Source organism: Balaenoptera acutorostrata, chromosome 10 (assembly GCF_949987535.1).
Source record: "Balaenoptera acutorostrata chromosome 10, mBalAcu1.1, whole genome shotgun sequence".
In the NCBI taxonomy this organism is placed as follows: Eukaryota; Metazoa; Chordata; class Mammalia; order Artiodactyla; family Balaenopteridae; genus Balaenoptera; species Balaenoptera acutorostrata.
The window spans coordinates 72,143,174-72,431,531 of record NC_080073.1 but is presented as its reverse complement, the minus strand read 5'-3'; the positions used below and the strand labels follow the sequence as shown (position 1 = coordinate 72,431,531).

Genomic DNA, 288,358 nt, shown 5'->3' with positions numbered 1-288,358 from the left:
AACCAGTGGGTCACGTTGTCATGGGCTGTCTCCCACACCTTCACTATGTAGGAGATCCTCTGGTCAGATGCCATGTTGTCTGGGATTCCATGATTGGGGATCAGGCACTCTTAAGTCCCTAGAGGATGAATGTTGGCTGAGACTGAGCAAAACCGGCAATCCCATAACCAAAGTTGGCGTCAACCTCAAAGAATTCATTGCTGGCTCTTCTGGGATGGAAGGCGCCTAATGGAATTAACTTTCTACCAAGTGGTTGTTAGGCCTCCTTGAATGGTGCCTTATAAGAGGCCTTATTGGCCTCCATTGCTGGTAGATCAGACATTCATAGGTAGTGGTATCTAAATCAGCCTTGGGACATGGGAACCCATGCTTTTGGGTTCTTGCATAGCTGCTATCTCTGCTACTGTGCCCAATGTATGTGTTTGACCATGATGGCAGTTAGATGACCAATGAGGCTGGCTAACACCGCTGGTCAAATTATTTTGTCTACTCAGTTAAGTGCTCATCCCATGGTGAATGCATTCTGGTAGGCAGTAACACATGCCATAAGTCTTTATACTTTGTGCTGACTCCCAAATGTTCTTCCACATACATCTAACCCAGACCTCCTTGCCTCTGAGCCTCCAGTCTTTCTTCAGACCCCTGACCAGTCTATTGGCTCTTGCCCAGAAGTCTATGTATATTCTTACTTCAGGTTGCTTTTCTTTCCATGGTGTACATACTGCTCAAAAATACACCAGTTGGGGAGGTTTTCCCTCACCACTGCATATCTAGCCCTAATTTTTTGAGGGAACCTCCTTACTGTCTTCCACAGTGGGTGTGCCAACTTATAATCCCACCAACAGTGCACAATATCTCCACATCCTTGCTAACATTTGTTGTATTATCTCTTTGATAGCCATTCTAACAGATGTGAGATGATATCTCCCAGTGGTTTTAACTTGCATTTCCTTAGTGATTAGCGATATTGAGTACTTCTTATGTACCTGTTAGCGATTCACATATCTTATTTGGAAAAATGTTCACGTCCTTTGCCCGTTTTAAACTTGAATTACTTTTAATTTGTATGAGTTCTTAATATATTTTGGATATTAACCCCTTGCAAGTACTTTTCTCCCCATTCTGTAGGTTCTTTTCTCTTCCATCATTTCTTTTGCTGTGCCAAGGCTTTTAGTTTGTAGTCTCACTTGTTTGCTTATTCCTTGTACCTTAGGTATCTTATCCAAAAAACCATTGCCAAGACCCATGGCAAGGAGCTTTAATTCCTCTTTTCTTGGAATTTTTTGGCTTCTGGTTTTACACTTAATTCTTCAATTTTGATTTTTGTGAATGGTGTGAGATAGTCAAATTTTATCCTTTTACACATGAATATTTAACTTTCCCAGCACCCGTATTGAAGAGACTGTCTTTTCTCCATTGAGTATTCTTGATCATAAGTGCATGGTTTTATTTCTTGGCCCTCGATTTTTTTAAATCGGTCTGTGTCTTTTATGCCAGTACCGTACTGTTTTTTTAAAATTTATTTATTTAACTTATTTATTTTTGGCTGCATTGGGCCTTCGCTGCTGTGCGCGGGCCCCCTCTAGCTGCAGTGAGCGGGGGCCACTCCTCGCCATGGTGCGCAGGCCTCTTCCCGGTTGCAGAGCATGGGCTCTAGGCGTGTGGGCCTCCGTAGCCGTGGCACATGGGCTCATTTGCTCCGTGGCATGCGGGATTCTCCCAGACCAGGGCTCGAACCTGTGTCACCTGCATTGGCAGCAGACTCCCAACCACTGTGCCACCAGGGAAGCCCACCATACTGTTTTGATTACTACAGCTTTATAGTATAGCTTGAAATCGAAGTGTGGTGCTTCCCACTTTGTTCTTTCTCAGGATTGCTTTGGCTTTTCAGGGTCTTCTGTGTACCCCTGCAGGTCTTCTGTGTACCCCTGAATGTGTCCATAATGTAGCTGCCATCCACTTCAGCTTGCAATGGGACCAAGTTTGATTAGTTTTCCACTGATCAAACTTAAATTCTTTCGTCTTCCTTCAGCTGGTCACAATAGACCTCAGTACATCCATAGGTGTGAACTCAAGGAGGGATCCTAGGACAACTGGTATGGGTGACATGGAGGGTCTGGGCCATCTGCTTATGCACCTTGTGCCCTCTGGTATTGAATTCAGTTCTGGGCATACCATTTTCATCTTTTAATGGATTGTTGCTGAGCCTGGCCAAATTTGATCTAGTTGGTCTAACTGACCCCAGATGTGTGCCTGCTTGGTATCACATGGTTAAAGTTTCCTCTCTACCGGAGCCTAGTAGCACATCAACCACTTCTTAAAGCATATAGTTGTCTGCTTCAGATGGCATGACTAGGCTCCTCAGCCCCAGGGGACTGCTTTGTGTTTCTCCCTCTGGGGCTTGACTTAAATTTTATACCGTCAAATTCCCATACTGACAATTTGGTTCATAACCCCCTAATAAAAACTGTGAAACTGATATGCAATTACTCGTATGTCTGTATGACTTGAGTTTAGACATATGCAAACACTTGTGAAAAATGTTACCACAATTAAGGTAATAGACTTACCCATCACCTCACTGGATTGTGTGGCCCAGGAGGCAGAGGTGATTGTATCTGCCTGTATATACTACAGGATCTTTTCCTGTCCTGGCTTCATCTCAGAGATAATAGCCTGTTGTATGGACTAAAGCAATATTCCTACATTTGGTATATATTCTTTCTTGAACCTAAAAATATCCTACCTGGCATTGTAGCAGTGAAGGAAGCACATCTTACATCTAACACAACTTGTCTTACTCTAGAAGGTTATCACACTATTCCCAACCCTGGACCTCAACTTCCTGAAGGGGCAGGTCCCTGAATCTTCATGGGGTATAATAACTTCCATCCTCTAAAGTGCATGTATCTTACCAAGGCGTCCAGTGTATTAGCCATTTCTTGCTCATCCTGTGCAATCAGTATGACTCCCTCTATAATAGATCAGTGTTCTGAGATGTCCAAATGGCCCAAGTCTTCTGAATAGATTATGACAGAGCCTGAAAGGTAACATAGGCTTGGGGCAAATCTCTAATTGTATACTAACAATTCCATGTGAATTCAAACTGTTTCTGATCCTCTCTCATGATTGGGGTAGAAAAGAACTTTCACCTTAAAATTGACCACATACCGTATATTGGAGGTCTAATTAATCTGCCCTACCAAAGACATCTCCTCTGGAATGACAGCAGCAACTGGGACTACTACTAAGTTGAGTTTATAGTCAACCAATCCATCCAATCTCTACACAGGCCAGACTGAGTTAAATGAGGCTATTATAGAAAGCACCAGCCCTGAAACCTTAATCCTTAAGGGTGGTACTAACATGTGCCATCCCCACTACTCCAAAATGTGATATTTTGTTCACTCTTGGCCAGGGGTTGGCTTGCTTCAGAAGCTTTCACTTGGCATTTCCTGCTCTGAGAGAAGTTACTTTTCAGTCCAAGAAGCCCATGTATGGGTTACTTCAACTCTTATGGCCACGCCAACTACACATTCAGAGACAAAGAATGACCTCTAAGTGTATGGACCCAGCAGACCCACTGAACCTCATACTCTGACCATAACTCCATTTATTATTTGGACCCCTCAGGCTCACACTCAAAGTCATGACGAGGCTTTGACTTTGGTCTCCTGGCCTCCAGGTATTGATATCAGCTTGGACCTTGTTTCCAAGTAAAGTTTAATGTCTGGAAATTACTAATCAACTCCCCAGTCAGTGTCTTTGGAGAAGAACCAGGGATATACTTGATGTGGTATCATAGGTACCTGACCACTTCTTTAGTCAACAGGTTACAGGTTTAAAAATCGTTCACATCTGGGAAGTGGCTAAGGCACTGTAACTTTGAGGCAACTTCCCTCAGCCTCCTCATTCTTCTGTAAAAATTCAGCATCTTTTAGGAGCTACCATTCTATTTTGCCCTGGGGACATGTTCACTTAATCATCTCTATGACTCTCTGTGGGACAAGCCCCTTTGGCTACCCTTCAACCTTTCTAGCTGATACAGTGACTGCAGCACCCTGGCTTCTGGTGGTTAAGTGCTACCACCTGGCATTGATTGGTCTGAGGTTCTACCATCTTTAAGGCTGTTAATGAACCCAGCTTTGGAACTGCATCTCCTATCAACAGCCTCAGCCTGCAGGAGACATGCCACTGAACTTAGTGATATGGAGCCCCTCTTATCAGTACCTTGCTGATGGCCTTGATTAATGGTGATTAATCTGTGTCCTCTCATGGGACAGAATATCTGGTGGCTTTTCTGGCCTTTCATAGTTCATCCATTCCAGTATACTCACCTCCCTGAGATTTCTAGTGTCTTCCTCTTTGCTGTGTCAATTTAGAAGGCTAGAAAAAGGCATTTCAAATTTGCTATCTTGAAGAGTCATCTAAGAATGAGTTTGCCCCATTCTGTGGGGTCCTTGACCAGGGTTTAAATATAGTATCCTGAGACTGCTCCTAAGTTTTACATTCTGGCCCTTTGAACAAGCATCCTCAAAATCCAGTCTAAGAAATGTTCCCTAAGCCTCCTGATGGTGCTCCTGTCTACTTCTTGGGGTATAATTTCTTTCCTCCAGGCCTAGCACATCCTGAGCTTGATTATGCTTGGGTATGCTGAGATTTAATCCTACTTATCAGCCTAGCATCCAGGAAAGGATGCCTCCTTATGGGGGAATCACTGTGGTATAGAAGCCTTTGCAGTATCTTCCTACATGTGGGAAGGCTAGCTCCTAATAGAGGTAGGTCACCTCCATAGCCTATGAGGGTGTTGGTTCAGGGCTATTGGAGAATCACAGGCCTTGGAAGCATATATCCAGATGTCCTGTAGCCCATGTTTCACAGTCCCTAAGGTTTTTCCAACTAGGGCTCTGATACTGCAGCAGACCTGTCTTGACAGAACATACAACCATCGTTGTTTTTTTTTTTAAACACCTTTATTGGAGTATAATTGCTTTACAATGGTGTGTTAGTTTCTGCTTTATAACAAAGTGATATAGCTATACATATACATATATCCCCATATCTCTTCCCTCTTGCGTCTCCCTCCCTCCCTCAACCATCTTTTAAGTTTGGCAACTTTCAGATCCTAAATTTGCTTCTCAGCTGTATCTACTCTCCTGCTGCAGGAGATAAGGGTCTCTTATAAGGTAACCTACCAAAGAGACCCTCTGGCTCTCACTGGTCCTGACTGTGAAATCACCTGTTATCTCATCCATCTGCAGTCGGGCATCACTATGTACAATGTATTAATTAACCAATTTCATTTCCCCTGTAATCAAAGCCCTGAATCATTGAACTGGCCAGAGAATTCCCCCTCCATAGGAGCCTTCTCTTGAGTCACTATTGTTGAAATTTCTAGCCATTGATTTGCCACCTTGTGTCAGGAGCTAGTCCCACCACACACCAGCTGGGATTAGGTCCTCCTTGGCTATCTGGTCAGTAAGGTGTGTTCAGTCCCCAAACCACTTAGTATCTCAAACTGCTTTTATCAACTATGCTGGGTTCTTTGGAGTGTGAGACTACAGGGAATTAATACCTATAAAAAACAAAGGGGGAAGGGGCAGGCATAGGCCAGGTCATCCTTCAGACAATGCTGGTCTAACACCTGTGAAAAGAGAAGGGCGGGATGGAAATCTGGGTGGGAACAACTCAGACTGCAGTGCAGCCCTCAGAGAGACTTGGCAACCCCAAAAAGTTCTGGCGCAAAGAATGCCTGCAGGGAGGCATCCCTCAGAAATGTCCTAGTCCCCTAGTTGTGCTCTAGACTCAAGACTGTGGCCTTAGCTCAAATACTGGGGTGGATCCCAGAGGTGCTGCAGATGGAGGCTGTTGGTTAATACTCTCTGCGGCTCAACAACAAGTTCTTTCTTGAAGATCTTCCAGCATACTTCTGTGCCTGAATATCAGTCTAGTTAGATGCAGTCCATAGGAACAGGATCTTGTGCTCTCACGGGAGAGATGAGTAAGAGTCAAACAAGCTATCTTTGGTTAGTGATCAGTTTCTTACAGGTTAAAATGAACAGTAGGCACAGGTACCCAAACATGGATAGCCTAGCCATATTCCTTCAAGGAAGATCTATCCTGAGAGTGACAGGTAGAAATAGAGGGAAAGCTATCATTTGGCAGGAATGGTGGAGGCAGTGATAAAGGAGTCAGGAATTTTTCCGAGATGACCCTTACATCTGCTCCATTTTAAATTTTTGGATTTTAGGCATGTAGGAGCCCTAGCAGAAGTCACTTGAGATGGAGAGCATGGGAAATAAAAGCCCTGAGGCAGAAGCACCTTGGCATGCTTGAAGGATTGAAAGGAAGCAGTGTGGCTAAAACTTAATGAGTGAAGGGGAGAGACAGTGAGAAGCAGGAGCTATCATGAAGAATCCCAGAGTCTCTGGTAAGGAAGGTGGGCTTCGTTTTATAGCTAATGGAAAGCCACCAGGAAAGTTCTAAGCAGTAGAACACCATGAATGATTCCCTTTTCAAGTCTTAAGTCACTCTACCTCCACTACTGGTCACTGTCATCTGCTCACAGAGAAGCAGATGAAGTATTGCTGGGACTAAGATGAGACAGTAGAAATGGAAAAGTTGGGTAGATTCAGAATATATCTTAGAAATGACATGAACAGACCTTGCTGATGGATTTTGTGCCAAGAATGATGAGTAAGGAAGAATTTAGAATGATCCCTGGCTTTCTGACCTGATAGGTAGGTTTTGGTGCCGACAATAATATGGAAAAGACTAAAGTTTTGGGCAAATCCAAGTTGTTTGCATGTTAAACTTGAGATGTCTATCATGACACCCACATGGGCATGTCATGTAGATGCTTGGATATGAACAAGGAGCTCAGGGACGTATTCAAAGCAAGGAATAAACTCAGGAGTTGTGTTCAGTGTTCTCCATGGTTATGCAGGGGAGCTGTCTCGGAGCTGCCGACTGACTCCACCTCCAGGAGATTGGCCCAGTCGTAGTTCTTGAGAATAACAGGTGGTAATCATGTGGTTCCAATCAATTTTCATTTTAGGGAACAAAAATCTCACCGCCGGCTACTAGCTGAAAATCTAGGATTGCTTTATGAACTTGAGGCAGTGGCAGTGAAGCCTCCTAGAGAAGCAAGAGGGAATGCCCAGAGCTGAAGAAGCACACAAACCCCCAGAGAGCATCAAATGTCCAGATACACATACCAAGGCAAATGCCCCAGTTCCCACAAGACCCTCTAAACTTGGCGTTTGACTTGGGCTGACAGAACCAAGGGACTTACTCCAGTAAAGTGAAAAATAGCTGGGTCAACTATTTCCTTCATAGTTGCAGAGAGACTTCAGGGCTTGAACAAGACCAGTGTGAAGTTTCTTACTGGTAAAAATGAATAGAATAGACAAAGGTGTCTAAACATGGGTAGCCTAGGAATATTCCTTCAAAGAAGAACTATCCTGAGGTTGAGAGGTAGAAAAACAAAGGTTCAAGAAATGGTCTGCAAGGCCAGACTAGAAGTTGCCACGATTTGTTAGGAAAGACAAACCAGATTTTCCTCTTGTGCTTCTCCTCCTTCCCTATGAAAATAGCCAAGTTGAAGATCCCCCTCCCCAGTGATACCCTTTCTACTTGTATAAGCAGGTAGCATGACTACGTGTGACTTGGAACTAGAGGTAAAGACAAAGAGGTTATGCCCTCTAAGGTAAACATCAGTGTCTCAATCACTCTCGTTTCTGGTGTACAGCAAAGACAACCACCAGAGCATCCTAGAAATGCCCATGCCAGAATTCTTGATTTCCTGTCCACTGTCCTGTACCTAGGGGTATGGTACAGAAGAGTTGGCAGGTAGAGAGACTGAAGGAATGGGTCAGTTTGAGTTAAGGGCATTTATAATAGGAGATAAATGACAGATACTTCAGGCTCCTTGGAGGGGTGGTTAGAATAGACACAGTGTTTAGAGTTAATGCCACAGCCTTCTGGAGCACAACTTCCCTGGAGGCCTGCAAGCTGATTGTATTAGAGCCTGAACTCCTGGGCGGTAGTCTGGGGATCAATCTTGTATATTCAGAGCTTGATAATTAAAGTTTTGTCCCCCAAATGGAAATTAAACTAGTGTTGAGTGTTTTTGAAGAGTTGATAAAGTTACCATTATCTGCTGGGAACATAAGGATCCTGTGCTTATGCAAGCTGACTTTGGCCTGTTTGGAACCTCTGTGCTGAGGAGCACCTTGTTAGGGGAGAAACTCTTGTTTCTTGGCACACCTACTTTATGAGCAAATCGATTTGTAACTATTACCTTCTAGATCCATTACTTGCTATTTATGATTAGTGGCTCATGTGTTAAGATGCCTCTAATCCCATGCCCTCAAGATTAACCATGCCAACTGAAAGAGTTGGCAGTGTAATGGCTTATTCTTGAAATAAATCAGGTGTTAATAGTCTGGGTCCACTCAGGAAACCAGAGCCAATATTTCAATAGAGGGGATTTTATGTGGGCAATAAGCTATAAAGGTATTAAAAGCGGGAAGCCAAAGGGGAAATAGTGAAGAAATCCAGACTAATAGCAAGAAGCCACTTCTAGCCTTAGGGCTAAAGGGTCGAGAGGAAGAAGCGGTGTCAAGACTACAGTGATAGAGACTGCACAGAGGGGGCTAGAGCCATGGCAGGGATGCTTGGAGGAAACTGGAAGAAGAGAGGGTTGGGCTCTAAATGCTAGAAGTGAAATAGCCACTGCTGGAGACTCAGGAGTGGGGAGGGGGGAAAATACCCCAGGGTCTCCCTTCCACCTGCCTTTCAGTCTCCCACCATGATTCCCACTGGCTAGATCCAGGTGAAAACCTGATGGCAAGAGAGCCTAGGAAACTCAGTTTTCTCTCAGGGTAGTGAAACTTTCTTCCCTTACTATGGGCTGTTGTGCTAACCTTTGTCTTTGCTGTATAACATCCTAGCCACTTACATTGGGGAACATATCCCAGATCTTTATCAGGTGAACGCTCTACCTTCTGGTTCACCTGATTCCCTCATTAGTGAATAATGTACTTGATACATGTTCAATATCAATTTATCTAAGATTATATCATGAGATACTGTGATGGATAAAGTTGGTATTGGGACACAGGAGCTATATTTAAAACAGGATAAATCGGCCAGTAGCCTTATGGGACTTCCCTTGTGGTACTTGTTGTTTTTCCCTTGCTGCTTTTAACATTCTCTAACTTTGTCATTGTAATTATGATGTCTTGGTGTGTTCCTCTTTGGCTTAATCTTGTGTGGGACTCCGTGCTTCCTGGACTTGGCTGACTGTTTACTTTCCCACGTTAGGGAAGTTTTCAGCTATTAATGTCTTCAAATATATTCTCAGCCCCTTTCTTCTCCTTCTGGGACCGCTATAATGCAAATATTAGTGCAACTGATGTTGTCCGAGTTCTCTTAAACTGTCCTCATTTCTTTTCAGTGGCAATGACTTCCACTACTCCGCCTTCCAGCTCACTGTTCCTCTGTATCATTTAGTCTATTTCCTTCTAGTGTAAACAAACAGGGTAATATAACTAGGAATTCTGGATTCTCTCCACTCAGTTTATGTTAGTAGATCCAGTAGCACAATACTGTGACCTAACTGGTTTCAGCTGTCTGTGGGGAGGCTGAGTAACCAGTTGAGAGGTAACCCTGGGAGCCCTTGGAGCCGCAGCTCTAGGAGTGAGCACTCTTACGTGATTTAGTCACCTACGGCATTGGGGTAATATCCTCCAAAGAGTAGTTCTGGCTACTACTGGAGGAATAAGATGAAATACAAATCTAATTTTGACAAGAGTCTGCACAACTCCTACCTGAATGGGCTGGAACTATGAGCACTGAAAATACTCCTGCCCCCGTCTCCACCCCCAGCCTGAAAGTTCTTGCTAAGATGATAAATCAGAAGTGGCTTCTGCCTCTCTCCTCAGCCATCAACCCTGGAGAAACTATATAGAAGCAAACATATGGAATAACTACTGTGAGAGGCTCCTGGGCAGACTGAAAGAGGGCAGGGCTTGACCTTATATGGGGTGTATAGATGAGATGACTGGGTCAGTTCAGGTCTGGCAGGAAGACCCCCAGAAGCTAGTGCAGCTCTAAGAAAGGCTTAGCCAGCACGATGGGGACCTCTGGCACAAAGGCTGCCCACAGAAGAGTCCTGCATCTGGCAGAACTAGACAGGCCCTAGTGTGCCCTGCCCAGCCCAGTCCAGTCATTGGTTGGGAACTCCCTGAGTGAAGAGTGTCCTTGGTTCTGATGCTGGAGCAGATCCCAAAGAAGCTGCAATTGGAGGCTGTTAGCTAACTGCACTCCTCAGAGCCGCCAATCCCTCAAAAGGAGATCTGAGTGATGCATCTCCATGGTTGCCACAATGTCCATATAATTGTCCAAACAGGATGCTTGAGAGTAAAAAGGACACCACTGATAATCGCACTAAGGCAACAGGCATAAACTAGAACTGCCTGGGCAAGTTCATTCATATGGTCCCCATGGGTATAGTGGCTGTGATCTGAGGCAGAGGGCAACTGGCAGAGCTGTGAGTGTTAGGGAAAAGTGACTTCAGTTCTGCACTTGCCTCTTCCACATGACTACTTGGAGATCATCACTGATTGTTACCTGGCAGAAGTCAGTGGCAAAAAACCCAAAGGCTAAGGCAGATGTTCACTTGATAAAATCAGGGAAGCAGGAGAGCCCTGTCAGGTGAGGGGTCAATGAAAGCAGTGGGAGCTGATCGATCTTAGGCCTTCAGTGCTTCATCCTGTCCCATTGCGGAGCTGGTGGATTCCAGTCCAGAGAGCCTGCTTCCTCCTGGTGCTGCTTCTCTAGGGGAGGGAGACCCTGACCTACTTCTTCCTGGGAACTACAGAACACCCTTGGCGCTCTTCTTCCCTGTCCAGTGAACTTACCAGGGCTGAAACAAACTAGAATCTTGCCTTTGTTCTCCACCCAATATGGCATTACTAGATAAATCATTTTCCCCAGAGGGAGCTGGATATCTTCACAGGCCAAAACAAGGCACTAGAGGAGTACAATGACCTAAAAAGGAAAACAGAACATTATGTGCCATTGGAAGCAGAAATACTGGAATACTTGGAATGAGAACATAAAGTATAACAAACATACTTAAGATATTTCCATTTAAAAAATGAGAACAAAAATCAAAGAATCAGATATAAGAATGAAAAGTGAGTTGACAGAATGTAATAGGAGTGGGATGATAGATACAGTTGAAGAACAAACTAATGAGCTGGAAGATCAGATTGAGGAACTCTTCCAGAAGGAAGGCAGGAAAGATAAATAGAAAATATAAGGAGATAATGGAGGATAGGAAAACTGTAAACATGTCAATAGTCTCAAAAGCAAAAGCTGAAATAATAGATTTCCCAGAATGATTGACAAGCTCTTTTTTTTTTTAATTTTATTTATTTATTTATTTATTTTTGGCTGTGTTGGGTCTTCATTTCTGTGCGAGGGCTTTCTCTAGTTGCGGCAAGTGGGGGCCACTCTTCATCGCGGTGCGCGGGCCTCTCACTATCACGGCCTTTCTTGTTGCAGAGCACAGGCTCCAGACGCGCAGGCTCAGTAGTTGTGGCTCACAGGCCTAGTTGCTCCGCGGCATGTGGGATCTTCCCAGACCAGGGCTCGAACCGTTTCCCCTGCATTGGCAGGCAGATTCTCAACCACTGCACCACCAGGGAAGCCCCAACAAGCTCATTTTGAAAGAGCTCATAGAATAAAGCAAAACCCCACAACTAGATAGGATAACAGAAACATTAAATATCAGCCAATTATGAAAGCTTACATAATTCAATATTAAATTTTATTTATCTTTGGCTGCATTGGGTCTTTGCTGCGCGTGGGCTTTCTCTAGTTGCGGCGAGCGGGGGCTACTCTTTGTTGCAGCATGCAGGCTTCTCATTGTGGTGGCCTCTCATTGCAGAGCACGGGCTCTAGGAGCACAGGCTTCAGTAGTTGCAGCATGCAGGATCAGTAGTTGTGGCACATGGGCTTCAGTAGTTGTTGTGCGTGGGCTCAGTAGTTGTGTCTCACAGGCTCCAGAGCACAGGCTCAGTAATTGTGGTGCACGGGCTTAGTTGCTCCATGGCCCGTGGGATCTTCCTGGACCAGGGCTTGAACCCATGTCCCCTACATTGGCAGGTGGATTCATAACCACTGTGCCACCAGGGAAGTCCCGAAAGCTTGCATAATTGAATCTACAGAACAAGAACTAGAATCTCATAGGACTCAAACATTGGATAAAATAGAAAATGGGAGTTAAAGTGGATTTTATAAAAGACTTTAAAAATGCACACGTGGAGATGGTATAATGAACCATGTACCCATTATTCAGCTTCAGCAACTCAACATTTTTCCAGTCTTGTTTTATTTATCCCCTTAGGTGGTTTGCTTTATTGTACTTTGCTGGAATTCTTTTAAAGCAAATACCAGGCATATAATTTACCCACAAATACTGATAAGGTCCCTCCTTGTAATCACTGTAAGACATCTAACAAAATCAACAGTCCATTAATATCGAACAGTCAAATTTCACTGCTTGCCTCAATTGTCCTACAGCTGGCTTATTCAAATTGGGCTCCAGACAAGCCCACTAATGCATTTGGTCATTGTCTTAACCCAAACCCAAGTTCAAGCCTAGGCTTCAATGGACCTTGCATTTTCATCCCTCATCCACCACCGATGTCATGAGGATGAGCCTGGGCTAGGAGGAGCCTGCTGGAGACTAAACCATGTGGATGAAAGTCCTGTTGTCCCAACTGAGGCTATTTTAGACCAGCCTTAGGTGAGCTGACCTCCAAGTGTGAGCCAAGCCAGGATCAGCAGAGCTGCCTCCTGACCCACAGCTGGCTGCATAGAAAGTATGCAAGAAGGAAAATGACTTATTACAAAGAGTTTTTCAGGGAGCCAGAGGGTCCCCTTCAACATACTGTCATCTGACTTGGGTACATTCAGCCACTGTGCCCAAGATATCTGGTCACTTCCTGCTGTTCACCTCAAACAGGATAAGACAGGGAAAAGAGTACATGGGGGTGACAGCTACCTCTATAAAATGTATCTGAACCCAAAATTAATAAAAACACAAGGTAGGGGCCCAGAGCTCTTCAGAATAATTCCCAGTGTTCAAAATACTCTCCCTGACCATGTTTGCTAGGCAGGGACACCAGACCTGAGAGCCAATGGAGAATCATAAGTCTAGAATCTGTGCCTAGGTGCTGGAGAAGGCATGCTGGTGGTTTTAAGACATGTTTCCTTAGCCTCCAGCAAAATGATGCTTCCTGGAGTTTTGCAGATACTATCAGTAAAAGTATTCTTAATGAAAAACTAGTTTGAGCTACACAGACACAATTCTTACACAGAAAGAATGTAGTATACAGCATCTTGCCACTTTGCCATCCTTCTCCCATGTTCCTGTCATTCTAGCAAACAGCAAAGAATCTGATTTCAAACCATAGTATTCAACAATACCTCCCACTGGAACTTCCAGAGCAAAAATAGATGATGCAGCTAGTCTCCTACCAGCCCTGTCAACCCCTGTGATGTCATGCTGGTGTTGCATGAGAATTAGGAAATGGTCTGAAGGTCCCAAAGCATAACAGGTTCAGCTAATATGGTGTCTTTAACCTGATCCACATCATGTGCTTATCTGCTCTTTTAGAACCTTGATAAGCCAGTTCCACTGCAGGACTGCCCTCTAGTTGGCAGGGCCCCTAACTGCCAACCAGACACTTTCCAAGAAGTTTCCTTTTGGTGTTAAGATATGGATGGTATTTCAGAATTCAGTGCCCTTGAATTGGCTTAGTGGTCTCACAAGGACACCCCATTCACACCAAAATGCTAGGTCAAGTTTCTAATGGTGTTAAATAGATGAGGAATCCCAGAATTCTAGAAAATGTATTCTTGTCCCTGTCCAATTTCTCAAAGGCTACTGAAATAGTGGGCTTTAGGATTGGGATAAGTGGCAGCTCAGAAATACAGGCCTAGGTTGCTAGAACCGTATTGGCTAGTTGTGAGGAAACCTGTTCTCGCTAGGATAATAAGGGGAATTCCTTATTAAATGTTTCTTGAGAGATGAGCATAGTAGTCTGGAATTCTGTTACATCTTGGTGGATGCTATAAGCCTGGTAGGGTCAGCAAGAGAAGCTCACTGAGTTAGTTCAACTAAAGTCTTTTTTCTTGAAAAGAAGTTTTTAGACTGGCAAGTAGCATGCTTTATTGGAATAAGTGAAGGTTGTGAAATCGGGCCTAGGTTTAACTCCCATCTTAGTGTCTTACTATGTGACCTTTAAGTTTCTAAATCCCTGAGCCTCTTTATCTCCAGCAGCTTTGTAGTAATGCATTCATTCTGAATAGAAACTTTATCTTCAAAAGATATTAAAATATAAAATCCTAGGAAGACTAGTGGTGAATATAAAAATTCTATCGAAATTTTATGAACTACCTTAAAAAGTAACCAACTACGTTGAAAATGAGTTGAAAAGGACAAGCCCTACCCTAGTAACCACTATTGTAGTGGTTTCAACCTCACAATGAAAAAATCAATAATTCAGAGTGAGCCAAAAATCACCCTTAAGAGCTGTATTCCTGTTGCCACACGCATCACAAATCAACAGGCAATGCAAGGATTATTCAATGAGTTGATACAGTTAAAATTGGTGAGTATCAACTAACTGGAACTGCTCAACCCATTTGTTCCATATCCTAAAACTGTAGAGTAGAACGTATAAAAATGGACTAGAGAAACTAAACAGGAATGCTTATCATACTTTAGAGGTAAAGCAGTTTCTTTGTTTCCGGAACTTTTAACAAAGACAATTTAAGATATATATGAATGAATGTCAGTTTTCTATACCAAAGTAGGAAATTTATACAGCAAATACACTGTGGTGTGGTAGGCCAGAGGATGATCTGGTTAAAATATTCCCCAAATCTCAGTAGCTTAATACAAATATTCTACTCACTCATATTGGAGCAGTGAGGGTTGAGTGACTCATCTCCAAGCAATGATGGAGGAATTCATGCTCCTTCCATCTCCATTAGTCTATCTGGACTATGTCTTCCAAAGTCTCCAGGGATATAGAAGAATGAATGATATCTAGAGGGTTTATAACCAGACCTAGTGCTAGTACATATCAGTGGTACTGAAGATGTTGGACCACAAACTGTTTTACTTTTCAGTGATGAAATAGTTTGTACCAGATGGAGGTCAGCTACATCCATAAGCACACTTGAGTTCAGTTGGGTATTTTGACAGCAAGTCTTCTCGTGAAGGGAAATGCATATTATAATCTGATGCAAGCACATTAACTCATGGACTGATAATGGTTTGTAGATGGGCACTGGTGTGTGGATCAGATTTAGGAGCCCTGGTGTACATCACTTTTCCCACAGTGGGACCAGAACCCACTCATGCTCCTACTTTACTGTGAGAAGTCAGAAAACATAATTGTCAGGTAGTGCTATGTGCTCCTTAATCATATTTGGTCTTCCCTTGTGGACACAAGGAAGGCTACAAAGGGCTGATATTTTAACTAGCTATCTAAATGACATCAGTGACAATGGCAGGGTAAGTTCCTCCATAAACAAAGAACAATGGGAACAATTGTCAAAATCAACTATTTCAGAACTTGGGAAATAAAACCTTCCAGCAGTTCAGGGGACTCTCGATAACAGCAAGCTCTGTGGAATTTTTTAATGTTCTAATTCTATTCTGAACCATCCTTACCCCCAGGTCTGTGGTAATTTTGAAAACCAGAAAACCTGGAAGTCACCAGAGCAGAATGACACTAGAGCTCTTTCAAAGCCCTGTTTCTGGAGAACTGTCACTATTTGACCTGTCTGGTGGTCCACTGGAAGACCCTACTCACAAAGCCATCTTTATTTGACCTGACTCAGTGATCACCTAATACAAAACTTCTCCTTGGGAGAACTTGTCAAAAATAGAGGCAATAGTTTAACATTGCAGCTGCCTGAGATGGTGGATATCAGTTGGTAGAAACATTGAGCTAACCAAAAATCTTCAAAGGAAAAACTGGAAATTAGATGCCCAGAGGATCTTTGAAAATCTCCAGTACCTTCCTAGGAATCTAGAAGGTCACACACGTAGAGCTGTACACATGCCAGGAAAGATGCAAGAAGGCCCTAATCTCTTACATCTCACTGACCTTGAAGCTCTGAACAAGCAGGAAATGAAGGCTAAGGCAGTTTTCAACCGCCAGGCTGAGTTCTGAAGGCATGTCCTAACACATGCACAAATCCGCTCAGCAAAGACTGGGAGACTTTTGGTCCCAGGTGATTAGCTACTGATTGGACAGATTTCTTTAATCACTTAGCTAACCAAATAAGACCTCAATGGTCACATGATAAATACTGACTTCATAAAATTTAGTAAAGTTATTAAATAAGCAAATGACAAACAACAAACCCTAGGGAGAACCTAATCTCCAGAACTGCCATATTATATTAATGTCCAGTTTTAAATAAAAAGTAGAAACATAAACAATATGGCCCATCCACAAGAAAAATGGAAGTCAGGAACTGTCCTGGGGAATCCTAGCTACTGGACTTATTAGACACTTTAAATTGACTATTTTAAATATTTTTAAAGAAATGTAACCATGCTCAAAAGACTAAAGGAAAATATGAAGTCTTGCCAATTAGAGAATATCAAATATTTTTAAAAGAAACAAATAGAAATTCTTAAGTTAAAGTATAATAACTGAGAACTTCAAATATGCTGTTAAATGCCTCTGAATAGGCAGAAGAATCTGAACTTGTAGACCAACTAACTTGAATATCAGAATGTCTTAGAATTAGATAGGGGTTGTAGTTGCAGAATTCTTGTGAAGATACTAAAAACTGCAGAATTAAAAGTTTACATGTCATAAAATTCACCCTATCTCAGAACAACATAATGGACCAGGGACAATCTACCTCACAAAATACAACCAGTAAATATACAGAAAGTAACTGCATAAGAGTAGATGTGAACACTAAAGCGAGGGATGGTTATCTACTTGAACACTTGATGTTGGTGGGATACACTGTGATTGGCCTCACCAACTGGTCCAAGTTGATAGGATGCTTCCGAGAGGCAGTCAGGCAGTGTCAGCCATCAGGTCTTACTTCGATAATTTTACCTATAGCAGTTGAGTCATAAAAGACTAAATATAGGAAAAAGCTAAGATACTTAATATTTAATCATGCCTTTATTGAGTAAACCATAGTACAGCCACTAGGTAGAATATTGTTCATTCTAAGTAGTTATAGAAAAATGCTTTGTTGAAAACCATACTATAGAGCTATTATACCAATTATAATTGAACTTATAATCAGCATTTGTATTCCTGTCTAACTGTATAAAGTCAGTGTAACTTCTAACTTCTTATATTTTTCATGAAAGTACTTAGACTTGATAATAAAACAGAACCAGGAATTTAGCATAATATACTCATGGTATATTATAATACTGACATAGCAACTACCATCAAGCTGACTGTCCTATCTCTAAATGGTTGTATATGAAATATTAAAAGGTCCTGGAGGACCCTGAATTATGCATGTGTTCTCTTATTACACTGACCTGAGACTTCTCAGGAAAGCCATGCTTGTTCTAGAATGATCAGGCAGTGAACTTAAAATGCTGTGATCCCTTGGACAAGTTTAAGTGGCCTTGCAAAGGCAGCTTTCAGTACAGTAGGTACCACCAAAATCAGTTGGATGAGGAGACTAAGAGGAGGCATTTGAAGTCCAGCATCTTCAGCTTGTCCTGCAAATGAGGAAAGGACTAGCATGGAAGGTGCAGCAAGATGGGGTCTGATTACAGATAGCATTAACAAGATGGCCAAGGTCTTTGGAACCTCCGAAGCAGATGTACTGGGGAGGTGGTGTGCTTGAACTCCTATGGATTTGTTCAAACCTGGGTCCAAGTGGAGGCGAGTAGTCCATCACATTTGCCTTTGAATCAGGCTGTCCTGTGTTAAAGGGTCTCCTATGGGGGATCTAGGCTCAGGTGTCACCATCTTTAAAGATGGCTATAAATACCACCAACTTAAGTGGCTAAGACTCTTTTGGGGACAGGACTAGCTGAAAAACTGGCTCACTGGCATACCATAGACACTTGTGTGTGCGTCTTCCCCCCAACCCTTCCTTCCCTGAGGCCCCTAACCTATTACATGTACTTCATGTGTGGAATTGCATTTATGCTTTTGAGATCATTGGGGAGATGTTGTCCCTAAGTAAATATTGAGTCAAGTGTCCTAGATTTACCACTTCAGTGGAAATTGCATCTCAAGCCAAATTCCAAAGCTTTTTCCGCTAGACTTGAAATGGTGGGGAGGGGTGCATCCTGTCCCTTGGGAGTCTGAGGTCTTCGGGATGGGAGGTTGGCTATGGGAAGGACTTTCCAATGGAGGATGGGCTTAAGTTTTCAAGAATAATACTACCTAAATCTGTAGGAAGAGATCCCCCAAAACTTGGTCTTTGACATGTAGATGCAAAGATGAGACAATGAACTGATACTGTTTTTCATAGGCTTTTAATTACTCTGGAGCTCCTGGGTGAGTATTGTTACCTTTACCCTTTGGGTCCAGCAGGTGGATGAAAGAGGCTCACAGGTTGGCGTGTTTAAATGTTCTTTGATAAAGGTCTATTTCTGGGTCCCCCACCACCACCATTCTCGAAGCCAACAATTTCCTGTTTGGGTGCCTCGGTGAATGGTCTCCAGCTCCTAGATGAGTGAATTGGGAAGGGCATTCTCCCCAGGCAACAGAAGTCAGTTTGGGGAGCATTTGAGCCAAGTTCAGATACTATCATTGCATGAAGTATGTATCAGGCATCACTGTAGACTGTCCATCCGCATACTGCAATGGAACAAGGAGAATAGAAAACACAAATGGGCCGGGCGAGGGTCAGTCTGAGGATTCATCACTGAGCTGCGTTTTAGAAGCCAGAGCAGATTAAGTGCAGCAAGTGGCCTATAACCAAGGAGTTACATCATCCAGCTGCAGGAGATGAAGATCTCTTTAAATCAAGTCACTGAAATGTCCTGCCTTTCACAGCATGTCCTGATTTGCTAGGAGGCTTATCTGAGCCTATCATTCTTCAAGGTTTCTAAATCGGTCTTTTAAAGTCAGGCTCTCCTAAAATCATGGGTTTCCATTACCCAGTACCATTCAGGTACCAGAACCACTCCATCACCCAGTGCTTCCCTTTCCACCTGTACTTCAACCCAGGAAAGGTGAGTCTTAAATGGTGATGCTAGAGAGTCTTGCTTCTGCTGAGAAAGAGAAAGGGATGTCTTCCAAAATCTATAAAGGACGGGCATCTGAGGCATTTAGCAGTAACTCCTGCTTCCCATTGGAGATATGCCCTGAAGGTATTAACACCCCTTCACTCCGAGTTTCCGTCAAGCCTGGGCTTGCACATGAACAGGGCTGACTTCTGTGGCTTCAGAGAAGACCCTGAGGCAGAAAGCACAAAGACATGTAGGTCACTTGAGCTGGACACTGTCAGCATGAGTTCAGGCTCATCTAGAACTATCCAAAGTATCTGCAGCTGAAATTAGAATCAAGCCAGAAAGATGTGACTCAGAACAAAAGTTCCTGTTCGTCAGGGAAAGGTAACAATGCCACTGACTTCTCAAAACTGTCAGACCCTCCTCTGAGACTTGACGTAATCTGTGTCTGTCAGCTCCTTCAGGGAGAGAAGTGAAGACCTGACCGTCATGTCCCCTCTGCCGTGAGTCAGAGGCTGACTCCATGCAGCATTGCCTTTCCCATGCATCCCATTTGCACACGCATGGGCACTGAGCAGGGCGTGGGCATCCTGTGCCTCCATCTGAAGAGGGAAACCCAGGGGCAAGAGTTATGTCAGTACAAACACCATGGCATTTATGTCATTGTGAAATCAGCTGCTGGAACAAGGGGCAGGTGAGACTGAAGGGGTGTGATGTACATAACAGATGTCTGTTACATGCTGTGTGCATGATATACCAAGTAGGCAAAGATAAGAATGGTGAACATGGAACAAAAAATAAAAACACTTCACAGACATGACCTAAGGAAAACATAGATCGCTGAGCTCAGTCACTTAGACTATATTTCAAGTATACATGAAATGCTCGTAAAATGACCAGATAGTAGACCAAAAAGCAAATTTCAGTGAACCTCAAGACACCATCCTGTCTTGGTCTGGTTTTCCCAGAAATTGGAGCCTGAGAGAACTCGGGTACAGGTGACTTACTTGGGAGGTGATCCCTGGGAGCAGGAGTGAGGAGTGTGACAAGAAAAGCAGTCAAGGGAGGGACTTGCCTGGTGGCGCAGTGGCTAAGAATCTGCCTGCCAATGCAGGGGACACGGGTTCGATCCCTGGTCTGGGAAAATCCCACATGCCATAGAGCGACTAGCCTGTGTGCCACAACTACTGAGCCTGTGCTCTAGAGCCCGCGAGCCACAACTCCTGAGCCCATGTGCCGCAACTACTGAAGCCTGCATGCCTAGAGCCCATGCTCCGCAACAAGAGAAGCCAACACAGTGAGAAGCCCACGCACTGTAACAAAGAGTAGCCCCCACTCGCCGCAACTAGAGGAAGCCTGCTCGCAGCAACGAAGACCCAACGCAGCCAAAATAAATAAATAACTTTAAAAAAAAAAAAAAGGAAAAGCAGTCAAGGTAGCATTATTGAGCCGGTTACTGCCACAGGCAGCTGGGCGTGACCCTCCAGAGAGCCCTGGAGAACATGCTGCAGGTGTGCATCTGCAAGATGGGAGGTCAGAGCACATGCCCCTTACCTCTCATCCCCTGTTAATGGAGAGTTGCCTCCAGGAGTATCAACCACCACCCCCCACTTCTGAGCTGCCCTGCCTGCAGGTTGAATGAGCTCCTGCGTTTCAGAGAAAGCCCCGAGGAAGAAAACGGTTGGTGAGCCTTTGAGATAGGACACTGTGCTTCACAGCCACACTGAAATCAGGTGTGCCAAGGGCGTGGAGCTGGGCCACCAGAACTCTGCTGCATGTAGATCAGCTTCTCTGACCGAAATACAAGTTTGTTATCTTTGACTTCAGCTTAATTACCCACATGTTTAAATTTAGGAAATACTGAAATTCTTGGTCTCAGAACAAATAAGTTACTAGAAATGAATGATGATCGATACCATAAATCAAAACTTATGAAATATGGAGAGTAAAATTTAAAGAGAAACTTAAACCATTTTTAACATTTTATATTGATGAACAAACATCAAACTTACTGTTTTTTTCCACCTTTTGGATTCTATATATATGTTACATTATATCATATATATGATAACAGAACCTAATGAAATGAAATGTGATACAGTAGGGACAAGACCAGACATCGACTACCTGGAGAGGCCAAGGAGGTAGACGGACCTTGTAAGACTGGTGTGGTGGGCTCAGGTGCCCACCCATAGCCCTCAGATCTTAACATACCAGTGGGCACAGGCTGGCATATAACTGCCAGTGTTGCATCTCTGAGGGCTCTGCCCAAAGCCGCAGAAGACCCCTCTGTCTTTGCACAGGACAGGCCCCAAGTGCTAGGGAATTAACACATCTTTGGAGCAGGCCTTAACCAATTATTGATTGGAATTAGGTTGTAAATGCCCCATACTCTTGCCCTTCAGGTGGGATACCTTTAGTTTCTCCATGAGACTAGGCTCCAGTCATTCCCAACATTAAGTCTTAAAAACGCAAGACATATCGGATGCCTTCTCTTGTCTCACCTCTCCACTCTCTAACTACTGGTATTTCCCAAATCTACTTGCACTCAACCTGTGTTAGGATCTGCTTTTGGGAAAACTCAGACTAAAATAACTGGTCAAAAAGATGTCCCAAGTAAACAATATTTGGACTTATGAAATGGAATGTAATTACAAACAAATAAGAATGCTATGAGCCACTTTAGGGCTCAAAGCAAATTTCAGTGAACCTCAAGATACCATCCTGTCTTGGTCTGGTTTCCCCAGATATTGAAGCCTGAGAGAACTCAGGTACAGGTGACTTACTTGGGAGGTGATTCCTGGGAACAGGAGTGAGGAGTGTGACAAGAAAAGCAGTCAAGGGAGGGACTTGCTTGGTGGTACAGTGGCTAAGAATCCGCCTGCCGGGTCTTCCCTGGTGGTCCAGTGGTTAAAACTCCATGCTCCCAGTTCAGGGGGCCTGGGTTCGATCCCTGGTCAGGGAACTAGATCCTGCATGCTGCACCTGAGGCCCGGCACAGCCAAATAAATAAATAAATATTAAAAAAAAAAAAAAAGAATCCGCCTGCCAATGCATGGGGCACGGGTTCGATCCCTGGTCCAGGAAAATCCCACATGCCACGGAGCAACCAGCCAATCTTAAATTTGGGTGACATGAACACACTCCTAGAAAAACAGAACTTAACCATAATGAAATCAAGAAATGACTCATAGCTCTAATCCAGTGAAAAATAAAATCAGGCCCAGAGTATTTCATAACCAAGCACTCTCAGTTCATTCCAATCTTACAAAGTCTACCAGAGAAAGAAAAAGGGACATTTTTCTCAGCTCATTTCAAAGCCCAAATAACCTTGGTTATGAAACTAAATCAGGACAGCACAAGAAATTTGTGAAGCTGGTATTCATAATCTTAAGACTAGCTAATCTGACCTAGCAATATGTACAGATATAAAAACACTAACATATTCTTTTACAAGAATGTAAGTTTGCTTAAGTTGGCAGTCAAGATCCAATCAGGAGAAATCCCTTTGCTTGAAATATCCAGAGTGGTTTCTAATACAACTGATTTTTGCAGGGGTGATAGAAGACCGGAGAAGCTAAATAGGGAAGATGAAACAATGCCGATTAACAAGGGTATGTATCTTAGGACCCTGTTTATATGGAGTTCTAGAACAGTCAACTAATCTATGAGAGAACTCGGATCAATCGTTTCCTGGGGTAAGAGGAAACTCTCAGGGATAGAAATATTCTATATCTTGCCTGGGAAAGTGGTTAGGTAGATATAAAACTCCGTACACTTAGAAGATATATACAATGTATATATTTTATCTCAATGAAGACTTAAATAACATATCTTTAGTTGGAGAATGAAATAAAAACAAAAAACCAGTCATAATGTACCCACCAATTCACTTCATTGCAACTGCAATAGCTCATCACAGGCAGCCTCTTGAATTGCTCATCAATTCATTCCTTATCTTTGGACAATGTAATACGAATCCATGCATTTGTGATAGTTTTGCAAGCTTTTATCTGAACGAACTAGTATAATCCTTCTGTAATTTACTTACTCTCTGTGAGACATGTATGTTGTTGTAGTTTACTCATTTTTCATCACCAAATTATTCCAATGGGTAAATTGTGACTGCTTCATACTTTTTCCTGTCAGTGAACTTCAGGTTCACATAATTTTATGGCTAATGTTTTCTGAACATTCTTGGACACTTCTTGTAGAGGTATACAATATTTCCTAGGGTATATACCTGGAAGTGGGTTTGAGTATGCATATTTTTAATTCTGGTAAATATTTTTGTGGTTACAACACCAAAAAATACTTACCGGTATAATATAGATTTCCCTTTGTTCCACATCCTTACCAGCTCTTGGTACTGGCAAAAAAAAAAAATGTTAAAGCAGACAAAACTACAATGGTATTGGGTTGGCCAAAATGTTTGTGTTTTTTTTCTGTAAGATGGCTGTAGTAGTGCTTAGTTGTCTTTAACTTCATTCAAAACAATTTTGTTAGATTGTATGTGATAGCTGTCATATCAGCATGCATTTAAAATAAAGACATCAAAATTTGTGAATTTTTGTATAGCCATTTGAATATTGAAGATGGAAGAAAAACAACATTTTCGGCATATTATGCTTTATTATTTCAAGAAAAGTAAAAACACAACTGAAATACAAAAGAAGATTTGTGCAGTGTATGGAGAAGGTGCTGCGACTGATCGAACATGTCAAAAGTGGTTTCGGAAGTTTCGCACTGGAGCTTTCTCACTGGACGATGCTCCATGGTCGGGTAGACCAGTTGAGGTTGAAAGTGATCAAATTGAAACAATAATTGAGAACAATCAATGTTATACCATGCAGGAGATAGCCGACATACTCAAAATATCCAAATCAAGTGTTGAAAATCATTTGCTCCAGCTTGGTTACGTGAATCGCTTTGATGTTTATGTTCCACGTAAGTTAAGCGAAAAAAACCTTCTTAACCATATTTCCACATGCGATTCTCTACTAAAACGTAACGAAAACGTTCTGTTTTTAGAACAAATTGTGACGGGCAATGAAAAGTGGATACTGTACAACAATGTGGAACAGAAGAAATCATGAGGCAAGAGAAATGAACCACCACCAACCATACCAAAGGCTGGTCTTCATCCAAAGAAAGTGATGTTGTGTATATGGTGGGATTGGAAAGGAGTCCTCTATTATGAGCTCCTTCTGGAAAGCCAAACGATTAGTTCCAACAGGTACTGCTCCAAATTAGACCAACTGAATGTGGCACTTGACGAAAAGTGTGCAGAATTAGTCAACATAAAATGCATAATCTTCCATCGCGATAATGCAAGACCGCATGTTTCTTTTGATGACCAGGCAAAAACTGTTACAGCTTGGCTAAGAAGTTCTGATTCATCCACCATATTCACCAGACACTGCACCTTCAAATTTCCATTTATTTCAGTCTTTACAAAATTCTCTTAATGTTAAAAATTTCAATTCCCTGGAAGACAGGAAAAGGCACCTGGAACAGTTCTTTGCTCAAAAAGATAAAAAGTTTTGGGCAGATGGAATTATGAAGTTGCCTGACCTGAAAAATGGCAGAAGGTAGTGGAACAAAAGGGTGAATACGTTGCTCAATAAAGTTCTTGGTGAAAATGAAAAATGTCTTTTATTTTTACTTAAAATCCGAAGGCACTTTTTGGCCAACCCAATATAATAATACAGGCATTATAATTATCACTTCCTTTTTTTTTGTACACATTTATTTATTTTTTTTATTTTTGGCTGCTTTGGGTCTTCGTTGCTGTACACAGGCTTCCTCTAGTTGCGGCCAGTGGGACCTACTCTTTGTTGCGGTGCGCGGGCTTCTCATTGTGGTGGCTTCTCTTGTTGCGGAGCACGGGCTCTAGGCACAGAGGCTCAGTAGTTGTGGCTCTCGGGCTCTAGAGCACAGGCTTAGTACTTGTGGCACATGGGCTTAGTTGCTCTGCGGCATGTGGGATCTTCCCGAACCAGGGCTTGAACCCGTGTCCCCTGCACTGGCCTGCGGATTCTTAACCACTGTGCCACCAGGGAAGCCCAATTATCACTTCCTTGATTACATACATAAAAATGTGTTCAACAATTTTTTTCTTGCAAGGTTTCATTCATCATATCTTTTTAACCATTTCATTTTTAGGTTCTGATTTCTAAGAGTTCTTGACATATTCTGGGTACTAATCCTATAATGGTTGTATCTCAAATCTCCTCCCCAATTACACTTTTTATTTCCTTATGTTCTTCGAACAGAAATTAATATTTTCTTATAGATGGTACTTAGTGTACTTAAGAAACCCATTCCTTTTTTAATTGGAAAATTAATATTGTCAATTGCTAAATTAAGAAGTGAAAATAGCATTGTGATTATGTTTAAAAGGAGTGTCTTTTTTAGAGGCATATGAAAATATTTACTGATAGAACAACATGATGACATGATATTTTGCATTTGCTTCAAAATAATGGGGAGTTAGGTGGTGGTGGATGGATCAGAATTGCCTTGGGTTGCTGATTGTGGGGCTGAATGAGGGATACTTGGGGTTCATTTTACTATTCTATCTTTATGTAGATTTGAAATTTTACATAGTAAAAAATAAAAAAGTAACAATTATGCAACGACAACAAAATGAAACTCAACGTTCCTGTGAGTTGGCTACTCTCATTTCATATTAATAAGGAAGTTGCAGCTTGGAAGAATTAGTGACCTCATCAAACCTAGTCTTAAGGGAAAAATTGTTCATTTTTTTCCCATACTAGGTTGCATACCTAAAATTAAATAATGCAAATTAAAAATCAAGTTCATAAGAAAGAAATTAATTAGAAAAGTATTTAGATTTAGATGAAGAAACCCATCCTTAAAGTCATAAAGTATCCTTCATTTTCTTAAAGCGCTGCCTCACACTTCAGTATTAGCCACACACCATTTACAAATCAATTACAGATGAATTAAATATCTAATTCTCTTTCCTTATGGATAACCTATAAAATAGTACGTTCTTTCCCCACTGACCAGCAATATATCTAAGTCAATGTTAAATTGCCATGTATGCATGGGCTCGTGTCTAAATTCTCTTCTATTGGTCTGTTCGCCTATCCTGCCCAATTCTGTACTCAATAAAATTGACAACTTCTGTAATTATAAATTGACTTGGTGGTTGGCACACTTCCCATATTGAGCCCTTGGCCATCGTAGCTTTACCCGATAGGCAAATGAGAGCTTCTAAAACTGCTCTCTTCCAGCCAAAATCAAGACAATATTACATCCCAGGAGGAAGTGGTGAAGATCAATGCCACTTAAAAAATATCTAAAGGAGACAGGGTTAATGGTGCCCATTATATCCATCTAATTCACCAGTCTGGTGGCTGAAAAATCCAGAGTCTGGAGCGAGTTTGCTGGGTCTGCTAGTAGTAGCCCCCATCACAGCTGCAGTGATGTTAGCAGCTGCAGTGATGTCTACCTTTGCTAGAACTGATTAACCTGGCCTCAGATACATGGTATGTAGCCGTTAATATGGTTAATTTCTTCTTTTCGGAGAATCAGAAGTGGCTCACATCTATAAGGAATAGACATCATAAATCTGATTTTGCTCCAGAGCTTAATCAACTTTCATATTGTGTTGAAGTTTGAGATCAGGTCCATCTGAATGCACTGAAGGGCATACTGATTCACTCTATTGATGACGTACTAATTGGTCTAGATGAGCAGTAAGGGGCTAACACATTGGAGGTATTGGTAAAGCAATGTGCTTCATGGGGTGGAAGACAAACCAAAGATTCAAGGACCTGCCACATCAGTCAAACTGTTACAAGACCAGTGACCAAGGGTATGTTGGGACATTCCGCACAAAGTAAAAGCTGAATTATTACACCTTCCATCATGAATAAAGCACAACACCTGTTGGGGCTGTCTGTAAGGTTTGGATTACTGCCGTGCAAACACTGAGTGTAAAGAAAGCCTACAAACTCCAAGTGGTGCCCAGAGAAGAAACAAGCTCTTCAGTCGGTCCAGCCTATGCTGCTTGGACCAGATAACCTAGCACACCCTATAGGATGGCTGAGCAAATCTTTTCTGAAAAAGCTAAGGTACTAAATAATTTAGGCTTTGCGAGCCATATGGTCTCTGTTGCAAATTCAACTCTGCCACCGTAGTGCGAAAGCAGCTATAGATCCCTCCAGGAGGGAGGATAAACAGGTCAGTAGCAGTCCTACATAAGTTCAGAAACTTTTGTAGCTTTAGCACTTAATTTGAAATGAATCACAGACCTAACTTAACCTTTATGTGTAGATTGAAGTATGAGGTAGGATTTGTAGTTAACTCTCTTCCATATGAAATATCTAGTTTTAGTCATAATATAAAAACATATTCTCCACTGAATTATGTGGGTGCCTTTGTTAGGTTTCCTATGTTCCAATGGATCTTTATTTCTGGATTTCCTATTCTATTGATGTATTCAGGAAAGGACTCACTGCCCAGGTACAAGAAAAACGGTTATCTGACATCTTTCAGCTGTTAGCTCTTCAGGGTCTGCCTTAGCTTTTGACGTGAGGGCACGTGCTTTTCAGGGTTGCCCCAACCGATTACTGTACCACCACCTTGGTCAGTCATTGGCTGGAGCCTGACCAGAGGAGAGCTTGCCCTTATCCACCACTACCTTGATCAAAGACCTAGCTATTTCTATCCATTTTGGACCTCCCCTCAGGACCAAATTTTCTACATTGCAGAGACTTTGTCAGGTCTATACTGCAACCTGGTGGATTCTCCTGACCCACCTTTCCTCCTCCTTCCCTTTCAAAGGCATTTCTCTTTCAGAATGTTTGCACCCCTAACTCTCTCAGTATCTGCCTCCCAGAAAGCCTGACATGACAAGTGATGTATGTCTACGTTATGCAAATACTAGACTGCCTTGATTATTGTAGCTCTATTAAGTCTTGAAATCAGGAAATAAAATTGCTTTGTTCTATATTAAAATGACTTGGGCTTTCTACTTCCACTTCCAGATGAATTTTTGAATAATGTCAGTTACTATAGAAAATTATTTTCCTTTGTTGTTGTGTTGATTATATAGATCAATGGGGGAGAATGGGCATCTTAACAATATGAATTATCCAATCTATAAATGACATATCGCTCTACTTAGATCTTGTTTCTCAATATTTTACATATATTTATGATACTTCATTAAGAAATCAAGAACAAATCCATTGAAGATCAGCCCTTTTGTCAATGTTGACTCAGTTTTCCTTATTGGAGAGACTAAAAAAAAATTCATTACATAGCTACCATAAAAATAAAGCAAAAAGGGATGAGGGCAGTAACCCAGAGAATTGGCAACAGCAGGCTAGTGAGACAAAGTGAGAATCTGGTGTTCCCAGAGCCTAGGAACCAGTGTCGCGTGAGGCTTATCCGGCAGGAGCATGTAACACAGAGTCACTGAGATGATACTCAAAGCTGAAAGAGAAGGTAAATACTTGAGCTTGTCTATCCTCTGCCCAACATTCTGTTAGTGTGCCATTTTCTGAACCTAGCCAGAAGTTGAGAGATTTGTTTACCTATTGCTGCACAAGAATATGACTGAACTTGGCAGCTGAAATCAATACACAGTTACCGCAATTACTAAGGATCAAGAGTCCGGGCACAGTTTAACTGGTCCTGTTTGCTTCAGAGTTTCTCAAAGCTGCAATTCAGGTGTTGCCTGGGCTGCATTCTCATACAGAGGCTTGACTGGGGAAGAATCTATTTCCAAACTCAGATGGTCAGTAAAATCCAGTTCCTTGTTTTGGACTGAGGGAGTCAAGTTTCTGGCTGGCTTCTGGCCAGAAGCAGTCCTCAGTTTCTAGAGGTTTCCCTAATTTCCTTACCATATGGGTTTCCCTAACACAGATGGCTGCTTCATTAAAGCCAAAAGGGAAACTGTGACCTTCATCTTATGCAGATGATGTCTTATAAAACATAAGCACGGAAGTGACATGCTATCACCCTTGCTATGTCCTACTAGTTAGAAACAAGTGACAGGTCCTGCCCACACCGAAGGGGATGCTGTTACGGAATGGTGTGAATTCCAGGAAGCAGGGATCATGAGGGCTGTCTTAGAAGTTGCCCATCACAGCAGGGGAACCTGCAAATAGTAGTTTGCACGGGGAGGGAGGCAAAGGATCTGAGTACAAATCAACTGACTTGCATGAGCCTGATGTCTTAGGTACCAAATATCAAATGATCTAAACCAGAACAATTGTAGCCTTTGTTTCCTCTTCTCTCCTTATCCTTGATTTTTCACTCCAATTTCAACCTCTCCCATAGCTAATCACTCTAGAGTGTGTTAAATGTCAGCAAATATGCATTTATCCTTGGGTAATATAAAATGTTGCATGTATTTTTCATTTACGTAACTGATATTGTGCTATAGATCTTTCATTTTCATTTAACTTAACAACCAAAATTGGTTGTTACACTACATGGAGTTCATGGTTTCTAACTTCTGTAATTTTATTTTTCATTTCCTGTAATGAACATCTAGGTTCTTTGCCAACTTTCCTTAACACCAAAATGAATATTCTAGAATATTTATGAATCTGAGAATACTCTGGGATATATCCAAGAATGTGACTGTTGGGTTACATTTCTTCATCTCCTATCTGATTTTCTTAGAAAAAAATGGAGCTCTATGCTAAACTGACAATTAGACATTGAACTTTGTACCCTATTAAGAGTGTGAATTTCCTAAGCATCCATGAAAGGCTAATAAAAATAGATTCTATACTAGGCCAGAGAATCTTACATTTCAAAAGGCAGAAATTACATTGTCACAAGGGAATATAATTTATGCAATGGAAAAAATTCCCATGCTCTTCCAATTTAAAATGCTCTGCTTCATAACTACCAGTTCAAAGAATAAATCAAATACCCAGAGGTAAACTCATAACCTTAATTTTTAAAAACACATGTTTTTAAAGACATTACAGAACATTCAAGTGTAACTATAGCTTTAGCCCAATTCCGTAAACAAGTTTTCTGTTTAAGTGAGATCACTAAAAGTAATAAAATCAGAAATTAATGTATTAAAACAGAACTGATAAATCCAAGAGCTGGCCCTTCTAGGTACTGGGATGGATAGGGAATAGCTTTTTTTTCTTTTTGGTTATGGAGTAGACATATTAGATGATAAATGATGGGGCTTAGGGAGACTTGACCATTAACTGGTCACTTAGCTTTTGACAGACTGTTTCCTCAGTTTAAGCTTACCATCTCTAAGCTAATATGAGATTGGAAACGGGGAGAGGAAGATTTGACTACAATAAAGCTTAAGAAAATACTAGCAGTAATTTTGGCTTTGAAGGGAAGGAGCTGATGTGTTTGAGCTCATGGATGTCAAGAGGCCTGAGTAACTGGGTTTATCTTGGTTGGTATCAATCCCTCCCCCACTCCCCACTTTTGAGCCTGAGCCACAGGAAGTTATCTTTGTACCTTCCCCAGGGGGATGGAGGTAGGTGTCCATGGGCAGTGTTGTCTTAAGCAGAAGAAATTCACGTCACCCATCACAACTAGAGTTTTCGTCCTGGGGTCCTGCATGGAGCACTGTCTTGGGTCTAGCACCTCTTTCAACCTCACTCGCCATTTTAAGCATGGATATGTTTTCTTTCATGAACTTTCTGAAACATTGACATATGAGGTGAGGAATAATAAGTATAGTTTCAGCATGTACTCAGTTTGAACTTGAATTTTCATCTTGAACTTGAAATATGATCATGGCTACAAATATTTCTCCCTTCCTAATACTAGCAGTATTTAATTTCCCAGTACAACATCAATAGCAAGAGTAGTAATACCCTCTAAATAAACTGAATGCTTCTAATGGCTCATTAAATGTGATGTTTGCTCTAAGCCTTTGGAAGATTCTCTGTCAAGCTATGATGTTTCCTTTTATTCCTAGCTTGACAAAATTCACTCATTCATAAAGTTTGCAAATGATTTTCTGAAACTTGAGATAATGTGGTTTTTCTCTAACATGTTAATGAAGTTATTGATATCCCCTCCAATAATGATCTATCCTTGCATTTCTGAGACAAATTCTACTTGGTCCCTATATATTTTAATACACTGCTATATTTGATTTTCCAATATTTTTAGACTCCTTGCATCTGTTAATTATGTTGACATATAGCTTGCTCTTCTCATTCTGTCTATGGTTTCAAAACTATGCTAGCTTCATACAATGAATTAGGCAATCTTCATCTTTGGCATTTTTTTTAATGCAGCATATGCTCAAACTCTTATCTATCAGGGTCTAAACCTGGAAAACAAAACATTCCAAGTATTTACTACAAAGGGAATTTAATCCAGGTAATGAGTTAATCTGAAGATGGGGGTGCTGGGAAACAGGGAATGAGATGGTGAGAAAACTAAGAAATGAACAGCTTCAGGGATGCACTGCTGCCGCTGGGTTGGGGAGACAGAGTAGGGGAAAACAGCCTTAGGGAGTCTGGGATGGGGGCAGCTGGAGAGGCGGAAACCAAGGTGGGCCTACCTGAGTCGGAGGAGCTGCCTGAGACAAAGAGGAAAAGGAAAATACCCTGGACTCTTCCATCCTTCAACCCCTCACCAGGGCTTTTGCTGGCCAAAAGCAGCTAAGAGCCAGCTGAATGAGGAGCCTGGGAAACGCAGCCTGCAAGTTCAAGGATCAGCCCCCTGCAGTACCCTGAGTGGAACAGAAGGGCAAAGACCGAAACTGGGAGCAAACATCAAACGCTGGGATTCGTTCCAGGGTTTTGCTGTCTAAGCAGTGCTGCTATGAGCATTCTTGACTGTGTGTCCCAGTACACAGGTTTAAGATTCTCTATGGTGTATATCCAGGGGCCACTGGGTGTGTGGACCTTATATTTTACTGGAAACCACTAAAGCTCCTGTATGTTTCCCATTCCCAGTTACGTTGAAAATTGTCATTGCTCTGGGTCCCTAACAATGTAGAGTTTCAAGGATCTTCCATTGGCTCCTCTGAACTCCTTTCTCCACCTCTTATGTTCCCAGAGGCTGACCTGAATGGACTTCATCTCCCAGGCCCTCTGGTCTCTGGCTGGGGCTCACCAGTAGGGAGCACTGGTGAGAGAGCTAAAAGAAGGTGACTACTCCTCCCCTGAAACCCGCTGGGGGAGAATAACAGCTTCTCCCCTTGGTTACTGCACTAACCATTGTGCTTCCCCTACACACCGCCAACACCCCTGTGAGGAATCCCTCTGCAAACAAACCCTCCTCATGTTCTAAACTGAGGGAGCCATTTGCCTCCCCAGTCTGGACTCAGACTGGTATATAGACAGGTAGTCTTTATCATAATAGCTGCCCACCCGGCGCTTCTGTAATCTTGTCTAACTTCTGTTCCGTGATTATTAGTGTTACCAGCCACCTTCACGTTAACTGGTTATTTCTGTTTATGTGAACTCTGTTCACAACTTGCTATTGAGGACTTTTTCTTACTGATTTATGGGAGTTCATTATATAATCAAAATACTAGTCTCTTTTAGTTTGTATGGTGCAAATGTTTTCTCCCAATTTAGTCTTTTCCCTCGGATACCTCCTTAACTCTTAATTCTTTATAGTAAATCATTTGACATTCTTGTGTGCTTTTTACACACCAAAGGATTCCTTCTACCTTACTCCAAGAAGACAATGTAGAATAAACTGCCTTTTACATCTACAGATCTTTGTATCTGCAGTTGATAGACTTTTGGCCCATGATAGGATTCATACTCGAGTTCTTTTCCCCATATGAAAACCTCCGTCCTAGACTCATGTATCGAAGCACTCATTCCTGATCCAGCCACCCCGTGTCATTTTAAACTTCTGTGTACTCGAGCCTATTCTGGCCCTTGCCTGTTGTCTACCCTTTCCACTAAATCTTTTATCATAGAATCCTAGTTAAAATCCCTGTGTGATGCTCTAACATCTGATGCATCCCCGAATTGGCTTTGTTGACTACGTCATCCCTGTGCAATGGGTTACCTTCTTTCCATCTCAACATGTCTGCGTGCTCGCTTTTATGAACAGTACAGGTAACTTTTACACCTGGAAATGGGCTGTTAGGCTGTTGGCTGTATGTGTGGAGGGAAGGGGCAGTGAATCTGGTCAGATGTGGAGTTGGGTTTTGGGTTTTCTTGGTACTGTTGTAACTTCCACTGCTTCCCATTTCTCCAGTGGAGCCTGCTTTTGCCTTATGTTTACAGTGCCAGAGGCTTTTCCTCAGTGTTCCCACCCAGCCCCGGCTTTTAGCTGTTCCTGTGCCACAGAAAGGGTCTCTCTCCATGACCTTGCCCTGCCCCAGCAGTAGACTTCTGTGCTTGTTGCCAGTGCTAGGCTCAGGATGGGGGGTGGGCGGAGGTAGGGCAGAGTGGTCCTCTGTTCTCCTTGTCCAGCCTTCATCCCAGTCTGGCTGTGTTCCTGGGCATCTGGAATGGGGGTTTCTGAGCGGCTCTGCCCCATCCTCATGGCAGCCACATGCCCTCTGATCTTAGCGGGAAAGTACATTCTGCCCCTTCCCCAGCAGCAACGCACATCCATTGGTGTAGGAATGGGGGCAGGCTCCGGGGTTTCCTGCTCTTCCCTCTCCCAGAAGCTGTGGCTCTTACCTGTAGTCCTGGCAATGGGAGAGAGGGAATACCTTCCCTCCTACAAAGGAGGATGGGTTTTGGGTCTTGGCCAGGCTCAGGGAGGGGAGAGCATTTCCCACCCTTCTCCCGGTGGCATAAGGCTTTAGTTCCTTCTGAGAGAAGGTTCAGGGAATGAAGAGGTGTTTGTACCTGGCCTCCAGCATCAGCCAGTCTTATCCCGCAAGGCTGTCCCACCGAGCAGGGCTCTGGTCTCTGCCCCAGTCTTTCTCATGAATAGCCAGCTGGGATCCTAGGCAAAGAGCCTGAGAGCGTGAACTTCTTGTGTGTTTCAGAGTGCAAGATATTCCAAACTTTAGCCCACGCTTGGCCTTGAAGAAGTCCTTAACGTTCTACCTGATTTTCCTTACCCACCTCTATGCAGGGGCTTCCATCCCATCTTCCTGTGCTCTGCTCCTCAGAGGGGATTAGCGTGCTGGAATTTAACTCCTTCATTGCCTTGCAACCTCAGCTCTCTGGGATCAAAAGTTAAAAGTTTGTGGATCATCTGGCTTTCTCTTAAGGGAAGAGTGTTCTCTTGAGGATTTCTACATTCTAAATAAGTAGTACCTCATCCCAAAATCTCTAATTTGCACTATGAGTTTTTCTCTGACCTATGGATTATTCTACAGGTGAGACTCTTAATTCCCAAATAATAGGATGATTTTTTCAGTCACTTTTGTGAATGATTTCCGGCCTATTTGCCTTTAATTGGTGCTCATTCAGTATAACTTGCCTTTTGAAGTTTGATTTGCTTTTTCTTTGCAAAAGCTCTGCACATGCTTAAATGTGTTTGCGTTTACTAGATGTGCAGTGTGTTGTGTTCCAGCTTGTCATGGTGGTCAGATCTCTCATATCCTTACTGATTTGCCTACTAATCAACTGAGGGAACTATATTAATATCCCACTAAGTTTATGCATTTGTCTTTTACCTAGAGAGAACTACAAATTTTGGTTGATACATTCTGAGGCCCAAAACCATGAGTCACTTTAAAACGATAGTCAATTTGAGATCAAGTTATTATGTGTACCCAGTATGTTTTGTCTGACATGTTAATATAGCTTTTGGCTTTGTTTAACTGGTATCTTTCTACCTCTTCAACTTTCCTGCATCCCTAAGTTTTGGATCTCTTATGTGTATATAGAGCTAGATTTTCTATGAGGCCTGAGAACTGAAGCATTTAGCCCTTTGTTATTACTAATATTTGGATTTAAGATTTATTCCACATGGTCTGATTCTTCTCTTCCTACTCCTTTTTTATAAATTTATTTATTTTATTTTTGGCTGCGTTGGGTGTTCGTTGCTGCGCGTGGGCTTTCTCTAGCTGTGGCGAGCAGGGGCTTCTCTTCATTGTGGTGCACGGGCTTCTCATTGCGGTGGTTTCTCTTGTTGCGAAGCACAGGCTCTAGTCACACAGGCTTCAGCAGTTGTGGCATGTGGGCTCAGTAGTTGTGGCTCATGGGCTCTAGAGCGCAGGCTCAGTAGTTGTGGCACACGGGCTTAGTTGCTCTGCGGCATGTGGGATCTTCCCAGACCAGGGCTCAAACCCGTGTCCCCTGCATTGGCAGGCAGATTCTTAACCACTGTGCCACCAGGGAAGTCCCCCTACTCCTTATTTTAAACTGATTACACTTTTGTCCCACTATTTCCTTCTGTTAATGAGGTTATATTCTTTCTGTGATACTAGTGGTAATGTTAAAAGTTACAATATGAACTAGCTAAGGCTGATGATCAGTACTTTAGCTCTCTACCTAGACAACTTTACACATTTAAGGTGTCACGACCTATTATGGTTATATTTATTAATGTCCAGATTATTCTATCTTCGGCGAGTGGGTACCTCTACTGGTAATTTAGAATTCTGGAATTGAATCATTCTCATCCGCTTTATGACAAGGAGGCCGTATTGCAGGTGTCAGTGGAGTGGTAATAACTCCCGCACGCTGTACCAATGATTCTCACATTTTGGTGAGGATCAGAATTACCTGGGGAACTTGGCGAAAATACAAAGTCCAGACACTTTCCTGCTTCAATGAGCCTGGGCCTCTGTGCTTGACTAGCATTCCAGGGGATTTTTGATGCTGAGTTTGGGAACCTCTGTATTATAGCATCATAATTACTGTGGTGAATGGGGATGATGGAGTTCGGAGGGGATGTACTCGCACATACAATTTCTCTAGCATTTGAGAGACGGGTAGGCAATAGTGATCACAGGGATTGAGAAGTTGGTGGCTACTGACCAGAGTAGCACTGAAGAAAAATGGGAGCTCAGTTCAGCTAAATACCAATTATGGCTGTAGAGGATGAGAATTCTCTACATGATGCCAAAGTGCACGTGCAGCTGAGAATCAGGCCCAGTATATGATCAGGACAATAGAGTTACAGGGATGTAAATTCTCACCCTGGCAAGCCTCGTACACTAACATTGGGCCCTGATAAATTAGGATCCTGGTCCAGGGACATCTGGACAGATGCACTTCAGATCCTTGAACCACCCAGTTTCCCAGAATCCTCTGGGCCCCTCCTTTTGCTTAAGGATAATGCAGAGGCCTCACCTGAGGCACATCTCTCACAAGCTGATGGTTGCTCCTTGTAAGTGATTCCCCGTATCCCTCACAGCTTCTAGGACAATTACTGGTGTCAAGTCCAGCATGGCCCCAGTGGGGCAGTCTGTCCTTGTGACAAAAGGGATTATTCGCCAAAGGATCTATAGGACCTGGTGACTCTGTCAGTAGGAACTTAAGACTTAGGAATGACTTAAAGGTGCTGGAGCAGGGGGTAGAGAACACTAGGCTGGATGATGGAGAGTTTATGGGGTGCTCTCACAGGACTAATGTCCTGGCAAAGACATATGGAACCAGCCTTAATATGCTTCTGGTATAGCTATCAGAAGCTTCGGGCAAGGGAGGGGGTATAGAAAGCTGGCCTATAGCATCAGTCCTAAACATGGCTGTGCATTCACATCATGTAAAGATTTTTTAAAAAATCCTGACCCTTAAACTTCCCATAATCTTATACAAATTTCAGGAGACGAGGCCCAAGCATCAGTATCTTTGAACTCCCCAGATGATTTTAACTTCAGTCAAGTTTGAGAGCCACTGACATGCAGCAAATGAGGAGGAGATAGCATTTACCTCGGGAAAGTCTTAAGAAAGGATTCAGAGTGGCTTTTTTAAAACCTTTATTATACATCACCAGAGAAGCCAGGATGGTCCCCAGGATGCTCCTGAGGTCTGTCCTTTCCCTAAAACAAGGAAGGTACTAATGATGGAAGGAACCAGCCTCACTGAGAAATGGGGGTGGCTGCCTTCTACTGACCAGGGTTGAGAGGAGTAGAGGCTTATGTTGAACTGGACTCACTGGTGTCCATAGGGATAGTAGGATTTGGAAATAGCACAGGTCAGGCAATAACAGTTGATCACATCCACATTGCCATAAAGCCAGAACAGCAAGCGGAAGGCCCTGATCCACAAGGCAATTAGACGGTGTGTGTCTGGTGCAAAAGATCGGTGGCCACACAGGTATTGACCTGTCTAACAAAAGATCAAGAGTGGGTGAGAAGACTTACACCAGCTGCTCCAATGGGAAGCCACTATCCCTTACTCAGTTCTCACCTGAACCAGTACTCGTTAACTCCCCTTGAAGAAAGAACTATGTTGCTATGTAATACTATAGCAACTACATACAGTAGTGATTCCCCAAAGTTCATCCCAAAAGGAACCTATGGTCACTTAGTTAAGTAACTATATTTCAGGAGTTGTTGGGTAAAGGGTTAGACATGTTAATATGAAGGATGGAAAAATGCTTATGAATTTCCAGCTGGACTAAGGATGTATGAAGCCAGTTAACAAAGTCCTCAGTCAACTAGTCCAACGAGTCTGCAGAACAAGGGATCTGTGAGGGCTGCATTGTGAGGCTTCAGGTTGCTCAGAGCCTTGCCTAATGGTGCCTCCTTCTGAAAACATGAGACCATTGGAGACCCTCTGAATGCACATCAGATGTGTGTGGGAGTCTATAGTCCCTGGGGAAGCTCTGGCAGTGGGAGAAAGGAACTGATGGATAAACTATTCCTTCTCAGTTGGAGGGATTTGGGGGGAAATAACTTCCTTGCCCTCTCTAAAGACTTCCAGGCAGACAGAAATCAGTTTGTCAGAGAACTATGGCCAACTCGAAAGTACTCTTGTCATGTTTGCCATCCCTCCTTCGCTTTTCCCATTTTTCTTGGTATTTTACTTTATTACAATAAAGTGTCAGAACCTGTGGCAAAAATATTTGCTTTGCCCCAGAACACCTGGCCTAAAACACTCCCCTATTAACTGCTCTTGCCAAAATAATGCAGGCTTGAATCCAAAAAATGTCTAGATCTAACTTTCAATTTATAGAAGATAGGGACAGAAGAACACGACAGATGACACCATGGGAATAAAATCTGCAAATCTAGATTCTAGATCATCTGCCTTGTAAGTGGTTCCAATTTCAAGGAACTATTAGTTAAAAGAAACTTGGATGGGCTTGAATTTGGATCCTAATTGAAAATAGAGGCTTCAAAGGTATTGGTAAAACTCCATTTCTTGGTGAATGGTTTATACACATAGATGTTTACTTAATTAGTCTTTATGTCATAAATATTCATAGAACAAGAAATGATTAGAGCAGGTCAAAAATGGGGGTGAACAAAATTGGATGGGACAGCAATTGGGTTTTTAATTAGGAGGAGGATTCTAAGTTAGGAGGAGAATCCTACTAAGGCTTCAGTGGTTGGGGGAATGTACAGAATTGGCAAGAGGTACAGCATTCAGAATTGTGAGCTGCTGAAGGTGTGAGAAAATGGAGATCTCAAGAATGACTCCAAGGTCCTCAGAAGTGATCAACACAAATGGTTGTACCCCTTACTAAATAAGGGGCAACATAGGAAATAAGTTCTATTCTCTTGGGCCTTGAGATTCCTACAGGTCATTCAAGGGGAAACAGACATTGGCAATTAGAGGCTGGACGGAAGCCCAGGAGACCTGCAGATGCGGAAGTACATGTGGTTGGTGACTGACCCACGTGTTTGTTTCAGATTCTGTTTTGAGAGGACTCAAGTGGAGACTGAAGCACTGGTAGTTTACTGGGAACATAGCATGAGTGAGAGGTAGTGATACCGAGCAAAGGCTCACTGCCCAATGCACATAGAAACCAATACTGTGCTACCAGCTTCTGAGAAAAGAAAGCTTTACCGCAAGGTCTCTGGCAAGAGACAAGAGGCAGGGCTCAAACCTGTCTCCCCAATCCAGGGTTGGGGGCAAAATTTAAGGGGTTAGGGGAATTTCAAACTTGGCTGATAGGCTAGTCTCAAATCAATCCTTATATGGTAACAAAGCTACTTGGGCTGCTGGAAGCTGAATTTTTCTTATTGAAGAACGTCTTGCTTTGTAAAGGGCTCTGGTGGCAACATCACTATTACTTGGGTTCTGTAGACTTAAGATTCTTGGCTCCAGGGTCATCCTGGGGACATGGGTTCCCATCTTGTACATGCACAGTGCTGTTCCTGTAAAATAACTCAAGGTTTGATTAATCAACAATCTGCTTAAGGAAGCAAAACTAGTTTAAGCTGGTCAGTGTCTTACATGCTGTTTCAATAGTAGGGAAATGAGACAATACAAGGATTTATTGAGTTGGTCACCACTTCAGGTGATTGACTGCTCCATCCCATGGGAACTTCAGGAAAGGTCTCAGAAGAAACAGGGAGGCATTTATTCCAGAAGCTTCATTGCCCCTTTTGATCAAGTTTTGCCGAGTGTAACTCCATGGTTTTCTGGGTTACATGTATCAGCACTGAGCAGATTCCCACAGGCATCTATGTGGCAGTGTCAGAAGCTCTAGGACAGGGTACCAGGTGGGTGAGATGATGTTGGGCTGATCTTAGGTGGGACTGGTCCCTGTAGCAATGGCTTAAAGATGAGATCAAAGAGGTTGAAGTGGTGCAGAAACATCTCCCATCCACTCCAGGGGAGTATATAGAAATACATACAGCTGAGCAGCTGTTAAACACCAACTTTTAAGGGACAGGTGGAGCAAGGTGCCTGGAGGAAAACTTCAAGAATTAATAGTAAAAGAGAGAAGAAAAGTTGCCACAAAACCCAAGAGAGAGGAGTTTTCAGGAGGAGGAATTCGAAAAATGGTATCAAATCAAACAGTAAATTCAGTCGATAAAATTGGGAAGTCATTAGCTAAAGTCTAGTTCCCAGAATGAAAAAATAAATAGATCAAGGCCATAACATACTAACCAGTAAATGGATTGTGATCTGGGTAGACAAGTGACAGTGGTATGTCTGTATACCTATGTCATATGTATACACTGCTGTATTAATATAGTATGTATATTTTTATTCTCAAATATCATAAAATACCTTCTTTAATACGAAACCTTTCTTCACTAAAAATGAAAACATTAATTTGTCAATGATGTGAATAAAAGTGCTCTATTTTCTAAAGTTTGTTTTTAACACTCTGATACAGTATTTTGAAGATCTTAGTTTGTTTTGATTCTTGGTTTTAAGAGTTGTCATAGCTGAGAAATATCTTATACAAAGATGGGTAGCTCCAAATGAACTACACTGTTGGTGCTTATTAAATTGTGAAACTTACTGTTTAGTTCCATCTACCAGTTACACAAAACTCTGTTTTTGAGATTCTTCTGGAAAACTCACATCTTCTGTCAATCAATTGTTGCAACTAATTGGAAGGTATAGTATTTCTACATCTTTAACCAATTAGCCCAAACCTGATGAAATTGTTTGAAAACAGAATCTTCTAATCTGTTTTAAAACTCTTCCAGATTTTAGTATGCAGACACAAGAGTTTTTAGACATTTTTTTCAGACAAAAATCTCAACATTGGAATCATGTCAAAATGTGCTTTTACAATACTCTGTTCTCATAGCATGAATTTCTTCAAAAGCAGTTTGTCCTATCATTGCTACAAGTTCGCTTGTACCTCTCCAAGAGAGTATCCTACTATCAAAGTCAGCAAATGTGGAACTTTTGAAATTTTGGAAAGACAAATGCATAACTCATCTTTAAATATTTTCTCTTTTTGTAATAGGGAATGATGAATTTTTCATACCATGGACATTTGGTTCTTATTGCAAAGTATCAAAGAGTCAACTATGGTTTAAGAGTCTTGCTTTCATGAAATTAGTCCCATCAATGACAGCTTAACACTATATACACTATTTTCAACTTCCTCCTGGTAACTCCCTGTTTGTGAATGATGTGATGGATGAATTGCACATGTGGTGTGATATCCATAAACCTACTGATATCAACTGTGGTTACACTTATATTTTCCATGAAGGGGTCATTTCATGTTGAAGGTGGCTCACGAAAGTAATTTTAGGTGTATGTCATTTTTGAAATAGAATCTGACAGATACCATAATCTAAGACATGTTCAAAACATTTGTACTTTCATCCAACTGTATAACAATCTTCCACACTATATAATTTGTTCTAGACTTATTTCTTCAAATCATCTTGGTTCATGTGTCTTCCTCACATGGCACTTTGTATTTAAAATAAAAAAAAGATGTATTTTCCATGCCTCTGCCAATGGTATTTGGTGATAAAGGAATATATTTGGTTTTATTTCCAATGTGTTCTAGCAATTTCCATCATGGTAGAAAGAGCCAAATGTTTTCCCCAATGGTAAATGGATGTTTTATCTTTCATTCCTAAACATTTATGGCTAAATTTAGTGAAATCTTGTGGCGTATTGGAATAATTGCATAACTTTACAGAGCACTGACAGAGTTTCTCTATATTCTGAATACTTAGTACAAATTTAACCTGTCGAGTCACTGTATACATTTAAGAAAAGGGATTTTTCTACCGATGACAAACACTACCCTAACTGTCTTAATTTTCAATTAAATCTTTTGGTAGATTTATTGAACTATTATATCTCTTAACGTGGCTATTGAAGAAACACTAGGAGTAGAAATTATCAGCTTCTCTTATTCTCAGGGGCTTGCATTAGTTTCTTCAATCTGTAGTTTCACTGTAGCAGTCTAAATCATACACCACCTGTGTTGAGGATTAGTTTAGTTAAAATAATATCCCCCAATCCACTTAGGGCAACACATTGTGGAGTGAAGGCAGAGCCATGCCTGAGGGAGCCCCGTCAGCACCTCCAGGCTGGAGAGCTTACTCTTTGCTCACGTCTCTGGTGTCCCAGGTGCCCCCTGACCATCCAATGCACAAATGAACGGGGGTCAACCTGTGTGTCCAGTGTCCTTATCAGAATTCACCAACATTAATGTGAGTCTCTACACCCCAAGAGATTTTATTGGGGTAGATTGAGGGTACATTCACCTCAATTTGGGATCTGCTGATATAATGAATAAGCACTTCAAGGAGCTGATCTGTGAGGAAATCAGTAATAATTAGAAAACATTGGGAGATTTTTAAACTAGATGAGGGAGACAGGAGTATTAAGCTATGGGGAAGGAACCTCTGGAAGAGAAGTTGAAGGTGCAGGAGGATGGATGGATAATCAATAGAGTATATCAGAGAAAGGGAAAACCTGGGATTTAGGAAACATGGAAGGATTAACCTACCTCAGAAGAAGCCACTTCCTGATAAGTTGAGGGGGTGGTGGAAGATCCTAAGTAACGTTCGTTCGTGATGAGGATAGGGAGCTGAAGGAGGTGGGGGTGAGGACTTGTGCTGACAGAAGGGGGCAATAAAATGTTTGTGGAAGAAACCAACTTGCAATAGCTGCCATATATAGTTAGACTTAATGAAGGGTACAAGTCAGTTTCTTAGTTACAGGATAGTTATCTTGTCCTTCCTCAAAAAACTAAGTGGTTTATGAGAAAGCTGCAATTGGAGTAGCCCAGGGATCCTGTAACCTAAAGACCTTGCAGAGTAAGGCTCTGGGCTTCATACAGCTATGAGTGCCCTAAATGCCCAAATACAGGGTGATAACAAATACAAGGCACCTCCACCTTCCAATGAGAAGATGTAAGTGTTTTCTGGACACTTGAATATACACTCTTAGTGCTGAAAACTGTCAAATGTCTACCAATTGGGTTAGATATACATTTAAAATCATCAGACATTCTTGAAATACTGCTTTTTCTAGTCACATAACAATTCACTCTTCATATGTAGCTTTAACATTTGTGTCATCACTAGTGACACACCGAGTCATCTAAGTTTTCCAGAGCTCATGTGCTTAGTCACGTAACAGGCAATATTTAAATCAGACACAACTGCAAGAAACTTGATCCCAAGCCATGGGGACCCATTCACATCATGTAACACCAGTCTTTCCCCTTATTCTTTCTATGATCATATATTTGTTTCCTATAGTGTAACTTACTCCGCTTTTTAAAGTGATCCCTCAAAGGCTTCATAGTGACACCTAAAATTTGGTTGAGGACACAGGACATACCCCAAGGGGTAATTAATGATCTGGTGTTACTGTGTGTGCTCATGTGTGTTTGTGCGTACACACTGCTCACTGCCTTTGCCAATTCTGTCAGGTGACCTCTAGCAGTCCTGAACCAGCATGAATTGGGGTCTTTTCTGGTTCATGTGTCTTCCTCACATGGCACTTTGTATTTAAAATAAAAACAACTAAGCCTGCGCCAAAATGTGAGTCACTGTAAACTCAGTCATTATAAAGCTCAGTCCTTTTAGAGTCTCATAATTCGACTCCATCTTTCCTGAGGAATGAGTTTAAGGGAAAATTCTAATAACCAGGCACACATTCTTCCTAACCCACAGTCCTGGCAGCATATTACAGGACACATGGCTAACTTCTAGCAAATAGTCATTAGTGTGATGTGGTCAAATGATTAATGTATGAGTGTTCTCTGCCGCCTCCTCTTCCTCTCTTATCTCTACCATCCCTTAAGCTCCTAGTCCTCATTCAGATCCAAGTAATCAGGAAAACATGAGAATCAGGGAAGTTGTGTTTATAATAGTGACTTTACTGCCAGCAGAGAAATTATTGCAGAAGTTTAAAAGGAAAAAAAAAATTACTGGGATCAGTGGGAGTGAGTCTGTTTGGAGGCTAAACAGAGTTTAGGGGGGAGCTGTTTCCTGTGGGGTTGGTGAAGGGCATCACTGCAGAGAAGGTTTAAGTTGTCTCACTGCACAAAAGACTTCAGTTTACTGAGATTTTACTCAGTTTTAAGAGAGCAAAGTACATCTCATGACTGTTTAGACTCTGTTCCTTTGAAGAGACCCCAGGCTCTTCCAGGACCTGGGTTGTCTTTGGGGCTGTGCTGTAATCACCTGAGGCTGCTATGTGCTTGACCTGGATTCCTTCAGTCCTCTACAACTCTGAGGCAGGTTTTCAGATGAGAATTCTGAGGTTCAGCAGACCCTCCTTTTAATCTAGGGGAGCATCAGTAGTGACATAGTGTGAGGAGCCCAGGGACTTCCAAAGAGATCTCCTCACCCTTATCTCTCAACTCTGCACACCGAGGTAAGAGGTAGTGGCCATTTAAGTCATATTGCAAACGGTTGTGTTGCAAATGTATCCCAGGGCAACAGTTGAAGAGCCTAAGTTCATAATTACAAAATGCCTTTCACAGGAAAAAATTCTTAAGTATAGTGGACACTCAGTGCCCCATCAAGACTCTGATTCCTTTTGTTAATTGTGACAAATATACATAACATAAACCTTATCATCTTAACAATTTTTAAGTGTTCACTTCAGTATTAAGTAGAGTTGACCCTTGAATAGCACAGTGCGTGGGTCCACTTATACACGCATTTTTCTCAATAGTGAGTACTACATAATCCAAGGTTGGTTGAATCCACAGTTGTGGAACCAGGGATACAGAGAGCCAACTATAAGTTGAAAGGGTTGGCACCTCTGATCCTCATGTTGTTCAAGGGTCAACTGTATATTCACATCGCTGTGCAACCAATCTTCAGAATTCTTTTCATTTTGGAAAACTGAAACTTGACTACCCATTAAACAACAACTGTCCATTCCCTTTCTCCCCTTCTCCCTGGCAACCATCATTCTTTCTGTCTCTGAATTTGACTATTCTAGGTACCTCTTAAGTAGAATCACAGTATTTATCCTTTCATGGCTGGCTTATCTCGTTTAATATAAATGTCCTCAAGGTTCAACCATGTTGAAGCTTGTGAATTTGCCATGTGTCAGATTTCCTTTAAGGCAGAACAATATTCCATTGTATATATATACCACATTTTGGTTATCCATTCATCTGTTGATGGACACTTGGTTTGCTTGTACCTTTTGGCTATTGTGAATAATGCTGCTATGAATATGGGTATGCAAATCTTTTCAAGATCCTGCTTTCAACTTTTTTGGGTATATGCTGAAAAGTGAAATGCTGAATCACATGGTAATTCTATCCTTAGTTTTTTGAGGAACCACCATACTGTTTTCCATAGTGACTACACCATTTGCATCCCCCCCAGCCATGCACAATCTCTCAAATTTCTCCACATCCTCACTATCACTTGTTGTTGTTTTTTTTTTTTTTTGTAGTAGCCATCCTAATGAGATTGTATTCATTATAGTTTTAATATGCATTTCCCTAATGATGAATGATGTTAAGCATGTTATGGGCTTGTTAGCCATTTGTATATCTTTGGAGAAATATCTTTTCAAGTCCTTTGCCCATTTCTTAATTGGATTACCTGTTTTGGGGGGTTGGAGTTCTTCATTTATTCTGGGTATTAAAGTATCAGAAATGATCTGCAAATATTTTCTCTCAGCCCATGGATCACCTCTTCACTCTTTATTGTGTCCTTTGAATTCTAAATTTTGATGTAATTCATTTTTGCTTTCATTATAGCCAAGAAATCATTAATAAATTCCACGTTACGAAAATTTTCCCTTATGTTTTCTTCTAAGAGTTTTGCAGTTTAAGCTCTTAGGATGTTTAGATCTTTGATACATTTTGAGTTACTTGTTTATGGTGTAGTGTAAGGTAAGTTTCTAACTTCATTCATTTGCATGTGGATACCCAGTTTTCCCATCACCATGTGTTGAGACTGTTCTTTCTCCATTAAATGGTTCTGACACCCTTATCAAAAATTACTTGACAATATACATGAAGGTTTATTTCTGGGCTCTCTATTTCCTTGGTCTATAAGTCTATCTTTATGCCAGTATCTCACTGTTTTGATTACCGTGGATTTGTAATAAGCTTTGAAATCAGGAAACGTGAGACCTCCAACTTTGTTTTTCAAGATCGTTTTGGCTATTCAGGGTCCCTCAAGATTCCATATGAATTTTATGATGGATTTTTTTCTACCTCTACAAAAAATAGCATTGAGATTTTCATAGGGATTGCATGAAATCTGTACATCAATTTGGGTAATATTAATATTACAGTATTAAAGTCCAATCCATGAACATGGGATGTCTTTCTGCATATTGGTGTCCTTAATTTCTTTTAGCAGCATCTTCTCAGTATATTGATTTATTCCTACATATTTTATCTTTGATGGTATTGTAAATGGAATTAACTTCCTTTTTCAGATCATTGTTTAGTGTATAGAAATACAACTGATTTGGGGGGGTTGTATCCTCAAACTTTACTAAAATCATTTGTTCTAATATGTTTGTGTGGAATCTTTAGGGTTTTCTACATATAAGATAATGTTTGCTATCGTAAATTTACTACTTCCAATCTAGATACCTTTTATTTATTTTTCTTCCCTAATTGCTCTAGGATTTCCAGCACACTGTTAAATGGAAGTGGCAAAAGAAGGCATCCTTGTGGTAGTCCTGGTCTTAAAGGAAAAGCATTTAGTCTTTCACAATTACGATGCTAGTTGTAAACTTTCATATGTGGCCTTTATTATTTTGAGTTTCCTTTTATTTCTGGTTTCTTGAGTGTTTTATTCATGAAAGGGTATTGAATTTTTTCAAGTTCTGCATCAATTGAAAAGTTCATGTGATTCCCCGTGCCCCTGTTCATTCTGTTAATGTACCATATTTTCATATACTGAGCCATCTTTGAACTCCATGAATAAATTCCACTTGGTCATGGTGTGTAATCCTTTAATGTGCTGTTGAATTGTTTGCTAGTATTTTGTTAAGAATTTTTATATCAACATTCATCATTAATATTGGTCTGTGGTTTTGTTTTCTTGTAGTGTCTTTATATGCTTTTGGTGTCGGGGTAATGCTGGCCTCATAGAATGAGTGTGAACATATTTCCTCCTCTTCAATTTTTTGGGAGAGTTTGAGGAGTATTTCTGTAAATACTTTAAGTGTCCATTAGAACTCACAAGTGAAGCCATCTGATCCTGGGCTTTGCTTTGGGAGTTTTTTGATTACTAATTCAATCTGCTTACAAGTTGTAGGTCTGTTCAGATTTTCTATTCATGGTTTGGTTTTGGTGGTTATTTCTAGGAATTTATCTGTTTCATTTATGTATCAAAAATGGAATAACCTAATTGTTCATAATATTACAACCAATTTTACAGAATAAAAATTAGAATGTTTCCTCTTTCATTTATGATTTTAAGTCTTCTCCTTTGCTTAGTCAATCTAGTTAAACGTTCATTGATCTTGATTGTTTTAAAGAACCAACTCTTAGTTTTGCTTGTTCTATTTTCTATTTCATTTATCTCTAATATTTCCTTCCTTGTGCTAACTTTAGGTTTAGTTTTTACTACTTTTTATAGTTTCTTAAGGTGAAAAAGTTAGGTTGTTTTAAAATCTTTTAAGTGTTTATAGCTATAAATTATCCTCATAGTATTCCTTTCACTGAACCTCATAAGTTTTGGAATTTTATATTTTCATTTGCCTCAAGATATTTTCTAACTTCCCTTGTGATTTCTTCTTTGATCCATTAAGATCATTTTGTCTAATTTCCATGCATCTGTGGATTTTCAAGTCTTCCTTTTGCTGTTTTCTAGTTTCATTCGATTGGATAAGGAAAGATACTTTGATTTCAATCCTTTTTATTAATCATTGTTTTGTGGTCTTACGGTCTAACATGGATGTTTCATGTGAACTTGAGAAAAATGTGTGTTCTTTTGTTGGGTGGACTGTTTTGTGTATATGTCTGTTAGGAACGATTGGGCTATACTGTTCAAGTTCTATTTCCTTATTGGTTGTCTTTCCATATTACTGAAAGTGAGGTACTGAAGTCTTATATTATTTTAGAGCTGTATTTCTCCCTTCAATTCTGTCAACATTTACTTCACATTTAAGAGCTGATGTTTGATGCATATATTTATAATTTTTAGTGAATTGACCCTTTATCATTATATAATATGTCCTTTGTTTCTTGTAACAGGCTTTCACTTAGTTATTTTGTCTAATATTGCTATAGCTATCTCTGCTCTTTTGTTGCTATGTTCATGGAATATCTTTTTTCATCCTTTCACTTTGAACCCACTCACCTTAAATAGTCTGCAAGTTATTTCTCCAGCAAAAAAATGGGTTTACTTGGGATCAGCAAAGAATTGCAGTTTGGGATCTGTGACCATGGCATGCTATGTGCAAGTCCAGCACAAGGAGAGAACTCTTCTATAGAGGGGGAAAAGGAAGTTTCGAAAGGCTATAGTAAACAGAGTCCATTGGAAGAATTGAGAGTTTAAAGTAGAGTGGCTTTTCATTGATGAAATTGTGATGGTCTCTCATTGGCTGAGATCTTGCCAGGCAAGAAGTCTTTAGTTTTCCTGTCAGGTTCAGTTGTCATAGAGCACGAGAGTTCCCCTTTTGGCCTCAAAACTCTACTTTAATTGAGTTTTTTGTTTGTTAATTTTTACATTACACGTGTCCTTAGATCTAAAGTGAGTCTGAGGTTCCATATGTCAGGAGCTTGGAAGTTACCACTCTGTCTTAACAAGTGAAAAACTGAGCAGAATGAAAAATCAACAGTCCTTCTAGAATCCATAAGAGAGGGTAAGACACAGGGCACACTGCTACCCCCAAGATTGGAGAGACAGGAGAAAACAGGTAGTCATGGTTTACCAGGGCCAAGACTCTGAAGCAAAAACTGTGGGAAACCAGTGCTGGGTAGGAAAGCCTGAACTATGATTGACAAATTGCTAGAGGCTTAATGTGGATAACTCCATTAAAAACTTCAGGGTACACAGTATTGAGATTTACCTCTAGGTGTTCAACCAGGTTCCACCGTAAACATTGAATTCTCACAGAGGGAAGGAAGAGAACCACCATTTTGAAATATACCAGATCCTTCTATTCTTAACAAGACCTGCCCTCAGGGAAAACTAGTGTTTTTGTTTTTTTTTTTTTTTAATTTTTATTGGAGTATAGTTGGTCTACAATGTTGTTAGTTTCAGGTGTACAGCAAAGTGATTCAGTTATACGTATATATATATTCATTCTTTTTTAGATTATTTTCTCATAGGTTATCACAGAATATTGAGTAGAGTTCCCTGTGCTATACAGTAGGTCCTTGTTGATTATCTATCTTATATATAGTAATGAGTGTGTGCTTATCCCAAGCTTCTGAGTTATCCCTCCCCCACCCACTGCCTTTCTCCTTTGGTAACCGTAAGTTTGTTTTCTGTATCTGTAAGTCTGTTTCTGTTTTGTAAGGAAATTCATTTTTTTTTTTATTTAATTAGATTCTACATATGCGTGATATTATATTTCTCTTTCTCTGTCTTACTTCACTTAGTATGATAATCTCTAGGCCCATCCATGTTGCTGCAAATGGCATTATTTCATTCTTTTTTATGGCTGAGTCATATTCCATTGTCTATATGAACCACATCTTCTTTATCCATTCCTCTGTCAATGGACATTTAGGTTGCTTCCATGTTTTGGTTATTGTAAATAGTGCTGCAGTGAACACTGGGGTTCATGTATTCTTTCGGACTGGTTTTCTCTGGCTGCATGCCCAGAAGTGTGACTGCTGGTTCATATGGTAGTTCTATTTTTAGTTTTTTAAGGAACCTCTATACTGTTCTCCATAGTGGTTGTACCAGTTTACATTCCCACCAACAGTGCTAGAGGGTTCCCTTTTCTCCACTTTCTCTCCAGCATTTACTGTTTGTAGACATTTTGATGATAGGAAACTAGTTAACTAGAGCCCAGCCTGCTGGTGTATTATCAGAGCCTAACTGACCTGAGGAAGGGAAATACCCAACTCCAGCCCAATCTAGCCAACCTTGTCCACCTCCAGGTGGAGAAAATCTCTGAAACATTTGGGAAATTCAGTCAAGAGGTTTGCTAAAAGATGGAGACCTGATCATAGGACTACAGAATGTCACCACTCTCTGCCCCCATATCTCACCACCACATTACTAAAGACCTATGTACAGCAGTGCCTTTTACCTAGTACAGTATCATATCTGGTTATCAAGAAAAAAGTGATTTCACAATACATATAAATATTGAACCATTATTTTGTACATGTGAAACTAACAATGTTATATCAATTATAACTCAATTAAAAAAAGGCATACCAAAGGCAAAAGAACATAATTTGAAGAGACAAAGTATTAGAACCAGACATGGCAGCGATGTTGGAAATATCAGACTGGAAATTTAAAACAACTATGATTAATATGCTAAGTGTTCCATTAGGATAAAGTAGACAGCATGTAAGGACAAATGGCAATGTAATTAGAGATAGAAATCCTAAGAAAACAAAAATGCTAGACATAAAAATCAAAACACTAATAGAAATGAAGAATGTCTTTGGGTTTAATAAACTAGATAGACATGGCAAAGGAAAGAATCTGCCCTAGAGAATATCACAGTAGAGTTCTCAAGCCAAAAAAGTAAAAACATAGACTAAAAAAAAAAAATTCAACAACTGTGGGACAAATACAAAAACTGTAGTGTATGTATAATGAGAATATTAGAAGAAAAAGGAACAGATGAAATATTTGAAGCAGTAGTGACTGAGAACATCCCCCAAGTTAATGTCAGACACCAAACCACAGATCCAGGAAGCTCAGAACAAGCAGGATGAATGCTCCCCCTAAAAACCTACACCTAGACATAGTATTTACAAACCACAGAAAATCAAAGATAAAGAAGAAAATCCTAAAAGCCTAATGAAAAAAAACAGCTAAAAGCCAAGTGAAAAAACACCTTACTTATAGAGCAAGAAAGATAAGAGTTACATCTAACTTCTCAGAAACCAGGTAAGCAAGAAAACAGTGGAGTGAAACAGTGTTGAGAGAATTATGGGAACCAACCTAGAATTATGCACCCTACAAAACATCCTTCAAAAGTAAAGGAGAAAGACTTTCACTCAAACAAATTAAGGGAATTTGTTGCCAGTAGACCCCCCTTGCAAGAAATGTTAAGTTATTTAGATCCCAAACTCATTACCTGACTTAATGAACAGATAAAGTTTAGAACTTCTAGCATGGGGAGAAGTCATGACTGCTCTTCTTTCATTCCAGAATTTTGTCCAGGAACATATAGGCTTCTGATACTCCTGGATGACCCTCAGTAATATTGATGGATTCTGGAAATAAGTGGATGGGACAGACTAGGAGACCAACTTTAAGAACTGGAGTCCAGGGCTTCCCTGGTGGCGCAGTGGTTGAGAATCTGCCTGCTAATGCAGGGGACACGGGTTCGAGCCCTGGTCTGGGAAGATCCCACGTGCCACGGAGCAGCTGGGCCCGTGAGCCACAACTACTGAGCCTGCGCGTCTGGAGCCTGTGCCCCGCAACGGGAGGGGCCGCGATAGTGAGAGGCCCGCGCACCGCAATGAAGAGCGGTCCCTGCACCGCGATGAAGAGTGGCCCCCACTTGCCGTAACTAGAGAAAGCCCTCGCACGAACTGAAGACCCAACACAGCCAAAAATAAAGAAATAAATAAAATAAAGTAGCTATAAAAAAATTAAAAAAAAAAAAAAAAAAAGAACTGGAGTCCAGGGCTTCCCTGGTGGCGCAGTGGTTGAGAATCTGCCTGCCAATGCAGGGGACACGGGTTCGAGCCCTGGTCTGGGAAGATCCCACATGCCACGGAGCAACTAGGCCCATGAGCCACAACTACTGAGTCTGCGCATCTGGAGCCCGTGCTCCGCAACAAGAGAGGCCGCGATAGTGAGAGGCCCGCGCACCGCGATGAAGAATGGCCCCCGCTTGCTGCAACTGGAGAAAGCCCTCGCACAGAAACGAAGACCCAACACAGCTAAAAATAAATAAATAAATAAATTTATTTAAAAAAAAAAAAAAAGAACTGGAGTCCAGGCCAGCTAGATGATGAGTACTGGCTGGGCAGAGGTGAGGACTGTCCACATCCACCCAATGGCAAGTGACATAACCTCTGCCAGAGGCTGTATCACAGCTCTGAGGCTGACCTGGGCAAGGCCAGCTAGGAGGGTTGCTGAGCTGCTCCCTGTAGTTCACTCAGCTGTGGAAATGGCAGGGAGCAGGGAGGCTGACTCCTTTCCACAGACCCCTAACAAGACCTCCGTAGGAGAGTAATCAGCTCTGGCAGATTGGAAGCAGGGCCATCATTAAAAACTTTTCTCCTTAACTTCAAAAAGATAAGAGTTCCTAAGTTTTTTCAGCTTTATTAAGGTATATCTCACATATAAAATTGTAACTAGAGAAGAGAAACATAGGTCAGAAATTTGAATCTACATAAAAAGGGAAGAGCACCAAAGAAGGAGTAAGTGAAGGTAAAATTGAGTCTTTTGTAGACCACATATAGTTGCATCCTGTGTTTTTATTCTGCCAATCTGTCTTTTGATCAAGTAGTTTAATCCATTACATTTAAATTACTGATAGGGAAGGACTTACTCTTGACATTCCTTTGTTTTCTGTATGTCTTATAGCTTTTTGTCCTCCATTTTCTTCTTATGCCCTGCCTTTGCGTTTAGTTGAATTTACTTCTGTAGTGACATGTTCCGATTCCCTTCTCATTTTTTTTTCATGTATATTCTATAAATATTTTTTGTGGCTACTAGGGGAATTACATCAAATATCCTAAACTATAACAATTTATTTTAAACTGATAACTTCAATTAAATACAAACTACTCCTTTATAGTTTTACCTCCCACACTTGTTCTTTTTTGTTGTTTGTTGCATATTTTATTGAAGTATAGTTGATTTACAATATACTAGTTTCAGGTGTACAACATAGTGATTCAGTATTTTTATAGATTATACTCCCTTTAAAATTGTTACAAAACAATGGCTATATTCCCCCGTGCTGTACAATATATCCTTGTTGGTCTATTTTTTATGTAGTTGTTTGTATCTCTTAATCCCTTACTCCATCTTATCCCTCCCCCCTTTTCTCTCCTCACTGGTAACCACTAGTTTGTTCTTTATATCTGAATCTATTCCTGTTTTATTATATATATATTCACTTGTTTTATTTTTTTAGATTCCACATGTAAGTGATAATACAGAGAATTTGTCTTTCTCTGACTTACTTCACTAAGCATAATACTCTAGGTCCATCTGCATTGTTGCAAATGGCAGAATTTCATTATTTATGGCTGAGATATTCCATTGTATGTTTGTGTATATATCTACCCAGATATAGATATATATCACATCTTCTGTATTCATTCATCTGTTGATGGGCACTTAGGTTGCTTCCATATCTTGGATATTATAAATAATGCTACTATGAACATTGAGTTGAATGTATCTTTTTGAATTAGTATCTTTGTTTTCTTTGGATATATACCCAGGAGTGGAATTGCTGGATCATATTGTGGTTCTATTTTTAGTTTTCTTTGAGGAACCGCCATACTGTTTTCCATAGAGACTCTGTCAATTTACAGTCCCACCAGCAGTGCACTAGGGTTCCCTTTCCTCCACATCCTTACCAACATTTGTTATTTGTAGACTTTTTGATGATAGCCATTGTGACCGGTGTGAGGTGATATCTCATTATGGTTTTGATCTACATTTCTGATTAGTGATATTGAACATCTTTTTCATGTGCCTGTTGGCCATCTGTGTATTTTCTTTGGAAAAATGTCTATTCAGGTCTTCTGCCCATTTATTAATCAAGTCTTTGATATTGTATGAGCCATTTATATATTTGGATAGTAACCCCTTGTTGTTCACATCATTTGCAAATATTTTCTCCCATACAGTAGGTTGTCTTTTTGTCAATGGTTTCCTTTGCTATGCAAAAGCTTTTAAGTTTAATTAAGTCCCATTTGTTTATTTTTGCTTTTATTCTTTTGCCTTAGGAGACAGATCCAAAAAAATATTGCTGTGATTTATGTCAGAGTGTTCTGTGTTCTGTCCTAGTTTTATGGTTTCAGGTCTTACATTTAGATCTTTAATCCATTTTGATTTATAAGGTGTGAGGAAACGTTCTAATGTCATTCTTTTACATGTAGCTCTCCAGTTTTCCCAGCATCACTTATTGAAGGGACTGTCTTTTCTCCATGGTATATTCTTGCCTCCTTTGTCATAGATTAATTGACCATAGGTGCATGGGTATCCCACACTTGATCTTATATCACAATGACATCATTATATATTGTGTACCAAACATAAATTTAATTCTCATGCTTTTCTTTTAAATCTTAAGAGCTATGAAATTTATAATACAGGCTTTTATATTTGTCCATATATTTACCTTTATCAGAGAACTCTATATTTTCATATGGCTTTGAGTTACTGTTTAGATACTTTCTTTTAAACCAGAAGACTCCTTTTACTGTTTCTATAGGGTAAGTCTAGTGATCATGAACTCCCTCAGCTCTTTATCTGAAAAGTATTTATTCCTCATTGTTAAGGACAGATTTGCCAGATACAGTATTCTCTGACAGTTTTTTCTTTCAGCACTTTATATCATCTTGTTGCTTTTTGGTCTATAAAGTTTCTGCAGAAAAATTTGCTGATAGTCTTATAGGGGCTCTCTTTATGTGATGAGTCATTTCTCTCTTGCTGCTTTCAAGATTCTTTGTCTTTAGGCAGTTTGATAACATCTCAGCGTGTGTCCCTTTATTCTACTCGGAGTTTGAACTTCCTGTTTTTGTACATCCATTTCTTTCCTCAAATTTGGCAAGTTTTAGGTCATTAGTACTACACAGAAGCTCTCTGACCCTTTTCTCTTTTTCTTCTGGGACTTCCATAATGCATATATTGGCCTATTTGATATTGTTCCATAAGACCCTCAAGCTCTGTTCACTTTTCTTTATTGACTCCGAGGAGCAGAAAGAATAACTTCAGATCACTCAAGTTCACTGATTCTTCTGCCTGTTCAGTATGCTGTTGAATCTCTAGTAAATTTTTCACCTCGGTTATTATAATTCAGCTCCAGAACTTGTTTGGTTGTTCTACAATTTCTATCTCTGTTGCTATTCTAATTTTATTCCTATATCATTTTCATGGTTTAGTTTAGTTGTGTATTACTTAGCTCATTAGCATACTTAAGATGACTGTTTTGAAGTCTTCCTCCAGTCAGAGGACTGTATTTCTTTAGGGTCAAGTTTTAGAGATTTATTGTGTTCCTTTAAATGGGCCATGTTTCCCTGTTTTTCATATGCATTATAATTGCTTCTTGAAAATTGGGCATTTGAAAACAGGCACTTCTCCCAGTCTTTGCAGAATTTCATGTAGGGAAAAAACCTTTGCTAATCACCCCAGCATAAAGGCTTAATGTTCTCTCAAACCTAATTTGGTGATGCATCTTCCCTGGTCCTCTGTGTGTTCTTACTCCAATTCTCTATATACCCAGTTGCCTTTAAATGTCTTAATGTCCCTGAGAGTCTCACCCCCTAAAGGGACTCCTAATGTTCTCTTGTATTCCTTTGCCCATAACCTCTTGCCCCCAGGAGCCCATGTGTCTGCAGTCACCCTGCAGCTCTCACACTGTGGTAACTCCCACTGCTTTCAGGGGCCTCTAACGTGACATCCAAACTATGCTGCTCTTTCCATCAGTGTTCCAAGTCGAGTGAGACAGAAGCCAATCCTTCAAGCAGCCCTCAGATAAGCCAGAACATTGCAAGCAAGTTCCATTCTTTTCCTTCCCTCCTGAGGGATGGCCCAGGAATTGGCAGCTTCCTCCCAACTGACCCCAAAGGGGGTGGAATAATGGCAAACAGAAATGCCAGAGAGTTTTCTACTGTTTCGAGTGCAGCTTTTTCTTGGTTAGGCTGGTTGTTACAGTTTAACTTGGCTCTAGAGTCTTTGCAAAGCTTCTTTAGCCTATGTACTGTTCAGTGTTTCCACAGGGAATGCAGACCTGGTGCTTTCTATTCTGCCATCTTGCTTGTGTCACCACAACTCCTTTTTACCATTTCTGTTCGTCTCTCCCTGGCTTTGAGCTTTTGCCTCCAATAGGGCTGTACCTACACTTCCTCTTTTTTGGAGGACTGCCTTCAAGCTTGGAACTACCTCATCTGCAGACAGAGAGCTGGAACAGTCTGGGAGTTTGTTTCCCTAGGGCGGTCCTTTGTCAGTGGCTGTTCACACCTGGGGCAAATGTGATCCACACCCATCAAAGTGGGAGGCACAGCCATTGGAGTTCCCTATGGGATCAGCCTGCTGTTCCCTTTTGTGGGACCTTGCCTGAGTCATACACCTGCTTTGAGTTCTTCTCTTTCCTGCTTCGCAGACTCCCTTCAATGTTCCTTGCAACCCTTCCTTAATGAATCACTTGTACATATCCTCATTTCACGGTCTGTTTCTAGGAAACGTAACTGAGATCCAAAGTGTATATTGCATTTCTCACTCTACAAACAGCAGCTTGTAGCTTATTGAGATTAAGAAACTGGTTTCGGGGGGCAAGACAGCTGGAAGCAGGACCGAGGTCCTTGTCTTCTTTGAAGAAAGAATTCAGCAAAGGGAGCAAGATTGTGAAATAGATAAAGCATTTACTAGAAACAAAGTACCTGTGGAAGAGCACATGGGCGAACTTGGAGTGAGTTGTGCCCAATGGGGGTGGCTTAGATCTCTTATACGGGGGTGGGGGGGCAGTCTTCCAGGTTGTCTCTGGCCAATCTTCTTGCTTGTGGCCATATTTGGCCTGACTCAGGGTCCTTCCTGACAGGCACGCACATCTCTCAGCCAAGATGGATTCCAGCACGAAGGTTTTTGGGAGGTTGGCTGGCGACTCTTTCTCCTTTTGACCCCTTCCCTAGACTGAGGACCTTCTCTGCGCATGTGTAGGCTGGGAAATCCCCCTGACCACAAGAATGAGAAAAATGTGGTCACTTTGTCTTTTACCCAATCAGGACACAATGCTCCTGCTAGTATCTTATCTCAAAGTGTCAGCAGGAGTCCGGTTGCAGCTGCTCAGCCTGGGGCCCATGTATCTCCTACCTCAAAACCAACTGTATGCTACTATACATTAAACTCCTCACCTTATAGTCTTAAAAAGCAGGTTTTCCCTAAACGCCTGTCTAATTTGAAGAGGATCTTAGATGTTAAAAGGAATGTGGGACAAGAGAACCAGCATGGAGAGAATCCCTGGATTACTGGTCCAATCAGATCCTGGCAGGAAGGAGATGGCATACTTCATGGATTTAACTAAAGAGTGGTTAATAAGGGGGCTCTTAAAGAGATAGAAGTACGGTTAAGGAAACTAACAAAGAATTGTGAAGCACCAAGGGAGTATAGACAGGAGAACGGTTACCACCGCGAGCACCTGGAGGGGTATGGAGAGGAGGTTGTTACTGGAACCTAGTCCAAGTTGTAACCGTGGAAGAGAGGCAGCCCAATAAGAGTTGTGGCTTTTGGTAGAGGGACTCAATTGCTGCCAGAGGTGGCCTGTTAGGAAGCATGGGGAATGAACACTGCAACCTCGTTCCTCCCAATCTCTGACCTTCTGTAGGCGCCTTCCATTGGCTGAATGCACTAAAAGTCAGAAGGAAAGTGTGGAAGACACAGATGTACCCCCTTTCAAGGATCACCTTGCTGCCCAGGTGCATAGAGCCATTCATTCAAGGTCATGTCTGACCTGTAGCAGCCCCTAGCCCATGACTGAGCAAGGTAGAGGTATACAGGTCCTTTTCAGTGTCCCCTGTGGGGATGACATAGCTGAGTAGACTTCAGAAGTCCCCACCAGGCTGGCTAAAGTTCGTTGGGCCTGCATTACAGTTCAATTCCTCTCTGTTTCATCCAGCTTCCTTACCTCCCTCTCACAGGTGTTGATACCTAGTGAACACCTTGCATCCCAGACTCCATTTCAGTGTTTCTTTCTAGAGAAATCAACCTGTGACAGCAAGATAGATGGGTGCTGCAATCCCCACAGGCCAGCCACCTACGTGCAAAGCAAGACAGAGTAGCACTGAGGGGTCAACACAGAACAACCCATAAATGACCAATAATCAACACTTATCTCCCGTTCCTGTGTTCTTACTGCTCTATCCCTTCCCTTAAAGTGTAGAGTTAAAGTGCACTTGGGGCCCTTTGATCTGAGGGAGCCCAGGCAGTCTGGGGACGTGTGTAGGGATCTGAAGGCGAGCTTACCCACACATCCCATCCCCGTCATATGCTCCCCACCAGGTGCATGAGAACCTGTCTGTGCAGTCGACACTGTCTCCAGGCGCATGCATGCATGTCAGCTTTGTGTACAACCCGCCTGTGGGCTGTCAAGGAAAACTCCGCACTGATGCTAAATGATGCAGCTCTGGGTGAGGTGATTAAGCAGTTCAGTGACAGCATCCTCCCGGGGAGAGGACGAGGCTTCTGAGGACGTCTGAGTGAGTTGGAATGGGGTCCCAGTGAAGGGAGCTGGCTGATGGCCCACAGAGGTGGCAAATGTCCTTTGTCCTTGGGAGCACGGCCACCTGGCTTACCCTTGGCAGTGGACAGGCTGTGCTCAGACCGGAGGGGTGGTGGGGATCCCCTGCGTACCTCAGGCTAGAGATGGGGAACTGTTAGATTGAAGTAAACTTAAGGCAGAGTCACAATTTTTGCTGCTGCGCCATTGGTTGCAAGCCCCCTATGGCTCGTTTGAGTGATTCTGCATTTCATCTAGATTTTCTTACATTTAAATAGCTTTTAAAACCCTCCTCTGATCCCATCTGCCATACACAGAGCTTTTTTAAGGACGGACTATGAACGTTTCCTCTGTATGTCAAGTTTCTCTGTCACAGGTGCAAGTTGGTTAGGGGTCAGCACCTACAAAAAGAAGAAGAAGCAGGATGGGGCAGAGGAAGAGCTGTGAAGCCAACTTAACAAAGCCTGTAGCAACCGTGCAGGGAGCCCTGCAGCCACTGGAGCCCATCAGTTTTGGGCCAGAATGACCAGGCCTTTATACCCAGACCCCCGTGTCACTGGGCACGAACTCCCCCCGAAAGGCATGGCATCAAGTCCCTCCTTGATGTGGAGATGTACCACCCAGATTCCCCCCTCTAAGACTTTCCCCGCTGCATGAGGCTGCTCTTTGCCAATTCTGTTCTGGCTCCAGGCTGTGGAAGCCAAGGATGACAACCCCTGAATCCCCGGGGAGGGTGCAGGTGGGGGTCCCTGCGGCTTGCACAAGAGACAGTAGGGTTTTGTCATGGGTCACTTTAGTTCCTCTAGACATAGGTCTGAGTCAAGGTGCTACTTGCACTGGTCTTGAAAGGATGGGCCAGAATCAAACTCACAGCCTCCTCTGCTGCCTTCTCTTCCTCTCTCCTTCCCGAAACAGCCAGAGTCAGACTGAGACAGCAGGACAGAGGCCCTTGGGAATCCTCCTTGGACAGAGAGCTAGTGATTACAGAGCAGTAAATGCATCAAGGAACTAGACAATTAGATAAACACCAGTAATGAATTAAGAGTTAGCAGAACTGCAGCACTTCCTGGAGGGGAGAATGCTTCCCTTCTCATGGTTGCTTTTCTCCTTTATGATCACCTAGAACTGGAGCTGGAGGAGCCGGAGAAGTTTGTCTGTCCTTCACCCACGAGTGCTTATGACGGGTTCCCAGCTCCTGTGGATTCCCGCTTTTGTCTGAGTGTCGAGAGCAGAGGCGCTTGCCCTGCTGTCTGACCCAGAGGCCGAGGAATGGCCAAGCTGAGGTCAGGAGCAGGGGTGGTCAGGACGCCTATAGACATGCCCTGCCTTCCTTCAGCTGTGGTGCTGGAATGGAGGCTGGGCTGTGTGGCCGGACTAGACCCCAGGCCCGTTTGCTTCAGTCCCCGCCTGGCTCCTATTGCAGGCACCTGACTGCCCTGTTCCTTGTCTCCTTGAGATGAAGACTGGTCAGGTGAGGCTGTCTTGCCTGCTTCTTTCGCCTAGCTCAGTCAGGAAGGCAACTAAGGCGTGCGTGGGTGATTAGGAATCCCCAGATGACCCTCCGGACTGAGATAAGACCATCCCCAACAGGTTCTCCCCAGAGTCTCAGGATCCTGCTTAGCTGGGGATCCCAAGGCTCTGTGGCCTGGACATTGTGTGGGCTTTGCCCCGAGAGCCACTCTTTCCCAGGACATGCTGTTGGCTGCGCCATACACCACCTCTCAGGGCACGTCCCACTGTCAGGGGCTCCTTGCACGGCTTAAAATATTGCTTATCAGAATGGGGTGGTGACATTCTGCTGACAAATATTAAGGCTGTTCCTGTTGCACTCCCAGAAGCACCTGTCAGCAGAGTTTGGATCAACCCCCAGGTCCCCCTGCACTGTCACAGGGGAGCTGCCTGCCAGGGGATGCCACTGATGCTGAGGTCAGAGCCCAGCAGTGGCTCACCCCCTGGATCTGTCAGTGGGGTCCCAATAGGGAACAGGTGTCTCCCTCAAGTTTGGATCCTTCAGTGAGGACTTATTGCCTGAAGAGCTCATTTCAGAGCTGGGGGTTGGGAGTAGGGGAACCACAGGAGTGGTCAGTAACAAGCTGCACAGCTTTTATCACCCTTGGGCCCTGAGGTTGGGGTTGGGGAGGGAAGATGAGTCCCAAGGAAAAGTCACAGCTCTTCTTAATGGTGCCCTTTGCTCAAGAGCACAGCCAGGCAGAAGTGCCCTCCCTCCCCTACTCTGATATTCTGCCCAGGCTCCTTATGGACTAAACTCCTCCAGACAGCAGTGATGAAACCTGTTGATGCAGCTCAGCCTCCCACGGCAGAGGGGCTAGGGGATAATGAAGGTATCTCGAGGAACACGTCTAGGACCAAGGTTTCCTAATTTTCTCTTCACTTTGTATGTGCCCGCATCAAATTTCACTCCCAAGAACTGGCAGAAAGGCTGGTTCTTTACTGTGTGCGTGTATTTGTTATCTATTGCTGTGCAAAAAATTACCCTAAAAGTTAGCTTAACATTATACCAGGTTCTGCAGATCAGGAATCCGAGGCAGCTAAGCTGGGTGATTCTGGCTCAGGGCAGCTCAGGAGGCTGCGGTCACCTGAAAACTTGACTGGAGCTGGGGGATCCGCTCCCAGGGTGGCTGGCACACATTTCTGATGAGGATGACCAACTCATTCTGGTGTTCCCGGGACTCTTTATATATTGGCTATGACTGCTATGGCTTTCTACACTGGAAGAGTCAACTAGTTCAAACAGAACAGATGGCCCTCAAATCCTAAAATGTTTAGTGCTTTACAGAAAACTTGCCAACCCTTGACATCGGTCTATGGTGAGAATCAACTCCAGAGGAGACACGCTGTTCAACCCCCATGTTTGTAGCACGCAATGTGCCTGGGTGACTCGACACCCCCAAATGCCCCTCAGGACTGAGCTAAGCCCATTCGCACAGGTACTAGGGCCAGGCTCTGAGTCTCAGGATATCACCTGGCTAGGGATTTCAAGGCTTTGCAGCCTGGTTCTTAAATACAGGCTACAGTGCACTTTAAACAGATGTTACTGAACTTGGCATGATGTGTGAGAACCCATTTAGGTCAGCTGGTGTTGGTGGCCTGCCCGCATCCCCTGGCTTTCACCACTTCAGCGTATTCAAGTTCGACTTTAGCTGCGCCTATGATTCCTCATCTGAGGGCTTCCACTGGCTGTTGAAATCTGGCAAATGGCAGCCTTGAAGGGGCAGGGAATTAACACCATAGGGAGCAGCCCTCAGCCAGTGACTGATAGGAGGTGATGTGTGAACCCCCGGCTGCCTGAGGTGTGTGTGCTCTCCGAATGCCCCGCAGTGATGATGAGCTTGGTAACATTATCATTCACTGACTGCCTTCCCTTCTATGTCTCACTTCTCCCCTCTCTTATCTGTGTTTTCCTGGGCTCACCTCCCAAATAACTTCCTCTCGTCTTTATCTTGGGGCTTCTTCTGACAGAACCCAACCTAAGACGCTGGGCATCAACTTGAGGTGGCCTGAAAAAGTCTTAGACTTGGCCCGGACAGCTGATTCCAATGTCTGAGTTTGCCACTTAGTTGTGACTTTGGTTTGAAAGTAGAATGGTTTGCCCAGTTTTCATCTATGAAATAGGAATACCACATCCAGAAATCGCAATTGACAGACTAATCAGACTAGTCAGAATTCCCCACGAGTTCTTCTGACATGAATCCCTCAAGCCTGGGCCCCTACATGGAGTCCTTTGCCTTTGTCCCTGCTCTGGACCCAATACTACCACCACTTTGCCTTCTGCTGTCAGCGCTGTGGTCAAGAGTGCTGACCTGCAGGTACTAAGTAGGTCTGGCAAGAGAGGACAATGATGAGAAAATAGCCCCTGAGTGTTTGCTCCTTCCAGAGGAGCCTAAGCCCTATGCATTCCTACTTCTCCTGGGGCAGGTAGCTGGAACCAGCAGGCATATGGTGCTCCGCTTGGATTCAAATACCAATAGGCTCGAGAAAGGTTCTTTGGGTGCCCAAGCCTCGGGGCAACCCCACCTGCCAAATCTACCACCACTATTCCATGTATAATGATGCCAAATCTACTGGTATTCTTCCTTAGGAGAAAGAACAGGGAAGGACACTCAGTGGAATTTTAGAACACAGTAGAGAGATACTTCCTGTGCCACTGGCTTACAGGTATCTGGTATGTCTAGAATCTAATATACCTTGACTGAATTATTGAATTGTAGGGATATTAATTTCAGTGTGTCAGCTGGTCCACAATACATACTAATTTTATTCTGCTGGGTGCTGATCTGGCATTGCTCCATGACTTGAAGTCTATTGGGTAGAACCACATAAAGTCATCTTGGCACTAAGGTTAACATCCCACCCCTGGGGCTAGGGTGAGGGCTACAGGGGAAAGGGGGTGGGAGATAATGGCCTTTCATAGTAGGAGATGTCAGAGCTAACTAAGGAGGCAGGATAGTACCTTCAAAGGTGGATGGATAAAGTAACAGTCCAGATGAGAATTCTGGATAGCATATAGTCCAAGAACGGTTTCTGGAGGTGAAAAATGTCAAGGCTGAGAGAGAGGGATGTAACAGAGAAAGGCATGCTGGCAGAAATAGGAATATGGCCAAAGGGCTTATGAAGAAGGGTTCAAGAACCTCAGAAAGACTTTGGAAGAGATGATTGGATGGTCAAGGAAGTCACGTGGCTTTCAAATCAGTCTTGGGTTTGAATCTGGCCCAACCACTTACAAGCTGAGAGAGCTTGGGCAATTTTCATGATTTCCACTCTAGTCATCAGTTTTTAATGTGTAAAGTAGGAATCCATAACTACCTCCTAAGGGTGTTAGGAGGATTACAGCAGCCAACATGGGTAGACTATCCAGCATGGTGCCTGGTGCATAGCAAATGGTCAACAAGTGGTGGTCACTGCTGTTATCATTCCACATGTGAAGGCTGACCTGAGGAAGATGGGTGGGTTTTTCTGTGCAGCCCTGACAGCAGAAATTATAAGGAGGCAGACTTGTTTGACTTTAGAAGAAATTCCCTGGCTTTCAGGGCTGTGTGAATACAGAGTGGATCCCCTGGAAGTCAGGGGGTCCTCCTCCATTATTTGAGCAGCTGCAGGCCCAGTCCTTGGCTGGATTGCTATAAAGGGTTTTGAGACCGTCTTAGGTGGGTGGTGGTCAAATGAGTAGATTCTGAGGTGGCTTCAAACTGAGCCATGTGCACTAATCTCATTTTTCAGAGACATTGAGGGGACCCTCCTCTAACCAAGAGCTCTGAAAACAGTTTTGTTTCTAAATCTTTCCTGTTTAAGCCCTGTTGTATCTTACTGCCTGATCAAGGATTTTCATTAGAGAAAGTGAGGTAGATAATAGGTATGAAATGTTCCTACCTCCTTTAAATCTAAGATATTTGCTGGACTGTAATTTCATTTTATTACAAATTGGGATTCTGTGGGTAGTCATACCCACCTTAGACATGTCCTTGAACCTGTGCAAATTTAATCATTTAAATGAACCAGGAGAGAGCTTGCTGTTTAACTCACATTGGAGGTTGGTTCTCGTGGAAAAGGATTCATAACAAGATGGCTGGATTTGTATATAGTGGATGTAAAGTGACTAGTGAAAACCATTTTCCAATTACTTGTTGTAAAATGAGATTGCGTTCTTGTGGGCAGGGGGGATTTCTGGGATTATTAGGAAAGGACAAACACCAAGCCATGTAGATCCTGATGTTGACTTAGAAAAGTCTTTCCTGTGCCTTCATTAGCTCTCCCTTTAGGTGTCGTCTGGTTGTTCCTATTTGATATATTATAGCTGAGGCAGAATCTGGGAATCCTCCTACTTGCCTTCGACCTTTAGAGTATCAGGACTTGACTTCCAACTGTCAGTATCAGCATCTCTGTGCCTGATAGCTTTTTCTGAAATTACAGGGCAACTGACATCAGGCCCAAAGCACTAGGCAATTAACATTCCCTAAGAGCTGCTCTCAACCATTGACTGAGAGGTATATAAATACCACAACTCACATACACAAACATGCGCGCGCGCACACACACACACACACACACACACACACACACACTGGAGTGGGATAATTCTGTGGCATTTGTTTAGCACTGTTACCCAAGGTCTCCAAGTGGAATTAAGTTCTAGTTGCCCTCTGTGACTTTATTGGCTTCCTTCCTTTCCCTATGTTACTTCCTCAATCCCTTACCAGTTCCTATGCACCCCTTAAACAACTTGCAGTGAATCCTCCCTTGTCTTAGGGCCAGTTTCTGGGGGAATATAAGACATGAGCTTTGTGAATTCCTTACCAGCCATATATTGGGTTACTGAACATCAGGTCTGCATAAGTGTCCGCACTACCTGCACACACACATTTTCTCCATCTCCAAAGTTCAGGAGGAGGGGCAGTGCAGCAGGGCTCTCTCACATCCCAGCCCTCAAATCACACATGGTAGAGGCATGAGAGTTGGATCAGGCTGGAAGGTCTAGAGAGCTGCACTCTGGCTATTTGCCGAAGGCTCACCTCTTGGTGCAGGGGATAAGGTCTTAATTCTTTGTCCCCTTACCCTGAAAAATACCAGTTAATCAGTGCCAGAAAGGTATAAGGATTTTTCTAGGTTCTTAAGGTGAGCCTTTAGCATCTGTGCCCTTGTGTAGTCCTTTTGAGGGGAGCTGCTGTGTGGGTGTCTGCCAGTGCATCCTTCAGAAGAACTTCCTTCTGGTTTCCAGACAGTCCTGCCTCTCCCTAGGCCCACAAAATTGGGGGGTGGAGGGGGCTTCTTTTTCTCGTTGATTGAAGGATTGGCAAAGTTATGCCTAACCTTAAATGCACTGTTTCTCCCAAAGAAGGTCACAGACTATTGGGGAGAGTTGAGGGAAACTGAGGTAGCTGCATGGAACAAGGACATGGAAGTTCTTATCAAAATAGTTTATTTCTACCGACTTTTTCATGTATAAGGTGTCCACTTCTTGAGCCTACTTCCTTCTAATGTTAATAGTGAATCTGCTTATTGTGGTCATTGCTGTCGACAAAGGGAATAATTAAGCCCCTTGGTACAAATCCCAGAAAGCACATTGGCTGCCCCAACTCAACAGAAGTAAAACTCAGTCTGTAGCAAAGTCCGTTTCTGCTGGGTTGGGGTGAGGTGGGAGTTCAGGTAGAAGATCCTGGGATGTCTCACAGTACTCGGGCTGGGATTTCAAAGTGTCAGCAGATTCTCTCTACTTCCCTTGTCTCTCCTACATCCATCCATGGATACGGTGCATGTCACCTGGAGCATTTAGAATTTCCTTTTTTTTTTTTTTTTTGAGGGGAAGAATGTGGTGATCTCCTAGACGGTGTAACAGACCTGTTTCTTACAAGCTCCTTCTGTCCCTCTGTGTGGAACCACTGGCGTAGGGTTCAGTGACGTAGTGATGCTGAACTGGTGAGAAGGAGCAGAGGAGAAGCAAGTGATCTTCACAGGGGAAACTCTGAATTGTCCATTTGGAAATGATGTCCAGTCCCTTACAGGTAAACATCATTTGTAAATAACTTGCTACCAGTATATCAATTTATATCCAGTGGCACCAGATATATTGATCAGTTCCTTGGTTTTGTTTTCTGCTTTCCCAGGTACTGGGAAGTGCCCCTCCACCTTCCTTGCTTGGCATCTAGGGGACTCCTAATAGGTGGCACTTCGGGTGGCATTACAGAGAGGAAGGGGACAAAGTGGAGGAGCACAGAGGATGGTGAGTGTGTACCAGGCTTCCATAAGTTTAGATTCTTTAAGTCCTCTGATTTCCCCACCTGGATAACCAGGCTCCTGTGACTTCTATTTTTTGGTTTGTGGGTGTTTTTTTAAAATTCCTCCCCAATTTAAAAAACTCCAGAGCAAGACTTGTTGTGGGGATTGAAGGAGGGGAAAGATCAGCTTTGCTAAGCGTACACATCTCAGGACCTGAGAGTAAGTTGTGCAGAATGACAAAGACTTTACCGTTTGTTCCCAGAAAGGTATATGGACCAGGTATATGTGACCAGGGTCACATGATGAGCCTTTAGCATCCATTCCCTCATGTGGTCCATTTGAGGGGGCCTATAGTAAAGCTCTGTGGAACGTATCCAGAGGTGACCAAATCATCAAGCACCAGGAAGCTGGACCAAGTTGCAAACTTCAGTGTAAGACTCTAAGCTTCCTCCAGGAAGGCAGGGCTGTCTTATTCATCCTTATTCCCTGGTGACAAGCAAGATGTTTTGATAAATGTGATACATGTTTGTGCTCAGAAAATGCACGTTTGAACAAGTAAAGGAGCTCCTGGGGGCTATCTGGGCTGTCAGAGGTAGATGTGACGTGTAAATGTCACGGTCCATGGAGGAGAGAAGTAATTACAGTCCTGATATTTGGAGCATTAGGCAGAGCTCACGGAAGGGACTGGCTCAGTGAACTACTTTGGAAGACACCAGGTGGAGTGGGCAGCCCAGTTAGATGGCAAAGAGGAATGGGTCTCTTTCATATCCCTGTTCATGCTCCTTTCTCTCCCAGCCTTCCCATCCATAAGGTGTGCAGCTCTTTTGGTTCTTATCCAACCAGAGCTGCCTCATTTGTGAAAGGAGCTTTCAGCTCACAATGGCTTTGGGGTCATCACGGTCCCCTAGTTGGACAGATCAGGGTGCTGGCTCGTCCCTGGCCCCTGTGTTCAGTTCTAAGTCAGTGCTTCCCATCCGTTTACGCATCAAGGAACTCAGAGAAAATGATCATTGTACTGAGGTCACCGAAGACCACTGGCCTGGGCGCTCTGGCTGCTGTCCCAAGCTCTATTTAGCTCCCTGTAACTCATTCCCGGCCTCCATCTGAAAGCATCCGTCTAAGCAGTCTTCATCTCCAGTGGTTCCCACAATGCCTCCACTCCCATGAAAAAAACAGGGCGAAGGCAACTACTTTCCCAGGCCGTACCTTGATGAGGTGACGTCAGAGCTCAGTCATTGAACAAATGTATTGGGCGCCTTTAATGAGCAAGGTGCTGTGAAGGGAGATGAACCCGATGGAGCAGATGGAATCTTCTGGGCCCTCACAGCAAGTGAACCGGCAGCCACAATATAATGGGAAAGACAGTGAAAAGGGAGCTACAGGGGGTCTACACTGGGGGGGGGGGGCGGGGGAGGGGCGGTGAGAGGGAGGGTTTAGAGAGTTTCAAGAGAAAGTCAAATGTATACAAAGAAGAAAAAACCCTCCCTTGAGTTTGTTCTAAACCAGAGGTCAACGAATTTTTTCTTAAAGGGCCAGACAGTTGGTCTCTGTCACAAATAGTCATCATGTCATTGTAGCCCAAATGCACCCATAGCAATACATGAAAGGATGGCTGTGGCCATGTCCTAATAAAACTTTACATAAGCTTGTAGCAGTAGTGACTGCATTAAACTGAAGATCAGAATTTATTAACACCTGCTCTAAAGAAAGGAAGAACAAACGCTCTATCAATCCCCTTTGATTTAGAAACAACTAGGAAGAGGGTACTTTGCTGGAGAATTTTCTCTAACCCCAGTTTGGAAAAATGAATTTTAAAGCTTCTGTGAGTCATTAATCTAAGAGTGTGGTTGTTGAACCCAAGTTCCTGTGCCCCAAGCACAGTGAGGCCAAACAAACCGAAACGTTTGGAGTTTGGAGCAGAGAAAGGTTTATTGCAGGGCCAATAAATGAGGAGAACCAGTGGCTCAAGCTCAAAAGACCCGAGGGGTTTCAGGAAAGAAGTGTTTATAGGCAAAACCTGGGGGGAGGGCTGCAGGGTGTGTAACCCTCCTCTGATTGGTTGGTGAGATAACAGGGTGGTGTTCCAAGAATCTCAATCATTAGCTTTCTGGTTTCAACCAGTCTGGGGTCCCTGTGCTTGTGCTCAGCCTGAAGTTGCCATCCTCCATGTGGGCGGGGGCCTTAGTTCCTGTAGAAGAACTCAAGATATGTATCAGGTTGTTATGCATATCCCCTGAGGAGAAACCAGAACCGGGCTCCATCCTGCACTATTGTTCTTTTTTTATTTTTATTTTTAACATCTTTATTGGAGTATAATTGCTTTACAATGGTGTGCTAGTTTCTGCTTTATAACAAAGTGAATCAGTTATACATACACATATGTTCCCATATCTCTTCCCTCTTGCGTCTCCCTCCCTCCCACCCTCCCTATCCCACCCCTCTAGGTGGTCACAAAACACCGAGCTAATCTCCCTGTGCTATGCGGCTGCTTCCCACTAGCTATCTATTTTACATTTGGTAGTGTATATATGTCCATGCCACTCTCTCACCCTGCCACATCTTACCCCTCACTCCCCTAATTAGTAACTGCTGGAATCTGCCCTTTGGAACTCAGGGAAGGTCTAGGAGGTGGAAAGCTTTCTCCCTACAAACAAGAAATGGGGGACATGGAAGGGCTTTTGTGCCCAGGCGGGACTGTGGCAGATGGCTCAGACCATCAGTACCTCCCTTCTTTGGAAAGGCAAAACAGGTACCACGTGGGGTGAAGGGTGAGCATCCATTGAATTTCACTGGGAAGGAGAGGAGGATACTTAACAGGAGAGGATAGCAGATGGGTTCTAAGAGAAGTGAAGAAACTCCTGGGATGGGGCTGGCTGAGGATTTCAAGAAGGATTTTAACATTCATTTTGTTTCCGGCTTTGCAGGGGTGTAATCCCACCTCCTGTACCCCCAGCCTTTCAGCAAAGGGTGGATAATAGGTGAATTAGAGACAGTTGGTTTCCACCAAGTACTTCATGCTCTCCTCATATTCCCAGCCTCCCTTGCAATTAGATTGGGGCTATTTCTGGCCAATGGAATATGAGTGGGCATAACATGTATTCTGATGTTTTTTCCTCTCTCATTCTCTTCTCCTGCCATGGTAATCTTGAAGACCAAGAGTTTCAGATGGCATAGCTGTAAGATTTAGAGTGCTGTCCCAATCTACACTGTACTTCATTGAGCAACAGTTAAAATGTTAATGTATTAAGTGACAGCTTTCAAATTTTGTAACGAATTCAATAGGCTTGTGGTGCTTTGGGAAATAAAAACATGAATGGGCAACTCAAGGTAGAGACAACAGCAGCCCCAGGAAGTAAGACATTGAGTCATCGATACCTAACTAGAATATTTGGAGTCTAATACCACATAGTAGGCAGGATATGCTATGTTACACTGTAGTAACAAACATCTCTAAAAGGGTCTGTAAACAACAAAAGTTTATCTTTCACTCATGTAAAATCTACTCTGGGGTGACCCTCCAGAGTAGCTGTCTCTCATGTGACATTGTACTGCCACATCAACACTTGCTTCCACTATTACTGAGGTTTCAGGGGAACCAGAGAGGTGGTGTGTCAGCCATAGGTACTTAAATGCTTCTACCCAGAAGTGACACATCACATTTCATTGGCCAAATCATGTCACATGGGCACACTTCAAGGGAGTGGGGAAGTAAAAGTGCCATTAAGGATATCAGTGAATAGTGGTAATGTCTGCTACATACTCTCTGCTACGGGAAGTATTAGACAATCCAGAAGTCTGGAAGACTTAAGACTTAAAGAATAAGTAGCAATTAGCCAAGAAAAGAAGGATGGGAGGAAGAGGGGGAAAGTGTTCTGTTAAAAAAATAATAATAATAATAATAAAGGTCTGCATGAATTCAAGAAATGAGACATTCAGGGTGGGTGGGGAAAGCAGCCTAGGATAGAGTAGGAATATTCACCGTGCATTTGAAAGTGTGTGCAAGATATTTTAAGGCAAAACTCCCTTATGATGGAGCTTATTCCCAAGGTGAGGGTTTGGGGATGAAGGGCACTTATGGTCATTTGTTCCACACTTCTTGGGCCCAGCCTGTCCTGTGTGTCCATGTTGGCACCTGCTACAGAAAAGATGGAGAGCCTAGCTTGAGAAAGTTCAGGGCACTCAAACCCCTGATTTTTCTGTTGGTAAGGGTGAGAATTTCCCATTATTTTCCTCCAAAATCTTCTTAGATAATTTACTAGATCCCTGAGCTGACTGGACCTCTCTAAGGACTTATTTAGAACCCTCAACACCCCCTCCATGAGGGACAGCTAGATAGAGGTCTCCACCATGACCTTATCACCACTGAGGTAGGTAGTGTCCATGGCTGCATTTTATTGCACCAGTCTTAGGAAGGAATGGGTTGAAGTTGTAGCAGCAAGAACCATATTACTTTAGACCCTAGTCTGATTTTGGTTCAGAAAATAGAGGCCGCTGTTAAAATGATTTAAAGTCTGACAACTAAAATTCCATGAGTATTTCCAACCTAATTATCAGCCCAATCTCCTGATATCTGATTGTACTTAGAGGAGCCCTGAAATAATTTGTAGATAGGGCTCCATCTGAAATTAAGGCAATCGAATATTCTAGACTTTATAACACCATCCTCCAGACTAAAGTGATAGTGACTCTTAACCAGAGTTCCCCTTGCTTCTGTATTCCTTCCTCTACCTCACGATGCTGGTAGAGCGGGTATACCATAGTACTTGTTAAAATTCACAGGGCAACAACAGAGTTACACTTAGGATGTGTCCACTGTAGTAGGTTATTAACCAGAACATTCTAGATATAAATCTTTAGTTCATAGGAACAACTGTGAATGTGTGTCTGTGGGGACGGGAGGATGTTGGAAGTCTTCTTCCCTCTGGACTCCTAACTCCTAGAGGTAGAAAGAGTCATATTTATCTTCCTGTACCCAGTGCCTGGCATTCTAAGAACTCCAGTGATTGAGTGAACTCCTACAGCATAACTGATTTCCTGTCAGTTGCTTCTGATCATAAATAGAGTTGGTCAAAAATGAATGAACCCACTGAAAGGGCTTTTCCTAACTGAACTTCACTCTCCTCCACCCTCACCCCTCTGCTCCACCTGGTGCCCATGACCTGAATGTCCGGGTCTAGCCTAGCTGACCTCATTGAGGAGAGGAGTTACAACTGTGACTAAGTCCACCAAAATACCATAGTCTATTAAAGGCATCAGTTCATCAAAGTCCATGATGTTAATTTGCTGGGAAAGAGTCCCACTGGATTAAACATTTAATTGGTATGAAATGCAGCTCAGAAAATGGGGGTCTTGGGGAAATTTTATTCTGCGACCCGGCAGTAATTAACCGACCTCCTCCAGAGTTACTGCCCCTGGGAGTATTGGAATTGTTAAATTACCAGGCAGGGAGAAATTCAGCTATCCAGAAGCCTAACCCTTACGTGTTCCCACATCTCTCTTCCACTCCCTGTCTTTCTCTGAAGGAAATTGTAAATGAGTGATGTCTGACCCAAAGCTTCCAAAGGCTCTCAGAGACCCTGTAGAACAGTGCCGAGAAAATCCCCATCCCCTTACAGTTTTTTCTATGAACTAAAGCTTTATATCTAGAATGTTCTGCGTTAGATCATCTCCAACTCATTTTCGGGGGCAAAGATGTGGGAATATTTTAGACCCTGACATTCTAGGACTGCACCATTTTCCTGTGCCCTCTCTGTAAAATCAGGATTATGGGACAGTGGTACAGTCATCCCTTGGTATCTGTGGGGAGATTGATTCCAGGATCCCCACGGATACCAGCATCTGTGGATGCTCAAGTTCCTTCTATAAAATGGCGTTGTATTTTCATATAAGCTATGCACATCCTCCACTTTAAATCACCTCTAGGTTACTTATAATAAGTAACACAACGTAAGTGCTATATATATAAATAGTTGTAAATACAGTGTAAATGCTACGTAAATAGTTGCCAGCACGCAGCAAATGCAAGTTTTGCATTTTAGGACTTTCTGGGATTTTTTTCCCCAAATATTTTCAATCCATAGTTGGTTGAATCTGTGGATACAAAACCCACATATTAATACATGGAGGACTGACTGTATATTCATACAGTACAATAAAAATAATAATATTAAATCAACAGAAGCCAAATTATAGCATTTTCCTACAATGAAATAAAAATTAAAATGTATAAATACGAAATATAACAGTAAAAAATGAATGATCTGTGGATACATGTGACAATATGGGTGAATCTGAAAAATATTAGGTTCACTGAAAGAAGCCAGACACAAAAGAGAGAAACCATATGATTCCATATTTATGAGGTTCAAGGACAGGCAAAATTAATCTAATGTGAAAGAAATCAGAATAGAGTTTGCCTATAAAAAGTAGGGATGGGGTTGACTACTAAAAGGGCATGTGAGGGAACTTTCTTAGGTGGTGGAAATGATTTATATTTTGAGTAGGTGGATACCTTTTGTCAAATTCATTGGGTTGTACACTTGAGATCTCATCTGACCAATAAAAGAAAATTAGGCTTGAAGGAAAAAAATACACATAGCCTTTTAACTTAGCAAATTCTACTCTTGAGAATTTGTCATTAGACAAGTGTGTAAAAGCAGTCATTGTAGTGCTTATAATAAGAGAAAATATACAAAAATACAATTTAAATACTTGGCAATGTGATTAAATTATGGTAACTCTATACAATAGAATGTTCTACCACCATGAAAAAATGTTGATGTACTTTGACACGTGAAAATGCAAAATGTAATTAAAAACAGTGCAATCTCATTTTTGCAAGCATTAAATACAACAGTGGCTTTTTCGGGTTGGTTTTATTACAAGCAACATTTATGCTTTTCCAAGTTCTATATAGTATATAGAAGATGTATCTGTAATCAGTGTTTATTACTTTAAAGATACCTAGTTGTTGTGCATTTTTAATTAGACTTGGATATCACCCACCACAATGTCTAGTGCCTAGACAGCCAATGCTCAGAGCCTGTTGTTCATTTCCTTATATCCAGGCTCTCAGTCTTGTACTTTTCTTTCTGGACCAAACTCAGGAGTCTTGTTATTTCCATCTCATCAATGCACGGCCGCAATTTAGTCCAGAAGAGAATGCCTTTGTACTTCCTTTAGGGCATGAACTTTGAGTCTCTTACCAGATCTAGTCTGCTGCTATACTCCAGACCTGCGCATTCCATCTTCCATGAAGGTGCAAAGTTACCTGGATGAGATCTAGTTACCTTTGAAATTTTTTTTAAGGGCCAGCTTGTTAGGGCCTGCTCCAGCTTGCAGAACCTGGCCAGATTCCATGCAAGGTGCCCACACACTGGTTACATCTGGCTTCTTCTCAGCCTTGCATTTTGGCCACACCTGCACACTGCACCACCTGGCTCTACTCCCTCCAGCACTTTCTCTGGGGTCACACCTTCTCTTTGTCTGCCATCTATTCTAGGTTTTCATATCCTGAGATTCTCAGCTCAAGGTGCCTGTATATCTCCATATTTTCTGCAAAGGGGTTGTATAACAGGTTGAATAATGCTCCCCCCACCAACAAATATGTCAAAGTCCCAACCCCCAGAACCTGAGAATGTGACCTTATTTGAAAATAGGATCCTTGCAGATGTAATTGAGAATATTTAGATGAGATTATCCTGGATTTAGGGTGGGCCCTAACTCCAATGACAGGTGTCCTTATGAGAGAAACAAGAGGGAACTGTGACACAGAAGGTCATGTAAAGACAGAGGCAGAGATTGGCGTGATGTAGCCACAAGCCAAGGAACACCTGGAGTCACCAGGAGCTGGAAGAAGCAAGAAAAGACTCTCCCCTAGAGGTTCAGAGGGAGTGTGGCCCGGCTGGCACCTTGATTTTGAATTCCTGGCCTCCAGAACTAATGAGAATAAATTTGTTTTAAGCCACCAAGTTTGGTAACTTGTTACAACAGTTAACTTGTTAATACAGGTGGTAATTAGCAAACCATCTATATCAGTCCTGTTCCCACCCCTCCCACCTACACTGATGGAAAAAGGAATCATGATGGTCTTAGCTTGAAAGACACAAATTGAAGCCTAAAGGAAGGGCTTATGTGTAGGAAATTCAGTTTGAGAAGTGAGTCCAAGAAATCAAGTGAGGAAACAGATTAAGTGCAACAGGAAAGGAAGGGATGCCAAAACAAGCACGTGTTATCCATCAAGCTGGTCACAGACGTGGATGAGGAAGGTGTGTTCTCCCTGAGACTCTAGGCGCTGTATCAGGGCCCCCAGAAATGTCCATCCAAGGGGCAAAATTGGGGAGCACTTATTTACTGGTTCCCTTCTTCCGTTGGTTGACAGTTGTCCCTTTGGACATCAGCTGCTCGACGCCCATGCTTCCAGCTATGTCAGCAGGAGTCAGGAGTGAGAGGAGCTTCTGGGTAGAACATGACAGCAGTGACTGGAGTAAGAGGTGGGCCTAGAGGATGTGAGGCACAGGGTCCCATATCATGGCCTGGAGAGAAGTGTCGTCAGAGTTGGGTTGGAGGGCCAACTCTGAGACTCTGGGGAAATTCTCCCCAAACTCTAAGCCCATTTGATTTATCACTGATGATCTGACCTCACAGGTCCGTGGAGAATTCAATAAGAATGAATGTGAAAGTGTTTTGCGAACTTTAAAACACTAGTAAATATCAGCTAGTATTTCCCCAATTGTATAGGATCAGCCCAAACGCGAGAGCCTATTTCCCCACATCTCAGCCTTTGGCCTGCACCTGCAACACTCTTTCTCTTCCCATCCTCTCTAACACACGGCCCTCCCCTTCTCCAACCCCTTTCCCATCCCCATCAGGACTTACAGCATCTCGTGCAGCCAATCTCCCGTCCCAAGCAAGCTGTCGGCCTAGCCTGAGGGGGATCAAAGGCTCCCTGATGCTGCCCTGAGGAAGGAAGTGGAAGGGAGAGTGCAGGGTCCCCAGATACAGAACGAACTAGCTCTCAGAGGCGTCTTCTCCTGTAACATCTAATTGCATCTTACCTGCTGCTCCGGCAAATGAAGTTTAAATATTTAACAAGGATATCAGCACCATTTGGGCGGCTGTGGGTCCCCCACAGATGAGACCTCAGAGGGAAGGAAACTGCCTGCAGCCTGCACAGTCTGTGACTGGGACAGAGCAGGTCTGCTCCTCACCCTCACACGCCCCAGGGGACTCTCTGGCCTGGCCTGGGCTGGCGCTCAGCAACCTTGCCACCCAGAGCCCGAGCGGGTCTTCCTGCCCTCAGCTGGCCAGGCACTGGGTGCCCAGCTCCTCTGTCAAACCAGAGACTGCACACAGCTCGTCCCTGTTCTTAGCGGGTTCTAGAGCAAGACGCTCACGCTGCGGCTCACCAACCACGAAGCAGGGCTGCCTGTGCAGCCTGCCAGCATCCCCCTAAAGGCCAAGCGGCTTCTCATCCTCTCTCGCTACTTTCTCTGAGATGCCATGTATGATCGCAGGCCCCCTAACACGTTACTTTCCAGAAGAAATACTGTGTCAACGTAGTAACAAATATTAAACTATAAAACCTAAGAAACGTATTTATAATGACATTGTATAAACTGTATTTATAAACATATTTTATAAAGTTATAAATATCAGTCAAGATTCCAACAGAAACAGATGGCTCCCGTTAGAAGAACTCCTATTAGGAAGAAGGTTGATTTGTGAGGGGGCTCTTCACCAGGCGAGGGTGAGGTAGAAGGACTCACATAGGATACTATGGTGGTCACAGTGGAGCTGTTGCCACCCCTCAGCCTGATGGAATGAGGTGAGAAACACTGAAAAGAAGAGACATATCCTGTTGGCTGCCTGGGGAGATGTCCTATGAACACATTTAAGGAATCCTACCGTGCTAAGTACCGGCGAGAGAGATAAAGGGATTCCTTGCTTCCAAGAAACCCTTATTAGAAAGGGAGGCAATGAACATTTTGGTACATGACTCCAGAACATGGAAGCAACCTAAGTGTCCATCATCAGATGAATGGTTAAAGAAGACGTGGCACATATATACAATGGAATATTACTCAGCCCTAAAAAGAAACGAAATGGAGGTATTTGTAATGAGGTGGATGGAGTTAGAGTCTGTCATACAGAGTGAAGTAAGTCAGAAAGAGAAAAACAAATACCATATGCTAACACATATATATGGAATCTAAGGAAAAAAAAAAAAGCTCATGAAGAACCTAGTGGCAAGACAGGAATAAAGACACAGACCTACTAGAGAATGGACTTGAGGATATGGGGAGGGGGAGGGGTGAGATGTGACAGGGTGAGAGAGTGTCATGGACATATATACACTACCAAATGTAAAATAGATAGCTAGTGGGAAGCAGCTGCATAGCACAGGGAGATCAGCTCGGTGCTTTGTGACCACCTAGAGGGGTGGGATAAGGAGGGTGGGAGGGAGGGAGATGCAAAAGGGAAGAGAAATGGGAACATATGTATATGTATAACTGATTCACTTTGTTATAAAGCAGAAACTAACACACCATTGTAAAGCAATTATACTTCAATAAAGATGTTTAAAAAAAAAAAAAAAAAAGGGAGGCAGTTACCAAAGGCGGTACAGCACGATGGCCCTCCGCATCTGACACCTTGAAGATGTTTCTAGTAAATAGCAAGGAGGGTAGTCAAATCCCCCTCTTGGGAAGGCGGTCAGAAAGGAGAGGACTTTACTGGTAACTTCACAGATGACAGCTGGACTGAATTTACAGGGAGAAAGGCATACCTGGATCAGGTGGAGAAGGGAATTTAGGGAGAGGGAGAAGTGTCTGGATACACCCAGTGGTGGTTGGCTACATGGCGTATCTTGGGAATGGCTGGAGTTCTGACATGGTTCCAAAGGCTTTAGGAAAGCGGAAGAGGACTCATTCAATGGTACACATCCAAAACTGATCTTCCCCTCCTCCCTACCCACTTCAGTGAGAAACAGGGTATTTGGTGAGGTGAGTTACTGGTAAAGCTATTGGGTGGTTGAACATCCATGCAGCTGATGGCAAACCTAAAAAGTCGGAGTTAACAGCTCCAGGTTACCATTTAGACCTCTCCAGCCCTCCTCCCACTTCCTTCCTGGAGTCTCTCAAGCCAGAAGGATAGTCAGGTATGAAAAGACAGACGGTTTGTACAAGATGAGAGTGAGCAGACTTGGAGATCTAGAGATGGGATACCACATCCTTTCTGTAGTTCTTGCCTGTGCTTAGATGCGTGAGTTCCCATCCCCAGTCCCTGCAGGGGTGATAAAGCCCCCAAATGCCCTTCCTATTGATCCCCATTCTTACGCTGTATCTCCCATGCCAGTAGTTTATAGCATCTAGGAATCAATCCTAGGGAAGAAAAAAATACCAATCCCTAATATATGCTTCTCCAAGGTACCTACTTACCTAATTACCTCTAAATATTTTCACCACTCTTATGGAATTACGAGCAGTTTTAACAAGATCTGATAAAATACCTATGTTAGAGGGGAAGGTCATAAATCTACCAGCATCTATTATTCCTAACTGTACAGATGGTTCTTTAAATTATTAAGATGGAACAAAGGACTGACAAGCTTTGAAAGGGGGGAGGGAGAAGAAGGTGAAAAAGGTTTGGCTGTGGGATGCTGATTAGGGACGGTTTTGCAGCTCGAGGGTTCTGGGTAGACAGAAAGGATCATGCAATGGAGATTGATAGGCTTGAATTCATCTAATGGTTACTTGCCTATTCATGTCTTGGTTTCATTCTTATCCAGGTGGGCCCAATACATGTCCCCATTGGAAATCTGCTTGGGGCAGAGCCCCATGATGGTTATTCTGTATTCCATTTAGCCTGATTGGGAAATTTAAGTAAAACTGCCTAAGAAGAGGCATGATCTTGACAGCCATGGGTTGGCAGTAGAGGAAGTTGACGGGAATATTGTTCCCTGACAAGCTGTGTGTTTCTTTAACTTGGGGGTGAGTGGGAAAGTAGGAGAAGGGAGATGCAGATGGAAGGTGAGACGTACTGGCCCACACCTCGAATGAGACAGCTTGACTGTGGAGATCATCCTGGCCTTTGGGCTGATCACTGAATGCTGTGAGTCTTAATTTCCCATCTCAAGTTGGATGGGGAATACCTGACCTCCTCACACAAGGTTTGGTAGGTACAGAGAGCCTTTGCAGCCATACTGAAGGATGAGAAGCCACCAGAACTACCAAGGTGCTGAACTAGCCAATGTTAACCCCTTCCTCCAAGACTGATACTGGAAAAGCTAAAGCAGGAAACATCAAAAGAGGAAAGTGAGAAAACCCTCACTTAATATTAGAAAACTCATACATATAACCTGCATCAACAGGTTAACAGGAAATATTGAGAGACAATTCTCCATGGATCTTATATTTATGCACATTTTGTGAGCAGAAGATCCCATGTCATTTATTCCAGACTCTATCTTCAAGATCATTGCCTAGAAGATAGCCTTGAAAGATATTGTCTTTCTGAAGCAAATGACAGGGTTTTTTTTTACTGTCTTGTATAATAAAGATAATGTCTCACTTCAGGCTGAATGTTGGACATATTTGCTTGTAGTCTATTTTAAAAGATTCAGATTTTCTCAGCTATAGCGTAAATCCACTGCATGTGCAGCATCCACCTTGGCAGCCCTGTGTTGTTCTCGTAGGGCTTGAGGGGCAAGGGGATCATATATGAGCATGAAGATAATGCTTCCTGCTGCACCATGGGTAATAGTCCCTTATCGTTTACCCAAGAGCCTCGTATCTTTTGCCAGAGTCTATAAAGATATGGTAGTCTCATTTACTAGCTTGCATGGAGGGTAAAATCTCAGACCCTTCACAATTCATGACAGTTATCTAAAAAGCTCATGATAAGACATGTAATGTTCTATAGTCATTTATGATAGAAATGTTTAACTAGGGAATCATTAAAAGCATTTATTTTAAAACTAGAAATGAAACAAGAATTTTCACTAATTGATTGACATTATATTGACAGTCTTAGCCTGTGTAATAAGACAAGAAAAATACAGGCATAAGGACTGGGAAGGAGGGAATAAAACTGCTGTTAGCTATAGAAGGTAACTTGTATATAGATTCCTTTAAATTTTATCAGAAACAACATGTATTAAGAAGCCTGGATGTAAGAATAGTATATATATTCAAATTTGGTTGTATTTCTAGATAGCAGCAGCAAACAATTGGAAAATGTAGTTGAAGAGAAGAAGACATCATTTATAACACTATCAGAATATAAAAGATTTAAGAATAAATCCAACAAAAAATATGTAACACCTGTATAGGGAAAATAAACCTTCAGACATATTTTTAAAGATTTAAACAAATGGAGAATTATAGCATGTTTGATTGAAAGTTTAATGCTGGGGTTTTATAGAATTCAATAAGATGATTGTAAACCTTATATGGAAAGTCAAATGGCCAAGAATAATCTACAAAAAAAGAAAAAGAGGTATAAGGGAGTCTTTCTGTATCAGATACAATCACTAAATATGATGCTACATTAATTTAAACTGGGTGGTACTGAAAAAAATAGACAAATTGACAGAAAGAATAGGGAGCCCCAGAAACATAACATGACAGCAGTATGTCATGTTATAGGTAAAGGAACAATTTTTCAACAAATATCCCTGGAAAATTTTAACCATATGGAGTAAAATCAAATTGAACTTATACAACCCTCAAACACACAGACGTCCAATAACTTTATATGAATTAAAGAATTCACTTATCTCCTACAGAGAATTTTAAAGTTTCATGTTTTGCAACTTGGAGTTTGGAAATTTTTCTTAAGACAGGAAAAGCATTAACCATGGCAGAAAACTGGTAAACCCGATTATGTTAAAATTAGGAGTTTTTCATCCAGGAAGTGAAAAGACAAGTTACAAACTGAGAGATTTCTGTAATACATACTAATTATAAAATACTAGCATTCAGAATATAGAAAGAAGTCCTACAAGTAAATAGCAAATAGGCAAAGACATAAGTGGGCATTTCACAGAAGATGAAACATATATAACCAAAAAAACAAGACAGTCATCAGTGATCAAAAGAGTACAAATCAAGATCACAGGGAGATACCATTTTATACCCATTCAATTGGAAAAAAGAAAATTCTTGAAATCTAGCAATACCAAGAGTTGGAAAAGCTGTGCATCCACAAGATTTCTTATCATGCAAGTGGAAGTATAATTTGGTAAAATCATTCTGGAAGATAGCATTAATAAATAACAATGTGCAAAATTCTTTGCATATATACACAGGAGGGGAATGGCTGGGTTGTAAAGTATTTGGCATTATCTCCTAAAGCTGAATATCCAAACTGTTTTCTGAATATATCTGGTTCTCCCCTCTTCTGTGAAAATGAACCTCCTGGTCCCTTGTGACTGGGTGGGCCCATAGGTCTAGTTTTGGCCAGTGAATTCTAAGTGGAAGTGATGTGTCACTTCCATGCCAGATCACTGAAACGCTGATGTCAGACCCTTCAGGGCTCCCTTTTTTCCCCTCTGGCACACCTACTGTCAACATTTGAAGTATGACTATTTTGTCAGCCTAAGTCCTTAAGTGATTATAATGAGCAGAGCCTTCCTTCTTGACTACGAGGAGACATAGCATGAGTGAGAAATAAACCTTTGTAGTTTTAAGGCTTAGATTTTAAAAGTTGTTTGTTACTGTAGCATATAATAGCTTATTCTGACTAATATATATGCAACAGGAGACATGTAATAGACTGTTTGTAACACCATTATTTGCAATGGCCTTGGAAACCATCCAAATGCCTGTCCCCTGTAGGAGAATGAATAAATTATGATGTATTTACTGTGGGCGATTATTCAGCAGAAAGAACAAAATAACTGCAGTGACATATAACAATACATGTGAACTTTAACCGAGTAAATAAAGTGAAAAAATAAATCCAAAGGTTTATTTTTATGTGTAGTATATATAATTATATCCAGATGCCTTTTTTATAAAATTAAAAACACTAAAATGCAAACAGATGCTCTTTATACCTATAGTTATAGTAAAAGGAAAGCAGATAAGTAATCAACACAGGATTCAGGATGGTAGTTACCTGAGGCAGGGAAAGCAGGGGCAGGGGATGGATGAAACTGCATTGTTGGAGGTAGGTGATCGTCAAGATCTTAATTTGGGGGTGGAGGGGGGTGGAAAATATAAGTATTATTAAAAATAGCTAAATGTCAAGTTATTCATGGGTTCATGATGAATGCTTTATAAGACAAGATTATAGCCAATCCATAATCCAATTCTATGTGAGATTTTTTTAAAAAACATGAGATGAGACTGGTTCTATAGTAATTATCTTTGAAAAGAGGTCTATATATGTGGAGGGATTCTCAAATATCCAGAGGCTGAGTTAAAATATGGATGTGCACCATCTGTCAACATTAAGCCCTGAGAGTAGGGTGATCTGAAGCCAGAGAATCATTCTTTTTTTTTTTTTTTCTTTTTATAGGATCCCAATCAGCCTGAGAGTTCCTGTATTACATTCCTTTTGCTATAAGGTTCTTAGTTGTATACCACAGTTGCAGGCTGAGCAGGAGATAATTTCTGCAGGAAACAAAACCAGTGAACAAATGTCATAGTTACTGAGCTGTTGACCATCCTGTTCCTTTCCCAGGCATTGTTTCTGAGACTGGAAATAGGATGATACAAACGAGAGCTCTGGAAGGCAGGAAAATCATAGTTTGCTGGGATACGTGGGCAAATAAATGGGTGCTACGAAAACTAAAGTCCCTAATCCAGACTGTTGATGGGAGAAGAGGTGACATCCAAACTAAGACCTAACATACAAGTAGAATCTATCCAGATAAAGGATTGAGATTGTAGGGCTCAGGGGTAGGAGATAAAGGAGGAAGAGGGCAAGTTTCAGGCAGAAAGCCATGCAGTAGTCCCCATTTATCCACGGGAGATACGTTCCAAGGCAGTGGATGCCTAAAACTAGAGCACCAAACCCCATATACACTATGTTTTTTCCTATACATATGTGCATATGTTCATTTAATTTATAAACTATGTACAGTAAGAAATTAACAACAATAATAGAATAGTGACACCAATATACTGTAATAAAAGTTATGTGAATGTGATACTGTGACAGTCGGTCCCATAACCCCGATGGTTGCTAAGTGACTAATGGGTGGGTAGTGTGTACAGCATGAATACACTGGCCAAGGGGATGATTCACATGCCAATCAGGACAGAGCAGGCTGGCACATGGTTTCATCACATGACTCAGAATGGCTGCAATTCCAAACTTATGCATTGTTTATTTCCGGAACTCTTCATTCATGTATTTTCAGACCACAGTTGACCATGGGTAACTGAAACTGTGGAAAACAAAACTGTGGATGAGGTGGGTACAGCTGTATGTTGTAAACGTTCAAGACAAGGAGGTTTTGAGCAACTAAAAATTTCGGTCTGGCTGGACTGAAAAGAACAAGAGGGAAGGTGACAAGAGGAAACTTGAGAACAGATCATGTGGGAACTTGTAGGAGTTTGGAAATTAACCTGAGGGCAGTTAATCACATTGGCGCATGCTAATCAGGAGAGCAGTAGCAGATCTGCATTTTAGAAAAGTGGCTCTGTGCCTCTGTGTGCAGAATGTATTATAGGGGCATATTGCAGAGGGATCACTTAGAGCAGTGGTCCCCAACCATTTTGGCATCAGGGACCAGTTTCGTGGAAGACAATTTTTCCACAGTGAGGGGTGGGGGTATGGTTCAGGTGGTAATTGGAGGGATGGGGAACGATGGGGAGCGGCAGATGAAGCTTTGCTCACTCCGCCCGCCTCCTGCTGTGCAACCCAGTTCCTAACAGGGGAGACCCTAATCCGGGTTGGGGACCCCTGATTTAGAGGGTGTATCAGGCTTCCCATGGGAAACATATGACACACTCATAAGGTTTTATTGAAGAAAGGTTAATGAAGGACATTTACAGAGGTGTGGACAGATTAAGCCCAGAAAGGATGGTGCAGCACTTGGGGACTAGCATCAGTGAGAGCCTTTACCACACCAATCCCACAAGGTCAAGGGGAGGGGGTTGGAGCCATGGGAGAGGGGCCACCTAACAGAAGCTGTGGCTGTAGAAGAATGCAACAATTGTCAAGATCACGCCCAGCCGGTAGGGAGACAGAGAGGAGACCCCTCCCCTGTGACCTCAGCCCATGTTTCCCGCTAGCTTAACCTAAGCAGAAGACAGATGGCATGGAAACTTCAGTGATGCAGTCTGTGGGGGTCAGCCTCCTGGGCACAGAGAAGGACATGGAGGGGCAAATGAAGAAAAGTTTGCACATGAGGCTCTGTGGTGTTGATCTGAGCTTTTTGGTGGCCTGAGATAGGGGCGTGACCCAGGAGACAAAGAGAAATGAGATGACTTGAAAGAGATTTAATAGGTCTACCTACATAGTAGACTCGTGCTCAGTGGAGGAATGGGCTTAACAGCACTACAGACATGGACCATGAAAGAAGGGACCTCCTTTCCCCCTCCATGAGGGAGCATGAAGACAGAGGAATGTCTACTACCTTTTAGCATCACCTTGCTCCTCTGTGGGAGAGGAATGGCTAGTGCAATAGGTCAGAATCTGACGTTCATGGGCCACGCTTCACTAGTGGGGCAGGGTCACTGTCTCAATGCTCTTATGTAGTAGAGTTTTCCCTCTTTTTCCCATCCAGAAACCTCCTAAGACAGGCTGGCCAACCTCATCCATGGATGGAATCGGTCAGGCTGGGGAGTGGGGAAGTGAGACAAGGAAGGGGAGCATCAGTAAAGGGTGTGTTACTTGCCACTGTGGGCTCTGAAGTTTAATCCCATTGAGGAATTCTGGGAACCACTGCAGGAAACATACCTCAGAGTTATCCCACCCAAGAGGCAAGGAAGCTCACTCCAGCTCCCATCAGTCATTAGTTGAGGGCTTCGTGTGTGTATTACTGTATTTGAGGATAAAACAAAAGGTCTTCAGGCAGAGAAGCAGGTGCTGGGAAATGGAAGTCAGACCAGCATGCACTGAAACAGAAGGGGTTGGAAGAGTCTGGACAGGGCCCCAACAGCTTCTGCTACACCCAACCAGATACCTTTGCTCCTCTCCACCATTATTTAGAGAGTCCAGATGAAATGGGCATCCTGGATGCCAGAGCAGGGCACTGGTGATTGTATGGGACCAGGCCATCAGGAAAGTGCTGCCCACTGGGTGTCCTGATATGATGGGCCCACCCAAAGACTGTGATATTGGGCCATAGCATTTACGGCAGAATGTCACTGAGCACTTTGCTTATGTCCAAGATTGTACGGACTCAGAAGACATGAATGGGTCTTTATAAAGAAGAAAGAGGTTGGTTGAGCCCCAGACACTCTGGCCTGTGGTATGGTCTCCTGTGGCTCTGTCTAAACAGTTCAGATCTGGGTCTCTGTTTTCACAGGGGATTTCACATGGCTCGAGGGATTTTCCTGCTCTTGACAACATCCCAAACTTTTCCCAAGTAAATCTCAACCTATAATAATTGCACGGAATGACCATTTGCCCCAATGTTCTTCACTGTCTCCCAGTTTCCCAAAGATAGAACCCAATTCAGAGGAGCTGTTCCTTCAGGCTGGTCCCATTTATCAAAACCATAAGTGAGCACCCAAGAATTATTATCTAAAGCAGTGCCTCTCAATTGTGGCTCTGAGAACCACTGCACCAACCATGGGTGGAAGTTGTTTAAAAAGTAGCTTTTTAGGCTTCATCCTCTACCTACTGAATCTGAGCCTGAGAACAGGGTACCTGCACCTTTAAGAAGCAACCTAGATGATTCTAATACACCACCTAGACCTGTGGTTCTCAAATTTTGCGACACATTAGAATCACCTGGGGAGCATCTAACCCCCTTGACCACTGTTCCCCACCCACCTCCCATGCTCCCAATACTCAGGCCACACCCAAGACCAATTCAGTCAATCCAAGAGCAGTGGCTGGGTTTTGGGATGGTTTAAAACTCCCCAGGTGATTGCAGTGTGCAGCCAAGTTTGAGAACCTGACCTGTAGCTAATAGAGATGATACTATTAAACAGTTGACTGAGAAGCTGGAAGCTGTAGTCTTTAAAGTATTTTTTAAAACTGGCCTTAGAAGTCTTATCTAAGACTCAATTTACAGATGAGGAAACTAAGTCCTAAAATGTAAAAATTCAACAACCAAACAGCTGATTGAATTTAGCCTTCTTTCTCTTCATTCAATACAATAAACATTCTTGAATATTCAAATATTCAGTGTCTGTACCCAGGCAGTGTTTAGTAAGCCATTGTCTGATGTGAAATCAGATGTGTGTGACCCAAATGTACCAGGCGTCTCATTGCCTGACTAAAAAAAATTTTTTATGACCTTACTTTCTTTTTTCTTTAATTTCTAAAAGCATTTTGTTATTTCAGTGTCCTGACCAGCCTCCTTAAAAACAATAAAAGCAAGATTTGGGGGGCAAAATGTAAATATAAATAAAATCCCCAAACGAGAATTAAGAAGACCTCCAAATCACATATTTAAAACTACAGGCTTTTAATGAGTAAAAGAATCCTATACAAAACTTTGCATATTTACAAAGAGTACAAGATTGAAGTACTTTTGACTTTTAACATTTGCAAGTGTATGAAAACATTACCAACTGCAATACTGTGAGTAGGCATATTACTAGAGCTTTGTACATTTCCCCACATATGGAAATGAAAAAGTAACTCGTTTATTGGTGCCTTTTATTTTTTGAGAAGCTCATGTGCAGGGAAACAGCATAAGGCAAGTCTTCAAGAACTGTTTTGTTTGCTTCCAGGATATTTTGCTTTGCAGAAAACTGCTAAAGTAAGCGACATAACTTCAGTTCTTTCCCTTCACAGTGCACCCCACCTTACCTTTAAATGAAGACAGTCCCACTCCCAGGGAAGGATGAGACCAACTCCTTTCTGTAGTCTCCTATAGCCAGTACAAACCTGTTTCCCTAGATGTGCAACATGGCTGCATAGGAAACCCAAGGCCATCAGTTTCATCCAGTCAAATGTGCCAAGGAACCATCCGTGGGTTTTGGTATTAGGAACAGAGCTGTCAACTCAAGATTTTTAAAAATTAATAAGAAGGGGGAAAAAAATAAAACCACCTTTTAAAAAGAAAATTATAGTTTTCCTATAGGAGTATTTGCTATATTATAAAGGTAATTTAATTGCCTTTATAATACTGAAATCAAAATATGCTTAGTCTGATTTTTCCTGGAGCCAAGAATCATTTTCTTCATATGTTGAACATTCTCATTTTTTCTTCATGCTTCAAGACTCCCAGGGAAAAATATTAAATATTCAAGGTAATAGTCTGTGTTCTTTCCATACCTTAGGTTTGGCCTAGTGCAAAGGAAACTGTCACCTGGGACATTGCTTGAAGGAATCCCTGAGCAGGTAGTGCAAGGCATTTTTGAGAGTTCAGTTCTGCCTGAAGTGGCTCCTTTCTGAAAACATGTACCGTTTCATGGCTCCCATAGGATGAGTGATGACAGAGCTCACCTGTGGGACACACCCCTGCGACCTGGAGCAGGACTCTGGCAGGGACCCAGAGTCCCAGCACTACGGCCTCTGTGTACTCCTGGGGAGATTCAACAATTGCCCCAACTTTGTCACTTTATTCTAAAGTCTCTTGCTGTGGTATAATAAAGAATATTTGATTTTTGACCTGGGTTCCTGGCACAGAGCTCCTAAAACCCCTGGAATTTACTATCTTTTGTGTGCTAGGAAGATGACTCATGGGTTGGAGGAGAGATCACTAGATAGCTTCAGGGTGGGGCTGGTTGTTACGCAAACCAACCACATGATGAGAAGGTTGAAGGTTTCAGCCCCGCCCCTCAACCTCCAGGGAAGGAAGAAGGGCTGGAGATTGAGTTCAATCACCAATGGCCAACGGTTTAATCAATCCTACCTACATAATGAAACAACCATAAAAACCCCTAAATGAAGAGGTTCAAGGAACTTCCCAGCTGGTGAGCCCGTTGAGGTGCCGGGAGGGTGGCACAACTGGAGGAGGCAGGAGCTCTGCATGACCCCCGCATCCTGACCTTGCCCTATGCTTCTCTTCCATTAGCTGCTAGTGTCAGAATGGAATTTTTATTTTTTTATTTATATTTTTTATCTTTAGAATGGAATTTTTAGACACCCAGTTGGTGTCAGGATAGGTCTGAAAAAAAAAATGCCCATGTTTAGTCTCCCATCTTCCTCCTCTTCTGATTTCCTGGGTGATGGGGCCTGTATTAATAAAGGCCCAGTTAGGAAAGCAGAAACTACTCTAGGTATTTTTGAAGGAGGGCTCTAACTCCAGATTGGTGTCAGCTCTCTGCTTCTGGTGATTTAATCTAACTTGATCTTGTCTCTGAGGGAGAGGGACCCACCACTGCCAGGGACATGCATCCTGGGTTTTCCAACCTGGAGATGCCTGAGTTCCTGGGTTACAGCAGCAAGAGGGAGAAAAGCTTCCTGCCCAGATCCAGAGTGTTCCTCCTGGGCCCAGAGCCTCACTCTGTGTATGAATCTCTCTTGAAGAGCAAGTTCAGCCTCTGCCACTGTGACTGTTGAGCTCAGACCCCTCACTACCTTTGTTTACACTTGCTTCCTAGACTTCCCTCTCCAACCAAAACTGCTCCCCCAATTTCCAAAGCAAATCCTCTCATCCGGTATCTATGCACTTAGGTATACTTGGAAGAGAAGTAGAGGCATTGCCTGTACAATGAGAAAGGCCCAGCTCGGCCAACAGCAGACCATTACACAGATAATAAAGAGAAGCATTAATCTAGGTATATGTAAAAGTGGAAATAAATCTCAAACTGTCTCCTTTCTTCATCACAGATCTACTTGTATACCCATTCCTTTCCTATTCTCTTACCCCTCTGCTCCCAAAAGGATAGAGAGTTGATGGGTGGGTCGTTGAGGCATGGCACTCAACCCCAGAAGGCAGAACCAAGAGGCTGAATGTTGCTTCAAGTTCTGGTACAGTGTTGGCCACCAGAGGTTTGGGAAGGTCCCATGGTTCAGAGAGCCATTGGCCTTTTATTATCTATTGTTATATAAAAAAAATACTGCAAAATTTAGCAGATTAAAAGAACATTATCTCACATAATCTCAAGGGCCAGGAATGGCTTAGTTTGGTAGTTCTGGCTCAGGAGGTTATAGTCAAGTTGTTGACTGGGGCACCAGGCATCTGGTGCTGGAGGATCTGCTCCCAAGCTCACTCACGTGGGCATTGGCTGGCCTTGGTTCCTCCCAGGCTGTTGGAAGGAGGACCACACGGGCCTCTCCATAGGGCTCCCTCAATGTTCAAAACACATGGCAACTGGCTTCTTCCAGAGCAAGTGATCCAAAAGGGAGAGAGAACCCAAAACAAAGCTTCGATGTCTTTTATAACCTAATTTTAGAGGTGTCATGCCATTGCTACGGCTGCATGCATTAATCACACAGACCAATCCTTATACAAGGTGGGAGTAGACTGCATAAGAGGGTGGATATTTCTAGGCGTGGGGATCACTGCTGGAGATTGAGTCTAGATAGCACTAGATGGGAATCTTTGCAGGCCGTATTGGAAGCTGTCTACCATGCTTCTTGGCCCTCCTACCTAGCTTTTGCAAAGAGTAAGTATCAATAAGAACCTGCTGTATAAAAATAAATAAATAAAATTAAATTAAAAAAAAAAGAGTTATTATCAGAAGGAGGAGACCCTAGTCTAGTTGGCAATCAAGGAATAATTGCTTTTCAGTTTAGCTCCTGTTCCTTGTGCTTCTCTAAGGAACATTGTAAACTGGAGAAATGACTGACATTCTAGAGTCCCATGGAAATACCATCTAGTGCTATTAAACTCCTCCCCCTCTGCTTATAACACTTGGAAAATCATGGCAGATCAAGTGGGTACATTCACAGAATCTGGGAACCAATCACTACATTATTAGAAGGTTGTGGTCTCTGGTATATGGCTGGTTCAGGATCTTAAATGAGCTTGGGTCTTGTCGTGGCCTTCATTAGAAATGTCTTTCCTAGGGTCAGGGGAGACTCACTCTGGGACATTAAATTGTGGAAGTGTCTGCACATGTAATGAGTCTCTGCCAGCTAACCTCACCCCACATGGAGAGGGAAGGGCTGTCGGCTGGGCCAGAGCAAATGCAATTCAGAGAAAACTCTTTCATCTTTGTGGGTAGAATGGCTTCTGCTATCACAACTCCCCCTCCCTCACCTCAAGAAACTCATTCTCAAATGCTACTCAGGACATTTTTTGCTTCTCCAGGGGAACTGATGCTGCAGGGAAACTGGTGGAAAAGAGGGATTCTGGTGCTGCCTTTGGAGAAGTAAAATCAGCCATGGCCCGGGGGATCCAAAGGCTAAAGAAAGACATTACAGAGTGTGAGACAGAGGACATGATGCATTGCACTTGGTTTTTGGAGCATAAGCAATGACAGGTTCTATAGCTCTTCAAGTGGGGCTTCTGCAAGGCTTGGAAAGAAGCAAGTGGTAAAGGTCATTGAGTTCATTAGACTTCTACTATGTTAAAAAATAATTTGAATCAGGGTAAGCTAGATTGTACTGTAGTAACGCACAATCTCTCCATTTTGGTGGCTCAAAGATGTATTTTTCTCTCATACTTCATGTTCATAATGGATTAACTTGGGGGTTCTCATCATGGTCACTAAGGGACCCAGGCTGGTGAAGCATCCAAAATTTTGAATTTGGCGGGTCATCACACCAGAAGGAAAGAGCTCTCTGGAAAGTCTCACACCAGCTAGTAAATGCTCAGCCACAGACAGACACACATCACTTCCAGTCATTTCTACTCAAGATTCATTGGCTGAACTAGTCATAACACCCCACCCAACCACAAGGAACCAGGAAATCAGTCCTTTTCTGTGCTTGGAATGGGGAAGATGGGTGAATGTTTGGTGAACAGCATTATTGACTAATACTCTGGCATCCAGTGAAGCTGAAGTTCAGATTTTCTCTTCTCTTTTTGCTTTCTTGTCTACCTTAATTCTCTCCGACGGCACTTCGTCTGTGTCAGTGTCGACAGCTGGCAACAGCAGTGTGGGCCCAGAGACCGTAATAAGCACTGTGTTCTGGAAACATCACTCTTGCTTAGGGAATGCTATTGTAACTAAATGGTATGGGTCTAGGATTGGTGCTATGACATCCCTATGTCCCGTTACCCTTTGGAACTTTGGAAAAGTGGAACAGATGAGACTTCAAGTTGGAACTAATTCAACAGTGCAGGTGCTGAAATGATTCCGTCCACTTTCGTGGAAGACATCCTGGAATCCTGCTATTGGAGAAGGACCCAGACTGCCTGGTGCCAGGTATTTAAGTGTGAAGGTCAAGATTACAGCAGGAAACGGGAGGCAACACCAATGGGTCAAAGGAAGAGGATGTAATTAAAGGACGGTCAGAGGTATGGACAGAATTAAGGGAATCAACAGGGTGGTTGAGTCACCAAGGCTGGCAACACCAGGAACCTGGTAATACCCTTAAATAAGAAAGGAGAGGAAAAAGTGTTATCTTAGCCCACTGAGAGCTAGATCTGGATAGAAGGGGTTTCTAGACAGAATCTGTAGTTGCTCAAGTACACAGCCACTGCCAGAAATGTGTCCCAAAGCAGGGAGGAAGCTGGAAGAAATATTCCAACCTCTCTTCCCACCCTCCAGTCTCCAATCAATGGCTCTCATTGGCTGAACCTGATGAGAAGCCAGCAAGCCAGGGAGCTCCAATGATGCAGTTCCCAGGGACCAGCCTCCCAGGGCAGAAAAGGATCTGAGAAAGGTGAGGGGTGGGAGGAGGGGGTGTGTGCTGGGGAGTAAACAGAATGAACACAGTGAGGCTGTGTCTAGCTGATTGTGCTATATTAGAAAATTACAATGAGACTCTGGCCTCTAATTTCTCTGGGACTTTAATTTCCCCCAGGGAAGAGAGATTCTGTTTTCTCCATGGCAACAAAAAAAAGGGAGAATACGTTGCTAGAACTTAAATGTCTCCAAGGGAATTTAATAAAGGGTGAAGATTCATATGGTTTCAATTTGGGACAGTTTTTATACTGCGGTCATTGTACTGTGCTACTTAGGTGTTTACTGCTCTAGTGAACCAAAGTTTTCTATAAGGCTAGCAATTATCTGGTTGGCAAATACAGTAGGGGGTCAACATTTGGTAAGTTTATGATTTGGGGCTAAATGTCTTATTCTGTTCATTTGAGAAGTTTCTAGAATCAACAGCAGAACTGCCCATTTCTCTGCTTCCAGGAGTTTATAAAAATAAGTGGTCAATGTTAAGGGGTAGCCTCAGAGGTTTCCCTTGATGACTCCTGGTCTCCCCTACTGAAGGGGGTTGTCTCATTCCTGGTTGACCGTAGATGTGAGTGAGGACCATAATCTTGAGCTCACTGGGCCAACAGAACACAAAGTGGGTAAATGCCGAGGAAACAGTTCCACTAATCAATCCACTCCTTCCTAAATCCTACTCACCACCCAGGAGAATTTGTTATCTACCCAGATCGCTGAGATGTTGATTGGGTCTCATTTACTAGTTGGGGCAGAGCTAGGCCTCCTAGGGAGTTCCTGACTCGGGGCACTGATTCTGTCAGTTGGAATGAGAGAGCCCTTCTGGAAGCTTTGTGATCTTTATTGTGTGGGTAACTTTGCCAAATTCCTTCCTCCTTGCAGTTTGAAGCTCTGCTCTCTTTTCCTAAGCACGTTGATTACTGACCTATGACTTTTGAGTTGGCGGGGTAGGGAGCAAGTTCTACTTAAACCTCAAACCCAAGCCTTGTGCATAATTTAGGGCTCTGAGGGTTACATACATGTCCTTGACCTAGCTAATAGAAGCACTTGAGTTTAAATCTTCTACTTTTTGTGAATGTGTCCTTTGGGTACCTGGGGAGTTGAGACATAGAGATCCATTATTGCTTGTTCAGCATCCTTCCTCCCACCCAAATACCATTTTCATTTAGTAAGAACACTTTTCTTTTGAAGAATTCTCCCCCTCTACTCCAATTCTGCAGTTTGAGCCGGAAGTTGTCAATCATAGGCTATGAGAGGGCACATGACCCAAGATAGACCACTCAGGGCACCTGGTTCCCTGGCAGCAGGAATGACTGTCCCTGCTTCGATCACAGGCCCCTCTTCTGCAAGTGTCATTCCTTCTTCTTGTTTTAACTAAGTCTTGGTTGAGAAAAGCCTTTTCCTTTCTGGTAGTGAAGTTGGCAAGAGATGAGTGGAGAAAGTCAGTCTTCCATAGGAGAGAATGAATTTGACACTTAAAGCACCAGAGAAGAGCCATGAGAATGTTCTAGGAAGATCATGGAATCCCTGCTTCCAGTCTTCCCCAGCTGCACCTGCACCCTTCCTGAAGGTGAGAACATTTCCTTTTTGTCTAAGGTAGACTTACTTGGATTTCTGTCACAACCAAGAGAGTCCTTACTCATCTAGTAGGGGATTGTGAGAAATGCCCACACAGCTAATGTCCATTGAGACTGTGGATTTCTTTTAAAGAGATGCTCCTAAGGGATTGTCTGCTTTTGAGACCTGGATTCCTTATAAGTGAAAGTGAATGTGTGTTACAGTGATGTTTGCTTTAATTCACCCACAGCTTTTAGAGTCCTGGACATGCGGCCTGAAACCCAGAAAATCTACCTGGAATTGGGCAACCACACCATCGCTGAGGCACAAGCAGGGCCTAGCGAGATCGCTTAAAGCCAGGAGAGAGCCTCCCACGAGGAAAGCTATTACTCCAAGCTTCTTCTTACTGTAAGTTACTTTAGAGCTGCAGAATTCTTAGCAATGCAAAACGTGCACAGTGCCTCTCAGTTGCAGAGTATGAAGTGGGGAGAAGGTGGTTCAGGGCCAATCTGGAGTCTCTTGTTATAGGTTAATTTTGGGGGGATTTTCCACACTTCAATAGTTGTGTCTGCTGTTGGTGAGAAAGTAAATTGGTACAGCCACTATGGAGAACAGTATGGAAGTTCCTCAAAAAACTAAAAATAGAGCTACCATATGATCCAGCAATCCCACTCCTGGGCTTATATCCAGAGAAAACCATACTTCAAAAAAATACATGCACCCCAATGTTTAGTGCAGCACTATTCACAATAGCCAAGACATGGAAGCAACCTAAATGTCCATCGACAGAGGAATGGATAAAGAAGATGTGGTAGATATGTGCAATGGAATATTACTCAGCCATAAAAAAGGATGAAACAATGCCATTTGCAGCAACATGGATGAACTTAGAGATCATCATACTAAGTGAAGTTAAGTCAGAGAAAGACAAATATCATATGATAGCACTTATATGTGGAATCTAAAAAAAATGATACAAATGAACTTATTTACAAAACAGAAATAGACTCACAGACATAGAAAACAAACTTATGGTTACCAAAGGCGAAAGGTGGGGAGGGATAAATTAGTAGGTTGGGATTAACATATACACACTACTATATATAAAATAAATAATCAACAAGGACCTACTGTATAGCACAGGGAACTCTACTCAGTACTCTGTAATAACCTATATGGGAAAAGAATCTGAAAAACAATAGATATATGTATGGGCTTCCCTGGTGGCGCAGTGGTTGAGAATCTGCCTGCCAATGCAGGGGACACGGGTTCGAGCCCTGGTCTGGGAAGATCCCACATGCCGCAGAGCAACTGGGCCCATGAGCCACAACTACTGAGCCTGCGCGTCTGGAGCCTGTGCTCCGCAACAAGAGAGGCCGTGATAATGAGAGGCCTGCGCACCGTGATGAAGAGTGGCCCCCACTTGCCGCGACTAGAGAACGCCCTTGCACAGATACGAAGACCCAACACAGCCATAAATAAATAAAATAAATAAATAAAGATACATGAAATTGCTAAAATTAAAAAAAAGACATGCTCACCATCCGTAAAAAAAAAAAAAAAGAATACATATATGTATATGTGTAACTAAATCACCTTGCTGTACGCCTGAAACTAACACAACATTTTAGATCAAATATACCCCAATATGAAATTTAAAAAAATAGTTGTGTCTGCATCAAAAAGAAAGTTTCCTGCAATTAAGATTTAGAGCCTTGTGCGAGTAGCCAGAGGAGGTGGTGAAATTATCTCCTTGAATCTCTGCAACTGTTCAGTTTCTGGATGGAGGAAGATGAAAGAATTAGGTCAGCTGTAGAAACCACCCAGCCTTAAGATATTGTGATGCTGTGAAGTCCAGATTTTATATCACAAGTTCTGAGCCTGCTTTCTCATATGTCAAAAAAGAATAACATAAGTGCCTCTGTCGTCGTGTTGTTTACGTGCTCTGGAACTTACATAAGACAGTGTACATGATGGTAGAATGCCTGGTATGTACTAAGTGCTCACAGATGTTAACTGTTATTATTCTTATTTCTGAAGCTAAGGTCACCAGGCTTAGAAGTAAGAAACCAACATAAGAAATATTTTTAAAATATAAGAAAAAAATTAAAAACAGAAATGCCCACACATCCTCCTCTGGGTCCCCAGCCATCGTACCCCCTCCAACCTACATCCTTAACAGTAGAGAGTAGATAAAGTAATGGCACAAAGTTGGCAGTGATGAAATCTCCTAAATGGGTCAGGGGATGCCTCCCAAAGAAGCAGTTCAGGGACTGTTACTGCATAGGTTTCCGAACACGAAGCTCCTTAAACTCTGCATGGTGCTGTTTAAGTAACCTAGAGATGTCCTAAAAGGAAGGAAATCCTGCAACATAGGGAATATCTTACAAGCCAGGCTGTAGATTTGAACTTTATCCCACAGGCCATGGGGAGCCTCAGGGTAGCTGCCCTCTAAGACTCATGACCTCTCTATGAAAATCAAAGCAATTGATCTGCTCAGATTGGCACTTCTTGTCGTGGGAGATTAGATGTTAAAAATAACTTCTACAGTTATAAAAACAGAACCTGGGGTCATGGCATTGTCCCTAGAAGCCTGAGGGCTAGGGCTTGTAGCCCAATGACAGGGCTAGTCATTGGTGTTCTTGGACCAAGTCACCTTGCCTCCTCATCCTCCATCTTCTCATCTGTGAAATGACATTTTCCATTGAGCCCAGGCTGTTCTCCAGGAAACCTTTGCAGACTCATGTGCTGACCGACACTGCCATCTAGTGGGAATCTTTGGAAATCATCTTGCAGGATCAACCCCGGCTGCCTCTGTACCTCATCAACCTATCTAGGAGTCAGGGGCACCCCATCCTCTCTGCCTGGTCCCTCAGTGATTGTCTCTTTTTAATCCAGGTTCTTTTGCCCTAGTATTCCTAGTTCCACGCCCATGAACACAACTCCTCCCATGGAAATAGGGCTCTACAGCTTACAAGCTATGCTCCTTTACCAGCCTCCATGGTCATCATCATTAACAGAGACACAGGATGGCCATGCTAGCAGAACATGGCATTTCTCTGGGTCCCTCCCTGGCTATTTTGAATGACCTCCAGCCCCCTCATATTCCTCCTCGATGGTTTTGGGAATTGTCGATGCCAGTTGATAACTCCAGGCATCTTGCTAACAGTAATGTCTGCCATATTTGCTTTTAAAAACAAAACAAAACAAAAAACCCTACCTTAACTCACTGGGCTGATGTGTCCTTTTGCAGTTCATTCATGAATATCACCCCCCTCCCCATGCTTGATGAGCTACCAAAGCCTATGGGGGATATCAGGAGCCCTGGTATCTATGCTGAAAGGGCCACCATCACCAGATATCCCATAATGTCTGATCTATGGGTGCCAATATCAAGGACACTGGCTATGCCAGAGTTGCTATTACCAGGACAGCACCCCTCCCCGTGTCTCCTCCACATCAGCGGTTGTCACCAATGGTACTCACACATGTCCTATGAAGACATCAGAAAACAAAGTGTCTGCTCTACAGTCCAAATTTTGGCAAAATATTCCTAATGGGGGAAATTATCCCTACTTCCAATTCTTCTAGCTTATTTCTATACCCCACCTTCTGTTTACTTCTCTTTTCAACCTGGGGCCAGAATAGCAACACCTCTATTCGCAGCCTTGGGCACAGTTCCACCAAAGCAAGCTGCGATTCTTGCATTCCCCAAAACATAAATCTGGAGCATGGCCAGACCTGAGGCTGGATAGAAGAGCAACCGGAGAGCCATGCCTTAGTGGTTTGCCTGTTCCTCATCTTGGGAAAAGGGCAGGCGATGTAGGATCCACTAATCGGGACTCCTGGCACCACTCTTGGTGGATTTCTAGAACCAGGAACTTCCTTGAATATCATCCACTTCAGCCTGGACCCCAGTTGGAGGGGGAGGGGAGAGAAGAGCTGGCAGAAGGGAGAAAGAGTAAGGGCAAGTAGGATATAGTCAAAATTCCATGGAAAAAAAAAAACTATCCACATTTTCAGGTCATTTGTTGGTCCCTTAACATGACTCCCTGCCTTCTTTCACGTAATGTGGAATTGAAGTCATTGAAATTGACTGACTTAGCGTCTGTTCAATCCTGCCAGCAGTGAAACAGATACACACACAAAAACAACAAAAACACCCTTCCCTCTATATTTGGTAATGCATTTTGCGAGGTTGCTGCTGTCAGCATAAATCCCAAGGATTATGTTTATTCTCTCCTGTGGGTACAAGACTCCACCCTGCTTTCCTGAGAAGCAGGGTCTGTTTTCTCCACCCATCACTTGGGATAGAACATGGAGGGAGGGGACGGAAGGGGAAGGGAAGGTTGAAAGGCTTTCCAAAGGTAGAAATGGGACTGGCCTGAGAGGAGGCAAATGGTCAGCTACATAGAGCAGGAGGCCTGGCTTTTAGCTCACTGCCCCTGCGTTGAACACTGTTCAGTTCCATTCAGCAAGCTCTCACTGCATGCCTACTGTGTGCCAGGGACTGTGTTGGGTGCAAGAAACCTATACTTCAGCAGAGAGCATCCTGGTTATGAGGAAGTACCTAGAAGATTAATCTGGATGCATTTTGCAAAACTGTAGGATCAACGAAGGAGGAAGCTATTCAGTAGTGAGGGGAGAAGTAGCCTGGAACAGTAGAAATGGGAAGGGCAGATTCAAAAAGAAATCTTGCAGAGGCATTTAGAACTAGTATGTGTCTGAAATCCTCCAGTGTCAGAAATTGAGGAGAACTTGGGGAACAGTAGTGGAATCCACTCATTGTGCCAATGAGGTGACTGAGTCTTGATGCTGCCACCAGTTTCTGGGCAAGATCAGGCAAGTTTTTCTACTTCCAACTCAGAGGGCCTGATTTGCTTCGTCCCAGATTCCTCTAAGAAGAAGGGAAGAGCCCAGGTGGCAATGAGTAGAAGGAATCATTGACTGTAAGACATGAACACGGCATGAGAATGTGGTGTTCTTGTTGCAGCATTTGGAAAACACAAGGAACCAGGATAAAAATGTACACCTGCAGAGCCTGGAAATTGGGTCTCCTCGTTCACCAGTGGACTGAGTGTCTGGTATGTGCTAAACTCTTTACAGAGGTTAAAAAAAAAAAAAAAAAAAAAAAGTAGCTCCTGTTCTGAAAAAATTCATAATTACTCAATGTATTCTCATTTTCTTTTCTCCAGATTATCTGACTCCAGCATTTGAATTTTGACTAGAGCTCCTTTCTTCTGTTCCTCCCTCTGTACACACTTACTGATGCCCGATCACCCCCGCCACCCATCACCAAGTTTACCCAGGCTTCTGACCTCTCCCCTTCATATCTGCCTTGGAATCCATGGCCAACTGTGCCAGCTGTATTCTCACCAACTCCCTCAACTCCCCAATGCCCCTGACCTTTGATCTCTACCCTGCCAGTTTCCAGTTTGGGCCCAATCATACTTCCGTCTGTTATTCGAATAAGTACTCCTTAAATACCTATCATGGGTCAGATACTTTTCTAGGTGCTGAGGCTACATCAGTGAGAAGCAAACTTCCTCCTGGGGCTTATGTTCTTGTGGTGGCAGACAATTTTCATTGAAGGAATAAATATATAGTAAAAAGTAAACATGTAATATAATGTTGTATAGTGATTAGGACTACAAAAAAGTAATAAAACCGGGTAACAAGAGTGGTAAGGGAAAGACTCTTCGACCTGAATGAAATAAAAGAGTGAGCCAGGAGAATATCTTGGATAAGAACATTCCAGGAAGAGACCCTGAGGTGAGAAATGTGGTTGGTATGTTTAAGGAACAGCAAAATGGGGGGTGGCTGGTTGAGCTAATGGAGAGGAAGCGAGGTAGGGAATGGAAGCTGGGGCAGCTCAAATGGGGCCTTGGGGGCCACATTGAGTTTCTACTCTAAATGTGATGGGAAGCCATCCCCAGAGGGAGTATTTGAGTAGGAGAGTGACATGATCACTGGAGAACAGATTCCTATTGCCGGAATCCTGGGGAGAAGCGTTGTATTGGCTTATTCTAGGAGGTGGCCGTCATTGGGAGTGGTAAGATGTGCTCAGGGGCAGGACAGAGATTCATAGGTAGAACTGACAACATCTGCTGATGAATTGAATATGACTCAGAAGGGAAAGATGACCAGGTAGACCGGGAATGACTCCAAGATGAAGAGAATTGTCATTTTATGAGATGGGGAATTATGGGGGAGGAGGGGTAGGTTGGTGGAGGATGAAGGGGCAATCAAAAATTGTTCCTTTTACTTGTTTGAGTTGCCTATTAGATATCCAACTAGAGATATTAAGTAGGCAGTTTGATAGATAATATAAATAGGAGGTCCTCAAGTTACCAATGACATATAAAGCCAAGATGCTGGAAGAGATCATCCAAGGAGTGGAAGTAAACAGAGAGGGGGTCCAGGGCCTGGGCCTCGGGGATACCCCGACATTTAGAGGTCTAGAAGAGTGGAACCACCTAACCAAATAGAGAGACTGAGGCCAAGTAGCCAGAGGGGTAGAAGTAAAACCAGGTGAACACAATGTCCTGGAAGGAAAGGAGAAGATGTCAGAAAGGAACCTTTGATTTTCTGCACACCTGCTTGGCAGCCACTAAGATCATTTGCAACCCACAGAGCTAGGAAACTTGCTTCTCCCACACATTCATCTTTTCCTGCCCAAGTGGGTTCTCTTCTTAGTCCTTCCCAGGTAGTTTTCTTGGCCAGGTCCTACAGCATTTCTTCCACTTTCTCCATCTTCCGTGCCTTCACAGCTCACAAATGGCCTCTTCCTTCTCTCTCTCTTTTGGGGGAGCAGAACAGTACTCTCCTAGTTTTCTTCTCTGGGCTTTCCTGCCTTTGCCTCCTTGATTCTCAGCGTCCCAGCCTCCCAGCTACCAAAATCCTGGACAGATCACTAACTGCTCACCCTGCCCTCGACTGGCTGCCCAGTCCCAGCCTTGAAAACAGAAATACTGGTTTGCCCTAATGTGGACAGTCTCCTGTCTCCCTTCTCTAAATTTACCTTCCACCAGCAGCATCTTAATAAAACCCAAATATGGCAGTCATGATGCTTCCCCTTTCAAAAACCTTCAGAGGGTTCCTTCAGGAGAAAGTCCACATTGATTGCAGGGCATTCAGGTAAGGCCCCCCTGCAATCTGACTCCCCAGTTCTCCATCCCAGCCTTGTCTCCTGCTGTACATGAATCCCCCACTTACATAGGGGAACATAACCCTCTCCAAAACTACCATGTACTTTCTTGACCACAGGCCAAGTTAATCCCTATGCCTGGGTTCTACAATGGAGCCTTCAAATGCCAGCTCAGACGTCATCACCTTTGTTTTCCAGACCATCCCCTCCCACAAAGAGCTCAAGCTCACTGGGTCCTGAAAAGAGGGGAACACGAAGGCTTTCAAATACAGTGAATTTCCCCCATCACTCAGTTATATATTCTCCATAAATTTCGAAAATATAGGGACTTCCCTGGTGGCGCAGTGGTTAAGAATCCACCTGCCAATGCAGGGGACACGGGTCTGGGAGCCCTGGTCTGGGAAGATCCCACATGCCGCAGAGCAGCTAAGCCCGTGCACCACAACTACCGAGCCTGTGCTCTACAGCCCGTGAGCCACAACTACTGAGCCTGTGCACCACAACTGCTGAAGCCCACGTGCCTAGAGCCCATGTTCTGCAACAAGAGAAGCCACCGCAATGAGAAGCCCGCACACTGCAACGAAGAGTAGCCCCCACTCACTGCAACTAGAGGAAGCTTGCGCACAGCAATGAAGACCCAATGCAGCCAAAAAATTAATTTAATTAATTAATTAATTAATTTTAAAAAAAGAGAGAGAAAATATAATTTGTACTGAAACAAATTCTCCCATAACCACAAAGGGCGTGTTTCCAAGCTCACAACTATACCAGGTGAGAATCCAAAGCCACACACACCTGGCCTGTTATCTGCTTTCCTGTGGTTCTCAGGGCTTCTCTCCCGGCAAATCCTGTTCTGGTTCTACAACCTGCCCTGGGCTTCTCATATTCCAGAACCAACTACCACAGAAAACAAACAAAACCCAGCTCTTTTGCCAAAACACGTAGTTCTCAGGAGTGTAAAACCAGGAAGTTCTAAGAGAAGTCTCAGAAGAACAGAACAGAGAAAATGAAGGTGGGACAGAGGAAAGGAAATTATTAAGAAAGTAACAGCTAAGACTATGTCTTTAAATTGAAAGAGCCCATCAATTATTAAGCAGAAAAAAAAAATCTAAAATGCACACATCTAGGTATATACTAGTGAAATTTCTGTATCTCAAGAATGAGAAAATTTCAAAAATATTTTTTTGCAAAGAAACAAGAATAAAGACCTCATCAGCAGTTCTGGATACTAAAGGACAATGGAGCAATGCCCTCAAAAATCAGAAAATGGCTGGGTATAGAATTCTAGTTGCCAAAAAACAAATCAAATGTGAGGAGAAATAAAGATGTTATGCAAGTTCTGGTCCTGTAAGAAACATGCCAAGACAGAATTATGTGTGTAAGAAGTGTATGAGGGCAAACACCTAAAGAGACAAAGGAGCCCAAGAGGGTGGGCGAGCTGTCAGACCTCAATGCTGATCCTCCAACTCCAGGGAGAGGGGAGAGGGAAGGAAGAAAGGGTGGGTGGGAGTGTCTTAGACTGCAGTGCAATTTTAGAAGAGTTCAAAAAGACTTCCAGGGGAATTCCCTGGCAGTCCAGTGGTTAGGACTCCTGCGCACTTCCTCTGCAGGGGCCTGGGTTCGATCCCTGCTCAGGGAACTAAGATCCCGCAAGCCGCATGGCGCGGCCAAAAAAAATAAAAAAGACTTCCAGGAAGTCCTTAAGCCCTAGTGGGGTCCCGGATCGCCCTACTCATCATTAGCTGGAGGCAGCCTATGGGAAGCTGCAGCCTGAACTCCCTGATGGATCTCTGCAGGCAGCAGTGGGGACCACAGATCCTTTATTCTCTCTGAAGCCAGAGAGCCAAGGGGCGTGCACTCATGGCAGCCACTGGTGATGTACAAGGATCCAGAAAGTTTGCCACCCACTAACCCTGTGTGTTAAAAATGAAAGATATATTGTACTTTACGAAAAGGAATCCAAAAAGATGGAGTGAAATATGAGATATGGTAGGAGCTGAGTACATCCCAGAACCAGCAAAGGAAGCTGAATAATTATGAAAAGAAAGTGTCTGTAACATCAGTGCCTGGTCCCGTCCCCTTCAAGGGGCACCCATTAAGTGCTGCACTTCCTTCCATGAAGGGTTCAATCATACTCCTTGGGATTCTGCTACAAATAAAAGCTAAATAATCATAATTTTATAAATAAGTTGATTTAGTTTCAGTTTTCAGAATGTGTAGAAAGAAAACAAGTAATTTTAAAAGAACAAAAATGTAAATCTTGACAAAGTGAAAAGGATAATAAAGTCAAATGGGGGAAAGTGAGAAGGGACATGGAAAGAAGTAAAAGCTCGCTAATTTTCTCACCTTTATAACACAGGTCTGTCTAAATGTGAGCAGTCAAGAATATTTTACTACTTAAAATGACATATAGGGACTTCCCTGGCGGTCCAGTGGTTAAGAATCCGCCTTCCAATGCAGGGGACACAGGTTCGATCCCTGGTCAGAGAACTAAGATCCCACATGCTGCAGGGCAACTGAGACTGAGTGCGGCAGCTACTGAGCCCACATGCTGCAACTGGAGAGCCTATGAGCTGCAACTACAGAGCCCATGCACTCTGGAGCCCATGCGCCACAACTAGAGAGAGGCCCACACACTGCAACGGAAGATCCCACGTGCCGCAACTGAGACCCGACACAGCCAAAAATAAAAAAAAAATTTTTTTTAATGACATATAGATAAATACCAGAAGTAAAGTCAGAAATTTAAGTGGTGGTTCTGGGGAAATAAGGCTGAGGAAGGAGATTCTAATTTGTTTTGTCTACAGATCTTCCTCAACTTACAATGGGCTTATGTCCTGATAAGCCCACTGTAAATTGACAATATCTCAAATTGAAAACACATGTAATGCACCTAACCTACAGAACATCAGAGCTTAGCTTAACTTACCTTAAATGTGCTCAGAACACTTACAGTAGCCCACAGTTGGGCAAAATCATCTAACACAAAGCCTATTTTATAATAAAGTGTTGAGTATCTCATGCAACTTAGTGAATAATGTACTGAAAGTGAAAAACAATGGTTGTTTGTTACGGAATGGTTGTTGATATCATGGCTGACTGGGAGCAGCGGCATCATGAGAGAGTATCATACCACATAAGTCGAGCCCAAGAAAAGATCAAAACTCAAAATTTGAACTTTGGTTTCTATAGAATGCATATCACTTTCTCACAATTGTAAATTGTAAGTCAAACCATTGTAAGTCAGAGACTGTCTGTACTCTGCATTACTTGGACTAGGTACATGGATTAATTTTTGTCATTTTAAGATGTTAACTATATAAAAGGCCTTCTAGGAATAAAGAAATATATATATATGTTATTTTAGAAAAAGTATAGGGAATTCCCTGGCGGTCCAGTGGTTAGGACTTGGCGCTTTTACTGCCAGGGCCCAAGTTCGATCCCTGGTCGAGGAACTAAGATCCGACATGCCTCACAGTGCGGCCAAATAAAAAAAAAAAGAAAGAAAAAGTGTAAAAATAGAACCTTTAATTACTCAAACCTCAACCCATCTATCATTCTTAGAGAGAAAAAATTGAAGTCAACCTTAACCTGAGTGCAGACATTTTAGACTGAGTAAGATAGAGATGGTAAGTGGTCTGATTACTATTGCTAAGTATGGTATTGTTGGAACTTCTTTTTGTCTGCACCTGTTAGCAGTTTGGTTTCTGGAATACTCAGCTTCAAATCTGGTATTTATGAGGCAAAAAGAAAACCCAGGAAACTCACTACTTTGTGGTTCCTAGCTGATCTGCCTTCTTTCAACTTTTCAGAGTCATCTTATGTTTGTTTTATGTTTGATGTTCAGGGTTCTTAGTTGTACTTTGAATATAGAATAGGGAACAGTATATTTATTCTATCATCTACTCCATCAGAAGTCTGAATTACTAGTTAATTTAAAAAATAGTTATACACTTATTCAGATTTTCTATTTTTTCTTTCAGTTGATTTCAATAAATTGTTTTTCCAGGACATTGTCTACTTTGTTTCCAAATTTATTGGCATAAAATTATTCACAGCATTCTTTCATTTTAGAGCTCACTGATATATTTATAGCTATGTCTCCATTTTTATTCATCATTTGGTCATTTGTTTCTCTCTCTCTCCCCTCCCTCTCCTCCTCCTCTCTGTCCCTCCCTCCCTCCCACTCCTCCCCCCCACCACTCTGGCCCCCAATCTTCCATTATGTCTGGCAAAGGTTTGTAATAGATGTCTTTTCAGAAGATCAGATTTTATGTCTGGCAATGCTCTACTATATATTTTCTGTTTCATGAATGAATTAGCTATTGCTGCAATACTACATATCAAACCACAACTCAGCATTTAAATAACAAGCATTTATTCTTGCTAAAGGATATGTGAGTCAGCTACATCAGCTGGGCTAGGCTGCAATCCAGGCTTCAGACTGCAAGTTGCGGGTTATGTTCATGTCTCATCCTTCTCAGACCAGCAGCTGTCTGAGGCTTGCTCCTCTCATTGGGAATGGCAGGCATGCAAGAAACCAAACTAAATTGCACAAACCTATTTAAGTCCCCTGTTCCTATCAAATTTACTAACTTTCCATTAGGTAAAGCAAGTCGATGATAAGGCCCCTTTTCAATGAGGCAAGGAAGCATATTCTGCCTGATAACTTTGCAATATCCTCCCATTGTGGGTAAAGGGTGTGGATGTATAATCCTATTACAGGTGAATGAAGAACTGAGACCAATAATCCAATCTACAACAATTAATTGCAGATCCTATCTTTATTATCCTCTATTTAATTTCTTTGAACTCTGTTCTTTCTAATTTCTTGAGTTGGATGATTAACTCATAAATGTTCAGACTTCTTTGAGCATATGAAGATGTAAATTTCTCTAAAGGTACTGATTTAGCCGTACCCCATGAGTTTTGACATGTAGATTTTCCTTATCGTTTAGTTGAAATATTTTTTAAATGTCCCTTACAATATGGTCTTTCACCCCAAAACTACTTAACAGTGTGGTTTTTAAATTTCCAAATATATTTTTATATGATCTTTGTTATTGCTTTATAGTTTAATTGTACTACAGTCAGATAATGTAATCTGTATGATATTCTTTTAGTATTTGTAGAGATTTGATGTGTGGACTAATATGTAGCTAATTTTCATAAATGTTCAATTTATGTTTGAGTAAAATTTATATTTCTCAATTTGAAGTATAAGGGTTCAATATATGCTCATTATATCACAATTGTTATGTCATTAATATCTTCTAAATATTTATTAATTTTTCATTTGCTTGCTCCATCAAAACCAATATATGCAGGATAGAAAGCCCAGAGATAAACCCACGCACATATGGTCACCTTATCTTTGATAAAGGAGGCAAGCATATACAGTGGAGAAAAGACAGCCTCTTCAATAAGTGGTGCTGGGAAAACTGGACAGGTACATGTAAAAGTATGAAACACCATACACAAAAATAAACTCAAAGTGGATTAAAGACCTAAGTGTAAGGCCAGACACTATCAAACTCTTAGAGGAAAACATAGGCAGAACACTCTATGACATAAATCACAGCAAGATCCTTTTTGACCCAGCTCCTAGAGTAATGGAAATAAAAACAAAAATAAACACATGGGACCTAATGAAACTTAAAAGCTTTTGCACAGCAAACGAAACCATAAACAAGACCAAAAGACAACCCTCAGAATGGGAGAAAATATTTGCAAATGAAGCAACTGACAAAGGATTAATCTCCAAAATTTACAAGCAGCTCATGCAGCTCAATAACAAAAAAACAAACAACCCAATCCAAAAATGGGCAGAAGACCTAAATAGACATTTCTCCAAAGAAGATATACAGATTGCCAACAAACACATGAAAGAATGCTCAACATCATTAATCATTAGAGAAATGCAAATCAAAACTACAATGAGATATCATCTCACACCGGTCAGAATGGCCATCATCAAAAAATTTAGAAACAATAAATGTTGGAGAGGGTGTGGAGAAAAGGGAACACTCTTGCACTGTTGGTGGGAATGTAAATTGATACAGCCACTATGGAGAACAGTATGGAGGGTCCTTAAAAAACTAAAAATAGAAATACCATACAACCCAGCAATCCCACTACTGGGCATATACCCTGAGAAAACCATAATTCAAAAAGAGTCATGCACCAAAATGTTCATTGCAGCTCTATTTACAATAGCCAGGACATGGAAGAAACCTAAGTGTCCATCATCGGATGAATGGATAAAGAAGATGTGGCACCTATATACAATGGAATATTACTCAGCCATAAAAAGAAACGAAATTGAATTATTTGTAGTGAGATGGATGGAGTTAGAGTCTGTCATACAGAGTGAAGTAAGTCCGAAAGAGAAAAACAAATACCGTATGCTAACACATATATATGGAATCTAAGGGAAAAAAAAAAGTCATGAAGAACCTAGTGGCAAGACGGGAATAAAGGCACAGACCTACTAGAGAATGGACTTGAGGATATGGGGAGGGGGAAGGGTAAGATGTGACAAAGTGAGAGAGTGGCATGGACATATATACACTACCAAACGTCAAATAGATAGCTAGTGGGAAGCAACCACATAGCACAGGGAGATCAGCTCTGTGCTTTGTGACCACCTAGAGGGGTGGGATAGGGAGGGTGGAAGGGAGGGAGGTGCAAGAGGGAAGAGATATGGGAACATATGTATATGTATAACTGATTCACTTTGTTATAAAGCAGAAACTAACACACCATTGTAAAGCAATTATACTCCAATAAAAAAACAAAAAAACAAAACAACAACAACAACAAAAAAACTAATATATGTGAAAAATTCCCTTCTATTGATTTGACATTTTTCCTTGTTGGTCTCTCAATATTTTTGTATTATATATTTTGAGGCTATGTTTTAGGTGTATAATATTTAGAAATATATCTCATGAATTGAAAATTGATCATTATGGAATGACCCTCCTTAAAGCAAAAAGCATTTCTAGAGACAAAGTCTGTCTCATTTTGAGTTAGCTGTACCAGCTTTGTTTGGTCAGTATTTGCCTGGTGTTATCTTTTTCAGTTCTTTTACATGTGACCTTATATTTTATGTCTGAAGTGTGTCTCTTATGTACAGTTTCAGCTAATTTTTTTAAAAATAGAAACTAATTAGACAATCTGATCTTCTACATGATTTTAGTCCCTTCATATTGTGATTATTGAATATTAACATTTATTTCTAAAATCTTACTTTGCACTGCCAAATTTCATCAATTGTAAGACACATATTTTTCCCCACATTTAAACATCTTTGAAATTAGAATACCTCTATAATTGAAGTCATCATTAGAAGCTTTTTTCTTCCTTAGTAGCATGCAAAATTTAGGTGTATTTTACAAGTGATGTCATCTTACAGTCTATGAAATATGACATCTATTCTCTTAAGTTTCTCTCCCCCTCATCCCTTTTCTATCTTTATTGACTTAAGGTTGTTTGGTTTTTTTTAATTTCTCCTTTTCACCTATATTTGTTTGGAAGTTACACATTCTGTCTGCACCATTCTAGTGATTACTCTTAGAATTGTAACAAGCATACATGAATTAAATTCTAAAATTAATCAATGTCTCAGGTTGGATTCTCCCGAAAGCTGCCCTTAGGACCTGACCTTGAGTACAGGCATTTGGGAAGTGACATCAGGAAGCACAAACAAGGGAAGGGGGAAGTGAGGCAGGGAAAAGAGAAAAGCAGGTCTGGGAAATGCTCATGAGCAGGTTATTGTGGGTAACGGGGTCTCAAATCCTCTGAACAACCAAGTGGAACTTGTTTCAGAGTTGTCCTACAAGGAGATAAGGAGGTGGAGTCATTTATCTACTGACTCCCCCATTGGTTGAAATTTATCCCTGGAAGTGTTAATGCCCCTGCGCTTCCAGATTACACCTGCTTAAGTCAGAGAAAGTTCTATGATGCAGGAGAAAGACATCAGGCATAGAAGAGAGACACATGTGCTTGAGCAACACCTGGCAGCTTGTTACACTGTCTACCCCATTGATAAGTGAACTTAGGTGGACAGAGAATATGGGTCGGGTGTCAACAATGTCCACTACAATCAACATTCCTAAACTCCGCCTGCTCTTTGCCAAACATTGAACTTGCTCATTCCTATCACCTATCCTACTTTACATGTTCATCAGTATATACTTTATTTGCATAGTTTTTGTATTCCTCTAAAAATAGTTGTTTTTTATTATTTTATTATTTTAATCACTTAAATTTACCTATATGCTTATCAGTTTCCTTGCTCATCAGTCCTTCATGAGCCTCACTTCTTTCTTTGTGAATTAGCTTCTTTCTTCCTTTAGTATAAGTTTTTTTTGTCATCTGAATTTTTTGGTTCCTAGATTTGGATAATGAGTTTGAATACTGAGATTGAAAAGTACACCATCTATTTCATTCCTGAGTTTCAGATAGCAAATAGCAAGAGTTTTCATACAGAAGGATCTATGTAGTTCAGCAGTTTTTTCAGTGTTTGTTAATGAATTTAGTCTTTGCCTTTCTGAAAATGACTTGTTTCCCCATTCCTGAATGATAGCTTGACTGGGTATAAAACTGTAGATTCATTGTTTCTCTTGCTTCAAAGATATTATTCAAGTGTTGTTGATTAGAAGTCTGCTATCTATTTATCACTTCACTTTGGTGATACGTCATTTTTCTATTTTTTTTAACTTAACCTCAAGATTTTGTTATCTTCATAACACCAAAAGATGAAGCTTAGAACTGAATTACTTGGCCCTTTCTCTTCTTAAATCCTCCCAGTTCAAAGTGTTTGCATCTCTTACTAGCCAGAATTCTTTGATCTGCGGCCTCAGCACAATCTTTGTAGTTTTAGCTTTTTCCCAGAAAATTGGCTTAGTCTGCCCACCATATCCACTGTGCCTCCTGTCATAATGTCACTTTCCCTGGGCATATGGATAATCCTTGCCCTTCTTGTAGCGTGCCACTTTGTAGGGTTGGAGCTTGCCACATTTCCTACAGAAAGTCCCGCCGGTTTTAGGCATGTTCACCATGTTTGTAGGAGCACTATTAGCACAAAAAGCTGTGGTTGTTTCAAGATGTTCTCTCTGTTTTTGTTGTTCTTCTGCACTTCATTGTGTCTTAGTGTGCATCTATTTTTATTTATGCCACTCATGATTGCTGTAATCATAAAGCCAGTCAAAGACTATAGATAAGGAAAGTCTGACTAGATTCTGCCAAAACCTTGTGGTCCAAAGACAGAGGAAAAAAATAATGAAAATAGAGTTCAGCCAGACAGTAATGAGATGAATGAACAAAATCAGTTGCAATCTGGTTGGAGGTTGAAGAATTCAGATGATAAAATCTCGTCATCCGAACAGAAAGAGGTTACAAAAAGTATTGTGTGGTTGTGTAATTGGAACAGGAGATATCAACCCCACCTGAAGGGTGTAGATTTGGGGTCTCCTATAATTTCAAGATTACTGAAACTGGACTCAGTATGTCCAGACTGCAATCTGTAATGCAGGAAAGACCATACTGGACATAGGCAGCTGCAGGTCTGGCATCCCTGTACCAAATATGTCTGTTCAATATGCACCTCCAACTTGCCTCAAGTGACAAGCATACTGTCATCATGAGTTATTGGCTCAGGAATTTAAAGTCACAGTAAACCTTACTGGATTGTGTCTCTTAACCCCAGAAATATGAAATTATGAAGTATGTTAAACCCATGGCATTAATCATTTTGGGTTACAATCAAGATAATCACTGTGTTTGGCATTTAAAATACTTGTAAAATATAATTGAATTTGGCATATTAAAATGTATGACAAATTGGCCTGCAATTCCAAATTAAATGCTTGATTCGAAGTTGAATGGTGTAAGTGATTTAGTTTATAAACAGTGGTAGAGTGGTTAAAAGAACTTGCATTAGAGAGTTGTTTGATAATGTGGGAAGGATTAGCTTATTGGGTCATAAGTTTGTTGAGTTTAGACATTCCAGCGTCTTAAAGAAAATTGAATACATTAATGTATACATATTATTTGAAGTAGTTAAAGGTAATTAGCCTGTCCTATTCAAGTTTACTTAACATTAATTAAAATCTAATTCCCTTAAGTAATCAGTCCAATTTATGTGAAAGTTTCCCTGAAAATTATTTCTATTTTATATAAAATTTACTGGATTTAAAATCGTGCAATAAAACTTATAAGATGAATTTAGGAGTTTAAGAAAATCTAGACTTTTAAATTTATAATTTCAGTAAGTAAAGTTTTAAAAATCAAACCCAAATAAATGAAAATAAACTTCTCTGTGTACGGAAGCTGCCCTTGGGCATCAAAAATATCACATAGAAACTGAATCTAAGGATGCATGCTCTTTATCAGTGTAACCTCTTATTCTCTAATCTCACCTTCTGAAATTCCTATTGGGTATAAATTGGACTTTTTACTCTTTCATGCCTCTTTTTTTTTTCCCCTTTTTTCTTTATCCAGAATACAGCACATAGGTATAATTTAATGTATCTCTTTATATCCACAATTTTGCCTTCATCTGGATCCAATATACTGTTTATCCACTGGAGAGTATTTCTCAATTTCAATGACTGCATATCTAATTTAACATCAGAAACTAACCTTGTTCCTTCTCAGAGTCAAACTGCCTCCCTATTCTCAAAGTTCTTCCAACTGCCAGTAACTCACACAAGTGCACAGGTACTCTGCTGAGCTCCCCAGGCTGGCTGGAGGCCTGGGATTGCATTGCTTCACCTTCCACATGCCAGGGTGTCTGCACCAAGTTGCTCCTCTACTTCTGAACAGAGGATCTGGTTTCCTGAGTGACATCAAAGGATGAACAGTGCAACACCTGTGGGTTAGCTCTCTATGGAGTGGATTTGAGCAATAGGAAATGGGAAACAGGAGGGAGCTGGGCAGATAAATTCTCCTTCCAATCAGAAGTCTGTTTCCTTTAGAAAACCTTCCAGAGAAGTCCTGGGTGCTAGGCAAAGAGACAGTGGCCAGCTGTCTCTTCATGGCTTATCAAACAGAGACCAGCACTGTAATGCATCATATCACCTTGCTTCACATCTTTCCTTGCCCTACTTCCCCTTTTCTTCCTTGCCTTCATCTCAACAGGCTTCATCTCAACAGGCTTCATCTCCTGAATAAAATATCAGCATCCTAATCCTTGCCTCAGGCTCTGCTTTCTAGAGAACCTCAGAAAAGGGAGTCTTTAAAACTTTTGTTTGGTTCTTTTTGAACCAAAAAAATTGAGATTTTGAGAATCTCAATCTTTTGTTATGTTTTTTATTTTTTAATTTAATTTTATTTTTTTAAGCATCTTTATTGAAGTATAATTGCTTTACAATGGTGTGTTAGTTTCTGCTTTATAACAGAGTGAATCAGCTATACATATACATATATCCCCATATCTCCTCCCTCTGTGTCTCCCTCCCACCCTCCCTATCCCACCCCTCTAGGTGGTCACAAAGCACTGAGCTGATCTCCCTGTGCTATGTGGCTGCTTCCCACTGGCTATCTATTTTACCTTTGGTAGTATATATAAGTCCATGCCACTCTCTCACTTTGTCCCAGCTTACCCTTCCCCCTCCCCATGTCCTCAAGTCCATAATTCAAAAAGAGTCATGTACCACAATGTTCATTGCAGCTCTATTTACAATAGCCAGGACATGGAAGCAACCTAAGTGTCCATTGACAGATGAATGGATAAAGAAGACGTGGCACATATATACAATGGAATATTACTCAGCCATAAAAAGAAATGAAATTGAGTTATTTGTAGTGAGGTGGATGGACCTAGAGTCTTTCATACAGAGTGAAGTAAGTCAGAAAGAGAAAAACAAGTACCGTATGCTAACACATATAAATGGAATCTAAAAAAAAAAAAAAAAAGGTTCTGAAGAACCTAGGGGTGGGTTAGGAATAAAGACGCAGTCGTTATGTTTTTTAAAATTCTGTTCTTTAATATGATAGCTCTATCAGCCAGGAATTATAAAATATATAAAATAACTATCTTAAGTTGTTGGAAATCTAATCCTGCTCCTCATATTGCTAATGCTCACTCATGGTGGAGTATTTCCTTGTTTGTTCTGCAATTTTGGATTGTGAGTTCATCTTCAGCAGGGCTATATTGAAGAGAATCCTGAGAATCCTTAGCTGAGGGTTTGTCCCTCCAGAGAGGACTTGTATTCACCTTGTCACAGATATTATCAGCTTGGGAGTTCTCAGCCACAGACTAGTATAAATGCCAAACTCTGCCTTCAGTCTTGAGGGATCTTTTCCCTTTATCCAGATACAAGTGAAGATGGACAAGCTTCCTTTATATCTCTTTGCTGATGGTTTGGCTTTTAGTCCCCACCTTTTTTCTAAAGCTCTTTGACAATTCTCAGCTTTATGTTCAAAGGCTCCATCAAATTCCCTGGGGACAGCTGCAGTGTGAACTCAAGACTACTGCTCTGTTTTTTAGGTCTCTCTCCATTTTGCCCCTAGGATTTATATTTTTTATAAACTCAGCTATGCAGGTAGAAGACTATTTTCTATATTTCATCATACTTTTATGGTATTTAATAATGGAAGGTTTTTGGGGTTATCTAATCTGCTATAATACTAGAAATGTAAGATCTGCTCTGTCTTTAATAACTGAAATGGATTGAAGTATTACTGTCTGTCAAGCACTATTGTAAGTAAGCACAGTAAATGAATTAACTCATTTATCCTCTCAACAACTCAGTGAGAGGTAGGAACTAGTATTATCCCCACTGTGTTAGTCCAGGTCCTCCAAGAAGCAGATGCCAAGATCAGAATAAGTGTGCCAAGATTTTATTAAGGAAAATGTCTGTGAAAAAGGAAATGAAGGGGAGCTGGTAAATGGCTGGGAGAGTTACTAGACCACAGCCCAAGTCTAACATTGAGTGAAGAAGAAAGAGAAGGAAGGTTGGTAGAAGTGTCTTAGACTGCAGAGCAGTCTTAATGAAGTTCATCAGAACTCAGGGAGGGAGTTGTCTTCGAGCCAAAGTTAGCTGATGGAGTCTAGTGTCTTCCAGAAATGGGTCTGCCTTGGTCTTCCTGCCATATTACATCACTGGTGGGGAGATGCCCATGGGAGAGGTGGCTGTGTCACAAATGTCACAGTGGATTCCAAAGTGCAGCAGCAGGGGCCCTCAGCCAATACGCTCCCTGAACTAGAAGGTCTGCCAAGTGCCTCCTCGTGGCCACCCCACCCACTTTATGGATGAGGAAACAAACACAGAGGCTAGGTAACTTGCTCAAGGACACACCACTAGTACATGTGAAACCAGATTTCAAACTTAGGTAGTTTAGCTCCAGGGTACAACTTCTTAACAACTATGCTATGCTTCAAAAAAAAAAGATTTTATTGCATTGGATCTTTGTGTAGAAAGAGTATTGTTAAACAATTGTGCGTATGGTTTATGTGTGTTTTTTCAGAGTTAAAAAAGTCTATGTTTAATCAGATTCTACAAGAGGCTCTTTAAGACGGGGGAGAAAAAGACTTTCAAAGTTTGGGACTTTCAAGGGCAGTCACCTATGAATTTGACAGTGACCTTTAAAATGTGACTGTTACCGGAAATTCAATGATTGATGCATTGTCCCTCCATCCTCAGTCTGGCTGATTGCAAATTAATATTGTTTCTCACAGGGCATCTTTATTTTTCCCTCTAGTCCCTCCTATGACAGAACCATCTAGCTGCCTACTCAGTATCCAACTTTCTTTCTTCATTACAAATGACCAGTCCCGAAAAAACCACCACCAACAATAAGCCACCTGTATATCCCTCCCTCCCTTTGTAAGGATGGCCATCTAACTTCTAACTACAAGTAAAATTGTTGGGTGAAACTTTTAGGAACTTTTCTTAAAAGAGGCTGACGCAACTAGCTTGTGACTTGTATCATTCAGAATCCCAGCAAGGGAACAGCTGGCACACTATGTATAGAAATCATGAAGGATACAAGATTAGGGTCAGCCAAGCTGTTATCTCTATTTCTGAACTGGTAAGGAGAGGGTCAGGTAGAGCAGACTGCCTTGAGAACAGTGGCCTTCAGGTAAAGAGAGGCAGCCAGCCAGATGTGACTTTGTAGAAGGGGAGTCAGGGGGAAAGAAATCCTGAGCTCATTCTCTTCTCACATTCTCATCTCCTTCCATGGATCGTATTGGCTGAAACCATCACAATGCCAAGGGCAAGAAAGCCACTGATGTAGCCCACACAGGCCAGCCTGCTGAAACAGAGAGCAGATAGAAAAGCAGAAGGGCAGAGAGTTGATATGAATTAGGATAAATAGGAGAGAGCAAGCACATGCACTGTTGCCCTTCCTTCTGTCTTTGGTATATGGATATGATGGCTGGAGCAGCACTGGCCATTTTGCTACCTTGAGGCAACCTTCTAAAGATGGTAGAGCACAAATATAGAAGAGGCTTGAGTATTAATGACATAACTGAACAGCTACATCAGCCCTTAAATGCTCACTCAGACTTCTTTTATGTGAGAAAAATATAAATCTTTGTCTTAAGTCACTATTATTCAGATTGCTTGTATTTGTAACTAAGCGCAATTCTCAATGATATACATACCCACTATCTGAATCTATGTCATTTCCTGCACCCCCACCACCAGACTTTTATCATTTCTTCTTAGTCGACAAATGGCCTTTTGTTCCTCCCGCTTCTTCAGTCTCTGCCTTGTTGCCAGAGTGATCCTTCTCAAGCAGTTCAGACATAGGGGACCCCCAACAGTGGTTCTCTCTCAGGGAGGGAACTTGGTGTCTGAGGGTCAGGGGTTGGAGGGAGACTTATTTTTCACTGTATTCTCTGTTTCACAGTTTGGATTTGGTATTGTGTACACACGTTACCTAAAATAATTGAAAACATAGTTCTCTGAAAAAAATTAAAACACTAATTAAAAATAGTCCGCCATGTCACTGTCTTTGACGGGATTTTCGAAAGGGCCTTTGGAGTCCAGCTTCTCCGCTTCTCCCAGTAATAATATCTTATCAACTGGAAGATGAGCATTTCTCACATTTTAGTTCCCCTGAACTTGACATTCGTGCAACTGCTGTTAGCCATGTGGCAGCCACAATGTAGTGGTTGTTGTCTGCCTGCGCACAAACGTTAGATGTTAACCCACATTCACATTGTCTTGAAACGGTCCCTTGACTACAATGTACAGGATTTGCAATTGACCAATATGCCACCGGAAATATGAATCCTGATTGTTGTCTGCAAACCTTCTATTTGACAACTGTTAGTAAGATCAATAAAGACCCAGCATCAAAGCTTGTCAGATGAGCATCAGCAGCTTGAAAGAAAATCCCAGAGACAGTAGTAGAGCCCTCTTAAGAATATTACCAGGGCTTCCCTGGTGGCGCAGTGGTTGAGAATCTGCCTGCCAATGCAGGGGACATGGGTTCAAGCCCTGGTCCGGGAAGATCCCACATGCCGCGGAGCAGCTAGGCCCGTGAGCCACAACTACTGAGCCTGCGCGTCTGGAGCCTGTGCTCCGCAACAAGAGAGGCCGCGATAGTGAGAGGCCCACACACCGCGATGAAGAGTGGCCCCCGCTTGCCACAACTGGAGAAAGCCCTCGCACAGAAACGAAGACCCAACACAGCCATAAATAAAAATAAAAATAAATAAATTAAAAAAAAAAAGAATATTACCAAAGCTGCTGATTCCCCAGAGGATGATAGAGCGTGGAAAAACTCTGACATCAACTCTCATTGAAAATAATTGGCTTTGTTGTGCAACAGAAACTAACACAGTATTGTGAAGCAATTATACTCCAATAGAGAGCTATTAAAAAAAAGAAAGAAAGAAAGAAAAGAATTCAGAGGACTTGGATTCTATGGGGAAAAAAATAGGGATTCCTTAACCAATTTTTAAAAATTTAAGTCAGATTTATTGAGGTATAATTGACATATCGTAAAATGCACCCTTTTTAGGTATACAGTTCTATGAATTGATAAAAATGTGTAATGTCATGTATCCACCACTGAAATCAAGAGAGAGACTATTTTTAACATTTCCTAGTGCCCCTTTGTATCCAATCCCCAACCCACACTCCCAGCCCTTGGCAACCACTGCTTTCTATCTCTATCGTTTTCTCTTTTCTATAACGTCATGCAGCATTTTGTGCCTGGCTTCTTTCACTTAGCATCATGTTTTTGCATTTATCAGCAGTTCATTTCTTTTTATTGTTGAGTAGTATTCAATTGTGTGATTATACCAGGCTTTGTTTATCTGTTCACAATAGAAGAACATTTGGATTGTTTCTCATTTTCGGCAGTTATGAACAAAGCTATAAATGTTTAGGTATAGGTTTTGGTATGGATATACAGTTTTATTACTCAGGGGTAAATACTTAAGAGTAGGATTGCTGGGTTGTATGATGAGTCTGTGTTTAACTTTATAAAAAACAGCTGAATGGTTTTCCAAAGTGTCTGCACCATTTTACATTCCCACCAGCAATGAATGAAAGTTCTCGTTACTCTGCAACCTCTCCAGGGCTTGGTATGATCAGCTTTTTAAAAGTATAGTCATTCTCCTAGTTTGTAGTGGTATCTCACTGTGGTTTTAACTTACATTTTCCTAATGATGTTGGGCATCTTTTTGTGGCCTTATTTGCTATCTATGTATCTCCTTTGAAGAAGTGTCTGTTCAAATCAGTTTTAGTTGGATTATATTCTTACTGAGTTATGAGAGTTCTTTATATTCTGGGTATCCTTTATCAGATGTTTCATGAGTACTATCTTAGTTTGTGGCCTGTTTTTCATTTTCTTGACAGTGTCTTTCCAAGAGCAGAATATGTAATTTTCATGAAGTCCAATTTGTCAAGTTTTTTTGTTTTTTTTTCTTTTATGACTCATGGCTTTTTGTGTCCTATCTAAGAAATCTTTGCCAAACTAGATGTAACAAAGATTTTCTCCTGGTTTTCTGTAGAAGTTTTATGAGTTTTAGGTTTTTACAATTAGGTCTATACTCCATTTCACATTAAATTTTGTATATGGTACAAGGTATAGGTTAATGTCCAATTGTTTCATTACCATTTGCTGAAAAACGTTTTCTCCATTTAAATGCCCTTTCAACTTTATTGAAAATCAATTGAACATATAAGTGAGTCTGTTTTCTGTTCTATTCCACGGATCTATTTGTCTATCCTTTGGCCAATTCCATACTGTCTTGATGGCTTTAGCTTTACAGTAAATCTCAAAATAGTGTAAGTCCTCTAAACTCATTCTTGTTTTTCAAAATTATTTTGGCTATTCTTGTCCCTTTGCTCTTCCTTATAAATTTTAGAATCAGCTTTTCCTTTTCTACAAAGAAAAAAAAGCCTAGAATTTTGGAATTTGGGCATTGTGTTAAACTTACAGATCAGTTTGAAGAGAATTGATATCTTGACAATATTGAGTCTTCCAATCCATGAACACAGTATTTCCATTTATTTAGGTTTTTTATTTCTTTCAGCAATGTTTATAGTTTTAAGCATAAACCTTTCATATATTTGATTTATCTCTAAGTATTTCATGGGCTTTTCTGGATGCTATTGCAAATGGCATTTATTTTTAATTTATAATTGTTCATTGGTAGTATAAGAAAATAAAATTGACTTTTCTGTATTCATCTAGTATCCTCCAACCAGGATAAACATACTAGGAACTTATTTTAGATTCTTCGGGATTTTCTGCATAAACAATCATGTTGTCTGCAAACAGAGACAGTTTTATTTCTTCCTTTCCAATTTTTATGCCTTTTCTTTTTCTTGCCTTATTGTACTGGCTAGATCCTCCAGTAATGTTGAATAGGAACAGTTATTTTTCTTCCTATGTGTATACAAGGTTGATATATGATAAATCTGTCTAAATAAGTATCAAAGAGATCTTTCAATAAATATACAGTAAAAAATCAAAATAATAGAGAGCATTTTTGTCATGGTTTAATTGGCAGCTTTTATTTTTTCCTCAGTGGCACCTAAAATAATGGTGTATTTTCCCATAGATGGTGTTAGAAACAATGAAGTATTGCAATAGTTAGAGCAGCCACATTGCATATTTCTAGACTATGATGTGAATGGTGCCCTGGGGCTCCACGATACGGAGACCCTGATATTAGGTTACACGTGCCTATAGGGGCTTCACTGTTACCACTGATGTCATTTCATTTAACTGAGCACAGGGTGTTCAACTTAAGTGTGAGTCAGGTCTGCTACTTGGGGTCCCATAAGTCTAGAGAAGGTTAATGAGCCAGAGGCATCTACTAGATGTTGACCACAATGCATTTGATCAGGTAACTCTCAAAAACCAAAGGGTCTGAGATGTAACCTCACTTGCAAGCTGACAAGTTAGCCTGGCAGTTTGATGGTTGCTTCCAGAAGACACAGAATGCCTGGCTGGAAACAAGGGACTTTATTACTCATAGCGCAGCAGGCAGCATGAGCTTCATGTTAGCACTGGTTCTCCTTGCCCACCAAGTGCCATGGGGCAATGCAGGGCTGAGCCCAGGTGGATGCTGAACTCATAATAGATTTGCATCACACCTGAGAAGCCCCAAACTTAGGAAACCTCAGTCTTTAAGGGGGCTGCAAGCAAATGTGTCTAACCTTTGCCCCAGAGGGATGCACTATCTTTTTAATCCTGGAAATCAAACAAATGTGCCCTCTGCTCTGGAGGGAGACACTGTTTCCACCTTCCAAGGATCTGTAGGACCTCCATGAAAAGATAGCCCAGGGTGCTGTCAGTTTCTGTGCTCAGAAGGCAAGGCCCATAGATAATTGTGTCCCAACAGGAACACAGACTCAGTTGTCAACCGGGAAAGTAATTCTGAGTAGAGAGTAATGTCTGTCACTCAGTTCATCCCCACCTGTCATAGTCTTCCTATATGTTCAATAAACCTGTTTCTTCTTTGTCTGGACCCACAGTTTGACTACATTTCCCAACCTCCTTTGCAGCTAAGTTTGGCCATATGAATTGGTTGGCCAAGGAAACATAAATGGAAGTGATGTTATCATCTTTAGGCATGACTCATAAAAATCTCCCTACAAAATTCTCTACTCCCTCCTTCTCCCATCTTTTTCCAGCTCTGGTTGAACACAGAGAAAGGCAAATTCCTAAAAGATGGTGGCGTCCTATGATGTAAAAAGATTGGGTCTTTGAATGACTGTGTGGTTTGCCCCAGTATGCATCAAACTGTGATGTAGATGAAAAATAAACCAATGACTTTTTAGTGGCTTGACAATAGAAGTTAATTCTAGTAGCTAGCAATAGGTATTCTAATACATCAGCCTTACCCTCATGCCATCCCCACATTAAATCTCTCTCCCCATTACATCAGGCCTAAATGGACACCAGTTTACCTGTTTTCTTTTTAATAGCCCTCTATTAGATGTTAATAACATGAGAAGCTTTCAACCCTATTTGCTATGAACATAGTGTAATTTGTGTAGTTTTTGACAGCATACGATGCTATCATCTGGTAGTGCAGGGTTGTACTAGGCACAGGTGAGGGCAGGGGGGTGAGGGGCTTGGCATCTAAAGGGCTGAGGGTCTTTCACCTGGCAGAGCAGGCCTTAGTTACTAACAAAGTAAAGGTGTGTGTGTATGCGGGGGAGATGAGCAGGAAAAAATAGTCTGTTGTATTTATTAGCATATTTGAGACAGCCACTGGGCCTCCCACAAACATCTAGGTGAGAGAGGTTGGTTTAGACCACAGAGGTGATGAGTCCCCATTAGTGGCCAAAGCTAGGTCAAAGGGACCCAAGAAACAGGTTATGTGCTCCCACATTGCCCTTTTTATACTTCAAGGAGTCAAATCCTGCCTGCTGCCTGTTTATTAAGACTTTGATTTTTTAGAGCAGTTTTAGGTTCATAGCAAAAGCCAGGTGAAGGTACAGAGATTTCCCATGTATAACCTGTGCCCACTCATTCACAGCCTCCCCATTATCACCGCCTCCCACCAGAGTACTGCACTGATCCATCAGAGTTGCCCAGAGTCCATAGTTTACGTTAGGGTTCACTCTTGGTGTTGTATGTGCTACGGGTTTGGACAAACGTATAATGACATGTATTTACCATTATGGTATCAGAGTCTTTTCACTGCCCTAAAGATGTTCTGTGCTCTGCCTATTCATCCTTAGCCAGCCCCTGCCCTGCCTATTCATCCTTCCCCAACCTCTGGCAGCTGCTGATATTTTTTACCGTCTCTATGATTTTGCCTTTTCTAGAATGTCATATACGTAGAATCATGCAGTATGTAGCCTTTTCAGATTGACTTCTTTCACTTTGTAACATGTATTTAGGGTTCTTTCATATCTTTCATGGCTTGATAGCTCATTTCTTTTTAGCAGTGAATAATATTCCATTGTATGGATATACCACAGTTTATGTATTCATTCACCTACTGAAGGACATCTTGGTTGCTTCCAAGTTTTGACAATTATGAGTAAAGCTTCTAGAAACATCTGTGTGCAGGCTTTTGTGTGGACATAAATTTTCAACTCCTTTGGTAAATGCCAAAGAGCACAATTGCTGGATCGTATAATAAGAATGTGTTTAGTTTTGTAAGGAACCACCAAACTGTCTTCCAGAGTGGCTGTATCATTTTGCACTCCTGCTGTCAATGAATGAGAATTCTTGTTGCTCCACATCCTCATCAGCATCTGATGTTGTCAGTGTTTTGAACTTTGGCCATTCTAATAGGGGTGTAGAAAAATCTCATTATTGTTTTAATTTTCATTTCCCCAATGACATATGATGTAGAACATCTTCTCGTATGCTTATTGCCATCTGTATATCTTCTTTGATGAGGTGTCCGTTATGCTCTTTGGCCCATTTTTTAAGTTGGGTTGTGTGTGTTCTTACTGTTGAGTATTTTGTTTTGTTTTTTATAATTCTTTATTTTTATTTATTTATTTTTGGCTGTGTTGGGTCTTCGTTTCTGTGAGAGGGCTTTCTCCAGTTGCAGCAAGTGGGGGCCACTCTTCATCGCGGTGTGCGGGCCTCTCACTATCGCGGCCTCTCTTGTTGCGGAGCACAGGCTCCAGACGCGCAGGCTCAGTAGTTGTGGCTCACGGGCCTAGTTGCTCCGCGGCACGTGGGATCTTCCCAGACCAGGGTCGAACCCGTGTCCCCTGCATTGGCAGGCAGATTCCCAACCACTGCGCCACCAGGGAAGCCCCACTGTTGAGTTTTAAGAGTTCTTGTATATTTGGGGTAACAGTCCTTTATCAGGTGTGTCTTTTGCAAATATTTTCTCCCAGTCTGTGGCTGATCTCCTCATTCTCTTAATATTGTTTTTCACAGGGCAGAAATTTTTAATTTTAATGAAGTCTGTATTTTTCAAGGATCATGTCTTTGGTGTTGTATCTAAGAAGTCATTGCCATACCCAAGGCTATCTAGTTTCCTCCTGCGTTATCTAGGTTTTCTCCTACATTGTCTTCAAGAGTTTTATAGTTTTGCATTTTACAATTAGTCTGTGACTGCCTGTTTTCGTAAATGAAGTCATATTGGGACACAGCCACAGTTACTAGTTGACATATTGTCTGCGGCTGCTTTCCTGCTACAGCAGCAGAGTAGGTGTAACAGACACTGTATGACCTACCAAAGCTAAAATATTTACTCTCTGGTCCTTTTCAGAGAAAGTTTGCTGATGTCTGGTATAAAGCCATAATTAAGCTCATTGTGTATATGTAATAACCGAGGGTCTGTATATTTAAATAATTGGATTTAATTCACAGAGCACGTCAGTGGTCAAGCCAGTCAACTAGAACTTTAGATCCCACCTAAGTCTCCTTTTGCCTGCTCATCCTGTAGAAATTCTATGCACATCTCCTTAGCCCAGAGTATGTGTTTGATTAAAAAATAAACACGTTAGAGCATACAGTGTGTTCTATTCCTGGCATCCTTCCTTTCCATTCTTTTCTGTCTCAAGAATCAAGATGCTCTGAACCATCCTGGAAGAAAAAGGCAAAATAACAATAACAACAAAACAAAACAAACTCTTCCAGAGCCCATGGCTGAAGGAAAACTGTGAGGTGGTCTCAGAGTTATATAGACAGTATTGGAGACAGGGAGATGGCCAGTAGCCCCCAGTGGCCCTTCTGCCCAAAGAGCCCAGCTGGACTGACATTTGGGGGACAGGACACCCAGGCAGATGAAACCTTGGTGATATGTCTCAGATTCCTGAGGCTGGTGTGGGTTTTTTGTTTTCGTTTTTTTTTTTGGTGTGGGTTTTTAGATGTTTACTATGTTGCTATCGAGCCCACTCTGACTTGTCATACGTGTGTCATGATGTCTTCATTGAGAAAATAGAACCCGGGAAACCCCTTCCCATCACTGTCTCCCTCTGAAGTTTAAATGCCAATATGTCACCCTCATCCTTTCTCGCTAGCTTTCTCTCTCTAGCTCACTGCATCTCTCTTGCTGTCTCCTGGGGACACTTCCTGTTCCTCCCAACCCAACCTTCTCTGAGTTCACCTGCAAGTTCAGTCCCTGAACCGCTCCATTTAAGCTTAATCTCTCAGCTCCTTTCCAAATTCCCTGCTTCCCCCACCACCTCTTCAAGCCCTCTAGTACCCTCGGCTCACAACTTGCCCAGTTGTCCTCACAGGTACCAGACAGGCCTCTAACTTTGGATCAATCCTGTTGTTCACTTTCTCCCCTCCTACCACCAGGCTGCCACAGACAATCATAAAACCAAGAGGCATGAAGCCACTACAGATTTCTCTGCTCCACACACATCAAAACCCCGCCAGAGCACAGCACACCTTTGAAACCACACTCCCTCTCGGGTGGGACTCAAACCCAGCCAAAACTCAGACTGGGACTTAAACCTATGGGCTAGGACTTGAACACCCGCCCCCGCAGCTCAGATTGAGACCTGAACCCATGATCCCTGACTAGGAGGAGATTCGAACCCAGCGTCCTTTTTTTTTTTTTTTTTAACATCTTTATTGGAGTATAATTGCTTTACAATGGTGTGTTAGTATCTGCTTTATAAAAAAGTGAATCAGTTATACATATACATATGTCCCCATACCTCTTCCCTCTTGCATCTCCCTCCCGCTCACCTGGTGTCAGGACTTACTGAAGCTCAGGTTCTTTTGTCTCAGCACAGGAAGAATTCAGCGTGAGGCAAAGCAGCAGGCAAAGAGTGAGTTTATTAGCATAGGATGCTTGTGAGAGATACAAGCAGGCAGGCAAGGGAGAGCAGCCCTGAGAACAAAGAAGGCAACACTTTTATAATCAAAGAAAAAGCGGCAGGGATGGGGGGAGAAGGCCACCTTCTTCCTCATTCTTGGGCAGATGTCAAGGCTTACATCATTAATTCCTCCTTTGGCCCTATATGGTTAAACCAGGACCATCATGGTGCTATCTAAATCATATGTATATTAGCAAAAGGGTGGTAACATATACTAAAATACAGTAGCTCATCTCAGGTTTCAGTATAATGTCCCCTTTCACCTATATTTCTGTCTTGACTACATGTAGAAATGCTACTCTTCAAGGACAGTTAACTCTCTGACTTCATGTAACAAGACTCAGACCCCATATCTACTGTCTTGTGTTTTAACTATCAGGGTTTGCGGCCTGAGTGTGTCTGGTGCTTGGGTGCACCTGGTCTTCCTTCAAGGTAGTGTAGATGGTTGCTAGGTTACTGGATTCTTTTCCTGAGTGGTCATTAGTTTACAACAGTCTCCAGAACTCTCTTAAAATTCCCTTTCTGTCCTTAATCCCCTAGTGGGATTTCTAAACTGACTATTTAATTATCCTACTCTATCCCTGTCACCTTGACAAATGTTTCAACAATTGCTTCTCACATTTTCCTCAGAAACGAACCATGGTGGACCTTTGTTGGTTGACTTCCCAGCATCTGTTCCCCCGGCTCCCCCACCTCAAGCATTTCCTCCCAAAAGCACCCAAATTTTCCTTTGAGGCAGTGCCCCTCCCCCATTCTCAACCATGTTGTTTGGGTGGGTTTGACTTCATTTGCATTTCCAGGGGTGGAACCTGATGGGCTTCAGCCAATCAGCTCTCCCATTTCTCTGGCCACAGTGATTGGTTCGTCATGGATGAGCCCACCACCCAATTTGGGCCAATGAGACACCAGGAGACAATTGTAGAGGCTTCTGGGAAATAAGCTTCCCCTGTCTTCTGCAGGAGCCTCAGAGGAGACCCCCTGGCTCTGGGTGTTGCAGTGAGGGTACGGTGTCTATAACTGCTAAAACATGAGGGGTGGGGGGATAAGAGAATCGCAGGAGTCAGATGGAATCCTCAACCTCTGGGCCAAAGGATGCCTGCATCCAAGTCTGCCTTTAGATTGTCAAGTTGTATCAGTCACTTAATCTCCTCGTTTTCTTGAAGCCAGTTTGTGTTGTGCTTTCCATTGTTTCACCCTAACTCATGCCCCATTCCAAAATTTTACCTCCACTCTCAAATCCTCCATTTCACTCCACCCCCAGCAAGTGATCTTGCCCCCTGGTGCAAGGAGGAAACAGGCCAACTAGCAAGGATACCATCAGCGTATTTCCCTGGCACCTGCAAGTATTTCTGAATCTGAACCTTTCTTCCTCCTTCCTTCTAGTCTTCCCCCTCTGCCTTCTCAGAAAGCTTCTCCTGTATCTTTGCCACCTTTCTTTTCACTAGTTTTTTTCCATTCACCTTTCATTTTGCTTAGATTGCTTTCCAAGGTAGAGACGATCATAACCTTGTCCAACCCCACTTCCTCACATTCCTGCCTTTTTTCTATCCTTCTCTGACAGATTTCTTAGAGGAAAAATGTACCACCACAGAGACGTCAGTTGGGAGCCTGCCTATCTGAGGATCCATGGAACACAGAAGAGGTTCGATCCAATAGGCAGGTTTGCACAGGAGGGGGCTCAACACAGAGGCCTGGGTGGGATGCATGGATGGGGGCATCGCTGGCATTTGTGGGAATGGAAGCCAGTGAAGTCGGTGGCCCCCAGTGAGTGTGAGGAGTGAGAATAGAAACGGGTTAAGGAGGGGCTTTGAGGAATGTGGATGCTTAAGTGGGAAGTGGAAAAAAAGGGCATCTTTGAGACCATGACAGAAAGCTCAGTGGTAAGAGGAAAATAGGAGAGAAGGCTGTCCCAGAAACCAGGAAAGGAGCGTGCTCCAAGGAGGAAATGGTCGGTTAACTGTTACCAAGAGGTCAAGTGTGAGAGGACAGAATCACTGGATTTGGCGAGATCTGGAGTTTCAAAGTGTCAGGGACGGAGCCAGCTCTCCGTGGGGTGGAAGAGTGAATGAGAAGTAACAGGAGCAGAGAGCAACTGTAAATGACTTTTTTTTTTTTTTTTCCTTTCCAACTGTCTTAGTTTACCGAAAACAGACCCTGGACAGGTACTTGGGTACAGGTAGTCTGTTTGGGAGGTGAACCCCAGAAGCACAGCGAAGTAGGGTAAGGGAGGCAGGGAAGGGAGAAAAGGCAGGACAGGGGGCACCCATGGGCAGCACAGCCACGCACAGCCAGGGTGCAGGCCTTCCGGGGCCCCCTGGGGACCTGTGTGAACCAGGCCTCAGGATGGTTCCCCTGGTCATGGATCTACTGCCTCCCATGCCCCACTAGGCGAGGGGTGCCTCCGGAGGTGTCCCCTCACCAGCGCTCACCCCCTCACCCTTGCCAGTAAGCTCTTCTGGCATCTGAGAAAACCCTCAGGCTCCAGGTGGGAAGAACTGCAGTGCTGCAGATAAAAACCACAGCTACTGTGTACAGTGGAGGGTCCAGGGAGTGTGGGCTATGGTACCGGCCTGGTGTCTGCCACACCCACCCAGCCACGGCCCCTTCACCAGGTCACGTGGCTAAGTCAATAGAAGTCACATGGCTAAGTCAATAGAAGTCACATGGCTAAGTCAATAGAAGGGGGCCTTTTGAAGCGTAATTAAAGGCAGGCATGAGATGGAGATTTTAACATAATCAAGGAGAGGAGAAATGCAGTGTGCCAGCAGGAGATTAGTCCTTGCAGAGGTGGGAGATGTCTGGTCCGGGATGTATTGACAGATAAAAGCTTTTCTCAGCCTCACGTTCTCTTCTTCGAATGGGGGCAGGAGGAGGGAGAGGTGCAGATGCTATGGCAATGCTTTGCCCTTTGACCCTCCGCTGCAGAAGCACAAGGAGGGACACGGTCATCCCCATGCTTGTTGGGACATCTTCCTGCATTTTTCCTCCCTATGACTGAGCTCTATCTACTCTGTGTTAAAATAGAGAACCCGATGACTTGACCTTTCTTCTGTTGCCTGTGCTGCACCGTGTGCTAGGAGCTGGGGAAACAGTTTGTCCTAAAGTTGAGCAATGAACCAAGAAACGGCTGGCTGCGAGACTGTGACAGAGCAGCCTTGAAGCAAGCATGGAAGTCAGATGAACCAGCAGGTATCAGCTACTCCTCTTTCTCTCTCTACTCTTATCCCTTTCCCCAAAGGTCAAGGGTAGACAAAAAAACAAGGTGTGATTGGGGAAAGAGTAGAACAGGGAGGGCTGGAAGGGGCTGGCAGTGCCGGAAGCTGGTAGAGTTGTGAGTCCCGTGAACAATCTCCAGTTGCCCAGAGTTAGGTCTCCCTTGTAGTGTAGTGTAGAGGCAGAACTCTGAGGGCATATCCATGCCTTCTGAATACAGTCACTCTGGGGGAGGGAAAGACAGCCAAAGAACGAAGAGCCAGATGACCAAGGAGTCATCTCTTAGGAAAAATGATTCTTGCAGAGGCCATAGGGAGTGAACTGAATGATGGGATGCCTGCCATCTTGGGTCTGCTCTGGATGACCTCGCCCTTGACATCTTTGCCTGATCACCCGGCCCCTCACACATTTCTGGGGGCCTTTCTTGCGTTTCAAAAAATGGACCCATGGGTAACAGCACACAGGGAAGAAGCATGCATATTTATGAAGTTTCGAATGCTGAGAAATGGGAAAGGGAAATCATAAACGTAAAGGTGTAGGGAAACCCCAAGGGGAAGTGCAGTATCCTGGAGCTGGTGACTCTGTGTGTGTGTGTGTGTGTGTGTGTGTGTGTGTTTGAAGGGTGGTAACCACTCCTAGGCCTGAAGGAACAAGGAGGGGGGAACGGATAACCAACCCCAGGAAGGAGAGAGCCACATGGGGAGGACACCTTGACAGAGGCTATGACTGCAATTGAAGGACACGGCCATCCCAGGGCAGCCACTCAGGACCTGAGAGACTAGCACCCGGCCACTGCCCTTCCCTTGCTCTGATCTCCTGCCAGGACTCCCCGCTGGACAAACTCAGTCAGAAACCAGAGGGCACAGGTCGCCTCTACAGGTCAGCCTTCTGAGGCCCGGAGCAAGGTGGAAAAGATGGAGAAGGGGGTCTGGAGGTGCAAACAGAAGCTATCCCCACCCCCAAAAGCAAAAACTCTGATTTCTTTCTTAGGGTCAGTGTTTCATAGCATAAGGACAGCCCCAGTGCACCAAATCTCAAGGGGAAAAAAAAAATCTCTTTCATCTTGACCTGGGGAGGCAACAGAGCTGGAATCTCCATCCTCCTCCCTGAGGAAGTAATCAGAACTTAGAAGGGGAAAGTGTGTACTCCTCTCTCTGATGACAGTTTATTAGGTTTACTACCTTTGGCCCGATTCTGTATTACCTCATGTCCGCAAGCCTTCATCTCTAATTCCAAAAAACAAACTACTTCTGAAAAGTAAAGTTTTTCCATCCTTCATTTGTCAACAAAACGTGACCTACTGACATGAACTACTTATAAGCATTATCTATCCCGCTTAGTGTGAATGTCTGTTTTCTTGCAGAAAATTTGTTTGATTCCAGAAGGCTTTCCTAGACCCTGTGTTATGTAATATATTCAAACACTTTTGCATACACATACAGTGTGTATAAATATTAAATAAGATTTTTCAAAACTCCAAAACATTTTAAATTCCAAAATCTATCTGGCCCCAAGGCCTTCAGATAAGAGATTTTGGACTTGTGTTATCATTCATGTTAGCTTCATAATATTCTTTAGAAAAGAGCTAGGGAATGGAATTATTTTTTGTTTATAATTAACAGACTTTCTTTACCTAGAATCTGGTTTTGATATAAAAATATAAAGTTCTTTTAACTCAAAATTAGTTTTTTAAGTATGTCCCAGTCCCTTCTGAATCTTTTGTAAGACTGTGAAAGACAATAGACTATAGTACAGAATTACAGCAGGAAGGAGGTGAGAGCTCTAAAGAGATACTCAGGGAATTAACTGAAGGGACTATTTGAGGGGTGTGGTCAGGATCAAGGCCACCAACAGGGCATAGTGCTTAAGAGCATGGATTCTTGACCCGGACTTCCGGGTTCAAATCCCAGCTTCACCACTTACTGTCCATGTGTTCTTGGACTAGTTGCTTAACCTCTTTGTGCCTCATCCTTTTTTTTCTAACAGTTTTTTTTTTAATAAATAAATAAATAAATTAATTAATTAATTAATTTATTTATTTATGGCTGCATTGGGTCTTCGTTGCTGTGCACAGGCTTTCTCTAGTTGTGGCGAGCAGGGGCTACTCTTCGTTGCCATGTGTGGGCTTCTCATTGCGGTGGCTTCTCTTGTTCCGGAGCACAGGTTCTAGGGTGCACAGGCTTCAGTAGTTGTGGTAAGCCGGTTTCAGTAGTTGTGGCTCTCGGGCTCTAGAGCGCAGGCTCAGTAGTTGTGGTACAGGGGCTTAGTTGCTCTGTGGCATGTGAGATCTTCCCAGACCAGGGCTCAAACTCGTGTCCCCTGCATTGGCAGGTGGATTCTTAACCACTGCACCACCAGGGAAGTCCCTGTGCCTCACCGTATATTTAATAATTCAGCAAAATCCTATTTAAGTGATTTTTCACAACCACCATCCTGTGCAGTAGATAAGACAGGCCAGTTTACTTCTGAAAATCGAAGAAGTTATTTGTCCAAGGTTAGGCAGTGAACTTGCCAGTGAGGACAGGCAGCCAGATCTTCCTGCTGCCAAGCCAGGCCTCTTCCCACTCTGGCACCTGTCTTATTCACAAACACTTGCCCCTCCTTGACTGCTCTAGGATGGGAACATGTCACATGCAGTGTTCTCAGCCCAGCCAGTTTTGGCTGTGTCCCAAACGAGCAGGAAACACCTTCTGAGGTATTTCTAGAAATATCAGCCTTTGATACTCTTTGTTTCATTTCTCCACCCCGATAATTACCCCAACTTAATTTAATAAGCAGCAATCATATAATCCAGACGGTGGGACTTGATTTTGCTTGCAGAAGAATCAGGTTTGAATGAGTGGATCTGATTGTCTTTGGGGAATTAGAGGCTGTTTTCTAATTCAAAGGAAGAACGAAGAGGGAGTTGCTTTCTTTTAAATACATGGACCTTAACATAGTGAACTCCACCTCTGCAAGTTTGAGTAGAATAAAGTCAAGTGTAATATCATCCCCTGCCTCCTAGGCTGGTGGCAGGGAAATAAGAGTCAAAGGGGTAGATGTCAAGACCTCTCTTTCATCCTGCCCTCTGCTCCCCTGCCAATGTTTTCCATGGATAGAAACCAAACAGAAGCCCGAGGGCAAGGGAGTTCATGGAATCAACCTCTTACAGCAGAGAGCGGGGCAAAACGAGGTGGGAAATGATCCCAGGTAAGGGTGGAGCAAATGGAGAACAAACAACCCAGAATTCTACTAATACAGATATCAAAGGGCATTCCTTTCCTGTAATGGGGCCAGGCGATATCTTGAAAGAAATAGTAACTCACAGGAGAAATTCATACTTATTAATTATCCATTGCTGTGTAACAAGCTACCCCAAGTGTAGTGGCTTGAAACAAACATTTTCTCACACAGTTTCTGAGGATCAGGACTCTGGCAGTGGCCAGCAGTGTGGTTCTGGCTTGGGTATCCCATGAGATTGCAGTCAAGATACCCACAAGAGCTGCAGTCAAGCTTCAACTGTGGGTGGAGGGTCCGAGTCCAAGATGGCTCACTCACACGGCTGTTGGCTGGAGGCCTCAGTTCCTCACTGGCTGTTAGCAGGAGGTTTCTGTTCCTGGTCTTGTGGGCCTCTTCAAAGAGCTACTCACAACATGGTAACTGGATTCTCCCAGAGTGAGTGATTCAAGAGAGAACAAGGAGGAAGCCACTTGTCTTTCACAGACTGCCCCCAGAAGCCTAATACCATCACATTTGCCACATTCCATTTGCTAATGTTCCTAAGTTCAGCCCACATTGAAGGGGAGGGGATCTAGGTTCCACCTTTTGAAGTGAGGAATATTTAAGAATTTATGGACTGATTTTCAACCACCGTACACTCAGAAGGAGATGCGGAGGAGAAAGAGTTCAGAGTGATCTCACAGTAGTGATGAAGAGCCAGTGTACGAAAGGTCTGGGAAGGTCTCAGAAGAAGGTTCTCAATGCCTTCCCATGCCCTCCTCTTCTCCCACATGCTGACGGTCCCAGGACCCCCTGGTAGTTGGGGTAGATGGGGACCCATCCTTTTTGGCAGTCCCTTCTCAATCTTCCCAACTCATTATTATACCTACCTCATTTCCCATTATTGCTCTCAGCGACCTATTCTTGGAAAGCAGCTAAGCTAATTTGATTTGAGGTATTCATGGTTTATAATGGACCCACAAATCCCTCATGGGGATTACCTAATTCTAATAAAAGCTCGCCTGGAGGCTTAATGAACCCGATGTAATCAATCTCTCTAAGCTCTTTCATGTGGGGCAAGGATGGTTTTGGTGACCTAGTAAGGCACTCCTTGCTCCCAAAGAGTATCATAAAAGCAATAGAGCACTTGCTTATGCATTATATGATTTAATCCCAATAAAACTGAAGACCCGTTTATGATTCCTAACTGATGAGGAACCTGAACCAAACCAATAGAAAGAGACTAAATCACAGAGGTTACACCCGAGGTGTGGGTTTGGTTCCCAGTGTGGGGCTCCTGCATTGAACTTGGTCTGCTAGGGAGGAACCCCCTGAAACCATCGTTTCAGTATGCAATGCAACCCAGAGGGATGAATAAAGGGAAGAGTTGTCCAGGGGAGTAGAAGAACCTGGATGACACATTAAAGCACAAGGGGAAGTTTGTTTCCTTGGTAAGATTTTTATTGTTCACCAATATCTGCTTCCCCTCTCTGCCAGAGGGCTAAGCTTCTCTTCCCTTTGAAATTAGATGTGGCCACGTGACTTGCTTGAGCAGAGTGATGTGTGGCATTTCCAGGAAGAAGCTCTAACCACCAGTTTGCTCTTTTGCACACTCCTTCCCTCTTTATTTATTTGTTTGTTTATTTATTTACTTATTTTTAACATGTTTATTGGAGTATAATTGCTTCACAATGGTGTGTTAGTCTCTGCTCTATGACACAGTGAATCAGCTATACATATACATATATCCCCATATCTCCTCCCTCTTGTGTCTACCTCCCACCCTCCCTATCCCACCCCTCTAGGTGTACACAAAGCACCGAGCTGATCTCCCTGTGTTATGCGGCTGCTTCTCACTAGCTATCTATTTTACATTTGGTAGTATATAGTATATGTATATAAGTCCATGCCACTCTCTCACTTTGTCCCAGCTTACCCTTCCCCCTCACCGTGTCCTCAAATCCATTCTCTACGTCTGCGTCTTTATTCCTGTCCTGCCCCTAGGTTCTTCAGAACCATTTTTTTTCTTTTTTTAGATTCTATATATATGTGTTAGCATACGGTATTTGTTTTTCTCTTTCTGACCTACTTCACTCTGTATCACAGTCTCTAGGTCCATCCACCTCACTACAAATAACTCAATTTCATTTCTTTTTATGGCTGAGTAATATTCCATTGTACATATGTGCCACATCTTCTTTATCTATTCATCTGTCGATGGACACTTAGGTTGCTTCCATGTCCTGGCTATTGTAAATAGTGCTGCAATGAACTAACGTTCTCTGTGGATATTAGCTGCCTCATTAGCTTGGGGCTCAGAGTGAGAACAACACTGATGGGAAACAATTCCAAGCTAACCCTTGCTAGACATGTAACACACATGAGAAACATTTGTGGTTTTCAGCCATTGTGATGTTGGAGTTGTTTGTTATAACAGCACAATCTAGCCCAATCTGACTGACATAGACACCTGGTTGGAAAGGCAAGACAAAGATGTAGAATGTACTATTTAATGCACATTTATTGGGAGGTTATTGTGCATTAAACACTATGCTAGGTGCTGTGATTACAGATGACTTAGATTTGGCACCAACCCTCAGAGGGCTTATATTGCAGAAGGCATATAGGTAAATATGGCCCTTCATCACTATTGTGAGATCACTCTGAACACTTTCTCCTCCGAATCTCCTTCTGAGTGTATGGTGGTTCAAAATCAGTGCATAAATTCTTAAATATTCCTCACTTCAAAAGGTGGAAGCTAGTTCCCCTCCTCTTCAATGTGGGCTGAATTTAGGAACATTAGCAAATGGAATGTGGCAAATGTGATGGTAGTAGGCTTCTGGGGGCAGTCTGTGAAAGACAAGTGGCTTCCTCCTTGTTCTCTCTTGAATCACTCACTCTGGGAGAATCCAGTTACCATGTTGTGAGTAGCTCTTTGAAGAGGCCCACAAGACCAGGAACAGAAACCTCCTGCTAACAGCCAGTGAGGAACTGAGGCCTCCAGCCAACAGCCGTGTGAGTGAGCCATCTTGGACTCGGACCCTCCACCCACAGTTGAAGCTTGACTGCAGCTCTTGTGGGTATCTTGACTGCAATCTCATGGGATACCCAAGCCAGAACCACACTGCTGGCCACTGCCAGAGTCCTGATCCTCAGAAACTGTGTGAGAAAATGTTTGTTTCAAGCCACTACACTTGGGGTAGCTTGTTACACAGCAATGGATAATTAATAAGTATGAATTTCTCCTGTGAGTTACTATTTCTTTCAAGATATCGCCTGGCCCCATTACAGGAAAGGAATGCCCTTTGATATCTGTATTAGTAGAATTCTGGGTTGTTTGTTCTCCATTTGCTCCACCCTTACCTGGGATCATTTCCCACCTCGTTTTGCCCCGCTCTCTGCTGTAAGAGGTTGATTCCATGGACTCCCTTGCCCTCAGGCTTCTGTTTGGTTTCTATCCATGGAAAACATTGGCAGGGGAGCAGAGGGCAGGATGAAAGAGAGGTCTGGACATCTACCTCTCTGACTCTGATTTCCCTTCCACCAGCCTAAGAGGCAAGGGATGATACTACACTTGACTTTATTCTACTCAAACCTGCAGAGGTGGAGTTCACTATGTTAAGGTCCATGTATTTAAAAGAAAGCAACTCCCTCTTCGTTCTTCCTTTGAATTAGAAAACAGCCTCTAATTCCCCAAAGACAATCAGATCCACTCACTCAAACCTGATTCTTCTGCAAGCAAAATCAAGTCCCACTGTCTGGATTATATGATTGCTGCTTATTAAATTAAGTTGGGGTAATTATCGGGGTGGAGAAATGAAACAAAGAGTATCAAAGGCTGATATTTCTAGAAATACCTCAGAAGGTGTTTCCTGCTCGTTTGGGACACAGCCAAAACTGGCTGGGCTGAGAACACTGCATGTGACATGTTCCCTTCCTAGAGCAGTCAAGGAGGGGCAAGTGTTTGTGAATAAGGCAGGTGCCAGAGTGGGAAGAGGCCTGGCTTGGCAGCAGGAAGATCTGGCTGCCTGTCCTCACTGGCAAGTTCACTGCCTAACCTTGGGCAAATAACTTCTTCGATTTTCAAAAGTAAACTGGCCTGTCTTAGCTACTGCACAGGATGGTGGTTGTGAAAAATCACTTAAATAGGATTTTGCTGGATTATTAAATATAAGGTGAGGCACAGGGGCTTCCCTGGTGGCGCAGTGGCATTACTCTGTTGTAATTACCACTGTCAACAAGGGTGAATCTAGGGTACGACGGGAGGGAGAAGTCCTTGAATCCTTTATCAGTCATGGAACCAGCAAGAAACAGACAGCACACTTAGGTGGGGTTTTTGAAGGGACCATTTTTTGAGGTGTGGGCAGAGTTAGAGTGCCCAGGGATGTTGAGGCATCTGTGACTATCAACAGAGGAAAGCCAACCCCACCCAACCTGAAGGGTAATGGCTAGAAATGGTGTTGTTGGACCTGATTAGAGCTGGAGTCATGGTAGAAGGGCCATGCAATGCCAGGTATAGTTGTAGAAAAGCACAGTCAGTGCCAAGCAACAGCAAAACAGGCAGGAGAAATAAATACTCTGACTTCTCTTTCTGCTCTCTAATCTCCTGCCTGTGCCTCCTACTAGCCAGATCCACCTGGAAACCAGAGACAAGGGTGCCTGGGTGATGCCATCCAAGCAGTTGGTAGACGTCAATGTCCTATTCCCCAGAGCAGGGTGGGGAGGGTCAGGGAGTGGGTCTGGAGAGGCAAATGGAGAACATCGTGAACAAGGTCCAAAAGAGGAGAAATTATAGGAATTGTTGAAACAGTATTTTCTAAAACTTTTAAAAATTTCATTGCTTAATTAAAATGCCTAAATTAGCAAAGAGAGTCCACAGCTACTGGTGGAATGAGGAGGGATCTGAATGAGTATAGAAGGCTGGATACTTGAAGCTCCTATTATGAGAGAGAGGCAGTGATGGGCATATGCCCAGAAAACCAATCCTGGATTGTTTTAAATAAAGGCTTTAGTTTTTAAAGAAGTTCTGAGTTCCAGAAAAATTAAGAAAAAGCTACAGAGATTTCCCACATACTCCCTGCCTCCACACATGTACAGCCTTCTTGGCTATCAACATCCCGCACCAGGTTGGTACATTTGTTACAACTGATGAACCTACATTGACACAACACAACTACCCAAAGTTCATAGTTTACAATTGGGTTCATTCTTGGTGTTGTACATTCTGTGTGCTTGGACAAATGAATAATGATCTGTACCATCACTGTGGTATTACAAAGAATAGCTTCACTGTCCTAAAAATCCTCTGTGCTCCACCTATTCATCCCTCCCCACTAAGCCCTGGCAACCACTGATTTTTTTCCTGTCTCCATAGTTTTGCCTTTTCCAGAATGTCATGTAATTGGAATCATACAGTAGGGAGCCTTTTCAGATTGGCATCTTTCACTTAGTGACATGCATTTGAGGTTCCTTCATGTCTTCTCATGGCTTGATGTCTCATTTCTTTTTAGCACTGAAAGAATATTACATTGTCTAGATGTACCGCAGTTTATTAACCCATTTACCTACTGAAGGACATCTTGGTTGTTTCCAAGTTTTGTCCTGGATCCTTTTGGATGGGGGGTGGGGGGGGGGAAGACAGGCATCCAACTTAGCCATGGACAGAGCTTGAACAGTCCTCCATGGTCCTCGGGCCCTTTGCAAATAGACTTCTGTGAGGCCTGTCCTACTGTTTCAAATGTACTCAGACACACTCTCACCCCCTGCATGTATTGTTTGAACTTTGACTGAAATATACTAGCTGCCAAGTGTATATTAGGAAATAAGGATGTAGATCCTGGTCTTGAAGAATTGATAGACCAGTGGAAAGGAAAAGATAACTGACTACAACTGACTTGTACAAATGCAATGAGACTTTCAGAAAAGCTAGGATTTTAGCATCAGACTAAAGGTGAGTTTCCCATGATGTTATTCAGTGTTTGGTTCTTGCAATTCCGTGGTGATAGTTTTGGATATAACAGATAGGCCTATTTGAGCATAAGATTCTTAGTACGTAGACTCATTACTGAGTGTGCATTCCATGAAAAACCTTAAAGACTATACCTCTTTGTTTTTGAGAGAGAGAAAGGGACACCCCCCACCCCGCCCAATTCCTGAAACATACTGAATCTTGACTCTAGGAATCATATTGTCCTGGGTTTAAACCCCAGTTTTGCCACCTATCAGCCAGGTGACTTTGGGAAAATTACCTAACCTCTCTAAGCTTCTGCTTCCTAAGTTGCAACATTGACATTCTAGTAACTGTAGGATTATTGTAAGTATTAAGTGATGCTTAGCATGGTGTTTGGTGTGTAGGAAGCATTCCAAAGATGATATCCACTCATTTTATGACTTCTTGCTACCTACTTTTTTAAACAGAGAGGCCAAGATTGTTAGCTTCCTTTGGGGGCACAGTTGGAGAAGTGCATCTTTTTTTTTTTTTTTTTTTTTTTAGCTTTTTTGGTTTAAAAAAAAGCATGTGGGATCTCAGTTCCCCTACCAGAAATGGAACCCACAGCCCCTGCAGTGGAAGTGCAGAGTGTTAACCACTGGACTGCCAAAGAAGTCCCTGGAGAAGTGTATCTTGAAGGAGGGAGCTGACCATCCTACAATCAGGGCCTAGACAACAGTGAAGGGAGTTAGGTAAGTCGTAAACATGCAGGATCAGTTATTGTTTTTATATAAAATGTTGATATTTTGTTCATTATGGATTTTTTTGCATTGATTCTATTTTTTTATTTATTTTTTAAATTTTTATTTATTTTTTTTTGGCTGTGTTGCATCTTCATTGCTGCGCAGGGGCTTTCTCTAGTTGCGGTGAGCTGGGGCTGCTCTTCGTTGCAGTGTGCGGGCTTCTCATTGCAGTGGCTTCTCTTGCTGCAGAGCACAGGCTCTAGGTGCCCGGGCTTCAGTAGCGGTGGCATGCGGGCTCAGGAGTTGTGGCTCAGGAGTTGGGCTCTAGAGCGCAGGCTCAGTAGTTTTGTTGCTCTGCAGCATGTGGCATCTTCCCGGACCAGGGCTTGAACCGTATGCCCTGCATTGGCAGGCAGATTCTTAACCACTGCGCCACCAGGGAAGTCCCTGACTTTTTAAAATATTGCATTAAAATATTATTTATCTTGATAACGCACTTTTTTGGTACCTCCTTAAATTTCATTCACCTGGCCCTAAAGCACTTAGGTCGTGGTGTGACTGGCACAAAGTCCAGAGCTGCCTGTAGGAAAAGACTCAAGATCTTTGGGTGAGTTTGAACTTGTACTTTGCAAGGCCTAGAACACAGCCTCCTGGGATAGGAGCAGAGGGTGTGGACTACAACTCCCAGAAGGCCGCGCGGCACGGCGCCCTCACCGATTGGCTGGTCTGGCCCCGCCCCCACCACGCCCCTGCCGCGAGGACTCGGGGCAGCGAGTCCCGGGCTAACGTGCTCCCGAAGCCGGCTATCCCGTGTAGTCTCGCCCGGGCCGACAGGCTTCATGGCGGCCCAGCCAGTGTCCCGGATGCTGCGGCGGGTCCTGAGGTCCAGCGTCCGGAGCTGCAGCTCGGGCGCTCCGGTGACGCAGCCACACCCCGGGGAGCCCTCCCAACCTGCCGTGGAGGTGAGCCTCCCGCATCCACACTTTCCTGGGGAGGGGGTGGCCTGGCAGCTGCACCTTTTGCCCAGAAGCACCCCGGCCCGTCCGCGGTAGCTGCTTCTCGGAGGGGTGTCCGCCTCTGCGAGGGACTCCTCAGCGCTTATTTAGGGGTGGGGAGAGGAGTGGAATGATGTTTTCTAGATAGACTGACCAGTCTCACCCGGTATCCCAACGAGGGGTGGCGGGGTGGGGCGCTCCTTGGGACCTGGCTTAAAACCCTCTCTGCCAACCCATCCGTGCAACCCCCTTCCAGGTCTGAGTGACTCCCAGAGATAGGGGAGCAGGCGGCAAGGACTCTGGGACCAATGAGATATTATTAGTACCCCTTTCAGCCCTGCCTCACACCCAGCCTCTTTAAACATTTTCCTCCCTGCCCCCCAGTGGAGGTTGTGTGTGATCAGGTGTTTTTGTGACACCCCACTTCATAGTGTGGCACTGACTAAAAATGTCACCTTGGTGCTGCCAGTAGTCAATTGTCACTTTGTAGTCACAGGGCTGTGTGACCCGTCCTTCACTGACTCTTTTTGTTTCATCGTCATTTCCCTTAGGAGGGTTCAGTCTCTTTCTAGAGCAGAATGGAGTCAGGACCTGGGCTCTTGCAGGTTAGGGACTCCGCTGTCTCTTTAGGGTTGGGATAGTCCCCCCTCAGTCCTTAACAGCATCTCAGAGGAGTTTCCGGCATAAGAAGTTTTAAATTTGTTTTGCCTATGTTGTCAGGGAATCATTTGGGGAGAAGCATCTCTTTTCATTTGGTGACACCTTTTCTAGGCTCATCTGGTCATTCTTTTCCCACCTCCTGGCTCAGGGCTTCAAGTTCTGGGATTCATCACTTCATGCACCTGAGGGTGAGGGCCTCAGCCTAACTTGCTTTCCCCAGATCTGATCCGCCCTTCGCCCCCCCCCCCCCACCGGGATCCTCAGATAAGCAGATCCCATTTCTGGGAGGTGGAGAAGTTTGTCAGTATCCTTGAACTCTGAACTTCGTGGAGGGAAAAATGGGAAAGCAAAGATGAGAGATCTTTAAAGAATTCAGGAAAAGGGAAGTTTCTTCTCCCCCTTGCCTCTAATTTACTTTGTGCCTTTCATCCTGTGCTAAGTGGCTTCATTCGTGGTCTCTCTCAGTCCTCACAATAAACCATGTGAAGTGAGTAGAGTTTGTATTCTCAGGTGAGGGTGCTCATGGAAGTTAACTTCCCTGGAGTCCCTGAGCTGTAAAGTAAGGGAACCTGAGCTCAAACTTTTAACACTTGTGCTCCTGCTTCTTTTCTGTGGGGAGAGTAAAAGAGAGGCTGCTCTTACCCTTTTCTTTACACCATGAGGGCAGGTAGAGTTAGCAGGTAAGAAGGTGGACTCAGAATGCCTCGGTTTGAATCCCAGCCCTACAACTTATTAGGTGTGTGAACTTAAGCAGGTCTTCTCAGTGCCTCAGTGTTCTCCTCTGTAAAATGGGAATAACAGTGTCTACTTCATAAGGTGGTTATAGGGCTTAAAGGAGTTAATTTATATATATATATATATATATATACTTAGAACAAAACCTGGCACATGTACGTGCTGTGCACGTGTATTGCACATGTTTGTTGTAATTGTTATGCTTGCCGCCATTGCCACATACTGTGTCCCCTAAGTCCCCTCCCACCTGGACACTCAGGATAGTCATTCTGTCAACTATCTGATCACAGACCTGCCACCCTGGACATTGCCCACCAGGGTTATCCTCAGCAGACAGGCTGCTCCTTGGGTGCTGGGTGCTCCCCTGCCTTTCTCGGTACAGTGCTTACCCGGTGCTCTGCAGGCAGTAGAGTTAGCAGGTATTTTTTGGCTGTTTGAAACAGATCTGGTGAGGGTGCACGTGACAGAGCACTGGACAGGGAGCCCCAGGCTTTCATGCTCGCTTTGCCCCCAGTTTGACGTGGCTCCTGGGCCTGTCTCTTCCCCTCTCTTCCTGTCTTTAAAACCAGTGGGATGGACTAGCCCATCTGTACGCAGTGGGGGAGGGCACAGAATGTCCTTAGGAGACTCTCAGAGGTATGTTCAACCAATCCACCGAGCTTGCCAGTTGGCAGGAGCAGGGGTGGGGGCATCTGGAACCCCTGTCCTCCCTTCCCTTCCTGTAGGGTACCTTTCCCTATACCCTACACGGGGCCCTGAGGTCTGGTTTGGGATGGGAAGTGCTTGGAGAGGCGCGGGAAAGCCCCTGGGTGTTGTCTGTGTGTCGGGGTGTAGGTGTGGGAGAGATGTGCAGTGAGGGGAGGGAGCTGGCTGTGAGGACAGTGGATGGGGGCATTGGGCTTGGTCCCGGGGCAGATCGAGGAGCTTCTGCAGGGGCAAAGGGGAGGCGGGTAGGGGAGACACAGCTCCCTCCGGCCTGGTTGGGGCAGCAGGACAGAGGGCTTCCCCCAGTTGCAAGCACTACACCCTTGTTTCTCCCTCTCAGGCTCCCTGCAGGCTTTGTTGGGACGACAAGGGGCTGGCCTCGGGTCCTGGGCCTGCTTCCTTGGGGCAGAGGCAGAGGAAAGGATGACTCTGGGTCAGGCAAAGGCACCCAGCTGTTCAGGGGGCCGGAGAGAACACACGTGGGAGAGGTCTGTGCAGGAAGGGACTGGGTACATGAGGAGGGCCGGGGCGGGGCGGTCACACGCGGAAGGAAAGGAGACCTTTCAGGGGGCTGCCTGGACTTCCAACCTGCCCAGCTCCTCAACAGCTTTGTTTCAGCGAAGTGTGACTTATCCTTGCTGGGAGCCACAGGTGTGAAGGCCTCACACTTAGGGTGGGGCTGGAGGGGGAGCAGAGGTCAAGGCCTGGGGCTGGGCACTTTGCCAGGTCCCCTCATTTAATAGAGATTAATTTTGAGCCACCCTGGGTATACATCCTCCCAAAGAGCAGGTAAATCAGGGCCACTGATATTTGGGTTTGGCCTGTGCTCTTTTTCTCCTGCTCCTCTAGTGTCTACACTCCAGAGCTGTTTGGGGGTTGGCCTTTATCATTCAGATCAAAGGCCCAAGGTTAGTGAATATTAGAGAAGGCACTTTGAGGGCAGGGTCCTTCCTTTAACTAACTCCTTCCTACCACTTCCCCACTCCATCCCAGTCTGCACTGGGTCGGTAGACAAGATATAACCAGTAGCATGTGGTAGGCTGCTTAGTTCCTGGTTGTAGCACTAGTATCTGTGGTTCTTGGGAAGCTCAGACCTCACTTGTCCTGCTTTGAGTGTTGTGACAGCAGGTCTGAAACCCCAGCCTTGGGCCCTCTGCCATTGAGTAGGGCTTTGCAAGACGAGGGAAGCTGACAAGAGTGGGAAAACTAGTCACAGCACACACACAGAGTGCCCCTCCATGGATACATGATGAGTGGATATCTGTAAGTAGGAGTTAGATTAAGAGAATGGGAGCAGTCACTTCCCGAACAACTGCTGTGTGACAGGAGCTCCTCCGGTTGAGTTAGGTAGGCTCATGTCCACACTTTATGGACGAGGAAGCTAAGGCTTAGAGAATGGTAGGCGACTAGCTCTACAGCTGGCTGGGAACAGAGCCAGGCTTCTAATTCAAGTTTGCCTGCTCCCAAAGCCTATGCTCAGAACCGCAGCCACCCCGGATTAAAATGACACTGGGTCCTGGTGTGGCAGGGCCAGTGGTTCTCAGCCTGGGCTGCAGAGCTGAACAGGGACGTTTCAGACAAACCACTAGGGCCCCATCCCAGAGAGCAGCTGAGTCCGCATCTTTGGGCTGGGGCTCTGGCATCAGCACGTCTTAGAAGGTCTTCAGGTGATTTTGATGTGTAACAAAAGCTGAGAACCACTGTACGAGGCTAAACCATTTTGACAGTAGAGACGAGCCTAGAAATGAATGGCAACCCCAGTGTAACTGGGTTTTCCACGCACCACCTTTCCCTCTGGATTAGGGACCTGCCTGTCTGTTCATTGACACAGTGGTTCGACACCTGCTATGACACCGGGAAACAGAGTCAGGCAGGAAGGCTTCCCACCCAGGGGAAGCAGCCTGGTCCAGGGCCGGGGCTGGGGAATACGAGCAGCTCAGGGTGTTCTGCTTCTGACATGTCCCAGCCCCTCCTGGGCAAGAGGCATTGCCGTCTAATCTGCCCAGTAATTCTCCCAGGATTCTGGGCTCCTTTGACTGGTGCTGATATTTTTTCCTCCAGGGAGTTTAAAGGGAAGAAAAAAAAAATGGCAGAAGGAAAGTAGGGCATGCAGTGTTGGAGGAGAGAGGAGGCAGGGATGAGGTGTGTTAATACCCAAGTGCAGAGTTTGCAATCCTGGCGGGGAGAGAGGGCGAGAGAGAGAGAGAGAGTGTGTGTGTGTGTGTTTAGGAGGCTGTGTCAGCTACTGGCTGTACAGAGTCTGAATGAATCTAGATAAGGTTACTCCAGGTCTCAAAAGTGAAATCTGGCCTGCCCCTCCCATGGCCAGAACAGAGGGCCTAATTCCATTCTCCGGTTTCTGCTGAGTCATGCTCCTTGGTCTTCTCACTTGCTCCCTATTCCCAGCTTTATTTTGGCTCCTCCCTCACCCAGCCACCTCTCCCAGGATGTGAAGATTAGGGTGAGGAGGGCATCTTGGCAGGTGAGGAGGTGAGGTCTGGGGGGACTAACAAATCACTGACTTGTGAATAGCTGCTGATTCCCAGGTGTCTGAGCTCCTGGACTGTGGTGGCCGATGGGGATGGGACTCTTTTTTTTTTTTTTTTTTAATAAATTTATTTTATTTACTTTTTTGGCTGCGTTTGGTCTTCATTGCTGCGCGCGGGCTTTCTCTAGTTGCGGCGAGCGGGGGCTACTCTTCATTGCAGTGGGCGGGCTTCTCACTGCCGTGGCTTCTCTTGTTGCGGAGCACGGGCTCTAGGCGCATGGGCTTCAGTAGCTGCGGCATGTGGACTCAGTAGTTGTGGCTCATGGGCTCTAGAACGCAGGCTCAGTAGTTGTGGTGCATGGGCTTAGTTGCTCCGCGGCGTGTGGGATCTTCCCGGACCAGGGATCGAACCCGTGACCCCTGCATTGGCAGGCCGATTCTTAACCACTGCGCCACCAGGGAAGTCCTGGGATGGGACACGTGATTCTGAAGCGTCCCTGCCCCACCCCCAAGGGTACTGGTGGAAAGGCTGTGGGGTGAGTAGGGAAGGAGGAACACTGTTGTTATTATTTCAGACTGCAGTTCAGAGAAATGACGGCTACTTTCTCGTCACGGGGCTGTGAGCAGGGTTTCTTAGAGGACGTGGGAAACTGGTCTTGGGGCGGGCAGAGCGAGGTCAGTTTTATGGACCCAGGAGAGTCATGAAGCACCCCCTGCTCTCTCTCGTATCCCTTCTACCTCCTGAGTCAGTCAGTGGCCCTTGACTATACATTAGAATCACCTGGAGAGGTGAAAAACACAGCACCTGGAGATCTGAATTCAGCTGGTCTCCAGTAGAATTTTTTTCTTCAACTCCCCAGATGGTTCTAACATGTAGCCAGGGCTGAGGAGGTCTCTGAAGTAAATGTTTCTTCTTCCTGGACCTCAGGAGGGCTGGAGGCCTGCTTTCTTAGGTTACAAGATCATGAGAATCCTGGGTGTTTCCCTACCAGTGTCCTGACTAGCCCCATCTTTTACAGCAAGACAACCTTAGCCCACAACTGTGTTCTTATTTAACAGCTGGGAGAGCAGGCCTGGAGGAGTTAGAGAACTTTCCCAGTGTGTCCCCAGTCCAGAATCTTATCCATAGACCTCACGGATGACCACCACAGTCATGATTTCTTTGTTCTAAAGATTCTAGAGAAATGACTTCTCCCCGTCCTATGTACCATCCCGTGTACCTTCTTGGACACACCCTATGCAACTAGGGGAAAGAATTTAGAACTTGGAATCAGAAGACCTGGATTTGAATCCTGGTTCTGCCAGGGGTGTTCTTGGACCCCATTCAAGAGTTGGTTATAATAATCCCTTTAGGTGTGGGGATGGAACAGAGAACATTCTTTGGAAACCTTAAGATGCCTTGCAAACGTTAACTTCTGTGGAGCAGTTATCTCATCAACATGTCATGACCCAGGGCTGTGTTCTAAATGGGGGGGTGGGGAAGGGGGGAGAGAGCAAGCTAGTTCAGATTTAGGAAAGGGTTAGATTGGCTGCCTCCTTTCTCTCCCCAGGATGAGTTTGGGCCTTGCGGGGAGCCTCGGGCAATCTCCTCCCCTTATACCCCAAACAGTGGGTCCTTAATCCTTTCTTCTGGCTATGGGTGGGTGAAGGATAAGGACTAAACTGGGCACGGGGTTAGTGTGGTGGCCATCCTGGCACCTCCATTCTCCCTTCCTGGGGGCTGGTGGCCTCATTCCCTCTGCAGGTCCCCCTAGTGTGCTGTCCTCCCAGCAAGGCCTTCTGTGGGGGGGGAGCCTTCCCCGTGGGTTTACCCTCCCCAGCTGGGCGTGGCCCCCGGCTGCTCCTGGGGGTGTGGCCTGTTGGGTCCTCCTGGGTGGTGAGGAGGCCCCAGAGAGCCCCCCCATCCCCAAGGGGGAGGCAGCTTGTGTGACACCCCCTCCCTCACAGTGAGTGACTTTGTTTCGAGCTCAAGGTGAGGAATGGGAGGCCTGGGTTGGACAAGTGGCTTCCGTGTCCCAGGCCACCTTCCCTCTCAGCTACCTGCTGTCTCCCTCCTCCTTTCTGGACGTGCTTGTCTGGTGGCATGATTGCCAGGTGCCAAATGGTACCTGCCCTCCCAGTGACCCATCCAAGAGATGCTAGAGATGGCTGTTCCGGGATAGGCTTCCTTTGAGGGAGGGGTAACAGGGAGGAGGTGGGGGCCAGCTGGGGCTTAGTGCCCTTCCCTCTGCCTTGCTGCCCAGCCGGTAGGCAGCTGCACCCCTGCAGGGGTCCTCCACCCTGGGGCTGAGTGTAGGACCTTGGAGGGGCAGGTCCTTCCCTCCAGGCCTGTTTCCCAACCTGTGAATAAGAGAATACCAGACCCCCAGGACTGCGGAGCCCATGTGGATGGAAAGGCCAGCAGTGTGCGCGGGTGTCAGAGAGGAGGGAGGGGATGGCCGAGGGGAGAGGGCTTGCTCTCCCCAGGTGGGCTCTCCTCGCACCTCTCCCCCAGCCCCTGTCGTCGCAGGTGCCGTCCGGACGGAGGCGGTTCCTGAGGGAGCATGCAGCCCCCTTCTCTGCCTTCCTCACCGACAGCCTCGGCCGGCACCACAGCTACCTGCGGATCTCCCTCACCGAGAAGTGCAACCTCAGATGTGAGTCGCCCTCCTGGGCTCCTGTCCCTCTGCTGCAGTAGCCCCTCACATCACCCCCTGTCTAGGAATCCTTCTCAATCCTCCCCGTTCCTCTTTCTAGAAAACTCCACCTGCCCGTCTTCCTTGCTTGCCAGGTGGGGTTCAGGGGCAAGGTAGGGGTCAAGGGTGAGTTTTATGATCCTGGAAGCTGGGTTCTACTTGGGATTAGGTTGGAGAACAGAATTGCTGTTGGGTTTAGGATTGAGGTTGGCCTGGGATCTCCCACTCTTCGGGGCTCTTTCCCCTCCCTCCTGTTTCCTTGCGGTCCCCACGGTTCAGGACGTGGCATGGGGACTGCTGGACGGTGTAAACAAGTGAGATAGGCAGCAGTGCCAGCTATAAAGACACCCCAACCGCAGTCCCATGAGAGAGTTGTCTGGGGCCAGGCTAGTACACAGAGTCCTTGTTTCATAACCCCACGCGGAGTGCTCTGGGCCAGATCCACTGCTGGAGGGACTTCTGAAGTGTGTTTGTCCATCTGTCCTGCCTTCCTTCCCTCCCTCCTTCTCTTCTTCCTTCCTTTCTCTCACTGTAGCTCACAGTAAGAAATATATTTACTTCATGGCCCAGTAAATACGTGCATGTGTAGTAAATGTTTAACCAAACAATATTCATTACGTGCAGTACCGATGTTCTGATGTTGTTACCTAATCTGTTCCATCTTAAAAGACCAATTCTGGACCCTTCACTGATTTGACTGAATGAGCCCCTAGCGGATCCTGACCACTGGTACTGATTAAACCCGTACCATGGGATCTGATGGGAGGAGGTGGTGCCCCCCTCACCGGCCAGGGCTCGCCTCATTTATCCCCTTCTGCTACCTCGCCCTGAACAGGCGGTACCTCAGTTTTCCAACCTGTGAAATGGGACTGATGATCACCTGAAGGAGACAGGCTGGGTGTGAGAACATGTGTAGCCACAGAAGAGAGCAGCTTTGCCCAGGCCAGGGAGCACCTCCCAGCCTCCTTCACCTTAGGACACACAGAGAAGGGTCCCTGTTTGTCAAAACCAGATGAAATGAAGGAGGTGAACGATGGCAGAAGGAATGGGCCCAGGGCCCTGGCCTTCCAGGCAGACCTCGCTGAGGGGCCAGTGTCTCGGCCTGCCCTACCTCCAGCCAGGCTGAGCTGTCAGCCTCATTTATCATCTTTAAGCCCTGAGGGACAGCAAGGCCAGTTGGGGAAGGGGTGTTAAATTCTGTAGGTGAGAGTGGTGAGCCCCAAAGAGAATCTGGCCTAGGGTTTGTGCCACCTCAGACTTGGCCGGGTCTTTCCTCATGGCTGGGGTGGGGTTCAGGAGACACTTGTGGCCAGGTGGGGGAGTTGGGGACTGGCGACATCGCAACCTGATCGCTGCAGTCACCTTCTTCCTCCACGTCCCCTCCCTCCCCTCAGGTCAATACTGCATGCCCGAGGACGGCGTCCCTCTGACCCCCAAGGCAGACCTGCTGACCACAGAGGAGGTCCTAACCCTGGCCCGCCTCTTTGTGAAAGAAGGCGTAGACAAGATCCGACTCACGGGCGGGGAGCCGCTCGTTCGGCCGGACGTGGTGGACATCGTGGGTGAGTTGGCAAAAGTGGCCACCACCTCTCCCAGCTCGTGCCTCATCCAGCTGGACTCCAATATTAATATCAGAAGCTAACACTCCTTTCGGGCGTTATGCTCACAGAGTCCTACGCCTTCTGAGACAGGTACCATTATTATTCCCATTTTGTAAAGAATTGAGGCACAAAGAAGTTCAATAACTTGCCCAAGGTGACAAAGCTAGTAAGTGCCAGAGCCCAAGTGGTTTGATGTCAAATTTAGACTAAAGTCCTCACCAGGGCTTGGAGGCCCATGTGATCTGGTTCCTGTCAACCGCAGAGACCTCTCTCCTGCCACTTGGCCTCCATCCTCCCCTCCATTCACGCTCCCGGGCCTTTGCACATGCTGTTCCCTTTGCCAGGAACACAGGGCTCCCTGTGTTCAGGAAGTCTGCTCCAGTGTCATCTCCTTGGGGAGGCCTCCTTGGCTGCTCTGTCTAAATTCCCCCTCACACACCCCAGCTGCTCTGTCTCCCAGGAGTTGGCACAGTACAGCCCATGGGCCAAAACCAGGCCACCACCTGTGTGTGTGCGACCTGCAAGCTAAGAATAGTTTCTATATTTCTAAATGATTGAAAAAGAAAAATGAATAACATTTGTGGCGCTTGAAAATTATATGAAATTTTAAATTCACTGTCCATTAATAAAGTTTTATTGGCACATAGCCACACCCACTCATTTACATATCTCCCCTGTTGCAGAGCTAAGTTGCCACAAAGACCATATGGCCAGCAAAGCCAAAAGTGTTCACTGTCTGGCCTTTTAACAGAAAAAGTGTGGCAATCCTACTCTACCACGTGGCGTTATTTGGTTGGTTTTTGTCTGTGTTCTTATTAACTAGCATGAGAGCTCTCACAGAGCTGGGCAGGTTCTGTTCATAGCTGTGTTTCGAGCACCTAGGGAAGTGCCTGACACACAGTTGGGGCTCACTGGTGTTTGCTGGATGAGTGAAAGTGGTTCAAAATACGATCTCTGAAGGATGACGTGTCCACGTGTGAATCTCAGCTGCACCTCATACTAGTAGTATATCTTGAGCAACTTTTAAAGTCTGTCCTAAGCCTTCAGACAGAGAGGGTAACCTACCTTATAGGGTGGACCTTGGGAGGAAATGAGAAGGAAATGCCCAGCTAGTGGCGAGTGCTGTGTGTGGCCCAGCAGAGCCTCTCGCCATATGCTGGTTCTAAGCCCCGAGGTCAGGCAGAGACCATGAGCATTTAATTGTAAAAGATGGAATCCGAGGAAAATAAGTTTCTATGTTCTTGACTGCTGAGGCCCCGGCTCCAGCTGCACGGGGTGGGATCTCCCAGCCCCCAGCTCTCTGCCTCACTTGCTGGTTCAGTAAACGTTCTCTGGAACGCCTTCTTAAGTGCCTGGCACTGTGCTGGCATCAGAGGGGAGTGAGCCGCAGGCCCTGCCTTCAGGGACCCCCAGCCCATTGGCGGAAGCAGCCCCTGGAGCCTGCCGCCATCTGGTGAGGAGCCCAGGTGCTGTGGGAGCCCCGAGGAGGGGCCCAGGGACCCCTGCAAGCTCTTTCCTCCCTCCTTCCCTGTGGCCAGCTCCCTTCCACCCCCACTGATCACTTGACCTGGAATCCTGCCTTCATTCCTAGGCTACACATGCTGGCCCAGGGGAGTTGACCTGACCCCCTGTTCAGGCAGCTCCTCAGAGCCTGAAAAGCAGCCTGGGTTCCAGGAAAGGGCCAAACCTGGCTGGCTGCCAGGCCCCAGCCCCCTCGGTCAGGGCACTTCATCTGCCCTCTGTCCAGGGCCTGTGGGCGAGCCTGTGATCACTGCTGGTCAGAGAGGGGTGACTGAGCGCAGACGGGAGCATGCAGAGTCTCCACGGAAGCCACCACCTTGCTTAGTAGGAGGCCAGGCAGCCAGGAGAGGCGGCAGCCCTGTTCCCACTCTGGGCTCTCCCAACCCCTGGCCGTGTGAGCTTGTGCAGGTTCCTGCCCCGCCCTGGGCCTCAGTGTCCTCATCTATGCGCTGGTCACCTCCCAGGCTTTCCTGCTCTGATGGCCCTGGGTTGTTGGTCCTGGCTGATAGCGTGAGGCTGGCAAGGGTTTATCACCACACAGATGCTGCTTAGGACAGGGCCCAGCTGCAGTGACTGACTTTGGAGGATTTATCTCTTGCTCTAAGGGTGTGCACTGATGGGGCAGGGGTGGGGGGCTGGGAACTCTACCCCTCCCCAAGCCCTCCCCCAGTGCTCCAAGACAAATGGTAGCTGCTGTGCTTGCTAACACTTTGACATCTCCCAGCCTAGCTCCTTTGATCCTCCCCAGAGGTACTTCTTCAGAGCAAAACCACCGCGAGGGGCAGGGCAGGTGGGGCTATTAGGGAAGAAGGGCTGGGGTAAGGGGAGGGGGATGTTCATAAGCACTTGTCCCGCCCTCCCAGCTGAGAGTTTCGAGGGACCCCACCCCGGGGGGGGGGGGCGCAGAGTGAAGGGGCTGCCGGTTTCACCGAGCAGGCTGTCCTGGTCACTCCGGGTCCCTGCCTGAGGCTGTCAGCCTCCGGACGGGTGTTGTCGATCTCCGCCTGAGAAGTCTGCTCAGCTCTCTGTCAGCCGTCTGTGATCCCCTCCACCAACCCCAAGACGCTCCAGCACTCCTCCATCCTGGCTTGTGTATGAACAAGTTCCTCTCCTCCCTCCTTTTCATGGATGTAAGGCAGCGCTGTCCAATGCAACTTTCTGGGGTGATGGAAATGTTCTCTATCTGTGTTGTCTGATGAGGTAGCCTGCCTTGGGCTTCACAAGCGGCTATTGTGACTGAGGAACTGAAATTGGAACTTTATTTTCATGGATATAAGTGCCCACGTGTAGGTAGCAGCTGCCACGTTGGATGGTGAAGGTTTGAGATTTTCCAAAAGAAATTAAAAGAGGGGAACTATAGGCACACCTTACTTTATGGTGCTTTGCTTTACTGCTCTTCACAGATACTGCGTTTTTTTACAAATTGAAGGTCTGTGGCAACCCTGCATCGAGCAAGTCTATCGGCGCCGTTTTTCCAACAGCATTTGCTCACTTTGTATCTCTGTGTCACATTTTGGTAATTCTCACAATATTTCCAACTCTTTCATTGTTATTATTTTTGTTACGGTGATCTGTGATCAGTTATCTTTGTTACTACTGCAACTCCCTGAAGGCTTAATAGTAGTAAGTTTTAGCAATAAAGTATTTTTTTAATAAAAGTATGTACATTTTTTTAGACTAATGCTATTGCACACTTAATAGACTAAAGTATAGTGGAAACATAACTCTTACATGCACTGGGAAACCAGAAAAACCCATGTGACTTGCTTTATTGTGATACTTGCTTTATTACGGTGGTCTGGAACCAAACCCACAATATCCCCAAGGTATGCCTGTAAACATACAAGTATCAATACTGTGGTAGTGTCGGCAGTGTTTGCAGAGGACTTATTTTGGATTCTAATTTCAAGACTGACTTTCGCTGTCAGATGACAGCTTAGTTGGAGAATCAGTCAGTCCTGCAGGCTTTCCCTGTTTTGTTGTTTTGTCCTTCCTTCCTACTTTCCTTTCTTCCGTTATGTTGAAGAAATGAATTATGCAGCATCCAGTTCTCACAGCTTAGAGCCCACAAGAGGCCTAATGCAACGGAGAGCCATTAAAGGTTTTTGAAATGGCGTGAAGTTTTTTGTTTCATTTTATTTTCGATGCACTCTAGTTACCTAGAATTAGATTAAATCATAATCCTGGGTTTGTGAAATAATCTCATTATTGATCCATGCATGGCCTTTTTTACCTTATTCATACAAATTTATTTACATGTTTTAATAATGTTATGAATTCCTAAGGAAATCCACTACCTCATCAATTTTTTTGGAAGAATCAGAACCCTGGCAAGAAGTTTTAACCACCTCTGTGGACTTTCCTACCCTGTACTTCCTCCCTCCCAAGGAAACACTCCTAAATGTGGTGTTTATCATTCCCTTGCTTTTGAAAAACGAGATGGTGTTTTTGAACTTTATAAGAATCGTGCTGTGTGCAGTCTTTCAGGAATTACTCTTTTTGACGCAACTGAAATTAACATACGTCATCCAGAGTTGCAGTTCATTTTCTCTGCGATCTCCTGTTCCATTAAATGAATATACCACACTTCCTGTTAGTGAACATTTGGGTTGTTTCCAGTTTATTGATATTATAAACAGTGCTGCTTTAAATGCTTGTATTCTCATTCATGTGTCTTGGTATACAGTTTCTCTAGGAGTGAAATTTGCTGGGTTACTGAATATGTGAATGTTTCATCTTGGCAAACAATTTGGCATTGTCTTATAGTGGTTGTGCTACTTTACGCTCCCCCAGCAGTACATAAGAATCCCCTGGATCCTCCCCAACATTCAGTATTATCATTCTGGACTTTTGCCAGTGGACTGGGTATAAAATGCTATTTTATTGTGGTCGTGATTTGTACTTCCTTGTTTAGAATGAGGTCAGTCATCTTGTCACCTATTAGCCATGTATATTTATTTTTCTCTTTAATACCAAATCATATCATGTGCCTATTTTTCTATTTGGTTATTTATCCTTTCATATTGGTTTGTTCCAAGTTCTTGATGTATGTTGCAAATGTCTTCTTCCAATTTGAAAAACAAGCCATACTTTGTGTAACAATTCTTTTGACAGTAGTAGTTCTTGAATTTGTCAGTTCTGTCTTTTATGGTTAGTGCTTTTTTTTTATTATTAATTTATTTATTTACTTTTGGCTGTGTTGGGTCTTCATTTCTGTGCGAGGGCTTTCTCTAGTTGCGGCGAGCGGGGGCCACTCTTCATCGCGGTGCGCAGGCTTCTCACTGTCGTGGCCTCTCTTGTTGCGGAGCACAGGCTCCAGACGCGCAGGCTCAGTAGTTGTGGCTCACGGGCCTAGTTGCTCCGCGGCATGTGGGATCTTCCCAGACCACGGCTCGAACCCGTGTCCCCTGCATTGGCAGGCAGATTCTCAACCACTGCGCCACCAGGGAAGCCCTGGTTAGTGCTTTTTGTACTTATTAATGAAACACCTCACCCAAGGTCAGAACAACTACCTATGTTTCTACTAGAATATTTAGTTTTGCTTTTTGCTTTTAAGTCTAGTTAATCTGTGGATAATTTCAGGGAATCCAGTTTCATTTTTTTCCATGTGAATGGTCATTTTTTCTAGTTCCTTTTATTGAATAGTTCCCACTTCCTCCATAAATCTACCATGTGTGCATTGGTCTGTTTTGGGTTCTGTTCTATTCAGTTTGTCTACCTCTATGCCAGTATCATACAGTCTTAATCTCCGTAGCTTCATAATAAGTCCATTATCTCATAAGGCAAGTCCTTTTTATTCTTCAGCAGTGCTTTAGCTATTCTAAGCTTTGTCCATCCATGGAAAGTTTAGAATCTGCCTACCAAGTTCCCTGGAAAATTCTGTTGGGATGTTTTTTCTTTTTTTATTGTGTTAAAATACACATAACATAAAATTTACCAGCTTATTTAAATGTACAGCTCATTGGTATTAAGTATTCACATTCACATTTATGCAGCCATCACCACCATCTATTCCCAGTCTCCAGTAAATCTGAAACTCTATACCTATCAAATAATGACTCCCCATTCTCCTCTTCCCCAGCCCCTGGCAACCACCATTATACTTTCTAGCTTTATGATTTTGGCTACTGTAAGAACCTCGTATAAGTGGAATCATGCAGTATTTGTCTTTTTGTGATTGGCTTATTTCACTTAACATAATGTCCTCGAGGTTCATTCATGTTGTGGCATATTGAGGAATTTCTTTTTAAGGCTGAATTATATTCCACTGTATGAATACGCTACATTTTGGTAATTCATTCATTGGTCAACTTGGGTTGCTTCTATGTTTTAGCTATTGTGAATAATGCTGCTATGATCATGGATGTACAAATATTTCTTTGAGACCCTGCTTTCAGTTCTTTTGGGTTTATACCCAGAAATGGAATTGCTGGATCATGTGGTAATTCTGGGTTTTTTGAGGAACTTCAATACCGTTTTCCACAGCGGCTATACCATTTTGCATTCTTATCAACAGTGCAGAAGGGTTCCAGTTTCTCCACATCCTCACCAACACTTGTTGTTTTCTGGTTTTTTTTTTTTTTTTATAGTAGCCATCCTAGTAAGTGTGAGGTAGTATTGCATTGTAGTTTTGATTTGTATTTCCTTAGTGGTTAGTGATGTTGAGCATCTTGTCATGTGTTTATTGGCCATTAATATATCTTCTTTGGAAAAATGTCTCTGAGTCCTTTGCCCATTTTTGAATTGGGTTGTTTTTGTTGTTGTTGAATTTTAGGAGTTCTCTATTATTCTAGATATTAATCCCTTAACAGGTATATGATTTTCAAATATCTCCCCCATTCTGTAGGTTGCCTTTTTCCTCTGTGGATAGTGTCTTTTATGTACAATTTTTTAAAATTTTCATGAAGTCCAGTTTGTTTTTTCTTTTGTTGCCAGTGCCTTTGGGTCATTGGATTTGGCAGCGATTTCTTGGATATGTTATGAAGCTTTATTCCTATGATTTCTTCTCAGAGTTTTATTGTTTTACATTTAGGTCTAACTGCATTCTTTTGCATGCGAATATCCAGTTTTCCCAACACCATTTGTTGAAAAGACTGTCCTTTCCCCATTGAATGGTCTTGGCACCCTTGTCAGAAATCGTTTGACTGTGTATGTGAGGATTTACTTCCTGGGCTCTGTTTTATTCCATTGGTCTTTATGTCTGTCTTTATGCCAATACCACACATTTGATTACTGTAGCATTGTAGGAAGTTCTGAAATTGAAATGTGAGACCTCCAGTTTTTTTGTTCTTTTTCAAGATCATTTGGGGTCCCTTGAGATTCCATATGAATTTTAGGATGGGTTTTTCTATTTATACAAAAAATATCATTGGGATTTTGTTAAGGATTGCATTGAATCTATAGATTGCTTTGGGTAGTATTGACATTTTAACAATATTAAAAAAAAAAACAAAAAAACAATATTAAGTCTTCCAATTCATGAACATGGGATGTGTTCCCATTTATTTATGTCTTTTTAAATTTCTTTCAGCAGTGTTTTGTAGTTTTTATTGTACAAGTCTTTCACCTCTTTGGTTTAAGTTAAATCCTAAGTATTTTATTCTTTCTGATGCTGTTGTAAATGGAATAGTTTTTGTAACTCCCTTTACAGATTGTTCATTGTTTGTGTATCTGTTGGGATTTTAATTGTATTGTATCAAGTTGGGGGGAATTGACATCTTTTTTGTTCACATCCCCACCTTCCCACAGCCATTTCCCTCCTATGCCCTGTTCTTTGCTCTAGGTAGTTGGCGCCTAGGCTCTACATCACCCAGGGTCCCTTGCCTGTTGGGTTCCTGATGGGTTTGGCCAATGAGATCAGGTTTTTTTTTTTTTTTTTTTTTTCTGCTCCTTGCTCTATTTCTACACTGGGTTTTTGACTGTAGCTAAGTTCCCTTCAGAGCTAAAACTCCTACAGGGCAGCCAATCTTCCATGGTGACTTAACTGGACTCCTAACTTAATTTCCTCCCCAGGTCCTTTTGGCCCAAGGCATGGTTATGGATCCTTAGTGTTGCTAGTCTGAGTGCTGTGCTATTCATTGCTGAGACCATTAAGTCTGCCCACACCTTCGTGAGTAGTCCTTTCATTAAATTCTTTATTTTAACCATCTGGGATGAATTCTGCTTTATGCTAGGATCCTGAGAGTTACAGTACCATGTTTAAAATTATATTTTCTATTATTGTCGTGGTTTATATTCTTATCACTCTCTTATCAATGCTGTAATATGTCTGTTTAGAGTCTTTGGAGTTTTCTCCACTAGCAACCACATCCTCTGCAACTAAAGACAATTTTTTCTCCTATCTTTAGGCCTTTAATTTCCTTTTCTTGTCCTATTGCAATATCTAGTATCTCAAGTACAATTTTGAATAGTAGTGGTAATAGAAAAATACTCCTAATGTTTCCCCATTTAGAATGATGTTTCTTTCTTTCTTTTTTTAATTTTTATTGGAGTATAGTTGCTTTACAGTGTTGTGTTAGTTTTAGAATGATGTTTCTCAGAAGTTTTTTTCACAAATTACTTTTTTTTCACAATAACTTTGAGGTAATGAAGTTCCCTTCCTAGTACTAAGTTTTTTTTTTTAATTATATACTTTCTTAATGTGTGTTAGGATGATCTATGATTTTTCTTTTTTACTCTGTTACTCTGAATGACATTGATAGCTTTTCTGATATTGTACCTGGAATACACTCAACCTAGGCATGGTCTGCTATGCTTTTGTCTACTGTTAGGTTCAGTTTGTTAATATTTTGTGTAAGTTTTTGCATTTATATCCATGAGTGAAATGGGTGTATGATTTTTCATTTTCATGCCTGCCTTAACTGATTTGTGGTATTAAATTTCAAAGAATGAGTTAGGTAGTGTATCAGGCTGCTAAAACAGAATGCCACAAATTGGGTAGCTTACGAACAGCAAATGATTTCTCACAGTTCTGGAGGCTGGAATTCAAGATAAGGGTGCCATCATGGTCAGGTGTGGGCTCTCTTCTGGGTCACAGACTTTTCATTGTATTATATCTTCACAAGGCAGAAGATACTGGAGAGATCTGTAGGATCTTTTTTATAAGAGCACTCATCCCTCCATCCTTATGACCTAATCACCTCCTAAAAGCTCCACCTTCTAACACCATGACATTGGTGGTAATCACTTCTTTAAAAGTTTGGTAGAGCTCACGTGTAAATTGTCTGTGCCTGGTATTTTATTTGCAGGGAGATTTTTAATTGCAGCTTCAATTTCTTTAATAGTTACTGTATTATTCAAGTTCTCTACTTTTGGAGTCAGTTTTGGTAGGTTTTTTTTTTTTAACTTGTCATTATTATGTCAGATTTGTTGTTTGAAATTGTTGGTAATATTTTCTTATTATCTTTTTATCTTAGTTTTACTTGCAGTTTTGTCTTTTTTATTCTTAATATGGTTTATTTGTGTCTTTATCTCTTTTTGTTGTTAAGTCTTGCAAGAGGTTTGTCCATTGTGCTATTCTTCAACAAACCAACTTTTCAACTTGTTGAACCTCTTATTGTATATTCGTATTCTATTTCATTATTTCTGTTTCTGTCCTAATGTAGCCTATTGTTTTCATAACATTTAGTTCTAAGTATTTCTTAATTTTTATTCTGATTTTTTCTTTGATCTATGAGATATTTAAAAGTGTTTTTAATTTCAAAATATGAGGATTTTAATTCATATTTTTATTAAAGTGTAATTATATTGTGGTCAGAGAATCTTATCTCTATGAAACTTATCCTTTTAAATTTATTGAGGATTGCTTTATGACGTAGTATATTGGCAGTTTTTATAAATATTTTTTATATACTTGAGGAGCTTGTCCTTTAATTATTACATGAAGAAGTCTATATTTGTTCATTGGATCCAGCTGGTTAATTTTATTTCCCAAACCTTTGGTTATGTCAATCTTGGCTGGCTTTTTATCTGCTTGGCCTGCCAATAATAAATAAGTAGGTGGATTTGTTAGTTTCTCCCAGAGGTCCTGTTGCTTTTATTTTATCTATAGTTGAGGTGGTTTTATTAGGTTCATATGTGGTTAGAATTGTTGTGTCTTCTTCATAAATTGGATCTTTTATCACTATGTAGTAGGTCTCTCTCCATAATGATACTTTTAGTGTTAAGGTCTATGTATTTTATTTTACTAAAGCTATATCAGCTTGCTTTTAGCTTTAGTATGCTGTTTTATCTGTTTTCATCTATTCATTTTAAACCTTTCTGTATTCTTATACTTTAGATATGTCTCTTATAATAGCACATAGCTGTTACTTTGATCAAATTTGACAATCTTTGACTTTTAACTGGCAAGTTTATTCTAGTTGCCTTTGTTGTAATTATTGAAATAGTTGGACCCATTTCTACGCTTTTTTTAGCTGTCATACTTTTTTGTGCTTCTTTTTCCTCCTTTTGACTTTTAAATAAATGACCCTCCCCCTTTTTTCTTCCTAACAAGGCAAAAAGTTTAGCACACTGTTAGGCCCTTGATTTTTTTCAACCCTCCCCCACGTGTATTGTTGATATTTTCTATAATTTTTCTTTCAGATCATTACAAATAGTCTGCCCCTCTGTATCTCTTGTAAGCACACGCTCTGCCTTTTTTTTTTTTTTTAATTATTTATTTATTTATTTTTGGCTATGTTGGGTCTTCGTTTCTGTGCGAGGGCTTTCTCTAGTTGTGGCAAGCGGGGGCCACTCTTCATCGTGGTGCACGGGCCTCTCACTATCGTGGCCTCTCTTGTTGCGGAGCACAGGCTCCAGACGCGCAGGCTCAGTAGCTGTGGCCCACGGGCCTAGTTGCTCCGCGGCATGTGGGATCTTCCCAGACCAGGGCTCGAACCCGTGTCCCCTGCATTAGCAGGCAGATTCTCAACCACTGTGCCACCAGGGAAGCCCCCATATGCTCTGCCTTTTAAGATAACAACAAACTTTACCAAGGTATTTGATCATTCATAATTTCCATAATTCTTACAGCATCTCCTGAATTTGTTTCTCTTCTTATTTGAATATTTCCTCTAAAAGTTTTTTGATGTGGGTCTAATGGTGACTCTAATTTTGATGGTGAATCTAATTAAATCTGACATACCAGGTAGTTTTTTAAATGTTTTAAAGTAGTAGTTTTATAATATTTTGAATGCTTTTAAAATCTTATGTTCAAGGTTCATTCCTTCATTATGTTAAGAATGTCACTGCATTGTCTCCTTACAGTCAGTCTGGCTGTTGGGAAAAGTCTGATGTCAGTCTGGGTTTTGCTCTTGGTAATATACTCTTCTTCTCTGGAAGTTATTAGAGTGTTGCCTATGTTATTTGATTTTCTTAAATTTTACTATAATGTGTCTAGGATAGGCTTTTCCTCATCTGTCCTGTTGGCATTCAGTGAAATCGTCCTTTCATTCTATTACATTTGCGTTACATTTGGGGAAATTTTTCTTCATTACTCTATTATGTTTTGAGATATTACTTCCTTCTCTCCAGTTTAATTTTTTTCTGGGACTTCTATTATCTGGTTGTTGCTCCTTCTACTTAGGGCCTCCACAGTTCTTAAAATATATTTTGGTATCTTATTCTCTTCCTCTTTTTTCCTGGGAGAGCCCTTTAATCTTACCTCCCAACTCATCAATTTCTCCTGTGTTGATATTACCATTTAACTTATTTCTTGTGTTCTTTATTTCACAATACTGTTTTTAACTACTACTTTCCCTTGTTCCCTTTTATAATGAAAAATTTTGTTTCATATTGTTAATATCTTCTGTTATTTCTTTTATTGTACTTATGTTTATCTTACATTCTTGGTCTGTTTGATCATTTCTTTTCTATTGATATATATAGAGGGTTGGGGGTGTTTTGGGTTTTTTTGTTTTGTTTTGTTTTTGGTGGGGGAAGCACTGGTTGTACTTCTCAAGGGTCTCCTTAGTTTAGCCAGTAAGTTTGTTCCCCTGAGGCTATTAGCTATTCTGTATGGCACTGCTTAATGGGAAAAGGTTTAAGGCCAGATCTTAGTCTTCAGTAGGCCCAGTGAGCTCAAGATCCCAGAAAATCCCAGTTATTCACCCATGTTTGTAATCTCCCCACCAGTGACCAGCCTGGCCACGTAGGACACAGCGCAGGTCGTTTCCTTGCATAACTCTGGGAGATGCTGTTGACTTAGAATATGATGGGAATGGCACCTCCTGGAGTGATATAACATGACAGTCTGCAGACCTTCACCTTCAAACCCTCAGGGAGAAACAGATCTGGAAGGAGGCAGTTACTCTCCGTTTTAATCCACCAGTCCTGGGGCTTTGGAGGGGGAGGGTGGAGGAATGAATCCCAGCAGGGCTTTGGCAGCTTCCCTGAGCTGACCTCCTAAGCTAGTTCTCTGGAGCTCTTACCACCAAATTCTTCAGGAAGGGGACGGCATTGATTGTTCTGAGGCATCAGTGGATGAGGGTAAGGAGAGAGCTTGAACTGCTTTGCTTTCCTTTAACTGCTTCCATTCTCTGCCAGTCTCCTTCAACCTCAGGCTACACACCCCCTCCCCCACACCAGCTCAAAAGGACTGTCCATCTTCCTGTGAGTTTCTTGAGATTGTCTTTTTTTTAAGTTCCTGGATTCTGTGTTTCTTCAGGGTTGATTTGGTGGAGGGAGCCAAAAACTACTACAAATTTTCCGTATTGTCAGAGTCCCAGAGGAAAGTTCTTTTCTTTGTTTTTAAAACAACAACGTTTATCTTTAAACTTTCATTTTCTTGCTACAAAAGTAATACATGTTTATTTCAGATAAGCAAAAATAGTATCACTACTGCCCAACTGTAACCACTGTTAACATTTTGGTTTGGCGACCTTCCTTTCCTTTTTCTTCGCACCTAGTTTTCAACTGCTGTTTTTAACCTGCCCTCTGGATTTAATGTGACGTGTATTTCCCGACATCCTAACTTATTCTTTTACAGAGTCATTTTTAGTTGCATAATACTCCATCATCATTTAGACAAAGCATAATTTAGCCAGTTTTCTGTTGTTGGCCATCTGGATGTTTTCCTACATCCCTTTATTATGTATTGCTCAATGATCAACATCCTTGTAGATAAATATTGTTCACATCCATGACTATTGTTTGGTTTGGTTTTTTGCTGTGTGTGTGGTTTTTTTTTTTTTTGGTTTTATTTAGATTCCACATGTAAGTGAGATTATACGGTATTTGTCTTCTCTATCTGACTTATTTCATTTAGCATAATCCCCTCAAGGGCTATCCATGTTGTCACAAGTGGCAAGATTTCCTTCTTTTTTATGGCTGAATGATATTCCATTACACACACACACACACACACACACACACACACACACACACCACGTTTTCCTTATCCATTCATCCATTGATGGACAAATCTTGGTTATTATAAATAATGCTACAGTGAACATAGGGATGCATATATCTTTTTGAGTTAATGTTTTCACTCTCTTTGGATAAATACCCAGAAGTGGAATTGCTGATCATATGGTTGTTCTGTTTTTAATTTTTTAAGGAACTTCTGTGCTCTTTTCTATAGTGGCTGCTGCAATTTACATTCCCACCAGCAGTGCACAGGGGTTCCCTTTTCTCCACATTCTTGCCAACACTTGTTATTTCCTGTCTTTTTGATCATAGTCATTCTGACAAATGTGAAGTGATATCTCATTGTGATTTTGATTTGCATTTCCCTGATGATTAGTAATGTTGAGCACCTTTTCATATACCCATTGGCCATCTGTGTATCTTCTTTGGAAAAATGTTTATTCAGATCCTCTGCCCATTTTTTAATAGGTTTTTTTTTTTTATGTTGAGTTGTATGAGTTCTTCATGTATTTTGGATATTAACCCCTTGTCAGATGTATCATTTGCAAATATCTTCTGCCATTCATTAGGTGGACTTTTCATTTCGCTTGCTGTGTGGAAGCATTTTCGTTTGATGCAGCCCCACTTATTTTTGCTTTTGTTGCCTTTGCTTTTGGTGTCCAATCCAAAACATCACCAAGACCAATGTCAAAGGGGCTTACTGCCTGTTTCCTCTTAGGAGTTTTATGGTTTCAGATCAAGATTTAATCCATTTTGAGTTAGTTTTTGTGTATGGTATAATATAGTGGTCCAGTTTCATTCATTTGTACTTGGCTATGCAGTTTTCCTGGCACCATTTATTGAAGAGACTGTCCTTTCCATGCTTGGCTCCTTTGTTGTAAATTAATTGACCATATGTGCATGGCTTTATTTCTGGTCTCTCTATTCTGTTCCATTGATCCATGTGTCTTTTTTTATGCCAGTACCATACTGTTTTGATTGCTATAGCTTTGTAATATGGTTTGAAATCAGGGAGTGTGATGCTTCCAGCTTTGTTCTCCTTTCTCAAGATTGCTTTGACTATTGAGAGTCTTCTATGGTTCCATACATATTTTAAGATTGTTTGTTCTATATCTGTGGAAAATGCCATTGGAATTTTGATAGGGATTACATTGAATCTGGAGATTGCTTTGGGTAGTATGGGACATTTTAACAATATCAATTCTTCTAATCCATGAGCAGAGAATATCTTTCCATTTATCAATATTTGTGTTGTCTTCAATTTCTTTCATCAGCGCATTACGGTTTTCAGTGTACAAGTCTTTCACCTCCTTGGTTAAATTGATTCCTAGGTATTTTATTCTTTTTGATGCAATTGTAAGTTGTAAATTGTTTTCTTAATTTCTGTTTCTGATAATTTGTTATTAGTGTATGAAAATGCAATGAATTTTTGCATATTAATTTTGTATCCTGCAACTGTACTGAATTTGTTGATTAGTTCTACTGGTTTTTTGGTGGAGTCTTTGGAGTTTTCTATGTATAATATCATCTGCAAATAGTGACAGTTTTACCTCCTCCTTTCTGATTTGGGTGCCTTTTATTTTTCTTTTCCAATTTCTGTGGCTTGAACTTCCAATACTATGTTGAATAAAAGTGGCACAAGTGATCATCCTTCTCTTGTTCCTGATCTTAGAGGAAAAGCATGTAGCTTTTCACTGTTGTGTAAGATGTTAGCTGTGGGCTTGTCATATATGGCCTTTATTATGCTGAGGATCATTCCTTCTTTCTATACCCACTTTATTGAGAGTTTTTAATCATGAACTGATGTTGAATTTTATAAAATGCTTTCTCTGTATCTATTGAGATGATTGTATGATTTTTATTCTTCAATTTGTTAATGTGGTGTATTGCATTGATTGATTTGTGGATGTTGAGCCATCCTTGCATCCCTGGAATAGATCCCATTTGATCATGGTGTATGATCCTTTTAATGTGTTGTTGAATTTGGTTTCCTAATAATATTTTGTTGAGGATTTTTTCATCTATGTTTATCTAACTCTGATTTTTGAAAGAGTCATCTTCTGTTATCTCTGTCCTTCCTTCTTCCTCTTTCACTCTTCTGTTGGGTTGGCCAAAAAGTTCATTTGGGTTTTTCTGTAACATCTTACAAAAACCTGAATCTCCTCCCTCTTGCGTCTCCCTCCCACCCTCCCTATCCCACCCCTCTAGGTGGTCACAAAGCACTGAGCTGATCTCCCTGTGCTATGTGGCTGCTTCCCACTAGCTATCTATTTTACATTTGGTAGTGTATATAAGTCCATTGCCACTCTCTCACTTCATCCCAGCTTACCTTTCCCCCTCCCCATATCACAGCATTCTTTTAAAATGTTTGCTGATTCTTTTTTTTTAATATTTATATTTATTTTTATTTTTGGCTGCATTGGGTCTTTGTTGCTGCGCGTGGGCTTTCTCCAGTTGTGGCGAGCGGGGGCTACTCTTCGTTGCGGTACATGGGCTTCTCATTGTGGTGGCTTCTGTTGTTGTGGAACATGGGCTGTAGGCACGCAGGCTTCAGTAGTTGTGGCTCACGGGCTCTAAAGCGCAGGCTCAGTAGTTGTGGTGCACAGGCTTAGTTGCTCCACGGCATGTGGGATTTTCCTGGACCAGGGCTCGAACCCGTGTCCCCTGCATTGGCAGGCAGATTCTTAACCACTGCACCACCAGGGAAGCCCATATTTACTGATTCTTAGCTGTGTATTCATTTCAGTGCCCAAGGCTTCTGTTGGCCTGGCTGTCAGTGCTATATCTGTTTATGCTGGTTGCCTCTGAGTTTGTGGAGAAGGGAAGTGAAGTTCTTCTGGACTCCAGGGATCCCGTCTCCTGAGTATCTGCAGCTACTCAGGGCTGCCCCCACCCCTTCAGCTCGCTTAAGTACTGTAGCCTTGGGGTAAAAGCTGCTGCCTTCCTCCTGCTCACAGGCATGGGAGGGAGACCAATGTACCCAACTCACCCGTCTATAGTTCCCCAGGCAGGCAACCTCCTTGACAGGCCCAGGGCCCCTCCTGCTCCTTGCCTAGGTGACTGCTAAGCTGGATGCAGCTAGTTACCCTCCCACTTTGTATAGAACCGTCTCCTGTGTGCACTTTGGGCTCTGGTCTCCTTGATCCATCTGATCCCATCTGCACTCTAGCAAAGTGAGCACTCGGTGTTTGATCTTTTGGTTATTTCTTATTCTTATATTTCTTATTACTCTAAGCCTGGTTAATAGAGGTCCGCAGAGAGCCCCTTTTCCATCCATCTTATTTGGCTCAGAGTTTCTCCTTCCAGCCCTTCTCCTGGCCTCACCAAGAGCAAAAAGGCTGATACCCCTTCCTGTTCTCTCTCCAGCACAGCTCCACCAGCTGGAAGGGCTGAGGACCATTGGCATCACCACCAACGGCATCAGCCTAGCCCGGCTGCTGCCTCAGCTTCAGAAAGCTGGTCTCAGTGCCATCAACATCAGCCTGGACACGCTGGTACCAGCCAAGTTCGAGTTCATTGTCCGCAGGAAAGGTGATCAGATGGGGTTCATGGTGGACGGTGACCCTCCCAGGCCCTCGTAGCTGGGGAGCGGTGGCTGGTGCAAGGGGCCTGGTCTCCCTCTTGGTGTCTGGGCTATAGCTAAGCCTAGGCATTTACACCTCACCCCTCAGTCTTGCTAAAGGCCCCTCGTCTCTGTAGCCTCACTCTTGGGGACATTTTGGGATCGGATGCTAATGAGCTGTGGTGACCAGCCTCCCCGTACCCTGCCCCCAGTTTGCCCAGGACTGAGAGGGTTTCAAGAACACAGGACATTCTGTTTTAAAACCAAGACAGTCTCTGACAAACTGAGACAAGTTGGTTACCCTATAGTGAGCTCTGAGGAAATGTGGGGCAGCCTGGGGTGAAAGCAGCTGCCCTGGGGTTCCAGGGACAGGGCCAGCACTGCCAGCTGAGGGTCCCCCAGCACCTAAGGATGCTCCCTGAGCCCATCCTGTTGTAAGCCTCTTCCTGCAGCAAGCACACCCACAGCCTCCTCCTGCCAGGCTCCATCAGAGAGGGTGGCAGTGGAGAGTGGAGGGGCCCGAGCCCCGGGTCTCACTAGGCCAGCACCCACCATCTGTGGGCCCCAGGTTGGGATGGGAGGTTCTGCACGGGCTCAGATGCCCTTTGATTTGGGGAGGGTGGTGCATTACTGAGACCTCTCTGGAGGATCAGAGAGATGCCGGGGAGACCCAGCTCTCCCTCTGCTTCTCTGGAAACAGCCTCCAGCTTTCAGCCCCACCTCCTCTTTCCCCCCTCCCCCAGCGTGTGACTTCCTGTTTATATCTGGCAGTGTGCTGAGGAAGTGCTGGGGGAGGGGGGGGCGGGTCTTTGCCCTCTAAAGGGCTGCTCCAGGCGCTGTGGAGGGGACAGACGCACAGCACACTGTCCTGCCTTACAGGCTACAAAGGGCCGAAAGGTTTGATGCCATGGAACCACCTTTGCTTGTCTTGTGGTATCAGTTCAAGCACTTCAGAGAGGAAGAGAGAATTCTTTCTCTCTAGGGCTCTCTCTCCCAGCAGGGGGAGACTGGGAGGGCTTCAAGGAGGAGGCATTCATGCTGGCCCTTGAGGAACGGGGTGTTCAGATCAAGGGAGCTTACTCTGAGGAGGAATGTCAGTCAAGAACCGCAGGGGCTCTGATGTGGGAAAGTGGAAGGTATAACCGTGAGCTTTACCCACAGAACCCGCTGCCCCACTTCCCCATGCGCCCTGCCTCCTTGACTCCTTCCTGGAATGAGGATCGGAGACAGTAGATCCTGATGCCAGATCTGCCTTCCCATTCATATCCCTGTGTCCCCTGCCTCCTTTTGGAGGGAGAGGGCTTGACGGAAGAGAGAACTTCTAGATTATCCTAACGGCATTCTGTATAAAAGCTGTACAGTCTTTCCTTTGCCGTCTCTTCCTGCTGTCTTACTCTGACAATGCTGCAAGGAAATGGTGGAGGCTGGCTGGGGGTGGAGGAGGGGCCAGTATGCCGGAGGCACTCACATGTTTGGATACATGAGTGAGCTGGGCTGGGGAGGAGAAGCCAGCCTGGGATCACATTTACTGCACTAACCACAGAGATAGGAGAGAGCCACGTGCACGGGAATCGCTCACCAGCCCTGGCCCAGCACCTATGCTCGGTGAGAATATGAAGAGTGGGTGAACGGACGGACTGGTGAGGAGCAGGCGCCGGGAGGGAGTTGGGGCACCTGCCTTCTGTGCGAGGCCCCCAGCTGAGCACTGCCTCTCTCTGGACCTCGGTTTCCTCGTCTGGACGAGGATGAGAGGGTTCACCTAGGTCAGGGTCCACACACTACAGCCCACCAGCCAGCTCCAGCCCCCTGCCTGGTTTGTTTTTTTTTACAGCCTTCGAGCTAAGAATAGATTTTGCAGATAACATTTGCAATGAATTTAATGATAGGGAACATTAACCATGAATCCCGATTAAGCAAAATACTATCCCTGCAAAAAGAATTCCACTCTTTCATTCTATTCTAGAGTGGTGTTACAAATATTATACTCAATTATTACCATATTCTGAATTTAGTCAATAAAATCTTTATGATGTATATCTACATAATATCCTCAATTTTGCCTCTGGGCCTCCAGAGCCTAAAATATTTACTGGCTGGTCCCCAGACTCGGCGGTCTCTGAGGTTCCTTGTGGCTCTGGTGCTTTCTATGGGTGTGAGGACGTGGGGGAGAGGAAGGCAGTGCCTGGACCCTGTTCCTCTCCCTCCCCACAGGCTTCCGCAAGGTCATGGAGGGCATCCACAAGGCCATTGAGCTGGGCTACAGTCCTGTGAAGGTGAGGACTTCCTGGCCCCAAGACAGCCCCCAGCCCTGGCCAGTGTACCTGCGGTGTACCCCTCTCCACTTCCTGGCCTGCTCCATCCAGCCCTGCCCCCCACTCCCCACAAGGGAGGGTAGAAAACCAGTGAGCCATGGAATCTTCCAACCCACGGAGAACTGGGGGAGGGACACAAGGAACGGGACCCTGGATGGAGAGTCTTAGGCAGGTGTCAGATCCCCGACAAGGGTCATCCCTGGAAAAGAACGCAGTGGGGATAGCCCTTGTGGTCCCCTTATCCCTGGACCAGGTGAACTGTGTGGTGATGCGAGGCCTGAATGAGGACGAACTCCCGGACTTCGTGGCCTTGACCGAGGGCCTTCCCCTGGACGTGCGCTTCATAGAGTACATGCCCTTTGACGGTCAGTGCTGCAGGGCGGGGTGGGTGGGGGAAGAGGAGGCCGGGCCTGTCGGCAGAGCTGGACCAGAGCCCCGCTGAGAGCACGGCGGGGGGCTGTCAAGAACCCTGGGAAAGGCTGAGTAGGGCAGACAAGGTCTGGCTGCCCCTGTGGGTGCTGCTGACCCCGGATCCCGCTGTGTGTGTAGGAATTTCTCCAGGGATGGTGGGGAGGGGCCTGGGCAGGCACCAGGACTGCGATGGGGGTCGGAGGCTTCTCAGAGTGGGCATGGCTGTGATTCCATCCACTCATTTCAGGCACCTTGTGCCCTCCTGGCCCGGCGGCGGAGAACTGGTTCCTGGGCTGTGGGAGGGTGAACTTGAAGCCCCTGGGTCCCCACAGCCTGTGACTCAGTAACTCCCACTCCCCAATACAGGCAACAAGTGGAACTTCAGGAAGATGGTCAGCTACAAGGAGATGCTGGACACCCTCAGGCAGCAGTGGCCGGAGCTGGAGAAGCTGCCGGAGGAGGAATCCAGCACAGCCAAGGTTGGCGGGAGGGCAGGGATGGGGCCGGGAGAAAGGTGGTGCTTCCACCCTAGGACGGGAGAGCTGGCAGGGCTGCTTTGGGGGTGGAGTCAGTGATGCAGGACAGTGCCTCTTAAGCAGGAAGTGTTACAGGGCCATCATAGCAGCCTCCCTGCTTCACTGACGCAGAAGCAGGCCCAACGTGGGGCAGGGGTTAAGGAACTTGTTGTAGGATGCACTGGACTGAGTGGTGGAGCGGGTGCTTGTCTGGCTCTTCCACGTGGCTCTCCCTGGCCGTGCTGCCCTCAGGTTCCTGCATCTTTAGTAGCCTTTGTTTTGGGCAGGCCAGGTGCAGGCGGAGAGCTCATGGGCTTCATACTGGAGTCTTCTGTTGTCCGAGGGCCTCGGGGGCTGCTTTCTGCAGGGCTCCTGGGGAGAGGGCCGAGAGGTAAGGGCTCTGATGTCAGGGAGAGAGCTGGCACTCAGCTGCCCATCCGCCTCCCCTCCGCTGCTCACCCACAGGCCTTTAAAATCCCTGGCTTCCGAGGCCGAGTCAGCTTCATCACGTCCATGTCTGAGCATTTCTGTGGGACCTGCAACCGCTTGCGAATCACAGCTGACGGGAACCTCAAGGTGAGTGTCCCCTTCCCCACGGGCACCCCTGTCCCTTCTGCGCTCTGTTTATGTCTTCCTACCCGCGCCCCCTGATTGGAGGTGAGGCTAGCAGGGTACCCGGGGTGATGGTGAAATAGTGTCAGATATGGGGGGATCGTGGGAGCAGCAGATCACGGTGAACTCGTGGCTCCCATGGAGCCGTCACCCTGGTTCTTTCCTTCCTCGGGTCCCTGGTTGATCAGGAGCCACTCTCCAGGACCCAGTGCTGTGGAAGGGCTGGGCGGGGATCCATGTGCCCTTTGCCCCCAGCCCCCACCCTGGTCGGCCCCTCCCACCAGGCCAGGGGTCCATTCCTGAAACCAGCATCCTTACTCGTGCCCGGTATCTCACCAGCACATGCTGTGCGTTCAGCCCTGGGGGTGGGCGGGTGGAAGGGAGGTGCGGACATGCCCATCTTCTGTGAGGTCACAGAGACTCCCTGTGACACCAGACAAAGAGCTAATGGGTGGCAGCACGGGATTCTCCATCAAATGAGGGGCCGGACAGGCCTCTGGTGGTGAACCTGGAGGGAGCGCACAGGGACCTCAGTGAGCCATGGAGACGGGGCGGGGGGTGGGGGGGGGGGATGGATGCGTATCTGGGGTTCATCCTGATTTGGCCAGGGCAGATTAAAGTCAGCTATGGGGAGGCCACCTCGTGGAGGGCTTGAGTGACCCCATGCAAGGTGCAGAGTGTGTCCTGTTGACAGGAGGACACTGGGCAGAGTTTTTATACAGGGGGGGAGGCAGGATCCCCCATTCATGTTTTAGGAAGAATAACTCCCGGGTTGAATTTGGAAATAGAAAGACAGTTAGATGGCCACTTAGTGATGTTCCAGATACGTAAGAGTTAAGGTGAAGGTGGGAAGGAAGAGTGAAAGAACTTGGAGCTGCAGGTGTGGGTGGAGAGAGAGGCCCCCGGCTGTCTGGTCAGCTCTGGGACCTGCTTGGGATCGGGGGCGAGGGTGCTGGTGGGTGGGTTTGGACCGTCAGGCTGGACACCCGGTAGGAACTGTGCGGCAGGTTGTTGTAAAGCGAGGGGGTTTTCTGGGCTGGAGGCCCAGGACTGAGCGGACAGTCGGTGGTAACTGTGTCAGTCAGTCCCGTCCACGCCCCTGCAGGAGGTGGAGGGAGGATTCTAAGGAGAATGTGAGGAAGAGGCTGTTTATAGCGCAGGGTTAAGGGGGCCTGTAAGGGCACTGGATGAGCAGCAGCAAACTGCCATCCCACCCGTGGGAGGAAGGGGCAGGGGTGGAGTTGGCGTCACTGGGCTCCCAGGAGAGCTGGAGCGGCCGCCTGGCTGGGGCTGTGATTGTGGATGGAAGCACCACTGCCGAGAAGTGCCCGGCCTCTCTCCGCTCTCACCCTCTGACCTCCCATCAGCCAAACCCAGGCGGAAGCCAGCAGGAGGGGGGCTCCGGTTGCAGAGAAGGGCAGAGAGTGGAACCTGGGGGCTGGTGGGGAGCGAGGAAGGGGGACTGACCAGCTCGGGGAAGTAGGTGTGTCTTCTGCTCAGATCGCGTTCATAGCTTCTCTGATGGTCTCTGCTTGTCAAACGTGCTTCTATGCCCACAGCACCCTGTACAGAGCTGACATGTGGTGGGTGCTTTGTGGGGCTTCATGGGAGGAAGTAGGTGTCCCACTTTCTGGGACCGCCCCATCCACCCTGAGCGCCCCAGAGCCCCCCAGAGCTGCCAGCCTCTCCCAGAATCAGGGGAGCCTTGAGTCAAGTTTGAATGACCGCAGGATGCCGTCTCCACCAGCCCTCTGCTGTTCAGCCCCCAGTCAGGGACCAAAGACCAGAGCAGGGGCAGGCGGGCAGGGTCCGGGCGCAAAGGGACTGGAGGAGGATGGGGGGAAGTGGGTGCACGTGCCAGGCCTGGAGGGGCTGCCAGGACTCCGCTCCCACTGACCGGGGTCCGTCCTCATGGCAATGAAGAGGCCTTGCCATGGACTGTCTCAGGAGAGGGTGTGGATCTAGATTTTGATGTACCACATCTGCCACTGGCGGTTATTTGGTTTTTTCAAGTACGCGCCACGCGCTGAAGGAAACATGACCGGAAGTCAGATGCAGGCCTTGGGGGGTGTCTGCTTTTGCCTCCTGCCCTTCCAGCCCCTCCGACTCCTCCATCTGGCACCTTCGGCCCCTCATTGCAGGAAGACCTGCTTTGAGTATGACCAGCCATGGGAGGCCCTCATGCCCAGCCCAGGGGGGCTCCAAGGATGGGGGCCAAGGCTCAGGATGAGGGGGGCATGTTGGCCTCACCGCAATGCGGCCTCTCCAGGTCTGCCTCTTTGGGAACTCAGAGGTATCTCTACGGGATCACCTGCGGGCGGGGGCCTCTGAGGAGGAGCTGCTGAGCGTCATCGGGGCTGCCGTGGGCAGGAAGAAGCGGCAGCATGCAGGTAAGGGGGCGGGGAGGCCAGGCTGGGTGGTGAGTGGGCCGTTGTCAGCAGGAGGGAGGTCTGGAGTTAGCCAGTGGCACTCAGTGTGGTCCGTGCTCTCCATCTCTCCTGCTGGACCTCTAGATTTGGGGTGCGGTGATACTTCTCCTTCCCAGGGGAAGCTGGCAGAGCAGAGCCTGCACAGGACGGGGGACCCCACATTCTCTCGGGCTGTTTCATTGGGTGGTGGAGAAAGAGGGGTGTCATTGCCCCTCTCTCATCCCTGACAGGGAGGGCAGGGTCCTGGCATCCAAAACCTGTTACGGGCTCCATCATGGGCGACCTTGCGGTGTACAGTGGGGGTTTATTGTCGGGGTGCGGTAGGTGAGTGCGTGTCCACGGGGCTGTCATACCGCTGTGTCCATCGTCCGTTTCAGTGAACTCTTTTCCCCGCCCTCTTTCTCTCCCTGCTTCCCTGCTCTCCTCTCCCTCCCCACCCTTTCCTCGCCCCAGGCATGTTCAGTATTTCCCAGATGAAGAACCGGCCCATGATCCTCATCGGTGGGTGACCCATCAGTACGTAACCACTCACCCTTGTCACGGGGGGATCCCGTGGGGCGGGGTCCCTGCTGTAGGCGCCCCCCCACCCTGATCCTGCACTTCATCCTGAGGTTCTCATCCTTCACCTTTTCCTACCCCTCCAAGCCTTTACTGCGGCTTTTCTTCCCTTCCCTGGCTCCCTCTTACTGCACATGCCACAGAAATCATCGTTCTGTCTCACCGGAAATCGGGTCGGGGGGTCCTCCGGGTTGATGATCGCTATGTTAGTTGTCCCCTGAAAATGGAGCTTCTGGGTAAGACAGAGATCTTGTCCTCGGCTTTAGAATCTCCCAGCTTGGATACAGTCACAGGCATCCCTTCCCTTCCGTACTGTGGGTCAATCCACGCGCGTGTCCAGACCATTAGTGCCCGTTGGTCCTTGTGTTGTTACGCTTCTGTGTGGGCAGGGCTTAGGCAGCAAGCTAAGAGTGCTACTCAGCTTTCTAGGGAGGACACAGCCAGGATCTCAACTGCCCAATTCCTTAACTCCCGGGAACTTATGTGCCCAGGGCGTCTCTTATGCGCACAGGATGCTTCAAACAGAAACACCTTTTTATTGAGCCATATGTGGTCTCTAACCCTGGGGAAATAGCTGGTCCGGGCGGAGCTTTGGGGATGCTGTTATCGCTCTGGCGCATGCCCAGGCTAGAGCAGGGGAGGCCTCGCCCCCTTGGCCACAGCCAGATCTGGGCCCCTGAACTGTGCCCTAAGCAAGAGAAAGCAGTGAGAACAACCAGGGGAAGGGATTCTTTTCTCCAGCACTTGGAGCAGAGTGAGCCCTGAGGCATGTGGGCCAGAGTGGGCCAGAGACAGCCCAGGGACCACACCAGCCACCCAGAGAAGGAAGGGCGGCTCGCCACAGCATGCCATCGGGAAGAAAACTGTATCACCTCTCTTTTGCCCTCACCTCCGCCATCCTCATCCTCTTGTGTTGGGCCTTGACCCGTGCTGACACGCCTTGATGGCAAGGAGTCTGGGGTGCCTTGATAACTGTACCTCTGACACTGACAAGGTGGGGGGGCCAGAGCATGATGGAAAGCTGGAAGTTGGGAGGCCTCATTGCTTCAGAAGGAATAATAATACTCTCAAGGATATCGAGTAACTAAAGTGGTCTGATCTCTGTAAAACCAGGAGTTGCCTAGAACGGGGCCTCTTAGACTTTCACGTGCCTGTGAATCCCTTAGGGATCTTGTTATTTCAGATTCGGATTCGGGAGGCCTGGGCTGCATCTCTAACAGTCCTCAGATGGTGCTGGTGCCGCCGGTCCCTGCGCCACCCTTTGAGTAACAAGAGCCTACAAGGTCCCCAAGGCCCCTGGGACCATTCGAATCAGCCTGTCGCTTTGTGTATGCTTCTGATCTGCTTGAGACGTTGTTTGAATAGATTAAGTATTTACCTTCGTATGTTGTCCATAAACTATATGATTTCTGTTAGCCCTTCCCGGAGGATGTGAAGATGAGAGTAGCTAATTGGTAATTCAGGCTGAGGCCTCGCTATCGTTTTAAGAAGATGAAGGGACAGAGCAGTCATCTGATCGAGGCTTCAGTCTTCAGACCTTAGGGGTTTCTTAAGAGAACTTGGGCAACAGGAAAGTTGTGAGGAGGGGAGCCCAGGTGGGAGCACCCACAGACCCCACTGCAGGGCAGGCAGAGCCTGCGGGCCCCTTGCCCTGTGCACCTCCTGGTGAGGAGGGCTGCACGCTCTTATTCCGGGGCCCCCTCTCTGTGTATCGTCTCTTTTTCTCTCTCTCCTCGCTGTGCCTTTCGCCCCTCATTCCACTTTCCCCAGCGTGAAAGGGAGAACTCGGGGTTTGGTGGGGAGAGGCTTGGGGAGGGAGGTGGGAAAAAGACCTACCTTTTGGACTGAGTCTTTCTTCTCTTTCCTTCTTCCTTCCAGAGTTATTTTTGATGTGCCAAGACTCCCCACCAGCCATTCCAAGCATCTCCTTCAGGGCCTCCCTCCATGTTCAGGGTCTGAGACACAGAGTGAGTTTCTCCAGCCAGATGGTGACTTTGTGGAAAGGGGGCCGGCTCCCCCAGATCCCTGTCCTCGCCCAGCGGTGGCTGGGGTCTGGCCTCCCTCAGAGACATTACGGTTCCCACCTCGACTCAGATGCCAACCCAAAGTGCCTTAGCCCAGAGCCCCGGGCTCCTGCCACCCCCTCAGGACCTCTGCCCACCTCAGACCAACTGACCCACGTGGACAGGGAAGGACAGGCGGCTATGGTAGACGTGGGTGGGAAGCCAGACACAGAGCGGGTGGCCGTGGCCTCAGCCGTGGTCCTCCTGGGGCCTGTGGCCTACAAGCTCGTCCAGGAGAACCAGCTAAAGAAGGGAGACGCCCTGGTGGTGGCCCAGCTGGCAGGCGTCCAGGCGGCCAAGCTGACCAGCCAGCTGATCCCCTTGTGCCACCACGTGGCCCTGAGCCACGTCCAGGTGCAGCTGGAGCTGGACAGCACGCGCCACGCCGTGGTGGTCCGGGCGTCTTGCCGGGCTCGGGGCCCCACTGGGGTGGAGATGGAGGCCCTGACCTCCGCTGCCGTGGCCGCCCTCACCCTGTATGACATGTGCAAGGCCGTCAGCAGGGACATCGTGTTGGCGGAGATCAAGCTCGTCAGCAAGACCGGGGGTCAGCGGGGGGACTTCCATCGGACATAGAGCTCCTGCCCCCTCTCACCCCTGGCCCAGCAAGGTCAAGAGATGGGATGCGATTTCAGCCGAGGGAAAGATGTCAAGTTCCTTTCACCCCATCACCAGTTACCTTCAACCGGTAGGAACCCCAGGTCAGCCCACCCCTCCACTGCTCGATGACCTACACTGACCTGCGAGGTTTCCTTTCTTCCAAGAGGAAACCAGCAGGCCCGTCAGCCTTCCTGGACCCTCACTAAGGTCGTGGGAGGGGGCTGGCCGCAGCGAGCAAGGCTAGATAACCCCAAAATCACATTGAGTGACTTGTGGACTCTCTCCGACAGTCGAGCCCATAACCTCCCCTTCTCTCTTGGGTTTTCTCTTCTCCTTCCTTCCCCGGGAGGGAACAAGGGCTCCTAAGCAGGAGCCTCGTGGGCCGCAGCCCTGAGGCCTCCTGACCAAGCACACCTCCCACACCTGCCCCACGCACGGCCTTTCCACCTGCACCCCTTCGTCCTGGGACACACCAGGGGAGGAGGAGCGATGGAGCTCGCCTTCACCCTCACAGTGCACAAAATAAAGCCATGATGCCCATTTTGGGGATGCAAGAATGAGGACTGTGTCTGTGCCGAGGGCACCGAGCCGCTGTGATGGCAGGCCCACCCCTCAACCCGACGCCCCCTGGGGGAAGAGGAGCAGGAGAGACGCTGGAAAAGCAAAGGGGCGTGTTCTCCGTGCACCCCCGCCTTCCCTGGGGGAGAAGGTAGGAGTGGAGTGGGAGGCCCAGAGATGCAGCACTGCCAGGTAGGGGTGTCCAAAGCTCATCCCGTCGCCGGCTGGTAGAGGTCAGGGGGTGCAATTAGAGGCTCCTGGTTTTCACATCCCCAAACACTGGACGTGCTTGCTGGGTCCTCTCAATGTGGGTAGGTGTCTCTAGTTCTAGCCTCAGTCCCCCCACCCCCCCGGCCCCCTGCCTGTCTTTCCTCTGCCCTGCACCCAGGTGTGCTGGCAAATGTTTAACAACTAGCTCTTGGAAAAGAAAAAAAGGCCAATTTCCATGGTCTAAGTCCTCCCACCTTGGCCGATTTCAAGCTACCGTACGACGTGAACTGGCTTGCGGAATTCCTGAGGATGTAACAGTCGGGGCTTGCAGAGCTGGTAGGATCTGCTTCCAGCACACCATGGGCTATGCCGCTCCCCAGCACGCCTCACGTCCCCGCGTGGGAAGAAGGCACAAGTTTCAAGGCAGGTTAGGTAGGGGTGGCATGGATTTAATATTTTTTAGTATTACAATATATTCTTATAAAAAAGGTGCAGGCGAAAAGGACGCTGCAGATTTTGTACATTAGCCTCATTTGTCGTCTGAAACAGCTGGTGAGAACAGCCTTGGCGTGGAGGTGGTAGAGGTGGGGGGGGGGTGGTCACGGCTCCCCCAGCGGGTGAAAAGGGGATGGGGGTGGGGAAGAGCCTGGACCAGACCCTTCCCCATCCACCCGGAGAATTTTCTCCTCCTCCCGCCGCCCTAAACACGCCTCCCTTCCCTCACAGGGGAGGGGGAGCGGGTGTTGCTGCTGAGAAGGGGACAGGTTGCATCCGATTGACTGAATTTTACATTGTACACAAAATTAGCTGGAGAAATTAACCCAAAGGTGGCAGGAAGGGCACCTGGGAACGACCAAGGAACAAATACAACAGGCGTAAACGTTTAGCATATCAAGGACCAACTCAGCCGTCTCCTAGGCACCAGCACTTCTTGCTGAGTCAGCCGTGATGGTCTGTGGTCCAAGGCACTGTTGGCGATCTGGCTACAGTGGCGTCTGGTGTCAGAGCCACTGGCCAGATCTAGAAAAATAATAAATAGAGAAAGCAAAATCTTTAGAGGTGAGAAGCCTGAGCCCTGGAACAATCAATATACGTGTCCTCTGTAAACAGTTAAACCGAACTGTGCTTTTCTGTGGATCCAACGTGTCTCGAACGTCTTCCATATTCCTTCTTCCCTGGTGCGTATCCAGTCTTCCACGGTGGGTGGGAATGCTGGGGTTTGGGCAGGCTTGTTGGCTAGATGTGGAGCCCTCCCTGTTCCCGGTCCCAGTGGGTGAGGTGGACCTCAGCCTGGCCAGTCTGGGGGAGGACCCTGCGAGGACCCACCACAACCTTCCCATTGTCCCAACGCCGGCTTCTTCCAGCGGGGGCTTGTGGGTATCACACAGCTCTGCGGCCACTCTTCCTGGTAAGCCTGCACCTTACCCTCACCTGGACTCCAGGATGGCTGCTTCACACTGGTCCCGACCAGGCTTACACTTGCTCAATCCCTCCCCCTTGAACCAACACACATGTTGGGCTCAGCAACCCTGTGTTTCTTCCCCTGCAGCTACTATGGTCCCACCCCCAGAAAAGATAGGCAGCTGAAGAGTGGGCCCAGCCCACCAGTCTGTCCACTGGTAATAACCCTGAGCTGGAGGAGGAGGTCAGAAGGTGAGGAAACAAAAGGGAAGGGCAGGAGGATAGAAGGGCAGGGAGCCTGTTGATGTGGGGTTGCAGGGAGGGTCAGGCAGGTCTCACAGATACAGAGGATGAGGGGTTAACTCTGGGGGGTTGGAAATGTATTAAAAATGAGCCTTGATGGAGTTCAGCTCACCTCTGTCCTTTTAGAAAATTTGTGTAGATACCAGCCATCATCCTGCCCCACAGGGACAGCTCCTGGTGGACAGAATGAAGGTGAGAACGGACAGGAGAACCAGAATGGAAGTCGGCTGAATGAAGTCAGGTCCCAGAGCTGGGGGGTGGGACCCCCTCAGCTTTCCACCCCTGCCTGCTCTGCCCGCCCCCCCCCCCCCATCTGAATGCCCCTGAGGAGGTCCCCTTACTCCCTTAGAGGTGGCATGTAACTGCGGAGGGCAGCTCTTGCCCTTGGAGCCCTCGGAACCGGTGCCCCAGGGCCAGCCTCAGCCAGACGAATGCAGTTGTAAGCGTCTCCTGCAGGCTGGACGGAGCAGGAGGTCACTGTGCCTACTGCTTGGCGGCAGATGTCAGAGGAGTACGGGGTCCGAGTAATGTTCAGTGGTAACCCAGGCGCTCTGGGTGGAGCTGGCCATTCAGGTGCTGCCCCCTGGAACCCCGAGCCAACGTGTGAGGTCACTGTCTCGCTTCAAGACAGTGGTCAGGTTGTACAGGGTGGGGGTGGGGAAGGAGAGTTTCAGTCCAGGGTCCTTGTGCCCAACGTACGAGGTGTGGTGATGAATGGGGTCTTCTTTCTTGAACCCCTTCCCTTAGCAGATCCATCAAGTACCTGATAGTGAGCCCTAGTCGTGGGAACCCAAAGGTGAGTTTTCCGGGATTCTGGATTAGTGTAGGATGGAGATGGCAGGAGGGAAGGGAGAGAGACTTAAGACATGCAAGAGAGGGGCCAGAGGGCTCGTGATGTAGGAAACGGGCACTGTCACCCTGTCCTGATGACTTGGTCCCTGCATCATCCTCCCAGCGTCTTTTTTTTTTTTTTTTTCCTGGAACACATCTAGCTAGCATATGTCATGCCTCTTCCTTCCAATAGGAAACTTCGCCCCAGATCAACGTTCCATTACGCCTACTCTTGAGAGATGGGAGCCTGGGTGCCCCCGCCCGTTACTCCCCACGGCACGTGAAATCTGGACAAGGTCCGTGGACCTCTCTCCAGGCTAGATATGGAACAGCTCTGTGCCAACATTTGGGTGTCCATGCTGGGGGTTAGGGAGCAGGGCCCGCCAGGGATGTCCAAGTCCGCCTCAGAGAGTGACCCCTGGGGCCAGGGTGCAGAAAGAATAATGGGAAGAGGAGATGAGGGGAGCCCCTTCAGGTGGGGAGACAACGGGTCCTGCCACACAGCCCCGCTCCCAGGCCCCAGCCCAGGGCTCTAAATCCAGCACCGAATTGTGTTAAGTATCACTAGCACGGCCTCCTCCACTCCGCCGCCCTGGGCCCGTCCCTGTCTCCCGGCCTCCCACTGCGGCCAGTCCCCAGGTCAATAATTTAGCCTGTTTATGGCCCGCTCCCGGGTGGCTTCCAGGGCCTGGCTCCCTGATCGCTTGCGGCTGCGTTTGAGTTTGCACAAGTCCTTGTCGAAAACTTCGCCCGAGCGCAGGGCTGACACCAGGTCATCAAACTCGCCGCCCTCCTCCAGCGCGCTGCCCGCGTGCACCTTCCGCTGGCGCTGCCACCGCTCCCGCTCGCGCTGCTCCTTCAGCTGGAGGGGCGAGGGGGCGGGTGAGAGGCCGCGGCCCAGCACATCCACCACGGTCCAGGTCACAGACACCTGCCTTCCTTCGCGGGTGGATGCCTGGCCTGGGCTGGGTCTACCAACTGGCCCCACTTCCCTCCTTGCTAGGGCACCCTGAGCCTCCGCCGCCCACTGCACTCTCCCCTCCCTCAGCCTTGCTCAGGCCCCGGCCCCGGCAGCACCCTCACCATGGCCTCCATGCGCGCCCGCCGCTCCTCCTCCTCCTTCCTCCTCCGCATGGCCTCCAGGTCCTGCCGGGCCTCCGAGAAGGCCTGCAGAAAGGTGTCAAAGATGCCGAAGAATTCATCCGGCTGCATCTTGCTGTCCTGCTCCCCAAAGTGCATCAGGGCCTTGGAGAACTGTCGAAGAGAAGGGTCGGTGGAGAGTCACCCCCGAGCCTGGTGGGCAGTTGAGTTCCAGCCAGAGCAGAGCTCACCCAGGTGGGGGGGCTCCGGGGGCAGGGCTAGAGAGGGGAGACGCCCTCCCCCCACACACTGTCATCAGGGTAAGGACAAGGCTGAAGGAAAGGCTTGAGGCTGACACCTGGGGAGGAGGGAGACGCAGGCTGGCTGACAGAGGCTGCCCAGAGTGACCTCTGGGTCTGTTAGGTACAGGACCAGGAGCTGCAGACCTTGGGAAGCACTTCCTAAGGTCAGGACCAAAAGGATGTCAGATCATCTAGTTATCAGGCTAGTTATTTAACCCCTCTGTGCCTCGGTTTCTTCATCTGTAAAATGGGGATAATAATAGGACCTACTTTATAGTGTTGGGAGGTGTTAAATGAGTGAGTGATGCAGAGTGCTAGCTACATGCCTGGCACTATTACTGACAGCTACCATCTCTAATTCAACCCACTGAAAACCCTTTAAGAAAGGCCTCACTACTCTAAGTGTGCTCCCTGGACCAGCGGCAGGGGTGTTTCCCGGGAGCTGGTTAGAAAGGCTGAATCTCAGGCTCCACCCCCGAACTCCTGAATGAGGACCCACATCTCAATAAGACTCCCACAGTTGGGGTCCAGAGGCGTGTCAGAGTGCGAAGCAGGAAGAGGCAGAGCAACCGAGAGCAGAGTCAGGCTTCTAACCCAGCTCTGTCTATCACAGCTGGGCAACCCTGGGCAAGTTACTTAACGTCTCTGGATCTCAGTGCACATATCTGTGGAATGGGATAATAGCCTTTCAACAAGCCCAGAAGGTAGGTGGTGGGACAGAGGATGGAAAACACTTAATGGGGCGCCTGACATCTGGTCAATGGACTGCAAACTTTGCAACAACGTTGCTGTCGCTTTTCTTGTAGGAGTGAGGAAACCGTTTCTCCTCAAAGCTCTGTGCCTCTGGGTGTGTCCCTTCTGGGCCACCTGTGGTAGGACCAGTGAAGACACAGAGAGGTGGGGGTGGGGTCAGCCTGGGGGCTTGGGGCGCGCTTACCTTGACCCTGGCTTCATTGAGCTGGTCCTCCAGCTCTGAGAAGCTGAAGCTGGAGACCGTGATGAAGTCGCTCATGACCGGGACAAACTTGTCATTCGGATCCCACACCTGGCGTTTCTGATATTCCAGCTCCTGAGGAGGGAGAGCCAAGTGCTGGTTGGACCAGTGCCAGGACAAGAATCAGGGATGCTGGGACTCACCACATCCTCCACCCTCCTTGCCAATCGCAGGACACTGAGCCTTCCTTTGGAAGAGGGAACACCCTGAGTCTCAAATTCTAAGGGTGGCAAAGATTGTGAGGTATCAACCAGTCCCCCCTGCCATATTTCTTTCTCTAGATCCTGCTACCCAAAGAGTGGTCTGGGACCAGCAGCGTGAAATTTTAAGAAACAGCCTCTCAGGCCCCACTCAGAATTAGAATCGGCATTTTAACAAGACCCTTGGGTGATCTGTGTGCCGATTAAAGCGTGAGATGCATTTCCAAATCTCCCAGTTGATGCGATGCTGCTGGCCCATGGACCACGGACCACATTTTGGGTAGCACTTTAAAGGGCTATAAATTAGAAAGCAGCCCCCTGCCCCGTCCCCCCACCGCCATAATGGCAACAAAAGGCCCCTTCTCATACTTCTTTCTCGAAGCCCATTATCCCCTTAGCCGCCTCCCCACACACGCCCAGCGAAGATGAGAAGGCTCTCTAGTTCCTAGATGGGAACAAAGGAGTGGGCCACCTCCACACTGGGCTAGAGAGAGTATCATCTGAGAAGCCCTTAGATCAGGAATAGTAGAGATCTGGGTCTCCAGCAAAAAAAAAAAGTATAGCCCCTGGGTCCTCTACTGGCCCAGGGAGGAGGTGAAGAGACATAAGGAAAGAACTTCTGGGGACAGTGGTCCCCAGTGTCACACTAGGTGTTACCTGCCCTAAGTCAGCTTCCAAGGCATGTGGATCCTCTGTCCCATCGATTTGAATCAACCTTAAACATGTGGCAGATTTCTCATTCACTCCACTCCACTGTACAGTGATAGGCTACAGTCTCAGATGGATGGCCCCTCTTCAGGAGTCTAAATTTAAGCCTTGGGTAGTTCAGTTATCCTTTCCTGAGCACGCACTCTATGCTACAGGCTGTACCTTCTGTGCCAGCTGTTCTGTCACCCCAGCCAGGAGCTTTGGGTCACATAGGCATAGATGATGTACTCACCACCTCGACTGCTCTGAGGCCCCTCCTGAGGTTGCCCACCTCCTTCTCCAGCTCTGCCAAGCTATGGGGGGGGGGGACACAGAGGGAGGGAGAGGAGCTGGGGTTAGTTCAGGGCAGACCAAACCCCAATGGCTTTGGGAGTCAGTGCACCCGGGTTCCAGCCCTGCTTTGGCTATTAACATGTTGCCCTGGCAAATCACCTCCCCTCTGTGCTCTGTCTGTGCTTCTATAAAATAACAGGTGACACTTATGTCCTATAGATCCTTCCAGATCGGAAATATCATGCTGCATATTGGAAGGTTTCCAACACACGGCCTCTGGCTTGGATTTATTTTTATTACCATCAGGTAATGCTCATCAGCTCTTAACATGGTATCTTGCAAGCAGTATGCCTTTGATGTGTATTAGCTATTTACCTCTGCGTTTCTGCTTCTATTGGAGATGCTTCTATCAGCCTGTATACGTTCAGGTCTGACTTCTCGCCTGTAGCAGATGCCCCTGGAGCCCGCCACCCCACCCCCGCCATCTTCTTGGACCATCCGTTGTAGTGGACAGCCCTGACTTCCAACCACTGAGCACTTTTTCTGCGGGCCAGAGCGTTATTGCCCGCCCCCAGCCAGTGAGTGACAGGAGATGGTAGATGATGCCCATCTTACCCCTTGTGGGGATAATGGAGTGAGCATCCTACACTGTCTCCCACACCCTGCAGGCAGGATTAAGCTCTGATTGCCTGCAGTGGTAAGTGACTTAATAACAACCCCATTGCCGGCATTCTCCCCATCCCTGTCGCAATTCCCCACTCCCCACTCTGTTTCCTGAGAGAATCTCTGAGATGAGGATTTGAGAGCAAAGAAAGATTGTCTTTTGTTGGGTTCTCCCAGAGCAAACCCTCAGATGCTGTTCATTCTGAGGCAGCTCAGGGTAGCCCCGAAGGAGGAAGTTATGATGAGAGAGTGCGGGATCACAGGGAGAAGGAAGCCTCAAGAGGACCCCTTACTTGACTTTGGCGGCTTCTGGAAGATGCTGCAGCTCGGAGGGCATGTTCAGGATGTCAGGGAAATGCTTCTCCAGGATCATGATCAGATAATGTAGCAGAGAGATATTTCTGTGTGTGAAAGTCGGGTCAGGGGTACGGGGCCAAGGGCATTGGGAACGAGGGTCCGGCGGAAACTAGGGTGAGGTGTTAGGGGAAAGTTGTGACATATTTTGGGAGGGTAACGGGGAGGAGGGGAGAGGCCAGGGTGGGGCGAGACCGGGGCTCCAGAAGCCGGCAGGTCCCCACCTGTCGATGCTGGACTTGGTGTCCGCAATCTTGTTGAGGCTGGCCACCCGGAACCCGTAGGCGCTCCCACGCTGCCCTTTGTTCATGAAGTTGCCGATGGCCAGGACGACCTCTAGCATCTGCGCTAGACGCTTGCTGCGGATCAGCTCCCGGGAGGCCAGCAGGATGGCTGGGGGAGGAGGGACAGGTGAGAGCCCCACATACACCAGGCCCTTGAACCCTAGGATGATGCCGCCACAAAGTCCAGAAAAGGCGCCGTTAAGTGTCAGCTTCAGAGGGGCAGAGGCTATGCCCACAGCCCAGCAGACGATCTTCTCCACATCTGCCCGCCTCCAGGGGAAGCAAACTCGCCAAAAGCCAATTCACCAAATAACCCTTTCTCAAAATGTGCCAACTCTTCCGAAGACTATATTGGAGAATGTATCTTCCCTTGCATATAGTTAAAGACTCTTAACATATTCTTTCTGTGGATATATGCAAGAATATATAATACTTCGGGCTTCCCTGGTGGCGCAGTGGTTAAGAATCCGCCTGCCAATACAGGGGAAACGGGTTCGAGCACTGGTCCGAGAAGATCCCACATGCCGCAGAGCAACTAAGCCCATGCACTGCAACGACTGAGCCTGCGCTCTAGAGCCCGCGAGCCACATCTACTGAGCCTGTATGCCACAACTACTGGAGTCTATGTGCCTAGAGCCCATGTTCTGCAACAAGAGAAGCCACTGCAGTGAGAAGCCCTCGCTCGCCGCAACTAGAGAAAGCCCGCACACAGCAACGAAGACCCACACAGCCAAAAATAAATAAATAAAAATATTTATTAAAAAATATATATATAATACTTTTACTTTTCTAAACCTAGTGATTAAAATTTTTAATTTCAGCATTTTACATACTATGGGACTGTTTCTGCCTCTTCTGAAGTGCTGAATTTTGATTTTTCTGGAAAGAAAAAAATCCCTGTCAATTAAATTATAACATCATCAATTGCAATATTTTCATATTTTTTCATAAGATAATGGTGTGCTTTGCAGTTGATGGTGTCTTAGATTTGATTAAATAGGTTACTAGACAGCCTATTGAATATCATTTAAAAGAATTTTCCAACCTTTAGGCATTTAAGAATTTCCCTCTGATTCCTTAAATGTTACCTTTCTTGGAAATACAAACTAAGGCTAACAGTAACCAAAACTTCAGTATTTCATTCTGATGTGGGTGCTCTGGCCCTTCCTCAGTTATTCTGTATTTAATGGTGGATGTGCAGAATTAGGATACAATCCTACACTGAAAATTTGGCTGCCAGTTATAGAATATGATTTTGGATTATAAAATGTGGTGGTGAGAAGAACTAACCATTGTATTATGATCTTTGGCTTCTGCCAAATTGAATATTCCTTAAGATGCTGCTATGAAGATTAAATGTGAACCATTTGACTAAAAGTTTGCAAAACTCTTCAAAAGCAGTTAAAGTAAGTAACTGTAAAAAAAAAAAAAAGCTGTAAAAAAATGAGTAAGAGGTAAGGTGGGTCAGTGGCTTCTAAACTCAAACAACAAACATCTGCCTATTCTGTGACCTAACAGTGGCAATACTCTTGATGAATAATTGAATGGCTTCTAGTTTCTGTTTTTAAAAAATTCCATCTAGATTGGTTAAGTAAATTATGGTATATTCATACAATGGAATAAAACGCAGCACTGAAAATAAATAACCCACTGCTCCCTGTAATAATAGGGATAACTTACAACATAATGCTGAACAAAAGACCAGCATAAAATTATTTGTACTATGTTATTCCATTTATAGAGAATTGAAGATAGACAAACCTTCAGAGGATTTGGAGGAAGTAGTGTTTGAGAGGGGGACATGAAGAAGGGCTCTGGGGGACTGGAAACATTCCATTTCTTGACCTGCGTGCTATCACACAGGTGCATTCATTTTTGGATGATTCATCAATTAGGACTCTTAGGATTTGTGTACTTTTCTATGTGCATATTTCAATAACAAGTTTTTTTTGTTTGTTTTGTTTTGAAGTAAACTACTTCAGAGTTTCCGGCAACACGTATTGGTTGGGATAGTTTTTCTAAGGTTGATACACTGCTATTTGAAAAATCTGCAGAGGAATCCTAAAAATGCTACAATGTTGGCAAAACAGAAACTGACAAGAGTTCAAAGGGAATCAGTGTAAATGGGAAAACTTGCATACACAATGCAGACATTTTAGATATAGTCCTAAGAATAATATATTCATGAATATATTATTCATAAGAATGTTTACATGTGAAGCCATATTCATCTTGACTACACTCAGTGCATGTGTTCATGATGAGCATCGGTAAGTTTGGTATATTCAGCAATGAACGTATTCATAAGAAGAATATATTCAAGAATATGTTCATGAATATATTCATAGAAGAATTGGTAAATTTGTCAGATTTGATGAATTGGCTTTTGGCAAATTGACCCAGAGGCCCTGCCTGGGGATGGAGGGATGCTGGGGACAGGGGCCAACAGCTCACCAACCAGCTGGGACAGGCCACATCTTAGCTCTTCCAGGAATATTTCCTGGGAGAACTGGAGGGAGAAGCGTGGACCCCAACTCCTGCACCATCCTCACCTCTCTGCCCCTAGTCAAGCCCACTGACCTGATTCTGTCAAATACCACTTCAGCCACCTCCTCCCAAGTCTGGGACAGAAGAGACCTCCAGACCATTCTAGAACAGTAGCCATGGCTATAGCAGAGCGACTGTTACTTTCCTCAGCAGGCTCTGCTATCCCAAACACGTCTCACTCTGCTTAGCTCGATATTAAAGGGAAGCTCTTTCCTGAGCGTACACTGACGACCTCTTAGGGAGAGTTTAGGAGTGAGCTCCTAGGAGAAGGAAATTATCTGAGAATAAATCTACCTGGTGGCTAAATTGCTCTGGTTCCACAGATCCAAATGACAGGCGATTGCTCACATTTGCTCCACTGACCCAAGATACACAAATAGTTGAACACATGCCTTGGGCTGAACCCCTTTATCTGTGCCTGACGCCCCAAGGGCAGTCAACAGCAGGACAAAGAAGGCTGTGTGAAAATAAGGGCTCACCCATCACCAGGGAAGGAGGTGCCTTCAGACCTGCAGAGTCACTGCTGAACCCTTTCCTTCCCCCTCAGACCCGTTATCTATGACCACACAGCCTGTGGACCCCTTATTGCATGCATGCACGTGTGTGTGTGTCTGTGTGTGTGTGTGTGTGTCCGTCCAGATTACAGAAAACGTCTGCCTCTAACCCTGCCACGCTCCACCTTACCCCGGGAATCCTCCTGAAGCAGCTCATCAAACTCCAGGAAGGACCATTCTCTGGCCTGGGCCTCCCGGGGAGTGCAGGCAGCTTGGTGTCCAGCAGAGGGGGCCCATGCTCTGCTCTGCCCCCAGCCTGCCCCCCAGCATCCTGGACACTGGCTCTCTCATTCCAATCTGCTGATCCTGTTTTCACCGCAGATCAGCCTCACAGCCTCTCCTGCTTCTTCCCTCTGGGGTCCTCATGGCTGCCCACCCTCCTGACCACCTGCCTTTCCCCCCAGCTCCCTGTGCCTCCGTCCTCTGCCATCCCCAGGCAGTTCCAGGGACATGCCCTCTGGGAAGTACTACAGGACAAGAGGGAAGGGATGGATTCTGAAGAACGACATCTGCGTTCCTATCCTGGCTCCACCACCTACCAGTAACACAGCCTTGGGCCACTAACATAGCCTCATCTTAGAGATGAGAGAATGGCCCCCATAGCGTTGTGAGGACCAAATGAGACCATCCACGTGGAGTGTTTCACACAGTACTTGGCATGTGGTTCTCGTTTAATTACAAAGTTCTCACCTGAAAAAGGTGGGAGGGGTTTCCCACCCCAGCAAATCAGATACCTCTGGGGATCCCATTGCCCAATTTCCTACTTTCTTAGTAGCTCACACTTAAAATAACGTGTCCAGAGGTCTTCTCTGCACCTAGGACCTCTCAAGCAGAACAATCTGTGCCAAGAAGTGTTCTAGGTGCTTACTGCCATCATCATTTTTTCAGCATTTCTGTTCCAGGCTGGGGCAGATGTCAACAGATCCCCCCTCCTTGGAGAGCCTGCATGCTGAGGCACAGGGAATGGGGTGCATGGCCGGCACGTGTGCCCATATACACAAGTGCATACATCTACAAAAATCATAGATTTACATATTGTCCTTGACTTTGGTTTTCTGGGGGGAATCAAGAATAAGGAAGGAGGTTTCCTCTGTGCCTGTCCATTGCCTCCCACCCCCAGGTCTCCTCCCCAGCCCTCAGCCATACCTTCCACTTTGGGCTTGGCCTCAGCCAGCCGCTCCTGGAACTTCTTTTTGAAGAAGAGGGCCTGCAGCCGCTGCTGGTAATGGTCGATCCTGTGGACAGGGAGGGCTGCATCGTGAGGCAGCGCCCCCCCCCCCCACCAGCCCCAGCCCCAGAGCAGCTCCAGCCCCCTCCTTGGCCCGCCCACCACCGCCCCCTCCTGGCCGCGCCTGCTGCCCCCGACCTGCTCATCTCATAGAGGAAGCGGTCCGCACGGGCCATCCGCTCTATCTCATGCTTGTGCTCCTCCAGGAGGTCAATGTCACTCTTCTCCGGGATGAACTTGAGGAGCTGCAAAGAGCAGGTGAAGGTCAGACAGGAAGCAGGTGAGAAGCTGACATGGGGGGTGGGCAGCCCATGGAAGCCCACACACTGACCAGGCTCAAGATGGGGAGGGCCCCCCATAAAAGAGAGGTGCATCCTCATGGGGGTGGTTTATGTTTCACCTGCCCCACCCAAGGGGACACAGGACACCCAGCTCTAGACTTCCTTCTTTTTACTTTATTTTTTTTACTTTTTAAAATTGAGATATAACTTACCTACAGTACAGTGTACTGTTCTTAAGTGTACAGCTCAATGATTTTTTTTCTTTTTAAACCAACTTTATTAAGGTATAATTTACATAAAATAAAATGCATCCATTTTAAATGTGCAATTCAATGAATTTTGACAAAACTATCCACCCACTGAACCACCATCCAGAGTAAAATAAGAAGATTTCCATCCCCGCAGAAAGTTCCCTTGTGCTAGCTACTTCAGTAAGCCAAGCCACCCCCGTCCCCCAGTGTAGCCTCTCAACTGAACTCTATCACCTTAGATAAAATTTGACTGTTCTTGAACTTCATACAAATGGACTCATGCTGTGTGTTCTCTCTGGGGTCTGGCTTCTTTCACTCAACATAATATCTGAGGCTCCTCCGTGTAGGTGTTGGTCATCCATTTTTTATTCGTTGCTGAGCACTATTCTATTGTAGGAATATACCAGTCTATTCACTCTCCTACTGATGGACAGCTGAGTTGTTCACAGTTTGGGGGTTTTATAAATAAAATTGTTATAAATATTCCTATAGTCAGTGTTTGTACCCAGTGGGATTGTTGGGCACTAAGATAGGTATGTGTACTGCCAAATCGTTTTCCAAAATGGTTCTACCCAATGAGAGTTCCAGTTGCTTCACATCCTTGCCAACACCTAGCATTGTTGGCCTTTTCAATTTTAGCTATTTAGGTGGGTGGATGGTGCTACCTCACTGTGATTTACCATATTTCTCTGATGACTAACAGTACTGAACACCTTTTACCATATTTCTCTGATGACTGATAGTATTGAACCATTTGGAAATTCTCTTTCATGAAGTACCTATTCAAGTCTTTTGCTCATTTTTAAGTTGTTTGCCATTTTCTCACTGATTTGTAAAGTTCTTTGTTCTGAATATGAGATCCTTGTGATCTATACATAAAGCAAAGGTCTCCTAAAGCTTGACTTGCCTTTTCACTCTAGTAATAGTGCCTTTTGATCAACAGAGTTCTTAATTTTAATGTCCAATTGATGGTGGTTTTGCTTGGTGTTTTCTGGGTTTCTCTTGAAGGACACAACAGACTGATGTGGAAGAGATTTGGGGGAGATATGGTTATGGGTCACTGCCTTTGCCCTGAGGCCCATGGTTGGGAGGGGTCACTCCTCATATCTCCTTTCTGGGGGCCTCAATCCCCTGAAAAGATGCAGCCTTTTCTGGTCTCCCCTCAGAAAGGTTGGCCCAGGGAAGTTTCTGTAAACCTCTCCCTCACTCCTCCAGCCTCCAGCCCGATTTCTCCTTGACCTAAGAGACTCGGCCTCCCTGGGGGCTGTCGGGAAGGAGTCCAGCTGCCCCCTAGTTTCAGGGGCCTCACCTGCTCCAGCATGTCCTTAGCAAGGTCTTCCTGCTCGTCCATCTTCAAGATGGCCTGCCGGATCTCCTCGTTAGACAGCTTCAACCTAAGGCAAAAACCCCACCTTGAGCAGCCTGGCCTGGCCCCTCTGATCAGGACAGACCCCAGACCTTCTCCTTCAGAAGCCAGAGCCTGGGCCTTCTCTCTCTCGCTCGCTTACATTTGATAGCACTCCCTCCTCTGCAAAGCCTTCTCAGACTAAACTCACATGGTTCACTCTATAACTCAGTCCTGAGATCTTTTAGTCTCTAGAGACGTGAGTCTCTGGTTTCTTGCTTGAGTCTCCATCCTAATAGATAGGGACATTTGGGAGGAAAAGGGCCATCTTCAGTGTAGACTGAGACAGGGCGAAGAGGTTCTGATCCTTCTCATGCCGAAAATGCCCACGGCATCTCCACGGGAGGATGGGAATATGGGCAGGTCACTAAGGGGGCAGTTTCCTGTTTCCTTCAAGACAGAACAGGTCTCAGTCTTCCGACAGCGCCTCGGGTCCCGCACAGCTGTTCCAACACGTCTTGCTGTCTGGGAGAGGGAGAAGCAGCCCCCTACACACACGTGCACACACGTGCACACACACACACACACACACACACACACACACACACACACACACAGCCCCTCCAGATGCACACCCATTGGGAGGCCCTGGGGAAGCATTAAGGGGGAGAAACTGAGGCTTAGGACCTGTGGGGAGGAAAGCAGGGATGGACGGCCCGGGGCAGCTGGGGCAGTGCTAAGAATAGTATAGGAGGCGGTGACCTCTGATCCCGGCTCCAGCGGGAGGCCCCACACAGAAGCTATGCTGTTAGTGCAGATACTGCCCTGTTTGTTCTGCAGCCGCGGGAAATGCTTGGGGGCTGAGATCATGCTGCTGTGTGGCCTGAGCCGAGCGGGGCCCTCCATGGGCTTAGAGCAACTCCGCTGCCAGACGCTGACCAGGCTGGTCAGGGGCCTCGTGATGGGGCAGTTTCCTGTCTGCAGAGCCCCGCACTGCCGCTCAACATGGGCTCCCAGGAGATGGTTCGAGATCAGGGGCCCCCTGCTGCCCCAGGGGACAGCCAGGAGATGGGGGGGAGGCCAGAGACTGCTATCACCCCATTCCTCTGCCAGGCACCTCTCTCCCCCAGGCACTCAGCTCCATCATATTTCTCTCTAGCCCCAGCTCAGGCCTCTGCTTCCTGGAGACCCAGTCCCTCCCACCTGCAACCTACTGTGGAGCAGGGGCCGTAGAGGCAGGGCGAGCACCTACTTGGAGAGAAGGATGATGCAGTTCTGCGCCCTCCGGCCGTCAATGACTGACAGCTCTTTGACCTTGCGCGAGGCCAGGTAGATGTCCTCCGTGGAGCCCAACTCTTTCTGCAACCGACAAGCCAAGTAGAAGGGGTGAAGTGTGTGTCTTCCCCAGTCCTCTTCCTGCCTACCCCCCACCCCAGGAGCCACCCCCCTGCCAACCAGGGAACGCTCCTGGTGTGAGCGGAAGAAAGAGAGGGAAAGAAAAAGACAGGAGAGAGAGAGGAGGGTGGTTAATATCTGACTCCAATAGGAGGCTCTGGGGCTTTACCCCGGGCTAGAATGGGTCGGGGGCAATGAGAAGCCCCTTTATCAGAGACTGCCCTTCTGTGGGCAAACTAGACGGGGAGTGACTGACCCCTGTGGCTGTGTAGTGTGATCTACACTGTGTCCCAGACAATCAACCCCTACCCCCGCCCCAGGCAACCCAGAGAGCCTCCCCAATCTTATGACAAGAAGCTGGTTCCAAGTCCCCGTAAGGTCACAGTTCCTGGACCCCTCCCTGGGGACTTCGGGCAAAGCCCAGTGTGCCCAGGGTGGAGGGCACCCACAAGTTCAGAGGTGGGGAAACTGAGGCACAACTCCCTGCAAAGTTCTCTCCTCTGGAGTTTCAGCGGGCAATTCCTAAGAAATCGTAGATCGCCTGGCCTTCTCTTGGCCCCTGGTGAGATAGGCAGGAGACTGTTTCTTCCTTTGGGAGGTCCTTCCAAGCACATGCTCCAGGTTGGACGACTCCAGGGGCTGCCACTCACATCACTGTCTTTGTGAATTGTGCCCCTGGAATTGTGCAGTGCCCAGCCTGTGCAGTCTTACAGGACGGCCTTGCCTTGGGCCTAGTGGGTAAGACAAGAGACCTAGAAGCTTTCTCCTCACCCCAGTAGACATTCACCTCCACTGCTGGCAGGGATCTGCTTGCATTAGCTCCCTTCCCTACATTTCTGCTTTTTCTTTGGGGACACTCCCTGACGCCACCCTGTTAAGATGGGTAAAAAGGCAGAAGGTAGAACTGACAAGCCCTCTCTTTTGGGCCCAGTACAGGGCAGCAGCCCAGCACAGTGGTTAAAAGTTGGAGTGTCCAGAGCCCCAGGAGTGACTCACCTGCTGGCAAGGATTAGTTAGCAGCTCCTAGGCAGGTAGCAGCCACAGCCAATAGAGAATTAAACATGCACAACGTTAGCCAAGAGGTTTGGGGACCAAAGAACAGTAGGAAAGACATGGGGACCCCTCAGTATCTACTGTCTCCCCCATCCCAGTGAGACCCCCATGGTTGGAGATGGAGACCTGCAAGTAGCACCGAACAGGAGCTGCTTCTAGCAGACATGCACTCACAGAGAAGCCAGACCAAGCGGAGGACAGGCAGCCTCTCCTGAGTGCCCTGCGCCCAGGGGGACCACCACTCCCCAGTCGGACCAGGCCCCTGAGCTGCCCCACCCCAGGCCTTGGCTGCAGTTCTTCCTGCTCCTCTGCTGGGAATCTGCCCAGAGGGCAGAGGGCATTCCTGCACCCCTGCATGACTTCATCTTTCAAAATAGGGGAGGAGACACAACCACAACCGAACTTGAGCTGAAAGCACGTGAAAGTTGCATTCACTGAGACAGAGGAAAGCAGGCGTCCCTGAACTTTGCTCCTTACCCTTTGCCCCTTGTCTGTCTTTTGATCTCCTAGGGAGCAGAGGGGGCAGAGCCCACCCCCGGTCCTCTCTTCCTGACCCGGGTGAGGTTGAAGTCACTAACTCAGGACACGCAGAGGGCACAGTGGGAAGACCACGCTCATAGGACCGTCCCTGTCCCACACACCCCGGAACCCCAAGACAGAAAGAGGAGGTGACCAAGGCAGCACAGCCTCTGGGTCTCCAGCCTTGCTGCTGTGAATTCAACACCCCAGAGTCCGGGCGACCTGCAGAGTGACAGTAGTGCAGGTGAGCCCAGCCCTGAAACAGGGTGCTGGACCGAGCAGGCTCAGAGAGACGAGGGGAGACAGAGCAGGGCGCTGTCCGTCTTCACTCTCCTCCACTCCCAAACTGGGAGGCCCCAGGCCCAGCCTGTCCTAAACCCCAGAGTCCCTCTTTCCCCCCGGCCCCCACCGTAGCCCTACCTCAGGGCCCTGGAGACTGGGTGGGCCAGGGTTCCCAAACCCTGGAGTCTTTGGGCCAGGAAGACTCCCAAAATAGGGGGAGGCGTGTGCTCGCCCAGGTCTGCTATCCGCCCAGCACACACTCCCTCCATCCCTGGCTCGGAAGCACTGATCACAGGAGCAGCAAATGCTCCAAAGAACTTCTTCCTGCCCCAGCCGGGCCACAGCTGCCGCCTGTACCATGCCAGCTGGACACAGGCACAGGGCTAAAAGTGCTTCCTGGAATTAGGGGCAGAAAATCAGAGGCCTAGGGCACCTACATTTAAGTTAAACAAACAACCATCCGGTTTTCCTAGACCCCTAAGGCAGGGCCAGAGCCCCGCCCCCCCACCCCCCGCACCCCTTTGGCTAGTCCCCCGGGAGCAGTCACACGTGCTCTCGGTCCTGCCCGCCCTCAGGAAGGGTCATCCACAGCTCTGGCCTTGGCAGTAAGCAGTGGGGAGACCGGCCACGACATGCTGCCTTTGCCCAGGAGCCAAGAGGGCCCAGACCCCACTCACAGGCACCTGGGGAAAGTCCTCAGGGCTGGAACCTGAAGTCAGTGGAGAAAACATGGAAGAAGACAGCACAGCCTGGAGAGGAAACAACTCCTGGGAGGCGGGCCAGAGACAAAGCAAACGCTCCGAGGCCTCTAGGCTGCTAATGCCCAGGTTGGACCTCAGAGGAAGGCCCCCAGCTCTGCAATGCAGATTCCCAGGCCCTCACATTCACGGGAGGGTGAGGTCAGAGAATCGGCATTTTTGGCCATCCCAGCAGGTACTGCCTCAGGAGCGCCCGCGTCCTGACACCAAGCCCAGCCCCTGTCCTGCCTCGGGAAGAGTAGGCTTGCTGGTCAGCCTCTGTACACAGTGTCTGCAGGGCAAAGCCAGGGCCTCTCTTGGCCAGCCCCAGCCTCAGCCCCGCAGTGTGACCTGAAGCAGCTCCACCTTCCTTGAAACGTTAGCACCCTCTGCTCAGCTCCTGGGAGTGTTGGGAGATGGAAGTATAGCGGAAGAAGTGGTGGAAAGGTTATAATGCCTTGTAGGTGTAGTTCCTAGGTCCCAGGGCCAGCAAAAGAGCAAGGTCAACAGTGGCCTGGCCCTGCTACTCCACCTCCAGTGCTCCAAGACCAAAGAGAGAAATGGACAACGTATTATTTCACCACTTGATGTGCAAATACGAACTAATACAATGGGATGTTTCCCCCTATGCACTGCACCCCCCTAACTCATATCTATGTCCCCAGAAAGAACATGGTACCTGATAAAGAATAAAATCAATTCAGTATATGTGGAAGGGAGGGAGGAAGAGAGGAAGGGAGGGGCTGAGGGTCGAGTTCGAAGGGTGTGTGTGAAGTCAAGACCAGAAGTCAAGACTCGAGACGCTAGAGGGGGCAGGGTGTTACCTGATGCCTCTGATAAGCTGAAAACATTTTTTCAAAGTCCGCGAGGTCCAGAATCCGAAACACCTGCATGTCATCAATCTCATTCCATATGGTGCCAGGGACACGTTCCTAAGATTCAGGGAAGGGAGGAGACCCCGTGGCTGACTCAACTCCTTCATGATGGAGATGCCCGAAGCCTCCCGAACCCCACCTGTCCTCCAGGTGCACACAGGCCCATAGCCAGGCTCTCAGACCTTCAGCAGGGCGTTGATTCCTCCCCCTCCCCTACTCTTCAATACTCTGCTCCAGGGGAGAGGCCACAGACAATCTCCTTCTCCTCCTTTTCACCTGGGGCTACATGTAAGCACGTTCCAGAAATCAAGGGAGTGCTGGAGTGATGGGTGGGCAAGTATGAAAGGAGGGTATGAAACTCCTTCCAGAAAAACCAAACCAAACCAGTGTTCTCAGAGCACTTTCCCCCAAGGTCAGGGTTGGCTGGAATCATGGCAGGAAGAGTGCCCACACATACTTGGGATCCTCAAATCTTCAGGGCTGACTGTATTTCCTGGATCTGAGATGGTCATTTTCTCTCCCAGCGGTCTTCCTCCCACTTTCCCAGATTCCCAGAAAGTGGACGAATGCCAAAGGCTGGGACATCCTGGCCCCTTTTTAGTGACTGCTCAGGCCAGCAAGACTCTGCCACAAGTTCCCATTGGTCAGAGGGTGTCCCATCCCTCATAACTGGAACGGACCCAGGAGTTACATTCCAAGGTCTCTCAACTCAGGCACTGCCCACCTCTGTGTAGGACCCTTGCACTGAACCCCACTCCGGGGATCTGGGGAAGAGCTGTTGGCCACGCCAGGAATGCCCTAGTGGTCTTGTAACATCCCAGTAATGGTTTCGAGGGCCGAGATGAGAGTCCCCCTCACCTCATCCAGAGCTTCGCTGTCCTTTAAATTCGAACCTCCCCACCCCCCCTCTGCCTGGGGGCAGCCGGGGACCTTCCTAATGCCGATGCCTCCTCCTCCCTCCATCACCCTCAGCAAGGCTCAGAGAGAGAAACGTACCCTTCACTCACTTTTATTTTCTTAAACTCTGGAAAGGGGAGGCGAGGCCAGAGCAGGGCGGGTGGGGACATTCCTGTGGCCTTCCTAAGGCCAGGGACCCTCTCGTGGAATGCTGGGCTGGGAAGCTCGGAGCAGCAAGGGATGCAGGCAACTGGCCAAACCCAACACAGACGCATTCTTCTCATGGCAGAAACAACCACTGTGTGTGTGTGTGTGTGTGTGTGTGTGTGTGTGTGTGTACAGGAGCATGCGTGGGTCAGGGGAAGGGGGCTGGGAAGAGGAGCCAGACTCCTGGACAGAGAGAAGATGGGAAGGGGAATTGGATCCGGGAAGGCGGGGAGGGGGAACTTCTAACTCGTTCTCCATCTAATTCTAGACCCAGGGTGGAGGTGGGTGGAGAGAGAAGGCCCGTAGAGGTAAAGCTTCCCACTGCTCTTATTCTCAGTGAGGCCAGGATGAGAAGGAAAGGGCTGGAATGACAGAGCTGGATGTTCAGCATCCGGAAGAGTTTCCCCTGAGACAACAGACAACCCAGGATCCCCCTCACCGTTTCCCAAACACTCTCCCTTCCCCATGGTCACCAGAAGGACCTGCGACCCTTCTTGAAGGTGCAGCTGAGGTCTGAGGCCAGAGAGATGTACATCCATTCCTAACATCCTCTACATCCTAAAGATGCGCCCACCTCATACAATCATTCTTGAATTTTTATACCCCTCTGGCCAAGACCTCACCTCTCTCAGTCTAGATTCCTGGGGCTTCTGCCCCTCTAGAGACACCCTTTACAAGCCAGGGAACTCTTTCTCAAAAACACATTTCATTACATTTCCCTCCTCGAGCGTTTGGGGGGTCAGATAGCCCCTAAGTGAAGCTGTTGGCAAACGGAGGGGTTCTCTTCTCTTCCCATGTCCCATGAAAGGAAACTGAGTCTCAATCACGTTTACCTGACTGAACTGGAGTGAGGATTAAGTGAGAGAACACACTTAAAGCACACATGGTAGTCCCACTAATAATAACTCATCTAATATTCTTATTTTAAAGGTTTTCTATGTGTCAGTCACTGTTCCAAGTACTTTGTATGTATTAAGTCAATTCTCACAACAACACTTTGATCTGGTTATCATAATTACCCCCATTTTACAGATTGGGAAACTACAGCCCAAATGATGAAATAACCTGAATTTAGTCATGCAACTAGAAGACTGGGAATGGGCTGATAAGTTCACTAATATGACTCGAAGCCCCCCCCTCCATCACCCCTGCTGCTACATCTCCCACAAGGGCTCCTCATCATGTGTTCCATCAAACCTGGACTTTCCAGTCTAGGAATGAGACTCCGGCCTGCTCTGGGCCCCTGAGGAATTGATATAGGCTTTGTTATTACTGGACCCCAGAGAAGATCCTAAGCACAAAGCTCTTTAAGATGAAAATATTACAAAAACATTAGGTGCCTTGTTTGCCTTCCTTAATTGTTGAGATGTCTAATCAACCCTTCATTACATGTTTAAAACCTTAAATTATAAGTTGTAAGCACAAGAAGCAAAAACAAAATTCTGTCTTTTTTTTTTTTCAACCACAATTAAAAAAATATTATTTCTGATCATGAACAATGAATGAATGTTTCCACACCGCCTACAACCTTTGGTTCTGCAGAGCTGCTTGCCTGCTCGTATGCAGCTGGCCTTTCTGGCTGGCCTTGTGACCACGGAGAAGTATCCACAGGGCAGAACTGTGTGATGCAGTTGTTACCAACTTTAACAATGTCCCTTCAAAATGCTGCTAACAGGTGGCTCTACAATTTGAATAACTCAGACTGGAGATGTTATCAGAAGCCCAGGAGGCAATGAATGGGCTATATTCATGCTTTGTCTTTCCACTTAGATAACAAAACCAGAGGTAGAAGGAATCAGAGATCATCTCGCAGACAAGCAAACAGGTATGAAACGAATGATTTCTACAGATCACACCGTTAGTTAGAGCCAAACCTGATTTGGTTAGAGGTTAGAACCTCTCCTGCAACACATCCCAGGACCTCAGGGTGTTTCCTTGGACACACTTCCTAATTTGCCAGATCCAAAGCTCTTTCAGGGCAACGTTATGTCTCACCTTTTATTATTATCCATCACAGCCCCCAGCAGAAAGCTTTACACAAAGCAGGCCTCAGACTGACGGGCTAGCTGGTCTACCACCAGGAGAAGGCACCTAGCAAACTAGCTGACCATCTACTTAGCAATCTGTGTCTCCTCCCACTCTAAGTCTCCACTGGAGCTAATTTAAGCTCACAGAGTGCTATGGTAATGAATTCCCCAAGAATTAGTCCCCTGGCCCCATACAACAAGGTCAGAGGGCATCCATCAGTCCCAGCTCCAAACTGTTTTTGGAGGGTGAACGTGAGTCAGGCTAACTGAGGCCAGTTCTCTTGTATCTATTTACCTCAAGGATGAAGCCACTGGTCCTCTTAAGAGGACATAGTACAGAACCAGAGCAGTGCTTGGCCCAGGCTGGAACTGGCCTTCAATTACCAGGGGTCCAACGTGACCCAGGGCATCTCTACTCTACACTCATGAGAATCCAATAGAGGAGTCAACTCCCACATGTGGGCCTGGGATGGGTGGTTCTTAGTGGATAATACTCAGGAGGGCCTCTCACTGCTGAGCAGTCTAGAAAAGTCGCCAGTGTTTGCACCTTCCCCTGGGACGATGCCAAAATGGCTATACCTTGATATCAAACTCTTCACTGCCCCTGCCCTGCTACCCTGTCATGGCCTCACCATTTCAGTCCTCTGTACACACTGCCCTGCTCTTTACCATCTCTAGACCCGGGCCCAAGATCTTCACCTATATGTTCCACCCTTTTCCTCAAATCAACCCACTCCTTAACATTCTAGCCAAGCCCTTGTCTCGTCTAGAAAGCACCCCTGCTTGGCCCTGCATTACTCCAGTCACCCTCAGCACTCATCTTCCATTTGTAGGGGGCTCTGCCAATGCGAGCACCACCGCATGCCAAGCCATCTCCTCCCAGTGCTCTTCCCAGCAGACAGCCTGGCATCAGCAGCCCCATCTTCCACATCCACTGCGCCTACACTTACCCCCATCAAAGAAAGCACCCAAGGTGGAGATCTGCAAATAGCGGGCTATCAATCCATAGGGCTAACTGCCCCAGGCTGCAGGAGAATGGATCCACTGACCTCTTCCTTGCTACTCACCTCATTCAGCTTGACCCAGTTGAAGGACTTCAGTGGGTGTGAAGGCTGGGGGACACACTTCTTCCTGAGCGGGACATCACTGCTGGGGAAGGGGTCTGGGGGGAGGGGCAGGCCCATGCTGAAGCAAGGCGGGGCACCGGGGGGAGTGGGAGGCCCACCGGGGGGCAGGGGGGGTGGTGGCGGTGGGGGACAGCAGGCGAACGGTAGAGGGGGCGGGGGTGGAGGCAGGTCACTGGTTGTCATCGAGGAAGACAAGGTAAGTGGGCCCCCAGGGGGAGGTGGGGAAGATACAGGTCCTGTCTGTGGGAAGACAGAGACATCAAAAAGACAAAGCATCAACAAGGATGCCTTTCGAGTCCCCCATCACTGTGCCTTCCCTTACTCTTATTCTCCACCTAGACTAGACCCCGAAGCCTGCTCTCACCTCCCACACACATTTAAGCCCTGTTTTCTCCCTCTGCATCCTAAACATCCAACACACAGATACACACGCAAGGCAAACACAGACACAGTGGACAAAGTCACAGTCATCACATGCAACAGCGGGATTGATACAGACAGGCCTGCACAAGGGTACCCAGCTGAGAAGGGGAGGGGAGCCAAAACCCCACCCGCGCTCTGCTTTCCACGGTGTGCTTCCCGGGACAGTGTCACCCGGAGAAAGGAACACTGTTTTTGTCTAACAGAGGTGCCAACCTTGCAGCCTCAAGGGTCCCCTCTATCCTGGTCTGAGGTCTCCTCCATGCTGGGGTCCTCGCCTCCTCCCCACGCCTGCCCTTCCCCCCACTGGCCTGAAGGTCTCGGCTCAACTATGTAAAAGCAGAGGAGGGGCCACGTACTGAGATTTCACTGAGTTGGGCCACCAGCTCTGCCACTTGTCCCCGAGCCTGGCGCAGCTCCTGGGACTCTCGGGCCAGCTTGTCCTTCATCTTGTTCAGTGTCCGCATCATCTCTTCCCTCTCCAACGTCTTGGTCTCGCATTCCCGCTCCTTCCTCTCCAGCCTGCTCACCAGCTCCGCGTGTTCTGAGATGGAGATAGGACAGGAGGGGAAATGGGAAGAGAGGATGTGAATGCGTGTGTGTCCTTCTCCAAAGTAGGAAATGGGGTCCTGGGCTGGGCAGGGGAGGGGTGGGGAGCAGGTAGCAGGTTTGGGCGGAGCCCCTCACCTTTCCGGAACTTCTCCGCTTGGTCTCGCCACTGTTTCACTTCGTTCTCGTTGATGAGCCTGGTGGGGAGTGAAGGGTCTCTTGACTGTTTGCTCACAGCTTCCCAGAAGACATGGCATCTTCCAGTTCCCTACATTGGTACCCTGATCTCCAATCTGTCCAGCCACATCAAGGAGGCTAGGATTTTGACTCTCCAGATGTCTCTCCAGGTCCCATCCCTGACAAGTTCTCATTACCTGTTTCTCCATGGTCTGAGAAAGCTGAAAGGACCCTTAGAGTCCAACCTCTCTGGGATAGAGTTGAAGCTACTAAGACCAGAAAAGGAGATGACAGCTAACTCGTGTTAAAGCCAGGACTAAATCCCAGGCTTCCCTTAGTTGTACAATGATTTGTACCCCTTTGTAAAAATAGGTTCTTGCATCTGAGAGACATCAAAATATTGGCCTTACCATGGTCCAGACTTCCAATGACCAACGTGTGAGAGCAAGAGAAATCACCCACCCCAGTAACACAGAGTAAGTGGGTAGAGGGTAAAGAGGGGATGTGTCTAAATCATAGGAAGCCCCTTCATTCTTGTCAAACTCTCATTACAAGCGGTGAAAATGAAGCTTTTACCCAGACATCAAGGTATAAGAGAGGTGAAATTCCAAGGTGAGATCTCAATAATCATTTCTTTTGTAAATCTGAAAACAGAGGAGTTAGATCCATGACTCTTGGCCTCCTCAACCAGGTCAAGGATATAAAGAGGGAGTGAAGTATGATGGGGGAAATAATTTGCGAATAGATTTCTTTGGAGAGAGCCATTGTCATCCTCTGGCGGGGGGCGGGGGGGCGGGGGGGTCCTCCTTCAGCACCATCTAGTGAAGTGACTTCTTTGCGCCCACCCAGAGAGTCTGACCCATGTTCCCTGACATTGGGAGGGAGGCATGGTGGACTGGGGCTAAGCAGGTCCAGAGGGTAGGCGGAGACCCGTGACACTCCAAGAATCTGTTAGTATGAGAGACTGCATGAGGGTTTCTCATGAGCCAGAGAGCATCGTGGAGGAATTAGGCTGAAGCTATTTTAAGTCTCATCCAAAAAGCCCATCTGGGAGAAAACTGGACACTTCAACAGTGGACGTCTATGTGTATCGTACTGCCAGTGAATCAGGACCTGATGGAAGGGATGGTGCCAAGCAGGCCTGGAGGAAAAAAAGAAAAACATGTGTCGCCAGTGACCAGGGTTTTGTAGCGAGAGGCACCCAGCAAGGAACTTCTGAAGACCCCAGGAATACATGTCATATCTTTATCCATGTGCCAAGCCCAGAGAGCAGGAAGCCTACTTACTAAGTTACCTGATCAAGTAGGGCCTTTTCCCTTTCTCCTTCCTGCCCCCATGCTGCCTCTGGTGGGGATCAGAAAATGGTTAGCTAGAGGAAAGGGGGGTGGGGTAGAAGGGGCTAGAAGAGAAACAACACAGAAAAAGAAGCCAACCATCTCACACACACACACACACACACACACACACACTCTCTCTCTCTCTCTCTCTCTCTCTCTCTCTCTCACTCTCTCTCACTCTCTTCCCACTGCAGCTTCCAGACCCAGTCCAGGGAGGAGAGAGATTTAAGGCTAAATCCAATCTAGAATATTGATGCACGTCTGAGACTAGCCCTTCTACTTGCAGATTTGAGACTATGTTGGCAGCTGAAAGTGAGCTTAGGACTCCCATTGTCCAAGAAGCAGCAAAAACTTCATTGCACCTGAGGCGTTGTCATCCTCTGGCAGAGGAAAAGCTTCCCCATTAAGTAATCTAAAGAATTAGTAGAAGATAAAAATAAAGCTGCCTTCACTATTTACAATAGCCAAGACATGGAAGCAACCTAAATGTCCATCGACAGAGGAATGGATAAAGAAGATGTGGCACATATACAATGGATTATTACTCTGCCATAGAAAAGAATGAAACAATGGCATTTGCAGCAACATGCATGGACCTAGAGATTATCACACTAAGTGAAGTCAGACAAAGACGAATATCATATGATTTCACTTATATGTGGAATCTAAAAAATGATACAAATGAACTTACTTACAACACAGAAACAAGACTCGAAGACTTCAAAAACAAACTTATGGTTACCAAAAGGGAAAGTGGGGGGGGGGGCGCGATAATTTAGGAGTTTGGGATTAACGTACACACTACTATATATAAAATAGATAATCAGCAAGGACCTACTGTATAGCACAGGGAACTCTACTCAATATTCTGTAATAATCTATATGGGAAATATGAATCTGAAAAAGAATGGATATATGTATATGTATAACTGAATCACTTTGCTGTACACCTGAAACTAACACACCATTGTAAATCAACTCCAATATAAAATAAAAATTAAATTTAAAAAACTTCAAAAAATAAATAAAGCTGCCTTTTGATTACTTTACTAGTTGTACTTGTCCAACAAACCAGTTAGGAGTTTGACTACACTAACACCCAGCTATTTGTGCAAATGAAAACAGTAGCATGAATAGTTCAGAAATCATTTTCTCCTTGGCTTTGCAATGCAGCACAATGAATCCTTGAGAGCCAGTTCATCTCCTTAAGGGCAACTGACTTAGGCTTATACTGAAAGTAAAAGTTTAAAATTAAAAATCAGTGTGCTGGGGGCTTCCCTGGTGGCGCAGTGGTTGAGAATCTGCCTGCCGATGCAGGGGACACGGGTTTGAGCCCTGGTCTGGGAAGATCCCACATGCCGTGGAGCAACTAGGCCCGTGAGCCACAATTACTGAGCCTGTGTGTCTGGAGCCTGTGCCTCACAACAGGAGAGGCCGCGATAATGGGAGGCTCGCACACCGCGATGAAGAGTGGCCCCCACTTGCCGCAGCTGGAGAAAGCCCTCGCACAGAAACAAAGACCCAACACAGCCATAAATAAATAAATAAATAAATAAATAAATAAATAAATAAACCCAAAGTTTAAAAAAAAAAAAATCAGTGTGCTAACATGAGGCCTGATTATTAGCTGACATGACTTTAAACTCATTTCTCGGTGTTTCTCTACACCCAGCGTCAGTCAAAGATGATAAGCCAGAGACCTTAGGCTCTGACATCGTTTTCCAACAGCCTCATAACTAAATTGTCATGCTCTATTTTCAGGGGTTGGCAGACCTTCTCTAAAGAGCCAGAGTAACTATTTTAGGTTTTATATACTATGTACAGTCTCTGTCATATATTCTTGGGTTTGTTTGTTTTTAACAACTCTTTTAAAATGTAAAACTATTCTTGGCTCGTGGACCATACAAAACAAGCTGGAGGATGGGGGTTAGCCTGTAGCCCCAGTTGGCTGACTCTTCCTCTGTGTTAATACGTGTAATTCCCCCTCAATCCACTGAATGCAGTGGATCATAGGGAGTTGCGTACACCCCCCTTAAACCTGTGCTATCCAGTACGGTGGTTGCCAGCCATGTCACGTGACTACCTGAATTTAATGAAAATTAAATAAAATGTAAAACTCAGTTCCTCAGTCACACTAGCCACGCGTCAAGCACTCAGCAGCCACTTTTGGACGGTGCACGTACGGGACATTTCCACTATCTCGGGGGGTTCTGTTGGATGATCTTGCTCAAGGCCCATTTGGAGGTGTCTGGGCTTGAGAGAGGGAGCCGAGGTTTCGCTGGTGAGACCCCAAGTAGGAGAGGGATGGGGAAGGAAGAGGAAGACAGGTGAGGGATGGCCACTGCTCACATGTTGACGATATTCTTGACGTTGAAGTTCTCCAAGGGAGCCAGGTCAGGATCCATACCCCTCTCATCCTGGAGGACAATCTGCTGGAGGATTCGGTCCAGGAGCTGCCACTGCTGGAAGTTCCGCTTGTCTGAGGGATGACAGGCATCGTATCTTTACTGAGCCCTGGAACCCCCTGGGGCCCTGCCCTAGCGTCACTCCCTGGGGCCAGGCTGGGGAGGTGTGTCCCTCCCCTCCCCCCCCCCCCCCCGCCGACAAGCTCCCCATCTGACTGGGGAGGCAATGCAACTGCTGATAATGAAGACTCATAAATCCTATCATTTCTTGCTGATCTGCAACTGACCTTTTGTGAATGTGTCAACCCTCTAGATATATTTCTCTATTCCCTGAAATGCTTTCTGGCCGTCTTCTTCCCTGTTGGTACCCTGAGTATCCTATGCCTGAGGAATGCAAATTGCTTTTTTACAATTATCTTAAAAAAGCACATTTAAGAAAGTAAATCTGTTCCAAACATTACGCGCTGAATAATGAAGTCTCCAGGGAAAATTTTTTTTAAAAGAAAAGGTTTTAGGATTATCAATGCTATTGTCCTGCAGAGGAAGATGAATGGAAACTCATTACAGGTGCACAGTGGGAGGTGGTCAGAATGGGCTGAAGAAGTGGCTGTGGAATCCTGGCAGATTTCGTGGTGAAGGTGACCCCGAACTGTGAAGGCAAAGGCACTGTGTGTTGCGCCTGCACAGGGCCCCACGGGCATCCCCTCTAATCGTAGTCTGGCTGGACATGGACTTTCTTTTCATGTGATGGCCACAAGCTCCTCTTCCTTGGTTCTTGATCCAAGTACTTTGTTTCTACTGACCACCAAGGGGAGGTCCAGCAGCATGATCCTGGCCTCAAAGGCAAACCATAATGCCTACAAAGTGGAAGGTCACATCTGCACAGCCCCATTTTGAGGTAGAACAGAGGGACCCATTCACAATGCCCTTGGAGCACTAAACACAGGAAGTCATGCGAGCAGAAGTCAGATTTCCCACGTCTTCCATGAAGACTTTCTAGACTGAGTTTTGGAGAGCTGGCAGCTTCCTGGTCCAGGTCCCTGTGTCTGTCATCCTTTCCACCACTCCATTGACACATGCATTGCAAAGTGGTCATCGTTTTCCATTTACCTTTCAACCAGGAACACAGGGTAAAGCCCTGTGTTCACAGAAGTAGAATGTGTTTCATCTAAAGCCCTGACCCCAAAGAAACAAAATTCCTTCACATGTACAGACTCACTGAGCCTCAGGTTCATTCACTGTAAACTGGAGATAATAACACACACTCCTTAAGCCATTCTGAGGTTTAGAGACACTATCTTAATAGACCTCCCATCACACCCAGCCCAGAGTTGGCAACAATAAATCGTAGTTGTCACCACCACCTCGATTACCAATACCAACATCACCACCACTAAAGAGAGTCTGTCTAGGCTGACCATTATGTTGGGCCATGCCAGTTTCCAAATATTCTATTTTATGAAGAGCTTAAATACCAAATGGTGCAGTTATAGCTCATTTCAAATTGCATGCTGGTGTGGCTATTAGTAATTATGTATAATTTATTCAGTCACCGAGCACACCTGGATCGTAAGAGCTTAGCATCTGCTCCTATAGATACTGACATTTGGTATTTGTAAAGTGAGTCAGGAACAAGGGTGGTAGGATGGGAGCCAGCAAGGGCTAGATAGAGGAGTTGATAAAATCTTAAAGGAAAAAAAAAAAAGGCATGCTCCTTCCACAGCTGTGCTGCTCCCCGCAAGCACAAAACTTCTTTTTGGAACGCCCTGAGAAGAATGATCACAACCCTGCCACGAGCTGGCAGTCAGAGCTGTTGGATTCTTCAGGGATCAAGCTCCCGCTTGTTGGACCGGGACGTTGGCATTGCTCAGCGCTGAGTCCCCCGCTCCTCTGCTGGGGGACAGTGCAAGTCCTGACCCCCAGGAGGAAGGGAAGAGCACGGGCCTGAGTCCCATGGCCTGGCCTCCTGGGAACTGGGGTGCAGAGGGAGACATGGGGAGACTTCCCAACCCCAGGAGCTTCTGACACCTTGTCTCCAGCTGCCCCGGGCCAGGGGCTCAGGCCGGCTGAGGGGGCTTACTCACAGGGCATCTGCAGGCAGTGGTGCAGGACAGACAGCAGGCAGGGGTAGGCCTCTGTGTGCTTCAGCTTCCTGTGGATCAGCTCAAACATCTGGGAAGCGCTCTTGGTGTCGATGTGGACCTGAGGGTGTGGAGGGCACAGTGAACGGGGAGGGGGGAGGGGAAGGCAGCAGAGGAAGAGAATGGGGAGGGAGAAGACCCTGCTTTCATCCACTGAGCCCCGTCCCGCAGGAGCATTCCTCTCCTGCCTCTGGTCCAGGCTTAAAAAAGAGACGGGCAGAGAAAAGGAGGAGAGAGCTGTGCTAATTGTATAAACCAGGGTTTCCCAACCTCGGCACCACTGGCATCTTGGACTGGATGATTCTTTGCTGTGGGAGGCTGTCCTGTTCACTGTGGGCTGTGCAGCAGCATCCTGGCCCTGTATCTACCAGACGTCAGGGGATCTTCCTCGCACCTGCTGTGACAGCTAAGAATGTCTCTAAACATTGCGGGTGTCCCCAAGGGAAGTAAAATCTCCCCGGGTTGATTCAAACTAAGGGAAGGAAGCAGGGGCCTGGATGATTCAAGGAGCACATGGCATAGGTTCACGGGTGCAAATTCCAGACCGACCCTGTCGCTGCGTGACAACAGCAAGCTGCTCGTCCTTGCTAACATCAGTTTCCTTCTCTTTAAATTCAGGGCTTTTTTTTAGAATATAAAGGGATGGTGCTTGGCTACTGAAGCACCACCCCAAAGGAGGTCTCCATGTGGATAGGGATTTTATAACACAATATTTAAGCAGCAGACGTGTGGATTTTCAGGGTTACCAAGGCTAAAATGGAAATGATGTTGTTTGCTAAGCATGATCAGGTTAGTGATGGGGAAAGGTATCTCAGGAAATAACCGGAAGACACGGAGAAAGTCATCCCAGGGGAGGCATTTGAGAGTAACCATGTGTAAGAATTGTGTCTCTTTCCTTTGGGGGTTGCAGTGGGAGATGCTCTCCCCGGTTAGGGTCTGCTGGTGGTGCCTGGCAGAGCCACCATACTGCCAGGGCTCCAGAAGCAGGACCTGGCCGTGGGGGCACCCACCAGGGAACCCGGCCAACAGCGGACCTACCACAGCACGGCATCTGGGACCCACTGCAGTCGCCCTACCCTTGCAGGCTCCTCACCATGTCAAACCTCCTGGCCAGCTCCAGGTCATCCTCGTTCCGGACCATCTCGAAGAAGTCCAAATGCCTAGACAGGACGGGGGGATAGAGGGAGTAGACATCACCGCCAGGCCAGCCCCGGGTGAGGGTTACAGCCCTTGCAAGCCCCCCACTGACTCAATCTGAAGGCTTCATTCAGGTGAGGCCAAGGCAAAGCCAGAAAGAAGCCAGCTGCCTGTATGTCAACACTCTCCTTTATAGAATCCCACGCCCATCCCTCGGGGAGGCCAACCGAGGGTCCTATCACCTTCCATCGGGCTTTCACAAGTTCGGAACTACTGACATTTGGGGCCGGGTCATCCCTGGCTTTGGGAGGTGGGTGTGCGAGTTCCAAGACGTGCACCAGCATCCCTGACCTCTACCCACCAGATGCCAGCAGAATCCCCCACTTTGTGACGACCACAGATGTCTCCAGGAGCTGCCGGATGTCCCCTGGCACCTGCAGTCAAGGACCACTGCCCTACATCTACCTTCCCCAGTGTTCTTTTTTTTTTTATTATTGGAGTATAATTGCTTTACAATGTTGTGTTAGTTTCTGCTGTACAACAAAGTGAATAAGTGAATATATATATATATATATACCCCCTCCCTCTTGGACCTCCCTCCCTCCCCGTCCCCCATCCCACCCATCTAGGTCACCACAGAGCACCGAGCTGAGCTCCCTGTGCTATACAGCAGGTTCCCACTAGCTCTCTATTTTACACATGATAGTGCATATATGTCAAACCCAATCTCCCAATTTGTCTCACCCTCCCCTTCCTCCCGTGCCCGCATGTCCGTTCTCTACGTCTGGCATCTCTATTCCTGCCCTGCAAACAGTATTGTCCCATGTCCCCACTCAAAGCCAATCTCTCATCTTCTACCCCATCCACTCCTCCACGCCACCACAAAAGGACCCATTCTCTCTCCCTTAAGACCTAACGTAATAAAATAGCCTGTGCAAGTGAGGTGGAACCAGAGGGGCTCACTAGTGACGCACAGGAGCTTCACTGTGCCCTTTGCTCAACAAAGGCCTTGATGGCTTGCTTGCACCTTGGCGGGGAGCATTTCTTGGCTGAGCAGCGGGGCGCTGCGGGACGTTTAACATTCCTGGCTCCCTACAACCCATGCCAGGGGTGCCCCCCACCGGCCAGTTTGAAAACCAAAGAACACCCCTACATGGTTCCAAATTCCCCCCCAGCGGGCAGTACTGCCACAGCGGAGGACTACTGGGTCCACCTGCCTATAACATCAGAGGTCAGACAGGAGGTCAGCAAAGAGGACGGGCAGGGGCATAGGTGATGCCCCCGGAGCCCCCCGGAGCTGCTTCTGAATCGATGCTGGGTGCGGCAGGCGGTCTCCAGGGGAACAGAAACCTCTACAGGAGTCCTGACCATGCCCCACCGAGGCGCTGTCGCTGTAGGTTTGCATGGGGACGGGTGACTTGGGCCTTACTTGTCCAGGATGGCATTCTCGTGCTGCCGGAGTTTGTCAATCACAGGCTGTATCCCCAGCATCAGGAACTCGTACCGTAGATGTAGACGGAACTCCAGATTATCCTGGGGGTCACCAAGGGAGGACCAGACTCACTGGCTGGTCTCAATTTCCACAGGAGTCCCCAGTGGCCCCCTCATTGCCACTCCAGTCCCACCACATCCCCTGCAGCAAACTCATGAGAACTGCTTCGAGTCCCAGAGTTGCAAGAAAGGGTGGGAGGAGACATCCTCTGACCTTGTTATTTACTCCCTTTAGCTCTCCTGCCTCACTTCCTTTAAGTCCTTCACCAGTTTTCTCTTAAGTTTTTGGCCTCAGAGAGCAGTGTTGAAGAGTGATACAGAGCACACACTTTGGAACCAGACATTTCTTGGTTCCAATCCCTGCTCTGTCACTTACCGGTTTTGTGACTTTTGCAAAAGTCTTAGTTTCCTCATCAGTTAAATGGGCATGATATTACTTACCTACAGGAATGACATTCATAAGAACTGCTTGATGAGGTATGGTTAGCAACTAACCAGAACAGATGTCAGCATAAATAGCTAGTACTGACTCAGGTGACATCAGCATCTTAGGGACAGGTAATTCCCCCAATCCACCCCACCCAACTCAGGTCATCAGGACGGGATGCAAAAAAAACTATGCTGGCAGAAAAGGGGGAAAAGCAGAGATCATTAAATTGCCCCTTTTGACCTTCAACAAGCTGACCTTGGCTGGGGCATCTGATTGCCCTAGAATTGGGGGAGTTCACCTGCTCTTCAAGTTCTTCTTCGACTGTTGCTATTTTTAAGGTCTCGGAATCCCATTCTGACCCCAAAAGAAGGAAAATCAGAAGTCACACCTGCTAACAGAAGGTGCTAGAAGAGCATGATCAGCCACCCCAGAAATCAGTCCAGAAGCAGGTCTTTAGAAAGCTCTAGAAGGAAGGGCCAACACTTGCCCTCCTCCCATAAATGATCCCACACCATCCTAAACAATCATCAGCCAGACAAGCTTGGGGTTTGTCCATGACACACATAATGCATGATGCGATCTAGGCAGGAAGCTCCCCAAGAACCCCTCATGACAGAGAGGTTTATGACAAGCTATGCTTTCTCGGCCCCAAGTGAAGGAGGCAAGAGGTGATACAGATAATCTGAGGACAATGATGGTAGTGCCAGCCACACCGACCCTCTGCCACTTCCCCAGGCAGCACTCACACCCTCTTCCCCAGGTCTGGAAAGCCAGGGCCCAGCAAGGGCATGGAGAAGATGTCTCACCTCTCCAGCGCCAGCATTGAGGACAGCGTTGATAAAGGACATGATGGCTGTTTTCAGATTCACTTCATCTCGGTACCGGCCCAGACTTCGGTCCAGCTCATTCAGCAGTGTCTGGACGGAAAGGCAGGATGGAAAAAGAGAGGAGGGCTCAGGATCCTATGAGTCCAGCCTCTGTGCCTTTGCTCTTGCCACTCGAATCGCCCAGAATGCCCCATCTGTTCTCTCCACCCAATCTACCCAACTCATCTTGGACCTTCCCTAAAGCTCACCTTTTCCAGGAAGCATCTTTTGCCTCTCTACATCTCAGCCCCAGTCCTACCTTATTGTCCTGTCCACTCAGCCTTGGGGACTTGCTTTATTTTGCTGGGCGATGCTGAAAAGATGCTTTAGCACTTTACAGCTGTTTACGGCTCCTCAGCCCTCCATATCTGCGGCTCCCATATGTGCAGATTCAACCAATGCCAGGTTGAAAATATATATATTTTTTAAATTTCAGAAAGTTCCAAAAAGCAAAATTTGAATTTGCTGAACACCAGTAACTGTTTATATAGCATTTATATTGTATTTACAGTTATTTACAGAGCATTTACATTATATTAGGTCCTATAAGTAATCCAGAGATGATTTAAAGTATACAGAAGGATGTGCATAGGTTATATGCAAATACTACACTATTTTATATAAGACATTTAAGTATCCACAGATTTTGGTATCCACGAGGGTCCTGGGACCAATCCCCCGAGGATACCGAGAGTAACTGTATTTGCTGCCCAGCTCCTTGATAGCATGGACATTACCTTTTATCTCCTTTGCATCTTCTGCAAAGGGTCAGGGGTCACTTTCTGAACAGAGTAGGTGCTTTAAAATGTTTGATGACAGAATAGTCTATAGTGGTGGATAAACCATAATGTTTGTGATAACAGTTCACACCTATTAAGACTTAGTACCAAGACACTATACTTATTGTCTATCTCTTTACCTGGAGCAGGTCAGGGAGAAGAAAAGAGAATAGCATGGCCTGAGTTCCCAGGACTGTTCCCAGTGTCCCTATAGTAGGCACTGGCCCAGGCATAGGGCCTAAACTCTCCATTCCAGCAATGGCATTCGATTCAATATTTCTTGACTGAGCCCCTTTACGAGCCAGGCGCTGGGCTCAGAGATACTGAGCCACAAAAATGAAGCAGACCAATATTCCAGTCTCAAGGAACCCATGGTCTAGTGAGGAGTCCATTTTCCCAGCCAAACCGCTCCTCTCTTAAGGCTCCTCAGCTCTTTTTATATAAGCCCTCCACCAGCCCCGCACCTGGAAGCGCGTCCGCTCGGCTGCGTACACCTGGTAGTGTAGCATGGCCTGTAGCACCTTCTTGTGGCCGCCAGGCACCAGGCACACGGCGCCCAGGATCTCCAGCACGGCCACCTTGGTCTTGCTGTTCTCCGTGCGCAGGCTCTGTGCGATGGTGCTGATGGCCTCCGGCTGGGCCAGCACGTGCGCCCGCCCCTGGGAGTTGTTCATCAGAGCTTTGATGCAGCCGATGAGGGAGGTGTGGATGCGGCTTTCACAGGTGGCGTGGTCCATGCTCCGGAGAAAGTTCAGCAGACAGGTCAAGCCCTCCAGCTCGATGAAGCGGGTCACAAACCTGCCCAGACCAGAGCCATCAGCAAAACAGGTATCCTGCAGTTGCATATTATTCTGTATGCATTTTGCAAATAGCTACCCCCTTATCTGGGTACCGCTGTGTCCCACGGGCAGTAGCCACTTGGTTCAGTTGTAAAGTTTATCTAAAGCGCTAAAATCCTATCACCTCACAAGACTCAGATCTTATTTGCATTTTAAATACCATGCATTTGCACGTCGTTGACTGTGGGTTACACAGCTATGAAGGTGTATATGTGAAAGAGATGATCATGATAATTATTAGGATAATTATCATGGCTGTTAAACCTGAAGACTCATCACCAACGAGGATGGGAATTAAGAGAATTACAGTCAGACGCCAAGGAGGACTTGCAGACATGGGAGCCATCAGAGTCACTGCATCAAGGGATCAAGGCTGGGGAAGGCACTCTTCAAGGGATCCCTAAGAAAACATCTGAGTGATCTTGAATGTCAGCAAGAAACATTAAAAACCCTTTAGTTCAGGGGTTCTTAACCTGGAATCTGTGTTCCCCCCTAAGGGGTCTATGGCTAACATTCAGGGGTCCATGAACTTGGATGGGAAAAGAAAATTACACTTTTATTTTTGGTAACCTCTACCTGAAATTTAGCATTTCCTTCAATGATGAATGTAGGCAATAAACTATAGTGGCATTAGCAGAATCTGTGACTTTGTCACACAAAGAAATCACAGCTATTTTCATCTCTAATTACAGTTGCCATGGGTATCTCAAAATATCATTTCCACTCATCAGGGCTTCAAAATGATGGTGGTTGCTAGTTCTTATTATTTAAGGCATAAAGAAGTACATTTATTGCTCTCTCACAAATGTTTAAAATTTGGTAACTGTATTTCAATTTAATTGGTTCATTTTTAACTTTATCTATTTCTATCTATTTTACTATTTAAAAACATCACTCTGATAAGCAGTCAATAGGTTTCATCTGGGTGGCAAAGTCATCCATGGCACACACGCACACACATATACACACACACACGTACATACACACGCACACACACCGAGGCTTAAAACCCTTGATTCAGTAGAACAATAATTAATGATCTGAGGAAATGTCATAAATGAAGGTGAGGAAAGCACTACATATAATTAATACATTTGATCCCCAGTGCATTTGTATTTCTACATGATTATAGAAATATGCCTAGAAAAATAGAATGTACTCTTAAATTGTTAAAAATAGGTATTTTTTATTTTTTATTTTACACTTTTATGTATTCCACAAAATTTCCACCATGACTGTGTGTGACTTTTGTAATCAGAATTTTATTATGGGAAAAAAAAATAAATGGAAGTGGGAGAGGAAGCCGGGACCCTCCCCTCAGTCCTTCTACTTCGTGACTTCCTCATCCTTCCTGCATCCCCTGCCCACACCAGACCCCCACCCCACCCCGCCTGAGCAACAAGCAGGGATTAGGGGGCTCCCGTTCTCCTTGAGGCTATTTCCAGGCTCCTGGGTCAACCTAGACCACAAACGTGCACGCGTGCACACGCACACACATACACACACACACACACACACACACACACACACACACAGGAAGATCAGTGTGCTGGTAACAACTGGAGCTCTAGAGAAAGAAAAAAAAAGGCCTGATTGTGGTGTTTGCCAATTTCCATGGTATAAATACCGCCAGCATAGCTGATTTCAAAGTATCAATGTGTGTCATTGAACGTGGAGCTGGGAAGAGATGCACCGTTTACGTATTCCCGCCAGGCACACACAGTGGGTGTAAACTCACTGAGCACACGTAACAGGAAAGAGCATACAGGACAGTAAAATGTAGTCAAATCATCAGGTAATTAAGGAGTGATAAGTTTCAAGTACTTAATTACCTTTGTTTTTGATAGCATTTATTTAATCATGAGTTGATGTAATTTACATTTTCATCATAGCTATGTTTAACAACCAGCTTGCAAAACTGCTGAAAATTTTGAGAGTTGGCTCCCACAAGCCAGAATGAGTTGCCAGACACAAGAGGAGCCTGTGGCTCTCTTGGGTCCTTTCACAATGTGGCCTGGGACACGGGGAGAGGATCTTTTCAGCCCTTGAGACGCCCATTCCCCCCCCTTCCTTGCCTGCTCCCACTCTAGATGGAGAAATCTCATCCAGAGACACCACATCGCCCCCTAGTGGCTGGAGTATTTCTCACCTACACTCACCCCTCTGGCGCGGGGACCCTCATGTGCGCAGCTCTTTCTTGTGTACCTGTCCGTATGCCCACCACCCCCACCCCCGCATCCTGTTCTGTTTTCCCAATAAAACAAGCACCTGCCTTCAGTTTCTCTTCAGGATCTGAGGTTGATCTCACCTTCCCGTGTTCATCTCCCCTCCCCAACATGCCCATCCTCTGGCAGCATCCCAGCTCCTCACAGAGGGGGAGTGGGAGCCCGGATGTGAAAGGAGGTAAAGCGAGCTCTAGGGGATGCTGGAGAGTGGAGTTGGCCAAGGGGACTGGGATAGGAGCGGAACTCTGCCTGAAGCTTCGGGAAGCTGAGGGGACCGCTGGGTGAGTGGACGTGGAAGGAAGTGAGGGAAGGGGACATCACCTCATGGGCTGTGTCCGGAGGGCCGTCTTCAGGTCTTCCACGACTTGGTTCCTCATCTCTGTCTCCTCCTCATCAAACGCGTACAGACTCTGCATCTGAGGTCAGAGAAGGGGGCAGAGGTCACGCTGGGCTGCCTGTCTCCCAGCTCCCTGCCACCCCCAGCCCGAGTGTGACCCAGGGGCCGCCCTCGCCTCAGGAATGGTGAGGCCTCAGGGCACAGTTTACTAAGACAGAGTGACAGACTCTGAGAAGAGCCATTCCCAGGCCTCACTTTCCTCATCTGTAAAATGGGGAGAATGATCAGCCCAGACTATTTCCCAAGGCTGTGTGATGTATACATAATAAATGTTTCAATGGTTTGGGGGGCTCTGAAGTCACACAGGGGAGGGAGGGATGAGGATAAAATCTTGAGAATAACTGGAAAGCTGCTGATCCCCAGAGGGGGTGGGCTGTGGGGTGCAGGGGAAGATGATGACCACTCTCCCCAGAGCCTTTCCAGGCAGGGCCGGGGCAGGACAGGGGGCGAGGCTCACCGCGGCCATGGAGTTGATGCGGTCGATGTAATAGTCAGGCCAGCTGGTCGCCAGCTTGTTGGGATCCTCCTGCTCCTGGAACAAGATGAAGGACTGGATGGACCCCACCCCCCCACCCCGCTCCCGGCAAGACAGGCCCACAGTCTGAGATCCTGAGCTTCGTCCCAGGTCAGCATTCAGATTCATCTCCTAGCCCAGCCTAGACGGGGTGACATTGAGGAAGTTACAAAATCTCCCCAGGCTTCCATTTCTTCCTTGGCAAAAGGCAGATCGTGGACATCCAACCTCAGGACCAGCCAGTGACGTGGGCAGAAACCACGCAGGTGTATACACTTTCAAACAATATATACAATTAAAAATAAATTCTTTTTTTTTCCCTGTTATATTTGTTCTGACTCTATTTAATAAAATACAATTTTAAGTCTGTTGAATCTAATGAAAATGTGTGCTTATATTTTGTACATCTCCTTTTTCAAATTTTATTTTTTTTCTGATAATATCATTCTCATTGTATTTTACAAAAGTATTGGTCAGTGACAGTTTGGACCTTTAAAAACTTGGTCTTTTCTCTCAGACAGTTTGGGAAGCACTGATTGACATAAAGCATTTGGTGCAGCGCCTGGCACATAGTAGGTACTCAGTAAACTGTAACTTTAAAAAAGGAGGGAAAGAGACACTCCCAAGGCCCTGGGTTTGAAAAGAGGAAGGGTCTATGTAGCTGGGAGGCAGAGCCCAGATGAGACCTGGCCCTCAGGTCCCAAGAGAAAGCCTCAAGTCCTCCCCAAGTGTGGGCAGGAATGAGGGGAGCTGGGCAAGCATTGATGCAGACTGAAAATCCAGTCCTCTCCTCCGGCCAGTGGATCTGCTTCTGGGCATTACACACACCCTCCTCCTTCCTGCCCCTGTCCCTGTTTCATTTGGATGTTCCCTCTCATCTGCTTTCTGCCAATTTCCTGCTTTCAAATTAGCATGAACATTTACTTCCTCCAGAACCTTCCTGATGAACCACCTGCCTGCCAGCTGGCCTGGACTTTGCCCTGCATCCCTCAGCCTCATCCACTCTGGCTTCATGATTTTGTTTCTTAAAATCCAAATTTTAGATCAGTGAGAAACCTGTCTTGATTGGGTCTTTGTGACTTCACGTGGATATATATGACCAAAGTCCCCAAATTCTAGCTTCCGCCTTAGGAGATCACAGAACATAAACGAACGTATCATGAAACACATACTTTCCTGCCTTCACTGGCTCCCCGTTTAGCCATTTCATATGCCTTTAATGAGCACCTACTACATGCCAGTCACTGCACTGAACCATGAAAGTACTGAACAAAAAGTCATCCACGTAGTAGTCTGTCTTGTGCCAGAGGCAGGGTGACTGGTGCTCTATGGTAGGACTGTCCATTTGTGGGCCATGGAAACGCAGGGTGGGGGGCATCTAACACAGAAGGCTCATGGCGGGGGCTGGGGTAGGGGGTCTGAGAGGACTGGGCTGAGTTACTCAAGATTATTGAAGCTAAGAAAGGGGGAGGGTGTTAGAGACAAGAAGTACCATGTGGAAAGAGAGGGGGGTGTGAAAGTGTGTGGGGAGATGACACACAACTTGGTTTGGAAGGTGGTGAGAGACGTCCTTACATTTTAGTGCATTTTTTAGTTTAGCTGCATAAGGGATCAACGTCAGGCACCCCCAGAGTAAATCAGTTTGGAAAGTGGAGAACCACGAGATAGGATGAGTTACTCCTGAAATTAATTTTCCCCTCCCTCCCTCCCTTCCATGACATGAGCTTTTTAAAGACCTGCTTTCCTCACAATGAGATTCCTAAACACAGAGCACAGTATTCTGCAGGTGCTTAATACATGCACATTGAGTTTACTAGACAGTGGCTTGCAGTGCATGCAGGTTCTCAGACTCTGGCAGGCCTTTATTCCAGCATCGTTGCAGCACTTGCCATGACTGGCTGGTGACTTTGCGTGAAGGCCTCTCTAGGCCTTCCTTGCCTCCTATGTAGAATAAAAGACTAGATTGGGTTGCTCCTCAGTTCCTTCCAACTCTAGAATAGTGACCAATTGTATAAGCTCGGTCTGGCCCAGTATGGAGCCCAGGATGGAACAAATATCCTGCGTGAGAAGAATTATAAAAGAGCCAGGAATGGGCTTTAAGGAGCACGAAGGAGAAACAGCCCCAAACCATCCCAGACCTGCCCGTCTTCTCCCAGGAGGGAGACTTCTGAGCCTCAGGTGCAGGAAGAACCAGGTCTTAGCTCCCAAACACCTATACACTCTTGAGGTCAAGCGAACAAGCTGCAAGCCTGAGAAACGAGAGGGTGGAGGGGTGGGGAGGAAGGTGGGCCAAGAAAAGAAAAATAGAGTGAAAGAAACAGGCTCAAATAGAAAGGAGGCAAGAGAGACGTCGAGAGAAAGAGATGAAGGAAAGAGACATAGAGATGGAGGAAGAGAGCAGAAAGCACAGCCGCTGGGAAAGCAGAGGGGAGGAGACAAAACCCAATTAAGCCCTGACTGCGGCCCGGCAATCCTTCTAGGGAGGACCACAGTCAGGGGACTGACATCTTTTAATGAAGGAGAGGAGGAAAGGGAGGAAAGGGTGGGGAGAGTGGAGACCAGTGTGTGTCCCTGATGTGCATGCTGCCCTGGGACAGGGACACAGCCTGGGACGGGGCGGGGGGCACTAAAGATCCAGAAGAGACCACTCACTTCCCCCAAATGGAGTTCTTCCAACAGAGCTGCCCCCAGGTATGGCCCGGGGCGCACACCTTCCCCGCATACGCATAGGCACAAGAAAGGAATCTAGACTTTTTTTTTGGGGCCGTGCAGCTTGTGGGATCTTAGTTCCCTGACCAGGGATCGAACCCGGGCGCACGGCAGTGAAAGCACGGAGTCCTAACCACTGGACCACCAGGGAATTCCCTAGACCTGTTATCGTACAGCTCCCTTACCCAGCACCAACTCCTGGAACCCAGTGGGCACCTGCTTACAGGATTTTTGAAAAACAGAATCCTATGTCCCTGAGTGTAAGCTCCATGACAGCAGGGATTATTTTTGTCCTGATTTATTCACTGTCACTCCTCCAACACCTAGAACAGGACAGGTGTACAATAAATACTGGTTAAATGAACGAGCAAGCATGGAGGCAAGGGCTGCCCACGCTGTGGACCCTGAGTGACAGCAGAAGGGAATCAGAGAGGGCACCTTCTTCTTGCTGCAGTAGATCTGCCATTTCTTCTCAGGCGGCAGTGCAAACACAGCCTCCCGGTTTTTGTCGGTGAGATCCAATTCATCCTGCAAAGACAACAAGAAATACGTCTGAAACCCAGACATGGTTGACCTTCGAATATTCAGCCCTACAGGAAATTACAGTTCCCTCGAATTCCCTCAAAGCCCTCAGCCTGCTGTCTTCCTCCAAAGAGCATCAAAGATATGATAGGGCAATTCTTCTTCTAGAAGTTCAGCCCCATCCTCCCATCTCCTTGCAGCAAGCCCTTGAGCTTCTATCCAAGCATCTTTCACTTCCTGTCCCCGTCCCTGGCTCCTCCTATCCAGGCCCCCTGTTCCCTGCCCATCTCCTGAATTGCTTTGCTAGCTCCTGGTCCTCTTGCCTGGAGTTTTCCTGTCTTCCTTCCTTGTCCTTCTTAAGCTTGTCAACACCACAAATCAAGGCTCGACAAAGAAAGAAATCAGTCTACTGATCCAGTTTTTGCCCTCACTCTTCAAGTCTCTGTGCCCTTTGAGTGTCTCCCCCAGAAAGTCTCTGGCTCTCCCAACCTCAGCATGGGTCCCAGCACAACTGAGGAGACCTGGTAAAGATGAAGAGCTGAGCAACTCTCTCGGCAACAAGGGCACGCCATGCCGCGGGAGGTCTGCTGCCCACGGAGGTGTGCCTGCCAGGGACAGCCTTCCGGCTGCACCACCACCAAAACAAGGCCGTGCACACGCAGGCTGAGCTCCAGCAGCTGGCTCACGCTTCCCCAGGAGCAGGACAGGGCAGTTTCTGACATCATCAAATTTAGGGTAACTCTATAGGTAGTTTGGGATGATTTTATAGGTTTGGCTGCGCTGAATGGCCCCTAAAAAGTTCTCTTATTGAAAATTCTTCTCCTGTGATTCATGAGTTATGCAGGGGCTCATCAAAAAAAAAAATAGTTAATGGGCCATGGGAACATAATGTGCTTTTCAGCTCAATTCTTGTAAGGTTTTTTTTAAAAAAAATAAAAGCAAAACTTACATTAAGACAAAAAAAAGCATAGTATTACTAATCTTTACATTTTCTAAAGTGATAGTGAAAGTAATATCTAAGAAGGTACAAGGGTCTTAAATATCAATATCTATACTGTTTGTCCTTTACTTTTATTCAACGAGAACATTTTAGACTTTCCTTCACATAGATCAGAACTGTCCAATAGGAATGTAATGTGAGACACATGTATTTAAAAAAATGTTCTGGTCACATTAAAAAATTAAGAAGGAATAGTTGAACTTAATTTTAATAATATGCTGTATTTAACCCAAAATATCTAAAATATGGTCATTTCAAAATATAATCAATGTAAAAAAAAAAAAAAAAAAAGGATCAATGAGGTATTTTACATTCTTTTTTTCAAACTAAGTCATCAAAATCTGGTGTGGATTTCCCATTACAGCTCATGCTGGTTCAGACCAGTCACGTTTCAAGTGTCAGCAGCCCCACGTGACCAGTGGCTGCCATCCTCAACAGCACATTCAAAGAGAACTTGAAACTATGCCCATCGGGTCACCTGCCTTTCGAACTAAAGACTCCAGCAGATCTAATGCTAAAGGAAGGTTCTTCCCTAGAACCACTCTCTTCATATCCCAGGAATGTCCCCAGACCCTGCTCAAGGTTTCTGAAGCATTTCCTTTCCATGGTCAGAATCAGAAATAAAAGAAAAAGACAGAATTCTGTGCACCTGACACTGCCCAGCACAAACTGCATCTCTTCTACTTTTGCTTATGCAGTTAGTTCCACCCGGCCTGCCCTCCTGGCCCACCCATCCTGTGGACCCTGGTCTAATTCCCGAGCTCAAAGTTACCATCTTCCCGCAAGCCTTCCACAGCCCCTCCCAGGTAAGAACACCTCTCCCTTCCTGAACTCCAGAGCAGTTATGTTCAACCTTGTCTTCTGGCTACGTACACACTTGTCTTTTCTCACCAGTGGTCTCTGTCACTAAATCGAAGGACCCTTCTTGGCGATTTGGCTCAGCCCAGGTAGCCCAGGACTCTGCGGACCATCCACTCCTTACTGAGTCTCTCTTCCCTGGTTCCCTGGACAACCACACTCTTGGGCAGTCCCTCCTGCTTCACTCTATGTTCCTCTTGGGACCCCCGACTTCTCCTCCTCTCTCCTACCATCCAACGTTGAAGTCCCGAAGGGCATCATCCTGGGTCCTCTCCTCCCCTCCATGCTTCCCCGGGTGAAGCCTTCGCAGCCTTTCCCAAGGACTCAGTGACGATCCTAAACTCTCTCAAACCTGTACCTCCAGCCCACCAGTGTCCTGAGCTCCCCGATCCTGGTACCCAGGTGCCTCCTATACTGATCAACTTTGGTGACCCTCAGGTACCCCCCCCACACTCATGTAGTGTCAAGATGTGCCAGGCACTGTTCTCAGTGCTTAAGGTTTACTCATTAAACTTGCAACAGCCCATTTTACAGGTGAGGAAACTGATGCACGGAGAACATATGCAAACTGCGTTCCTCCTCCCAGTCCCCTAAGTCTGGGTCTCCACTGGCACATCCTGCCCTGTACAGGGTCCCGCCATCCACCCACAACCTCACGTAAGAAACCTGGTGTTTCCTGGTTCCTGCTCACTCACCAATCCCAACAAATCCTATTATACTTCCTTCTTAGTAGCTCTTGAATCTGTCCACTTCTCCCCATTCTCATGGCTAACACTTTAGTCCAAGCCACCATCCTCCCCAGCTCGGAGTGCACCAAGAGCCTCCCAATGGTCTACACAGAACCCTTCTTCAACAGGGTACCCTTCTTCATGGAGGGACCCTACTTTTTTTTAGGCAAGTAGATTGGATCACCTCAACCCCCTGCTTAACCTCTTCAGTGGCTTTCTATCACCCTTAGGATCGAATCCAAAATCTTGGTTATTCTCATCGTGATGGTGTTCTCCCCAAAAGGACCCAGCTCTTTCCTGACTTGAGACTCTCACATCTGCTGCTGCTTCTGCGGGGGACTCCGTGGCCCTATTCTGCACCTCCATTCACTTATCTAACCATCGCTCTGCGTTCAGATCTCAGTGGAAGTGTCACTGCCTCAGGGGAGCCACCATGACCCCCGGTCTAGAAGAAGGCTCCCCGCTAGACACTCCCACAGCTCCCCAAACATTTCCTTTCAAAACACCCACCCCATTATCACTACTGTTCAAGATCGGCCTTCCCGTTCGGCGTCATGTTCTTGGGGGCAGGAGCTGCTCCTATTGGTTCGTCACCAAATCCCTGGCAGCCCCACGGGGCCCAGCACACAGCAGTCTCTCAAGAACTATTTTTCATTTGTTTGATCAATACCTCACGCTAGTCTTCCTGCAGGCAAGACGGGTCTGACTCATCCTTTTTTGCCAAAGTACCTTGTAAAAAAAAAAAAAACCCTGCCACTTAAAATGCTCAATAAATACTTGGTGACTAAAAGGGCCAAAGGAAGGAACACCCCTCGACACGTCCTTCTTTCAAAACTCACGTGCTCTGCTCAAGAAGATGTCCCTGCCCGGGATAATGTAAGAAATATATTTTTCATCTTCATTCCCAGCTCCTATCCTAGAGCTCTTAAATCCCTTCGAATTTCATGAATGATAGAAGTGATAGGAATATCTTTTGTTCCTGACACAGAGCTCCTAAATCCCTTGGAATTTCCTGGGTGATAGGAGCCTCTTTTCTCCTAGGGAAGTGACTCTTGGTGGACCCTAGATAGCTTCGAGGTGGAGGTTGGCCGCCAGTAGGATCAGGCCTTGATTAGAAGCCTAGAACATTCAGCCTCACTTCCCAAACTCTGGGGAGAGAAGCGCTACAGATCAAGTTAAAAATCTATCATGTCGAAACTGCCATAAAAGCCCCTAAATGGTAAGGCTCAGAGAGCTTCTGGCTGGGTGGATGCATCCATGGGCTGCGAGGGTGGGGAAGCCCAAACTCCACAGGGGCAGACTCCTGTGCTCAGGACAGGAGCCTTACGCTTCTGGGTCTAACCCTACGTACACCTTCATCTGGCTGCTCACATGTATTCTTTAGAATATCCTTTATAATAAACTGGTAATAGTAAATAAAGTGTTTCCCTGAGTTCTGTGAGCGGTTCCAGCAAATTATCAAACCTGAGGAGGGGATGGTGGGAACCCCCGATTTGTAGCCACATTGGACAGAAGTGTGGGGAAGCTGGGACCCACCACCTGTGGTTGGCGTCTGAAGTTGGGGGCTGTCTCATGGATCTGAGCCCTTAACCTGAGGGGTCTGCGCTAACTTTGGGTAGTAAATGTCAGAATTGAGTTAAATCGTAGGATGCCCAGTTGATGTCTGTATAAAACTGGAGAACTGCTTGGTGAGGGAAAACCCACATATTTTGCGTCAGCAGTATTCTGCATAAAAAACACAGATCTTGCAGGACTAACACGGATCAGGCTGTTATAGAATAGCTAATGCTATTCCACGCTAACAAAGGCTTTGTTCTCTCCCACCTCCGGCCCCACCCTGAGGAAAGGCATGAATCATGACAATGAGTTTTCCTGAAGCTGATAGGATGAGGAAGGTGGATCACTTTTTCTCATCACGTGCATGGTCCCATCTTACAGTGGTCCTGTGATTTGAAGAGCTGGATCGCCTCAATCAGATACATCCATGACCGAATCCAAGTATGAAACCCCGTTCCCAATCACACTGCCTTGTTTCTCTACAGGCCAGCCATGAGAATGAGTGACCAAGAACTAATGGTAGATGACCTTGCGCTTATTGCTCTCTGCCAGGGTTCAGGCCCAAGTCCTGGGCAGGGGTCCTGCTCCCCAATCTGGGACTTTCTTTGGTGTGCAGGCTTTGTCTCACCATCAGACCTCCCAAGAGAGGAATCATGCTTCTTTCCTGTTCTGTCTCTTTGTGGTCAGAGTATGACATGTCACACACAGGGTGCTGCTGTGGTCTGAATGGGTATCACAAAGGGTCAGGAAGAGCTGCTACCAGTATAAACGATAGAGCTTCTGTCTTCCCCAGGCTAGACATGGGATGTCATCATCCCAGACCCTACCCACGTTCCAGGTGGGATACAGGCATCTCTACCTTCTTGTTTCTAGTTAATCATCCCCTGTTCTGAGACTTGTGGTTGCCAAAGGGGAGGGGGTTGGGGGAGAGATGGAGTGGGAGGTGGGGATGAGCAGATGTAAGCTATCATATATAGAATGGATAGACAACAAGGTCCTACTGTACAGCACAGAGAACCATATTCAATATCCTATGACAAACCATAATGGAAAAGAATATAAAAAATGTATACGTACATATGACTGAATCACTTAGCTGTATAGCAGAAATTAACACAACGTTGTAAATCAACTATACTTCAATGAAAAGAAGAAAATCATCCCCTGTTCTGAGGTACCCGGTGTCCACCTACAGAATTCCACCCTGTCTCTTCTTTCTGTGCTTGAGATAAAAGGATCCCAGGGAAATCCCAGCGAGCAGAAGAGAGAAAGGTGCCAAGTGCTCTGATGTTCTCTGAGGCCCCCCCCTGCCTGATTTCACAAAGGCCTGGACCTGCTCCTCTCATGGGAACCTGCTGCTACCCCGCGAGGTCTAAAATCCAGTGGAGATACGACGGAGGTCCACCTTTCATGGTGCCCACCCCAGTGAGTGACTCTGTTTCTCCCCCATAGCTGAAATGTCCTCGGGGCTCACCTCAGCCCCAAGCAGGGTTTCAGTAGGCGAAGATGCCAGCACATGGGCCCTTGTCCTCTGTCTGGCTCTGCCTGCTCTAGCCGTGGCCCTCCCCATTGCCAACCCCCCTCCCTTCCCACCCCCTCACTCACCACCAGCTCTGCAAAGCGGACGTTCAGCTCCTCTGGGTTGGGGATAGGACTGGAGAACTCCATGTACTGCAGGGGGTGGCTGTCCCGGAGGTTGATCTCAGGGAGGTCGCTGCCCCCAAAGCAGCACAGGAAGCCCAGGCCATGGCGGCTCCTCTTGCGGGGGGCCATGGTCACTGCCAGCTGGGGGGACGGTCCGCAGGCAGATGCCCTAGGTCCTCATGGTGATCTGGGTAGAACAGAAAGCACAGAGTGGTCAGGCATGGCAGCCAGGTGAACAGGGACGTGGCCTGCTGCCATGACTTCGTTGTCCAGCTGTCAGGAGCCTTCAACCCAACAGCCAAGCCCCTTCCTTCTCCCACAGCCATGAACACTTTCAGATTCTCCCTCTGTGCCCCTAGAGAAGACAGGAGGGCTGTCGTCACGGAACATGACTTCCAGGAGGTCAGAGCTGGCTCTCAGCCTACCCCCTCTCTGACTGTACAGATGGGAATCCTGTTCCCTGTCCTCTGGTCCCCTGCAGACCAGTTTCCAGCAGGGATCCCTTACTCGCTTGATTCGCTCCAGGGTCTGGGGATACCTGCTTTAAAGGTGTCATCCAATAGGGAGGGAAGGGCTGAAGTCGGCTGGCAGGGGAGACACCGAGCTAATCACATGGCATGGTTCCTGGAGTGGGGGCCTCCATGGGAGCAGAGGATGGAAGGCTTGCACAGCTTTCTGCCCAGTCTGTTGCAGCCAGGCATGTTTGGATGAATGTGAAATATCAACAGGGCGTGGTTTCACCCACCCATCCAGAAGGAGGGGTGAGCTGGGGGAGCCATCAGAGTGAACCCTATGTAAGGAAATGGGGCTGATCATTGGAATGGTGTTCAGCCAAGAATGAAGGGAATCTGGTCAAATCTGCTTTCCATACCGACCAAGAACAGAGGACACCACTATGGCCAGAGATCAGAACTGAGGGCCACCCAACAGTTGGGTGGTTGTTGGAACAGAAAGCGTTAAGTCTTTGCCACTGGGAGAGCCTAATTCTATGGTGACCAGCATGAGGCTGAACATTGACCCTAGTCATTGATGTCACACAGCTACCAGGTAGGTTAAGCCCAATTATCTGCACATGGGCTTCCTGAAAGGGCCAAATGATCCTTGACCAATGGTTCCTAAACATGGTTTCAGATCTGGGCGGGTTCACTAGAGAGAGCATTGCTTATCCACCACCCTGCTACCCAGCCATATTCTCCTCATATTAACATATCCTAATTTTTTGAATATAAGTAAGATTCTGCCTTTATCCTTATTGAATATAACATCACAGGTTTAGGGTCAAGATTTTTTTAATTGTGGCAAAATACATAGAGCATAAAATTTACCATTTTATCATTTTTATGTGTATAGTTCAGTGGCACTAAATACATTCACATTGTTGTGCAACCATCACCACCATCCAGTTCCCGAATTTTTTTCCGTCTTGTAAAACAGAAACTCTGTACTCACTAAACAATTTCCCATTTCCCTCTCCCTCCAGCCCCTGGCAACCACCATTCTACTTTCTGTCCCTGTGAATTTGTCTACTCTAAGTACCTCCTGTGAGTAGAATCCTACAGCATTTATCCTGGCTTATTTCACTTGGCATCATGTCCTCAAGGTTCATACTTGTGGTAGCAGAATATCCTGTCTTTTTAAGGCTGAATAATATTCCACTGTATGCATATACCACACTTGGTTTATCCATTCATCTCTTGACAGGCACTTGGGTTGCATCCTCCTTTTGGCTATTGTGAATTATGCTGCTGTGAATGTGTACAACTATCTTATTGTGTCCCTGCTTTCAGTGCTTTGGGGTAATACACCCAAAGGGGTCAAAGTATTTTTGAGTCATGATTCTTAGCTGTTTCTCCTGGATTTGGGTCATTAACAGAATGATCAAAATGTCTCCATGGTCTTTACTTACACTGTTGCTAAAAATCTTGACCACAGCAAGGATAGCGACAGGCCCAGATGACGTAGCTACCTTGTCTGGGAATGCCAAAGAAGTAGTCATTAACAGTCTCAGGAGATAGTCCTTCAACCAGCTCTGAACCCATGAACCCATGCGCTTATCTAGCCCTCATTTCTTAAAGACACCCCAGGAGATTGTTTCCTAAGTCCTTGTGAACCTCCAAATACGTCAAATCCAAGGCATTCCCTTGAACCAAGTTCTAGAACCTTATCAAAAAGAGATAAATGTGGCGTAACTTGTTCCTAGTGAACCCAAGGTTACTCAAGGAGAACATTGCTTTATTTCCTAAGCCCTAACAATCTAGCTAATAAATTAGCCATCTGAGCTGGCCTCTCATAAGACATGATGCATTTTAATCATCACTCAAGAGTTTTTTACTGGCTCCACTTTTTCTTTCTTTATAAACTTTGTGACACTTTAAAAAAAATGTTTGCTAGCATTTATTAAATGTATCTGAACACAGAACTTTCAAAAAATTTTCTACAGAATTATTTTCTACCGAAGATATTTTAAGAAATATTGCCCTATACAATCCAAGAATTATACATCTTTTCTACAATATATACAAACCTCAGGTTATTCACGCAAAGGGATTTGATCCTTCCTTCCCTTTATCTATCTATCTATCTATCTATTAAATTAGGAGTTTGGGATTAACGTATACACACTACTATATATAAAATAGATAACCAACAAGGACAGACTGTAGAGCACAGGGAACTATACACAACATTTTGTAATAACCTATAACGGAAAAGAATCTGAAAAAAAATAGCTATATATGTATGTGTAACTGAATCACTTTGCTGTACACCTGAAACTAACAGCACATTGTAAATCAACTGCACTTCAATTAAAAAAAAGACTTTTTAATAGACCCAGGAATACCTAACATAACACACTATCCAAGGTTGCCTTGTATTACTGGTCATCTTTTCTGGGTTTACGTATTGCCTCTCCACAGCTACAGTGAAGGCTCCTTGAGGGCAGGGGCCATGCCTCCTGCTTCTTTGACATCTCCCCCCTTTATGGCTAATAAAATGCCTTGTGCTTAGTGGGTGCTCAGTAAATATTTTTTGGTCAATTGGCAAACAACCTGTGCTCATGGAAAAGGAGAAGAGGGGTCTTTATCAATCAGTCAAGAGATATTGATTGAAATCTCTGATTCCTAGTAGTTAAGCTATCAGGAACCCTTGAATGGAACAAGGGGACAGTCTCGAGGCTGGGGGAAGAGGAAGCAGCTGGCAGACTAGTGCAGAATCCTGGTTTATGTTGACAAAGGGCTGCAATAGGCTGGCGGTTGAGGAATCAGGGAGGAAGGGAGACATTAAAGCTCTCCAGGCGACTTGATAGCCAATGGGCAAGAGTGGGTGGGACGAAACCCTGGCATCCCACTGTCAGGCTCAGTAAAGCACTAATTCTGAAGGTAGACAGGGGTGGACTCGCCTGGGTCGTCTGCCCATCGTCAGTTTAGGATGATGATGCAGAGTCCAGACCAGGTCCCCTTGGTTTCATCAGCCTCCAAAATGCAGCTGCAGCTGGCGGGCAAGACTGCTTTGTTGAGGGCACAAGCATGGGAGGGCAGATCCTAGAGGCGTGGTGAGGCTGGGTGGATGGCATGACGGGGCGGGGGATGGGCTGACGTCTGGGAGGACCTGCGAACTCTCTTCTGCCTTCACTTCCTCGACTTCTCGCTCCCTCACTCTCCCTCCTTGTCCTTCTTTGCCTTCAGCCCCTGAGCCAGGCTTTCCCAAGGGCAGTCAGGGCGGGGGCCGGGGGCTGGCATATAGCTGGCCTACTCCGTTAGTCTTACACTAGCTGTTCACAGCTCTGACTGCTCTGATTGGTTGGTGCCAGGCCATAACTGTCTTGAAATATTTTTAAGGTCTCCCCTGAGTACAAGAAATGAGGTGGAGTGGCCTCAGGAGGAGGGAAGAAGGAAGAAGTAGACACAGACCCTCCAAACAGGAAGTGCCATCCCCACAGAGAAGGGCCCTAACTGCACCCCCTTCGGCCCCCGCCCCGGGAGCGCCGCATTCTTGCCCTTTTAAGGGCGGCCTGCTCACAGCTCCTCAGCGTGTTTATGTTCCTGAGGATGCCCTCCTCCCCAGGAACCCCTCTTCAGCCTGTCCCTTCCTCCCTTTCTTGGGGCCCCTTCTGAAGATCCAAGGCTAAAACCCCAGGCCCTCAGCTGGAAAGCATCTAGCTTCACAGTAGAGATCTGAAAATTGAGGTCCAAGGAGGAAACGTCTTATCTGAGGTCACACAGCTATGGGGACAGAGCTGGGGTTGAAACCCAGGACTCCAGCGTTCAGGCTGTGGTCTGGTCACTACCCTCACCAGAGCTCCTCCTCCCATGTTAATGCCCCTTGTCCCCATCTTGCCCCAGCCCCCCTGCAGCCTTCCCCCACCAGAGGAGACCGGACTCTACAGCTCAGTTTAGAAACAGCTCCAGGAAATTCCCTAGTGGTCCAGTGGTTAGGACTCAGCACTTTCACTGCCAGGCCCCGGGTTCGATCCCTGGTTAGGGAACTAAGATCCCGCAAGCCACATGGTACGGCCAAAAAATAAAAAACAAAATAGTATTAAAAAAAAAAAAAGAAATGTTTAAAAAAAAAAAGAAATAGCTCCAATAAACAAGGTTCCCTGTAGACCAGGAGACGGTATGGAGATCCCAAAAGCCATCTGCTTCTCCTCCACTGGGAGGAACTATCTCCATCTCCCACCACCCCGATTTCTCTCCCACCCCTGCTCTAACCCCCCTTCACTCCAGCAGAGGCTTTGAAGTCAGACGGACTGGGGTTTGACTCCTGGCTTTGCCTTCCCATCTGGGTAACCCTGAGCAGCAGGTCTTAACCTCTGAGAACCCCAGGTTCCTCATCTGTGACACCAAGGTAACAATGGCATTTTCCTCATTGGGTTTTGGTGAAGAATAAACGATATAATGTAAGTAAAATGCCAGGAGCACCGCAGGCATTCAATAAAGAAGGCCAGCACTGCTACTGTAGCTTCATTATCACGATCACCGGCAAGGTGAGACTTGCCCCGCCCAGAGCCTGAACCGTGAGCCCTTCTCTGGGCACAGACGGGGCCACCAAGTCCTGGCATTGTAGGAACTTGCTCAGCCAGATTTAAGAAGCCACCCATCTTTGTCTTTGGTAACTGGGACGTCTGAACCAGAGGATCAGGGCTTTTCCTCAGGCTCTGAGCTACCTCTAGTTGGAAAAGTAAACCATTGTCATTGACCCTGGGCAGGGAGTGGAAATGTGGAGGTGGCCAGAGCGATTCATTTCTGCAAAATCCTTTTACAAAAAGGAGCCATGGAGGGTCTCCCCATCAAAGGAGAATTGAGAAGCAACATGGAAAAACAGGAAGCAACAACAGAACAAAAGCCAGTGGACTTGAACTTGGGCCTGAGAAATTGATCCCACCGCCCCTACCACCACCACCCACCTTTCTCTCCATGGAAACTTCCCCAACACCAACAGCTCCAAGCCCTCCATTTCCTGTCTGCCTGCCCCCTCCCCTTCTCCCCGTGGGGACAAGGTCTTCCCAGGACTGTCGGTCCCTAAACCCAGACCAAGTGGCCCATGATGCCAAACTATCCGGTCACCACCCATAAGCCCTCCTGTAACTCTCTCGGGGCCTCCAGTCCTCTGGGTCCGGCCAGACTTCACCTCATCACAGTCGCATCCTTCCACACCGTGGAGAAAACATAGCTCCTTAACTCAGGGGACAGGGCTAGTCACGAGGCAGCTGTGGGTCGGGGGCCACAATGCCATCCTCTCTGGGCCTCAGTTACCTCTCTGTCAGGGTTCAACTGAAGACCTCCGAGGGCCCCTTCAGGTCTAACCGTCCACATTGCCTGGCTCAGTCTCCTTCCCAAAGATCCCCTCAGGGGCTGTCCTCAGCCTACACTGGGCGCTCCTCCCACATTCCACCCCAAGCCAGGAAGCACTTCCTATTACTTGAGTCCAGAACTCCCATTTGGTTTGCAAAGATGAGAATCTTAACCCTTAACCCCAAACCCTGGCCCCCGCTCCTCGACAGACCAGTTTTTATTTACATTAATTAAAGCTTCAAAATCCCCGTATCATTAGTGCTTACTCCTAAGTCTTAAGTTAAAGCGGAACAATATTAGTACTTGAGGCTTTGGTATTTGCCAGACACTGGGCTATAGCTACCTCCCATTCTGTGAGATGGATGGCACCGTTTTAAAGAAAAAAAAAAAAAAAAAAACCCTGTGGTTCAGAGAAGTTAAGTAACTTGCCTAAAGACACACAGCTAGTGGTGGCATAGCTAGGATTCAAACACATGACTGTTTGACTCTAAAGCTACAAAACACTAAGCCATAGGGCATGTGTCCAAGGAATACCTGATCTGAGACCTGCTCAGAGCTTTCTCAAGTGTTCTTTAGATCCAGACTCAATAATTCATGATTGAGCATTTCCTATGGGCTGGGCCAGGTGTTTTCACAGCTCCGCAATCTCATTTCAGCTTCACAGTGACCCTGTGAGGTGGTTATTACTATTATCCCCCCTTACAGATGTTGAGATTGAGGCTTCAGCAGCTGTTACACGGCTTATCAATGACACCCAGCAGCTAAGGGACACAGCTGGAACTACAACGAAATACTCTGACTCCAAGTTCAGTGCTTTTGGCACAGAACCAAAGCTGACTCATAAACCCTTCCTTTAGCTCTTGGGATTGATGCTGTCACTTTGGGATGTTCAAGTTGCCTTTTCCTATCCCCTCTCCTGAGCTCCATACGTGGGGGTAACAGGGCAAGGATATGCTGTTGGCATCTCTCCTTGGCCACTTCTCAAGTGCCAACTAGGAGCCAGGCCCTGAGCTGACAATTTTGTGCTTTATCTCATTTATTGCCCCCAACCCTCCAAGAGCATGACTATCCCTTCTTACTGATCCTTAAGCCTCCCAAAGATCAGGCAGCTTGCCTAACAACCACATCCTGTGGGTGAGGGGCTGGATTCTGAGGACAGCGGTGTCGCCCTTGAACATACACGCTTTTAACCAGCTTCTAGACCGTGTGCTGGACACTGACCTGGGTGGTGAGGGCACAGGAGTAAACAAGGCCTAGTCCCTTTCCTGGAGCAGGTCCCCTTCTAGCGGGGAAGCCAAGGGAGTCAAGGCAGTAACAATTCAGAAGGATGGGGTGAGAGACTGAGAAAGGGGACCTGGACCAGCCTGGGGGGTGAAGAAGAAGTCAGGAAAAGCTTCCAGGAGAAGGTGATATTGAAAAGGGTTTTTTTTTGGTTTTGGTTTTGGTTTTTTTGGCTGTGCCGCACGGCTTGTGGGATCTTAGTTCCCTGACCAGGGATTGAACCCAGGCCCTCGGCAGTGAGAGCACGGAGTCCTAACCACTGGACTGCCAGGGAATTCTTTTTCTTTTTTTTAAATTTTTTTCTTTCTTTTTTTTCTTCTTTTGGCCGCAGCTTATGGGAAATTAGTTCCCTGACCAGGGATCGAACCCGTGCCCCGTAGTCTTGAAAGAGATAAGAGAATTAAGGGAGGGTGCAAGCGGTGGGAAAAGGCATTCCAGGCAAGGCAACAGCATAAGCAAAGGCACGGAGGGAGAAACAGCACAGAGTGCATGAGGCCAGCATCCTGTTAATTTGTGGCTACACTAGTATGAAAAGGGCATCAACAGGGTATCCAAGTACCTTGACTTGACGGCAGAGCTCAGGCACCCTGGGGAGCCTGCTCCTTTGCCCTCTTCTCCCAACCAGGTCCCCCGGGGCCCGGGTCTGGGAATGGGGTCCAGAGCTCCCCAGAGATGCTGCACGAAACATAAGAAATGTAAACCATGTCCAGTTCCCCAGGCAGGAGATTCCTCCCTACATACTGACCCTTCCTGTGCCACTGGGCGTCACCTGGGAAATGGCCCCAGGCCCACCTTATCCAGGACCCGGTTTCCCAAGCGTCTATGCTTTTCCATCCCAGGCCATACTTCCGGAGCCTTCTGCCCCCCCCCCCCCCATCCCTCCACCACCCGGCTACAGCACACCTGCTTCCACTTCAAGCCTCTGAAGACCCTCCCCTCATGCTCCGTGGATAGCAAACAGGCTTGGGACCCCTCACAAGCTTACCCCTGCTTCTACCCTGAAGCTGCCTGAATTGCCAACATCCAACTCTACCCCACAGACTTGGTTGGGTTCTGTCCAACTGCCATGAGCTCTATGTGACTTCAGGTAAGTTACTTAGCCTCTCTGAACCTCGGTTTCCTCATCTGTAAAATGGGCAAATAATAATAGTACATACTTCATAGGGTTGTCATAAGCATTAAATTAGTTAATATTTGTGAAGTACTTAGAACAGTGCCTAGTAATAGTAAACACTATTAATAGCTATATAGATAAGCTACTGTTATAATTATGAAGAAACCTGAAAATGTCGACTGTATGTATTACAGAAAGGTTCTCTATGTGAATGAGTCTTACATATTATTACAGGGGTTGACAAATATCACAGGGGTCAAATCCAGCCCACAGGCTGTGTTTGTAAATACAGTCTGATTAAAACACAGCTACACCACCTATTCATCGTCTATGACTGCTTCATGCAACAGAGACCCTAGGGCCCACAAAGCCAAAAATAGTTCCCCCCTGGCCCTTTACAGAAAGTTTACTGATCCCTGTGTTATTAGGTTGAATCATATGTAGCTGACAGTGTTCAATTCTTTTCAATCTACAAAACCATCAATTTCATATGGTTCAACTTAGTATAGCATATGAGCTCACCACGAATCCTGTCTTACCCATTAAAACAGGAAGTGCCCTGCTTTAAATCCAGTGACTCTGATCATAATAAAGTTATGATGATCAGTTTTTGAACATCTACCATGTTCAAGGTTTATCTCAAATGTGTACCACACTCCTGTAGGGTAAACGGGATCACCGCCCTGCTCCCCTGTAAAGACAGGTGGGGAAATTTGAGGCTCAGAAAGATGCAAAGTGTGAGCCTAGGACTCAAGCCAGGTCTCCAGACCCCACGTCTACCAGATTGTCCCCACTGGGTGCTGTCTAAGAGGCTGCTGGGAATGAGATCCACCTCTTACTAGGACAAAAAATGGAGATTGTGAGCACTCCTAGGCAGCGCTCGGCCACGTGGTAGACAGGGCCCAGTCGTGACTTCCCTGTCGGCCTCAGGACAGAACACAGAACAATCTGACTTGTATTGTGAGCCTCAGGCAGGGCTGGGGAGGGGGCGGGGAGCACTTTCAAAAATAAGCAAGCTCTCTTTCCAGGACTGGGGAGCTATTTTTAGCAGCCGCCTAAATTATGGTTTCCCCTCTGCTCTGGGAAAAGCAAGAAAGTAAAAGTAAACTCTCATAGCCCCAGGGTCCCCGCTGCAGGGTGGGAGAAGGAGGAGAGAAAGGGGCGTCTTGCTGGGAAAGTGAAACTGAAAAAGTCCCCAAAGTGACATTTCTCTGAATTGGGGGCGAGTGTGGAAGTTGTGGATTTTCCAATTGGTTTTCTCATTTTGAGAAATGATAAAGAGAACATAGGTTTCTTTGTCTCACCAGGACAGAAAACAAGCAGATAGTAGCTCTCCAAGGCCATGGTCAAGCATGCATTAGTTCATTCATTCACTCACTCATTCATTCATCCATCCATTCATTCCCTGAGTGACTGCCATTCACAAAGCAATTTTCTGGTGCTTTAGATGAGCCAAACATCAAATCCCATCCTCAACCGGGTTTACAGTGTTATTGGGGAGGCACGTGTATAAACCACCAGGATGCGAGGGAGGGAGGTCCAGGCTCTGGGACTGCAAGGAGGGGAGAGTGGCTTCTGGCTGGGGTGGCCTGGAACATTCACCAGAGGAAGTGGCATTGAAGCTAGGTCTCAGAGGAAAGAGGTCAACACATGCCAGTGGGAGGGTCCAAGAAACCCATTCAGGACAAACGCGTGCCAGAGTGAGGACCTGGCATCCAGGTGAGTGAGGGGCCAAAGGAAGTCGCTGTACCAGGCTGGGACGCAGGGCTCAAAGAGGTGCAGCGGAACACAAGATGGGGACCAGATAAAGGCAGGCTTTGAATGGCAGGCCAAGGGGGAGGAGGAGGAGGAAGCAGCTCAAGGATGCTTGGTTTATTGGCTGATTAGTTGATTGGCTTACAGTAAAGGAGAGCCCGTGAGGCGTGATCTGAGCTGGGATTTGGATGAACAATTCTGGTGGCATTGTATCAGGGTGGATTACAGGAGAGACAGGAGAGGGGGAAGAGTCTGGAAGCAGTTCTGTTTGATTCAGAGTTAATGAGGCCCTGAGCTGCCAAAGAGGAGAGGAGGGAACAGATGCCGGGGATGTCACGGAGGGGCGTGCGTGCCCGCACGTGTGTGACAGCATGAGGGGGCTTTGGCAACACACAGACTGGGCACAGAAAGCAAGGACTTGGGCTGAGAAGGGGAGGGAGCTGCGGGGAGCTCTTTGGGCAACAGCTGTGAAGTAAAAGGGAAGAAGGAATTTCAACACCCAAGTCTCTGCTACCCATTAGAGCCAGAGGCCCGGGGCTCCCGGCCAAAGGGAAACCACCCAACACGTGACAACCCATCCTCACCCGCTTCTGCTTCCGGGAAGCCGAGCCCCTCCCCTGGGCCACACCAATGGGGCTGCTTTATTGAAGGGCTGCAGGGAAAATTACCCCCAGCTTCCTCCTGGGCCATCCTGCCAGGTCTCCCACCAGAGCGCCCAGCGTGCCGAGAACTCACACCATTCTAGGCAACCCGGGGCCTGGGAGAAGCTCCCTACTGCCCACTCCTCCTGGGGTCCCAGACAAAGGCATTCCGTCACTCATGAAGGTGGGACCTCGAGGTCCCGTCAAGGCAAGCCGGCCCTGGGACCCTCGCTGGGCCTGTGCACCTGGTCACACTCTGGACCCTGGGCTGTGTCTTCCCCAGATGCAGTGCCTCCTTACAATCCTGCTAGCCCCACTCTGCGTCCTGCACTCACACCAGAAAAGGCCCTGCGTGTGTGCCGGGGCCTGGCTGGACATAAATCCTGGACCGCAGGCAGTTTTCACCTCTCCAGGGTGGGAAGAGTAGGGGAGGGCGGGGGTGGGGGAGGGGAGCTGAGCTAACTCTTGGACGCAAGCGACTGAAAAGGCAGACCCAGGGGGACCCCTCACCTGCCCGTCACTCTTGTTCATACAATTTCATCCATCCATTCATTCACTCTGACAAATATTTGTTGAGCACTTAAGTACCCAACTAATAAGAGCCGGAAAAATACAAGGGTGAACGAGTTCAATGTGGCGGGGAAGGGAGACAATCAAATGAACATCATAAAGTGTGGATATGGTTATGATAGGGGTAGTGCAGGTGTGTGGGTCTGGGAATGTCTGCAGAGCTCTCTCCCAGTGAGGGGGGGTGGGTTCCATTCTACTCTGAGCTCCCTGTTCATACAAAGGGTTTAGAGGGGTCATCATGTAGTGGAAAGGACACCGGAAGATAATCAGAGAAGTCAGCAAGGGTTCAGGACCAGACATGCATCCCAGGGTTACTAATGCTATAAATGACTGAAAACTGCCAAAATGTTAAAATATAAGGATGGGTTAGATAGATGATAGATAGATAGATAGATAGATAGATAGATAGATAGATAGATAGATGACAGATAGGCAGAAAGACAGACACACACACACGTATGACAGCTTGAAGTAATTATCTTTGGGTTGCTGGAGTTTAGGGTTATTTTTCTTATCCTTTTCTGGATTTTTTCAAATTTCCTACAATGAGCATTTATCCTTTTCATCAGAAAAGATAATATTATTTTTAAAAGAAGAAGATAAACACTAGACTAAAAATGAGGAGACTCAGGTTCGAGTCCCAACTCTGCCCCAGCAGGTTACCTGCGCAAGGCAGGAATGACCTTGGCTAAGAGCATCATTTCTCTGAGGCCTGTCTGTGAATGAGGAGGTCAAACCACACGCTTTCCAGAGTTCCTTCCACACCAGACACTAGGCTCTGTGCCACAGAACACACGAGGTGCTAAATGATGCTGGTTGAATGGAATCCTATCCCCTGAGCTCCATTAGTTCATCCTTCATTCAATGGTTCATTCATTCCACCTCCACTGTTTTCAGCAGTTACTCTATGCCTAGCACTGCTCCTGGTGCTGGGGATTTAGGGCAAACTACACAGATATAGCTCCTGCCCTCACAAAACTATAGTCTCCCAAGCTCCAAGTCCCCTTCCATTGTTCTTTTTCTTCCCGCCCTAACGCCCCATCCTTTTAATGCATCTTTTACCTTTTTTCCAAAATGCCTCAGGTGCATCTGTTTCATTCTCAAACACCAAGCTCCAGACCTGGTCCAGCCCCACAGGATCTCAGGCTGGGACCAGTGCCGAACTCTCATTTTTCCCCTCTCCCAGCATTCTGCAAACAGCCCTTTGAATAACATTTCTAGGAGCACCTGATTCTGCATTCCTAGGTTCAGCATCCCTCAGGGTTCCCAATCCAAACTGAAAGCCAACAGCTTACATTTTTAGGATTAGCCATTTGGTGGGGCTCACAAATTTCATACTAAACCAGCTTTGAAAGCAGATCTATATCCATGTGTCAGGGAGGACTGGAGCACTCCTTACTGCCGGTGAGACTGCAGAACGGCACAGCCATTATGGAAAACAGTTGGGCTGTTTCTTAAAAAGTTAAACTTACACCTCCATATGATCCAGTCATCTCATGCCAAGGTGTTTTCCCAAAACAAAGGAAGCATATGCACATACAATGTCTTATTCATGAATGTTCAGAGCAGCTTTATTTGTAATAGCTCCAAACTGGAAACAACCCAAATGTCCATCAACAGGCGAATCAAGAAAAAAAAAAAAATTGTATAGTGTATCCATAAAATAGAATATTACTCAACAATAAAAAGGAATGAACTATTGATATATGCCACACGTGGATGGAGCTCAAAATAATTATACTAAGTACAAGGAACCAGAGCATAACAGGGTACATACTGTATGAGTCCACTTGTCTACAATTTGAGAAAATGCAAACTAATCTATAGTGAATAAACCCGGGTGGGTGATTGCCTATGGAGAGGGTGGAGGGCGGGCAGGGAGGAGGTGGATTATAAAAAGGCACAAGGGAACTTTGGAGGATAATGGTCAAACACGATCTTGATGGTAGTGATGGATTCAAAGGTACATACATATGCTAAAATGTATCAAATTATGTACTTTAATTATGTCAAGTTTATGGTATGCCAATTATACCCCAACAGAGTTGTTAAACAAAACAGGTCTGTTCCTAGCCTCACCATCTCCAACTGCCAAGGGCTCTGGCCACTGCAGCTGGCAACCCTCTAGAAGATTGCTAGTATCATAAGCTGCTCTACAGGTTCTAGGAAAGACCTCACAGCCCAGAGGTGGGGGCAAGGGGAACAAGGAGCTCCCTCCAGGCCCAGGCCTCAGCTGATCTGGTCTGGTCTGGTCTTCCAGGAGTCGGGTGGTTTACTGTAAGGAGTGTGTGCTTTCATATTAAGCCTGTGGCTAAGTTACTTAGAGCCTGTGAGCTTCACTGCCTTCATGGGCACATGGACGACAAAGCCCACCTCCCAGGGCTACTGGGAGCATCAAACAAAGAGCACATTATCAAGAAGCTGGTACAGCACTGGGCATATCACAGGCCCTCCAACCAGGTTCCCTTCCCCTGCCCCGGCCCCAGCCTCCTCCCAGTGGTGGCTAAGGTTCAGGGCTCTGCCCACGGAAGCACGAGAGAAGCTGAGGGGCCCCCAGGAGCCTAGTGAAGCACAAGCCTGGTTTTCACTCTGGGGGTAGACCTGAATTGACAGCAGCCCCAGGCTTCTGGGTGGGTAAAAATAAGGCACTTTCAGCCTGGGAATTTGTTAGAGGCAGATGAGATGGCAAAGGGGACTGAGAAAGGTGGCCATGACTTGGAGTTTCTAGGACAAGACATCAGGAGGGATGTGGGTTTGGGGTGCGGGGATACCCAACCCTTGCACACTGGACAAGCAAGTACAGGAGATACTCAGAAATGACCAAAGAAGAAAGGGAGGGAGGGAAGATATTAATGCATGTTGGCATGTGAGAGGGTTTGATGCTATGGTGCAGAGGTATATGTATGGGGTGGTGTGTATGTGTATGTTTATAGCATGATATGTGTAGTGTGTGTGTTTATGTGTGTATGTGGTATAGTATGGACGTGTAGGTGGTGTGTGTCTGTATGGTGTGCGTACATGTGTGTTCATCCCCAGGAAACAAACACACAAGATTCTACTGACTTTCAAGTCTCTGCAGAGAGAAGACCCAGCTAGCTTCCTGAAGTATATGAGCAGAGGAAACAGTAATATCACTGATAATCAGCCCCCACATCAATTTCAAATCAGCCCATGTTTAGTTTATAAGGAGCTGCCCAAGCATAATAGTCAGGAAATGTTACTGTGGGGAAGGCAATGTCTTGTCTTCAGTTTCCCGTGAACCACACTATGGCCTGGGAGCAGAGATCCACCAAAAGATGCTTGTACCTGCCATGGACCAAAGACCAGGTGTTCACATCCATCATCTCATTTAATCCCAAGACAACCCAGCAAGGTCAATATTTTTGACTGATAAGGACATTGAGGTTCAAAACCAGGAGATGACACCCACACTAGGACTCTCTCCTGTAATACACCATCTCATTCCAACCTAGTTTCAATTCAGTTCCGGAGCGTGTATGTACACATGCACGTGTGCGTGTGCACATTCCTCTGGGTGTATGTGTGTGTCCAGCAGATGCAACTGAGTGTCCTTTGGTGTATATTATAATGGGGTGTACACTCCCTCTGCCATTTCAAATTTTGGTGTTATATTTTAGCCACTTCCCCAATAAGCCTGAGGTGGAAAAAAACAAATAGCTGACAATAATGTATACCCAATCTATTCCATGCTCCATATTTTACAAGACAGATATCAGCACATTTTTAGAAAGAAGGATACTAACATTTACAAAGAGCTAGGCTAGGCTCAAACTTTCACATTTATTATTTCACTTAATTTATCCCAACATCCTACAAAGATGATATTGTGCATTTTTACATACAGGGAAATTAAAGCTTAGCGAAGGTAAGCAACTTGCCCAAGTTAGCAGGGTTCATAAAACATGTGAACCTCAGTCTAATTGATTCCAAAACTCAGACACAGCCTTCCCATGGCACAGAAATGGCAGCATCACGGTAAACGGTCGCCCCCCCACCCCCCCAGCCATGGAAGCCTCTCCATCCCTTCCCCATCACCCATCCCAACGACCTCTCAAGGAAGAACTCAGCACTAGTACAGAGAAGCCCTGTACCCCAGCCGCAGACAGCAATCCAGCCCCATCATCTTACCGCAGAGTCACAGAAAGATCCAGGCTATCCCATCTTCTGGACCAGCCTCTTGGGTATGCGAGCTGGGCACCCTCAGAAGGACCCCGGGCTTGGTTTAAGGCTCTGCTGTTGCCGTCTTGATATCTTTAATCATTTTTGAACAGGGAGCCTTGCATTTCCATTTTGCACTGGGGCCCGTGAATTGCACAGCTGGTCCTGCCCATCTTCTAAGGCAGCCAACTCGGGCAGCCTTTCCCAGGAAGAGCAGCCCAGCCAGACACTCCCTGTGTGTTTCCAAAAATGTTACCCACAGTCCCTGAATGGTCAGGACAGAACAGAGACAAGTTACTTTAATCTGGGGTGGCTTCCTGCCTGAAGGGCCTTGATGGGCCACTCAGTAACTGCTGGGCTGCTCTCCACCCTGATCTCTCCTCCTTATCCCACCTCACCCCTCCGCTGCAGGCTCCCTGGTCACTCCTCCCTAAACACGCCATTGCTCAAGGGATTAAAATTCCTAGAGGGCTTGGACACTTCCACTTTATCTCCGACTCCCCCCACCGGGCTCTTTCCGCACACACAGCAAGAACTCAATAAGAGCGGATGGATTAGATACATTACAGTGTGTACTTCCTGAATTCTTGACCCTATCCGTTATAAAACCTATCATCAATGTGATCGCTTCACGTAACTCAAAGATCGTGTGTCCTTCTGCAATTGGATAAATACTAAAAGCAAGGGAATGTGTCAGCTTTGAAATAGAGTTAAAAAATTGGTTCTGCTGGTTCTACTGGGTTGGCCAAAAAGTTCGTTCGGGTTTTCCCGTTAAGCGGCTCACGAATGAACTTTTTGGCCAGCCCAATACATTTGGGTCGGCAATATTATCCCTCACCCCATCCCCATGCCCACCTCTGCTTCCTGCTCCTCCTCTCCCTCCGCTATGCAGGTCCTTCCTTCTCCAAGCAGCCTTCCTACCCATCCTCATCTACCTGAATTCTCCCAAATAAACTCAGAGCCCCTGTTGTCTACTCTGTTTCTAGGACACTGCATCATATACTACTCTGTGGCACTTGTGTTATTTAATGTATTAATTTATCTTTTTTTATGCCAAGGAGCTTTTCCCCCATCTAGACTCTGAGCCCCCTGAGAACATGACATAGTGCCATGTATGCAGCAGGTCCTGTTCCTGAATGAAAGTTATCTCATGGCAGGGGGTGGGAGTGGGTTAGAGAGAGAGAGAGGAGAAAGTTATTAACCCCAGAAATAAATCTGCATGGAAAATCCAATGAACTCAGGTCCTTCAACCTTTCCTCAGAGTCCAGTGGAGGTCAAAGGCATCCAGACCTTGGCCAGACACCGTCAAGAGGTGTCTCAAGCAGCACTCAGCGAGGCAAAGGTGTGCACCTTTACAAACCTGCGTGGTTAAATGAGATCTTGGCATTCCCAGACGCAACTCTGGACGTTTTCATTTCTGTTTGTTTCTACTCTCCCCTCTACCCTCCAGCAAACAAAAGGCATCTTGCATATAAAAGGCATAAGATATTTTTCCTCTCTGTGCTTCCAGGAACGAGATGTTTCCTCCAAGGGAAACGAGACCTTGGCTGTGAGACCTCAGGCTACAGACGCTAGGGTTTCCTCTTTGGAACTCAGACCATCCCCTCCATAGTTCCCAGTCTCTGCATGGACTCCCCCATTCCTAAATCACCTTTCTCTGACCCTGACACCCCTGCAAGCTGTGCCCCGATTGTCTCCATCTAAGGGGCTTTATTTACCCAGCAGGGCCCCTCATGTCTCCCCCTCGCCTCCCTCCTCCGTGCCCACCTCCCCTGAAAACTGCACTTGGGTGCATCAGTATCACCGCCTTCCATCCTGTTCCCCCGCCAGAGGCCCTCTTCCCAGTTCCCTCTTCGTGGTGTTTCAAACAATGTGAAATCTGAGCCGTCTGTCCCCATGCTCCACACACACTCACTCTCTCTCTCTCTGCTTCTTGATTTCAACCAGCTGATCCTCTTCTGGAACACTCCGTCCTGGGCCCTCCCCCTCCTCCTGGCCACTCACCTGGCAGCCCGCGCCCTTCCCCACAGGTGTGGGTGAAGGGCCCCTCGTCAGCATCCTGCCTTTCTCCCATCAGAGCCGCGACTGCTTCCTGAATTAGTGTCACTCTCACTGGGCTGTGAGGTCCTTGAGGTTGGGGACAGTGTAGCAGAGTCTCTCAGGAACCCTGCGCCCAGCACAGGGCCAGGCCCGCAGCAGCTGTGCTGGGGCTTTGCCAAGGTTCACACCTCGGGTCTCTGTCCTTCTCCCTCACCCTTCTCCCTCCCAGCAAACCTTCCATCTCTTTATTTCAGATAAATTCAGCAGCAGTCCCTCTCGAATCCTCCTCTCCCCCATCTCCAGCTCACTTCCAACTACCCACATTTCTGTTCAGAAGCGTTGGCACCACTCCCATCAACTTCCTCTCAGACCACCTTCACCTCCTTCCCCCTTCGGACCACCCCTGCTTCTCTCTGTGAATGACACCACAGTCCGAGGTTCAAACCACAGAATGATCCTTAACTCTTCCTCTGTCTTGAGAACGGCTACATGCCAGGTATTTGCATGTATTATCTCATTTCATTCTCACATCAAACCCTGAGAAGTGGGTATTAGCATCCTGAGTTTACAGATAAGGAAACTGAGGCTCAGAGAAGTGACCTGCCCAAGGTCACATGCACATAACTGACTGGGCTGGGGTGAGAGGCAGGTTTTGACAGGCTGTCCAAAAGCCCACCAGGTGCATGCGTGCAAGCGCACACACACACACACACACACACACACACACACACACACACATGCTGTTCCCTCCTTTACATTATAAATTATCCAATCAGTCTCCACACCCAATCGATTCCACTTAGAAATGCTTCCTGTATGGGCCCTTTGATCTCCCATGTGGACGCTCAGGCCCCACTCAGACACACAGGACGTGGCTGTGTGGTCACAGAGTCAGGGGGTGGGGGGCCATGAGTCCTGCACATCCAGCTGGCAGCACTGACCTCACCTCGCGCTCACTCAGGGAGCTGGTACGTGCTCTTAGCTTGGAACCATTTCTTCAAGGCCCCATCCCTTCTTACTGATTTGGTTGTCCTCCAGGAAGGCTGAGGCTGACCCCTTTCTTCTGACTCCACCTGCACCCTGCTCACGTTCCTCTTGGCCTCAGACCAAAAACCCTCAACAAGCCACCCACCTGGAGCACAGCTTGGGTCTCCAGCTCTCTTCCTTCAGTTTAGCTCTTGGTTTTCCCACTCTCGGCAAATCTCCAAGGACAGTGCATCCTAAGGGGCTTCTCAATGATGCAGATCCCAGGGCCCTGCTCTCAGAGCTTCCAGGTCAGTAGATCTGGGTAAGGACCCAGGAATCTGCATTTTAACAAGTTCCCCCAAGGGACTGGGATGCAGGCAGTTTCATTCACTCTCCATCGCCTTCCCTTCTCTTTCACCGGCATTTGTACCAACCTTTTTCACAAGTCACCCCTTCTTTCCAGAGTTGTGATCAAATCCCCCAGGTTCTCATCCCGGGCTGCACAGTAGAATCATGGGGCATTTTGAAAACTATGCCTGGATCCCAACCAGAACCAATTAAAACAGAATCCCTGGGTAGGTGCGGGGGAGCCACTGGGGTGAGCGGCTCATCCTGCTTTGCCCAGGACTGTCCCAGTTTTAATCCTGAAAGTCCCACACCCCAGGGAAGCTCTCAGTCCTGGGAAAACGGGATCAGTCATTCACCCTACAGGGCTCTGGAATTTGCAAATCTCTCCAGGTGATTCTAATTTGCAGCCAAGCTTGTCAAACACTGGACCCCATCTGGATCAAGAGATGCCCCGCCCCTCCCCCCCTCCCCCCCTCCCCCCCCATCCCCAGCATTCCCTCCAGCCAGCGCTCACGGGCCTTTTGTTTGCACTTAGCTCAGGTAATCTCAAAATGTGTCTCTAGACCAGCAGCATCAGTGTCACCTGGGAACTTGTTAAAAAAAAAAAAAAAAGTTACAGCCAATTCTAAATAATTTGCTCTTCTCTCAGCTGCAGAGAGATCCTTTGTGAACCCCTACCCAGAGCCACCGACATTTACTGACTTGAGTGAAATGAGGACTAAGGAGTTAACTGGTGGTGGAGGTTTGAGGGTGGGAGCTCAGTCCTCCCCAGGGAGGTTTAGTGGTGACCAGAGGGGCCTGGGTTTTGATTCATAGGCAACAAACTTTTACTGACCACTAACTAATTAGCTGGCTTGTTTATGGTATCTCATTAAATTCAACACTAACTCTGTCCAACATTTGGTGTTGGGATTTTGTGGGGTCCATACATAAAACTTTCCTCTTCTGGCTCAAGTTCAGGACCAGTTGAGAAACAGATACATAAAGCAGACAGATGGAGGTCACGATATCAGCCACGTTCCTGACAGAGCTGTGGGAGTAAACGGCTGTGTCTCTCTGGCCCAATGGACTTCCTAATGTCTCACCCATGAGTGAGGCCAGCTGACACGTCCAGTCCTTGACATAGGAGGGTGACCGTGGACCTTCCCGTAGGAGCGGGCTCCTGACCTCACCCCCCAGAGCTGGCCAGATGCGCCCCCTGCAGGTGGCAGAGCCCAGGGAAGGGAGGGAGCGTTGGCAGACCCAGTTCATAACCTCCTAGAGCCATTGGTTAGAGGTGCCTCACTCCTCCCCCTGAGGCAGTGATGGGGAGGGACAGGCCAAGGTTCTCCACCCCTACGTCCGTTTCAGCCACTCATGCCCTGATCCCACCCCAAGACATGCTGGCCTGGTCCAGGGAGGGAGCCGGGCATCGATATCTTGTAAAAGTTCCCCAGGTGATGCTAAAGTGCCGTCAGTGCCGTCAGTGTTGAGTAACCACTCTTGGGAGATCCTCTCCTGGAAACGAGAAGCCAGGGATGCTCCCCTCTAAAGGTGCGGTTGCTTCTCTTTCACAACCAGGGGAACAAGGTCTCGGGAACCTTAAGCATCTTGCCCTATGCCCAGAGCGGGTCAATGGAATCTTAAGGATGAGTAATAGCAGTGAATGAATCAGCTTTCTCCAAATCTTGGGTGCACTTGGAGGTTTTCAGCCAGGTCGCAGCCAGATCAGCTAAAGCACTGGTTCTAGAATCTCCTGGAGGGCTTGTTAAATGCAGCTCACTGGGTCCCACCCCCAGAGCTTCTGATTCAGAGGGAGGGCTGTGTAGCTGGGAGAAGAGAAGGGCACAGGCTTCTGAGTTGGGCAGATCTTTGTCACCAACATTAAGGATGGCCTTGCCTGGGGTTCACACAGCCTCTCTGGGGCTCAGTTTCTTCACTGGTCAAATAGTGATCACAGGATTAATGACCTCATGTGTTTCTTGTGAGTTGAACCAGGACACACGGAGCACCTAGTGTGGTGCATGGCACATAGTATGACTGGAGATAAATTGCAGATGTTGATTATTATCTGTAGATGTTGCTGTTATTCAGGGTTAGCTTCTTGGAAAAGGTTGAGAGGTTTTGGATGCAGGCAAGAATACCAAGAGGCAGAACACCAAAGAGAGAAAGAGCCAAGTCTGAAAGGATGCAGGAGGGGAGCCAGAAACAGAGCAGAAGCCAGTGCACAGAAGGTACAAGCAAACTGTGTGCAGAGGGTGGGGGTCTGCTGCAGATCTGGCTGACAGAGAGGCTGGGAGTCAAAGTCACCCAAAATAGAACTCCCTCTTCTCCAAACTCTCAATTCACTCCCCCCTCCCCACTCCCTATCTCTCTGGGCCACAGGCCACATGCCTCTGTCAGACTCGTTTGTTAGAACTACCCCCCTACTGCACCCCGACCCCTGCCCTAGGGACTCAAGGAATCCTAGAAATGTGTTCAGTTCCAAGTGCTGGAGGAAAAGGAGCAAAATAAAAAAGGGAAAACCTTCTCTCTAGGCTTGTGTCTTTGTAGGACTTCCCACAGCCCCCCAAGTCTTCCTCTCCCTCAAGAGATGGCCATTCGGAGTCAGCATCTGGTTAGAAGTATCCAAACCAACGGGTACCAATGGCCTGTCTCCCCTCACCTGACCACAAAGCCCTCTCTGCCACCTCATACTCTTTCCTCTTTCATAACTAGACTCAAAGCTCATCTCCCTGAAGTCTTCCCTGATGAACTTCACTTGACTGCAAGAGTTCCTTCCTTCATGTGTGCATTCATCCATCCATCCATTCATTCCACAAATGTTTACTGAGCATCTGTTCTTGTAACAGAGAAGAACAAACCTGACTCCATCTTGGATCTGTTCCTTTAGCTCTAACCCCTGTACTCTGTTGCCTGTGCTTAGTCATGCTCTGCACATCTGCACATTTGCAAAAGAATGTTGCCTATAGCCTGAAATATACATGATAGGCCATTCTCAAGGCTCCGACCTTTAAAGGTACAACACTTTTCCATTCATATAGAGATACATGGATAAAGGTGCAGAACAGAGAACCACAAGTGTCTTGTTGGATACTGATAGGAACAGTGTGACCAGACCTATGTGGACAGCTGCAAGAACAAAGGATTCCAGCACCAAGTCTGCAACAACCAGCCACACCCCCTCCCCCTTTAGCATAAAAGCAGCCTGAATTTTAACTCAGGTAAGAGGGTTCTTTGGGACACTAGTCCATCATCTTCGCAGTCTGCTAGCTTTCTGAATAAAGTCACTATTCATTGCCCCAACCACTCATGTCTCTCGATTTATTGGCCTGTCATGCAGCGAGCAGTACAAACTTGGACTTGGTAACACTCTGTGACTAGGCACCGTGCTGGGCAGCAGGGATTCGGATACAAAAGAGACACAGTCCCTGCCCTCCCGCAGCCTAAGGAAGGCAGCACTAGAGTGGGAGCTCACAGTCCTAAGGAGATAATGGGGCCCCCTTGTCATGTTCTTCAAGTTCATGCTCAAGCTCTTTAATCCTCTTTTTTAGCATGAGAAGAGACCTACCAGCCACTGGTGAGATGGCACCCTCTTTGTCCTGCACACACAAACCACACCAAAGAAAACACACCCATATCAGACACGGATAACACACTTCATGGTTCCATGTTGCTTTCCATCCTATAGACTTTAGAAGTCTGTCTGAGCCTTAGTGCATGTCATCATCAGTAACTGACTCAGCCCCTGTATTTGGAATTGTAAGGACCATCTCAACCGACATTTATTGACCTGCTTGGATGTACCAGGCACCAGAGATAAGAGATGAATAAGATATGTTCCTGAGCACCTAGAGATGACAGTCTAGTGGGAGAGCCAGGCACATAAACAGTCATAATACAATATGGGACGCACACAGTAAGGCACTGTGACGTGAGCAGAGAGCCTAGTTGTTGACCAGGAGGACACCAGGGGAGGCTTCCTGGAGGAGGCAATGAAGAGAAAGCAGTAAGTCTGTAAATGACCCTGTGCAGCGGCTTGGCTCCCGCCATTTCAGGTCATCTTAGTCACGTCCCACTGACTTTGTTCCCTTCCCTTCCTCACCCCTCCATCTCAGAATGCCCCGGGCACTGGGGCTTTTGGGAAAATGAATCCATGTGCATGTGATATGACTGCGGGAGGATTTTTCCCCCTTCCTTTATTTAAAGGAAAAAAAAAATGTTATAACACCAACAACTGATTATGTAATAAAAGCTAAATATACAAAGCAAAATGTTATTTCCCCTGGCTATTTGTAGGTAGTGCTCAGATACCCGCCTTGGCCTTTCAACTCCAGTGCCAACGGGGGCCAGAGCTGAATTTTCACATGTTGCACCACGGTCCTTCATAGCTGGAAAACAGCTACTGGCAGACAGAAAAGGGCAGGGCTTGGGCTGACTTGCGAGCTGAGTCAGGGCTGTACCAGGCTCTGCACAAAGCAGCTACAGCTGCGACTCGAAGGCCTCTTTATTTAACCAGGGAAGCCGAGCGGAGGGAGGTTGTCACATCCCACTTTTTGTCAAGCACAGTCATCCCAACAGGTAGTGAAAATCACCGCTCGTGTCAAGACCGAATGAGAACAGAAAGATGAAAGTTTTCCCATACACAGGAATGGGAGAGAATCTGAAGACCAACAGCCCTTGCTAGCATGGAATGAGATTTCCTACGACATGAGGCGTTTGCCCTGATATTTTTACCCCTGGCTGAGTCCACTGAAGCCAATCCCCCTTTCTCTGGGGATGATATATGTTATTCAAGGGGCAACATTTTATTTTTACTAAGTGCTAAAGAACTTTGACCCCAAGACTCCTTTCTGAGAAGCAAAGGCCTCAGGAATAGGATGGAGTTGAGAATCTAGAGTTTTCGCTTCTATGCTTGGCTCTGCCACTAACTAGCTCTAAGACCTTTGGGAAAGTTAACTTCCTTAAGCTTCACCTTCTTCGTCTGTCATGACAGGATATACCCCATAGTGTAGTCATGAGGAGTAACTGACAATTCAGGAATAATACTGCATGTCTGATACAGAGTACTTTACAAGGAAAATATTGAAAATATTTCCCAATATATTTTGCCTTTGGGAAATCCAGGTATTTTTTTCTTTTTCTTTTTTTTTTTTTTTACTTTCCTTTCTCCTGTGCCCTTCCAATATCAGTGCTAAGACATAGCCTTATTTTCTTTGGTCAAAGACTTATAACCCCCAAAACAAAAAGGTCAATAGAGCAGGGAAGGGTCACTAAGAGTTAATGTTGTTTTCTCTGGACAGGATGAGGAATAGAAAACCTTTCTAGGACTAGGAGGGAAAGGAATTAAATGGCCAGGATTTCACTCCCTTCCACACCAGGGGGGAGGGACATCTTTAGAAAGGAGCCAATGACTTGGAGAATCCCAGGACAGCGATGTACACCTGGGGAAATGCCACGCCCCTTGGAGAAGCCCTGCCTTCAGCTGGGCTCAGAGCAACAGGCAACAGCTGGACACTGGGGCCCTCCAGGGGCAGGCAGGAGTTCCAGGAGAGCCACGGGGCCTGAAGAAGTCACAGCTTCAGCAACAGGTGCCAGGTAACCCTTCAAAGGCCCCGGGACAAGACCAGACCTGGCTCCTTCAGTGGATTTCAGCACAGGGGCCCAAGACGCAGAGGGAACACAGCACACATCAGTGGACGTCAGCAGGGACCCTGCAGCCTTGAGAAAACTGGAGCCTCCCCAGCAAGCAGATCGCAGAAGAGGAGGGCCCTGGAAGACACCTCACAGGGGGTCTGAATCCTGACCTCACTGGACCATGAGCCCCTGTCTCACATCAGAAGAGACTAAAGTACCTTTATTTACTAAGATAAGATTTTAATTGCAAGTTATCAATTAGAGCAAATCATTACTTTTTCCTGCACATGTGAGTTGTACCGTATACACGTTCCCCAGCCATTTTAGGAAAACTTCAATAAATATTAGCTGTCTTATCATCATCATAACTAAATAGGGTCTTCTTGGATTGACTTGGAGGCAGGGCAGATGCGGACGAGAGCAAGAAACAGTCCTACTTGTTTCAGATCTGAGTCCTAGGAGAGCTGAGGGAGCCTGGAGGGACCGGGGTAGGGAGGGGAGAGTTGCAGCCTCCGAGACTCAGGCCCTCGCCTGGAGTTTTCACCCTCTCCTACTGTTCTCTGCAAACACAGTCACACCCTTCCTTCTCACTCAGGTTTAACTCTAATGAATCTGCCCACTGCTCTGCCCTTTCCTCACCAAGAGGGCTGCAGAGGAGGGGGTACCAGGCCACTTGCCCCCTTACACCTGCCTGGCCTGTCGGTATAGGGTCCTGCAGGGCCGCTCACCTGCCCACTCACTCACCGTCTGTGCAGGCTTAGCAGGACAGCATAGTGGTTACAAACCAGAACTCAGGAGTTAGGCTGCCTGAGTGCTGACCCCAGCACCACTGATCTGCTGTGTTATCTTTGGCCAGTTACTTCACCTTCCTGTGCCTCCATTTCCCATCTGAAAATGTTATAGTAATCTGCCTCCTAACGTAATTGCAGGGGTTGAGTTAGTGGTCTTGTATACGATGATCAGGGTCGTGCCTGGCTCCCAGCAAGCACTGTCTGAGAGGCAATGATTGTTCACCTTCTCAGTGAGATTATTTAAAATAACCCTTCTTCCATGTGGAGGAAAGGGAACCCTCCTACACTGTTGGTGGGAAGGTAAATTGGTACAGCCACTATGGAGAACAGTATGGAGGTTCCTTAAAAAACTAAGAATAGAGCTACCATATGATCCAGCAATCCCACTCCTGGGCATATACCCAGAGAAAAACATAATTCGAAAAGATACATGCACCCCTATGTTCACTGCAGCGCTGTTTTCAATAGCCAAGACATGGAAGCAAACTAAATGTCCATCGACAGAGGAATGGATAAAGAAGATGTGGTACATATATACTCAATGGAATATTACTCAGCCATAAAAAACAATGAACTAATGCCATCTGCAGCAACATGGATGGACCCAGAGATTATCATACTAAGTGAAGTAAATCAGACAAAGACAAATCCCATATATCACTCATATGTGTAATCTAATTTAAAAAATGATACAAATGAACTTATTTACAAAACAGAAACAGACTTACAGACACAGTTACTGTGACCAAAGGGGAAAGATGGCAGGGGAGTGATAAATTAGGAGTTTGGGATTAACATACACGCACTACTACATATAAAACAGATAATCAACAAGGACCTACCTTATAGTACAGGGAACTCTACTCAATATTCTGTAATAAACTATATGGGAAAAGAATCTGAAAAAGAATGGATATATGTATAACAGAATCACTTTGCTGTACACCTGAACTACAACACTGTAAAGCAACTATACTCCAATATAAAATAAAAATTAAAAAAAAAATTTTAATGCATGGAATACAGTCAATGATGAATATCCAATAGCACAAATAATGGTTTAAAAAAAAAAAAAAAAAACCTCTTCCAGCACCGTCCACTCCCTTCTCCCGCCTCATTTTCCACATAGACCTATCACCATGTGAGATGCTATATACGTTATTTATTATCTCTCCCTGAGACATTTTTGTCCATCATTCACTGTGTATCCACAGTGCCTAGAATTACTGCCTAGCACATAGCAGACCCTATAATAAAGAATGAATACAGGAAACTTTTCTTACTAACTGTATAACCTTAGGCAGATTATGTAACTCCACATGCCTCAGTTTACTCATTAGGAAAATGGGGTTGACGTGAGGATGAAATGAGAAAACATTTGTGAATACGCCCACTCCGGCCCTTGGTACACGGTGGATGGATGACGGCTGATCTGGGAGGACCAGTCTCGGCCTGACTCAGGCAGGGCCTGCAATGGTTAATCCCCAAACCTCTTCCCCCCCGTGGCAAGGCAAGGCTGGACTGCAGGGCCACTGGCAGCTGTCCAGGTGGAGGAATGAATGTCAGAGGTGGGTGCCTGTGGAGCTGCCCTGGTCCTGACGTGGAGTCTTGACCCGGGCAGCTGGAGTCTCTCCCCACCCCCTCCTGCTGGGAGACACTGCCTGAGCCTGGAGCGTTTCGGGTGCAGGAGTGAGCGGTGGGAACCTCCGCCTGCCTGGGTCCCACGCCACATCCTGGCCTCGGGGGAGGTGGGTCCAAGGCCTGGCCTTCCCAGCCATTCCCAGGCGGCCTGCTCTCCTGCAGGCCCAGCTGGGCTGACTGAACCAGAGGCCTGTAGGGATAGGTCTGTCCCTCAGCATTGCCTCGTCCCTAGCCACGAGGAGGGAGCTACAGGCCTCAGCACAAGGAGGGTCTGTGTTCAGAGCTCAGCTCTGTTGGCTCTGAGCCCTACCCACCTTCCCAGCCCGGGGGGAGGGAGTATTTCAAAGGCAGGCGAGCCTCATGCCGCCAAGTCACAGAGAGGAGGACCCCCAGAAGAGCTGACTCCAACTGGGGTCTTCTCCCGTGTCTCCATTCCTCCCAAGTCTTCATTTCCCCCAATGCTCCAGCTTTCCAGCAACTTCCCCAAGAGTCCATCCCTCTCCAGGACTGACCCAGAAAGAGATGAACACAGACACACAAGCTTAGCATGCATGAGGAAGATGAACAAATGAAACCCAGCGTTTACCCCATGGCTCATTCATTCCTCAGTCGCATGTGGAAGCCCCACTCTGTGCCAAGCACGGCACACAGCAGGGAGGTGGCCGTGAATAAAACATAGAGCCGGTCATCAAAGATGCTCTTGGTCAGTCAGGAAAGGGAGGACCACGGGTAAGCTGGCTGGGGAGCGGGCAGAGCGGCACAGGGAAGGTGGGAGTCTAGGGGAGTGCTCTCTAACATGGCCTGCGGAAGGAGGGAGAGCCAGGAATCTGGAAGGGTGACACCGAGATGTTTCTGGCAGGCAACGTCTTGGGGAAGAATGCAGGGGTTGACGAATGGAGAAACGATATCCCTCACCAAGGCGCCAGCTCAGAATCACCTTGTGGGGGAAACTGGCCTCAGCTCCCATCCTCTCAGTCTTCAGGGACTTTCACTAGAAAGTAAGCCCCCCACCGAGGGCAGGAACATGGTCAGGCTGCACCCTCAGAGCTTAGAACAGTGACGGGCACACGTGGGAGGCACACGGCAAACGTGCCTGAGTACGCCAGGGCAGAAACTCCCCGAAGGTAAGCTCACTCCTGACCCCCAGGAGCCCTTGCTCTCCTCTGATCCCCCTGGCATTCACAGGAGTTGATATTGCCCAGGTCCCTCTTAATAAGCATAAAAAGCTCAACACGCTAGAACTCTCTAACTGGTGCCAGACAAGGTATCTCTTCAGCCTCCAGCACGGGCGCCCTTCACAGGCACAAGCAGTGGGGTCCTCCCCAGGTGCTGCTGGAATCACAGGCCACGGGGGACCAAGGCGAGGAAGAGCAGACAGCTGTTGCACCTTGGTCTCTGCAGAAGGACAGCACGGTGCTGGCACCCACTCCAGCCCTGGGCTCACTGCAGGCCCATCCACACACGCTCCCAGCCCCTGGCGTGGACGGGACGGGTGGGGGTAGGTGCCGATTAGCGCACTCTGTTCAGACACCACTGTGAAGCTGGGCCCCGGGGAAATGGCCCAAACACCAGCCACTCCCGCTTGCCTCCTTCTCAGGGGAAAACTGCAAAGAGCACAGGTTCCCTTCGCTTGTCATTCGGCCAATATTTAATGAAGACCTACTATGTGCTAGACCCTGTCAGGGGGACTAGGAAAGCACAGTCAACCTGCCCGAACCCTTGCCTTCTGGAAGCTCATGGTTTAGAGAGAACCAGGCAGAACAGTGGTTTTCAAGCCTCCTGCTAAGTGCCACATCAGGGATAGGTCTGCCGGGACACAGACAGGAAGAGAACTTCACCTCCCTGAAACTGCGGGGAGGAGATTTCACGGAAGTGGTGGTGTTCTGAACTGAGCCTTGAAGGATGGCTAATTACTTCACCAGGTACCAACCTTCAGGCAGAGGGAAGGGCAAGAGTTAAGATACAGCCGGTGAGAGGCGGGGGCGTACAGAGCTGCGTGTGGCCAGACCTGAGAAGTAGCCCAGGGCTTGGTCCTGAGGGAACCACCCTCCTTGGACGCTGAAACTGGGTTTGGGATTTTCCAAAGTCTCCTTTGGTCCATTAAGAGAATCTATGCTCAGACCAAGGAGGTCAAGGGGAAGCATATTGCACACAGAGACAGAGGCCCTGAACAGCAGCCCAGGCCCGAGCCCCACACCCCGCCAGGCACAGGGGTGTCTCAGTGGACCTCTACTCAGAGAGCCAAGTCACGAGGGCCACTGTTCTCTGGAGTGACCAAGTGCCATTCCACAAGCTTGGGTGCAAAAATCTGACCCTGGAAAAGACTATCCTTTTCTGCTTCTGGATGGCTCCACCTCCCCACCCCCAACCCTGCCTGTGTGTAAGGAACTTGACTCCTTTCTCTGACTACCCTGCAGGGAAGCTCCCTCAAGGCTGCTGGGAAGCACAGGGTGTTGAGAGTGGAGGTGATGATACTTTTCAAGACCACTCTACAGAGGAGAAAAAGCAAGGCCACTTACGCCAGGACCCAGAGCAAACTCATGACAGCCCACGTCTAGAACTCCATCCTCAAATTCTCAGCAGGAACTCTTCTTTCCTGCTAGAGAACAGTGGCACACAAATCCTGGTTTGGTCCTTCAGTTCTTGGTTTCCTCTAAACGGTTCTATATACACTATCTTCAGCAGAAACAACAACTACAAAAATGTAATTTAAAAACTCCGAAAACCTTCACCAAGATTCCTCAGTGAATATTCCCCTAAAGATTGTTGAGTCCTGCGAGGGCCCAAGCTATACCGCCTCTCTCTTTGGATGATGTTCCCTAATATTCCAGAAATAAATTCACAACTTCTCCCAGTCTTCACCTCAGATTTTCTGTTTGAAGCCTGGAGAATATTTAGAAACCCTTTAAAAAAGAGATGATCTTCCCAACAGTCAGTCCAAAAGGTTCTGATCTGCCAAGTGGATGTCATAGAAACCTGCGACTTCACATGCGATTATCATTATTCATCTACCATCGGTACCTTTTCTCATATTCCACACCTCATTTTATGTATAGTTTCCTTAATTTTGGCATGCAAAATGGCTCTAAGGCGAAGTGAGAAAAAGCAGCAGCAGAAGCTGAAAGCAAACCTACCTGGTGTCCAGGGATTTGGGAGTTTGGGGAGGACCAGGTGGCATTTTGGATATGTTTTCCAGGAAAGAAGAGCTATCGGTCATACCAGCTACACAACTTAAGGATTGTGTTGGAAGGGAAGGAAGGGAGGGAGGAAGGAAGGAAGGAAAGGAGAGAGAGAGAAAGAAAAAAAAAGGAAGGAAGGAAGGGAGGGAGGGAGGAAGGAAACAAAGATTTGAAACTCTCCCCAAAACTTCAAATGACTTCTCTCCCACTTTAGAGCACCACAAGGATATTCACCTTTTCAGAGACTTGCTTTCCCCAAATGACCCCGCCTGCTTGCAGAATGTGGCCTTGCCCTGTGAATGATGGAGCATTGAGGTGGAGAAGGCAAGGAGCCCTGAGATTCCCCAGGGGATAAAGGGAAGGCTCTCAAAAGTCAAAAACTGTCACCAACTGTTGGTTATTTGGACAGTTAAACCAGATACCGAGAGCTGACCCTACACCCCTTCCTCCCCAGACCTCTCCTCCCCCAGCTGAGCAGAAACTAATCACATCTCTGTTATTTCTCCCCAGTATCTTTTCCAGGAGCCAGATACCCGGCCAGCAGGCAGGATGGACCAAGACACACATCCAGTGGGGAAGGAAGCCAGGTTCACTGAGCCAGGCCCAGTAGGCGTACGCCTTATCCAGTATTTACCAACACACCTACACCTTCCGGACACACATTCTATGTGCGCCTCATCCCCATTTTCCATTAGAAACCGGGTTCACAAAGGCCAAACCATTTGCCCTGGACCCTTCAGTAGTGGTAGAGGAGGACTGGGTCTCTCTCCTGCCGCACTCTGCCCAAGGGGCGCCAGGACCACCACATGCCGTGTCCAGGCTGTGACCTGCAAGAGAGTCCCACTTCCACGGGGATGTGTGAATCCATCGTGGCCGCAGGGAAGGCACACCTGGGAGAGAAGGTGCAGGCCAGACCCTCACCACCAATGCCTGGTGCCCCTGTGCTCCTGCACCACCCAGAGGCCCAATTCCAATCCCCACCAGCCGAATGACACCCGGGTCAGGGAATGGTGCTGGTGGAGGCCCAGCATCTTCTCCTGGGTACCACAGAGAGAGTGTGGGCAAGGGAGAGGGTGGATTGGGCTGCTCCTACAGCAGTATATTTAGCTGCATTTCCCTTAAGGAAGGATGCCCTTTTTACATTCACACCAAGGCTCTGCATGGGGGAGGGGAAGCCCTGACTGGGGCTCCCCTTTGGCAGGTCAGCTCCCGTGGGCTCAGCTGAAGCCATCCCCGGGCCACCTCTCACCACTGTCCTCCACTAGCCAGGCAGTTGGAATAACCTGGCTCTGGAGCAGAAGAGTGGCAAATTCCAGGCTCTGGAATCCCCCTCTGCTCTTCTCATCCCGCTGGCTTTGCTCCATACTCCATCCATTCAGAAAACACCCCGGGAGGGGCAGGGGGAGCAGAAATTCACACTCTGGGCCCCGTCTGGAGCTGGCTGCCCAGGATCCAATTTCGGCCGCATCTTCTCTTGCTGAGAAGGCACGGGGGGCGCCCCTCTGGCTCATCCTGCCTGCAGGAGCTTGGAGGCCTCTCCTACACACTGACACGCATCTTCTGTCCTGAATCTGCAGAACCATCGCGGTCAGGGATTTGGGGCTTGTTCTCTTAATTAACTGAAAATGCTAACACAGGAGCCTTGGAGCTGGCAGGGGCCTGGCCTACAGCGGCTATAAGAGAAAATTCTTGCTTTGAAATCTGGATCTCTCGTGTTCCCGGCTCATGCCCCTCTCGGGATGTCAAAACAAACAGGGCCACCCAATCACGGGGCGCAGGGAATAAGCAGGCTCAGGTTACAGGGCCAGAGATGGATTTGGCACCAGGATCCTTCAGGGCCTGACACGTGATGAGATCTTGATTTCCCAAAATGGCTCAGCTAGACCCCAAAGAGTCACCAGCTGTGACAGGGGCTCTAGAGGGGGAAAGGGAGAGGTCATGAGCCTTTGTGCCAACACTACTTCCTGCCTGCCTACTGCCTGGCAGGCACGGAGCCAGGGATGGGGGAGGTGGTGGAGATAGCCAGGTCCTATCCTATCAATTCCTGCCCTTGAGGAGATATAGTTAGGAACAACAAATTACTAAAGTATAGCATATGAAGGGTCACTTTCAAGGCAAGAACGAAGTGATAGAGTCACAGAGGAGAGGAAGAACTCCCTGTGTTGGAGAGGGTACAGGGGTTCAGGGTCATGGCAGGACACAAAGAGGGAACATCTGACCTGAACAAGGAGTCAAAAATCTTATGAGTAGATAGGACTGGGCGGGGGGACTGAACAGGCAAGGGCTCAGAGGCAGGAAAGGGAAGAGTAAGTTCAAGGAAAGGCAGGCTGGGTGGGATGGATGGAGAGTGGGGCTCACGGGGGCACAAGAAGGACTCAGTGAAGAAGATGCACCCAGAGATGTAGCAGGGGGTAGGCCCATCATGCTAAGGAGTCCAGCCGGCCACAGGGAACTAGCAAATGTGTTCCGCACAGGCTAACTTCATCTGGGTCAGGGTTGCCAAAGCTGGCCCACTGTCCGCCAGTTTTTGTAAATACGGTTTCACTGGAACACAGCCACGCCCATTCATTTCCATACCGTCACAGGCTGCTTTGGTGCTTGAGTCAAGCGAATGTGACAAAGACCTTACGGCCCCCAAAGCCAAACTCTGTGCCCTCGGGACTTCACAGCTTGGCGACTCCTAATGTAGAAGATGGACGGGGCCAGAGAGAGGTCTGGAGAAAGGAAGCCCAGGATGATCGCCCAGGATGATCGCCCAGGATCTAGGGGAGGGACAGTAACGAGAGAGTAAAGATTCACGGGATCGTTACTCAGAAGGAGGTGTGACCACACGGCAAGACCCAAAACCTCAGCAGCAGGAGAAGGAGGAGAAAAAGGAGATGGACGAAGAAGAAAAGGAGGTTTGGGTCCTGGGTCTCTCGTCTCCGGCCGCCTGCACTGGGGGGTTATCTGATCCACACCAGCCGCCCAGCCCCATCCAAGGGCCGAGGCACCAGGCCAGCACGACATGCCTGCTCATACTCGGGGTGGTGAGGCCTGGGTCACAGCTACAGTTCCTTACGTCATGGATCCTGCCACAGCCTTGTCACCCAACAGCTGGACCCTCGGAGAGGTCCGAAGTTCTGGGGTGGCCAGAGGACACCCCTCTTGGAGAGGAGATCACACAGCGCTCCCGGGAGGCCTGGCACTTTCCCTTCCCAGCCTCGGCACAAGTTGCCCCATCTGGAAAGGCTCAGAGAGGAACATCCATTTGCTAGAGGTCAGAGACGCTGTGTTGGAAGAGGGGCTGCTGGCCCCTAATTCGGGGACTTTCCTCTTTCCTGACTTGCATGTTCCTCCCTGAGTCTCTGGGCTGGGTGCCCCCTGATCCTGGAGACCAGGAGGCTGGAAGATCGGAAGCCCACGCTGCTTCGCCCCGGCTGAGCCCAGTTCACTCTGCCCCAAGGAAAGGGGATGTTGAACCCTCTGCTCGTGGGAGACCCTTACTACACCGCACCCTCCCTGCAGTAGAATCAGTGTAGCCTCTCTTAATCTTTGGTATTTGGACCTTCCAAGTGTACAATGTAGAATCCGGTTTAAGAAACAAAGCATTAAAAGTTAAACACTATCATTTTAGGAAACCACACTTGGTGCCAACTTGCTCAGCAACATAAACTCGGGGACTAAAATCTCAGGCCAGTAGTAGGTTCTATGATGGCCATTCAGATGATTCACAATGAATGCATTCAATTCTCAGATTATTATTAAAGTGAAAACAACAGGAAACATTTCTTAAGGAAAAGAACATTCTCAAGCTGAGTCCTCAACACAACTCTCCCCAGGGGTCTCTGGGCTCATCACCCGAAAGACTCTGCATGGGGCTGAGGACCGGGTGGTGGAGTTAGGCTGGCCAGGCCTTCCCCTGTCTAATGCCCAGCTGTGTCTTCAGTGTCCATTAGAATGGCTGGCACATAGTTTAATAAAGCTGAGCCTAATGGCCTACTAACACATGAATGAATGATTAAATGAATGCAGAAGTTCAAGTCCTGGTTCCGCCATTTGCCAGCTCTGTGTCCTCAGGCAAGGTCCTTTACCTCTCCGAGCCTCCGTTTCTTCATCCGTAAAATCTCCGCAATTATTCATGACTCCAAGAATTACTGCGAGAATTAAATGAGACGGTACCCATAAAGCCCTTGGCACAGTGATTGACACATTCAAGGTACAGAATAAATGGTAATTATTGTTACTTTTCAAAGACAGCTTTAATCTCACATCCAAAACATCTTTCCAGATCTTCACACCCTCCCAATTCCATCATGGCTTTTTTTTTTTTTTTTTTTTATCTCGGTAAACCCTCAGCCAGAGCCAGGCACACAGTGGAGCATAGGAAGGAGCTCTTGGAGCAGAATTTGGCAGACAGCATCTCTGATCTGGAGCTCAGGGACTGGGTAAGCGCAGGGGCTGAGGCTGCTTCTGTATCCTGCCTTCTCCGTGGGAGGCTACCTCCCAGCCCTCCAAACCGCACCTGGGCATTCAAAGCCCGGGAGCTCACCTGTGCCCATGCCACAGGAAACAGGGCTGGGGGACCGCTTGCTCTGCAGAGGGTAGAGGTGCCAGCTCAGTCCCGTTCTGCCTGCTGCAGGGAGCCCTCCCCCCCCATTCCTTCTCACTCTGAGCTGGGGCGGCAGCGTGGGCCTCCCTCCAGGGCGGCGTTCCCAGGCTTCAGAACAACAGGCCTTCCATTCTTCCCGGCCCGGGGCAGACCTACCTCCTCTCGCTACAGCCCTGCCTGCTGCTGCTCAGGGGCAGCTGCCCTGTCCAAGGGGCCTGGAGAACAAGCCCGGGGCCGGGTCTGTCCCCTCACCCCTGAGTCCCCAGCTGAGACAGAAATCACAGTGTCACTCACTGCATTTGGCCTCGGGCATCTTTGCAAACAGCCCTTACTCACCACACTTTGTTTTCCCCAAATGAGAGAAATCTGACATCTGTCCCTCCCTGATCTTCACCCCTTGGGCCAGGCTCCAGATATTTCCAGATGTCAACCTTCAGCTCCCTGCCTCAGGGGTGGCAACCACTGGGAGGAGGGGAGGGGGCTAGCCCCAAGTCCAAGGCTCACTACCCACTGGGAATCCCAGCACCAGCCCCCCACCCCCCCACCCCTGTCTCCCTCCTTCCCACGTTTGCCCATCAGATTCCATCCGGCAAGAATCACCAGATTCAACCCCAAAACTGCAATCCACAATCCAAGCAGGAAGATATGACGGTTTCTTTCACTTCCCAAGTTTATCCAGCTATTTTCCAACTTTCTTTTTAGGGATCCTGAGCTCAGTCCTTAAGAATGATCCTTGTATGTCCCAGAGCCAGGGCAGAGGGGTGGGAGTCCAACGCTGCAGTGGGCGTTGTGGCCAGGAAGTCCTTCCTTGGGCATGGATTCTTGGGGAGTGTGCACTTGATTCAAAGCAGCCTCCCTCCGCTGGAGGGTCCCAGCTGCAGCCCAGGGAGGCACCGAGCAGGGGAGGCAGGGCCACGCAGGAGCAGCAAAGAGTGTGGCTGCTTTCTGAAAGGGACAGCCTGCCTGGGGAGCCCACGGGGAAAAAGCTACAGAGGAAGGAGCCAGTGGGGATGAGCCAGACTCCTCCAGGGACAAGCCAGGGACAAGCACTGGGACCCTGGCTTTTTCACAAGTCTAATCCTGAGGACTTGACAAGCTTGACCCCTCTCCTGCTGTGTAGGACAATGAGACAGACTGTTCTCATAGGGAAGGTCGGCCACCTACAGCTCCTCCCTCAGGGCTGGACTCACCCAGAGGGCAGTACAAAAACCAGTGACAAACGTGAATCACTTACTGTGTGCGAGGCCCCTTCCTATGCGCTTTGCACAAAAGAACTTATTTGGTCCCCACACTTGAATGTGTAGATACTGTTATTTTTGTTGTTCCCATTTTACAGATGAGGACACTAAGGCCTAGAGAGAGGAAATGGCCAAGGTCCTGCAGGTTATGAATTAGGATTTGAACATATGTGGTTCTACTCAACCACTAAGCTTTCCCTAGAGGGGTCCAGAGGAACCTCACTGTATCAGTCAACAATGCTGATGAAGCCCCTACCAGGGCCAGGTTCATGCTGTGAAAAAGGCAACATGCAAGACAAGGTGTCTGCCCTTTAATGCTCACTGGAAGGAATTACCCAAATGGTAGCACCAAACTTGTCTGGAGGGTAGAATTACTTGTGTTCGTTTTGTTTTGTTTTTTTCATCTTTACCATTTTATTTTCTACACTTTCTAAAATAAGCAATTATTCCTTTTATAAAGAGAAAAAAATAAATATTCTGCCTCTTATCTCCTACCTGAATATTTAAAATGACCAAAACTAGAGCAGGAAGATCTCTCTGCTCTATTCTACACGGAAGTTCTAAGAGGAAGGAGAGGAGCAAAATGTCCTGGAACAGGACAGCCCGGCAACACTGTGATGAAAGCTATTTACATTTTGCCCATTATCAAGCGACAGGCAGACTTTCAATAAAATTAAAGCAATAGCTTTTTTTCAGCCAAAACTGAAATTAAAACTTTTTCCATACCTGGTAATTAAAAAAAAAAAAAAAAACTCAGCTAAGACCCAACTCCTCATATGTTATTGCAGACCCTTCATAACGTACGTGATCACCAACCCCCTCTGATGCGTCCCTTCACTTTGTACCACCCCACCCAGCAGCCAGGCCAGGCTTCCAGAGGTTTCCCTAAGCCTAGCCAGAACTCTGATATTTGCTCATGCAGTACCTTCTGCCTACGATGACCTTTTCTTCTTCCCGTAAAGTCCCTCACACTAAGACCCGGCTTAATGGTCACCGTTCCTGTGGAGGCTTCCACCCTGAGGAGCACCGCTGATTGCGCCCTTCTCTGAGCTCCTGCAAGCTCTGCCCATCCACAGCATGCTTAGGGTTGGCATCACTCTGTATTCTAATTAATTTAGTGTCTTTGTTCACTTTTCCATCCCTAGCACCAAAATATCTATGGAATAAGGCAGCACATGATAATAGTAATTATTATTGTTTGAAGAGCATGGATAGTTTTCCAGGTCCTTCCTCTAACATTATCTCGTTTAACCTAAAAAACAATTGGTTGGAGTGGGTAATGGAAGAGTCAAATATGAATACTGTGGAAGCAAGTAGTGTTGAGGTCCTTGAAACTCTGCCCCTTGGGCATTAGGTTTGACCGGATGGCCATGAAGGTCTGGCCTGGCTCCCAGACCTCACTTTCAGGTAAAACAGATGGTTCCCACCTCCTGGCCCTGCCCTCTGCATGCTTCCCAGTGCTCCAGCTTAACACGCCCTTGCCCTGGACTCCCCCACCCGCTGGGCAGGGGGATGGTGCTTCCCAGCTGGGCTGTAGAACGGATTCTCTCTGGGCTCGTGAACACAGCATGGCCAGGGCACTAACGAGGCCACAGCTTCAAGTGAGAACCCAGAATGATCCTGCCAGTTTCATGGAGGAAAACTGTCCTGCAGCCCCCGCTGTACCCAACCAGGCAGCGAGTCCACAAACCCTGGCTCAGGGTAGGGGTGGCGGTAGGGGTCTTTAGCAGAGGGTGTGGACCAAAGGCACACAGAACATTAGAGCCAGAAGGAAACTTAGAGACCCCATTGCTCAATGCCCCTCTAGACAGCTGGGAAAACTGGGCCCAGACTGGGGAGGGACTTGTCAGAAGCACAGAGTGACACCGTGGCAAAGTGAGGGCTGACACCCGAGCTGTTCCTGATCCAAGCAAGAAAGACACAACCTGAAGACTCTGTACTAACACAAAGTCACAAAGGCCAAATTATTTTTCAGGGCATTCTTCAAGTACACAACATACAAGGATTCTTGAATGCGACACCACACACAGAAAACACGTAATACAGAAATCAGTAAAGAAAAAACAGAGGAAGGTGTTGAGGAACAGTCTTAAAATGTAGTCCCCTAGAGGCCAGGCTGTGCTGTAACCCAACCCCTCCAGAACCTCTCCTATGAGCAAAGAGGGCAGATAGGTCTAAGTCTAAAATTATTTCCACATCAAAAATAAATAAATAAATAAAAAATTAAAAAATGGGCAGAAGATCTAAATAGATATTTTTCCAAAGAAGACATACAGATGGGCAAAAAGCACGTGAAAAGAAAATGCAAACCAAAACTACAATGAGGTATCACGTCACACCAGTCAGAATGGCCATCATCAAAAAAGTCTACAAGTAATAAATGCTGGAGAGGGTGTAGAGTAAAGGGAACCCTCCTACACTGTTGATGGGAATGTATATTGCTGTAGTCACTACGGAGAACAGTATGGAAGTCCCTTAAAAAACTAAAAATAGAGTTAGCATATGATCCAGCAATCCCACTCCTGGGCATATATCCAGAGAAAACCATAATTCGAAAAGATACAGGCACCCCAATGTTCATTGCAACACTATTTACAATAGCCAGGACATGGAAGCAACCTAAATGCCCATCGACAGAGGAATGGATAAAGAAAATGTGGTACATATATACAATAGAATATTACTCAGCCATAAAAAAAACAACGAAATAATGCCATTTGCAGCAACATGGATGGACACAAAGATTATCATACTAAGTGAAGTAAGTCAAAGGCAAATACCATATGATATCACTCATATGTGTAATCTAATTTAAAAAATGATACAAATGAACTTATTTACAAAACAGAAATAGACTCACAGATTTCAAAAACAAACTTATGGTTACCAAAGGGGAAAGGTTGGGGGGGGGGCGGGGGGGGATAAATTAGGAGTTTGGGATTAACATACACACACTACTATATATAAAATAGATAACCAACAAGGACCTACTATATAGCACAGGGAACTCTGTTCAACATTCTGTGATAACCTATATGGGAAAAGAATCTGAAAAAGAATGAATATATGTATATGTATAACAGAATCACTTTGCTGTACACCTGAAACTACCACAACATTGTAAATCAACTATACTCCAATAAAATTTAAAAATATAAAAAACAAAACCATTTCCACATCGACTTCGCAGAACGCATCGGAATGGGGACAACACAGACTGAGGCTTTCTTTCATCCTCAGGTAACAGGAGTCACAGCTGTGATCATTACTGATGCCCCGTCAAATATCCCTGGTCCCCACTCCTCCCTCCAGGCACACAACAGATCATACTTCCTGGACACTTGTGTCTGAGTGGGGCCACATGACTAATTCTGGCCCATGAGCTGAGAGTAGAAGCTGAGTGTTGTGATGGTTAATGTCATCTGTCAACTTGGTTAGGCCATGGTCCCAGATATTTGGTCAAACTAGATGTTGGCGTGAAGATATTTTTTTTAAGATGAGACAAACATTTAAATCAGTAGACTTTGAGTAAAGCAGATTACCCTCCAGAATGTGGGTGGGCCTCATCTAACCATGTGAAGGCCTTAAAGAAAAGACTGACGTCCCGAGGAAGAGGGAATTCTGCCTCTGGAGTGCCTTTGGATTTGAGCTGCAGCATCGACTCTTCCAGGAGTCTCCAGATTTTGGAACTGCCAGCTCCCACAATCAAGTGAGCCAATTACTTAAAATAAATAAAAGATAGGGAGGGATGGAGAAAGGAAGGGAGGAAGGGAGGGATAGAGATATATACATCCTATTGGTTCTGTCTCTCTGGAGAACCCTGACTAATACAAGTGTCATTAGTGGTCTAGAGCATTTAATTGGCAGAACCAGACCCTCTTTAGCCCTCTGGCACAGCAATCGTCTACACTTAGGGAGGTGCCTGTTCTGCCAGCCTGGGTTCCTGAGTGACTGTAATGAGTACAGGTCCTGTGTTGACCTGCTACAAACCAGGTAGCATGAGTAATAAAGAAACCTCTGTTGTTTTAAGTCACTGAACTTTAGGGACTATGTGTTACCACAGCATAATCTAACTTATACTGACTGAAACACTGTCTGTTCATCTTAGATTTGAGATGCTAGAGTGTAAGGAGAAAAAAAAAACCAAAAAAGTAATGGAACCATAAGAGGATTTAAATCACAGCCTCCCACTGAGTCCCAGATATACAGCTCTTCCTCCAGTTTCCCTCGTTGTCTACCTTAGGATCCTGGGACGTCTTAACGCGGAATCCAACCTCAGTCGTGTAAATGTATCAAAGGTACAATCTCACTGGTGAAAGAAACTTCCCTAGAAAATGTTCAGAGTTCCGCTGAGGAATCTGACCCTGGGCCTGGAATGGGAAACTCTCCAAAGAACAAAAGTTTCCACTACAGCAACAAGAATGTTAAACATGATAAAAAAATTTTTCTCAGTATGAAAAATGAGACCGTGAGTATTTATAAGCCGAAACCCAAAGGCCATTCCTAGTTCTTGTGAGGTTCCCTGCTGTGGCGGTGGGGGGAGTCAAGCAGATTAGAGGGGGTACTGGGAAGGGAGCAGGATGTCCTTGGCTTAAACGCATGTAGGTTAAGTGTGGAGCCTTAGAGGAAATGCAGTTACAAAGCATTGATGATTCTCCTTAGGAATCACTGGTGACCCAGAGGCTGCTGGGACTCTGCATCCTTCTTCTCAATGGATAAATCCAGTTCCCTAACCATAAATACACTACAGAGGTAAACTCTGGGACAGATTAAGATGTAATGGATTTAAGCTATTACAGAAGAATTTAGCTTAGACCAGTCATTCTCAACTGGGGGGGGGGGGGCAGTTCTGAGGACATCCAGCAATGTCTGGGAACAGTTTTGGTTGTCACGACCAGGGAATGCTACTGGCATCAAACCGGTAAAGACCATGGATGCTGCTAAACATCCTATAATGCCCAGAACAGCACCACTTCTCCCCAACAAAGGATTATCCAGGCTAGCACCAAGACTGAGAGACCCTGGTTGAGACTAAATCCCTAGTTGTGCAGGTGTGAAGGTTTACAACAGCAGGGAAAACATTCACGGAGCGACATGCTCCAACAGGAAAAAAAAAAAAAAAAAGATACACATAAGCAGATCCATATCAATATTCACATACATATATAGATAAACCAAAGTTGACCGTGCCACGAAAGCACTCTGAGAGGCAGTGTAGCTCACGTGGGAAGGGAAATACATTTCACTGCTGCTCTCTCCTCCCTGACGGGGCGGAAACCAGCATAAGAATCAGATAAGAGGGTCCATTATTTAGAAGTTGTCCAAGGGAATCAAAGAGCAAAGTTTAGGAGTGGGGCTGGAGAGGAAAGGTAGCTGAACCACTCAGCACAATAAACAGGGAGTCGGTTGAGTTGCTGGTGAGCACCAAGAAGCGCAAACCATAGGACTTCCGGCCGAGCAATCAACCTCTCAGAACAAGGTTGCCCAATCTTCAATTTCAATTGTTTGCATTGTTGTAATGTAAACACCACTGGTTTCCTCAAACCTCATTAAAGTTTACCATGTTCACAAAGCCCTTGTATAAATGGTATGTGTATGTGTTCTGTAAATCAGGGTATAAGGACTAAATTTCACAACTGGGTTAATACAGTGCAAAAGAGAGCCCATGTGCATGAAACCAGTAATAATAGTGAACGTTTATTGCAGGCCTACTATGTGCCAGGCACTATTCAAGTACTTGACATGCAAACACACCAAAGGTTCCCAGCTGCCCTGTGGGGAATGTCATGGTTAACCTTATTTGGGATAAGAGGTCTGAAGCAGAGGGAATTTAAGCCACCCACTCAGGGACAACAGTGAGTGGAGGTAAAGCGAGAATTCAAATCCAAGTGGTCTAGTTCCAGAGTCCGTGTTCGTAACTTCATGGCCACCCTGCTCATGACCAGCAATAATTAATAACCTTAACTAGTTGGATGGAAATAGGAACTCAGAGCCGGAGGTGACTGGAAAAATTGAAGCCATCACTCTTACTTGGGAATCTCTAGACCAGTGTGGTTCTCAGACTTTGGTGTGACCAGGATCACCCGGTGGGCTTGATAAAACACAAACAGTTAGGCTGCACCTGCTGCTTTTGCTGTAGCGGGTCGGGGGGTGGGGGGGCGCCCAAGGACTTGCATTTCTAACAAGTTCCAGGGGATACTGATTCTGCTGGTCCAGAACCATTCTTTGAGAACCACCGCTCCTTTGGAGGGATGCCAGGCTTCCTGTGTTTGCGCGGGCTGGATCCAGCTAATTTACTCTGAATCTCAAAGACAGGGCTGCTCAGGTGACAACTGGCCACAAGATCAACTACTGAGTAGCTGGAAACTGGAGAAGGCTACTAACAAAGAGAATGGAGGAAGGGAGGGACGAGTGTCAACTGGACTTCAACCTGGAAGACTTCCTGGAGGAAGAGCCTAGTGGTGAGTAATGGCGACACTGGGATTACTGATTTGATGCCCACTCCGGATGGCAAGGCTGAGGCTTTCGAGTCCCGCCCCAGGGAAAACACAATAATTCTGATTACCTGCCCTCCCTGGAACCACTGGGAAGGTGTCCTCTTGTTCTTTGGTGAATCCATCCAGAAAGTCTGAGCAAGAAACGTTTAACCAGGAAACACCCTCCATCATGGATGGGAAGCTGTTCAGGGCAGTGGTTAGAAGATAAACAAATTCAAATCACAGCTCTACTGCTGTGGAACCGTCCTTGCTAAGGTTCTTCACTATTCTAAGATTTAGTTTCCATATCTGTGAAGTGGAACAACTAACCACCTAAAACTCAGAGTTGTAAAAACGAAGTGTATGTGACGGGCTCATTACAGTGCCCACCCTAGAATAAGCTTCAGTAATGGCATCAGAGCTAAATGTGTGGCCAGGGAACCCAAGCCTCGGTCAAAGGCTTTGGGTGCTCACAGCCCATGCAGGAGTCGGGAGGTTGAGCTTGAGATCCTTGTCTCCCTCCATCGTTTAAAAGCTCTTCCATCCCAGTGGGTACCCTCCAGTGTTGAAGCACCCTTCCTCCAGTTCTGAGCTTTCTCTCCGCCAAACCATGCCTCAGGACCTCTTTCCATACCTAGCTTAAAATTTCTCTCATTTACAAAGTTGGTGACACTAAGGGGAGGGGACAAAATCAATGCACAAAACTGTCTAACATCTGCTCAAACAGTATGTACTCAACCTTGCATTAAAAATGTACAGAGAGACTGGAATGCAAGTGACCAAATATTCACTGGACTGGGGAGGGGGGCGAGTTCTCCAAGGGTGTTTGTGGCCAGGAGTTGGGGGGCAGGGGTGGAGGCACAGAAAGGTCCAAGCCCCTTTCAGTCCTCCAGTGATGGGTTTACAGGCTAATTTTATTTTTGTCTTTCTGCTTCTATGTATTTTCTGTATTTTCTATAATAAACCTGTATTTCTTTTATAATCAAGGAGGGAAAGTTTTGTGTGTGTGTGTGTGTGTACGTGTGTGTGTGTGTGTGTGTGTATTTTACCTTCATATCCTTCCAAAGCTTTTCTTGATTATATCCCACTCTGCACCTGCTCTGCCCTCTGCGCACACGCTGCCTCTTGTCCTCTATTTCTAGCCTGTGAATTTGTAGCCGTGAGAGGTTCCTTTCTCAGTGTCCTTGAGCACCTTTCCTTGCATTGACCTGAGACACTCTGGTAGGCGGAGCTGCCCCAAAGTAGAAGGAGATGACCAGCTGAACTCATTGTCTGCCATTCTGTATCCTGTGATCCACTCCCCCCAACCAAAACTCACTAGAATGTTCTGCAAGCGGTGAGTGGCTCACGCCAAGAGGAACTGCACAGAAGGAGACCTGCAGGTGAGGAGATCTATGTGTACACACACACACACACACACACACACACACACACACACACACACACGTGCACCCCAATCCGCCTCTTCCTCCCTTCTGTATCCGGAGGAAAATGTCATCCGGTGAATGCCCTCAGATGAACTGGGAAGGCAAATTCCCCAGATGTGGTTTGTGAGGGGGTGAGTAGCCGGGGGATGGGGTGTCAGGGAGAGCCAATCCACTTCCATCTGGCTCTGAAATCCACAGTTATTTTCCTGGACTGGCCTGGGATCTCATTTCCCAATGTGAGGAATCTCTCTCTCTCGGTGACACACACTTTCCCCAAGAATGCTTGACTTTTCAATGAGGAATTCTTGTATATCTGGGATTCTTGGAAATAGGACAAAGACTAATGAATTGCTGGCTCTACCCTAGGGTTGGAAACCCTCTAGAACTCACAGGAGTGCAAAGAGGAGGGACGCAGGAAAAGAGAGTGTGGTGGGTGCATGGCAGAGAGGAGGGCAGCAGGACGGAGGTGCAGGACCCGAGGGTTCAAGGCACAGGCTCTCCAGAAGCTCCCCACTGACCCCCAGATCAGAAGGCACCTTCCACTCTGCGACTAGAAGCCTACCAAGGCAGGGTGGGGAGGCGGGGATACAGAATAATGCTTGTTGATGCTACAGAGTTACAGGACGGCGGAAGTCACAGTTGGTTATTCAGCTCATGGAGAAAGGAGATGGTTACGATGTATAAGGGTGCAGTTCAGAGGGCGTGATTCTCGGAGACAGGCCCTCTGTGCCCCTACCTATCTACGTGGCTTCAAGAAAGGTGTCTAAACTCTTAGAACCTCGGTTTTCTCTTCTGTAAAATGGGATAACACCCACTTTGCAAGTCTGTTATGAGAATGAGGTGTGTTGAAGTGTGCAAGTGCTCAGCCCAGTGCTTGGCACGCAGTAGGCCTTCAACTGATGGAGAGATTGACGAGTGGGAGTTTACAAAGCTCTCCGTGCAGTGGGCCAGCTGCAGGAGGCCTGACAGCCCTGGGGATGGCCAGGCAGTGAGAAGACTCAGCTCTCGGGGTCACGGCAGCTAAGCTTACTAAGCGCCCTCCATCGTACGCCCCTCGGGTGCTTCGAATGTTCTGGCAGGTTAGGGCCATGCACCCCTCCCCAGGCCACAGCGCAGACCCTCTGCAGCCCCAACTGCTTTAATCCAAAGTGCTAATGTGTAGGTTCCAGGTCACCAGAAAGAAATGGTAGACAGTCTACAGGGGTCCTGGGTCCCTTGGCCTCCTCAGCTAAAATGGTCAGGAAGCACTCCGGCCTCTCTGTAAAGATCAGGTCAACACCCGGACCTTGCTGCCCAGAGAACCCCAGGAGTTCTTCATCCATCTAGAGAAAGCAGGGGCCTGAGCATTTGCCACGCCCACCCCAAGCTCCCCACACAGCCGCTGCCAAGAGCTCAGACTAACCTGGGCAAACAGACCAGGCCCCCGGGGTGTTTTCTGTCTAACCGAGAAGGCAAAACACAGACATGAAAGGCTTAAGAATACCGAAAAACAAGGGGGAAAGAAAATAGTTGTCTTTCCAAGGAGCTCATATGCGCAGAGGGATCATGGGGTGACCTGGGGAATCCACATTCCACAGAGTTAATCCGGGGAGACTTTCTAGAGAGAGTGGTGACGGGTGGGGCTGCCACTTAGGGTCACCCGCAAGCTCGCCCCAAAAGTCTCCTCTTAGGCCCTATGGCCTAACTGGGGCAGAACCGGCGCTTTTGCCTGAAATAGTAAATTTACATAACCTCACCATTGCAGCGATGCTCTACGCGGCTCTAGTTACAACAACAAGGGTTTAAGAACTGGAGAGTCTGCGATGGCAAAGGCGGGGGGCGGGGGGGGGGGGCGACAAAACAAAATCCACATGAGGTTTTCATTTTCTTTAGCCATGTGAGAATGGCCCTGTAGATCCAGCTATAAATACCCCACTGCCATTGCCACAAGATGGAAAATCGCGCGCGCGCACACGCGCACACACGCGCGCGCACACACACACACACACACACACACCACATGACAAGTCCTTTCAAACAGTTCGTGGGCTTAAGAATGCAAATCAATGTTTCTAAGAATATCTGCCTTGAGAAGATAACAGTGCTAGACTCTGCTTGCTGAGTGTCCTGCACTGAGTTCTCCCCAAACATATTTGACAGGATTTGCAAAGATGCTGTCCCCCCACAACCATCACCAGGGTGAAATGCAGAGCTATCCCCACGGCACCCAGGCTAAGTCCAAGTGGCCACAAACAGGACCGAGGGGACGGGTTTTATACCAAATCCCTTAGAAGGAGGTGAAGACCACACACCCCCGCCCCCCGCTTGACCCAGGACACCTTAGATCTAGTTTCCTGGAAGTAGAGCCTGAGACAGAGATTCATCTACATGTCATGTACTGAGGCCGTGCTCTCAGGAGAAACCAGGAAGGGAATGAGGGAAAGAAGAGAGGGCAGGGGAAGGATCTGGAGAGAATGTGGTTTTAGGAGACGTCTAGCTTCAGCCTGATCCTGTGGGGAGCTCTGGAGAAGGAAGGGCACTGCCACATTTGCCCCCCGGCCCCCACTTGGGGCAAGGGAGTGGGGCCTTTGTACCTTTTCCCTAGTTAGTCACTGGCCACAGGATGCAGGAGAGGGTGGGGTAAGCATGATGTACTTCCCAGGCACCTCGGGGTGAGGGGGTTCAATAACCCCAGGGCAGTCCCCACAGGTGTGAGCCATTAGCTGGAACACCCACGGCAGCCCCGAGACCTGAACGGGGCACCAACAGCATCTTCCCAATGAGTCTGTGGGCCCAAGTGCCTTGTTGCTTAGAATGTGTGTTTTCTATTGATTACAAAGGTTGGTTGGTTTCTTTGCTTCCTTTGTTTTTATTTCTTTTGCATGGGATGCTTTTAGATTCGACCCACTGAAGAGAGAAGCAAAGGTTTGATCAATGAATGTGGCACATGATGTGAATTGCCCACCTAACATTAATTCTCTCCTTCTTCCATACTAAGAGGTCCCTGCTTTGGTTTGAGGCAGCAAAATGCCCATTTTAAAAGCTTTTAGCTTCCCCCCAGATTCCCTTTTAGTTTGAAGTCTCTCCTTAGCACAGTTTTAACCAGTTTCTAGAGGTTAAAAAAAAGCTTGTTAAAAGCATTTCAGAAAAGCTTGTTAAACAGAAACAATTAGCTGACATGCACTTTTTGTGTTTTGTCCTTCTCTTTCTTCCTGCCTGGAATGCAGATGTGAAGCTAGTGGTGATGCAGCCATCTTGTAACCAACAGGCAGTGAGCACAAAGGCAAAAATCTCATTCTAAGGAAGGCTGAAGTAGAGACATAGAGGCACTGTGGTGGCACTCTACCAACTCAGGACTGCATCTGCTGTCCTGAAAATGAGAAAAATAAAGAAACCTAGTTAAGCTTCTGTACCATGTAGTTGGGCTTCTGTACCGTGTAGCTGAACACAAATTCTAACCGATATACGCCTGAAAACACTAGTCCTGCGGGGTGTCCCATGGAAAAAGTCCTCTTTAGATAAATAAATTGAGAGAATACTCGTTTAAACAATGTGAAACCAGTTTTTGACTGCAGTGCTTCTCTGAGCATTGTAGCTCCGTGAGAGAAAGAAGAGCAAAGATGGAAGGGCTGCTTCAACTTCTTTAACCACAGAACTTTCTTCCCAGGGCCACTGTGGGAACCCAGTGGTTTATCAAATGCGGTTTGGGAAATGCGAGACAAGATGACCCTTCATACTTTTCCTCCTGAACATTTCATGATTCCCCACCTAGAGGGGACCAAGCCGATGGACAGGTCCACAAGCACCCATGTCACCCTTGACGGGACATGAGTGGGAGTCAAAGAACTGAGGCCTGTGAGGTTGGCTGGAATAGGGCAATGAACTAGGTCAATTAAAAGACACAAGGGGGTGCCAAGTCTTCTGGAATCTTGGAGTCCTCACTCCTCTTTCCAAGTGGTGACTGGCATTCACCTTCAGGAATAATAATGATGTTGATAATAGCCAACCTTTACTGTGTGCTAGGTAGGCCCTGTGCTTCACATCATGTTCCCATGTAACCCCTGCAGCTGTCTAATTAGAAATAGATCTTTAGTTTGCCCACTTTACAGATGAGGAAACTGAGGCCTACTTCGAGATGTCAAATGTTTAGCCAAGGTCAGAGGGCTATTACTCTCTCTGCTACCAAAGCCCACCAACTTCAATGGCTCTATTCTCCTACCCTTCTTTACCAAGTACACATTTTGTTCGTATATTGTGAACTTTCTCTTGATATGTTGCTTTGCAGGTGCCCCTTATCTTTGGCATGTACATGCTGGATTGGGAATTCTCCAGGGCAGGCCCTGTACGCCTATGAGTTCAGATATGTTATTTTCTCCTTTCTCTGTACCTTGCCACAGTGTTTAGAGACCATGTCTCCACAATTAGGGTCATTCGATCAAGGCTGCCTCTCTGACATTTATCACAGCCTTCACAGGTGAGATGTGTTCAGGTGAGCCTCAGGGCGGGGGCAATGAGTGATGTGGATGAAAGTGGAGCCAGGAGGAAAACTCCGGGAAGATTAGCTCCAGCTAAGGGCGTCCTCAGCCTCACATGTGTCTCCATCAGGGCACTCAAGACCAACGTGGTGTGTGTCACTTGGGTTGGGCTCGGAACAGGTCTCAAGACCACAACCTGCCACCTGAGACCACCAAGCTCAATCATTTTAAGGTATGATAACTACCTGGAGCATGATAAATAGCCAATCCCTGAGCCTCATTCAAATCATCTTCCTTTTCAAAGCACGGAACAAAGTGCATGACCCATAACCACGAATCTCAGTTCCTTTCCCTCCCAGACCTCCTTCCTTGCTTACCCATCGAAGCCAGGGGTCAACCAGTCCCCCAAACCATAGCCCAAACCGCCCAAATGCTATTACAGGTTGAATCACAGGGGACTTCTCATTACACCTCGTCTTTCTAGTCACATGATGACTGCACATAGAAATATACAAGGTGCTGCCTATTCTCTGCTTGCCCCTCTGCCTCCATTCCCTGCCCTTCTCTGCCACGATCCCGCCCTGGGGGGAATGGGAAGGTTGGCCTCTCCAGAATGCATCACCCAGCTTCCTGGGCTTCTGTTGCCCAGTGGGACTCGACCAGTTGGAAGCAACAGCAGGTGATTGGAGGGTGGGAGGAGAGAGATCTCAGGTGTTATTCCCTTATTGTCTCTCTGCTAAACCACGGCTCTGGCAGGGGCTGTGTTCCTCTAGGGCCACAGCTCCAGCCAAGCAGCCCTTCCTCCTCAGCTCCAGCTGGCACAGGGCTCTGATAACACCTCACCCCCTCAGGGATAGGAGTATTAACAGCTTCCTGCTGTTGTTGGCCCCTGGGTGCCTCACCATCTCCTTAGCCCTTCATCTCTCTGCAAATAGCCCTCTCATTACGTTCTTATCAGTTCAACTCTTTTGGGAGTGCCAACTGTTTCCTGCCCAGAGCCTGACTGATATGGACTACAGTGTCCATTCTCAGGGCAACCACGTACCCAGGATTTGCTCCCCGAAGTCCCAGCTTCGTGCAACTTTCTCCCATTTAACGAAGGTGAATTATATGATGTATAAATAAGCCGAAGGCAGAGAGGAAAGCCACCCCCAGCTTCAGTCCCCAGTGCAAGCACCACGCAAGCCAGAGAAGGGGCCTCACTGGTGCAGAACCACTGAGCATTGAGGTTCACGGGCTCGGTCAAGGACAGAGGCCGCACAACACAGGACAGGGCACTCAAGGCCAACACAGTATGTGTCACTGGGATTGAGCTCGGACCAGATTCCAAGGGAGAGGGGGCTGCAGAAAAGAGGAAGGCACATAAAAGAGATGGATGGACTGCATTTCAATAGGCACCTAGGGAAGAAATCAGCACGGCTTCATTGTCAAGTAAAAGAAAGTGAAGCAATTGCCAGTGGTGGGTGCTTTCCCACTTGAGGATGTTTGCAAGAGTAACAGAGCCAGGGCTGAACTGATGGAACTCAGAAGGGATTGAGAACTTCATTGAAACCAGGAAGTTATGGTGCAGAGAGGGAAATTCTTCCTCCTCCCCAACCCAGGCAGTCGGAAATACTTGAGAATGTTGGTCCCACGTCCTTATCAAAGGGATGTCAGGACTGTGGCCATGGTCACCTGCCAGCACCAGCAAGGGATCCCAGTAACTCCCAAGGGAGAGATGGGAGGAGAGGAAGCTCCAGCAATTCGCTAGAGAATGAGCCAGAGAGCTGCTGTTTGGTTTCTATTACTATGGCCCTGTTCTGCATCTCTACCAACATATCAAAATATGATCCCAACAAACCCACAAGTCAGAAAAAAATAGGTCAAGATTTTAAGTTCAAAAAACAGTGAATACCGTGTGCATACAGGGTCCAGTATAGATGTTCGGAGAACGTTCCATTTGAAGATGATCACATCTACCTAAAACGTCCCGTATGGACCTGGAGCAAATGGAGAGCAGTTTCCCAGTCACTCTACAGTGTGTCTGCCAACAGGCAGAGGGGATGGAGCAGGAGTTTGTGTCCATTTTTAGAAATTACCTTGTTTTCAATTAGAAAATATTTTACCTCTCTACAAAATATAGATAATAAACATCTGTGTAGCCATCACAAGCAATAAAATACCGCAGATACAAATGGAAGCCCTGCGCACCCCTCCCTGGTCTTCCTTCCTGCATTCCCTAGGGGAGCCACTTCTCTGAATTTGGTGGTTATTCCAAAATAATGGTTTTTTTTACACTTTAATTACACAGGTAAATATGTGTAAATAAAAGCATATTATTTTGTATGACTTAATAGCAATGGCATTCTTCTGCAACTTGCTTTTTCCACTTCATATTGTTTCTGGGGTTATATCCCTATAGCACAGTCTATTCATTTTTCACTGTAGTCCGTAGTATTCCATTGTACATACAAATCAAATTACGTCATCAGTCTTCTGGTTGATGATAGACATTTGGGTAGTTTTCTAGCTCTTAAAAAAAACATGCCATCATGAATATTGCTGAACATGTCTTTTTTTTTCACAAGTATTAGAGTTTCTCTAGACTTACATAGGAATGAAATCACTGGGTCGTAGGGTAAGTATGTCTTCAATTTTACTGGATAGTGCCAAGTAGCTCCCCCAAGTGTCCGTACCAATTTAATTCCTACCATTGGTGAATGGGAGTTGTCTTCGGCTCTACATACAATGGGAGGAGTATAATTTGGGGGGGGGGGCAATCTGATGAGTGTGAAATGGCTGTCTCCTTAAGACTTCAGTTTATGGTAATTCCCTGATTCCGAGTCAGGTTGAACATTTGTTCACGTGTTTACTATTCTACAGCATCACTGCAGTCTTAGAATTGCATTTGCATGCTTTGAAAAACCAAAAGAATTTTTCTTTTAATTTATAAATGTTTGAACAAGTTGGATAGTATTTCATCACTTCTTAACTTGGAGAGGGAGGAGGAGCTGTGGCCGGAGCCAGAGGGAAGACTTCCTCTTGCAAACTGGCTTTGAGATAGAGATTTTTTAAATGAGTCATAACATTAGAGATGAAGCCCATGAAACAGAAATGCCAACAATCCCTGGGCAACGTGGGAAATGCATTTCTGTAGACCTTGTCAACACTGTCTAGGAAAAGTTCAGAGTGTGTTCATTGTGCCCTTTACCTGTAAGACACACAACTATGTGGACACCACAGACGCACCGAAGGAACCACAGGAACCATTTGTCCATCCTCCTGCTGCAGGAAGCACCATGTATTTACCATCCTATCATCACAACAGAAACTGGGAAGGAGATTCCATAACTTCTTCACATTCCCAAACACTCTTAGATGGAATCTAAGTTTCTCAACTTTGAGCATCTCCCACTCACGGCACTGATGACATGGGATAGTATTCTTCACTTTTAGATCCTTCCTCAACAACACCGTTAGTACTTTTGGAGGACTCATCTTAATATCCCCTGTGTCTGGCACAAGGATGGATGAACCAGTTTGGAAGTGCACGAGGGCAGGGAACACATGGTATTCAACTGCAAAGTTCCAGGAGGCATTCAACTTATGTCTCTGAAGGAAAGGAATTTCTTCCACGCTAAATCTTCTTCTCTGAGCTTTAAGAACAGAGTAATCATGGACATAAACTTTTTGCCTTTTTGCTCCGGGTGTAAAAGAAGCCAACCCTGGGGGTGCCTCTTTTCCACGAAGCCTTCCCTGACATCATCCCCCATCGCAAAACAATCTTCCCTTCTCTATGTATTGCATCAGCGCATACAGTACCTCGTATTCCAATGGAAAACAAATTATTTGGCCAATAATAACAACATAGGTTTATGGAGTACATACTTGTGCTCTAGGCACTGCGCTAAGTACTTTACAAGTCTTAACTTTTGTCCTCATTTGGAGGTAGGTACTATTACTATCACCATTTTACAGATGAGGAAACTGAATCTCAGGGAACAGGATAAATACTTGCCCAAGGCTACAATTCTAATAAAGGGTGGAATCTGAACTTGCATCCCAGCAGTTTGACCCCAGAAATCTGCACAAGAAGCCACCACACTATATCAAAGATACTGCAGGACACACATAAGCCCTTAAATGCTTCTTGCTGTTGCTCTGGTGAAAATGCAACTGTGGGCTTAATGAGAAATTAATTATCCTTTGCATCCTTATCTTTGACACCCACATCAAATCCCTAAGACCTTGAAGAATTTGCTGATTCCTTCCTCGTTTATTAATAAAAGCTCCCAGCCACATGGGGTTGCCACGTACGCGCTGATGCCTCACTGAGAGACCAGAGGCCCTGGAGGGGGTGTAGATTTTGCTCACGGGGGATTCACTGCACAGGACCTGCCTCAGCACACAGTGCCTCCCACTGGTGTTTCTCAAATAGCTGTTGAACCACCACAACCACTAACAACTAGGAATTACACAGCACTTCACAGTGTACTGAGCACGTTCCATATACCCTGCATCATAGATTTACTTCACTCCTCTACCCCGGGCATTACTGTCGTTTCCACTGCACACATGGCTGAAACGGAGGCTCAGAAATGCTAAATTGCTACATCGCTTATCTAAGCCAGTGCAGCTCATTAGTGGATGGCTGAAATTCAAACCTAGATCCTGACACCAAATTCCATGATGCATTTGCTACTCATTAAGTTGATCCCTTTTATTCTTTGTCCTTTGTGTGCATGCACACCCCCCCCCACACACACACACACACAACTGACTTTTCTTTCTGGACCAGTGGAATAGGCGTCAGATCAAAAAAAGAGGACAGAATCCAAACTAAGCTCTGGTTTTATGAACTATGAATGAATGAATGAACAAGCACATGGATAAATGTCAGACACAGTCAAATATTCCTGGAGTGCTAACTCTGTGTCTGTCACCCGGCTAAGTGCCATAGATACCACAGTGACGAAGGCACAGCCCTAGACTTCTAGAAGCTTCTAGTCTGTTGGCAAATGCATCTCAATGGTAACAAGATCTGTTAAAGGAAGCTCACCTTGTCAGAGCCCCATCTGAGCGGGGAATGTTGTGTAGAGGGGAAGAAGAAAACCAGACTCATTTTTAAGATAAACAGAGGAGACTAGAAGTACATCACATGAGGGCAGAGTCCAGAGAGACAGTGTTCTGAAAGAGTTAAAAAGAACCTGTACAGCCCACTGACCAGGAGAGGGATGCCGGCTCAGACTTCCAGGGGAGTGAGCAAAACTGGGACAGTCCCAATTCACGCCTGCTTCCCAGCGTCCTATCCAGTTAGTGCCCTTTTGCTCTTGAAAGAGTCCTGGTTTACACAGCAAATTACATGGTCGCCCTTGCATTCCAGGAAAGTTATGACTTTCTCCAGCTGTCCCTGGGCAGGAAAACAATTTGACCTCCCAAGGTCATTGAGTTGCCTTATTTCTGCTCCATCTCACAGAACGTCTTCTCAAAGCCACCACCCACAGCTGGCACAGGTTCTAGCGGGTCTGTGTTTCTCTCCGGTGTCAGCACCAAAGCCAAAATGATTCACCATCAGATCCTAAAATGGCTTTAGGTGCAGGCACACCTGTTTTACATGTTCTGACAGTTTCTTCCTGTAGGATCTTAGGTATCTCATTCAATTGCTCTGAGCCTGTTTCTTCATCTGTAAGAGGGATTAATAACACCAAATCTCAGCTCATGGAATGGTTACGAGGATTTGGTGAAGGAGTATAAGTGAAACACCTAGTACAGTGCCTGGTAAAAAGGACATGCCTACCCCCGCCCCGAGGATTTCTAGAACATGTAAGCTCTCAGATACCAAGAGCTCGGAGGATATGCACATTTCAGGAAGCCCAGGATATTACCAGGCCTCAAGCCCCTACACTACCAAGTTAGAACGCCTTCTTCGTCTTTACAGAAAGTGGAAAACATGGTACAACCACTCTATAAAGCTGTTTGGCAATATCTCCTAAAGTTGAACATATGCATTCCCTAGGTTCCAGCTGTTCCACTTCCAGGAACACACCAACAGAGAAGCATTCCTACCTTTACCCGTGAACAAGTGCATGAGTGTTCACAGCAAGGCCTATTCACAACAGCCCCAAACCTGGAAACCACCCAAATGCTCACCAACTGAAGAGTGGATAAAGTGTGGGTAGTCCCATAATGGAATACTACACAACAATGAGAAGGAGTCATCAACACATCATGCCGAGCAAAAGTAGACGCACATAAATGAGTACACACTGTACGATTCCATTTACTTGAAGTTCAAGAACAGGCAAAACTAATCTTTGCTGTTAGAAGTTAGGATTATGGAAGGGGAGTAACCAGAAGGGGACACGAGGGACTTCTGGGGACAGGGGAAGTGGGAGCTTTGGAATGTTGTGTTTCTTGATCTGGATGCTGGTTACACAGGTGTGAAAACCCATTGAGCTATATACTTATAAGCTGTATTTTTCTGAATCATGTCGAACTTCAATAAAAATTTTAAATGAAATAAACATTCTAAATGTAAAACATATTTTTTGGTAGAGAGTTGAGCAGACTTAGCAGGCAGTAGACACTTAGCAAAAGGCAGTGGCATATTTTACTTGATAAACGCTCATCGGGCCCCAGCTCTGTGCCGAGCATCGTGCAGGATGCGGGGCCAATAGCGCTAATGAGGCTGGGTCCCTGTTCTCCATCATCATCTCCATCATCATCATCACTAACACTTCCTAGCACTTACTATGCGACAGCCATGGTTTCAAGTACTATTTTTTTCTTTTTACCAAATCATGCATTAACTTTACCTTCATAACAAGCCATTTTACAGGTAAGGAAATGAAGGCATAGAGAGATGAAGTAACTCACGCAAGGCCACACAGTTAACATGTAGTGGAGCCAGAATCTGAAGCCAGTGCCTACGCTCTGACCCACAGCTTTCTACTCAGAAGTCTGGTCTGTTTATCAGCTGTAAGTCCCAGCTTCCATGTAGGCAGCCATAGACATCAATAACATCACCTCTGTTCAGGGCAGTGGTAATGGTAAATTATCAACTGAGTGTCTCAGAAAGGCAGAGGCAATTCCTAGCTCTCTCTCTGGGCAGCTGCCAGCCCAATATCACATGATCGGGAACAGACTGATAAATATATTGATGGAGATTTAAAAAAAAAAAGAAAAGAAGAGTTAAAATGGCTTGGCCTTTCTACTGACCAAAGTCCACTGACCAAAGTCCACAGAAACTCTGAATTTGCTTCAAAAGAACTTCAAAGCTGCCTCTGGCACTGTGGAGATACTGCGGGATCTTCCCACTGACCTGGAATCACTCCCTTCCCTCGCTGCCTGATCAGGGGAACTTGAGGCTGGGGGCAGTGGTGTCTGAGGGGAAGTGAGGGAGGGAGTGTTGACACTGATCCCCAGGAACGGGGTCAGACGTCAGCTGTGAGTCTGGGTCCCCAAGTCTGGCCCATCGGGAATCCATCATGCAGGCAAGCTTTGCTTTGGCACTCAGGCAGCCGATCAGTGTACATAATCCGGAAGGTAGAATGTTCAATACACAGCACCAAAGACCTCCCTTGCTTGGGACAAAGCAGTAAGAAACAAACACCCCCGTAAGGACGAATCAGATCTGGTAGAGACCCAGGCAGGCATGATGTGAATACCTATACAGGCAGGAAGGTGGCTCCCAGTGGGCCAGAAGAGCCCCCTGAGACCACCCCCTTTATATAGCAGAAGCACTGGTAAGATAGAGAGGAATCCCCAAAGGGCAACTTGTCCAGCCCGTCTCCAGGCAGGATGCCAACAAAGCCATCTGGTCACGCTTCCAGCCTGATACGCCTACACCTCTCAGCCTAGCATTGGGGGTTCGGGGGAGGGAGCAGGGGCAAACACAAATTTGGCAATAAAATCAAAATATTTGTTCAGCCTTCCCAGTTATGAACAACTCTATTTGTAGAGAAATCAGCTGGATCTCACCTAGAAAACACACAAAATAGAGCACAAGAAAAAAAATGCACTTTTTCATATTCTGACATAGCCACTACCAAGTATCTGGAAAACAACGGACTCTTCCAAAACAATTTCACGTAAAATAAGTAAAACTTCTGGGGCAGGTAGGAAGGGTTCTTGGAATCAATCGCTCATGGGTGGGAGGTTCGGGTAGGAGGTGGCACCGGGCAGAGGGAGAAGTACAGCTGCCAGGGAGCCTCAGTGAAGGCCTCAGCCGGCCCCATGGGGAGCCCTGAAGCTGGGATGCCCTTTAGAATTTCCCCACATTGGGGCAGAGGGGCCCCACTGGTCACTGAATGCAGGTGACCCCGTAGAGAGACTGCCGCTGGGGCAATTCTCTTCAGCGAAGGCAATTCCAAAGAGGCCTGGCCAGCACTGCCCGCCACTGGGAGTCGGTCCTGCAGGGTCGGGGGGTGCAGTGCGCTGATCTGAGCGCAGGGTCCACACACCTGACCATTACCCCGCACTGCCTGACTTGCTCCATCAACACCGTTCTCCAGTCCAACGTATCCGTCTTTGGTGTTTCCTGCTGCTCTTCCTACATAGTCAGTGACTGAGGAGACCCAAGGAGGGAAGACTGAATCTGATGAGAAGGAGGGGGCAGCCACAGGGCCTGATGCTCAATAGCTTCCCTAGGGGACAAACAAGGGCCACACACAGCATGCAGCCATACCCAGGACGGTCACAGACTAGGTACGTCAGTCACTCAGCTCTCCTGGGTGATGGATGCCTGGTATGTCAGACTCAGGGACCCAAACTGGTGATCATCCAGGATGAAACCACGTTTAACAACTGACTGATAAAAAAAAAAAATTGAACCTCGCTAGAAGAATGGCATGATCTCAAATATTGATATATAAAGCTGTGTGTGTCTAGGCATAAAGAAATCAGAAAAAAATAAAGAGTTCCATCCATCGTAGGGACAACCTTGATAAATGGTCAAAGGGAAGAAAAGTATACTGCAGAGTAATATACGCAGATTCCATCTCGGTGAAAAACACTCAAACAAGACCCCACCATAAATGTAAACACCCCTGTAGTATTTGTATGAACAAAGGAAAAGATAGGGAATGATTAACTCTAGACTTTAAACATTAATTCCCAGGGTGTGGAGATGCTATTCGTTTTCCACTTGTCTTTTTGTATCTCTGCATGATATTGATTCATGTGTTTAAGCAAGCGAGAATTACTGTCATAATTTTGAAAAATCAAATAAAGAATACATTTTTAAAAATTATTTTAAAAAATTATCGACACAGTGCCATGTGCATAGTGGGGAGCTCTATAAAAATACTATTTCATTCCCTCTCTTCCCTCCCCTTTAGAAATCAGCTCCTAATCGTCCATTTGGGGTTGCTCAAAGGGAATATTTAATTTAAGGCTGAGACTTTTCTATGCCTTCTCCTTAATCATTAGAAAACAACAATTTTAACATTATTCCATATACAATATATATTTGCCACCAACATAAATCTGCCACTAAAATCCGTAAAACTTATACAACACCGAATTATGTATTTGGATGGCAATGCTGTGAATTATCTGCTGTTTGCTATTATCGGTGACCATGCCTCTCTCTGTTACCGTGCTAATGAAAGCTGACCACACCAAGCCAACTCGCAATTATTTTGGCACATAGACATGAAAAGCCCAGAGAAGCCAAAACCCAACTGCTCACCACATCTGCTGACAAGAAGTCAAAGAGCTGGTTTTAAGTTTCTTCCCTCTTTCCCTGTCCCTGGCTACCCCTTAGGAGAGGCGTTCCAGAGGACAGGAGCCACTGCAGCGCAGAGGGATGAGGACACGAAGGGTCCACGGAGTCTATAAACTGGACCGCTCTTCTCTATCTGGTTGGCTATGGGGATTCGCTCCTGGGCAAGTCCCATACGGATTCCCCAAGAGCTAACTCAGCTGTCACTGAGTTGAACCAAGGGTTTAATTGACACCGTTTGGCTACCAGGTGTGGCTTCTACAATGCAATCTGGCTTTAATGCGCTCCAAACATGCAGAAGGCAAGACAGAGACTCAGTCCTGCCTTGACTGTGACGCAGCGTGTTAGATGTTACGTCAGAGCTGCAGGCTAAGTTTGTGGGAGGGAAGGGTGACTGGGGGGCAAGGGGAGGCTTGCTAAGGGAGCTTGGGAGCGAAGGGGCCCCCTGAGCAAGCCTGGCAGGCCAAGTAGCCCAGGAAGATGAGGACTGGGGGAGGGCCTTCCATGTAGAACGAACTACAAACAAGGGCATAGAGGTGGGACATGCTTGTGACTAGACTCAGTGCAATAAAGCCTAAGTTAACCCTTGAGGGATGATGGGCATTACTGGCTGACACAGCCATCAGCCAAGCAGCACCTCATTCACACATCGGGGGGCCTGACCTGTGTTGTCTTAAAAAGACCCCCTTGGGCTTCCCTGGTGGCGCAGTGGTTGAGAATCTGCCTGCCAATGCAGGGGACACGGGTTCGAGCCCTGGTCCGGGAAAATCCCACATGCCACGGAGCAACTAGGCCCGTGAGCCACAATTACTGAGCCTGCACATCTGGAGCCTGTGCTCCGCAACAAGAGAGGCCGTGATAGTGAGAGGCCCGCGCACCGCGATGAAGAGTGGCCCCCACTCGCCACAACTAGAGAAAGCCCTCGCACAGAAATGAAGACCCAACACAGCCAAAAATAAATAAATAAATAAATAAATGCATTTAAAAAAAAAAAAGACCCCCTTTACCTTGAAAGCCTCACGTCAGTCCTTCTCCCTCCCACCAACTTACCGACTGATTATTTTTCCTACCACATCCCTTATTCTGTTCGTGACACTAGATTTAGATTCTGACTTTAGTTCTCCTTCAGACTGGGGAGTTGCCAGGAACTACAACCACGGCCATCACAGGTGGGATAGCTAACGTCTGCTGAGTGCTTACTCTAGGCCAGGGGCTGGCAATCTTCGCAACCATCCTGTGAGGGCGGTATTACTTATTATCCTCCCCATTTTTCAGATGAGAAAACTGAGGCTCAGAGAGGTGAAATAATATGCAAGGTCTTACAACAGGTAAGTGGCGGAGACAGGGTTCCAACACACGTCTGTCTGATTCTAGAATCCGTATTCTTGACCACCGGGCTGTAACAACCCTCCCTCCGCTACCCTTGCTCTGGTCACTCTGAGAACCAGGGCAGGAGCCATCAAAATTTTTCTGTTAAGGGGCCAGACAGTAAATATTTTCAGCTCTGCAAACTACACAGCCTCTGTTACAACACTCAACTCCACCCTTTTCACATGAAAGCAGCCACAGACAACACATAAAGAAACGCCATGGCTATATGCCAATAACATACAAGGCTTGTTTACTTACATGACAAGGCGACAGGCTGGACTTGGCTGCTGAAATTGTCGGCTCCTCATCTATAGTAGTTCATTCATTCAGCCAGTGTTCACTGAGTGTCTACCTTATGCCCAGCACGTTCTAGGTTCTGGGTAGAGAGAGAACCACGCAAGTCTCCACCCTCATGGAGCTTAAATCCTAGCAATGATTTGGTTGTTTGTTTCACCTGTGCTTGATACCCTGATTGCTCACCTTGGTCCTCTTCACGATTCCCTTAGACCCGTGGCTCTCAACTTACACTTCACATCACGTGGGGCGCTTGTAGAACAATCAGTGCCTGGGTCCCCCACCCCAGAGATTCTAATTTAATTGGCCTGGGGCGGGGGGGTCCGGGCACTGATAATTTTACAAGCTTCCCAGGTGATGGGTTGAGACATACTGCTTGGGTAGCTGCTTACCTCCTGTTTCTTCCACTTACTGTGTGAAATAGAGGAAGCCTTTTTTTTTTTTTTGAAAGGTAAAGATGATTTTTTTTTTAACATCTTTATTGGAGTATAATTGCTTTACAATGTGGTGTTAGTTTCTGCTGTATAGCAAAGTGAATCAGCTATACCTATACATATATCCCCATATCCCCTCCCTCTTGCATCTCCCTATCCCACCCCTCTAGGTGGTCACAAAGCACCGAGCTGATCTCCCTGTGAGGGGAAGTCTTTTAAGCCCCCAGTTTGAGCTGTAAAATGTGGATAACACACATCTCATAGGATTGTTATGAGGATGAAATGAGGCCACATGCTTTTCAACCTGTAGGCTGCTATACAAATGTCAGGTATTATTGTCATCATGCCATTATTTTTCAGTTTTAATGCTAGGTCCTACCTCAGTGGTTTCCCTTCCCTGTTTTGACCTCGATTCTTTGGACCCAAGACAGTGTTTGGAATTTCTAAAGCAAGCTCTATGCGCAGCTCACTAATGGCCCAGGTTTATGGGTAAGTGAGCTGGTGGTCTTTTCTTTGTTCTAGTAGAGCATCGCATGGGACTGCCACTTGTCTGGCATGGGGAGCGCAGATCTGTGCCCCACTTTTATAGTGAAGGTCTCCATCTCCAGGCAGGGATAGCTGACCTTTAAGCACTGTTGTGAAGCCTTGAATAAGTGGCTTATTTACTTTGACTCATGGACAAATGTCCAAACCCATGTACTTTCATGAGCTTAGAACTAAAAAGGGAAGGACATTACCATTTTGCTGAGCACTGATCAGTGTGCTAGGTTCTTCCCATATATTATTCCATTTCATCTTCAGAACAACGCTGGGATGTGAGAACACCTCTTGTTCTCATTTGACAGATGAAGAAGACTCAGAGGCTGAACAGCTTGTGACCCGACGGTTCCGGAACTCAAACCTGGGTCTTGTTGATTTTGAAGCTCTTTGCACAGACCCGTGGGGCATCCTACAAATAATTTAGCTCCTCTTCAGCCAGGATTCAAAGAGCTACCAAACTCCCTCGAGTTTCTCTTTCCCAGGTTTCTTTCTTTTCTTTTCCTTTTTTCGAGGGGGAGACCCAGAAAGAACTCCACAACACCTGCTAATGCCCATAGTCTGACAAGTCTCACCCAGCACTCGCATGATGATCCACGGGTCGAAAGAAAAGGCATTTCCTCACTGCACAGCATTTGGACGGTGCAGTTTTAAAACCTCATAATGAAACAAGAAAACAAACAAACCAGAAAAATGTGAGGAGAGAGTTTGGAGAAATAGATAGTGCCAGGAGTGAGGAATTCACTGACCCCCAATCTGGGCCATCTCAAGAGAAGCTGGCCACTGGCTGAGCCTCTTAAAAGCTGAAAAGTCATCCCAGGCCATGGTTAAAGAGCGAGTTTGTACAAAGCAGAAACAAATGCGATCTTCAAAGTCTTAAATGTCAACTTGAAGGATAACTTAGAAGCTCTGAGATGGGCCAAGAGAACCTGCAGCTGCTTTCTCCACATCAGATGCTCCTTCCGTCCTTTGGACCAGCCACGCCACACCAGCAGACAGTGTGTCGATCTGGGAGGGGGCAGCCTCCCCAGCCCATGCCCACCAAGATGTTTACAGATGGCTGAAGCTTCCATTTTTACAACCCATCAGATTCTCCCCTCTCACTCTGACCCGAGCACGCTTGAGGAGCAGTGACTGCCTCTGACCTCGGGCCTGTCCTTCAAGACTCCATTGGTCCTTGATCTTCCCGTCTCCCTCCCACCTTCCCACCCGCTGCCCCGCGCCACACACATACAACTGGCTCTGCTGCCCTCCTCCCTCCCAAGAGCTCAAACACAGGAGTGATTTCCAGACCAGATATCCAGGATGCCTGGTGCCCTCTCCCGCCCCTCAGGTTAATGAACCGGCCACGCTCCCGGATAATCCCCACTAGCCGATGTTTCTAGAGGGAGGAAGTAAGGGTGACCCGAGCCCTAGAAACTCCACCCAGCGGCCTTCAATAATGGAAAATACGTAGCCAGATTTGGGGAGAGGTCCTTTCCAAACCACACGGGCTCCTGATGGCTAAAAAACTGGAAAATAAAATTATGGGATTCCCTTTATGAAGGGTCTACAACATTCCTAGCTCTGTTTTAGTCCCTTTGCATAAATAGCATGTCTGTGACAACCTTGTGAGGTAAATATCATCTGAGGCTTAAGCTCAGATGGAATAAGTAACGTATCCCAGGTTACTAGTTTTCTCCCAGGGCAGACTGCTCTGATGTCTGTACCCTTCCTGTTGTGCCAGGCTGCATTTGAAGTCCAGAGCCGAAGGACACAGGGTCCCTGAACACAGAGACTCTGGCTGTGGAGATTCAGAGGGTCATCTGCTGTCAAAGCCAAGGACATCCTCCAACCGGTTCTTTCTGTCAGGTGCCTTTGCCCCTTGGACCTTCTGGAGAGCCTGAGAATGCACCCTAAGCATTCTGATCTCAGAGAGATGACCAAAGAGTGGGCCAGAAGCTTGAGCTGATAGAAGGGCCAATGAGCAGGCTTCCATATCAGCCCAAGAGTCAGTGGCCTGAGAATCCGTCCCGGGTCTGAAGTTGGTGAAATGTCCCCCGGAGCAAACTCAAAAGGGTCAGGATTCCACTGACCCTCCAGAGAGGGTGATGAAAGAGGTGAGAGCCCAGTTCTCACCCTCAGCTGTCCCCGAGGCGGCCTGTGCTGGGACAAGAGACCACCCTAGATTCCCAGGTGGGTCCCCTCCACCCCTGGGTACTCAGCCTTCTATGTGTAAATGGTAGGGATGAGTGAGAATATTTAAATCATTACTTCCATCGGCTGCACTGTAAGAAAGACGCCAGCCTGGGCCTACTGATGATCTTTGCACCCTCCTGACCGCCTACACTTCGCCCCGCCCTCTTCTTTACCTCTGGATCCAAGGCTCTTCAGTAATGGCAAAAGTTTAACCTGTTTTGTGTCAAAAAACTTTGGGGACAGGGGGTTGGGAAAGAAGACTGGGGAGGGGACATTTTCCCACAGAAAGCAGTAGTCTTTCAACCTCCCCTACACTCACCAAAACTAAAAACCTCCACCTCCACCGGCCTTTCTACTGGTCACCCCCCTCACACCCTCCCCCTTCCTGAACTCCTGACTCTCTTCTCAGTTCTAAGGCCCAGGAGAAGTTTCTCTCCTCTTTTTGTCCTGATGGGGGCACGAGTATTCCCTCCGCATCTGAGGGTCTGGATGAAAAGCTCTGTAAACTCAGCGAGGAGTTAGGAGCCACAGCGTGCAACTACCAGGGAACAAGACAGTCATAGCACAGTTGTTGTTTTTTGTTTTTAAAAAGGGAGAGATGGGGGTCGATGCAGCTCCCAGAGCAACTGAGAAATGGCCCGTTTACGCTTCCAGGCCTGAGGCCACGACCACCCCACGCAGTCACCGATACAGAAACAAGTGCCTACACGTGCATCTCGCGGGTACCCCACTACCCTTGCACACGCACTTTTGTTTACACGGCCCTCAGCGCGATTTCCTTCTTCTTCTCTGCACTCAAGTTGAAGACATACCCCTGAAGTTAAAGGAGTCTATAGCTGACATTGCTGTCTGCTCCGTCTTTTATAGCTCTTCCCTAGGGGTCAATTTGTATAATTTCTAAAATCCTTCCCAAATCTTCGACTTCCTGTGGGTCCGTTTCTGTATCCAGATTTCCTCCCTGTCCCTCTATTGTTATTCTCTCCTTTTTTCTAGGACACACGGAGAGTCCAGTAATCTTCCCCCCACCCAAACATTGTAGGTTGGTTCTGTTGCAAAATACAAAACCAGAGACGCGGGTGGGATGAAGCTGAAAGGGCTCTCTTTGTGGAACAACTACTGACATCCAGTGCGTGCACTGGGCAACCCAGGGCTGGTGGATCCACACAGCCCCGCGTCTGCCTACACTCAGTAGGGCACAATTCCCGCTCTACGACCTAGGGGAAATCCATTCCCTCCTTCTGCCAACTTTTCAGAGAAATCCAAGAAACTGACACCAAACTCGGAAGGGCCGGGAGCAACACAAAACTTGAAACTATTTAAAGATGAGAAGTTGCTCTCTTTCCCTTGTAGGCTTTAAGGAAAATCTCCAAGGACTCTTCCCTGGAGAGGTGTGATTTTTTTTTTTTTTTTCCTTCCCACCTTCCCAGGAACTTTGCAAATCCACCACAGGACTGTGGAAAAGTGGCCAAGGCAGAGAGAGAAGAGTTAAATCAAGCCCAGACCTCAACAATCTGTGTTCAATTTTGATAAAAATCTCTCTCCCTCTCCCCCACCACTCCCCTTCCTCCACCCCACAGCTCAGACATGTTTCTTTATGTTACGAGCTTGCATCTTGTTTGGGGCACCAGGGCGCTCCCAGAAAACCCTCAACGGCCCCCACCGTGGGCACATGTGGCAGACACGTCCATTCCACTCTCCGGCAGGGCTGGACACAGAGCCTCAGTCCTGGCCACCACCTCCTCCTCATCCTCCCCCCACCTCTTTGCAATTACCTGCCTCCAGACCAGATCCTTCCCGGTTAAGTCAAAGCCGCAATGCCTGGCGCTGTCAGGGCCACAGCAGGCGGACGGATGGGCAGCAGTCGCAGGTGCTGGGATTCCCCACTCAGGACCCCTTTCCTGGGATGCTCCTTCCGTCTCCCGAGTCCCACTGCTTCTGAGAGCAAGAATCTCCCCGCTCCCTCTGCCCAGCCTGCTGGCCAGGAGCCAGGCTTGCAAGTGGGAGCCAGGGGGCTTGTAAAGAGTTAAATCACCCGAAGGAACCGGGAAAAGCCACCACCAAAAAGTTGTCAGTTTGGGGGGCACCGGCTATGTCTGTCCACTTGTGACAACAAGGAATCAGATTTCAAAGCCACAAACATTGTTTTTTAAAGTTTTCCAAAGACATTTCCTGTGTCCAGATGTGCCCATCCAGATAGACACGCAAATCACACCCATCGGCGCAGACGCGCACGCAGGCCCGGGGAGCCCCACTCAAGTATCCTCGGCGGCTCCTGCAAGCACTTTGGAGAAACAAAACAGGCAGCCCGCGGAGCCGCTGCCTTTCCAATCCCCTTTCAGCGTCGGAAAGAAAGTAGAGGGGGAGAGAAGTGGGAAAGTGCCCCGGAAAGTCTCCCGCGGCCTCCCCGCCCCCGGACGCGAAGCAGGGAGGAGAGCCGGACGGCCGCACTTACCCCGGGACGCCCATGGCGCGTCCGCCGCTCCCGCAGCCCCGCGCCCGGCTGCGCGCCCGCCGCCCGACGCGCCGGCTCCGCGCTGAACTGAGTTCTCCGTCTTCCGACCGAAACCTCGCCGCTCCCCCTGGGCCGGCCTCGCGCCGGCCCTCCCCGCTCTGACGTCAGGCGTCTTGGAGCGGGATATTTATGGCAAGGATACTCTGAATTCTCCCTAGGTAGAGTTCTGATTGCAGTTCCTTGGGATTTGTAATTTTCACACTTTCAGACAGAAAGCAGGGGAGGGAGGAAGGGAGAGCGCAGCCGGCAGGGCGAGGCAGACAATGAGGGTAGCTGTTTCTAACGCTGGCGAGGAGCCTCCTCAGGGCTCCCTCTGTTTTGCAAACATGTAAGGGTCAAGGAGGCAGAAGTGGTGACCTAGGGGGTGGGTGGGTTTCTCCTCCCTCCTCCCCTGGTCTGAGCCGGCTGGGAAGTCAGGTGCTGGGGGTAGGTGGGGAGACTTCTCCTTTGACCAAGTCCCTTCATGGGACACTAAGTGCCAGGAAGGTGCTAGGGCAAGAAAGGGGATACATCAGGAAGAACAGAACAGCTAATTAGAAGCCCTGGTCCACACCCTGACAACTTTTCCATTTCTTCTTTGGGAGTGGGTGCGTGAAAAAAAAGTTTCTTTTTATTAAATTATGTTTCACACTCCCTGCCTCTGTATAGCTTTACAACTCAGTACCAGTCAGTTCATCTTACTTCATTGCTTACGTACAGCGTTTGAGCCGTTTACAATAGCTCTTATTCATACTTTTTTAAATTGCTTTTAATTTTTTTTCTTAAATGTGATTGTGATCCATCTGCTGGTCTGGACTGGAAATTGCCTTAGTTAAGAACAACTGTCTCCTCCATGACTGACACCATCCGCAGGGTGAGTCTGGATCTTCTCTGTTTACCCCACGCTCCCAGGAGTGAGCAAGCAGATGGTGCCCATGCTGGGTGTTGACCCAGGTAGAGTTCTCTAGGTCTGGATTCTGATGGTCATCTGTTTCTCCATCTAGCTGAAGGGGTTTAGGGAAATGGCTTGGTTTAAAGGCCATCTTTGAAGAGTAGAGAGAAAGAGAGTGTAATGCCTTATCCTACATGGTTCCCAAAGATTGGAGAATGAACTGAAAAATGACATGCACGGGATGCAAATTGCTTGTACAGTTGGATAACATAAGTGTGTAGGTATTCAACTCCCCATTAGGGAGAATGAGCACGGATGATCACAAATCATCACGAAAACAACACAACTCCAGTGAGCTTCCTGTTAGCCCAGGTGGGGGTGTGGTTCTAACCACAGTTACGGTGAAGCAGAGACTCAAGGACTTGGAATGCGTTTACCCCTTTGGCAGCAGTTGGTTAGGGCTGATTGCCAAAAGGAGCCAAGCCTTGGGGCTGGGCCTCTTGGTGGGAGACAGCCAAGATGTTTTGGTCCAAGCCACAGAGGGCCCAGAGCCCTGCTGTTTGGTCACTGTCAAGTTGCCCTCCTAAGCATCATACCCACTGCCACATCCCTCCATCCCCTTCCTCACATCAAAGTTCCATTGGCAAGGTGAGCTCTGCTCTGTGGTGGACACTGCACATTGGTTTCCAAAAGCCATTGACAAGTCCCTTCTCCCTTGCCTTCCTCAACTAAAGAAACTGGAAGCCTACAATATTCACCATCCTGGACTCCCTTGTAGCTAGAGATGGCTATGAAACCCAGTTCTGGACAGTGAGGTTGGCATGCAGAAGGCAGAGGTCAGCCTCCACAAAGACTCTTTAGGAAAAAGTCAGATTCAGATGGCATGCCCCTTCGACCCTTTGACACTCGCTATTCCTCCTTCCCCCATTTCTTCTCTCTTAGGACATAGATAGGATGCCTGGAGGTACAGCAGCCATCTTGCAACCTCGAAAACAAAAGCCACTCACTTCAGGATGGCGGAGCGGGAAAGTAAAAGGAGCTGAGGCCCTAGATGACATCCATAAGTGGCTGAACTTTCCTCTGACTCCTTGTCAGGTGAGAAAAACTCCTATGTGTTCAAGTTATAATAGTTGAGTCTTGTGTTTTTTACAGCCAAGTATAATCTTACCTGATATACTCCCATCTATCCACCAAAATATAATATTGTGATGGTCCCTGAGCATTAGCTCATGAGCACGACAGTTCTTTTTAACCTTATGCTGACATCATTCTTTATAGTTTTCAAAGCCTATTCACATATATCTCCTGTGAACCTCACAATCTGGAGAAGTATCACTATAACCTCCATTTTTTATATAAGAAAAGAAGCCAGATTTGATAAATATCCTGCCCAAGATCACACAGTCAACAAAATAAGGGACCCTTGGATCCTAACCTAGTTCTTTTGACTCCAATTCTATGTATTTTCTGCAACAAATTCAGTAACACAACAACAAAGTCCAATAAAGAATCCTTATTACTGCTAAGTCGGCATGAATTCGATTTAATTCAACCAAGAAGAAAGAGATTGAAAGTAAATTCTGGAACTAGAAAGTGTCACAGCCCACCTGGGGAATTAAGTCCAGTCCGTCATCACCCTGAACCCCTCTCACCTTCCAGCTATACTCTGACATCCTGCCCTGAATCCCTTAGAAAGTTGCTCTTTCTAAGGTCACATGGCCTTTTAGTTGAATCCAGTCTTGTCACTCTTCATTGTCACATCCTTTGAGATGTTTACACCACCCCTTTCTTGAAGCACTCCCCTCTCTCAGGGACATCTTCCCAGCACGACAACTTCCTTTGTGCAGTTTCTCTTCCTGGTCCTTCTTCCACCTGGATGCGGATATTCCCCAGGGATCTGTCAGCCACCATCCTTCTCTTGCCCATCACTGACTCTCCTCTTGTGATTTCCTCCTTTCTTGTGAATCCCACCACAGGCTCCATGACTGTCTGGGAAAGTCAACCATTGACTCTACGCCCAAATCTACCTTCCAACCACCATTTTCCTCTCAACTTGAATCCTGCTTTCCAACTATTTTTGTCTATATTGCCCAGCATATGGCAAGTAGTAGATAAATGGTATCTATTTTTAATGATTAGTGTAAAAAAGATGCAGGAAAGTGACTAAAGCATA

At 46.1% G+C, this 288,358-nt stretch overlaps 2 protein-coding genes, 1 long non-coding RNA gene and 1 pseudogene across 13 annotated transcripts; 2 read left to right on the top strand and 2 right to left on the bottom strand.

Annotated features, from left to right (window-relative positions):
• Window positions 1–108,633: 108,633 nt before the first annotated feature.
• On the bottom strand, window positions 108,634–108,929 carry LOC103017637 (60S ribosomal protein L36a-like; annotated as a pseudogene).
• Window positions 108,930–126,149: 17,220 nt separating this feature from the next.
• Window positions 126,150–173,192, top strand: MOCS1 (molybdenum cofactor synthesis 1). 9 transcript variants are annotated; one of them, XM_057554335.1, is made up of 12 exons: window positions 126,150–126,287; window positions 136,003–136,190; window positions 144,274–144,400; window positions 145,834–146,001; window positions 162,277–162,441; window positions 164,684–164,745; window positions 165,038–165,149; window positions 165,562–165,674; window positions 166,176–166,286; window positions 168,592–168,712; window positions 169,205–169,252; window positions 171,188–173,192. In XM_057554335.1, the coding sequence occupies exons 4-12, from the start codon at window positions 145,845–145,847 to the stop codon at window positions 171,946–171,948; spliced, it is 1,650 nt and encodes a 549-aa protein (XP_057410318.1). In that variant the 5' UTR covers window positions 126,150–126,287; window positions 136,003–136,190; window positions 144,274–144,400; window positions 145,834–145,844; the 3' UTR covers window positions 171,949–173,192. The 9 variants fall into 9 exon arrangements, with proteins under 9 accessions (XP_057410318.1, XP_057410320.1, XP_028018588.1 ...); XM_057554336.1 differs by lacking the exons at window positions 126,150–126,287; window positions 136,003–136,190 and adding exons at window positions 137,055–137,143; window positions 141,710–141,758; XM_057554337.1 differs by lacking the exons at window positions 126,150–126,287; window positions 136,003–136,190; window positions 171,188–173,192 and adding exons at window positions 136,922–137,143; window positions 170,493–170,593 and having other exon boundaries at window positions 144,259–144,400.
• Window positions 173,193–175,915: 2,723 nt separating this feature from the next.
• Window positions 175,916–285,394, bottom strand: DAAM2 (dishevelled associated activator of morphogenesis 2). Of its 3 annotated transcripts, none has more exons than XM_057554332.1 (25): window positions 285,255–285,394; window positions 220,145–220,370; window positions 214,313–214,402; window positions 211,109–211,183; window positions 210,576–210,670; window positions 207,655–207,988; window positions 206,352–206,462; window positions 205,054–205,157; window positions 203,581–203,647; window positions 202,431–202,548; window positions 200,291–200,420; window positions 196,566–196,624; window positions 196,238–196,422; window positions 195,399–195,698; window positions 191,150–191,257; window positions 187,592–187,698; window positions 186,304–186,388; window positions 184,601–184,707; window positions 184,381–184,469; window positions 180,074–180,242; window positions 179,789–179,896; window positions 178,792–178,852; window positions 177,595–177,726; window positions 176,359–176,529; window positions 175,916–176,137 (listed from the first exon to the last, which is right to left on the bottom strand). In XM_057554332.1, exons 2-25 carry the CDS (start codon window positions 220,310–220,312, stop codon window positions 175,916–175,918), a joined length of 3,195 nt encoding a protein of 1,064 aa, XP_057410315.1. In that variant the 5' UTR covers window positions 220,313–220,370; window positions 285,255–285,394. The 3 variants fall into 3 exon arrangements, with proteins under 3 accessions (XP_057410315.1, XP_057410314.1, XP_057410316.1); XM_057554331.1 differs by lacking the exon at window positions 285,255–285,394 and adding an exon at window positions 284,575–284,914; XM_057554333.1 differs by lacking the exon at window positions 285,255–285,394 and adding an exon at window positions 279,618–279,633.
• Window positions 176,528–180,857, top strand: LOC103017926 (uncharacterized). Its single transcript, XR_003622022.2, has 5 exons — window positions 176,528–177,361; window positions 177,724–177,894; window positions 179,052–179,138; window positions 179,233–179,410; window positions 180,298–180,857. It is a non-coding gene; the product is annotated as an uncharacterized LOC103017926 (long non-coding RNA).
• Window positions 285,395–288,358: the final 2,964 nt, after the last annotated feature.

Coding starts and splice junctions, on each gene's coding strand:
- DAAM2 (XM_057554332.1), bottom strand. CDS start 220,312: ATGGCCCCCCGCAAGAGGAGCCGCCATGGCCTGGGCTTCCTGTGCTGC. Junction 211,184..214,312: donor TCTACTGCAGCAAGAAGAAG/GTGCCCTCTCTG, acceptor ATCTTGTTCCAG/GAGCAGGAGGATCCCAACAA. Junction 206,463..207,654: donor CCGAGCGGACGCGCTTCCAG/GTGCGGGGCTGG, acceptor CTTTCCGTCCAG/ACACTGCTGAATGAGCTGGA.
- MOCS1 (XM_028162787.2), top strand. CDS start 137,021: ATGGCGGCCCAGCCAGTGTCCCGGATGCTGCGGCGGGTCCTGAGGTCC. Junction 146,002..162,276: donor GGACGTGGTGGACATCGTGG/GTGAGTTGGCAA, acceptor TTCTCTCTCCAG/CACAGCTCCACCAGCTGGAA. Junction 169,253..171,187: donor CCGGCCCATGATCCTCATCG/GTGGGTGACCCA, acceptor TCTTCCTTCCAG/AGTTATTTTTGATGTGCCAA.